This window comes from Parus major, chromosome 7 (genome assembly GCF_001522545.3).
Source record: "Parus major isolate Abel chromosome 7, Parus_major1.1, whole genome shotgun sequence".
Taxonomy (NCBI): Eukaryota; Metazoa; Chordata; class Aves; order Passeriformes; family Paridae; genus Parus; species Parus major.
The window spans coordinates 21,289,269-21,559,497 of NC_031776.1; the positions used below are offsets into that span (position 1 = coordinate 21,289,269).

Sequence of the window (270,229 nt, forward strand, 5' to 3'; positions counted from 1 at the left end):
GAGGGAGGGAGGAAGGGAGGAAGGGAGGAAGGGAGGAAGGGAGGAAGGAAGGAAATGGAAATGACAAAGCAACCCATCCAGTGATTTAACAATCTATATTTTAATAAGAGGTTTATTTTTCCTTTTACTGGTAATAAGAATCTGTGCACTGTACTAAAAATTGACGGCTGTGGTTAAAGTCTTGTATAAGTATGTAAAAAAATATATGGCAAATTTCCTTAGTTCTGTTAAATACTCATGTAAACATATTCATGTAAACAAATACTCATTTCAGTTATTTTAATTATTCAAATTTTCAGTTCTCTCAGATTAGTTTTATTTCCTTTGTGTTGTTTAGAATGCTTACGTGGATTCTGAGATGGGGGAAACATTCAGGGCTGGTAAGAAAATACACAATCAGCAGTTAAAGAAACTACTGTTAAATGTATTATATGTGGTGAACATGATTAAAATAAATAGTATGAAAAAAGATGGGAAAACGTAGAAGGGCTCTCAGCGTGGTCTGCTGTTTCTTTTTAAATACAAATGAGAAATAAGGAACAAACCGTACTTTATTTTATTTTATTTAGCATTGAGAATGATGTTGTAGCGTCCTTGCTCGTGGCAGGAGGATTGGAAATACAGATTTAAGGTCCCTTCCGGCCCAAACCATTCCGTCACCATGGTGGCTCGTGGAAAGGCCAGAATCCGAAGGCTTGTAGGAATAGGAAACATCAGCGAATGGAGCCGGTAATGCGCCAGGCAGGGAGCGGTGCCGTGGGATCTGCTCCGTATCTCCCGCGGGACACGATCTCCCGCGTGGCACCCCGGCAGCGAGGAGCACCTGGCACCTCCCAGCATCAATCGTTTCCGAATTGGAGCAGAAAGGCTGAGGTGGCGCTCGGCGGGGCGCGGGGCTGGCGGCATCCCCCGGCCTTTGGCCGGGACCGAGCGCCCCGCGCTCCCCGGGAGCCCGGCCGCGGCCGCCCGCCAGGGGGCGCTGTGCCCCGCTGCGGCCCGGGCCTGGCAGCGCCCCGGGGCCCGCCCGGAGCTCCAGCGCCGGGGCCCGGCAGCGCCCGACGGCAGCGCCCGGGGCCCCGGGCCTGACTGCACCGCCACACACGGCCAGAGGCTCCAGCGCCGGGGCCCGGCAGCGCCCGACGGCAGCGCCCGGGGCCCCGGGCCTGACTGCACCGCCACACACGGCCAGAGGCTCCAGCGCCGGGGCCCGGCAGCGCCCGACGGCAGCGCCCGGGGCCCCGGGCCTGACTGCACCGCCACACACGGCCAGAGGCTCCGCCTGCACGAGGCTGCTCCTGAGGCGTCAGGAACAGCTCCTTCACAGAATCACAGAATCTGCTGGTTTGGAAGGGATCATCAAGTCCCTGCCCTGCACAGCAGCATTCCCAAGAGTCACACCATGTGCCCGGGAGCATTGTTCAGACGTTGTTCATTGCCCTGAACTCTGTCAGGATGCAGTTGTGACCGCTTCCCTGGGGAGCCTGTTCCAGTGCTTTTTCTAATATCCAACCTAAACTTGCCCTCACACAGCTTCTTGCCGTTCCCTCGGGTCCTGCCACTGTCACCACAGAGAAAAGATCAGTGCCTGCCCCTCCTCTTCCCCTGGTGAAGAAGCTGTGGACTGTGATGAGGTCTGAGTATCCAGGTTGCCCACGTGTTGTTCTGTCCAAGGCACTGCTGCTCCTGCCTGGCAGGGCTGTCCCACGCACGAACTGTGTGAGATATTCTGAAAATTCTGCCCTCCAGCTGTCGTCACACATGATGGCCTTCCTTAGGTTTTTGTAGGGAGTCTAAGGTTGTAAATTAACTAGAAATTATAATAAACTAAAACTATAAAACCTTTGTGAATTCCTAATTCAGTATTAAAGTATGAAAATATGAAACTATAAATTCTAAAGATGATTTATCAAAGTTTATCAAATACTTGCTAGTCTCTAAGTCCTCTGAGAAAAAGTTATTAACATTCTTCATTGCTAGAGATGTGTTGATTACAGCTCAGATTTTGCCTTATTTATTTACAGCTTTTAGGTCCCTTTGGAACATATATTTAGAGATTTGATGTCTCTGTGTCTCCCCTAGTGAAAATGGAAGCAAAAGTGCTTTATAAACGTCAAATTGTTTTTTAAAAGAGTCAAAATTCACAAAATGATGCAATAAATACTGCTGGCTTGGATAGAAATATTATCCCATGATCAGTGAGCACTTTCCTAAGTTTCCCAGTAGATTAAAGCCCCAGAGACCAGAACTGCAAATGCAATATTTTTATTTGGGTAGCTTTCCACCAAAATAAATACACATTGGTTTATAAAGAGTTGTTGTGAAACACAAGAACTGGAAAGGTTTTTAAATGCTATGAACATTTTGCTGTCTAGCTGAAACATTTTTTTGGTACAACAATGTTTCTGACAGACATGAAATCCTAAGGAAAGGAAGAATTATATTAAGACTCATCATTTAGGAAACCAGAAAGATACAAAACAGTTAAACCTACAGATGAGAATTCAAAGTTTTTGTTAGTGTATTCACTTATTTATGTTAGAAACAACAAACTCATTAAGCTGGTCCAAAACTGGGGAACTAGCCTTGGAATCAGAAAATCCAAAATTAGGTGGTTGTTGTTTTTTTTCTAACATATATTGTTATTTTATTTCTATTGTTTGCAACAAAAATTACATCCTTTATAATCTTGTAACAGTCACACAGACTTTTCTCAGTTTCATGCACACAAAAATTAGTTTCAGAACTATTGTGAATGTGAATGCACTCAAAAAATGGTTTCAGAAAAGTATTGTGAAGCTGAATCAAAAACATATTGTGACATTGTCACAGTACAGTAATAGGATGACTTATAAATATTGTAAATGTTTACTATTAAATGCAATAGTGTTTATCTTCTCATTCAGTAATTTGGCTGTCCTGAAGCATCACAAAATGGACCCAGAAGAATCTCAATTTATTAGACTGACACTCTATCATTTTTCAGACATAAGAAAAGTTTTTAATCACCTGAGAAATACACCCTAAGTGGGACATCTACCTGGGCCTTGCTCTTAGTCCCACAAATTCCTATCAGCATTGGCATTACCATCTGCCAGACAGAGGAAAATAAATGGAGTTGCTCAACTTTGCTTTGTCAGTATTGCATGACATGAGGACTATTTCAGTGGGGAATGTTGGGGCTACCACAGCAGGGTCATCAGCTAGAGTGAATCACCCAAGCTTGACTGAAGAGCTGACATTTCATCTAGACCACAGAGATGGATTCAAAGCCAAGGAGGAAGCTTCCATTTTTACAGGAGATCAAGGGTGCTGACACTTAAGTGTTTTTCTGAATTACGCAGTAGAGACACATCACCTATTAGTTCTGACAATGTATTGCACTGTATTGTACATAGGCAGAGTGTCCAGCATTTACAAATAGTTTGTAATAAATATGACAAATTGTGAATGAAGCTCAAGTACATGGACTAATTCAAAATGGCAATGTGGTCTGGTCCTTTTGTGAGAAAGATGTTTTCTGTGTGTAAAGAAAATCAGATAAAAATAGCACTGATAGGTGTCTGTTGAGTTAAATACTGTGTTCAGTTCATGTGAAAAAGGGGGTTCAAAAGTTCAATAAAATTACTTATTCTTTAGTTTCATTAAATTACAAATTTAATGAATAATAATAATAATAATAACCACCTAATATCATATATTTGATTACGGGTAAATTGACTATGCTTTTAAAATTATTAATGTGCTTTCTTAAGGGAAGAAAGCTCATGCAATTGTTTTCTCTATTTGCTTTCATCATCCCTTATGCTATCATGATTTTTGAAGCCTTCAGGAGATTTCAGTGAATGGTGATGGTAGAGCAGAGATCACAGGAAGGGTGACCCTGAAAGCTACTTGAAAGTCAGTAGGTGGGAAGGGGCAAGGAAGTTGGTGTGCTGCTGGAGGGCCCCCAGGTGGGTTCAGCCTGGGCCATCTGGCCAGCCAGCACTTGAATTAAACCAGCTCACCCTTACATGGGACCACACAAGGGTGAGGGGCAGCTCCAGGTGCTGCTCTGTGTGATGGAAGTAGCAGGAGGAGTTTGAGACACTGGAAAGTTTTGCTAGTTGTAGAATTTGTCTAAAATAGAACTGTGTATAGATTGGAAGTTGGATATTTCATACTTTGGAATAGTTCTATTCCAAAAATAGAGAAAATTTAGGGACATTTAGGGTCATATTGGAATGAAACCTGAAGGATGTATCCTTCACTTGCTTAAGATATGCCTAAAGACAGTGCAATATATCCCTGAAGTCTCTAGGAACAAGATGGCTGTTGTCTGTGTTAATTAAACTTTCAATTTTTGCTTGCATGGCAGGAAAAAAACCCACATTTGTTCCAAATTATGTATAAATGTTTAAAATCAATGGTTTGAATTCCATCAGGACTAGCCATGGCTGGTTTGTCAAGCCAGTAAAAAGACACCCACAATTATTCTTATTATACTGCAGCCAAAGCAGGCTGGGCTTGGGGTTTAAGGAGAAAGGGAAGGAATGGCAAATACTGACTGAAACTGAGATGAGAAAACTGAAAGGGAAAGTCCTAATGAAAGAATTATAGGTGGTCAATATTTTATAGAGATACAATTATTCTGTTGCTTGTTCATCTGCTCCCACGGTGAAGAGAGACTTTTGCCAGAGAGATTCCAGGATAGTTAGGAACTGCATGGGATGGAAGCTTCTGGTAAATAATATATGAATAGAAGTGGGATTCTTAACTACCTCCACCCTAGAGTGAACACAGTAATGTAATACAATTCATTTTGGCCATCAGTGAGAAGACTATTTGCATAAAGCATGCATTAAATAGAGCTATAGAGCTGGACCACCAAGAGGCGCCTCACAAGGTTTTATGAAGAATGCTGGAAAGAAACAAATTGCTTTTAATATGCAATATTAATATCTCTGTTAGCTGGACATTTTGGGGTAAACCAGAACATGGAAAACAAAGAAAATGGGGCACTTATGTGAGAAAGGATACTCTCAGACCTATCTAAACATGAGGAAAATTATGACCCAAATTCATGGTGATATGTTTAGCTGCAAACATAAAGCGTTTTCATGAGCAGTCTGGTGGCATCTTTTGTGGGTGAAATTGTCCATTGCCAATAGCGGGAGCATTGCCTGGTGCACATGAAACCATGAAAGGGGAAGCTCAAATGCAGAAGTGTGTTAAATGCCTGTATGTTACTGCCATTTAAATACTTCCCTTGCACAATCTTAGAATAGTGCATAGCCCTGTAGATCTTCAGAAGTGAATTATGGTGGCTGCAGCTGTCAGGAGCAGCTGAGCCAGTGCAGTGCATGGCTCAGCTGTAAGGATAAACAAGGGCATGCTACATTCAGCGGTGTTCCAGGGAAATGCTGTTACACCAGGACAGCTATGTAAAAGTACAGAATTGTAGTCGCTCTGTCGAAATAAATATTTTAGAATTTGCTGAAAGGGTTAATAGCCACTAAAGCTAGAGAGCTGATTTAATTGATGACAACAATCAAGTGCTTTTCATCTTGGTGGCCCATGAACAATGGCCGTTTATTTAGCCTTTGTGCTTGAGTGTGGCCTAGTGCGACCTAAATTGAAGTCTTTCATTTGTGTTGCAAAGCAGTCAAGACCCTGTGATGGGGCTAAGGGTGGCATTACAACAAGGAGGCTTTGCAAGTAATTGGAACAGTGTGTGTTGAAGACATGGGCAAGAGCAAAGAAGTTTTGGTGGACAGCTTAAACCTCACTGGATTTCTGAGGATGTAAAATAGATTCTTGGTTTGTTAACATTTTTATGTGAATTAGGGTGCAGTACCTGGCCTCTCTGCATCCACAATTGATGCACTGCTGCTGCTTCCATTTGTTTTAGTCCTTTTATGTGAATCAAACTCAGCAGATTCTTAGCAAGTGATTGTGGTGCCCTGCGCAGGCAAGGAATGGGGTGAATGTTTGACACAGTTTGCAAACAGGAGTAAGACAGAGGGTAATTCAGTGACTTGCTCACCGTCTCACCCACATGCTCTGGTACATCTGGTTTTGAAGAAAGATCTCCCAAAACTGAAGCTAATCTCTTAACTAGGAAAAAAAGGTCTTGTTCAAATATCCTTGTGTCATAGTAATAACGATTTCGGCATAAACATGTCTGTCTCTTTCAACTCAACAAATACAAAGACCACAAATGGTGCACAGTACAGCAGTTCCTTTGGTTCCTGAAGTGAGATGGTTTAAATACATTTCGCTCCTATTCTGCATTGCATTTGATTTATTCTTGTTTACAGTAGAACTTCTGATGTTTGAGTTAATCTGTACAGCATGAATGGGATCTCTTACAACACTGCTAGAGTCAGTCCATAGCCAGTGATTGGGTTCAACTGAGCTGCTCTAAAACTCCTCTGACATGGCAGCACATACAGTGCTTCTCAGGATTTGCAGCAGGAACCCAACTGTGTTTTCATATTTTTCATCACTCCTGAGCAGTTAGAGAATATCCATGATAAGGAAGTAATGTAAAGGGAAAAAAAAGTAGAATTTATTATTGTTTCATTAATACTCAGTGAACTCTGGCCATGGACAAAATTATGGAGTACTGTTTTCCTTAACATTTTGTAGGAAGACAGCTTTTTTCTTTCTACTTGCTTCCATTTTAAACCTTGCAAGTATTTTATCATGATGACAGAAGTTAGTACCACCACACAGCATAAACCGTTTCAATTTGAAAGCTTTTATGTGCCCTTGCAATTAACATTAAAAGAAAGTAATTAAATCCAAACATTTCCATTTGTATGAAAAGTTAAGAAATTAGTAATTTGGTTTAAAGTTTCATTTGCAATGCCATCCGGTCTGTATTGCACAATTTGTTACATTATTACTAAGTTGGCTGAATAATCAATGCATTAAAAAGAGAGAAGCAGAGATTGTCTTGTGTGATGCTAAATTTGATTTTTTTTGACCCAAGAATTCTTCATTGATTAATTCAGTAAGCACCTTAAATATTATTTAAAAAAATTAAGAAGTACTCTAACTGAAGCTTATGTAAATGACTCCAATAAAATAATTATATCTTCTAACCTTTTAATAATAAAAACTGAGTATTATTTTCAAACTCTCAATGATCATCACTGGGATCACTGCACTGTAGAAGTTTGCAGTATTAAGTTGCAGGCTTATTTTTTAAATTCAATGGTAAATATTAAACTATGAATTTTGAACTTCTTTAATGTCAGCTTCACAGATATTCCAATGGAAGTAGATCTTTAATTAGAAAATATTCTGGTTGAAAATGGAACTAAATTGGTTTCATCATTACATTAACAGTGAGACATGTTTGGGGATGAAATTAATCTTTAGAGCAAAAGACTTTGAAAGTTCTAAATCTTTGCAAGGAGAGACTGGGAAGGAACCTGGAGATCAGCTTTAGTTGTTATGGTTGAAATCAAATACCTATAAATTGACACAGTTAAGCTGCAGACTGTTGCAGTTGTAAATGCTGGAATGATACAGGCTGCATTTCCCCCCTCCTCATTTCTTAAAGGTCTTTTTTTTCCTTCTGGATGCTTCTCTCCTCATTCAGGATTGCACAATGTACTTGTGACAACCACAGTTGCTGTTTACATGAAGATGGATTCTGGGAAAACACCCTTTATTTCCAGATGTCTTCAGTATAATGTTTTCTTTCAGATCTCATTCTTTCTTTCTCCTCTGAAAAATCCCAACAAAGTGCATCCATCAGTCTTTATTTCTTTTTCTTCTTTGTATTGTTTTTCTTAGAAGGAAACTATGTGTACTAGCACCCGTAACCTGTCAGCTTGTGAGAGGCCAGCACCACATTCTTTGTAGTTCGACCAAGAACTTCAGACCACGACTTGGCAGTTCTCAAAGCAGTCTACAACAGTATCCTCACGTATCTGGACTGTAGTAACACATTTCCCCATGAAGCTCTGAAATTTCATTTCTGCTGTCCTCTGACCCTGCACTACCCCACAGCCATTTTACCTGACATTTTTTTGAGATAATCGCTGCCTGTATGTTTTTTCCACTGCATAAACACCAGCAAACAGAAGACAGCTGATTTTAGCTATGGCCATTTCAGCTTCTCCAGATGCACATTCTTAATCCCCATCAAATACCTGATATTTCTGTTCTGCTCACCTTTTCCCTAGCTTTAATCTTTGTCCCTCTCACAGAAGACATTACCAACTCCAATGTTTTCTATGTTTTCTATGTTTCTCCTTGTTTTCATGTCATTCTAGCTGTGTGCTAATAAATAAAAAACCATCCCAAAACAATCCAAACAAACCCCCCAAATCTAACCGAAACTCAAAAGCTCCTGTGCCTTTTCTGGAGAAAACACCTTCTCCTAAAGATGCAACTAGTCCTTTCATCTTTGTGGACCACAAAGCATGTACAATTCTCTTCCCTGGGGAAAAAACCCAAACTTTTAAAGTGATCTTAATAGCTGGCAAGGAGAGCTGCAATGTCATTTGCGTAATTGTCCTCTGCTCAGCTGGAATTTGGAAGAATATCTGCAGTTACTTCTCATTGCTCAGCCTGCACCAGGGATTCATGGCTGCACAAAGGCTGCCTTTGCTATCACCCTGGGATGCCTGTACATTCTTCAGGTTTTTGATATTTATTTCCGCTATTATCACATTTACTTTGGCCGATGCTAATAAAACCAGCAATTTTGGTGGACCTCATATACATCTTTTATTAACCACACAGTGCTGCAAGACAAAAATGATTGTGATTAGTGTGACAAAGAAATGGCATCTGCTTAATGCTCTGAAGATCAGCTTATCTTTGGGTTGAAAAGAGATGGATTTGTCAGAAGTAAACCCACTGAACGGAGTTTTTTACACACAACAAACAGTAGAGCATAGTATGCAGCCTGTCCCTACGTCTAATATCCAGGAAATTAGCTTTCACAGAGAAAATATTCAAGTGAAAAAATATAGCTATTATTGTCTAGAACAGGAGTGTTTCCTGTTGGAGAACTCAGCAGCACTGGCTAAAGTACAAATTCAAGAACGTGAAATGGGCCAGACTGGGAATTTGGTGTGGCTTTGTGGTTGCTGCTCTGTAAATTGATTTTAGCACTGCAGTCTCTTCTGCTCCAGCAGATAAATGGACCCTGTACCGTCAGGTGGAACTGAAGCCAAATTTGGGTTTCCAAAATTGCACCTAGTTTTCCCGTACAGCTTGTGCCCTGCACCACTGCTCAGCAGCGGGATGCACAAAAGAAGGAAGGCGATAACAAAGCACAACCGGGCTAATTAGGTCAGAGCCGAGCCGGGCGCGATACGGCCACTGCAGCCCTCCTCCTCCTCCTCCTCTTCTCCAGAACGTGGAAAGCTCCGCTCCGCTCTCGCCGGGCACCGCAGCCTTCCCCGGCTCTGGAGCGGCCCTCGGGCCGAGCGGCGCCGCTCGCCGCCCCCCGGCCCGGGGGCTGCCCCGCCGCGGGGCCACGGCCGGGGCTCGCCCCGGGCGCCGAGCGGGGCTAAGCGCCTCCCCTCGCCCCTGTCCCCCGCCCCTCCGCCAGCCCTGCCCCGCCGCCTGGCACCGTCGCGCCGGCCCCGAGCGCTCCCCGCGCCGCCGCTCCGCTGCCGCCGCTGCTCGGCCCGGCCGGGCGGGGACTTGGCAGGAACTCCCGGGCAGAGAGCGAGAGTGCCTGCCCCCGCTCCGCTCCGCTGTGGCTTTTGGGTGGAGGAAGGTCTGAGCTCGGCCGAGGAGCAGCAGCAGCCGCTGCCGCCGGAGAGGAAGAGCAGGAGGGGAGAGAGAGAGAGAGAGAGACGGAGAGGCGGCTGGAGCCCCCCAAAGTACCCCCCCATCCCTGCACTGCAGGCTACATTTCCAGCTTCATGGGCAAAGTGTGGAAACAGCAGATGTACCCCCAGTACACCACCTACTACTACCCCCAGTATCTGCAGGCGAAGGTAGGGTCCGGCACGCCGGGCGGCGCGGCGGGTCTGGGGCTGGCCCCGCTCCGGGCGGCCGGACAGGGCCGAGCCCGGGCGGGAGCTCCGCGGCTGGGGCACGGCCCGGGGGAGGCGGTCAGATTGTACCGGGAGCCGGAGACAGGAAAGAACCGGCAGCGCCTTCCTGCCGCCCGCCGCCGCCCCGGGAGCCCCCGCCGGGCTTCCACCCCTTCCCCTCGCTCCCGACCGTGCAGCCTCCGACCTGACTCCCCTCTCGCCTTTCCCCTCCCGCTGCCGGTCCCTCCTCTTCCCCAGGGCTCTCGGCGTGTCTCCTCCTTCCCAACCACGTCCTCGGCCACCCCGCCGCAGAGCGGAGCGCTGCGGGCCGCGCTCCCGCTGCCTCCTCCCAGCGCAGCCCCTGGAGCGCGGGGAGAGGAGCCGAAGTTCGGCCGGCTGGGGCTGCCATGGCCGTGCCTCAGCCGCGGCGGGGGTGCTGTGACATCCCGAGGGCTGGCAGGGCGTGCTTACTGCTGCGATGGGGATGGCCGTAATTCCAGTTAAATACGGGCATCGGGGAAGCTGTCGGACTCGGGTGGATACTCATTGTCTGTGGAGTTGGACCTTTGTGAGCTGCCACCTCTCAGTTTTCAAACTGGATTAAAAAACGCATTAAAGGTCCGGCTCGTGATGATTCGTGTTGTACACGGGTAGCTGCTGTTTGCGGGGATATTGATGTTAGTAGTTCTTGCGGTGGAGGATCTCCACCTTTTCCCTTTCTCCTTCAAGTCTTTAAGGGCAGCCAGCCCCACTGCTCTAGAAACATCATGCTGCAAACTGGCAAATGCAGAGGTGGTTGCATCAGCTGTCTGGAACATTTAGCATAAGCCTTTCCAATCACCAGTGACACTCCTCACAAATCAAAACAGACCCATATGAGGCTTCAATGTGTGAACTTTTTTTTTAAAGGTTATAACCGTGCTGTGGGTTTGGTTGTGATTTTCCAGGTGTTTTGCTATTAAACTGTCTTGCTTCTTTGGCAATGACAGGAAAGGATTCCCTTCCCTTTATCTGCACACTTGATAGGCTCTTCTTTTTATTGTGTTTGTGTTACTGTATTGTGAAATGTATTTTAAACTGCTTGGCTGAAAAATAAATTCTATTTGACAGTCATGAGACATTTTACAAGGCAGGAATGAGGAGGCTTTGAGATGTGCTTTCATATAAACAGAAACTGATAGAAATATGATGAAGGTCTTTTGGTGATTTGAAATGACTAATCTGTAAAATGTGTAATTGACATCAGGCTAAAGATGTACAGACTATAGCCATTTAAAGATTAAGCTGCAGAGTAATCACTGCAGTACTCTTTACACACATATGTATATATTTAATGCATTATTTTAAAGGAAGGTGTAATGCCTGAAGGACAGCCTTTTTCATCACTTAGCTGTATGACTATATGTACATTCTCAAATGAAACAAATGTCTTCATTCAGCAACTTTTATCTTCATGGTTTTGTGTGGCAATACTAAGTTGCAAACCAAGTACATAACCTGGAATATATGTAAAGCAGTATCGCTTTGCTATTTTGACCTGTAAATAATTGAAGAGGGAGATAAACTCTAATAGCTTATAGTAGTTAGTAAAGAATGATCCTAGAAATCTATGATCCTATGAGAAAGCATGATGGACCATCTTTTGAAAATGTTTCCTGTACAGATAATTTAATATTGATTTGTATTACAGTCAATGACATCTTCAAACTGTCTTGCAGGCTTTGCTATAAAATTATACAGCCTGAAATTATATTGCTCTGTTTCAGCAGAGAGAACACAGAGCCATTTGACCTACATGCATGAAATGAAATATCTGAGATCCAGTGAAAGTTTCCTGTTTTCATATATCTTGATTTTATAGAAGAAATAAAAGGAAAATAGGTGTCTCCTTGGTATAGATACAGGGACCAGTGACTCTAGGTTTTGATACTCAAGTATGCAGGATCCAGTAATGTAAGCAATCCTCCCACTATGGATCCCCTCTGAACATGTAGAAATATTAATTTAATTCATAGTTTTTTAGCTGTTCTATTCTTTGGGCCCCAAAACAGCTCACTGTCCACTCTACAGCCATTCTTTCAGTAATTCTGGAGAAATCTTTGGTTTTTATTAAACACAAATGATAATAGAAGTGAATCTCCTTTGCTGAATGAATGATGGGTAATAGTACATGATTACACTGGGGGAGGTAGGAAAATCTAAACCAGAAGTTCTGCTTCTCATCTTATTGTTATTTAAATAATGATGCAAAATGTGCTGACTAATAATCTGCAAATCAATAACTAGGAGGTGACAGGAATTTCTTGAAGATGGATTTTTCTGCAGAGCTCTCAAAAATACTCATTAGATAAATTGCATACATTCCTCATGGCTCTTTAGGTTAAAATGTTGATGTGGCCAACTATTATAATTGATATTGTTATAGATTTTAAAAAACAGATTTTGTATTTGACTGTTATGATCTTCACAATCTTATTCATGAAGTATTCAAGCTGGTTATATGGGAATATAAACATTTGCTGTGATTCAGCATCTCCCTCCCCCTCTTCTTAGGGAGCTCAGCATCAAAAGAGATTTGTGAAATCATGGACTTAAATGAAAAGAAAAAAATTAACGTTGGAAGAAGAATTTTAAAATGAAATATCATTATGGCAATGAAAACAGTTTGGAATGACTTTAAGTTGAAGCTTGTAAAACCTTCATTTTAAGGACAGCTTTTAATCTGGATTGATATGTTTGACACATCTGCTAAATTTTGTGTCTTCGAGTGAGTGTATGTTTTAGGACAGTTCCTGTATTGCAGCATTGTATGGCTTATCAGAGAGAATCAAAAATATTTTCTGAGTTCAATGGATGTTTCTAATGGTTTAGGTGCTTTCTTTAAATACATTTCTGTAACATTGCTTTTCAAATTTCAACTCAGTTGTATTTAATTTCCATGTTTGAAGCTTTACTTTAATTAAGAGATTTTGTATTTCAACATTTTGGAAAATTATTTTCATTGAGATTACATGTGTTCTACCAGTGCTTAAAGTCCTGTCTGCCCAGTAGTAAAACCTGGCTGTGCCAGGCAGAGTATTGTACTATTTCACAAGACGGAGCATACATAAACAAATACAAATGTATAGAGACATGTTTAGGCAACAATCTGTTTTGGTCAAGTAAGAAATAAAAGTGAGTCTATGTTTTGTTTTCCTATATCAGATAGAATTCAGGGTCACAATGTGCACAACAACTTACAGCTAAATTGTATTACTGGTATTCCCTTGGAGATTAATGTGGCAGCATGAGTAATTCTATAGTAGGCTTCTGTATCACAGAGGAAAGCTCTATGTATAAGAGAGTTTGTAGGAGATGGCAACATTTCCTATAGATAGCATGGATTATCTAAAATGTAAGGATTTAGTAGTCACAGATAATACCTATGTGATACTCGAATCCTAGTTATTTTGTGTGGTATTAGTTAACAAAACCTGGAACTAATGAAGTCTCGTGAATCCTGCTAAATTATCTTTGAGTGGGCTTTGAACTTTATCATTTGGTAGCTGCAAAACTGATGCCTTGGCAGCTCTGAGAAGAACCAATATTTCTAGAATTGTGTGGGATTGTAGGCAGGACTGTAGATTGATATAAACTGTAGTGAGCAGGCAGATTCTGCCATGTCAAAACCTTGTTCTCAGGTTGTTGAGAGCCAACTTTAAAATGGGAACACTTAATTTTTATCCAAGCCTGCTGATAGTAGAGTAAGAAGGCAATAAGTTAACAGTATTAAACAAAGTAGACATGAATTGTCTTATTAGCAGACACTGGATAAACTCAGTTTAGCGTCAGTATATGAAAATAATAGATGGATGTAGAACATTCTGCTTCTAAAGCAGAAGAGGTAGGACCTGCTAATTGTTTGCTGCTAATGTATACCTTGGCACTGCATTCTTCACCAAGCACAGGTCTGTCACCCTTTAAAAAGTTTCAGTAGCTTATGAGCTGATTTTCATCAGCATCAATGATTACTAGTTCTAATCAGTTTAGTTAGATTTATTCCGTATGCGCTAAGACTGCAAAATCTGTACATAGTAAAAGACAAGTTTACAGTAAAACAGAATAAATGTGTTTATAAGGCTGCACAGAAGTAATCTGCATGTTTTATATTCTGGGAAGTTGTATTCATTGTCCCTAGTTGTGATCTCTGTGTTTCTTGACTGAGCTTAGAAATTCATTGAAATAAAAGAAAAAATGGTTAGGTTATTGCAGGCAAACTTTTTGTCTCCACACAGTTACCAGATCCCAGTATCCTCCTCAGCTTCTTGAATGTGTTCTCTTCTGTTCCAGACAGGCTGGAGGTTTATTGTGCAACTATCCAAAGAATTTCTTCCAAAAATGTACTATACTGTGGAAGGGAAAGAATTGTAAAAATCTACCCATTTTAAGAAAAACTTGAGCAATTTGGTAGTAAGATAATCCCTCTGACTCTATGCAGTTATTTCAGAGGACGGAAAATAGAGAGAAACGGAGTATTACCTAGAAAGAGCGTTTTCATTTCTTCCAAACATCCCTCTCCAAAACTGAGAATGTTTGTTTACATCCATACATCAGACCAGTAACTTTTTGTCACTGCTGACAATGATTGCTCTATGTAATTGTTCCAGCCAGCTTGTTTTGTGAGGGGTATCCTTGTCCCAGTTATAGCTACTTTGAACTTGTGAAGTTTGGTTCAGGTGGCCTGCAATGAACTAGAAATATGCCCCTCAGAAAGTATTTCTAGAAACTCTTGCTGGAATAATGCTTATATAGGCAAAAGCCTCTCTAGAAATGGGTTGAGAAAAATGCATACAAAGTTCAGTGAGTGTTCATATAATGTATTTTAGTGTATATCATTGTAACTCTATAAATAACTCTCATAAAGGAACATGAACTTGCAGAAACACTTCACACCACCATCCTCTCAAAGATCAGCTTCCTTGAAGTCAACAAGAGTTTTGCCTTTCATTTCAGATAAGCAACATTTACTAGAACCTTAATTTATGGTTGGGTTATGCTGATCATGCTTAATTTGGATGTGATTTGCAATGCCATGATGGTCATAATCTTCACTTCAGAGAAGCAAAAGTTAGGGAGTGCAAAATAGAGATTGTGTGATCAGGACTGGAATCAAGGAAAAGCAGCAATGGCATCTATAAGGCATGTTAATTGTGTGTTTTTCTCCTAGGGAATCTTTTAAAAAGTTTTTAAAAAGTCACAACTTCCCTCTCTGAATCCACTCTCCTTATAGAGAGGTACAGCATAAATATACACAAACTACAGACTGAATTTGCAAAGTAAAAAATATTTTCCCCACTTAATCAATTACAGGTTCTTATTAGCTTTGTAGTTTCTAGAAGTTTGAGACTAATCTCATCCCTAGAGTACCCCATGCTTGGGGCTTAATTTGATACTGTGTGATTTGCCTCATTTAGCAAATGTCAACAAAACCTTGGTCCCTCTTTGTGATTCTGTAGTACCTTTACTGCAGACATATGAGCAGCTCCTGAGTCTGATGGTCTTATGGGACTGACTTTAACAGAAAAGTGATAAACCTATATATGACTTCAAATAGTCTTGAGACATTTATTCAGTGATGTTTTCCTTTTGTATTTGATTGTTAACCCCCTCCAGGCACTGGGTTTGTGAATGTGAAGTTTATATCCAGTAGGCAGGCAACATCTGTTAGAAACCAGAACTACACAATGTCTGATTTGTTCTAGTGTATTTTCTAGTTTTACCCTCAGCACAGGATCCCAAGGCAGCCATGAAAGGTGTGCAATAAGTTTGTGTGGGGAGAAGCTAATTTTCTTTGAATAAAACAGCCCTTTAAAGTATGTTTTTTGTTTGTTTTTTTTTAAACTCAGCTGGTACTCTTCATAATGATAGTAGATTTTTTTCTCTTTACTTTTAAACCAGAATTGAGTACGCTATATACTTCTAAATACTTTGCTTCTAGTTAGAGCATAAATCTCTAGGACTCCGACTCAAGGATGAAATTTCCTTAGTAAATTTCTGAGCTTCCACTCAGTGCTGAAAAAACAAAGGAAAGGTCAGCAAAATTATTTATGTTTTCTAAATCTATTTTTTTATATAACAATACCTTTAAGAAATGTTTCTTTTTAGTATATACATCAAAAAAACACCTTGGACACAATTTTTCATCTGCTTTGAAGTCCAAGTAGCAAGGTTTGAGCTATCAATGTTGATGGTAGGTGCATCACTTAGGTAATCAATGCAACTAACACAGTGCTCCTCATGAAAGAAATGTGATTGTGGCAGTAGTAAAGAAGTTTGAACAAATGTGTAGTAATAAATGGGAAAATATATCTTGGTACAGTTACATGTTTCAGTCTTCCGTGATCAAGAGCAATTAACAATGGTTTTAAAAAATAAATTGTTTTTCATTAAATTATGCTTTTGGTTTGAGAAATAGTCCCTTCAAGATGTATGCTCAGATTTAGCTAAAATGATATACTTGTTTCTGTTCAGTTGTATAGACTTCTTGTGGCCTGTGCAATGTAGTATTCACATATATTTCTGCTGGAAAAAGTCCTACTTTGCTAAAAAAGTGAAAAATATTGGAAAAGCATGTTGATAAAAATCTGTTCTATTTGAGTTCAATTCATTTCAGTCAAAACAAACACAAAACAGATTCAGGTCATATTTACTGTGGTTAAATAGATGATAATTATTGTCTGACTTAATGCATCTTCTTAGTCTTCCTCAGCTGAAAATACTAAGATCGGCATTTAAATGTTGTTTCAGTAAATTCTAAGCTGAATTATTGTATCTCAGAACTGAGGAAGACAAAGAGCTTGGGCATGAGTAGGTATAACCAGATACACAGCTCACTTGTTCCATGGTAGCTTTTGGAGCACTGTGTTCTTTTTCATGGTCTGAGATTGCAAGAGCACATTTAGTCTCAGTTGCTCTGACTTGATGAAAATATTTCAAAATATATTTAAGCTAAATTTCTGAAATCTCAGCATGCATGTAAGGCGTGTGAGAAATGCTTCAGAATCATTCCAGGTAGATAAACAGAGCTTACTGATACAAAATGGAACGCACAATGTTTGGTGTGACTCATGTGCATTGAGAGGGGAGCATTGAGGGTTTCTAGAGAGGTAGAGTGAACAGGCTTCACTTTGTGGATTTTACAACAGGTTAAGAAATGAATTCCTGTGCTTGTCTCTTGGCAACACACACTGACACAATTTCCACAGCAGTTTATAGGCTGTGGTAGTATCTGTGACCTCTTCTATCCCTCAGGCCATAGCTACATAATCACTTTAATTTTACATAACTATGCACAGCAGCCAAAAAGGGCAATCTTGTCTTCCCCCATTGCTCCCAGCAATCCATTTCTCTTCCTTTCCCTGTGCCATCCCTAGCATTTGTGTGATCGGTCAATGAGCTGAATCAAGAAACCAGTCTGCCTGAAAACTAAGCCCAAACTCCCCTCCAGCTGCAGTACCTTTTTACACTGGAGCAGCTAATGAGATACTTAAGAAGTTTGAGATTTGCATGGTTATGGGTGAAGTTATCTCTAAAAGAAGTCCATCCCCTTGGGTCTCACTTTCTGACACAGTAATGCTATGTAGCTCTTCTGGATAAAAGGTTTTCTGGGGCCTTGGCCAACAGGGCTGCTGATTACACATAAATGCAGGCAGTGGTTAACATAATTTTTCTATGACTTAATCTTCGTTTTTTGTTTTAAATTGTTTTAGATGTTGGAACACTAAGTGTTAAAATACCTTTTGAGTCTTTCATTCTCAGGACCAATAATTGTGGAGGTAAGTGCAAAATAATTTGCTGAGAGGGCTTAAGTTAGGTATAGGCCTGGGAGGAAAGAAAGAATCAAATGTAAATGAAACTTCCAGAGGCCTTGTAGCATAGTGTTACATCTAACTTTCCATTTTCAGCACAGTGCAACATTGATATTTTATTTCATTCTGGGGAAAGAGGGGAGAAGGCTGGCACTTCAAATTAGCAGCAGCTGCAGAATTAAGACAAGGGTGTTAGTGACTCATTTGGAAAAGTACTAGCTAAAACATTCTGTCTCCTAGAAAAAACATTAAAGAATGGTTTATGATACAAACTTAGAATTTTGTGAATAGTGTCAGTGACCCTCTGGTTTCCTCCATGCAGCCTTTCTGATTAGTGACCATTTGCTTTTGACTGTTGCACATGAAAGTGAGGAGAATACATGGGGGCATTTCGGAGAGGGAGGTATGGTTGCTATCAGGGTCAAAGAGTCCAGAGTGCCTCTTACTGCTTTTGACTTAGACAGTTGTCCAAAAGCTCAGATTGTTGTTGTTCCAGGTAGCTGGGAAAAAGGGCTATATGTAGTAGTTTCTTTGATGTGTTTGAGTAAATGACTGAGTAGTCAAACTCCAGTTTCTCTGAATGCAGGAAGCGTGGATCATAGAAGGAGTTTTTTAGTTCTCAGTCCCAAATTTCTTTCCCCAATTCACTATTCTCACTGCTCGGGCCTTTTACTGGATTCTATTCACAGTGTTTATATTTAGGTTGTTCTCTACTCTTTCCACATCTTTTTTTTGGTGAGGCTTTTATTCCTTTCTCTGATGAATATGGGTATTTCCCTGCTTTATGACTAGGACCTACAAATGGCTTTATTTAGAAGAGCAGGCTATTTTAAGAGAAGGCTAAGGAGAGATCTAATTGCTGTCTAAATGTATCAAATAAAAATGCATTGAAAAAGTGGAGACAGACACTTCTTGGATATGCATGGGGGTAGGATCACAGGATAGTTCAGGTTAGAAGGGACTCCAGGAGCTCTCTAAATCATACTTCTGCTCAAATCAGGTTTGTCTAGATCAGACCAGGTTGCTTAGAGCATTATTCGATCTGTTCTAGAAAGTCTCCAAGGATGGAGATGCACAGTCTCTCAGCCCAACCTGTTTCAATGCTAGCTATTTTTGTAGTGATTTTTTCATTATTTTCAATCTGAACCTCTCTTTTTTCAACTTAGGCTCATTGACTTATCCTGACATCACGGACCATGTAAGAACCTGGCCCGTTCTCCTTGATAACCTCTTCATAAATTTCCGTTCTATAAATGGAAAGCTGCGATTAGCTCCCACCACTACCTCCATTTCTTCAGCCTGAACAAACCCAGCTCCTTCAGTTTTTCACAGAATATGTGATCCAGCCCCCAGCCATCTTGACAGCCCTGCACTGAATTCACTCTGGCTTATCAGTGCCGTTTGCTGGGGGCTCAAAACCGCATGTGGGATTCTGAATGGAGCCTTTCAAATGGGGGATAGTCACCTCCCTTTCTGAATGCAGCCCAGCAGGAACACCAGAGCATGCTGCAGGCTTATGCTTGGCTGGCTGGCTGCCACAGCCCCCAGGTCTGTTCCAGCAGAGCTGCTCCTCAGCCAGTCAGTTCTCAGCTGACAGAATTTCAAGGGACTCTTCCTTTACAGGTGTGGAACTTTGCACTTCTCCAAGGTAAAAGTGTTTAACACACCAGTCCCAGTCCAGCGACTTGTAGTGCTCCACTTGGTCCAGGCATGACATTCACTGCTCTCCCCTTGTCTACAGAGCTGGTAGTTTTATCATAGAGGGGAATGGGCAATAGGGTGCAGCACAAGTTAGGACATAAGAAAATTATAATTAGATGGGAAGAAATTTTTTTTTTTTTTTTACCATAACTGCGACCTGAAGGTACTGAGAGAGGTTCTGGAATCTCTCAGAGATGGTAAAAAACTCAACTGGACAAGGTCATGAGCAACCTTCTCTGGGAGGGAAGTTGGGACTGTATGACCTCTAGTCGTCCTTCCCAAACTAGTGTGTGATTCTGTAAGGCTGGCCCTGGTAGCCATCCATCAGCATAAGGGGCTCTAAAGAAACTGTTACTGTTCCTTCTATGTTCCATCCTTGTAAGCTGTGCTGTGGAATTTGGAAAGGAAAGGTATAGAAGGAAATCCCTTTTTCTGTTTAACAGAACATGCATTATACAAATATGCAAATGACATTTCAATAATCATAAATCATGCAAATTCCCTTATCCCATTTTAGCAAATATCTTGTTTAAGCTGCTTAAAATTTGAGGTTTTAGGTTTCTCTATTTATTTTTCTCCTGGCAGAACATTACAGTGCTACAAAATTATGTTGTAAATTGTGACAGACTTGTATACATTCTTATACCAAACCATGTTTTTAGGCTGACATTTTTGTTCCTGCATCAAATCTGAATGTGTTGATAAGTTTTTGTTTGGAACATGGACTAAAAATTAAATAAAACAATATTTAACCCCCAAATCTTGTTTCTTTCCAAGCGGACATTATTCAGAGGTCCAGCAGAATATTGAGGAAGGCATTATTCTTTCTAGCAGAAAAAAATTGGAAGAACTGACATGTTCCTATTGCTTTTCACTAACAGTCCTGCTATATTTCACATGACTTTTCTTCCAAATTACAGTAAGTTCATCAGCTGCAGGAGCTATGGATACATGAAAGGCTTCCAAAGCCACCCACCCAACTTCTTTAGCTCGCTCTGCTTTTATTAGCACTTCTTTCCAGTGTCTTTTATATACTCTCCCCCAGATTTTCTAAGGATTTTCAATGGCAGGTATAATAATAGGAACTCACATGTTCTGAAATCCTGGAGTTAATCTTAAAGATGCTGCTTTTACTAGGTCTTAAAAAAAATAAAATCACAGCTATGGTTGTCAGCCAGATTGGTGATGAGAAAAACATGTAAAACCCACCAAATGTCAGTTCATTTTTACACTGCTAACTAAACTGATCATAGCTGTCCATTAATTCTGAAAATAAGGTTTCTTGTTAGGTGCCAGAATATATATTTAGGGACCTAACAGTGGATTAAATTGGCCCTAAGATGACTTTCATTGCCAGAAAGTCAAAGAGAGCAGCCTTATCACTGCAAGTCATTATAACAGAAAAAAATTTACCAGTTGAACACTTCTTTATTTTTTTCTTTGTCCTGGAGTGTTTACCTTGATGGTGACTGGGCTGTCCAAATATATAAAAAAGTGCAGATTTTTCCAAAAATATAAAATTGGGAAAAAAGTTGAAGATACATTTGTGTATTGGGTTTGTCTTTTCTCTTAAGAATTTCAAATGCTATTCTTGGAATTTTGTTTAGTTGAGGACCTGGGATGAGGGAGGAGTGTTACCAAGCATCTGACACGTACATGGTGAGTAGCTATGCTACTTTCTGTGAGAAATAGCAAAATAGCATAGTGAAAATGAAAGAAAATGACGAAAGTTTACTTTGCCATGTTGCCCCCAGAAGAGGAAGAAAAGCAACTATGTATATTTCATATTTGTTGCCCCTTTCCTTCTTTTAAAATGGAAAGTGAAATTCTATGTCAGATGAATAATTGAATAATGATCAAATGAATAATATATACCTTTTTTATTCATATTAAATATAATGGGTCATTTTCCATGCTTACTTACACTCTAGTCAGCTCTGTCAAGGTTAGTATAAATGGCTGTTCTTTTATTGATATTTATATGAAGTTCAGAAGTGTGTATATGCCAAATAACAGAACTCTTGGCATTTCTGTGGCACATCTTTTAAGAGCAGGAGTTTATCTGAGTGTTGTCTTCCAAAGTGTATTCTGTCCTTCCCACTGATGATGGAAACTGTGCTACTGTTGTCATCCAGGGAGGATGCTGCACATCCCAGTGCTCTGGTGGTGGTTGTGCACACGCATTTTAAAAATGTGTTGGATATATAGTCTAGTTTAGATTTACCTAACAGCTGTTAAATAACATTTGTGGTTGGTTCCATTTCCTTGATTGAGTAGTTATTGTTATTCTTTGATCTCTGCAATTGTGGTGCCTCCTCTGCAGGATAGCCTGTGCTTTAGTAATTTAGATATTGGGCAGCTAGTGAAGTATGGATGTGCATGTATTATTTATAAAATGCTCTGGGTTGCTGTCTGCGTAATGAAGGCATTCAAGTGTAAAATGGGAAGTAATTTGTGATTTTTTCATAAATTAGGACCTTGGTCCTTCTCTTGACACTGATACTGAGCTCCTTGTGTTCTTTAATTTAAATGTCCCTAAAATCTAGTCTTTGCAGAAGAATCATGCACCAGAATTTTCCTTTTATGTCAAGAAATAATAAACATGATCTTAAGTTGAATATTTATTTTATTACAGCCCCCCATTTTTCAGTTTAGATGATCTGGAAAATCTCCAGACCGTAACTGACAGCCTGTAGCTTTAAAGCAGAGCTCAGGAGCCTCTGGATGCCTTGGAGACAGAGGAAAGAAGGCTCACCAGTATCAAGGGCTGTGTACAAATTTGAGCAACTCTGGCTTGCCTAATTATTGGAAGATGCTGGGAGACAGCTGGGATTTCTGGGAGTAGAAAGCTGAGAGCCATGTCTGGGACTGACAAATGTTTCACAGTTTTAGTGAGAATCTTTTGATAATTGATACTTATAGGAATAGCATCTGGAAAAGAGAAAATAAAATCATGTCTCAGAATGCCACTGAGATAGCAGCAGAGAAGTAGTCTGGGTTCTGTAGTTTTATTTAATGTTGGCCTCATGGCGGTGACAGACACCTTTAGAACTACACACCGTTAATCCTTGCTGCCATGTTGAGGCCCAGAGCACCTAGTCTCAAGAGTTCTGGGTCTGCAGAGAAGGGATGGTTCCATTCCATGGGATGGTTCTGGTTTGATTTCTCTGCCCCCAGACTGAGCTTGTCTCTGGAAGTGGCTTAAGTAGGCTCTGAAAAGCAGTCTGCAGGCCTGTCTCTTGAGCCCTGTGTTGTCATTTGAGATAGGAAGAGAGGAAAAGGTAAAGAACTGAAAAGTACGAAGCCAGATGGAGGGAAAATGTAAGGAAAACTGATTTTGAAAGAGGAAAATTGCTGTAGGGAACAGATAAGGGAAAAGAATAAGTGAAAAGAGCAGAGAAGGGCAGAAGCCAAATTCAGTGGAGAGGCCGCGACATGTATGCCAGAGCATGGCACAAGAGGACACCTTCAGCTGCCAGACCATCCATGGGGAGTTGCATCTCCAACAAAAGGAGATTGAAGGCAGTATTCTGCAAGGACTCAGTTTGGGGACTGCTAAAGTTCAACAAGAATAAAAGGTTATTTTTACAAAAACAATGGATGATTTTGGGGAACAGACAGAGAAGACCTCTGGGTAAGGCCTTGTTTTATACAAATTGTGAGAGGACAAAAAGTACTCCTGGGGGAAATGTGACAGTATCTTTGCCTCTAACTTGCTGCAATCCTGTTGTGATACTGGATATAAAGTTACAGAGGTAAACTTTTCAGAACTGAAGAGGTTGGTGTTTTCTTTTATTTCTTATAGCTTATACATTTGTTTTCTTATTGCACTGAAACTAGAGTAAATGCAAGAACTTCCTGAACACGCTCTCAAGTGGTGTGGTGATGTTGCAATTCTTTTTGATATTTAATATGTTCATAAATTCTTTTATCCTGATAGGCCTGGCATGAATCTGAATCCAGGAAAATATACAGTATAGCAAAGACTAAATGGAGTTAGTATGCACTTAGCAGACAGAATATCACTGCTCCTAGCAGAAGTGGCTGAACAGGAAAGAAACCCAATGGGCTCCCATTTCAATATAAAAGATCAGAAGAGTATGCTTGGGGAATAGAGATCAGTTGAAATTATGTAGTATATCAGTCAGAATGAAACTTGGAATTTATAGTAACGTATTCTTTCTCTTTAGACTTCATGCTTAGAGAGACATGCTTTCTTACATTAAAGTTTTTCTTGCTCATTTGTGCTGTTTGTACTATGCCAGAATCCTTATGTATCCAAACACCCTGCTCTGGTCATGTGTCAGTCAGCTCAAGGCTGTCCATCACTGCAGCCTGAGGAGAGCCCATGTTTGGACTAGAAATAAGATTCTAGTGTGCTTTGGAGAGCAGAGAAGTAGGCTTTCTGTTTAAATTAAGATCACTTTGAGGAAAAAGCAGGACCAAGAGCAGGTTAGAAGTGCTCAAGTCATCACTAAAGAATAGCATTTGCAGTTTCTATAACTGAAATAGAATATCTGTGTATTTTAATTCATTTTATGTGAAGTGGCCAGAATTAATGCGTGTTATGGCCTTTGGCGGTGGTGGAGATCGTGGTACTCCAAAGGAATGGCACACAGAGTTTGTATTTTTCTCTCACAGTCTACCCTTGTGGAGCAACACAGCCCACAAAAGGGCTTTGGTTTCATGGAGAAGTCACAAATAATGTGGAGTGATTTTGCACTTTGAGTATGCTGTCCTGAAGCTATAGCTGCATCCAAACAAGAGAAGTTGCTTTTGTTTTGGTCAGGTTTATCATCTTTGTTCTGTAGCTTTTGGTTTTCTTTCTTTTGGATGTTGTGTTGGTTTTTGGTTTTTTTTAATCGCAGGTTATATTGGTGATGCTAACACTCAAAAATTATAAAATCTCAGAGTTTTGCAGCACACAGTTTCATCCTGGATCTCTCTTGTGTGCAGTCATCCCCTGAGAATGGGGGAATGAGAATTTGGCATCTAGTTCCTTGATTCTGACAGCGGGGATCCTTGCGAGGTAACTGCTGTGCCAGCACTGGGCACAGTATTAGCGCAGCGAGCACTGGTGGAAGGCCAGGTACAAGGATTTGTTAGGTATTCTGGAAAATCTATCTCCATATAGTTTCAAGTGGATGGAGCTTTCTTCTTGGAAAAAGAATGCCATTGTCCAAAACAGCTTAATCCACTTCCAAAGCCAGCTAAACAAGAAAAGGAATTCTTCTGCAAGTTGGTTGCCTTGTCATGGTGTTACTTTTAGATCTAGTTATATTTAAATCTGTTAATGGGTGCAGGAGGCTTCTTTTTCTGCTTCTTTCCAGGATGAAGCCTTAAAGGTTTGATGATAGTGAGGTAAACACTGGAGTGTTAGAGAGTAAAAGCTGTGAACGGTGCAGATTATTGATGCTAACAAGATTTAGAGCTTGTCTGTGCTTAAAAATATAATGGAATTTATAAGGAAATGCTTTTCTGGAATTATTGAGCATATTAAATTCCCATATAGATGTTCATGTATCTACACATCCCTATCCAGGGTTATTTCAGAGTAGTTCTGGTAATTTTCCAATTGTATACAAGACTTAATTAAGCTGACTCAGTGTGCTAAACTTGTGTCACCTAAAACTCTATTAACTATATTGTCCTCTAATTAATGATTTTAATAGTTTTAATTATATGACTAAATCTAGTAATAGCAGAAGTAAATAAATGCACAATGAATATTTATTCACTTCACTAAGTGAGCATTTTGCCTGCCTGCAGCATTGGGGACTGGGCTGCAGAGCACTTGGCAGAACACAGATGAGATTTCTCTGTGTTCCTTTTGATGTCTCTTTTCTTGAAAATTTTAAGTACTGAAATTACACAGGTATCTTGGATTTAATTTTAAATTGAAAGGTTTCTAGGATGTGGAGTAGTGCAAAACACAGGTAATTATATGAGTGTATCATAACTATATTAACACAATTAAGTACCAGGAGTTTTAGAAGTAAAAAGCTGTTATACAGAGGAATGAATATGAAGTTTCTTAACTTTATAAAAGCCACATTTACTACGATGCATATATACACATATATTTAATTTAATTACAGTAAGTGTTGGCATGAGAGACCAACTCTGCTCAGTTGTAGCCCTCCAATTAAAATTGGAGGAGAATGGAGTTAAATAAGTAATGCCAAGTAGAATTTGATGCTAAATACAGAAAAACTCAGTTGCATTTTGCAGCATGTTCTACTTTTGTGACTCTTACAGACTTCAAAGAGAATTGTACATTTGCATCCGAGGGCAGAAATTGGCCGTGTGCTTGGGAGCATGAAATCTCTCAAGGTAATACTTCATAACTGTGGAATGTATCCCATGACTGATATGTAGCTAAGAACTGAGAATCAAGTTACACATTAGGAATACTTGAAATTAAATATTTTTCTAGTTAAAGAGAGCATTATGCTGGGTAAACAATCTATGTTTTCTTTTTCTAGAGATGCATTGGAGCATAAGTGTATGAAGTATTTAAATATGTATAGTTTTATTTCCTGGTCTTCATTGGACTTTAATAATAATTCTTTAAGAAAAAAAGATGTTTTTCCTTGAGTTAATTTATTAGAGGTTTATGTTTGATTCTTGAAGTATCTTTTTACATTCTTCTTTTTTTTCATTCTAATTAAGTTTGGAATTTCTGATTTTAGGCAATTAATTTCCAAACATACCAACTTGTTTCAGCAAGGAAGGAGCAATATCCCTAATGTCTTATTAGCATCTGCACAGAAGCATTCACTAAGGCACTGTCAGTGGTCTTTTATGAAAAAAAAGTTATTGAGAACAAAAAATAAATTGGTGAACTTTGTTGCATCTAAGATGTACAATAATTTCCTGGCTTTTCATTCTCACAGTGACCTTGACCCTTGCAGGGAGTTTTGCCCTGAAGTGGACGCTCTTTCTGTAGTGTCAGCTCTGCTCACGCTTCCCGAGTCCCTTCCCAGTATAAGCTAAAGCCCCATACCGGGCTGGTTTAAAGAGGAGTGTTAGACCCCTTCAATCTTGTTTTCTTCCCATGATACTCCTGCCTTCCTAGAGTGTTGTTGTCCCAGGGAAGGTGATGATGATGATGATGATGATTTTGGCTAAACAGCTCTGATAGCTGGGGAGACTCTTCTCTGTTGTCTTTGAGTGATGTAAGAAATTGCCGAGGATCCAGCCAATAGAAGAGGAGATTTATTTGAAATGAAGATTTCAAAGTAGATTTTCTTATATTTGTTCTTTTGTTTGGTGTTCTGTTCCTGTGAGCCCAGGTGATCAGGAGGGCCGTATCTGGAAGCTGGGTGTGACCCACTGGAAGGTTCTTGGCAATTGGTGCAGTTTGTTCATTCCTCTGTCCCCTTTGGAGCAGGCTGGCAGGAGGGCTCAGGGGCTTTTGTGCCTCACAGGAACACAGGGCACAAAGTGCCCTTAGGAATAAGCAAGAGGGACAGTAGAAGTGTTTCATGTGATAATCCTTGGGTTTAAGGTAGAATACCACTTTCTTTAAAACTTTGTTGCATTCTGTGAGTTCAATATCCTGTGACTAATGGGTGCTATTAGGGAAATCTCCAGTGTTCAGAGATAATGTCAGGCTCATCGCAGACCTGATAAAGAGCAATGCAACACATTAATCTCATTGTCACAAGAACTGTATATATATGTTTCAGCTGCAACAGAGATGGTATTTTTTGCTGATACTTCATTTCTGTCAGTTTTAACAACTTTCACCTCTGTCTCATAATTTCTAAAATGCTTAATCATGAAAACAGCATTTGGAGCTTATTAATATAGCTAAGAATATTCACATGATTAAAAATCTGAAATTCTATCTGACCTTTGCAGATCAAGTCTGAAGTATTTTGCCTGTCTTTGCCAGAGCTCTGAATTGCTTAGATACTGGCAAGCACATAGATTAAAATGTTGATGTGCTGTACTTTGTAAGTTTTTAGAAATATATAGTTCGGGTTGGATAAATTCTGTACTGATTTTTCTGTTATGCTGCAAAATAAAAGCCATTTACAAAAAAAGCACATATTGCAGTACTCATCCCCAAAAAGTTTCACACCAAGTCTACATTCATATGAAATCTAATGGCCATTTCTTCAGTAAAATTTCACTGTCCTGCTGAAAATAAAATGCAGCAGCACTTATATAATAGAAACTTGGAACACTATAAATTGTGTTCTTTCAACAATAAACGAACTTTCTTCTTAAATTGAAGCTTAGGAATGCAGTGTTCTTTGTCTCATAATTGTCTGCCTACACACACTTACTCTGCACTTTGAACAACTCGCCACTGAAGAAGCACATGTCCTGTATTTTTGGTCTCAGATGTATTTTTTTGTAGTTGAAGATGTCTTTACATTAACAAAAATAACTTCATAATGATTATACATCAGAGCTAATGGTGCCAGTTGTACATTATTATGTGCATACATACTTGTTAGAACATGAAAGATATTTTCAGAGTAACCATACATTTTGTGGAACTTTTAAGTATTTTTGGCTCCATCAAAGCTTTCAACACCACATTTGTTGAATATGCACTTTTTCCATACTAATGTAGTATTGCCATTTGTTAGGCAGTGATGAATATGTTCTCCAGACTTACTAACAAAAGACAATAGATCAGTTCTCCATCCAGGAAAACAACACGATGTAAACAGAACATTAGACAAGAGCTTTAGAGGACAACCTATTAATCTGTAAAAGAAAAAGGTCAGCCTGGTATGATGCCTCTGACTGCTTCAGAAGAGATAAATATAAAGCCATAAAGAAAAGCAACTGTCATTAAAAGCTAAGCCTAAAAAGCACAAGCTTCATTATCGTGCTGATCTGGATGAACCTTAAACAATGTTTACAGTAAGGTTTGGAGAGTTGCCTAGCACTGGTGTATACACAATTAAACAACATAGCTGAACTTTTCTTTCATGTCAGCATACTGCTAAAAAGGCCTCCATTGTACTCATATGATAGTCATTCTTGGAACTTACAACATAAACAGGAGGAGAGAACATTGACGTGTAATTCTATCCCATAGTGGCTGAGTGCATCGAGGGGCACGACTGTATTTTCACCTGTACAGCATAAGTAGTAAATGATATATACAAAATAAAAGTGAGGGTATAGCAAAACCTGAACTCAGTTTGGACATGTGAATGTGCACCTGAATTTGGGAGTTGCAAGTATGGACAAATAGTTATTTAACATATTGCAAAATTAATTCTGATTGGTTTGGGCACTCTTATTTCTGTGACTAATAGGCATCCATACACTCGTCCTTGCTTTGGTATAGTAACCCGTGAAAGGCAAATACAAATTACTGAAGGAATAAAGGAGAGTCACAGCAACAAGCCAGTTGGTACACTTTGCACGTGGATAATCTGCATTGTAACTGCAGTTCAGTATGTCATTAGTCTCCAAAGTACTTGTGTTTCACATTTTAACACTAGGAATTTCCAGAATCACCAGTATTATTTTATATTTATTCTAGTTATTTTAAATTTTTTTATTTTAAAATAAATTATTTTGGACAATTTTGCATATGTACACATCATAATTGTTCTTGTAGTGCTTGCAACTAATGTTATGTCTTCCATTTTTCATTACCTGGCCACCCTCAGTTCCTATTAAGCTGTTTATTTTTATGTAGAGGCTATGCCTGAATGAACATTTTTAATGAAAATATTAATGGATGTATGTAAAAATGGAAGGTAATGTAGTATATGAATTTAAATGTACAGGATATTACTTAATTGTAGAACAATTAATGAGATTGTGTGCAGTTGATGACACTACAGAAAAATGAACACTGAGTGAATGGTATATGAAAAATGTTCCAAACTTTCTGCATCCAGAAGAGAACAGTTCAAAATTACAAAGAAATTATAAACATAAATCACAGAATCACAGGGTGGGTCCGTTTGGAAGGGACCAGAGTAGGTCATTTGGCCCAACCTCCCCGTTTAAGTGGGACCATCCCAGAGCACATGGCACAGGATTGTATCCAGACAGTTCTGCAATAACTCCAGTGAGGGAGACTCTACAACCTCTCTGTGCAACCTGTTCTAGTGCTCAGTCACTGCACACTGAAGTTCTTCCTCATGTTCAGATGGAACTTCCTGTGCATCAATTTCTGCCCTTTGCCTCTTGTCCCGTTGGTTGGTACTACTGAGCAGAGCCTGGGCCATCATCTTGTCACCCTCTCTTCAGATACTGACAGACATTGATGAGGTCCCCTCTCAGTTGTCTCTTCTGGAAGCTGAACATGCCCAGCTCCCTCAGCTGTTCCTTATAAGAGATGCTGCAGTTCATTAATTATCTTCATAGTCCTCTGCTGGACCTGCTCCAGGAGCTCCATGTCTCTCTTTTCCTGCTAAGCCCAGAACTGGGCTCAGCACTCCAGATGTGCCTCACCAGGGCTGAGCAGAGAGGCAGGATCAGCTCCTCTGACCTGTTGGCAGTGCTCCTCCCTAAAGCACCCCGGGATCCCATTGGCCTTCTTGGCCCCAACAAGGGCACTGCTGGCTCAGGGACAGCTTGTTGTCCATCAGGGTCCCCAGGTCCTCCACAGAGCTGCTTCCCAGCAGGTTGGCTCCCAGCCGGTGCTGGTGTGTGGGGTTATTTCTCCCCAGGTGCAGGAACCTGCATTTGTTTCATTTGTTTCAAATAGATAATATTTTCTTTCTTAATCAAGACCTCTTGACCTTTCTTTCTGTTGGAATAGTACTAATCCTGTGCAATTTCAGATAATCACAACACTCACTCATCTGAGATGAAAACAGATTTTTGTGTTATTTGCAGGCTTGAAATTAAGGTGTTTAACCTATACATTCTTCATACTTTCACTGAGTTGTTTTTACTGATCATTGACCAAAAATTATTCACACTGCTGTCTGAAATTGCAGTTTATTACAGTAGTGATAGAATAATTATATTCTGCTCTATACTAGAGCTGATAATAAGAGAAAAAATAATAATTTTATTTGTTGTCAAGACCCTCAGTCCCTCAGTGGTGAATAACCTTCAGTTTTCAAAAAAAAGGCCTCTCATTTATCTGGACAGATACTCAGCTGGAGAACAGTGACATGTCACTATTATTGCTTTGAAAAAATCAGAATTTAGGAGTTGTGCATGGACTCTTGTGGGAGAAGTAGATAAAAAATTACATTAGTAATCCTGTGGCATGTTGGCTAATAGCATTAGAAAGTGCTCTTCCAAGCAGCCCAATCAAGAAGTAAATGTATGGGGACTTTATTACCTTTGAAGTATATTTTCTCAAATTACTGTCCTTTGAATTAGACCTTTCTGTCAGATGCAATTCATGTTATATTGCCAGCTGTTGCCAGTGCCTTTCCCTCATATTTTTAATACAAAAAAGTTCCTTCAGTATCTAATGAGTTCTTTCTTTTTAAATTAAATGGCTTTTTGTACATTCTGGGAAACCAAAGGAAGGTTTTGGCTTGCAAAGTCAAATGAGTATCTTGGTGGTCTAGGTGCAAGAATTGATGGATAGCCACTGGGTAGACCGAGAGAGGAATTCACCATTTGCTGATACACAGCTTTGTGCCTGCAAGTCTAAACAAGCTCCCTTTGGGGACACCTTGGGTTGGGACAGTGACTGATACTTAGGTGTGCAAGAATTATAGTTTGAGGAGTGTAAAAGAAAATTCCAGACATAAAGGCACATTGCTGCTGCACATCAGTAAAGTCAAAGCTGTGTCCACTGTGCTGTGGAGAGGTTTCCCTGTGGGCTTTGGTGAAATTTTTGTTGCTATGGGTAACATCACCCATATTAACTTGAATGAGCTTATGCCCAGCAAATGGAGAGAGAAAAACACCAAAAGCTGCCAGAGTTCACTTTTGATTGCAACTATCACATTTCCTTTAAGACTGTAAGAATATAATGCCACACAGCATGTCTTGTGGCTGTAAAGAATTCTGCCTTAATAACATTTTAATGTTTACTAATATAAATCTGCTTTCCTGTGGCTGGCAGCACGTTATTTTCTTCCAATAGTGGCATCCATTTGTAGCTACTCCCTCTGTGTTCTGGTGTCAACAGTTCTGGTGCAGATAAGGGGTTGTCATTGCTTCCATGATAAATTTGTATTAACTAGAGCTAGAGTGTATTTTATTTGTTAACTCATAAACTGTGACTTTGCACAAAACTAATTTATAGAAAATAATTTATAAAAAATATGCTTCTCTGATTTTTTTTTTATTTTAAGAGGAAGCTACCATCTTATTTGAGTGTTACTTGTCTTTTAACAGTAGCTTAATTTAGCTTTTTAAAGAGAGAGAGAGATGATATTTCAAAATGTGGGCATACTTCAATGATAATATAAGTGGATTTATTTTATAAGACATTCACTCAAACATTAGTAAAGTAAGTATTAAATAAATATCAAAAGATAAAATAGAAATAAAGTACAATTTCTGGTAAATATTTTCTGGATCTAACTCATGTTGCTTTAAGGGGCTACAGAATGATGAGTACCTATTTCTGTACCAAAACAGGCCTAAAATGATGCATGAGAAATGCCCAGGCATTTCATTGTTCCCTGTCCAGTTTCACAACTGTTGTGATTATCTCATTAGATCCGATACATCCAGTTGCTGTACATCCATGTCAAGATCACTTCAGCTACACTGAATTATTTCAGTGGAATTAATAGTCCTGTGTTCCACTCCAGAAATTCAGTTTGATATATGTTCACTTATTCATTGTTTCCAGGGAAAACTAACATGAACTTGTAGACCTTTCTGCCCAACACACCCAAACATGCAGGCTTAATTTTGTGCAGTTATTCTTTATTTGCTCAATCCCTTGCCACTGATGTGATTGGTAATAGATAAATGAGGAATCCAGATACAAATCATACAATAGGCTTCCCTTCTAGTGATCCCCATAAAATCCTGATGCTTAACCTATAAATTGTTTGAATAGTTTTGGGTTTTCTCTTAAGATAATTTCTAAGTACAAATTGCTGGAATGTTTCTGTTGTGAATTGTTACTGAAATTTACTGAATTCAGATTTCTTCATCAATTATTTCTGAAAATTGTTGTTGTTGATTTTTTCATGACACAAGAAGTGTGACAAAAAAGGCACGAGCCAGTTCAATTTGTAGACATAAAAAAATACAAACCAATGTAACCCATCAAGCTAATTATGGTATTAAAAATTGACATCTCCAGACTTCATGCTTCCTTTTTTTAACTTCTGCACAATGACAAAAATGGATATGTTGTACATGTGAAGCAACAGTCAGAGTCATTTGCAGTCAGAAGAGATAACTGTTAACAATAAACCTCCATGGATGCAGTCCTGAAGGACTTTGTGTCCCATTGTGCAGCACACTCATAGTAGCAGGGATTTGTTCTGGGATTTTACAGGGTTGCCACCCAACCATTTTGTGGCTCCCAAGATATGCAGAGCTTTTATAAAACACAGAAGAGCTGAAGAGCATTGGGAAAGTAATTCTTTATATGTAGCCTTGCCACTTTGGAGACGCTGGGACATGCAGCTCTTACGGTGCCATCCCATTTTAAACAGAACTCTGCAGTGCTTTCACTAGCAAGTTGTACTTGAGAATTGATGACGAGAATATGACCCCGGTGTGGTGTGTGCTTGCAGGCTGAGCGGTGGTGGGAGGCCAGCTGTGGAATGTGGGAAAGTGGCTGAACTGCTGAAGTCATGCAGGGAATGTTAAATGTGTCTCCAGCTGGCAGGGAGCTGTGGCTTAAACACAAGCTCCAGGTTCTGGGTATTGCAGAGTGTTCCCGGCACCCTCGGCTCCTGCTGCCCTCGGCATGGCGCCGATACAAGTCGCAGATGGATCGAGAAGAAAATTAGATGCTTGTCGCCTTTTAGGGGAGTTTTAATGGCAAATGGAGTGAGGCAGTGAAGGCTTAAAGTTTCTTATTATTAGCTAAGTGTTATGGTAGCACAACCAGTGGGAAGCGTGGTCCAGAAAAGTTAGTGCTCTAAAAAAAAGAGCTCTCATACTTTTCTCTTAATCCTTGGGTTATGATTCTCTTAGAGAAAATGCAATTCACCCCTCTTTAACAACCCGCTAAATTTGGCGGGTGGGGGAAGGCTGGGGGGTGTTTGTGTTCTCCTGCAGCTTAGCCAACAATAAAAGCACCAGAGGTAGGGACTGCCACCTACCTGGCATGGCAAAGGGCAGAGCTGGGCTCCGTGGGAGATGCGATGCAGCTCTTCTAGGTGGGCAGTTAGAATTTCCTCATATCCTCCAGATATGAGGAATCCCAGAGCAGCTGCTGGGAATAACCCTAGGGGATACCCCTAAGGGATATCTGCAGGTATTTTCACATTATTTTTTTATCATGCTGATATCACTTCGCATCAGCCCAGAGCCAATGGGAAAATACGCTGGGACAAATCTTGCTGAGGTGCCAGTGAGGTGACTGCTGGTCCAGGTGCATGGGCTGTGTAATTCCAGGTCTCTAGGGAGAAGACTTTGCACATACACCCTATGTTATCTAAAGGAACACAGAGAGAACGACAGAGGTGGCAACTGTGTTACAAATAACATAGAAATTTAGAGTACCATCTATTAAATATTATTAAATCAAGAGGAGAAAATTTCTTATTACAAACTGCAGTATTTTGCTGCCAAACCATGCAAGTCCCTAGCAACAGTCCTCCTCTGGAAATTCCTTGTTGCCTTCCTAAGGTTAATCTTCATAACAAGATTACAGTTTCAAATCATCAAGAAAAAGCACCGATGGACTCTTTTTCAGCTTTTGCTTAGCTGAAGGCTCCACCCAAGTAACTCTGGTAATAAGACATTTTCTTCTGTTAGAGTCATAACTCGGGATGTGTCTCAAATGCCATTAACGCTGAAAAAGAGGCAGACTGAGCCTCCTTATTTTTAATCCTGACCACAAGCCTCTTGACTCTGGATCAGTAACAGAATGGAGAAATATGAGAAAAATGCACTTTTAAACTATTCCTATGCAAGCAATAATTTAAGGGGTTTTAGGGATTGACTCTGGTGAATCTGGCACAGATGTCAAATGTTACTTTCCCCATCTAACCATATACTCTTTGCCTAGCCTCTCCCTACTCACGCACCTCAGTGAAGGCAGTGAGGGGACACCTTCCCATGCCTCTGCTGTTCCCTGGAAGAGTTTGGCACTGCCACTCAAATTCGCCTTGCTTGATCATATGGCATCGTCAGCACTGCCTCTTGGAGGAAGGTGTCTCCACCATGGTAACTACCTAGGACCAGAGAGGAAAGTGTGCTGTAGGCAGCAGGTGAGAGAGCAATGCATCTGGGACAGACATAGAGGCTCATTGAAGGGAATCTGGTTGGGAAGGGGGGCCACAGCAGCCAAGGGAACACAAGAGAGAGCGACAGAAAGAATACCTTGCAAGCACATAAAAGCTCACCTTCCAGCCTCCTCCTCAGTCTGTGCTATGGGAATAAAATTCTTCTCACAGTCAGGAATTGGAGTGCCTGAAAAGTAATTCTAGTGGTGCAGGAGGCTGAGGAAATGTGGAGGGAAAGTTTTGCTGAGCTGAGATACCACGCGCTGTGTTTGGAGCAGCTGAGGCTCAAGCATTCCCTTCTGCTCACTCTGCCAGACAGGCATTTTTGGCAGAGGAGCAAAAAGGACACCTGGAGGCAGCAATACCTCAAATTACTAGAGGCAGGCTTGCAAATGCTCATCTGCCAGAGCCCAACTTGTAGTAAGAACATTCGCTGCTCTCCAGTAGTCAACAAACAGAGTCGTTGCTGTATGGTATCAATAGAAGCAGCTGGTACTAGTAGTGGGTCTAAAGGAGATGAACAGCAGACAAACATTAAGTGCTCGTAATTTGTGCTCCAAGGTCTGCAGCTCAGTTCAGATCAGTATCCTATAATACAGAAGATACGTTGTAAAACTAAAGCTGTGTTTTCAGATGTATTCTTTTGTAGCAGTACCAACTTTAAGCATCCTTCTTTGTCTCCAGCCATTCTTTCTCCCCACATTACCCCATCAACAATGCCAGCAGAGCTGTTAGTGGGGCCATACAATGAAACAGATCTGGGAACCAGTCCAAGTTAAAAATAAACACCAAAAATGAATACTAGGAACAAGCAGGATAAGGGGGGAAATGTTTATGCTAGCATTGTTGCTGAAAGAAATTTAAGAAACTTTGCGCTAGTGAATTCTCATTTACTCTTGGCGAAAACAACTGATGATGTGCAAAGTAAAATGTGAGATCAATGTCTGGGCAGTCTCAGAAAAGCAATCACAATTACTATTTACCTTTGTATCTTATAAAAGGGATTATATTAATGTGAGATACTACTAATTTATTACATAAATGTTATTGCCATATAGAACACGAGCCAGGCACTAAGTAAAAAATGAGTTTCAGAAGTTAAATATTAAATATTACTGTTATGATACAGTAGAGGAAAAAGGAACTCAAACTAGAATTAGGGGGTTTCTAGAGAAAGTCCTGCACTGTAGTGTTAGAGTATTTCAATCCTAGATTGTAGGTTGTAGTCTGTGGTATAAAATAAACCAGCAGTTGTGATAAAAGTGATAAGTCTAATTGAAATATATATAAAAATACATATTTATTTTCATAATTACAAATGAAATGAGGAAATTAATTTTATGGCAAAGTGAGGAAATGGAGGGAAATGAGCTGCCTTTTCTGAGTAAACAATGACTGCTGTTGTCCAGAGTAAGGGAATAATCCAATCAGTCAGTCTGTTCTTACTGGTGAAACCATCTTCATATCACAGGACATGAAAAAGTTCATAAAATGAAAATGGAATGAGAAAACAGTGTAATATTTAGGGAGAGATCAGATTTGCAAAGGCTAAGATGCATTTCTAAATAGGTCTTTTCATTTATGTAAATAGGGCACAGCACACTGTACTTCATATCTGCAGTTAAAAACAAACAAGGAAAGCAGAGCAGCAAACAACCAGTGCACAGATGTTGAGATAGCGGGTGTGTGGTGGAGCAGGGTGCTACAGGCAGAGGTCTTTCCACACCCAAGGACCTTTGCCAACCTCTTCTAACATCCCAGCACCTCAAAAAAACCTATTTTGCCTTAAAGCATGGGTCTGTTAATTGGTTTCAGACATAACCATGTCATCTGTCTGTTTCCTGCATGGTTCTTATAATTGATACCGATGGATAGATTAACTCAGGTTGGTTGTGTTTTGTTGCTGGACCCTCCTTGTGTATCCATCAAATGCCTCCTCATATATTTAAAACTGTCCTTACTTCCATGCCCTGATTTATGGAAGATATGGGTAAATCCTTTATCTTCTTCCTAATAAAAGGGTTAATTGAACTACCTTTCTTTAAGATGATTTTTAATCAACTGCTGCCTCTGTGGCCTTCTCTCTATACTTTTGCTTTTCACAGATTGTGCAAGTAACTTCAGCAGAAGTTATATGGTTTCTGAGAGTTCAGTTTTCACTTGTTTTACATCTGGCAAATTGTCTCATCATTTATAATGCTCAAGATTTTAGAATGACAGTTTATAGTTTATAAATATGTGAATGATTTTGACATGTCTTTATTTAAAAAATCTTTGTTTCTCCCAAACATACCTAATTTCCAATCTGATGTTACTGACTAAAGGCATAGTAGCCAGTAGGAAGGGGATAAAGTTGTCAGTGTTCCATGGCTGTTTGTTGGTGATGTGAAATGACATGCTGGTTTCAGCCTGTATTTGTTTTGCTTACAGAGGCCACTGTCTCAGTTGTCACCCTTCCTCAAATGCTCAGCAGAGAGTCACAAAAGGGAACTGCACACACCTTCTTTTTGAAGGCAAACCTCTAAAAGCAGGTTTGAAGTAAATCCACAGAGCAGATGGGGAAGCTTCCTCTCCCACTGCCCATATCAAAAATGTGATCTAGGCATTTCCAGAGCTACTAAACCACCTTTAAGGTAGAAAAGGAAAGATTTGATGTTAACTTCAAGAAGAATTTAAGTTTTAACTTTGGGATTAATGTCTTAATCAAAATTTAAGCAAGTCCTTAGCTGCTAAAAACCAAACCTTTTGAGATTTAATGTGAAAGTCATGCCATGCAATAACTGAGGGGGAGATTCACATCACTTTTTCTGTAATTGCCTTACCACCAGACTTTAAGATTTCAAAGGCAATAAGTAGGATCACATTCAGTGAAAAAAAAAAAAAAAAAATTACAAAATCTTGCAATCAGGTAGGTTTTAGGGACATAAAGAGACTGGGAATAAAAGTAACAAACTGCTTCAGCACTCCTGGTGCCTAGGAACGATCCACTACAGCTAACTTGAGCTATTGGTTATAGCTCATAGTTATTTTCTATTTAGTCAAGCAAGTTTAAAGCTAGAGGACATTTATGTACTGGCCCTCGTCAGTGAGGTTGAGCATGGCATATGAGCAAAAGATTTTACTGTGGAGGTATTTCAGACAGTGAGTTCTCAACTGAATATTGTGTTAGTGAACAGGCTTTTAAAAACCAATGCACAAATGGGGAAAAGTCTTTAAACCTTGCTGTCTTCTGTTTGTGCTTGAGACTAGCTCCCTAAAATGGTTACAGATGTTCCACCATCTGTAAATGAAAAGTTTAGTAATAATAATAATAATAAATATGAATAGTAATAATAGTGTTGAGAAGCTTCATTATTTGTGCAGTGCTTCAAGAATGAAAGATGTTAAATAAATCCAATTAGTAATTAAAGTTTGTGCATGTAATAGAAAAATATGCCAAGTGACTTAGATTGGAAAGCAATTAGCCAAAATTTAGCCTCTTTAGTCCATTTTTTGTGGAAAGATGAAACCCAGGATTGTTATTTTATACACTGTGAAAACTGAGTAAGAATAAATGGGTGTTTTATAATTCATTGACAACACACCACATTCATTAGCATGCATTTATGGAACTATGATATTCCCGTGTAATATATAAACATAAATAAATAAAATCATAAATATAATAAGAAATGTAAATATATAAATATAAATAAAAACTTGTATCAAATAACATACTGATTATACATACTGATAATGTAATGTATATATAAATAATACACTGTAATTTATTTTTTAAAATATTTGTGTGCTTATATATTTGAATGCTGCACACAAGCACAACTTCCTTAAAGCACAACTTGTAGTTGCATGTTAAGATCTGACATTTCAAATACTCAGAAAAAAAAGTGCTGTCTGACAGAGCAGACAACAGGCTTGCAAAACTTTGTACTTGAAAATAATGAATTCAGGAAATACCTTGTGCCTGACCCCAGCAACAATCTCTTCCTCCCTAAGAGTGATCTGTGTGCTCTGTGTTCCACAGTAATGGCAAACACACAGGCTGGAGGGAGGAGGCATGGAGAAAGAATCTGTAGCTAGTGTAAATGTCTCCTTTTTGTATAGATCCATGTCGCCATTTTTGCTTACATGGGGCGAATTTCTTTACTTCTCTCAGGGAAGCTCTGCATTCTGCTAGTGAAGGCTCCATTTTATTCTCAAAGAATAGGCAAATACATCCTAAAGCTGCCTAGGATAGCAGCCACAGCAGGTAAACATTTTAAAACATATCTGTCTTTGCTATTCAGCCACCATTTTCAAATCAGTATTGGATTATTTCCATAATTCTCCTTCCCTCTGACCTGACTTCTGCACTTTATGACCAAGTGATCAAGGAATCTATCCACAGATCTAGAGAGTCAGCGTTATTTCTAGGAATTTGGAAGAATGGGATACGGTGGAGTTGAATTATCTCTAGGATTGGTTTTATCTATTGGTATACCTCTGAAAATAGAAAAGAATAAATAAACATGTGTTAAAAAAACCACAATGATTTGTATTGGTGGACACCCCTTCCACCTCCCCATGAGGGTTGAACCAAATATAGAAAAAAAAAAGGAATGCCCTTGCTATTGCTTGCTGCTCATCATGAGTTTTCTGTGTTTTCCTAACCAGGACAGACAGGGGCTGTTACTCTTCATTGCCTCGCCCCTTGTGAAAGAATAGCAAAACAAAGTGGGCATAAGGTGTCTGTTACCCAGAGCCTTCAAATAAATCTAAATCAAATCTTCAGTAGTCTTGTAACTCTGGAATAAGTAATTACCCAGAGCATGGGGAACTCATGAGTCCAGTCCCACATCTCCACCATCCCAGACTACCTGCTTGTCATCCACTTTCCAGTAATGGATAGCTTGGATAGTCTGCAAATAATCCAGACAAGAGGTTGTTCCAATAATACTCAAGACAGTAGAAAGTCCAGCAGCAGGGCTACCTCCTAGAATATTGCAGTCCCTAAATTGTCCCTGTAGTTAAAACACTTCCGTACCTCCAAAGAAATAAACCCTGACTCTGTTTGGAAGTTGGTACTGCAACTGTGTAATTCCTTATTACAGGTAAAGAAATTTGCTTTCCTGTTGCAAGGCTAGCCTGCCAACACTATATCTGGTTCTCTTGGCTAAACTAAAAATCTGGATTGGTCCACATGCATGCATGCATATATATTTATTTTTTTAATTTTTTTTTTTTAATCAGTCAGATACTTAGATCAGATCTAGTCCCCATTATGAATGTTTGCAGGATGCAAATGCAGAGTTTTCTGTCTGGTGACTGCCTCCATGTTTCTATTTTCCATATTTCATACAGCCATTATCTATTTCATAATATTTAGCCATTATCTATTTCATAATATTTGCAGTAGCCTGCCAGATCACTTCAGCAAGGTAGACAGAAAAATGTCACTTTACCCTATGTGCCTGTCACATTTTCTGTTGTCTCCCCTTACTTTTTCCAGTTAAAAACAGCAGTACTTAAACATGAATAAGATAACAGATCACTACTATTCTTATTTTCTTGTGTATTAGCTTTATAATATTTTAGATTCTTCTGTTTACTTCTAGGCTGTAAGGTAAATTATCTGAAGTTATCAGCATATCAAAGCAGAACAGTAATCAGTGTGAAGGGAACAGTGCTGCTTCCAGGTTTCAACTCAGTTCTGCAGTGCAAGGAACTTTTCACTGTCCCATTTGAAGATGTGTCGTGTCTGCTATGTTGACTATTGAGGTTTTAACACACTACATTGAGAATTAGGTGACAGCAATCAGTCAGGATGCTGTGCACTCTGCCATAATCACCAGAAGAATAGTATTCACCTACTCTATATGGTTTATACCTGGTTTATGCACTATTTTTATGTGCATATTTATGTGCAAAATTATATAGATATCAAGACCTAAGATCAAAAAAAAGCATTGAAACATCATTCCACCTAGTGGCTCTCTTGACCCTGCCTAATCCAGTATATGTCAAACAACTGTTGATGGCATGTTTCAGGAACATTTTATTTAGATGTCATTTCTTCATAGTAAGTCTTGTTGCTGAAGTACTGCAAGTATTCTACTCTCTCTGCTGTTATGATCAAAAGCAGTATTAAGTTGAGAAGAAGACCTAATTGGATCTCCCATATCAGTCAACTGTTTTAGAGAAGAATTGGCATAAAGATCAAGATTCCAAACAGGTAACACGAAACATGGGCAAAACTATCCAACTGTTCCGGTCGTGCTCCAAATGTACAAGCAGAATATTTTGAAATCAATAGTAACAACTAATATTGGAACAAATAAAAGCTCAAAGTACATAAAATCTTATTTATTTAAATATATTAAAAATATATATTGATAGAATACATGCAATAACAGGTTTTTTATAAATGTTCCAATAAGAATGGAGAGCTAACAGTAGATAAGGAACAACGATAGCTCTAATATCATAGTATTAATGCCTTCTTTTTCATTGGTAGGTTCAAAATAGCTTTAAAGTATGATCCCAGGATTATGAGCGTGTATTCCATTGAGAGAGGGATGAATTCATAGTGGAGGAATTATAAAAGGAGCAGAAGCAGAATAGAACCTATATAGGTCTTGCATCTTATTGTGGTGTGTTAACCACTTGACCCCTTTACCACAGCTGAGTGCCCTTTTTTGACATTCAAGAGGACAAACTTAAAACTATATTAGTTTTACATTGGCTTTGGAAACTTGGATATTTGTACTGTAGTTCTTTTGTTGATAGAAAGGAAGTTCAAAATTAGTGTACAGTTTCAAATATAAGCAGTAGTAAACTGTAATGGTGGGGTAACTGATAAACAATTAAAATATAAAGGATATTCAAAATATATTAGCAATCTGTTACTAAAGTATTAAGCAAATTAGTAACAATATGGATTTCAGTGGATGCAGAAATAAAAGCACGTATTGTCAAATTTTATATGAATAGACTCCTGTCTATTATCACGAATGGGGCCTTTTTACTGCTCAAATGTAAGTCTCAAGTTTTGTGCAAAGTGGCTTTCTCTCCTTTCCTTTCTTGTAGCAGCTGGATTTCCTAAGAAAAAATGTTGAATAGGCAAAGAAAAGTTCTAGCAATGTTCTCAGTTCAAGGTAGAACACATTTCTTCTGCACAAACTGCCCTTTGTGAAGGGGCTGTGGAGCATTTTGGACAGATGGAAGTTAACTGACGAATACATCCCAGTACTGTACCCATCTCTACAGCTTTTTTAGCCCAAGATGCTGCCCAAGAGCTGCTTCATTCCTGCAAATTGTGTGGAACCCTAGAGCCATAGTATGGAGAAGCATAGGGACCCCTCCAGTTAGGTTAATCTAAAGCTAAGTGTGCCCACACTGGATTCAGAGGTAAAATGTCTGATGGTTTAAGCAAAACCAGAATTTATTCCCTATTCCTGCACATCAGCCAGGGAAGCCTTGTTAGGGTCGGAAAAAGGGATTTTGGTCCACGTTCCACTTGTGCGTGTGGACGTGTATCTGCCTTTCAGACTGAGCATACTGATACAGAAAATATTTTAGGGGGAGTTTTGACTTCCATGCTATTTCTGAAGCGCGTTATGAACCGGTGAGTTTATATAAATACTGCGTAACAGTGATAGCCTCCAAACTTCAAGGTTGCTTTATATATTGCGGTGACTCAGGGAGGCTGTTGGCAACGGAGCGGCAGCTCTGCAGCACCGGGGGCTGTGGGCGGGCGGTGGAGTGTTCTAAATACATCACATACAAACTTTCTGAAAAAGTCAAAATGCGATTTCCCTAATGGAATACAGTTTTATTCTTCCTGCCGCGGGGTTTTGGGGCTCCCTCTAGCGGAGGATTTTAGCGCTAGGAGCTTTTCTTAGAGGCTTTTTGCTCGGCGACTTCCAGAGCTGAGAGACAAGATGGCTGCGACAGCCTCAGAGCTGGAGCTCCTCCCGCGCTTCGGGCCGGGCTGTTGCCGTGAAGTTAAAAGTTAACACCCGCTATGCCCAAACTAAGCTAAGGCTCTGGCAGGGCTCACTCCTTGGGAGCTGCCTTTGCTCCAGCCAGCGCTTCTCAGGACACTGCCGAACCGTGTCCGAGCCGGGCGAGTTTCCCGCCGGCCCCTCGCCCGCCGGGAGTCCCGGGGGTATTTCCCCGCTGTCTCCCGCCCCGAGCCCCGGGAGCCCAGGGGTGTTTCCCCGCCGCGCCGGAAGCGCCGGGCACGATAAGGAGGCGGTGCGGCCCGAGCCCGCCCCGGGCCGTGTGGGCCGCGCCCCGCGGTCTCCGGCCCGCGGCGGGAGGCTGAGGCCGCCCGTTAACTACGGATTCTAAAAGTCTTGAGTCCTATTATAAAGAAACCCGTTTATTACTAAAATCGGAAGCGTTTTAGAGACCTCACGCTCGATTGCTTCAGAGAAAATATTTTGTAGAAAAGACAAAAATTTTTTTCACTTTCCCCCCCGTTTTTCAGTCTGTTTTACTTCCCGGTTCTTTTGTCTCAAAGCAGGCGAGTCAGAGATGAAAATTTATTGCTACTGTTTATTTCTACCAGTTTTAAATTTTAGTTTCCTTAGGACTGTGGGTTTTTGTTTTGGTTTTGTTTTGTGTTCTTGTTTTTCGGTGTTTTTTTTTTTTTTCGTTTCTGGGGTTTTTTTGAGACAATATTATTTTTAATTACGTGTTTGGTGCTTATTTGACCAGACAGTGCCTTGCTCAAGCTCGCATTGCACGGAGAATGTGTGCTTGTCATCCAAGATGTGTGTAAAACACCAGGGGAGTTCCTGCAAGGAGAAATGGAGATCTGGGCTGCTGAATACTGAATCCAGCAGTTATCTTAGCTGCAAAAGTAATTAAATTTGATTATTTTTCTTCTTTTTTTTTTCTGGCAGAAAATGAGAGTGGGAAAATATAACTGAAACAATTAAAACTGGCAGCAAAAAATAAGAGTTTTTTTTTCTTTCCCATACCTCCAGCATAGCTACATTTATAACTGAGTATGTGTCTCTTGTGGTCTCGATTACATCCTGTGTTTTTAGCTGGCAGCGTTTCCTCTGCAGAGGCCCTGTTCTGTATGCCAGCATACATTTCTGTGTATATTAAAAGAACAGAATCAAGATGAAATAGCAAATGAAACTAACCCCCTGCCCCAACCCCAAAAAGTGAGGGTTTGATACTAATGCTTGGAACAAAATAAAAAGAGGTATATCTACCGTCATATTTCTTTTTGTAAAAGCAAGGAGTATGCTAGCTTTGTGTTTCCCAAGGAGATGGAGCAATTCGTTTAAGTCATCAAGTGTGTTCCACAGACCTCTCCCATTCTTTAGTATTTAAATATTTGAAGACTGTATTTTTTCAGTAGTGTTTTCTGAAAATGGAGCTTGGCTGCAAGTCCTCACCTACAGAAACATCTTTTTTTTCAGTTTGCATTGAAGCATTTTTTGGAACAGTGAGACCTGCTAACAGCTGTATTCAATCTTGAGTAAAATCACTTCCTGAAAAAAGTGAAATTAAACTTAATATACAAGCTTGCTTGGAATATAATACTATGGAGTTAGGGAACTTTGCGATTATGAAACCGAATCCATTCACCCTGCTGAGGTAATTTCTTGTAAATTGTACACTATGGAAATCTTTAATCAATGTCAATGTTTTTAAGCTAAAATTCATACGATTCAAATGTGCTTTTTATTTCCCCGCACAGAGAGTTTGGTGGGTTTGCTTGGTTTTATATTTTAAAAAGAATTTTCTGCTGTGGTTGTGTGAGGTGGGAAAAGAGGGCACATAGAATGGCACTCTTACCTGCCCTAAGTGTTTGGCACCATAAGCCAGGTAATGGAAATCATAAGACTGATTAACAAAAGAGAAATATTTAAAAGCCACATCTGATTCTGTAAAAAAAAATAATTACAAAATCAGACTGTTCTTCAGTGTAATACTGCAGTGTTACACAGAAGACATGTGAGATGTTTAGTATTTTTTAATGTATTTAAGATGAAAGATGAGAGTCTTTATATATTTATGCTGTGATCCAAAGGTAGAATCTAAGTTCACCTGCATATTGGTGAGCATCACTCTTGTGATATCTATATCTCTGCAACCATGGAATAATGCTCAGCTCGCAGCCAGACTTAGGCCAGACTGAACCTCACCTTTTGGAGACTGCTCTGTTCAGAATCTTCAAGAGGCAAAACAGAACCCAAAGCATCCATGAACTGATGTGTTAGAGTTGTTGGCACAAGTCTATCATTCATGAGACTTCATGATCCAGGATCTTAAAACAAGACCAAAAAGACAAGTCACCAAACCCAAATTACTCAATTGTTTTTAATTAGAGGAATGGAATATTTGAATCCTTATTGGGGCTGAGCAGATAGTCTATCATTGGGGCACTCCAATTAAATGCTGCCTTAAGTGGTACCTAATTCTCTGGGTACCTAAGGACCAAAATATACTGTATATGTGTTTCTGCATTCAGTAGTTTGGAAACAGAATATAAGGGAAAAGATTAAAATGTGGTTTTCTTATATTTGGGATGAGCGCCATAGCCACAGGCTATAGAGTCTATTCCTCTTCTTCCTTGTTAGCCTTATTGCATTATTTTATATAAATTGTGGCCATATTGATGGCAGAAATTGAGAGAGACCCATTCCTGAGTGCTCAAGGCAGCAGGCACTAGAATGGGGTTGAATTTGGGGCTCCTGTTTCCATGGGGTATTCCAAACATCAGTTTCTTCTGCAGCTCCTCTCATGTATGGTTTTCTTCAGAAGCATGTGTTTCTCTTCCCTTTCCCTTTACTCATGGCATGAATAACCTGAGGGCCTACCTTGGAGCAGGAAATTCCAGGAGGGGAAAGGCCACCTACTATGTGTTACAATAGCCAAGTGACTGACGAACTGCCATTTAACTTCTCATGCTGTCAGCTCTAAAGAGAAACTCTCCTGTCAGCAGAGTTTTGCTTAAAATCAAATTTCACTTCCTGATTTACCAGGAGACAGCAGGAAAAAGAGTAGTTTACAAAATACTGTAAAATATTCCAAAATCTAAGGGAAATGAAATTTTGTATAAGCCCTGGCCTTTTTGTAGTATTTAGCTAAAAAAAAATATGCTAACTTCTCTAGCATATTGTTGATTCTGGAAAGTAAAAAAGGTAAATGTTTTAACGCTTAACCCATGTGCTTATCTGCACAACAATTGCCTTATGGTAAGTCCAGTCTTTAATAATATTTGCTATTTTTATGATTCATCAGTCTAGACAACTTTGAGGGCAAGTTACTTATCTAGTGTGAAGGTGATGGGGTTCTTTTACTGCTTTATATGCTATTTTACTTTTTGGTCAGATTATCTGAATTCTTCTGTGAAAAATATAGGTATAAATTGCAGTCCAAATATTTGTACAAAAATAGCCATTGGAAGTTTTATTTATGCAAATGAAAATAATTGCTATCACCCCAGTTGAGCTCAGTCATACTGCTTAAGGAAGCAGAGGCTATTCCTTAGGGCTTTGGTTGCCTTATGGCTGGAACACCATATTTGAGTTGGATTTCTTATAAAATGTAGAATGCATCCTCATCTGCTGGGTGATAAAGCTCTCATGGGAACAGAATTCATTTTTTTCTTAGTATGATTGCTCTTTATTTTATCCAAATTCATGTAACTAAAATTAAAATTTGGACCACCCCAACCATTCCTTTTCATTTAGCCGCCAACAAAAGAGCATTTTTTTCATTCCTTGTCCAAATTGTTAAGATGCCCCTGAGGACCTTTGTTTACAGTGTCTTCTCATTCTTTTTTATTCCTTGACATTCTCCCCTCCCTCCAGCAGTGAGATACTAATTAAAGAGAGGACACAGTGACCCTGGGTTGTTTAGAAGTCACAGGGGAGTGGTGGTGGCACAATGACAAAACCATCCCTGCAGGAAGTAATCAGGCTGGAGAACCCAGCACAATACTCACTTCCATCACCTGAAAAACCCTTTCAATTTGGAGATCCATCCCAGAAACAGATTTATTTTCCCTTTAATAAAGTATCTTCATTATAAACAAAACCTCCATATCTCTGTGTGTCAGTCTGTTTAACACGGTTTTTGTACAAGTACTGTTTTTCTTAAGCAATTACTGAAAAATATTTCTCTAACAGAGTTTGTAAAGTAAAAACAGTGTTAAGAATAGCATGCTAGAAAACATCATCACGTTTATGTTTAATTTCAAGGAAAAAGTAGTTGGTTATCTTTATATCACCCAGCAGGATTATAGTCTTATCTGGTATATAGGAATTTTGCAATTTTATGATGGCTATTATTACTTAATTACTAGTTCATCGAGACTTGCGGTGTTTTACAAGCACCTAGCAACAGAGAAAAAGCCAGGATTCGTTCCCCACTGGGTTTTGTAAACTGAACAAAAAAGTCACTTTGGATTGACACCTGTGAAAACAAGATTTCTGTTTATTCTGAACACTCTGCCACAGGGCATTCCCAGCATAAGGTGAAGGCTGGGCCCTGCAGCGTGTGCTGGGGCACTGCCTGCTCCCATGCAGAGCTCTGCTGGCAGAACCACAGAGGCTCTGGTGGAATGTTAGTGCAGCCAGATTGAGAAATCAGCAGACTCTAGGCCTGGCCCTCAGTCTTCAGCGTTATCTGTACACTCTTATCTTGTACTGTAAGAGAATCCAGCTGATTTCAGTAGCTCTCTGGGGCTGGCCTGTGCAAATCAGATTGCAGCATTGAAGTTAGCAACATGATACCCATCATTCCATTACATGGAAAAAAAATCCCACTGTCTGTAAGCTGGACCAGACTGCAGACAACATGCACTTAAAAATGCATAATTAAGGGATTTTTTGATTTTTACCTTTATGATTTTTTTTCCTCCAATTAAGAACAAAATTAGCTAGGGCAGACATTTAGAAGAGTCATGTATGAGGCAGAGAAGAGAACACCATTGTGTCTTATTCCACAGCCTGAACAGATCAGTATCTTAAAAGTAATCTATTAACTGAGGTTTTGTGTGTTTGGTTTTTTAACTAAGTATTTTTGGTGGTATGGTGATACCTGGAATAATTACAAGTTTTAGTGTGCCTATTTCACTGAGCATCAATCTCTGCAACAAGGTTTACACTTAACAATTAAGTGTTTCTTTAACACTTAACATTGTTTCTTTAGCCCAAGTTAAAGTTTTAAGGTAACCCAGGTATGGTAGACATGGATTCAGTGGGTCAGTCAGTTCCATAGATCCAACATGCCTTTTACTTTCAAGTTAAGGGGTGTAAAACATGTAAGGGAAAAAAAAAAAAAAAAGGCAGTGTATATGTATGGACATTTATTTTGCAAAATCTTTGATTGTACTAGTCAAAACTATCTTGATCAAATGTAAGGTTTTCTCTAAGAGTAGCTGTATACTAGATAGTAGACACCAGAATTTTGATAGCATTTGTTCTGTATAATTTTTTCTTTCTTCCTTTTTAATGACCTATTAATGCCTCAAAAACTAAGGTGCTGTTTAGATTGGCTCATGGCCTTGTGTCTTCAGGAAGGCACTATGCCCCAACACCTAAACCATCCTGGAAAACAGATTATGCCCCTCCCTGCAGTGACTCCATGACCCTTCACACCTAGCCAGTGTGAGCTGGCTGTGTAACTAGAGACCCACAAAGTTATTACTGTCTGGGCAGCTAAGAGTATCAAATACTATCAAAACCTAACACTGTGACCAGATCAGTGCCTGGTGGGACTGTTTGGCTATGCAGATGTGTCCCAGGTCAGGTAGGAGCACACACGAGCTGCATTGCTGCTGCTGAGGCAGGATGCACAGTTGTGGAGGCAGAGTGGTACCTGGAGCCCACCTAGAACTCCTTACAGCTTCCTGCACTGGTGCCCGTTCGCTGAATGCCGGCTGTGTCACAGCACTGCAGCCAGGTTTGTGGCATTGCTCGAGGGACAGACATGGTGTCACTGATGCAGCAGGCACTGCCCTGGGTAGAGCAGTGGTGACCAGCATCCTCCCAGGTGCTGGCTTTTGGCTGTCTGGGCATTCGGACCATTTGTGGGAGGCAAAGACAGACATGAATAGAGTGACTGTCCACAGGAAAGAGCCTGCTTAAAATGAGATCACTCAGTGGGGACTGCGAGGTTGGAGTAGAAGGGAGGTAAAAAGGGACTAAGAAGTGTGTCCGTTTGGGTAATCTTCAGTTTCGGAGCAGGACAGATGTCCGAGACAATGATGAGGCACAGCTATTGCTGGACTAAAGTTGTCACCTTTCAAAAACTTGGGAAAAAGATGACATACAGTTCGTTTTTTAACTAACCTTTACCAAGAGGAGCCCATTTGTGCCAAGTTTTCACTGCATCGCATCATGCAGCTCATGCAGCTTTGGTCCAGCACAGAGTTTACTTGAACTTCATTTACTATCTCTGGGAATCACAGCATCATTGACTCCAACCAAAATGTGCCAGCCAGTGTTCTTGACATTGCTGTTGCTTATTGCACTGCCCATTTGACTGGATTGTTATTGTTCAGATTCCTTTCTGGTTTTGTAATGGCTGCATTTCACATTAAAGTTCAATGGTTTAATTAAGGAAATGACTGAATAGGAAGTTACTGTAACCATTATTTCAGCTGTTGAAGAAAGATTTGCCCTGCACGTGAGGAAATTTATGAACCAAAGCTTTTTGTTAAATGTGCAACATCTCCACGTTGTTTTTTAAACCACTGATATTCAGATTAATAAATCACACCATTTTCCCTCTCTTTGTGGAGGTTTATTAGTTTGTTTCCAAGCACATAGTATACCACCGTGTCTTTCACTGAAGCATGGTTTTAAACAGAGCTTATTTCCTTTACAAGTTTCTTTGATATTTGAAGGCAAAACTAAGGACATTCTGTGTTTGCAAATGTCTCTCAAAATGAGAACATTTTATGTGCAGCTACGTAAACCCCTGAGTAACTGCTTGCTTTCAGTTTTGAGGCTGGCCAGGGCTCTGCAGTCAGACTGCATCTTGATGTTGCTGTTCCCTCAGCAGCTGGATGGGATTTAGAAGTTCTGTCTCTTTTTCCAGGTCTAGCCAATCCTGTTATATATTACAGCTGCTTTGTACATCAGAACATTAGGCAAACATATATATGAATATCTACAGATTTAAACTGTATCAGTTTTCTTTTCCACTTCATAGCACACCCACATAAAGCAGTTGATTCAGTCCTGCTAAGGAGTGTGGTAATGTCTGCTTTGAAGGGTGGAATATGTGGCTGGCATGGACGTGGAGAGGGAATGCTGTGGCAGGGAGAAACATCTCTTAAATCAGGTCTGCTACAAGTGAATTCTCAGTGAAGAAAAGGTGCTCATATCTATTCAAGTAGTCCCAAGTCCCCATTCTGCCAAATGGATCAAATTGCTTTGATCAGCTACCAAATAATTGCAGTGGGACAGTAAATAGTATTAAGCACTATCTGTCTTCTGAAGCCTGAAGTTTCTCAGCTTGTAGAGGCAGGGTTTCCTATCCCACTTCCACCCCCCCATATGTTTACTTTATAGTTTACAGTTCATGAAAGAAGCAAGAAGGAGGAGTAGTCCGGCAGAAACCGAGATGTGTAGGTAGATACCATAAAATAATTTCCATTGTAGGGTGAGCTGCCTAGCAGGCAGTCAACAGTGACAATCAAGAAGTAGCTGGTGGTTAATGAGAGACACGTTGCCTGGCTGGTCTAGCATTTTAACAAAGGAGTTCTAGCACAGTTTTGATTCAACTCAAATTTTATCAGCCAAACATAATAGGAAATTAGTAATTAGACAGTTCTAAGTATTTTAACCAACTATAGTTGAGGAATCTGAAATATAGATTATAAGAGGATGTGCTATTTTAAATGGAAATGTTATGGTAATACATTCCAGAATTAACCTTTTAGTAAATTTAAGACTGCCTTTTGTTTTGCTAAAAAATTAAAGGTCGTCTACAGTTGTGACATTTCAAAGACTTAGCCCGACTTTTTTAGTGGAAATAAACAGATTTTTTTCTGTATCCTACAATGACATTAGTAAAACCGACAGCAAGGAATCCCAGCATGAGTTGTTATTTGTGATGCTGCTTAGGCTGATTTGTGGCCAGGTATTGTTTAATTTTTTTTTAAAATGAAGATGCAAACTGGGCTTTATTTTTCAGTTTAATTAATTTTTATCTCAAAGACTCAACTTCTCTTATTTTTCTTTTCCATTCTGTTGGAATGAAGAAAGAAAAATTTGGTCAAATCTGCTGGTAAAACTAATGCACTGAATATAGTCACCAAGGGATTCATGCAGCTCTCATGTATTTTTTTCACTTTGGCTTAGTTTCTGCAAAATCATGTGCCTACATGATTTACACCCATGAACTGTCATATTGTATGTCTTTGCTAGGAAAAAAAGGTTTATTCTATCTCAAGTTACCGAATACTGAATCAGATTTAAGAAAATCAAAGACCTCGTAGTGTCAGAAAAAGTTAGGAGTTAGTTACTGGTGGCAGGAGCAGCTGAAGTTAGTATTACAACATGAAGATTTTTCTTTACTCATGCCTCCTGTCATTACATTTGTACATTTTACAATTCTGATTTCAGAGCACTACTTTTTCTCTGAGTAACCTCACTTGCATACATGCAAGCACAGAAGTTAATGGTGTGCTTACACACTCTGAGGCACTGCTGGGAACAACCCTTCTGTGGAATGAAGTAGCAGCTTTAGTGGAAATATAATGAACAAGAGGATTAAAATGAAAGCATTTAGGCATATTTAGATTTTCAACTTTCATGTCTTTTAAGTGATATCTGTAATTCTGATGAAAATTCTCCTTGAGTTGTGAAACAGTGGGCTCTACTCAGAAAACAATCTAGAATTCCTTGGATGCAAAATGTATTTTTTCACTTAGTGCAGAATGTGATTTATATAACATCTCAGCTGACATGATCTGACATGTTTTTATGAATTCCTTTGCAAGGCAAAAGTGCCTCTAGTTGCAATTTATAGTAATGAGACTGTCTGCTGTAGAGTGACTGATTACAATGAAGGTATAAGAAGCAGGCATGTTTGCCTTTCCAACTCATTACCCTTTCCTTGTTTCTCAAGTACTAAGCCCATGTTCTGGAGCAGTGGTGTCTGTGGGCCTCCAAAAGCATTCTGTTTGTCCAAACACATTTTTGTGTACTTCACCAAATATAGTCAGATGGTACTTTGGACTGGAGTTCAGCTAATTGGGTTGAGTACTATATCTGACAGATAAATTTGAAAAATATAACAAAGCTCCATCTGTAAACAAATTATGTGAACAAATATTTACATGAGAACTTTTCAATGATCTTTAGAATAGTGAGTGGCAAATTTTGTCTTAGGGTCAAAAGCAATATTACAATTGTGCCTGGTTTTCTCCATTATGTACTTATGGATTATACGAAGGGACAAGTGGACCAGGTCCTAAGTGGGCAGTTGTTTGCTTGTGGTTTTGATGGATAAGGAGCAAAAAAAAAGCCTGATGTGTGTGCATGGGCATATATTCACAGTTTCATGTTAAAATACTATTGAGAAAATTATCCAAATTTAAATCCTGATAGAAGAAGATAATCTATTTCCTCCTAGTAAGTACTTAAAGAAAGTTCCCATAGCCATTTGCTGAAATAATTTTTGTCTTAGAGCCCCATTCAGCAAACACAGCTGGGAGTTTTGCTCTTCTGAGAAATGAGTGTAGCAGGCTGTACTTACAAGCACGGAAACATTGTGAAGATCTGGCCCCTGGGGAGCTTAGTGCAAAATTCTTTTTGAGCATCCCAGAATGGAGAAAATCCTGACTATGCAGAGCCTCTGACAGAAGCTGCATTAGTGGAAGATAGGGGGAGGAGTTGCCAAGGCAGTGAAGAACTTCAAAGAACACTGGAACTAGGGGCGAAAGTTCAGCCTAATTCTTCTGTTATCTGAACTCACTCACCCACCTCTCTTGCAGTGCATCTGCATAACATGTCTGGGGTCTGGTTGTTGCAATAAGTTCACTTTTCTGGAATAGCACTAGAGATGTATTGTTAAAAAAAATGGTTTTCAGTGAAAATGTTTTGAATAAATTTCCATGTGGGAGGCCTAGACTAAGCGAAGCCACCTAGTCTGCTTCCAGGAGGGACACACACCTTCCCACCTCGCCTTCCCCCAGCTGTGTGCTCCTGCCACTTAACTTATGATGGTCTTGTTAGACACCTCAGTGATCCAACTTAGCTCCCTGCCATGGCAGAAAGAAAAGCTGCTGGGTTAGTGACTTGAATCAGTTAGCAAAAGGAACAGTGGATTAAGCAAAGGGCTTATAACCACGAAGCTCAGAGCTGGGGGTAGGAGTAGAAGCTTTCTTCCTTTTCAGCATCTCTGAGCATTAAAGGTATTGAGGAATAAACTCAGTAAATCACAAAAGCACAATGTAAGTGCTTTCATTCTGGGTGAAATCTGTGACTTGCTGGTAAATCTATTGATCAGACCAGGATTTCATTTCAGGTTTTATCTTTGATTTATGTGCATTGATATTCATGAGCAGAACTTTGAAATATGGTTGTGCAGTATCTGATAAATACTTTGAATCCAACTCAAGAGAATGTGTTAAAAACAACTCTAAGAATCTATTTACCTAAATAAATGTAAAACTTAATTATGATGCAATAAAATATTTTCCCACCATGATTTGTGCTGCTGCCAGCCCATGACACTTAGTATGGAACATTAGTAAATAAGTCTATGAGTTACTCCCAGAAATAAATTGTCCTAGCCATCTTGATTAATTTACTGATTGCTGAACATAAATATTCAGATCAAATCTGAATTTAAATTACAGAAACTCAAATGCTGACGGTGAAGACAGAGACTTGGGGTAGCAATGCAGTTGGTTGCTAGTTTAGCTCAGAGTAGAAGTGCCAGAAACCCCCTATTTGCAGCTGATGGATAGACTGTGTGTCAGAAGATGGCTTTGGTGTTCAGCTCCTGCTTATCACCTGTCTGTGGTACATCAACCACACCCTACGCCTTCAGGATGCTATAGCCCTTAGGGGAAGGGCTGCATCAGCAGGAGCTGTACCCTTCTTTCACCTCTGAGGGTGGGCTGTGCAGGTTACTGGGGCACGGGGAAGCTTCCAATGCCAATGCTGAATGCCTTGTTGGTGGAGGTCTTTCATTGCCATGACCATGAGCCAGATGACCTTTATAAGCACTGAATTTACATGGGAGAAAATTTTTTCTTGTTCTGAAGATGCATCTGTCGATCATTTTGTTCTGTTCTATATTGATGTTGTGGAGGTGCTGCACATGTAGCAAGTAGACCATTTCAAAACTCAGAGGGGTAGACCATGTACTTTTAGAGGAAAAATACAATTTACAGCTTCTTTGGCAGACTGAAATACATAATGCCTCTCAGAAATGTAAGCTATTCCAGATACTTCAGGACTATTCTATCAAAGTTTATGTAGATATTTTAATTTTAAAGATATTGAAAATGAGATAAGATTAAGGCTCATTATTGAACGTTTGCTTAACTTCTGACACATGACTTTGTTTCTTCACTTTGTACTCTAAATTAGATCATTAAGATCAGATTGTGCATTATAAACAAACACCTTTCTGTTTATAGGTGATTATAAAACAAACACAGAGGGTAAAGGCTGTAATTTTGAAACAGATAAAAATTTATATGTCCCTTTGAAATCTTTATGTAAATTAGTTTCTCACACCCCAGCTGAGATGATGTAAATGGACCCCACAGAGCTGGTATGGTGTTGATGGTGTACTCAGGGGAGTTGGAGCACTGTAAAGACATTTGCAGGTCAGAAATGAAGTTAATTGACAGGGAAGTGTGTGAAGACAGGAAAAATTTGCACAGTGCTTGTCAGTGGGTAGAGCTGTCAGTTCTTCACTTGACTACTAGTATTTGTCGAACAAACACGACAGGACTGCGTTTCAGGGAATGGAAAAAAAAAAGCAAGAAGAGTCATCTTAGGACAACAACTTTGGAAAGAGTGGTGTTTCATGGTTTTGTTCCATGGTACCCACATGTATGCACCTACTGTACACAGTCCCCAGTCTGGCCCGTCGCTGTCCCTGTGAGCCTGCTGTCTGCAGCAGAGCTTTGCACAACAGAACCTGCTCTGGCTTTTCCTCAGGTGTTCTTCAAGCCCATGCTTGAGTGTACAAGCCTGATTTTGCACTAGTGATGACAACTCCATCTTTTTGATGTATCATATCATACGTGACTTTCTCTGTCTTCTTCCCTTTTTTCCATGTGTGTTATTATTCCTGCCTGCTCCTTGTTGGATTAGTACCAAATCTGCTTACTATGCAAATAGTGCCTGTTTCATTCAAGGCTTCAAAATGTATGTCCCTATTTATAGATGTGTAAAGACCAGGCAAGAGGCTGAATTTTTTTTCATATAGCAGCAGTGCACTGACAAATCTGAAGCTGTTTCTTGGCCTTAGATACCAAAAAAACAAGACACAAAGGAATAAAATTTATGTCTGGCCAATTTGTGGTCACACCTTCCACTTTAACCATTGTTCAGTGATATATCTTTTCATTTTCATTAACTGTTTTCAATCTTCAAACAGATTTTAATTGTAGGAGTCTTTTAATATTTTCTTTCTTATTTCTAAAATTCTCATGAAATAGTAACCATTCAATCCTGGTTAATATGGTGAATAATGTCATCCAAGAAAAGCCGGCACACCAAAATTGAACATACTGTGGCTAGAAAGAGCCTGTTTTCTGGTTAAGAAACAGAATATGTTACCCTGCTTTAGAGCCCCACAAAGCAAAGTTTTAGAAAAAATGTTTGTGTATTTCTAGATTTTGCTTCATCTTTTATTAATATCTGTATTAAAATGTAAATATGTAAATATAGAAAAATCAAATAGCTGCATGAAATCATTGTTTCCTAGAAAATGCTTAGCAAATATTTTTGCTTTATTTTTCTATTGTTCCATAACGTTTTTCCACACAAAATGTAAAAATACACAGTCAAAAAAACATGTCAAAATAATAAGCTATTCTTAGAAGTCTCTGTTAAAAAATAAATATTATTCAATATAATGTTGATGAACTTTCTACATAGTTAATAGCAAAACAGAAAAAACAATAGGCTTTATCATTTTGGACAGACTATTATTTTATTCTACAATATATTCGGCAACTGTTTACACACTTTGTGTTTTAGTTTCAAACAAGTGTCTGGCATCATTATCAGGCTAATGGCAGAAATTAGATCTTTAAGCATCATTTCAGTTCATTCCACAAATGAGGATTGGATTTTGTCTTGTGTTTTAATTACTGATTATGAGCAGCCTCCTTAAATTTCTCTTACATATTAATCCTTTACGGTAATTATGTTTCATACTTGTGCTTCCCAGAATATACAGGATATATTTAGGAAGGGGATTTGTTTGACAGTGGAAATGCTTCTGTAAAGAAGTATCTCGTCATGTCTTTGAAATAATAAATAGTGCTTTCCATATTATAAAATGCTGGCATGGCATTAACAGGAGATTGTGTTGCTCACTATGTTCATATTCTTAATACCAGTCATCAGCGAAGGAATGGCAACAATTATGTATAATTGTGCAATTTATATTAAGTGTCTTTCCAAGAACGTTTAAGGAAGCATGGAAGGAATGAACAGCAAGCCAAAATGAATAGGAGTCAAAGCATGTCACTGGAAGTGCAGCCTCAGTGGCCACAGCAGATGCATTCTGCGAGCACTGCAGGGAGCAGAGGACTGCTCTTTTTTCACAGTGAGCTGTTGGATTTAGGGTAAAAGCCTCTACAGTATAGGTGATGGGAAGATCAAAGACAGATTGGAAGGCTCCCAGAGAATGAGCTGATGCATTCAGATAAAAAAAAAATCTATCACAGTGATTGCGCACATGTATTTTATAATGAACGATAATATGCCGTTGTTTTTTTTTTTCCTAGTGTGGAGTACAAGTAATTTGGTACTTTGGTACCAATGTTTGAAATAGTACAGCTGGAAAAGATTATTTGTTTTCCCTTTTCAGATCATCATGGAGATTTTTTTTCTTATTGTTAAATATATTCATGTGATTATTTTGAAAACTGCATTCTTAAACAGCAGCTCCTCATTGTGTATGCAGTACCTCACTCTTAGCAGATCATATACTTCTGCAGAAGTCATTGTTTCATAGTAATTTTCTTTTTCTAGTAAAAAAAATTATGGAAGATTTGATATATAAAGTGATTGGCATGTTCACAACATCACTATGTCTCATTTCTACTGACCTCTCCTCATCCTCACTTAGCTAGATACAGATTTCTTTCATTACCTGCATACTGGGAATACTTAAATAAAAACAATTAATTATGAGATAACTTATCTCTGAAGGAGCCTCCCATGTAATGAAGTTTACTCTGTTCCTTTGCTGTTAGAAATTCTTTTCATGCTTTTAGTTCTGATAGATTAATTTAAGCCAAAAATTAAAAATCTGCCTCTGTATGATACTCAGCTTCACATATCCCTTTATTAACACTTTACAGGAAATGCTTGATATCTCTCAAAGTTCAGCCCTGCATTCTATTTCCTTGGCTTGCAAGTATTTTTGCACTGTTGTGGCTCAGCTTCCTGCCTACTTTAGTTTTTATCTTTCTCCATATGATGAGAGGATGGATGCTCAGAGAACTGAGCATTGTGGCAACAGTCTCCTCAATACCCTCAAGGTGGGGAAATGAGGTGTCCACAGTCATTTCTCCACTAATGGGTCTTCAGAAGACCCTGAAGTGGTCAGGAGAACGGAGCTGAAGGAAATTCAGGAGATCCAGTTTGGACTCAGACTGTAAGTTTCCCATTTAAAGCAGATCCAGGGCTGAGAGACCATCTGTCCTACAGAGGCACTGAATGCCCTGAGGGGAAATAGCTACTTTGGTTGAATTTTGAGATAAGTAAGGGAAGCCATGAATTTGATTTAGAACAGCAATAGAAAAGTAGCAGCTTAACTGTGTAGAACTGTTTTTAAAATAATGGCTTCGTTTTGCTAGTCTACTATTTGTTAAGATTGATAAACAATACTGGAAAGATTCTTGAGTTCTTTCAGTTGTTTCCAGGTTTCCAGACAGGTCTTTCTTTCTGTATTTACACCATCTCCCTGCAAATCTACAAGCAAACAAACAAAACAGAACATGTAAATTGCTGCACTGTATTTCCAAAATGCACCAGAGCTGCTCATAAGTTTTCCTTATTTTTTCCCTGAATAAGCAACTCTGGGTAATTTAAAGAAGTTCTGAATGATTTATAGAGGCACTCTTAGACCCTGTGGTCACCCTTTTCCCTCAGGATTAAAAGGAATTGCTCATTTATAACTGCAAGCAGCAATATGCCTGGCTACCTGCAAGTCTGTTAACACCTGTTGTATGCAGTTAATAACAAAGTCCTTGAAAATATGATTTTTATGATAACATTTGCATACATTTTGTAGATTAGGCGTCTCAGTTTTGGCATTGCTAATTCAGTAAGACTGAGACTGTTCTTTGAAAACAAAGCATGCTTCTAGCATCTCAGAAAATATGTAGGAAAACTGTTGTCAGTACCTGAACTGACATATCACTGCACAAGTACTGAAAAGTCCAGACACTTCCCTTGAGCTTTATCAACATAATCTCAAATACAGGGTTTTACAAAGGAATAATTTTGCCTATGTTCTGGAGTAAGAACAAAGCAGCTTTTCCATATGAGCATAGCTTCAGATTGGAAGGGACCTCAGGGGATCTCTTGTCCAACTTCCAGCCCAAAGCAGCATCAGCAAAAAGATCAGGTCAGGTTACTTTGGGCTGTATACATTCTGGTCTTGAAAATGCTCAAGAATGGAGAGTGCACAGCTCTCAGAGCAATGTCTGGCTGTCTTGATGTCCAGTCAGAAACTCTATTGCTTCAATCTAGCTCTGCTGTCCCTTTCTCTCCAGACACACTGCTGTAAGGAGTCTGGTTCTGTATTCTTGATAACATTGTCAAATCTATTGGAAGGCAGCTATTCCCTGTTTGAGACAAAAATGGAGAAAGATTACTCAAGCCTTTTAAAAAGAACAGATAATGTTGATAGGCACATTAGCACTTAGGAAATTATATCAAGTTTTCTTTCCAGAAAATTCTGTAATGAGTTCTTCCTTAACAAAAATAAATAATCAGATAATGTTAGATTATGATCTTGTAGATGTTTACAGGATTATATTTGTTGTTATGTGTTTTCCTAATATGTTAGGAAAGAGAATACTGGTAACAGAGAGAAATGTGCCACATACTGAATCTAAGGGAGGGAAATCATGTCCAAGTCACAAGAAGACTTGGAACAAGTGACAACAGAGAGGACAAGACTGCAGCGTTTCAGATATTGCTTCTGAATATTCTTGAGAGCCTTCCCTGGTATGACAGTGACTGAGACCCAATCGAGCATATAGTGTTTACATCCCTCCAGCCTCTTCCCTGGGGGATGGGGCAGGAAGAGGAGAGGAAAGGAAGCAAGGGATGATTGATGGCTTTTGAAAAGCTTTTCCCAGTGAGGGGAAGGTGTGGTCAGTATACACATCTCCAGCTAACAAAGCCCTCCCGTAGGCAGAGCAGATGTAAGCTTTGTCACCCCTTTGGGGTGACTGCAACACCGTCCAGAAAATATTTTTCTTGTTTTTATGTTGAGAATAGAGATCTGAACAGGAGAAGTAGCCTGTCACTGTTCCATTTTGTACTGCTTTAGGACAGTTCTTCAGCAATGAGTCTGGTTGTGATATCTGTGACCAAGGGGCTGAAATAAGTAAGACTGGAGCACAAATCGACTGCTCTGTGTGGTACATCTCAGGAAGGCATGAGCACACAGCTACATTTCTGTCAAATTAAGCCACAGGTACATGAACATATTAAGCCAATATAATCTGATACTGCTGCCAAAACAAGCACTCATATCCACCCTCTTGCCCTTGCCTATTTTTGCTCACTGTTACCCCCTCCATTACACTGGCACAAGCAGCAGCACAGCCACACACTGAACACAACAAAGGAAATGATCTGGAGGAAAATTTACCTAATCAGAGGAAAAAAACAAACCCAGAATCGGTTGCTGAACTGTTGCTTTTTCAGCATTGATGCCAACTGATATGTTGGGAAGCAGGCATGAGGCCTTAACCAGACCAAGGAATCTGAATTTATCCTAGCATTAAGCCTCTGTGCTAGCTTTATGCCAGCAGTGGGAATACAAATGTTGCATGATCCAACATGAAGTTAGGGTAGTACAGACAGACAGTACCTGACCTGACATAGAGTCTGCTGGTACAAATTTATTCTATCAAATATTTTCCAGTGCCAGTGTTCACCATGTGGCTGCAGTGATTTTCATCCAGTACTAGTAGACCATAAACTTGTGTTATCAAATCAAGGCCAAACGGAATGAGATCCATTTTAGGACTTGAAAGAGGGAAAAAAGGGAAAGTTATGCAGAATGTAGTTCTGCCAAGTGTTGATGCTTTCCTATCGTTCACTGTATTCAGAAGGGCTCTGATCTGTAGTAGCAGTATATTAGGATACCAAAATACTTATTTTTAAGGAAGTCTGAAATTGAAGATTATACCTTTTTGTGAATATTAGCATTGTCAGATATTATTTGGCTTTTTCAGTAATGAACTACCTGGCAATTTTCTGTTTCTTCCCAGCAGTTTCCCATGGCCGTGTTGGGGTGTATGGGATCGGGGCCACCGTATTTTCAGAAAGAGGAAGAGAAACCAAAAGGTGCCGGATGATGCATATCCGTGACAGAAGTTCTACAGTGTCACTGATCAGTCAATGGTCTGACAGAGCAGTAGCTCTGGACTTTCTTAGAAATTAGATTGTCAACATCAGTGGGTAATGTAAATACAGTAATATAAACAGTGCAGACTACCAGGAGTGAAGTTGGGAACTCCTTGGCTCCGTACGTCCCAGTCTTACGGCCTCAGAACTATAACGTTTACTGGGCCTAAATTTCGTGAAGAAACTTAAGAATTTCCCCTCGCTTCCCAAAAGCTGCCTTGAGGCACTGGAGAGGGCTGTGACCGGATGTTCCTCCCCCCTCCCCATCCCTAGTCAAGAAAAACTTAAAGAGAGTTTAAGGGCGCAGTGTTTATCGCCTCGGAGCGGTCAGCCCCGCAGTCGGGGGGTGTCGGGGGCGCGGCAGTCCCCGCCGCAGCCGGGATGTCCCGCTCCGGCCGCTCGGGGGTCGGGACCCCGCCGGGCGCGCCCCGCGGCGGAATGCGCGGCACGCGGGCCCGCCGCCCCCCCGCGCCCCTCTCAGGCGCAACCATTGCGCGGCGCGGGGGGGTCCGCGCCCGCCGCCCCGCTCCGCGCCTCCCCGGGCGCCGCGCCCCGCTCCGCGCCCCCCTCCCCGCGCAGGACGGGGCGGGGCGCGAGCACCGCGCCCGCTGCGCGCTTCCCGCCGCGGCTCGGCGCTCCGCCGCCCGCTCCCTCCCCCTGCTGGGCGGTGGTTGAGGCCGGCGGGAGGTGGGGCCGGGCCGGGCTGGGCTGGGGCAGCCGGCGGCGGTCAGCGGGGGCCCGTGGATGGCAGCCTGGGCGGCCGCCGCGGGGTAGGGTAGGCGCGGAGCGGGGCCGGGCAGGGCGGGGGCCGAGCGGAGGGTTCGAGGAGCCGCAGCCGGCGGAGAAGGCACGGAGGCGGAGAGCGCCCTGCAGCCCCGCCGCGCCGCAGCCCGGCGGCCGCCAAAGTTGCTCCCCATCCCGAGGGGGAGCGGGGGATCAGGCGGGGCGATGATCTTCCCCAGCAGCAACAGCAGCGCGGCGGGCGGCGGTCGGACCCCCTATCGGAAGCAGGTAAGGGAGGGGGTGTGTGGGTTTGTGGCTCCCCCGCGTTCCCCCCGCAGCCCCGGGGTGCTGGGGGAGGAGTGGGGAGAGGGTGGCGACCGGCTTGCAGCCTGCTCGCTTCTCGAGAGCTGGGATTTGAAAAAAAAAAAAAGTATTTATGTATTAATTTAATTATTTTATTTTATTTATTTATTTATTTTAAAGCTCCTCTTAGGAGCCGCGCCGTGACCTTGGCGAGTGCCGGGGCGGCCGCCGGCGGGTCACCTTCCCGGGGCGTGCGGGGCGGTGCGGGGCGGCCGCCGGGGCCCGGGCGGTGCCGGCCCCGCCGGGCTCGGCAACAGGTTAGAAAGGACCCAATGTCGCAACAGCGAAACTTGGGGCTGGGTGTTTTTCGCTCGGCGTGAAATGAGCGAGGGAATCCGGGCGCAGTTTTTCTTTCAAACAACCCTCCAGAAAACCTCTGCCGCCTTTCGGGTGCGCCCCAGCTTCCCCTTAGGGGGACACAGGGGGGTACCCTGTGACATTTTATGGGCAGAGAGATCTCTGTGATAAGCTCGGAGCACTCGCATCTATGGAGTTGTACTGAAAGAGTTATTTCTTTGTTTGTTTGTTTAGTCGCTGGAAATAAAATATTTGAAATAGTTGCGTTACAACCTTGCTGGACCGTTTGTCTTCGGCTGCACTTTTTTTGCACACAAGACGCAATGTTGGTATTAATCTTGCATTATTTACTGCTTAGTGTATTATTTTTCATTGACTTTTCGATTAAATTAAAAAAGGAAACGAAAAAACCTCACTTTTTAAGTTACTGGGAAAGCGTGCTCTGTGTGTGTGTGCCAGGGGGTAAATGGAGTAGAGGTCACTGACAAGCTACCGGCTTGACAAAGCATGCCAAAAATACTATGGCAGGCTTCTTTCCAGGTGAGAAAAAAATCCTTCCGTGTCTGCTGCACTTAGTAGCTGAAACAAGTAATTTGATGGGTTCAGTCAGCAATCCTGGGGAAGTTTGTCCTATTTTGCTTGGGGTCAGAATGCATTAAGGGTAGAAATAGGAAATCAGGTATCACTGATGCACACAGTGAAAGGTTTCATATAAGTAATGAGGACATAGGCTTGGAAATTTTGAACTCTTGGTGCATTGTTGGGATGACACATGATCCATGTGGCTAACCTGCATGACAGTGAAAGTTAGACTCTCATATTTTCTTGAAGCTTAAGTAAAAAATGCCGTTTCCTTTCTCCTCCTTGTTATTTTATAGAAATATCTTTTTGATAAGAATCATTGGTGTGTTATCTCAGCAGTGCTCTGCAGATGCTGCCCAGCAGTGCATGGAGTTATCTTCACATCTTGTACTCAGAGTGTTCAAGTCCATACATAACAAAACATGCTTATTGTGCGCGCTGGTTTTGGTTTGTTGTTAATAAATGTCCTGGATACGCCCATGCTGATCATCTTGTCTGGTGCTCCTGCATACTTTATAAATGAAGGCAGTGCATCAGATACTATTTCGTGCTCACCCTGAGAGGACCATTAATCAAGGCCCCATGTGTGGCTGTGCAGTGTGTCGGGTTCGGGGCAGGGTGTTGGCAGGAGCCGAGGGCAATGGGGCCAGGCCTCGTGCTGGCAGGGCTGTGTTTTATGTGCGGATGTGAGTTTGCCTGCTGGTCTGGAGCAGGCTGATAAGATGCTCTTCTTTTCATAGTGCACTCCTTAGATTCAAAGAGCTAAAAGGGCTGGCTGAATGAGAAAAACAAACAGACCCTTTTCCCCCAATAGGCAAAGAAAGAAATGAATGCAGGGGTATTATGTGGGCTTAAGACCCTGGGTACCAAAGGTTTCTTTTGTTAGTGTGTAGCTATTCTCTGCTCAAACACTTCCTACATAAGGAGCCAGGGTTTGTGCTTTTCTCCAGTTAAGTCCATGGAAAACTCCTATTAACTTCATTCATGTAGACTAACGTCGATTAGCAATTGGCTTTCTGATCTCCCTTTCACTCAGACTTCACCTGCAGGGGTGAGCTGATCTCAAACCATGCTGAAGAGTGCTGCAAGCCTAATTTTTCAACCACTGATAATTAAGAAAAGTTGAGATTAAGTCTCTGTATGCTCTGTGTAACCCATATTCAGATGATTGCGTTATAGTTGAGCTTCAGCTGAGACACTAGGTACTGTTAGTGTAGGAAAAGTTGTCAGCCAGTGTCTCTAAAAGGAGGAATTAGATTTCCTATGCTAACAGTGTGTAGTATGTGAAGCTGAAACAATTTTAAGTAGCTGGTAAGAGAAATTAAAATTTTTTAAGCAGCTTGTATGCCTCATGGTATTTTAATACATATCAAAATAATAAAAGAACACTTCATGCTTAGTGCTATCCTGTTTAATTTTTAAGAGTTTATAGCAGATTCAGCTGAAAAAAATGAGTGATTAAATGATAAAAGGCAAGGTGACACTACCTGATTTATTTTTCAGGCATTGTAATATAATGTGTATTTCGACCTTAATTTAAAACATTGACAAAATGCCATATAGATAGAGTAGGTTCAAATCTTTACCCCTACTGTCTTTTTGTTTTCCCAAATAACTATGTTTGTTTTATAAACAAATCCGTGCTTATTATATTATGTTTGTTACCTGTTGTATCTACAGTGTGCAATTCAGGCATGTAGGAGTGAGTCAACACTGTCAATTTCAGGTCAGATTTGATTGGCCTGATCATCTCTCTTCTAGAGTACTTGTAAGAATACTAAAATGTGGTCACTGCTCAAAAGGGTTTCCTGCATTATGGGCAGACAGGCATATTAAAAATACTGTTACCAGGCTTAAAATTGAGATGTTGCTTAAATGAGTGACAGCTCATCTGAGAATTAATTTGAAATGCAGATGTAGGTCTTGTTAAAGAATGAAAGCCACGCAATATCTGCAGTAATAACTTATCACAACACTCACAGCCATACATCCTGTCTGAAAAAGCTAGATGTAAGCTAATATTTTGCTATCAAGGTTACTTGAGCTATTGCAAAGAATGCAGGTGTGTGCATCTGTAGTGAAAACAAAACAAAATGACATACAATAAACTGCTTAATACAGGCTTTTTTAGCTCTTGGTTTGTTGAGAACAGGATGATTTTCTGTCCCTCCTCCCACTTTTGTCATTCTCATGTAAATCGGGAGGCGCTCCTCTGAAGTAAATATTTCTACACTCTGTAAAATTATCGTAAATGGAAAATTAGGCTTTCTCCTGCCATCTGCTCTTTGAATCTACAGAGCTACTCGAGCTATTTGATTAGGGATTTTAAATTGCTTTGTGCAGGGAGGTTCCTCTGCTCTCAGGTTTCTCGAAGAGGAAGCCAGAAGCAGCTCTGGAGGCCTTCGAAGGAGGCGAGTGCAGAGTCCTACCAGCACAGCCTGGCTGCTCAGCCCAGTGTCTCTGCCTTTTAACAGCTTTGCCCAGTAACAGTGGTTCTTGTCACATTTTGATGAGTGTAATGTTTATCTCGCCAGCATAAGGAGATTTACATAGTTTGCTGCTTTCGAGAAGATTAACTGGGTGTAGCTGCATGTGAGGAATTTAACACTGATTTGATGTTTGGCCTGGGGGGGAGGGGGGACAGACAAAGTTTCTGATCAATCTTTTTGTGTAGCTCTGTTAATATCAAGTGTTGTGTCCGCGGGTCGGGCTTTCTAAAAGTTGAAGGTTAAGGTGGGTTTCTAAGGACAGCTACATGGAGAAAGCTTTTGCCAATCTCGGGCTGAAAGTGCAGATTAGCCTTTCACTCTAACTATAGGTTTAACCTATCAAGAAGCTACACCTGTAATCCTTTACGATTTCCCAGTTGGCGCTGTGTGTGGTGTCTGTGTGTGTGAGAAGGAACCTCATTAAACTTGCAAGACCTTGGCATGGTCATAACTCAAAACATGCAGCTCCATGGAGCAGTCTGTGCCCAGAGGGATTTGACAGGACACCTCCTGTGTGTATGGATGGGGCTGCGGAGGGGGAGGCTGAGGTGCCTACCATTGAGCAGATATCTGTGGTTACAGAAATAAATGGGATTAGTTTCTCTTTCTTTCTCTCAGAACTAGAAGAATTGTAATTTTGTATCACTGGCTTGAGGTGACAGACTCTATTTCCCTTTACATTGTATACAATGTTAAAGAGTGTACCTTGGTTTCACAAAACTGAACTCCGGCATTAAGCACAAGCTACTTTAATTTTTTAAATGCATCTATGAGATTGTGAAGTTCTACTTCATTCTCAAGGGAGCAAAACTATTCAGTCAGTGGGTTTCTATACTTGTACCAAAACGTGAATGAAAGAAGTAAAAAGGAAATAACCATATCTTGTTCAGGCATGATGTTACAGATTTTGAAAAGTGATATAATTCTCTTATCTGTATTTGGAAATTTGAAGTTTTTGTTTAGTATTTCTAATGGAGTGAACAATATGTTTTTGTCTCTTTGGAAATGTTATTGTTTAAAGTATGTCTTTGCCATTTAGTTTCACATGGAAGGGAAGATAGAAGTCTGTGTCTTGAACATCTGCTGTTTTGTTTTGAGTTCATTTTTTCCCCCTGAAACTTCTAACTGTTAAAAAAATTGCTTGAGTTAACACATTTCAGAAGAGTTAGATCCTTTAAACTGTAACTGCTGGCAGGGAGGAGAGGGGAAGGAAGGAAGGGAGTGGAAAATCCTTTCCTGAGAGCTTGAGATGACTCCTAAAACATCCGCACAGTGCTGCAACCAAGTAAATAAAAATAATGATCATTTGACTTTATAACTGTTTTGGTCTTCATTTTTTCCCCCCTTTTAAATTTGTGGTTGAAATTGACCTTTGCTTGTTGCACGAGATGGTGTCTAGCAAAAGAAGTCAATGGAGACTAGGAACCTCTAGTGTATTTCCCTCGTGGATCTGTTTCCAACTTCTTATGAATGCTTTTCTCCTTTTCTAGAGCCAGTTCCTTTAAAATGTCTTACCTGGGTGACAGTGTGAAGGCTTACAAATCTGTAATCCCAATGAAGAGGTGCATGGCGATGTTTTGATCTTGGAAAAAGTGTTGATCAGAAGTATTCTAGAAAGCCAACAAAAGCACATTTCAAAGTTCTCGAGTCTTGTTGAAGTAATTGTGAGTTATTTTGCATACGTTTCAGAATTGCAGTGTACTGTGGTAATTATAACAGCCCTGCAGAAGCCACTGTATTTGCAGCTTCCTGATGCAACAGGAAAGGGAAGGGATGAGTTAGAAATAGAGGAGAAACGAGGAGGGGAACCATGGATTAGATAAGCACAAGCCTCCTAACCCAGCAACTTAGGAAACACACACACAACAAAAAAATCATGTGCTGTAAAGGCTGGTTACTGTGATTAGCACAGCTTTAGCTGTTTGCCTCAAGAGACTGCAGTTAAGGCAGTGTAGCTGCAGCTGTGTATTGACTCACAAAGTAGTTTTAAACTGCAGTTGAAGTAATTGAATGCTGGTGAGAGATTGTTTTAAACAAATTCAAGATTACCTTGGTTTCTGGTAGTTTGAGTTAGTTTATTTCTAGAAATTTAAATTTAATAATTTATTACTGTTTATGTCAATTGATTTTTACCAGTAAAAATCTATGCCAATTTTAAGACTAAACCTATGCACTAAGATGTGTGGGCTTAAAGTTATCTAGCAATTATTTTAAGTCTTACAAGCTCTTCAAAGCAAAAAGGTAGCTGCAACATTGCAAAAATGGTTTTTTTTTTTGAATTTATGATGTAGTGTAAGGATATATCAGCTCTAGGGTCTGTTGAAAAATAATAGCTGACATCTACAGAAATTGTATAAATATATAATAATATGATTTATAATAATACCTTTTTGTTCTTATATCCTCATAAAAGCCATGTTGTACACTTAACTGTGTTTAGGAAATCACTGGTGTGTGTGTTTAAAGTATTCTGCTCTAGAAAAATGATGTGTCAAACAGAATGGGTATTTAGAATTTACATATTTGACAGAATTGTAGAATTTTGTGAGGTTGCATTGGAAACAAACATTGGAAAGCCTCATTTGGGCTTCATTTTCCTTTGCTGAAGAACAGCAGAAACACCAGGGCAAGGTGAGAATCAAACTTTGTCTAGCCTGATGCTTACTTGCTTGTGAAATGAAATGCTTCTTTACTGAAACTAAATATATGTAACTTTATTTCACCATTGATTCTGTTTCTTTACAGGGTCTCTTACTGGCAATGGCAAATTGTGGCCAACGCCATCTTATTGTGTGAGGTTATTTTGCTTAGATGAGAAGGGGTTTTATTTCTTTCCTTTCCTTCTATTGTTTTCCTTTAATGTCAGAATCTTCTATACCATATGATGATTTGTTCAATGAAGTGGAAGCATGAGTTGTTTGGTTAACTACAGATCATATATTCTGTCATTTGGGTACTACAGCATAACAATATTAGAATTCAGTCCTTTAGGATATTCAAGGTATGTGTTTGGCACTTCCATTTTTACTGTGCTTGAGGAGTGAAATCTAAGGATTCAGGTGTGAGTTTGGATGACTATTACAAAGGAGCTTTTCTTAGGATTGTTTGTCACTGCAGGGCATTTTTCATGCCTGTGGTCTTAGCAGCTCCCAGGAAGGCTGCTGCAACTTGGTGAAGGATTATCCAGTTATCTTGGAAGACCTGAAGCAGTGTTCATAGATTCTTGGCTACTCTGAGGTGATTCACAATGCTGCTTTAAGGTTTACTTTACCCAAACAGAAACTTGTATCAAGTTGTACTTGTGCCACTGCAACAATCCAGAATCACTCCAAACACCAGGCAGGCAAGGGTAAAATCAAATGGAGATCCTTGTTAACAAGTCCACAGATAAAAATACAGACTTCTTAAAACAGAGAAATGAAAAGAAACCCCAAACAAAATAGTGGTACAGGAGTTGGAAGTTTCCTTTACTTTATATGCATGTGGCACACAACCTTGAGTCTTCTCAGGGAGACTGGTTGTTGTCCAACCCTGTCACCTCAAGTTGTGGTTGGGGAAGAGACTCTGATTTAAGGCTCTGTATTTCTCTGTATTTTATTTGTACTTTACCCACTTGAAGGGTAAGTGTTAGATACTGCTTTTTATTTTTTAAGTCAATGATGCCTCTTTCAGCAGACCATAGGTTGTTTTTTCCTGCTTTGGAAGCAGTGATGTCACTTGGGCATCCCCAGGTGCAATGCTGCCTGCCCAGGCTTTGGAGTGCTCTTCAGCTGAGCACTAAAGAGATGGTTGGTGTGTTGCAAAGGAAATCCCATGTGAATGGAAGTGAAATGATGAAGGAATTTCAGGTCTTAGTGTTTTTCTTTCTCCCCTGCCTATGTGTACAATTTGCTAATAAGGCTTTTAACAGTTGTGCAGCAGATACTTTGGTGGGCTACTCTGGGACTGGGGGAGACCCCGTCACTCCAGGTGCTGCAGGTGACTGGCAGGTGTGTGTCAGCTCTGTGGCCACCTTTGAGCACAGCCACGGTGACCCATTTGGAATTGTTTGTATTGCCACATGCATGTGCGTTGGTCTGGCTTAGCTTCGCTAATCGCTTAGCCAAGGTTTTAAATAACCTATTACAACATGAAACTCTTTGAAGTATGTAGTGTAGAAGTAACATACAGTACAGGTCTGTGCTAACTCGGGCCCCTGTGGCTGTGCTGAGGGAGGGGAGCGACACGGCGGGTGTGCCCTGCCCTGGCCAGGGTGGTACCTCCTGCGAGCCCGGGAAAGCAGCAGCCACACTGAGTAAACCTGGACTTTGGCAGAGCCGGCACACAGTTCCATGGATTTCTGTCTGGTATGAAAGCAACCACCAGCAGACAAGATCCTTTTGAAGTGGTCTGTCGTTCAGATGAGTTCAAGAAGAGTTCTAAAATTGTGGGTCTGAATGTTAAGACTCTTGCTTATGCCAGTGCATATTTACATAGCTGGTGGTGCCACTGCATGGGGTGAGATTGCTGACATCAAAAAGTTCTTATTGAGACAGGGTACCAGAAGACTTCTGAATTTCCCCAATGAGAAACCCGAGCTGAGTAGTTGATATATGATGGGGTTAAACTCACATTCAGAAGAATCAAATGGTATTTAAATCGCTTTAATATTATTCCACCCAATCTATTTGGCTCCCATGATCCTCTGTATGATAGTATTTGTGCTTATTTAAAAGTACTTCTGTGTAATTTGGAAAAAAAAAATTTGAGATAGATATTAAATACGATTGCTTTAACCTTTGAAATAGAGACATTTTTTGGCTTTTATTTATCATTCCAGGAGATACATCTTTGAATGCTACCTGTGAGAAACACTTACCAAAACTGGGGTTTTAGAAAAGTGTTTCACTTCAATAAAAATAAAAATGATGAGATTTCTGTATTGTTGTAGGGTAACAATGCCTCCAATGCATATGTATACATGTAAATATTCCAGAATCAGGGATATTTTTTGAGATGAGAGAGATAGTTATATCCTACAGTACTGAGGAGCTATAGAATACATTTGAAATCTTCAGTAATTTTAATGGTGAAGAATACCAAGATGTAATTCAGTATATAGAATTTCAGCTAGTTAAAGGTGCTTGTGATACCTAGGGCACACTGTGGCACCAGTAGAAGAATGCAGGGGCTTTTTAGTTTTTTTGAAGTGCTCTAAAAACTGTCTCTATTCCCAGTTACAATATTCTTCAATGCTGTGGAGGCTAATGCAAGATGGAAATGGTTAAGGAAGTCATTGTTTCAACATTAGGTCAATATTTTAATTGCTGCAGTGACAAAATCATGTTAACTTTGGAAGCAGACTTTGTCAGATTGCCATCAAACAAACTGTTCTTAGGTTTGTCAGGTGTGGAGTGTCGTGGTCTCAGAAGTCACTAAAGGCTGTAGACTGGCGCAGTCATTATAAAGGGCACTCTGGCTTTTCACGTAACTGTTCTTTACATATTCTGGTAAGTTGTTGGGAATTCCCTGCTCTGAAGCTCGTGGCAATTTGGTGCTTTCTGGTTTAATGTTTCTGCTGCAACTTTATTATTGTTTCAATATTATTAATGTATGGTTTTGTGTTTCAGATATTAGATGATGTAAAGAAGCTTCTAGCCTATCTGTGTGTCTTATCCTTCTATCAAAAGACATTATTTTGGTGTGACACTTCTCTGTTGACCCTCTTTCAAAATGACTAAAATCCATTTCTACCTTCTTCATTCCTTGAAATAAGTGCTGTGCTGTGTCATTGTCCTGGGTAATAGTAAAAGTCCCAGGTCAGCCACACCCATAAAAGTTATTAATAAGGATTGAGATGGTGACCTGAAGTTCAAAATGATCCTGTCACTGATATTTTGGATAATCTTGACTAAATCATTCAGGTTTGACTCTTCAAAAGGTACTTGCTAATATTAGTTTCCTACATCTCAGATTTTGCACAGAAATATACTGACACCTGCAAGTGGTTAAAATACTACAGCAATTATGACCAAATATTTTGAAAAAAATTATTTGCATGCACATGCACACATACCTACATAGATGTCTATGTTTGTCTATCCCCTGAAGCTCAGGATAGAGCAGATTATTTGGACTGATATAACTGTGTTCAAGTTCTGCCTGTCACATACTAAGTAGTTTCTTTATGGTCTATGAGAACAGTAATCTGAATGCTATTATTGCTATTTCCAGATACAGCAATGGCAAGGTTCATTTTGGCAAGAAACCGGACTCTTGAAACTATATAAACTCTAGTTTTTGAAGAGTAAAGGTTGGTTTACTGTTAGCAATAGGTAAGTTTATTTCTAAGCAGATGTTTCTTGGGCAGAAAGGCAGTCAACCATGAAAATATTACCGAGAACAGGAATAACTCCCTGAAGTTCAGTGGCTTAGATTTTACAGAAGTTTAGTCTAGTTATCTTGAGTGGTTTTATGGCCTTATCTTTCCTATGAAATGCACTTCCTTAGCGTTTAGAGGTTTTCCCCCCCCTTTTTTTTTTAAACTGGGAAGTCCTTGTTCCAGTATTCTGTTGTTCCATTTGAATTTTGAAATCCAATTAAATTGCACAAATTCAAAATTCAAATATTTGGAGATTTTTTTGTTTTGTTTTGGGGTTTTTTTGTCTCTTTTTTTTTGTCTCTTTTTTTTTAAAAAAAAAAGGAAATGCAATACATGGTCATTAAATTTATGGTGATTTGTGAACAAATGCTGGTGTACAAAGTTGTTAGTGTTAAACATCCAACTGCTGTGCAGTTGGATAAGCTGCAAAGGTAGAATTACTGCTAAGAAAAGTGCAGCTGAACATACTTATTGAAAATGTGATTCCTTGAAATTGTTCACAGTGAAAGACAAACCTGAAAGCAGTTGCTGAGCACTGGGGTTGTGCAGTAAGCAGAGACAAGTGATCAGTTTATCTTAAAAAGCTAGCCATTGGCTGGCAGATTCCACTTCCCCTGTAGTGTTTTAAAGTTAATTATCAATTCCAGATGTACTTACTACAAGTATTTTCCTTCATCTGTTACTTTCTGGTGCGTTCAGAGGTCTGAATCCTCAGCTGAATTCTTGTACCAAGGGTAAGAACATGACTGTTATAGTTGTGGATGAGTTGGGCTCTGTGCCCAAATGAACCGGTTTATTCCTTACTGGTGTTTGTCATCTATCCATACATAGCACCAGATATGGTTCAAGCCACGTGTCCCTTCACCACCCAGAGGTGGTGTGGGCTGTCTCCCACAGGTGCTGCAGCTGTTGTGCCAGCTGTGCTGATGCATGGCCTGCTGACTGCTGGGGCTCCTGAACACTTTGGTGGTCACTGTGAGTGCTCCTTAGATCATCTGTGCTTGTAGCTGTAGCCACTCACATGTCTGAGTCAGACTCTTACCTGTACTGCCATGACCAGTTCTGCCTGGCAGTTGAATTTCTCATATATTATTAATGTTGTATTAGTAGTATGTCTGGAAGCTTTCCTAGGTGTTATCTAATTCTTGTGTTTTCTCATTTCAGAATTGACAATGATTCATTGTGCAGTCAGACATTCCCCCAGCAGCTATTTGGATGCACCAAGGAATGGCATCCTGCATTTGCTTAGCATACAGCTGCTAAATCTTTGTAATTCATCTTCAGAACTAAGTTTCTAGGTCTAAAAGGGATTGTTCACTATCATACACTGTGAAGCCATGAACATTTTAATTTTAGAATGCATCATATTGTGTGGCTTGACTTTGTGACGTCTGAATGACATTCTTAACCATTTAAAACTGCTTTTCTCTCAGATTTCAAAATCTGAGTTAAAAAGTAGCTGCAGAAGTTAGAACAGTGGTTTGCAAAAGAAAAAAAAGTTTTGTCTCTTGGTTCAAAGCAAGAGTGAAATTTTAAATAAGAATGCAATATGCAATAAAAATTGATGAAGGCTGTGGAAGTGACTTAGAACAACTCTTCTGTTTGTGTGATTCAATAAAAATTGCAGCTATAAAGAACAGGAAATGATAAAGTAATAACGTGGGTTTTTTTTTTTTTAATTTGATGCACAAGGATTTTGGACAAAATTGTCATTTGTAAAAAGTCAGCAGTCAGGAATATTGGATCTAAGAAGTGATAAGCATCTACCAAAACATCATCCTTTAAAGAATGAGAAAAGACTGACTTGGGTTTGTTTCAGATCAGGCTGTAAGGAAAATCTGACCCTAAGGCCAGAGCAGCATTGCTGCGTGTGTTATGTACACAGGATTTCACTTACTTTTAGCAGACAGGTTTCTGCATGTTGATTGTTGCCTTACTTGTAAGACTCAGCCAGAGGTACCACATGTGTTTGTGCAGTTGTCTTGCTTTGTGTGTGAAAAACTAACATTGAGTTAGTTCCAGATTGTTTGACACCTTAATGCTGTTTTGTTACCATTTTCATGAGTCAGCACCATTGGTAAATGAAACAGTCTGAACTTCCTTTTTTTTTTCTTTTTTCTTTTTTAAATTCTCCTTGTTCTTTTGATGAGCAAGGGGGAGACACCTGGAGGAAGAGTAAGAAGCCATAGGGGCAAGGATGCTGTTTTTTGGAGTAATGCCAACCTAAGCTATTCCTTGTGCTGCCATCTTGGTCTGTGGCTCCACAATTGCCCCTGCTGCACTCAGATCTTTTCAGCCAAACCAGGGGAAAAGTTGACTTGAAAGCTGAGCTGCCAGCAGGACCAGCAAAGCCATCTTTGTTCTTTATTTGGTACTGCACCAAAGCCATTTTATCAGACCAGCAGATCTAACCACTTGTCTTAAAGCTTTTTGACATCCCTATACTGCTCTTTTCACTATCTGCACATCCTAGACATCTCAGAAAGTGCAGTTTCTACTTGACAACTTTATCAAGAGTTGAATTTCCATGTTAACACACCCAGTAAGCGATGTTTGAAAGATTTCAGCTTTCCATGCTGTTCTAAGTTGACCTGATGCTATGTTCAGGCCATCAAAGATCAGTGCAGACAAATCATTCCTAACGTGCATCTACTGGGGAGCTCCACCAGAAGTTACCTGCCCTTGGAAATATTGCTCTTGTTTTCATGGATGAATCTTCAGTTTTAATTGAAGGCCTACCTTTACAACTTTGAGAATTTCATCCTACTGAAGGAATACCATTTTCCTTATTTGTAAGGAGAAGCAGACTGCAATCTATAAAAGTAGGCTCATGTGCTGGATTTTGCTGTGCTGATTTTAGCAAGCTCCTTGCTGTGTTTCATCAAGTCCCCAGATTTGTTGTGTTCACAGTATTGTAGTGAATTGCCTTAATGTATGAAAGAACTCCTTCTCATCTGTGTGCCCTTGATCACTTGCATTTAGGAAAATATTTACATTTTTCATAACTTCGCATAAAGAGGATTAGATTTACTAATTGGTTAGATTCCTTTCCTACTGCTACTACTAATTTAAATGTGTCATGTTCCTATTTGCTAGGGCTTAAAATTCAAGAGTTCACTCACAGATTGTCTTAAATGAACGTTCAGCAACTTTGTGCTTTAAACAGGCCTAAAATCATCTTCTCTAAGTCATCTATGGATGTAGACATGCTGCTCAAACTGGCTTTCATTAAATAACAGAATGGTTTTGCTAGAAATAGCCTGGATCTGTTGAGACTGGTGCTGAGCAAATGCTAACAAGCCCTGCTTGATCCAAGTTGAATGGGATTAAATAGTATTTGTACTACACTAAGCATTGTGTTCTGGAGTATCCTAGTCCCAGTTCCCTGAAATGATGCTGGAAAAGTGGCCACTCCATTAAGCATTCTGGTAATGAAGCAAGTGATTTTTGTATTACTGTAACATCTAAAATTCTCCTTCAAGAAATGAAGCAATGCTCCTTTTTCACTCTTGTGCATAAAAAATGTCCATTGAGAGAGAGAAAAATGTGTCGGAGGGTGTAGCCACTGAGTACTAAGAGACAAAAAAGATGTACTGATGGGAAATGTGAGCAGAAAATTCTTCCCTCTAATTTCTAGGCAGCTAAACCAATCCTAACCAAGCTGGTTAGGATTTTGGAAGTATCTAAAGACAAAAATGATTACTTTCTTACTTTACAAGCTACATTTTCTGCTGCTAGTGTTTCCTGATCAACTGGGAACTTCTTGAGTTGTCTGTAGCATTTTAGCAGCATTTTCTGCAGTAATAGCAGCTGCAGGAAAGGTGGTGTTAGGTATCTGTCTGAACCATTCACTGGCTGAATGAGCTGTTCTTGTTTCCATCTTTCCCAAGAGTTAAACATAGCTGCTTTTGCCATGCTAAACTGCTTGTAATTTGTCCTGTAGTGCCTGTAGTGTATTCATGGGTGTAAATCTCTATGTGCTACATAGAAGAAAGTTGTACAGATTTTTCTGGGCATGACAGGCCACTCCTTTTTTCCTGAAGAGCACAGGTTATCCTGTGTGTGACTGTATGATGTAATATATTACTGGAGAAAATGAACTTTTAATGTCATCTATGCTGGATATGCTGTAGCGAACATTTGGCCAAAAAGGTTGGATGTGGTTGGCTTTAGTATGGCGCTCTAATGGTGCAGGATCATCTGTGAGAAATGTCAAAAGTAACATGATGTCCATTGGTTCCAGAATTCTGGATACGGTTGTCCTCGGTGCTGCCTGCACACAGTTTTTTCTCAACTTTTACTTTAGATCTCTTTAGCAAACTTACAGTACTGCAGTGTTCATTGCCTTCCATGGGAACACAGACTAGACCTTGTCTGTCCTGGAGGTGTCATTGTGTGTGTAACTGTGCCGATACAGTTGAATTAATGAGAATCTTGGGTAAATGTGCTGCTGTGTCGCACCCTCGCTGCAGGCACTGCAGCCAGGTGCCTGTACTGAGACCCCACTCACTCCCAAATGGGAAATGATGCAGGAGGCAAATGTTTTTGGAATCAGTGAAGTTAAACTCCAGTTATTTTCTAATGAGATTTGAGCTTCTATGTTTTATTCTAGGAAACCACGTAGAGTGTTGGGAGTCATTTAGAAGACTTTGGCAATGTCATTTGCAGTTTCATACATGCTACACACAGTCTCATTACAATCCAAAGAAAATTGCTGTACGTGTTGTAGCATGCAGACCTAGCAGAGTTTGCTCCCTGGTGCTCTATGGAAAAGCCCTATGTAGGGAAGTTTTGCCAACATTATACACTGCTCTCTTCTGATCTGTCAGTTGTATGTGATGCTGAAATTTATAAAACTTCTGGACAGATTTTCAGTTTGTGCAAATGAATGTAGAACCACTGGGTAAAAGTAGAACTAGGCTGATATGTGCAAGTGCAGAAAACTAACAACTCCTTACATAAAGAGTCTGATAATTGAAAAAGTTTCTGCTGATCTTGCTTGCGTTTTAAAAGTATTGCTAATTTAATAGTACCTGTCTGCTTCTATTCAGTTTGGTGGTTTTGCTATGGAGGAGAATCAGGTTTATGGAGGTGTAGTCACTCTCCCACAGCAAATGACAAGTTCAATGTCAGACTATATATATATATAAATATAAAAATTAATAAATATATAAATAACAAATATATATGATGTGTGTGTGTGTATGCATACACTGCTTGCAGCAACATAGTATCATATGTGGACTCCATGAATGTCAAAATACTGTGACAATTTAGTACAAACTCCTAGATGAAATTTAGTTGATAGTCACTTCAACCTTTGCTGAAATAATTGTAAAAGTATCTTGTCCTTCCCTTTTTCTTCACAAGGCAGTGGGTTATGAAAACCTGATAAATTTAACACTGTTAGTATTTCTTGAATTTGGTGTTTACTTTCCTAGTTATACCTGAGATTTGCTTTAATCCTTAACCAGCAATCCTGTACGTGTGCTGTTTCAGTGTGTTGATTATAATGAGTTGTATCTGCTGTATTTTATCATATTGCAGAATATTAAAACCGTAAGGACACTTACTGGAATTTCAGAAGTGAGGAGCAGAAAGATGAATGGAACTTTCAGTCCAGCACAGGTCATGCTGACCTCAACTCTATGGCAAATACTGTAAAAGACTCTGGAAATATTTGCAGTGGAGTAAAGGACAGTGATGCTCTGAATATGCTTTCCTGTTCTTCAGATCATGGAGGAGTAATTTATTCCCATGGAAAGTGATGCAGGTTGCTGTTCTCACTGAAATTGGTTCAACTGTAACTTGACATAGGCACATAACAAACTGCAGAGCAGCAGAATTTGGTATCCAAATTACAGTAACCTTTGTGTTGCACTCAGGAAATGTATTTACACCAGCTTGTTCTTTGCTTATTATATTAGTTAGGCCTGGAGACATGTAGAAAAGGAAAAACATTTGCAAAGTGAGTAGGAAAGATAAAATATCCAAAGTGATCTATACTCGAAGCATAAATTGTGCAGCTCAGAGAGCCTTTTCATAGGGGCATCCAGATTGTCTTGATGATGAAATCTTATAAAAGTGGCTTTTTCTACCCTTTTTTTGTCTGATGTGCCACCTTTCCAACAGCTGCAGATGCTGGCTGTGGTGAAGAGGGAGATTGAGATTTAGGAATGCAGAAGAAAGGTCCAGAGCCAGCTGCCTCATCTGTTCCATCGATGTTGTCAAAGAAAGCAGCAGGAATAGACTGGGCTACCTATCAAATACTTGTGTAATGGCCTTACCAGGAAGAGCACACATTCTCTTCTTTAGAATAGAATGGAGGGTTTCACAGTACCAATGCTGCTGCTACGCTGGGTGCAGTATGTTGCCCATAAGGAATCAGCAATCACAGACAAAGGGATTTTGATGGGAATTGACTCCCTCGTGCACGGTCAGGCGCGAGTTCTTCAATTTATTTAACTTGAATAAACAGAAAATGACATAGCGGATCCCATGTCAGCCAAAAGAGCCATCTGTGGTCTAACCCTGTGACAAACAGTATAGCAATAATTCCAATGCCACCAACAATGTGGAGTTTGCCAGAAAAGCAGATGCTTCTTTTGACATGCATCTTCAGTGTGGTGCCATTCCTATCCTATAATTGCTGTCTATGGAGGGAGGGTGGATAGGATAGCCAGATGAGCAGAATGGTGACATTGTGGTTTTTTGGGGGAAGAGCCAACAGTTTTGAAAATAATAAGAAATGAAAAAGAAGTATAAAAATAATTTTTAAAAAGCTGCAAAATTCTCTGTTGTGCATCATAAAATCTGTGACGCTTTTTAAGTAAGAAACAGTATTTGCATGAATTTATCAGAAATCTAAAGTCTAATATAATATGGAAGAAGAATAAATAATGCTTCAGAAACTTCTGTGCAGAGTTTTAAATTTTTTTTCAAAAAAAAAGCATTTCCTTCTCTATTATTTTAAAGAATTAAAGACTGTCCAAACATTCTTAACGTATTTTTTTTTTTGCTGTACTTTCAGCTTTTGTTATACAGATATTCAGGCAGTTCTTGAATTAACCAAGGTGTCTGTATCTATACTCTGCTATTTTTTGACCAGTTTTATGATATATTAGGCTTAGCTGACTTAGCAGGATTAACCTCCAAAATACAGTGATAGATGGCATCCCTAATAGTTAAGAGTTGCCATATTTACTGCTTTATGAAATTAAAAATGTAACTACCTACAACCATTAAAAAATAGAAGCTCTTGAAAGTAGCATGTTTTTGATCACACTGAATATTGTCCATGGCCCTGTTTGGCACTGGCAGTAAAAGTTCACAACAGATAATGACAAAGAAATTGATCAAATAGCAGTAGAGCTGGAGATTAGCATTCTTCTAATGAGAATCCATCCTCTGAACAGAAGTAACTGCCTTATGTGGTGCAGGAGTCTCACTGCCAGAGCTTACTTTTGTGGGATTTGCTTAGAGAAATGGTTACCTGCTCTCTTTTATTTTCCTACAAGGGAGCCAAAAAATATCCAAGATAAAGCCATGTCTCTCGTTTTTAATACATTTCTTCCCATTACACCCTAAGTGCAGTCAAAGAATAATACATATTACATTTTTTCAGATCTTAGTACTCTGACATCTGAGGAGTTTTTAAATGGAAGTAATTTTAATAAATGTTTCATAAATGCTAAAGCAGAGTCCTATATACAATGAGAAGGGACCACTATGAACCTCTTAATGCTAATGAAAAGCTTATTTGAATAATTTTTTACTTTCATTCCATGAGTACTGTCCTCTGAGCTGCCATTGAAGTGCTTGTGAGCTGTATGTCATTTGCAGGCTCTGATGTTGATCTAGTCCAAACTAGTGCATGACCCAGGAGTTTCTAAGTTAATTGCTGTTTCCGGTGAAGCATTTCTCCTACCAAGGGTATCTTGAATGCTTCCTGTTGTGGAGAACATTGTAAGATTTTATACACTGGTATTAATATGTACCAAGAGATGTATGATGCAAGAGAGAAATTTTTTATTTGGATTCAGTGTCACTTATTGGGCTTGCTACCTTTCAGGTGCTTGCATAAACCATTAGTATGCAGGTTACACCTCTCTGAAAATGGAAGTGTTTTCTTTTAATTGTAATTTGAATCCTCAGGCTGTAACAAAAACTTCAACATAGTCTAGATATTCAGTACTCTGTGCTTTCTGGATCCTGAGCAGAAGCCTTGGCTGGTTTCACCGAAGAAAATAGGCCTGTGTATGTACTAGAATCAAGAAGGATGTTGGCAGTGAATTCTTTTGTGTCTGCTGCTCAGTGAAGGGCTAACCACAAAAACAATATATGTGCTTTTTTGTCTGTCTGGTAGATCTTAGTACCATTCTCTCTTTCTTTGGGTACTTCAACATCTTCACTTTCTTTTTAGATTCTTTTAATGTGGCCTAGCTGTTTGATTGCTGCAGCTTTTCATATTTCAGAAACTTAAATCTTTTGCTTTATATGTGTCTATAATTCTGTCATGGCTAGGGCATGGTACCAAGGTATTGTTTCAGGGGATTGTCCAGGAAATCCAGGTATAAAACTGAGAGGGAAGACAGACGCTGTGATTCAGGATGAGCAGGTGGAAGGGGAAAGGGAGGGTTCATGGCATCTGGAAAGGAACAGGATGTAGCCCAGCTCAGCACTCCCCTTGTTGTCCTTTGGGATATCTTTTGTGCTGCAGCGTGGCTAGGGTTTTTTTTGCACTTTTTGTCTTTGAACTAGGGGAATCGGTCGGTGGAGCACTGAAAAATCCCTGACAAGGGATAAAGTCAATGGAATAAGTGAGTCCCTGGGAACTTTGAAGCTTTTTCATTTATCACAGACTAGAAGAGCTACCTGAACCAGAAGGAGTTTCTTGCCTTCATTGCTTGCTTTATTGCTAGCATCTTGCCTGCCAGCTCCAAGTTAGAAAGCTTTTTTTCTTGAGTAATAACAATAAAAAATTCCCCACACTCTGTTCTTGGAGAAAAAAAATCTGTTCAGAAGCATCAGTGTGGGTTTTGTCATATACTTCAGTGTATCCAGGATTATGCTCACAATTCTTCAAGTGTCTTCATAGAAAGGATATAGATAGATTTTGAGCTTTCTCTGATTACTAGCAGAAGATTGCTGTTGCATTGAGCTTTAATAATTTAAATAATTTAACAATTTAAATAATACTCGTTCCATTTCCTGTCAAAATATGAAAATGTGGCATTTTATAACAAGCTGGAATGGTTTACTTCAGTACTTTCTGGTTTTAGTAATTGTTGCTTTCTGGTGAGAACAGGTTCAGTCCTGCTATGTTGCTGTAAGATCTGAAGAAAGGAAGCAAAACAGCTCAGTGGGGAATGAACTTGGGTTATAATCAGAAGAGTCTAGAGGTGAAATTTTTAGGAGCATCTGAGCCATGACTAGGGGTTTATGCTAGACTTTGACTTGTTTCATTGCTGATAGAGCCACCCTTCATGAAGATATTTTAAAAAGAAAGCTGTGAGAAGCTACCTACTCATTCATGCATTTCTGTATTTCAAGGAAGGGCTTCTTTAAATGGTCAGAAAAAATGCATTAACTGCTTCCCTGGATTTTGCCAGAAACTTCTTTCTTTCTGGCAAAGTGGTTCAAATTAGTTAAAGTACAATAAAGAGGAAAAATAATATTGACTGAAAACAAATGTCAGAGTGAAAACAGCTTTTTATTATTAGTATCTTCATAGATGCAGGATGATATCCACCTATGGTTTTGTTTCCTTTTTGTATGGAAAGGACTGTTATCTGTATATAGAAAAATAGTTTTCATAGGACTTGGCTGTAGCATACAGGTATAACCCTGTATTTTTCTCTTGCAAAGCTCCTCCTAAAACTTATTTATTAAGGCAAGGGGGCTTCCCTGTTCAGTGTGATACATTTTTCCCTTGATTACTTAATTTTCATCCTATTTATTGCTGTCTATTATTGCTGTAATCCCAACTGTAGTATTCTGGACATAGTTCTTTTATACCAAGATATGGGACATGTAGAGCGTTTTTTGGGAGAAACACCGGGCTGGATCTCCAGGTGCTCCTGGTCTGCCTGTGATGTTTTGTAACATGCAGACCTTTGCCTGATGCCAGCCTACACCCTCAGGGTCCCACTTCTTCCCAGCAGCTGCTTCTGCTCCATGTGGCTGAACCACTAATACCTGTCATCACCACCTAAAGAAATATGGAATAGGCTTACATCCTGGTTATGGAAATAGCTCTGTCTGATCACAAAACACGATATCCATAGTTTCTGCCTTATGCAGTACACCAGCCTTTTCTGGAATAGTCCTGTTGACTCTCACTATGAGATCATGTTTTTTACCTGAGCAAAGAGAAGTTAGGGTCAGTGGTTTAAAGGAGAAAAAGGGGGCAGGTATCAGGGTTTTTCCTGCCTGAGGAGATTTTCCACAGAAGTCTGGAGCTTCTGAAATACTCTTTATACTAGTATCGTGCTGAAAATGCTTAGATTTGGTTGCTGATCTTCCTGTGACAAGTGCTTATAGACTAAAGGAGAACAGTTGGAGAAGCTACCCTAAGGCAGAAGATGTGAGTAAAATAACAGCAAAGCTTTCAGTTTCTGCTGGTTGACTCATGTCCACTGAGAATTGAATTTGGAGAGGCCTCCAGAAATTCAGTTTTGCTTGCTGTGATGTTTCAGACATGATGAGGAAAACCATGAAACAGAATAGTGCAGGACACTCAAAATGGCATCTCTGCTGCAACTGTCACTTTGCTGTCTTTGAATAAGTGATCAAGGTTTAATTTTCCCTTATTTAAAGAAGGGTAATAAAGCAACTGTCTTCATCCATGAGTACTCATTTCTGTTAAACACTTAGAGTTCTTCTTTCTGCTGCAGACATAATTTAATTCCAAATGAGTTCCCATTTCCTAAGCTGTGCACAACGTGTTGCAGTGTCTTGCTTCACTAGGTATGGTATCTTCTATTCTCCTGAGCCCTTGCTTTCATTGTACATGTAAAGCTCTTTCTAACCTGAAGTGTTAGGTAGATTAATAAACAAACAAGCAATCCCCAATTTAACAAAAAATAAATCCAGATTTAATTTACTTTTTCTCACTGTTGCACACATCCACAAAAAAAAATGTGTGGTAATTTTTATATAAGTGCCAGTTACTGAAGGTGCTGCTTTCAAAATCAGGGAGGTTAGGCAAAGTCAGGCAGGGTGAGCAGGTGCTTGTGGCTTAGACACCTGAACAAAGCTAGGGAAACACTGCTGATGAGATTTTGGTACTATGAGATGATCCAAGTCGCAATTCTGGCTAAATCTGATGGTTAATGTATGCTGGAATTTATGGTTTGAATTTAGAGTAGATGTGTGAGAACTAACTCTGTTATTAAAAGTCATGGTACTTTTCCCATTAGGAATTTTAGCTGAGTGATTAAACTCATAATTGAATGCTAGCATGTTATGTAACTTTATATGCATGCTTTTATTGCCAAAGTTAGAGACTTAAATGGATTGCTACTGTAATGATTATACTCTGTTTTGGGACAGTCATTGTCCAAGTTATCTTCTGCTTGCTGAAGTTCTCTTGGAATTCTGTAGTCTAGAAGCAGCAGGGATCAGTATCTCTCAGTCCCCAAGGAATTTCTTGGGGTTATTCTGTTTCAGTTTGACCTTTTTTTATCTGTTGACAGCAAAGAGATTCTTCTGTTCCTTGGTAGACAAAATCCTGCTCTGACTCATTTGCAGTCCTTAAGCATTGAATGGTTTATAAGAAAGACAGGAATGGCTCATATAAGATGAGTATATTCACCAGCTGGCTTTCAGTACTTGCAATTATTCCCATTTGGGCTTTATATTGAGAAGAAAACACAGGCAGACAATTCTCCATGTTTTAAGGCCCTCCATGGGTACTGTTCAGTCACTGAGCTTTTCCTAAGAAGTATCTGTGGTTTTCCCATGGCTGTGGAGAGCTGGAGGGGATCTCAGAGATCAGGCAGGGTGTTGGGAGCTCCTCACAGCTGGCTCCAGAATGGGCTGGGGAGATCATAGACTGGATGGGCTGATTATTCTGTCACTGGCCTTTTTTGCTTAGATATTTGTTGAAGATGGCATGAAAGAAACTGCTTTGTAAAAAGAATGATCACTAATTACCTTTTGGAGTGAAAACTAAGGAGGAAATGGCAAACCAGTGTGACAGTGGTATTCTTGTGAATGGGAATATTGTCACAAGAAATAATGGTCTGTTGCTTACGTTCATTCCTCCTGTCCTTGAGTTCTATGTTTTAATTTAAGATGCAATGATTATGAAGAAAAATTAATAAATGTATTTTTATATATGTCGCAATATTGCGAGTTATTGTGAGGTCCTCATAGTAAAAACTTAAGAACAGCTTTTGATATTGTTTGATTTTGATATAGATTTTTAGCACAAACTACAGTTTGTAAACAAAAACTTTTCTAATTTGATTTCAGGTTTAAGACAAAGCACTCAGTTAAGATTTGTGAAAGCTGTTTCTAAACAAACAACCCCAAATTTTGGCCAGGTCTCCACTGCAAAATGTCTTGCCAGCAAAGCACTGTGTATCAGCCAGGGGTGTGGAAAAAAGTCATACATCCTCGCTGACATCAATATGTTGGCAAAAGCCCAGGTGTGGATGCAGCTGTGCAGGCAGAGGAGAGCTTTTATCGGCCTGGCCAGTGTTGTTTGGGGAGGTGATGCAACTGTGCCAGCAGACAAACTCTGCTCCTGGCCTGCGCCGGCAGCGTAGGAGGCTCCGCCAGCGCGGTCATGGCCTCGAGGCTGCACTGCCAACCAAGCCTTTGCAGCAAGAGCAACTGGAAAAAAGGCCCCTTTGAACAACAGAGGGACCTCTATAATTTAGTTTTTATAAGTAGTCGTCGATGAGGAACAGAGCGGAAAAAGTGATTCAGGTTTTAAAATTAAAGTTTTAATGTAAAAAACGTGTTTTAGTTGTATGGTTTAATATGTCACTGTCCCTTTAATGGCTGGCTGTCATTGGGTTGCAGCTTTGAGAGCTGCAGGACACCCAGCACATGTGTTTTGTAAAGCCTTTAAGTGTTGCAAAGGTATGAGTCTCTCTGGAAGCACTGAAAAACCTTCTGTCTGTAAACTTAGGAAGACAAGTATAGTCCCATTTACATTCCCATCATGTTCAAATGTGACCACTAGCACTAGAACATCTTAATGTTTAAATAGAAGTTTAAATTTCTCAGAATGGAGTGTTTATGTTTTACAGACAGACAGAATTAGGATTCCTGTTCTCTCTACACACAGACACACATTTTCCTCTCCTGTTTTGGCCAGCTGGTGACAAGATTTTACAAAACTCCTGTTCTTCATAACGTAGAAAAACAAAGATTTTAAGGGAAAAGCTCTGTAAGAAATAAAAACAAAACCAAACTGAAGATACTGAAAAACTTAATAGAGGCTCTTAGCCTTCATTTGTAATTACCAGTTTAGATGAAGACAGATATGTGTATGTTGAGTTTTCTGGTGCACATTTTGAAACCATGAACAGAGAGCAGTTTTGCATTTGATCAGTGTTTGCATTTTGAGAACTTCACTGAAGGCTTTTAGAAGAGAATATCACTGTGCCAGACTAAGTTTATTCTGTTGTGAAAATGTTTTGAAACTAGTTGCTCTGTCATTCTGCATTGCTTGTAACCCTAAAAATAATTGCCTGGCGTTACTGGAAGCAGAGTGGTCTGACAGACTGACTTGTGCTGCTATTGTTAAAATCCGTCAGTGTTTCCATTGCAGACTTGGAAGGGAGCATTTAATCTTTTTCCCTGGAAGAAATTCTAGATCAGTGCTTCAATTCCAAATATAAATATTTTGGAAGAGATTTGATATTTCTAAAAATCTTTATTAAAAACAACCAAAACAACAAAAAAATCTCTAACCCTATGGCAATTAAATATTGATATTCAGTTTTGAAATGCTAAATGATCAGGAATGTATTTCATGCATTTTTGTAATTTTTAGTTCAATTAAATTAGGCAGCAACAATGTTACTGCTTATCAGTGTTGATTTTACAGCAAGTCTTGCAGTTGGCTGTTCCAGGCCATTATAGCTGCATAATAAACTTTTCAACTTGCCAAATTGGAAGGTTTCAAAACCTTCCTAGGGAAACACAAAAAAGAAACACATAATTACCATAAAGTATCTGATATAAGGCATGCCTTTGTACTTTTCTCCCACTCATGCTTCCATTCCAATTTCTTGAGGTTATTTCCAAAATAGATTTGCTTTTTTGGTGTGTTTTCTTGTGTGTAGTTTCATGGGTGTTTTAAACAGAGGTAAACTCTAATCCTTTCCTCTCTGCCTTCACATTCTCGCTCCCTGCCTTGTGACAGCCAAAGCTTTTGCGAAGTGCAAAGCCCACATGTGATGTACCAGATCAGGGAAGTTCATTTTTTGGTTCAGTTTGTGGCTGTACAACTGTTTGTGCTAATCCAAGGAAGAAGGTTGGCACTAGGTTGGGATCAAGTGAGTCTACATTGATATCTCACTTTATATTCTATTGTATTTTTTCGTCCTCCTGTGCCTTTCCTCTGCATTCACAGGGTGCTTTTTTGCTATGAGTTTGTGGTGGAAGCTCAGGTTTTTGTAGGAAAGGGGCCACATGCAGCCTTTGTCACTTTGTCAGTGAAAACCGTGTAGTCACAAGATGTTTACAGGCAACTTCCATTCTCTACTGTATTTTTTAAGTATTCCTCTCTTACAGCACCACAGACACGTTCACAGTACTTTTTGTACAGTGCCCTGCCATACTGCTCTTAATGCAAATGATTTCCATACTGCAGATTTTCCTCTAGGATGTTTTTATGTTCTATTTGGGGTCTGATTTTAAGAGCAATAATGTTAGATACCTTGAGGAGTAGGTAGAAGAGCTTGTGTTCTTTTCTCCTTTTGAAACTTGAATTTTTTTACCAATACATAGAGCCTTTTTCTTGACAATTGTGAAGTAACCCACAAATATGGAGGCAGTATTAAAGTTCTCCCAAGGCACACCATTCATTTGAAATCAGGTCCTTAAGTTATCTGTGCTCCTTCTCTATCTCTAAGAAAATATTAGCAATATTGTGTGAAGTGCTAAAATCCAGAAGAGATAGAAAAGAGGCTTCTAATTATTTTTGTATTTCTGATAGATTAAGGAAAGAGCATGGTCTTTGTGTCTGCCACAATTTGACATTTGAAAGTCATAGTGATACAAAACCTTGTACCTGCTGGAACCTAGAGGAACAATAGTTCCTATTTCATTTTCACATCAGATGACACAATGAAGAGTGATAAAATCCTATGAGTAATATTCAGTGGAGGTGATATGTAATTTGACCCTGTGTCATGCATCAAATGGTGGTTGGAGATATTAGGATGTGCCTGTGAATCCTGTCCCAAATGTGGAGTGAAAGCAGTTGTATTTAAAATCCGTGGGTACTTGAGCACAGTGCTCCAAAGGGTAACCTGAGCTGATGTGCATGCTGTAGTTGCTACCTGTTCTTTACTCTAACTTGCTTTTTCCTTTGCAGCAGTCCATTGTACCAGCCCACCCAATGGCTCCTCCTAGTCCCAGCACCACCAGCAGTAATAACAACAGTAGTAGCAGCAGCAGCTCAGGATGGGATCAATTAAGTAAAACTAACCTTTACATCAGAGCACTGCCTCCAAACACCACTGATCAGGACCTGGTAAAATTATGCCAACCGTAAGTACTGCTTTTAAATGTAAATTTTAATTTCATACCTTAAAAGCTTATAGTAGGAATCCAAGATGTGTTTGGATTATGAGGGAAGAAAACCAGATTCATAAACAAACAGCCTTATGCTGTGATATGGTGGCAGGTTTCAACTTCATTGGCAATCAGAAAGAAAAGATTGTTTGATACTTTGGAAAGTGGGAATACAATGGTAAACTGAAGCAACCCACTGCTTTCGTAAAAGCTGTGATTACCCATAGTGCTGTTGAAATCACAGATAAAATTAAAACCTAAATGTGAAACTTGCTGAAGAGAGCCTGCAAAGAGGGTCTCCTCTGTTTACTACTAAGATAATCTGTTGATACAAACTTAAGTAATTGTTCTGAATCACTAAACTACAAAGTGCATTTGAGGGCTTATCCTAGTTCCAGACTAATTTATGGCTGTATGTTACTGCACAGTTATTTTTATAATTAGAAATAGCTGATCCACATAAGAATCCTCTCTAATGGCTGAAGTTCTGGGTAAACTTGGTTTAGCAGAGGGCTTTTAGGCATTGATGTTAACATAAGATTATTTTGCTTGTGAGAGTTATTTGTTCTGTTTTTCAATTTTTTTAGCAGCATGTTCCTCTTACTTTCAAATATGGGTTATGTGTCAAAAGACTGTACAGTTGGGTTGTTTATACACTGTTTTAAATCACCTGCCTTAAATATTTTATTGGATTTTGAAAATGTCTTAGTATTTTTGAAATTCATAGTGCACTGTCTGGAATATTTTGAAATCAAAAGTACACAGCTAAATTTTCAATACTATATATAAGAAATATTTATATCTGTCCATTTTGTATGAAAAATTATTAAGATCTGTACATAATTCTACTGTCTGAAATTTAAAAAAAAATTATGCTCCATTTAGAAGATAAGTAACTAGAAATATGCAAAAATAGAGCACAAAACAAGAAAAATAGATTGTAAAACCTCTAAATTTTGGATCCAAACTTATGTGAAGTACCTTTGGTTTTGAATATTGCAAAAAATCTGATACCTCATTTATAAAGGAGATTTTCCATTTTTATTTTAAAAAAAATTGTACTTTCAGGGTAGTAGTCAGATATAAGTCATCTTAGTATTATAATAAAAACATCTTGCTATCATTTTTTTAAAGAAAAAGATTCTATTTATTCATTTCTCCAACAGCAAATTAAATCCTTGTGTTTTACAAAGAAGAGAATAGATAATCAATCTGTGAAAAGACTTGTTGATAAATTAAACATTTTTACAGCTTCCCATGTGACAATGACCTCTTGTAACTTGAATTTTAGTTGCAAATGCATGTTTTACAGAAGTGGATTTTTCCTTCCCGTTTTTATCTTTTGAACTGATGAAGAAACCTTGGCCTGTGCACTCATGTTATGTTAGGACAGAGCTGTGAGGTTATTTTGCACTGGAGCCGCCCCAGTGACTACTATTTGTGCAGTGGTTACTATAGCTCCTTAATCTCTTTCTGAAGACATTTTGGTTTGCACAGTCTCAGATGTCATTGATGCATGAACAGCCTAGAAAAAAATATGTTCAATACTTTGCTGTAACTGGTCCCCTTCCTCTTAAATAGCCAAAGATTCCAATTTTGTTGCTGCTGTTCAATATATAATTGTAGTTGGAATAGCATCAATTGTATAAATAAAGAACAGGCAAGAACTTCAGACATGAAGTTGTTAAATCAGTTATGATGTGAATTTACAGACTTGGAATGTCATGGCACTTATTCCTGTGAGATATTTCCCTCCTAAGCATTTTACTTAAGAGGAAAGTAGATTCTGTCTCAAAATACTCCATTTCTGCTGAGGAAGCAAATGAGATGTCCAGAAGCTTTAGGTTGGACAACATAACCCCTTAGCAGCTAACTGGATCCAGCGGTAAGATAGAAATAGCAGCTCTCCCTGTTCACCAAAGCTCAGTAGTCCACTTTTGTGGACCATGGAAAGTTTCAGATGAAACATTTTCCTTCCTATAAATCTGCCTAAGCTTCTAGGATGTAAAAGGCAAGATATTCTTAAAAGTGAACCTGCCATGTTCATTATTTAAGCTGAGATAATACAAAATAAATGGAGAAGAAAATCTTGGACACACATAAGCCAATGAAAATACTGTTGTTTACCCCAGGTCTCTGAAATATTTTTTTGGCTCTTTCCAAATTCCTAAGATTTTACTGAGAGTCTTTTAGAATAATTTTAGCTCCTTTTCTCCATATAGAGTGGGTCTTGCTATCCTAAGAGGGTGTCCACTGCAGTGCTTGATGCTAAGAATGGATAGAGAGGTTGCTCTGCATATTGTAGAAATTATCTTGCTGGTTGGCAATAAGCAGCTCTTGGTGGATGTGCTTAAAAAGGTCACTGGCTTGTTTTGTGTCTTTTGGCTGATGTCAGACAAGACAGAGAAACACCTGCGATGTGAGGAAATAATGGTTGAAAAACATCATTGTCACTGCAAGTACCAGAAACATCCCATCTGCAGAGATTTTTCCTTCTGATCATCATGGACTTTATATATACACTCTACTGAAAAGTTATTTTCAGTTATGCTTATGGTAGAGAAAAATTGCTTTTGACAGAATCCCTCAGAATACAAACTCAGATAATCTACAGAATTCTTGTGTGGGGGATTGTTATACTGTGACTTTGATTTAGTCAGGATTTTCATTAGTTCTTGTCATGACAGCAGTGCTAATTTTGGCCATGTTTTTACTTTGTTTAATTATTTTTGGTGAATCACTAGAAAAACCCCTTATCAATTATGGAAGTGTTGGGTTTGCTCTCCTGTTGTAGCACAGCTGTGCAGTGTTTACGAACACAGTGAACAAATATTCACCATCTTTGTGGAAAAGTATTTTCCTGGCAAGAGCACAATTTGCCATTATACTTTTCTACAAATCTGTCTCCACTTTCAACTGATTGGTTCTTTCTGGTTTTCTATTAGGTAAAGGTTTTTTCCTCTTTTCCTAGCTGAAAAGAGCACATTATGTTTTTGTTGTGAGTGCTTGGGAGCATGGCTGCTTTTTAGAGTGTATTACTGGCTTTTGTGTGGGAAATGAAGCTGCCATGTTTCTGAATAGTTCATTCAAACTTGAGCCTGCTGCTCCAGTTCTGCATTGAGAAAACAAATTTCTTCATATCAGTTGTGCCAGAGGCAGAAGTGTGGGGAGGACTAAAGTAGGTATTGTTTGTCACAAGGATGTCATAACAGTCAGCCCAGAACCAGAGGAGTGTTGGGGGGACATGATGTGAGTCAGTCCTGGCCATAAGAGTTTCTAATCAGCTATGTGGGAGTAGGCAAAGCAATCAGTGTGGTGGCCCACAGATCCTGCCTTTTCTGTGGGAGGCTGGACAGGAGCAATCAGCTAAACAGGACAGGAGCAGAGGACAGGAGGCAGTGAGGTTTGGGAAAGCCTGCAGGAAGCTGCTGGACTCTGCTGTGTGGTTTCTTTTCACAACCACAGAGTGCCATTGCATGGGATCTGCTGTGCTGAGCAAGCCTCTGCCGTGAAGAGCTGGTTTGACAGGGTTGCTGAAGCAGTGGTTACTTCAGCCATGACTAATTGCACTCCCTTCTCCTGGTGTGAATATCAATACTTGTTATGCTTTCTTCAGCTCTTCTCTTGGTTTTGAATATGCTATTTAGGCTTTAACTATACTTTATTATTTGGTGACTCTTAATAATTTCTTTTAACTTATTGAATATCTGGATCTGAAGATACAAGATTAAATCCATTCCAGTTATTCACTGAAATAGTTGAGCCTGCTTATCTGATTAGGGATTTACGTGATTGGGTCTTAGGAGTTTCAGTCAGGAATTTGTAACTTGCTTTGACGTGTTTGCTAGGTGCTTTCCAGACTCTCCCTAAGCACTGTGCTTTGCTGAGGATGACCTTTATGCTGAAGCCACATGGTTCCAAAGCCCTGCACTTTCCACTGTCTTGCTTATGATTTACTTGCTGGCCTGTACAGCAGCATTGTGTCTGTGAAATGCTGTTTCTTCAGAGACCTCCTTTTGTGACATTTACATCATTAAATGAGGATGATGCAGCAGACCCTCCATCCTCCTGACAATCCCCAGTCCCTGGGTGAGAATTCAAGCTTTGAGGCTTAACCCAAGTCTCCTCTGTTCAGTTCAGCATAAATCATCTGGTCAGCTCACCCTTTGGAATTCTCCCTTCCAGGCTGTTTTCTCACACTGTGCTGCTTGTATCAAGCTGTTTGTAGTCTATATGATATTCTTGAAATTGCTTTTTCCTCTGGACAGTTTCACTTAGTTGGCCTTCCCCCTTAAGTTATTACTGTAGGGTCATATTGTGGGTTTTTAATGGGATTACATTTAGGAAAGCAGCTGCTTTAAGGTAACAAAATATAGAATTACCACAGCAGGCCATTGTTCTGTGCCAGGATGGTCTGCACACAGAAACAGGACCTTGCAGTGGCTGCTTTTGCATATGTGCATTCTGAAATCACCTCTCTTGTTGAGAGAGTAATTTAAGGTTTCCTTGCTAAGTATTCAACGTCATGAACACAGACATAGCTAAAACAACTGGCAGGCTAATGATTTTCTTGAAACATACAACCCAGACGTATATACAGCTTTGTTTCCAAAACATACTTAGTTATATGTTCCAATGTTTCCCTGTTTTGAGGCAAGATCACTTGAAAGTTGTTTCAATTCCCTCTTCTCAATAAAAGATGTATTTTCATTGTCATGTGACATTCATTAAGATATTAATGTTTCCATGTTCTTTGCAGTGTAATTGTGACCTGTCCCATGTTGCCATTTCTCATCTCCTGCAAACATACTTAGAAGTAGGAAAAGAGGTGAACTGGAGCTCAGACATTTACTTTAGCAAGGAACTAGCTCCACTGTGGTCACTTAAGATCAAGAAATTTGTTAATTTTACTCAGCATACCTCATTAGAAGAAAAACAAAAGCTGGACTTCAGAAAATAGTCTGAACATCTCTTGCATTTATCTCCTTGGGAGAGTAGTCTGGACAGGTCGTTGCTGCTTAGAAATACAGCACATGAATACAACCCCTTTAGATAAATGATTTGGCTAAGTGAAAGTGGAATGGAAGTTTTCAAAGCTAACCTCCATTTCTTTTTAAAGTATTTTCTCTTTATTAATTTTTCCTTCATTTTCCATTTTTCTTGCATTTTTCTTTCATGGTTTGCTGGCTGCAGTGAAGTATTGCATTCATAATTAGGTGGAATATGATTTCATGTCATAAAATTAACTGTGATACATCAGTGTCTCTGAAATGGTTCCCTTTGAGACCAGTATTAATAGTGATTATATTGTAGCAGGAGCCTATCTATTGTTCTTACCTTTTTAGGATAGAAAGAAGCCCTCTGTGAATTTCTTTTTTTCAGAGTTATGCGCACATTTTTTAAAAGAGTATTATTACATACATGTCTGAATAAGTAACACCAGGTTTACAGACTAACATTTGGTTCTAGGAGAAGATAGATTCCTTAGTGATTGAGCAGTATGTGATTTGTACTGTTCAGCTCTATTTTATAATACCAGTATCATGTTTTTCCTTTATTCCCTGTTCAAGGAATGGTTTGGGGTTTTTATTACCTGCAGTAGATTTTCCTCAGCTGCACTTTTCACTCAGTTTTGCTCTTCAGAGCAAACGTACCCCCAAGGATGGTGAAGGTGTGCTCTCCCTGGATGTATTCATTGATTTTGCCAGTGCTGTTGTCTGTGCAGTGGTGTGGAACACTGTAGAGAAACACCCAGAGGAGCCCTGGGACCAGATTTAGCTAATCTCAACTGTGTTCTGCCTGGTGATGCACCCAGTTTCTCAACCAGACAAACTGTCAGAGGAGGAGTGGCCTGCCACTATAGTGTGTAAACCGGCTCTGCTGGCTTCTGTCTGAGCTGGTGATCTGAGAGGTTGCTGTCAAAAATATGTATCCTGTTTCTACAGCTGAAAAGAAATAGAATTCGTTATTGTATGTTCCTTTTTCCAGATGCATCAGAGAGATATAGGTCTGATATGGGACTGAAATTCTCCTTTTTGTCAGGGCTTGACTTCCACAAGTAGCAAGGCATTTCCTTGGTCTGCTATAGGAGCTGCAATTGGCCTGGAGATGTGATGTTTGGTTTAAATAGTCATTTCCTTTGTTGTGTAGAAACTGATTTCAGCAGTTGTGTCATGAAGTGTCCAGCCTGGCATGATGTGAAAGAAGACTCTCTATCTTCCCCTCAATATTTGGACTTTAATTAGCTAGAAATAAAATTCAGACAGCTTTACATTCATGATCAAATGAAATCTACACTGAAATTCTCTCTGAGAAGTTCCAGGGTGATTTTTTACAGTAATGCTTTCTTGTAGAATATTAGGGACTCATAGATATCTTCAGGGAAATTGTAGTTGAAAGAAAAGTAAAAACTTGTCTTGTCCTCCACATGCAGATAGTCTCTCGACATGCCTTGAATTTAAAACAAATATAGTTTTCATTTTCTCTTTCCATATTTTTATTAAGCAAAGATTGTGGTTTTTCAAACGCAAAGCTTAACTTAAAAGCAGTTCCCCTCAGCACATTGTTTAAAAAACAAGTAATCCAAATACAGACGTGCAAAGGAACTCTGTTTGCCCTGTGCTCGCAGATGTGGAGATCCAGTGATTGCACAAGCTCTCTGTCCCCTGGGAGATGAGAGTTTTGTTGCTGTGTGGGGCCAGAGGAATGGTGATCCCATGGAATTTCCTTGAGGAAGTGGGGGCGAGAGAGGAGAAGAGAGTGGAAGGAATGTTTCAGCCACAGCTGCTTGTAAAAGAAGCACTAGGAAAACAGATTTGGTAGATGTTGCCGCCATAGATCTCATCTTGAAAAACAAAAAGCTGATTTGGTAGCACAGGGCTGGGTATTTGTTGTACAGAGATGCAACCACAGAGCTGCAGGACAGGAAAGAAATGTCCAGTGGCAGCTGCTGGAATGCCTTTGATCAGGGTCCCAGCTCCCCAGTGGCAGAGACCTGGTACAGATGGGAAGTGATAGCAGCAGTTACTCATTGGAATAACCAGTAATTCAAGAACATTTTGAAGGGGATAGTTTCATTCCAATGGGCTACTAAAAATGTTAAAAGTACTAATCAGGGTTTTTAGTGGGTTCCATGATGCCAAAACTGCCCCTTCTGTCAGAGATCTGTTAGGCAGGTGTCTCAGTCAGAAACCAGTCCAAAATTGACTCAGCTTAGAGCCCAAGTTGCTTTTGACCTCAGTGTGCTTACATCAAGCTTCTCCTTTTCTTCAAGAAACCATTCAGCATAGAAATCAGGATCAATATTTGCAAGCAGATTCTTATATCCAATGTCCAATATTTCATGTGGTTTCATATAATTTGTAGAAATCTTTTGAAGTCTTGACTTCATTTGCTAAAGGTTCATTTTGCTTAGCTCTGATTTCTGTAATGCTAACCCCTTGAAATTAAAAAATGAGCCATCTCATGTTGACATGTTATAAGGCCACTCATTTGTTGGATACCCTTTTAACCTTTTTTTTAACCGCATTATTGCCAAGCTACTTTTAGGGTTGACAAACAACAGCCCTAAACGCTTTGCAACCCACGTAATAAATATTCATATTTAACCTGCAGAATGAAAGCAGTAGCAAATATAGGTAAGCTAGTTTAATTTAATTAATTTAATTTAATTCAGATCCTCCTACCTCCAGTGAGACATGTAACTGAGGAAATAGAAAAAAGTGTTTAAGAAAACCTCCACAGAATGTTAAGCCTTGATCCTCAGTTTTCTTCCCCACATCTCCTAAAATTTTACCCTCTTTTGACATTCAGTAAATGTCATCTGCCTCAGTTCAGTTTTAGCAGTTGCCTTACTCAAGGTTCAGACCAACTCTGTACAAAATTAAATCAGTAAAGGGTTACTGAGAGAAGAATTGGCACTTCATCATTTAAATGTCGGTTCTTTGTAGATAAATATGCTGTACCTGGGAAAAGAAGTCAGATTTTAATTTCAATGTTGATAATGTTATGATGCTTGGACATCGAGAAAAAAATAAATTGAAAACTCAAAAAGAGAAGACTTTGATTTGGGGTCTGTTTTGTCACTGTAACCAGTACAAATATTCTGCTTGAAATAACTTGTGTGAGTTGAGTTTGAGTTAATCATTTACAGAGTCAATTGCAGTGGGAGAGATATGTTCTGATTTGTACTCCTATCCTGCCCCTTACATTTCCCTTTCTTCTCTTACTTTACCAGAAGAGGAAAATGATCCACCAAAATGTGTGTAACTTCACTTTTGGCTATAAATAATTACATTTAATTAACTGGTGATTTTAACTGAAATATTTTAGCCTAAAACGTGCATTCTTCTTAAATGCTTGTTTTCCATATTCTGTGCAGTTGTGTAATTTTATATGTTATCTTTAGAAGACAGAATCTGAATCAGTATTTTTTCCTAGGAGAACATTGTGGAGTTAGGTCTTACACATTATTAATATTTCTAATCCTAGTGCTGCTTTTTGGCTTACATGTAGTTACTAATAAGCTTTCGCAAGTCTTCTCAAAGTATCAACAATTATTCTGCTGCATTAATAAGGACTTCAGTTTCAATGCAATAAGGAAATATGTGTTATGCTAATAAAAGATCTAAAATTGTAAGAAAAGCGCTTCATACAGGATAGCGCAGATACATAAGAAACCTCAAATCTTTTCTTTTTCAAACCCTTAATGTCAGAAATAAATCTAAAGATCTGAAAAAGAGCCAAACTACTTACTTCTGGTTTCAAGGACTTTGCTGAAAGGGTAACTGAAGAGCTCTTGGAGCCCAGAGACAAGCAGTTTTATTGTTGAGTATATAATTTCATTTAGTGTCTATGTCAAAGCCCAAAGGGACTGCTGTGCCCACAAACAGAAATGCTCCCCCAGCTTGACTGAAGCTATGTGCAGAGTGCTCCCTGATCCTGGGAAGCCCATGGTGCCTGGGCCCCACTGCTGCTGGGCTCAGAAAGCTCTCCCTGCCCATAGTGTGTGCTGAGCGTTTGTCTGATCCCGAGGGCTGAGCTTGCAGCTACACAAGTGCCGAGTGCCAGATGAACTCCACCATGTCTGGTTCTTTTGGCATTGTGGTTTCTTCTTTTCAACCTGTAGCTGTGCAGTACCCCAGGCAGGAATCTCCCCTGTGTTAAGCCTGAATGGCTTGGCTGAGTTCTGGAGAAGACATTTGGCGGAGAGAAGAGAGACTTTTTCCCTTCGAGGCCTGAGGGTATCAGCATGGTGGGGTATCCAGCAGAGCTGATGTAGCAGTGTTCATTTCCTTTCCCTCCTCGCTGTTTGTTTGTGGTGGTACTGTTGATCTGGAAAGGACTCTTTGTAAATCATTTGCCTTTCCTCCCCCTCCTCCCCAGAGATCCTGTATTCAAACCCTTACATTTCCCGTACTTGAAGCTACATGTTTTTTATCTTATGGAAGGCTTTGTCTTAGTTTTATTGCTAAGGCTTTTTTATTTGTTGCCAAAAGTCTGTGTGCTGCATTTTGAAGATCTCAAATAATGAGAGAGAAAGTCTTGTTTTCTGTTCCCTTTTCTCTGTGACAGCTTACAGGGCTTCCACACTTCAGAACAGAGGTACAGTACTAGCAGTTAAAGACTATTAAGCCAGGACTGCTGCTGAAAAGTCCATCATCATACAAAGGCCTCAGCATGAATGTACTTTTTAAATGTAAATTAGGATCAGTTCTTTTTGAACATCTTCCAAATACTCAGAGTTATGACATTTTAAAAATACACAAGAATCTATCCCAGTCCTCTGTTCTTCCCAACTGAATTGCATATTACTTTGTTCCATGGGAAATTCTGAAGGGTTTTTTCCACCCATTTTATTTATTTCTTCATTAATCACATATTTGTTAATTATCTTTGAAGTCTAGGACACTCACATAGAATTATGCAGTTTCACAAATGTCATTAAATATTTTGAAAAGAGTGGCCCTCTCAGGAAGAGGGGACAGCTCTGACTGCCGCTGATCAGCTGTTTCCCATCCAGCACTTGAACTGCGGTCAAGGTGATAATCTGGGGAGCACAGACTCACTGGTCTGGATGTAGCTGAAAGGTGAGCAGTAGCAAAACCTGACTTTGAAAAGTGGTTACTGAACTAGTATCTTAGTGGTGGGTATAGGCTTTGGGAACATGGTTAGTTTCTTTATCTCACAGGATTTAAAAACATATAGTTTAATTAGAAACAGACCAGAATACATCAAAATATCCAGCTGTAAAGCCAGATGCTCAATTCTTTATAATGGTATATACTAGTAGAAACTCTTCTGAAGAAGGCATCCACTGCTATTTATATCACCACCACAAAATTATTTAATATTTTACCATGAAAAAGGAGAAATTAATTCCTGTTTCTCTCTGAAGATTTTCATGTTCTTGTGATAGAAGATATCTGAGTTGCCTGTAGGGCGTCTGAGATTTCCTCGTCATTTTCTGGTAGTTACCATGCCTTGTTTTGTCCTTTCCACAAGTGAGAGATGGGGAGGGAGCTTAAAGTGCAGAGGAAAGAGTAAATTTTCAGAATTTTGTATTGTAGTCAGGAGGGAGTATTTCTGAGGGCTATGTTTTCTTTTGCTTACTAGTGTCTTTTCCAAACTTCTGCTTTTTTTCAGGGGGAGAGAATTTGCAAAAAAATTAATTCTTCCTCAAGAATTTTGCTGGATTTGTATTTGGATATGGGTCCCCTAGTGTTCAGGTTCCAGTATTTTTGTTCATGGTTGTGACAAAGATATTTGACAACTCTTGAGTTCAGCTTCCTCAGTGGTGGAGGAAATGTGGAGCTCTTTCTCTCAAGTTGCTTTCCCCTAGTGGTAGAGGTCAGCATTTGGCTGCAACAGTTCTTAATTTTTTTTGGCGGGCAGTTCTCTGACATTCCTAATGCTGAGATCATCCTCCCTAGGTTTTCAGAAGAACATCTGACTGGGGTTCAAATTTTTAACCTTCTGCTGGTCTGTCCATGTAGTATGTTACAGGAGAGGTTTCGGTCCTTGCCATTAATAATTAATTTGTTTCTAGATACCTGTTGTTAACACTAAGGTCTGTTAATTTGTGGTTTCTTCCTTTCATTGTGATTTGGTTTCATGTTAAGGGTGTGGATTCTTTTAATCCCAAGTATAATTTAAGGGAATAAAAGTATCATTAAATTACTGCAGTCTGAGTCATACTTGGTCTGTGAGTTTAGTTCCCTGGCCTTCCCACACGGCGTTTCAGATATGCAGTGGGCTGAGGGTGTTCAGGAAAGACTTTAGAGTGACCTAGATACTATTTAACTCTTAACTAGGGGGTGGCTCTCTGGCACTGAGTACAGCTGTTGCCTCTTTCCATTCTCAGTGTTTCCCTATGTGATAATTGTATCCATTACATTTCCCTGCCTCTGAGTGGTTTTCATATAAAGTACTCTAAGGTTTCTGTTTGGATTGTTACAAGCATCTTGTTTAATTAAATTTAAAAAATTTAGAAAACTAACTACTTTAAAACCTGAAGTGTAGGCATGGAGATTCATCCTCAGAAGTTACGACTTCTTTCCTATTGCACTTTATCATTTCTAGGAGAAAAGCTTGTTCTGCTGCCCTCTTGCAGGCAAAGAATTAGTTATCTCAGGCTCTCTGAAACAAAAAGGTCAGTAAAGCCCAGAAACACAGTGATCATGTTATACAAGCTTCATTGCTCTTATATAATGTTGAATCCATTCAAGAAAGGTGGCGATACAGGATTGACTTTACTTACTTCGGGCTTGCCTGTCAGCTTTGCAGTCATGCAGCATTTGATTGATTTTTCTTGACTCTGTGTAAGAACATGTTTTTTAGTCCCTTCTGTGGCTTCTGATGTTCTGGGTTTGTGAAACTCCCACAGACGCTCCTTTTAAGAAACTTTGACTATATGTCTTATTCTGCTTAATGTAGTTTCCATCCGGGTTTGCAGTTGACACAACCAACCGGAGGATCCTAATTTTCTCTGAGCCCAGCTGACTCCCACCTTTGCACAAATGCTCTTGGGTTGAGTTTTCCCTGCTAGGCCAGCATTAACTTCTGTCATCTGTGTACTTCACTGTGAAGCCCAGTGATCCAGGTGCTTTCTTGGGCACACTGCTGAAAGTACAGTCTGGGACAGTGGACTTGCCCTTCCATGATGTATTTGACATAGTCATCATGCAAGTGAGTGGAGATGAGGGTCTGGGGATCACATGAGTTTCAGCCAGCTCTGTGTGTTCTCCAGGGCAGTCTGGTGGTGCCCAGGGTGTGTGACTGCAACTCTGGCTGCAGCTCTGGGCTCATGGGCTGATGGTGCAGTGGTTCCAGAGGCCTTCAGTTCTCCTGGGCTGCTGCAGTGATGGGATCAGAACAGGTTAATGACATTTTTAAAGAAAAGGGTATATTTAAGCTACCAAAAGCAGATTTTCATGTAAGTATGCATTACATACCCTTTGAAAACTGCAGAAATTAAACTCTGCCTCCTGCTTGCTTCAGTCAATATTCAAAAGACCATCTAAGCAGTGTGAAACTGAGGAAGTGGCACTGAATATGACCCTGACACATCAGCCACAGAGGCTGTGTGTTTTATTTTGTGTTACAGCTTGTGATTGCTCATCTATCTAAAATTTGGCAACAGATGGATAGTATTTTTTTTAATGCATGACACTCCTCTATCTCTGTCTCAGCACCTAATACTACTGAAGCATCTTTTCAACAGAGCCATGCAGTTACAATCAATAATATGTGAGCTGATATTTCTGCTCAATAACATACAGCCACTTAAATGCCCTTCTGAAGTATATTGACCCCTGGAGAGAGCTACTTTAGTACAGCCATCTTCCCTATTGAAATGGAGATATTTGCTATTCAGCACAGCTGGGACTTGAGACTACAGAAGCAGATTCAAATAGAGATAAAGTCTACATGCTGTGCTATTAAGGGGACAAGGCATTGGGAAGGCTTACCAGTGATTTTGAGTAATTTGTCCATTTAGCTCTGTTCTAATAAGATTGACATTAAGTTACTAGAAATTAAAGGAGTTCGTACTTTATTTGTTGTAGTGTCTTCATTACAAGGTGTTAGTTCCGATATAGAATAGCTGTTGAAAGCAGGATGTTACTATGAGTATGTTGTGAAAGAACCACTGTAAAATGCAGTTCAGATAAATTAGAAGTTATTTGAACATACAGGGATTTTTCCTCTCCTGCCTTCCAGACAAAAGAGAGGCAGTCAACACTTTCTGAGATGGGGTGTTAAATTAGTGCAAGATAGAGGTAAGGACAAACAGTTATCTTTATGTATAGTGTACTTCAACCCAGCAGGCTGAGTCATGGAAATCCTGTTGGCTTTAGAATTGTCTTAATATTACAAAACCAGAAGGAAAACATACAAATTACATTGATGTATTTTAAAAAAGTTATCAATGCTAGGCATTATACCAGCAACAAAACATCTTCAATGCAAGAATAAGCATTATGTATGCATGCACACATAGATGTATATATTTTTTATATATGTAAATTTCACAATATGTGAATCATTTTTTTGTAGCTCAGAGTTGGCAGATGGGTCAGGGCTTGGGGATTGGGATGTGGTTGAAAGTGCCCTTTTATGGCAGTCTTCAATCTCATGGTTTTCTACACTGATGGCTTCCTTGAGACATCATCTGTTTAAACTGAGTGCATAAGACTTGGTTAGCAACCTTCACCAGAAGTGAAATTCAAATGCAAGAATAACTTAGAGTTATCTTCTGCAAGTATGTAAGGTTGTGGTATTAACAGGTGTATGCCCATCTACCCAGTGAGGAGATAATCTCACACTAGCTAAGCCTGTAGCCAGATAATTAAATCATTTTTATTTATACTCTTCTGACTAAACAAGAGAAAAAGTATTGGGAAGTATAGATAAATTATTTTATTTTTCCCTTGCCTTTTCATTAATTCCCTCACACAAGAAAAAGAAATATGCTTAGGAATAGCCAAAACAATGGACAATGCATCATATGCTGACAATGACTGAATTTGGCCTCCTTGGATGGAGGAGGAGGAATTGAAAAATAAAAGGTCTTCAGGTAGAGAGACTCATTTATGTCCCAAGCTGATCCCTACTGTTTAACAGAGGGAAGAGGAAAGAGTTACGAATAACAAGAGCTGCTCTGTTATGTCTTCATAGTTTTATTCTTTCAAGCTGTTAGAGTAGGCTCTGCAAAATCAGTGAGGCTGAAATTTGCCAGAATTTATGGCTGAGTGTAGAAATACTGCCATACTTTCAGATTAAAGCAGTGAGCAGTGGTAGATCAGTACATGCACATCTGCAGACCTGCCATGAGCTTGGCTTGTAAATACACATTCTCATTCATCTGGGTTACTTTCTCATCCTCCAAAAACACTGTCCTTAGTAGTGATCATTTCTCAGTATAAATAAAAGGATAAAAGAAAGCTCTAGACTGTAGAAATAACATTTCAGATTTGTAATTTGAAAATTTTTGGTACTTTCTTGTCATGCTTGCAAATGAATTATTATTAAGAATAAATAAAAAAAAATGTATCTTTTGTGGCTATGTGAAACCCTATTCCTTCATATCTTTTATATTCTTTCTGGGAGCCACAGAAGCTATGATAATCTATTTGCAAATAATATTATTTCAAGCTTTCAATTATGTGTAAAATGCAGATTTTTTTTCAGCACATAATTTGTGTCCATTTTGTAGCACTAAGTTAAAAAAACATAGGTGAGACTATTTGCTTTCTTAACTAACATGGTATTGTTCTTCCATCTTGTAACAGTAGGGAACTGTAATCTCTTCCCATAGACTTGAATAGCCTTGTCAGTAGTTGTACATGTAAATTGCTGCAGAAAACCTAGGTTATCCTGTGTTTTTCTAAGTAAGAGTAATGGTAGTACTGAAAATCGAGTTAGCTGAGAATTCCAAATACCTTTTAATTGAATTCTCTTTCTCTCTCTCTCTTTTATTTTATTTTTTATTTAATTTTTTTTTCTTTATTTTCGTTTCTTTTTGTAAAGTCAGGGTTCTCCAGAACTCCCAAACTGGATGCTGGACAGTACAGATTAGGAAGTGCAGCCTGCTTTTTAAGGCAGACTCCTTGATTTTTCTGATGTTGTAACATATACTGGCAATTTCTTGTTTGGATCATCTTAATGCATGTTAGTTGATTGATGATAATTTATGATAATTCTGATATTTATTGTTTGTGACTATCTGAATAACTGCAAACTATTTTCATGTAAAGAATCCTCAGTTCCCTGTATTATGGTAAAACTTTCAGTAATGCTTTCTGTGGGAGAACACTTCACATAAATTACAATATTCTGTATTGGAAGCAGAATAGTAGCAAATTAGTTTCAAAACCATTCTATCTAATTTGCACACATCACTTCATATTTAAATATTTTTCTCAAAGGAACAATGCCACATAATTTATAAGGAAAACCAGAGTGGTCTCTCACTCTCATTGGTTAACAAACTCAATAGATCTCTGGCATGAAACAGCATTTTTAATGTCAACCAGCAATTGTGTCCCTGCAAAACAGATGTTTGAAAACCATAACTCTGCATCGTTTACACATTTAAAAATACTTCATATGTGTGTTTTTAAATGGGTAAAGAGAAAAATCTCTTAAATGTGCAGGCAAAAATTAGTTAGGAAAAATCATTTTAGTTTTGCTGTAGTACTGATTTCATAAACCATAAAAATTATAATAAACAATATAATTTTCTGAAGGAATAGACTTTTTTTAATGTATTACTTTGATTTTTATTTTCTTTTTCTTCCATTTAGGAGTAAGCAAGCTATGATTACTTAGACAATACTTGCACTTCAAAGTGTGTCAAAGAGGCAAATCTGTTTGTGTTTCTGATTGGTTATTTATCCTGCTTAACCTATAAACTGTAAAGTAACAAGGCTGCTGAACTGACAGATAGCCTAGCAGATGGTTCAGAGATTATGCGAAACACCTCAGCTTGTCAGAAGTCAGGTTGGGTTACTGCAGGGGCAGAGGCGGCAAGAAGCACAGAACAGGATCATTTTTCACAATTTGTTGCTTGAAATTCCATTTTTCTTCACAGCATGTGACATCTTGTGTCTGCAGTTAAAACAGCTATGCAGTCAACAAATTTAGGACCAGCATGTTCATATTCTGGCTTTCGTAAGAGTCATTAGGTTGATGAGAATCTTTAGGTGTCTATGAAATATGAAAGCTGATCTCCAGTGCAGAGCAAGAGGTCAACTCTGCCACTTTAGCTGCTATTGCCCTCTCCTTTTTCAGTGTCTGGAGCTGTTGTCTCTCCCTACCATAATGTTGAGCAGCATTCTCTTGTTAGCCTATGGAAGATTAAATGGAAATTAGGTGCCATATGTTTAGTAGTAAAAATCATGTTGCAGCTGAGCAAGGATAGGCCAAGATTGAAGGCTTTGACAAAAATCTCTCCCTGAAGAGAGGGTGATTATTAATCATAGCTCTGCCAAGTATCTGAATTCACATCCTCAGTGGAGCGGCTGAGGCTGCAGATACTGATAAACTTGTCAGAGCCTAAAATAGAAGTTATAGGTTCATCCTTCAGAATTTGCCTTTTTCTTTCTTTCAAATTAATTTTAACAGAATTTTAAAATTTCTTTTAAAAAAAATCCCCCAAACCCCCTAATGTAAAGATTTTTATACTTACATTTTCAAATCTCTTTTTAAATCGATTCTACAGCTGTTGTGTTTTCTCTTAAAGCAGCATCAGCAGAATTCTTCTTGATGCCTGACAGGGCATAATATGAGAGCCTTCCCCTCCAACTCCAAAAGCTTTTTTTTGGGAGTGGGGGTGTGTGTGTATGTGTGCACATACTTAATGGATTATTTTTAATTTCAGCCCTCCCCACCCATGACTGTGTCTTCATAGTACTGAAGAATAACTGCTTTTTCACATATTGGAAACTTTCTCAGCCTTATAAAGTGAACTAAATAAACATGCCCTTACATTTTTGTTGATTTAAGATTGATGGAGAAAACACCTCTGCAGGAAGCTGTTGAAAGTGCGTCCATTAAGACACTAGAAAGCCACACTGGGAAAGCTGCTTTAGTGTCAGCTGTAATATTTCTGAAATGTTGAAAATGCCCAGAGACATTAAAACCTGAAGTCTTCCTCAGCTGTGCTGAATAAAAGGACATTGTGCAGTGGGTCTTGCTTTTAAGATAATCAGTTTGTTGTGCAACAGGGATCATATTAGTTGAAAAACCTTTAGAAAATGTAATAAAAATTGCTGCAGGATGCTAATGGGATTCTTTGTCCTTGAATTTCAGTCAGCTTCTAAGGAATGGTTTGAGGTTATTCACATCTCTACAAAGCAAGAGCAGAAGGAAGCAAACATTTCCTGATTCTAAAAACACATCTTCCTTGTCACCACATCTTATCTTTGTCTAAACCAGGAAATAACTACTCTTGGGAAAAAAAAATATAAAATTGAGTAGCTGAAAAATAATGATTTCCAAAATATTTTTTTGTGTGTCACTCCAGTGTCCACTAGGATTTTGAATTCCTCATTATTTTTAGTTCTAAAGAGCATTTATATCTGTGTAGAGCCTGTACACTACAAACCAAATACTTATTCATAAAATACTGCTTTTTTATCCGTTGAAATTAATATCGTCCAAGAAACTTAGAAGGCATTTGTTCACACTTTACTAAATTGTCTGTGTCCATTGTACAAAGCATCTGCTCCTGTGAGGACAGATAACTGTAAGAGATGAGAGAATATCTGGGCTTGCATCTGGTTTTGCTGCTTCTAAGGGAAATCTGGAATTGTAACCTACTGAGACTGAAGAAAACATTATTTGGGCCAAAATAATAGTAGTTTGCACGGTGGAGATGTTGGTAATTGTATTGGTAATGATGATGACATACACTGCTTCTCATTGAAAACAGAAATTAAATTTAAAAGAAGAGTTAAACATAGACATCTTGTGAAGAAAGCTTTGCTGATCTTAATGAAGAGTTTACAGCAGTATAGAAGAGTATCGATCTGTCAGTAAAGGCAAGGCTTCTGTGAGCCTAGGGTTTTTTTGGACTTTTTTAGTTGGTGGATCTTTTTTCTTATTTTTAGCACACAGATCTCAAAAAAAAATTGATTAAATTTTTAATTTAAATTTAATTTTTAAATTTATTTGGAGGTATTATTTATTTTCCAAATAAAATAATAAATGAGAATGAGAACTACTTGGATATTTGGGTATTTTGAAAAGACCATCTTTCTTCTGAAGTACCAGAGAGTCAAAGGGACAATTAGTAAGAAAGGAAGGAACTAGCTTTATGTCAAAACCATATGATTATTTAACACCATGTCACCAAAATAACACTTTAATATAGGTACTCAAGTAAGTTCTGTTTTGCATATAGTGGAAAATATGGTCTAATGCCTGAGACAGGGTGCTTCTGGTGGCATTGGTTAACCCAGTGCTTGAATATCTGAAGCTAGGAAAGGAGACTTTACTAAACCAAACAAATTAGCCAAATCTATAACAATTTCAAAACTGAACTCATACTAATCTAGAATATCCATACCCATTAACTCAGAAAATAAAAAATATAAAAGTATAACTGCAACTTTTTGTGTAATGTTTAATTGTGCACTTAAAATGATTTGTCTAGCTTTTGGTGGTAGATGCTTATTATGTTCTGGTAGAAAACCTTTAGGTGCATGATGGCCTTGAAGAAACTGAGTATTCCAAAGAGTTTCTCAAAGAACAGTGTGTCTTCCAACAACAGAAAACAAAATACAGACAAAATGTTCTCAGCAATGTTTCCTTCTGAACGAGGGCATAGATGTGGTGAAGAAGAATTTAAAAATGGAAACCATATGGTTTGATTCTGTTCTCTAAACTCAGCATTCTGCTGGATTGAATAAATTTCTTTATCAAGTTTTTGTAAGAAACATTTGCCCATAACTAAAGAGTGGGATCAGAATAGTCTATCATAAGGACTAGTAATGTTGTATTGGCAATTGTTTTCTCAAATTCCCCTTACTGGAAAATTGAAAATTTGATACAAAGAGAGAAAAAACTCCCTGTGCTTGGCTAAGCTTAAAAGGGACCAAGAGCTTAAGGTTCAGTACACCAGTTTCCCAAAATGCAGCAGAGGGGCAGAGGTATGGGAGCCAGATAAAACTTTTTATGCTTGGGTTTTGGATCCAAGAGAAAAGATTGATGGGGCTGATCATGTTCCCTTGGCTGTGCTTTCGGCTTAGAAATGCCCTGAACATGGGAAGATCAATGGGGAACAGGAGCAAGCTGTACCAAGTCAGCTCTTGCTGACAATTCCCTTGGCTCTTTTTCTCAGACCCAGGGAATTTTCTTTGCTCCTTCTGCACCTGGTGTTGTAGAGGAGCTGGGAACTCCAGCAGAGATTAGGCCTTCCCATGGGCTGTTAGCCTTTTTCCTCTTCAGGTCCCAACTGAGAATGGAGTGGCTTCCACCCACTCTACAAGCAGGATAGATGGTGGTGTGGGCCTGGCTAGTAAGACCATCAGTTGCATATAAATGTTTTGAGCCATAGTGTTCAAAACAGAATACTCTTGGTCTGGGGAGGTGAGGATCTTAAAATTTGTGCATCACTGATTTTCAGAAGTCTGTGTTTGTTGCGTGCACTGATTCGAGGTCATAGTGAAACACAACATGATTTGCTTTGAAGAAAGAATTAGCCACATTTAGAGTACATGCAAGATACCCACTGACCATGCTGTGTGCTGAGCAAGGCCATCTTGAATAAGAAATTTTTTTTTTGTTTCTCTTGTTGTCTCTTATTTTTAAAGCTGGTTTACAGACTAAGCAGGCCCACCTGCTTTTTCTTTTTAGTGTTACAATCAATTTATAGGAATTGCTTTGGAAGTATTTGCTTTATGCATTTTCATCTAGTTACTTACCCTAGTCAGAATTATAATTTGTTTTATATCCCTCTATTCAGCAGCTGCATTATATTTTAGGATTAATTGATCCACTCTCATATGTGACATTTTGTGCCAGATCTCCTTGTTTGTTGTGCTCTCTCCAGTCTTTGAGTCACCTGGTGAGAATATTGGCTTCCTATCAGAACATTTTGCCTTCACACAGGTTCTTTTTTACAATTCCACCTTAAAGTGAATTCATGTTATTTGGAGCCACTTACCTGTTATGAATTCCATGTCTGGTTTTACCACATGATTCTGGATCTTAAAAATAAGAGCATTCCATGAAGGGGAGTGATAAGATGCTAAGATGTAAAAAATAATCTAGAACAAACACAGAAGATATGCAGCATTGTTACTGTATATCAGAGAAATTCTGACAGCACTACAGTAATGCAAACTGTAACTGCAGGATCTCTAGGAATGTTCTTTTTACAGATGGACTGGACTTAGGCAAAGGGAGATCACTGTTCATCTTCAACACAAAGTTCTGGACAGTTCAGGATGCAGGACCTAAGCATTTAGGACCTAAGCATAAGGCAAGGACTTTCCGTGGTAGCAGAGATCCTTCTGGCATATTTTTGTGTAAGTCAGCATCTTGTGGAAAATCCTTCACAGCAAAAGCTGGAAGAAAGGTTGAAAGTACTGCAAAGGGAAGCACTGTAAGCTTGATGGTGTGAGCTATATTACATTATGTTGTGGTCAAAGATTTGAACAATTCATTCCAGAGAAACCTTATCAAGCCTCTTGCTGCCTGTTCTTACTGTACCTCCCCTAATGCACACACTGATAAGTTTTTTCAATACTCAAAACAGCACTTGGGGCAGAGATTTTCAAGCTACTTCATTCCCCATTCTTTGTCATGCTTATGATTGCATCTTTTCACCTTCATGTTTTCACGTATGTTCATTATACTGCCAGATGTACAAAGGGGGAAAAATAAATAGCAATTCAGGTTGATGCATGTACTTGGTTTTATTTCAGCATTGCGTAGGTTGCCAAAATTAGGCTTCAGAGACGTTTTCAATGTCAAATGTATCCCTAGCAATTTGCAGTGAATCTGTCAGGATGATTTTTTGCGCTGGTTTTGACCATGTTGCCGAACAATGTGGTTAAAAAAATTAAATTTTGGTGGTGCTTCACTTCAAGTCTTCTACTTCAGAAGCATCTAAGACAAAGGTATAGTGCAGAATTTGACATTTTTATTGCCTGGCAGTAGATTTTGGAGCAGCATGAGCAAGTGAGGGTTATTTTTTAATTTCTGTGCTATGAACATGTAATGAGCAGTAGTAAACACTATCCTGTTAGCAGCTGTACTACATTTCTTCCTAGCTTGGCATTGCACATGTTTCTTCTTTATATTCTGTCCAGACAGATGTTTGTATTGGTGTTCTGTACCACAACAGTACTACAACACTGGGCCACAGGCAGTTACTGAGCACACCCCTTTTAATCCCATACCCAATGCACCCTGGCAGTTATTTACCTGCCTTGTACCCAAGCCCTCTCTTCCTCAATGTGTGAGTTGAGATGTTGCTACAAGTGCTGTATAGAAAAGATGTGCAGTGCTGAAAACATCTTTCCATCTACAAACATAATTCAAACTGAAGAATGTATTAATAGCACTTGGAAGAAGAAAAAAAAAAAAAAAAAGAATTCTCTATTGCTGCTGAACGTGAGTTTGATGTTATTTTGGGGAGAAAAATAACGCACTTAATAAGAAATACCTAGTTGCTTGTCACCAGCCAGATTAGCAGTTATTTCTTAAGACTGGTACTTAATTTAAAAGAGAGCATGTTTTAAAAAACTGTTTCAGCTGAGAGGGAGTGAGCAATTGCCAATCACTGCAGAAGTGATTCTGCCAGCCATGGGAACAGTGCTCTGCTCTAGGTACAGAATCTCACCAAGCATGCAGTAAGGCTGTGGAGCAGGAGAGAACCCTCAGCAGGTGCCTTAGATAACTCAATGTATATAGGCTTTGAGAGGAGTTAGGATCTTCAGGCAAGACCTAACATCCTAGACATCTTTGGAATACAAATTTTCTCTTGCTTGCTATAATGCTTTTTGTAAACAAGTAATACATACCAGTTTGCATCATGACTGGTGTGTTTTATAGCTCATTGATTTCTGCAGGGTCTTGATTGCAGTTGCACCCAACAAATGAGCAGCTGAAGACAGGAACTAGTGTTAAAAGCAGAGTATAAGGACTGTAGAATTCAAGGGGAAGAAAAGTTTTTGCAATGGTCATAATTTGAAGGAAGCACTTGGGAGAAACTGCAAGGAGTAATTCCCTTGATACCCAACCACATGCTGGGAACAAGGAGGGGGTGCATCCTGCTAGCCAGGCTCAGGGTGGGTAAACTGCTTTTCTGTGCCTCATGGCATGCCAGTGGAGAACAACTCACACATGGGAGGGAAAATCGTAGGAGAAATCCTGGCGATAGCTGCTATTGTTATACTGGTTCCCAGTTTGTTCCTAGACTCACACTGCTGAAATTTCTTGGCAGCCTTCCATGGTGGCTGGTTCTTTGCAGGAGCCGTGCTATCTAGGACAGTGCAATAAATCACTAAGCCGTCTTTGCACAAAGGAAAGTGGTCCAGAACATTTCTGTTAAGAACAGATATGCAGAGACCTGTTCAGGCATTGGTGAGCATCAGCACCGTGGGCTGGAGCGGTCCAAGGCAGCCCTGACACAGCTGGCCGGGGCACTGTGCTTACATAAACACCCAGTGATCTGGTTCTTCGCCACCACCACTTTCTGCACTTTCAAGAGCTGACACAGTACTGCTACTGTGATCAGACAAGATCATCCTTCAGGGATTTTTCTCCCACAAAAGGCTATGTACCCCTTCACTTTAAGAAGCTTTAGGGAGGTTGATAGGATATGGAGAATGCTGGCTGTCAAATGTCATGCTGGGTGTAAGCACCTTGAGCAGTTTGCCTCTCTCATTTATAGCATGTACATTTACTCTGCACTCAGAAAATTCTGGAGGAAACGTGAAAACTTTTGACTTTGGGATTATAAAGCTTTCTGAATGGAATGACATATTTGGAAAGTATGTGGTACGAGTAAGGAAGTACCTGCTCCAACTATTATGCACAATTTCTATTGCTTTATTACAGCTTCTAAAATGGTAAATTTAGGCATGCAGTGATTCTCATTGAGGCTTGTATGTATTTAGGCTATGGATAGGTAGTTCTATTTTATATGGAGTAGAGTACAGCATAGTGTAGAGGCTCACAGTTTCAGATAAGAGGACGCTGCCGCTTTTGTGGCTTGTGTCCCGGGTTTACTCTCTTGCAAGTATTTGAAGCTATCCAATAACTGTTGCATAAACAGCAGGGTCTTGAAACTGGGCACAAAGAGCGACAGCTACACTGAAAGGTGTGGGGAAAATACTTTGTAAATAGGCCTTGTTTTTGCAAATGAACAGTTAATTGAATACTCTTAATCAACTAAGCTCAATTTATTAGGCTTCTAATATATTTTGAAGAACTGTTAAGACTAACACAGCTACTGAAGAAATGTTAGCTGTCTTTTGACATAATATTTTTTAAAATTATGCTCACTCTGTTGAAGTTCTATTTACAGGTAAGATGGCAAAAGTTCATTTTCCCCCAAATTCTCCTCTTGTGTACTGATAAGATTTCTCATAATTCTCTGTTCATTTTGGGTTCTTGTACAATGATAAAGATCCTTTTAGCACATGGTGTAAAGTGTAATAAGTGTAATAAGTTACATTACATTCTCGAGTGAAAGCAAACTCCTTTTGCATAATTTTTTTCTTCTGTGCTCAGAGCACCCTAACAAGTGTAGTTGACAAGCAAACAGAGGAGGATGTGGGAAGGAGCTTGGGAAACCTGTGCTCCGTTTCCAGTCCCACTGTTGATGCAGGCCAAGAGAATTGCTGTTTTTAAACTGAAAGTGAGATCTTTTAATTCCAAGAGAAACTGCGAACAGGAACAAATTCTACTCTGAAAATTATCAAAATACCTAATTCTGATAAGCTTTGCAGAGTGCTTCAGAAACAGCCATTTTTCTTATAGCTGGGATTACTGTCTACCTGTTTCCCAAGCTTAGTTGCTGAGATCTCTGTGTGCTCACCTTTGGGCTGCATAACAGACTAGGCTTACCAGGTACTGAGAAGCTGAAAAACTAGCAATAAGAGAATTGAAACTTTCCTGAGGGATGATTTTGTTTTAGTTGAAATTGCTTTTTTTTACAGAAATGTACAGAATTTTTTTGCCAACTTTGTTGATCAGCTTTCATAAGTCTTGCACTGGCCACATTCCAGAACAGAATAATATTAAATCAGATGTAATATTTTTGTGTTTGTCAGTTGGGGTTTTGCTGGGTTTTTCTCTTTTTTTTTTTTTTTTTCCTTCTCTTTCCATACTGTGCTAGCCAGCAAGCCTAGCACTGACAGGGAAACTGGTTTGCTTTAACTGCTCTGTATACAGAGAGAGTCCCAGCTTATATCTATAACATGGTGTCTTATAAATACTGGTGTTTTAACTGCATGGAATTCTTTTCTATAAAGCACTGTTTTCTGGCTTGTTCTGTGATTCTGTGATGCCACTGAGAATATAGGGCAAATAGAACAAGATTGTGCCTGAAATTGTGGATCTTGTCACTTCCATCTATGAATGAGTTTGCATTCTGTAATTATATGGTCTATAGATTGTTTAATTTTGCATAGAGTAAAGGGTACTAGGATATGTAATAAAGTTATTTGTGTGACTGTTATAATAGGATGTTCTGTTCTCATTTTCCTTACACATGTATAATACATTTTAGGTATGGGAAAATTGTATCCACAAAGGCTATTTTGGACAAGACTACAAACAAATGCAAAGGTATGTATATTTTCCTTTATACTGCGTTCCCCCAAAAGTCGTAATGGATTCTATAAAATACATTAATGTTGTATTTTAAGTGCTTTTTACCTTTGTTGGTTTGGGGTTTTTTTTTCCCATTCTTGTTCCTAGATGAGTTTTATTCTTGCTGGTGGTTGGTGTATTCAATGCATTTGCCTCCAGTGGAGCTGGCAGACAGCCGGTGTCGGTGGCGCAGCCAAGCCGGAGCGAAGCTGACATGAACAGTGCTGGCTGGCAGCTCGCCTCTATTTTAAAAACAAAAATGGAGTTAAAAGCAGCTTTTCCCCTTTTGCCTGGAGAAACTAGGGAAGCTTGCAGATGACCATTCAACTATACTAAGCATCTTAAAAAATTATACATTGTGGAAATAAGCTCCATTGATTAGTGTAGCTTGAAGCAGCACTTAATTACATGTTCCAGTACTCTAATTGTGTTTTGTTATGTTCTATTGAATGTATTGGGAGCAAAGAGAGGGTTCATTTTCAATGAAGTAATTGCAGCTGTGAAAAAAAATAAAAATTAGAACTCCTCTAGATAAGCTGGATGCATCAGTTCATGGATTTTCATCACTCACTGCAATTGCAGCCATTCAGATTCCAGCATGTTTGTGGTGGAAGAAGGTGTGGTAGCAGACACTGAAAAAAAAGATCTCAGACTTTAATTTTTTACAATTAAGAGGATAATTTCTAACCAAAGTGAAATATAAAGTCAGCTGATTGAGCAGTGTTAATAAGCATAATGCCCATGAATGAGCAGAAAGCTGAGAGGCAGAGGGAGGAGAGTTCATCATTAATTATGACAAAGCTTTTGTGCAGAACTTAGAAGCAATGCAGACACATAACTTCTCAACTCCTCATCTTAAGAAAATTAAAGAGGCACTGACAGTTCAGAAACTGAAATTTCTAGAAAATTTTTTCCTAGCTTGTATGTAGATGTCATTGTGACTAGAAAAGAGGAGATGCCCTTTTCAATTATTTTAATTAGTTAATGGCTATGATTGCACTTAACTGATTTAGTCTGTCCATTCTGTCAGTTCCTGAAGTGTTCAGTAGTTCTTCAGAGATCACATTAATTCTTTAAGAGATTGAAGATGACTTTTTCAATACAGAGTTTCAATCTCACTGATGAAAAGGGGTAGCCTGTTGTGACAATACACTGCAAGGTAAGGCTCCAGGGAAGCTCACTGCGTGTTGCTGAAATTGCATTGGGAACATAAGTAGGCAGAATGCAAATATCTAACTGGAATTTAACCAAAAGATTGACAGCATCTCTGGCTTTTGCCAAAAAGCACACCATGGGGTTTACACTAACTGGAACAACGAGCAATAGAATTTCTATATCATCTGGAAGGTGGCAAAGCCAGCTTTGATAGCATGCTTGGTGTCAGAATGCAGCTTTGTATTACACCCTGCAGTGTGTTGGTGTTAACCCAGGCTGCCATGGGTGTGGAGAGCTAGTTTGGGGTATGGGAAGTTAGTCTTGCCTTGGCAGCACAAAACCTGATATGAACTAATTCATTTTGTTTCATGTCAGGATTTAACAATCCACACCACCACGTGTTACACAAAACAATATGCTGCTTTCTTCAGCTTCTTGGCAGCATAAATAAGCTTGCACTGATGTACAAGGCTGCTTGAGTTGTTTTTCCTGAGCTTTAAAGCTTGTTGTGTTATAACATTAGACAACCTTTTCTCAGTATAGATATATTGTAAGAGGATAAAAACATATTTTGAAGAAATATTTCCATTTTCTACTCCTTCAGAGGTTAATTGTTGGATTTTTTCTTTTTTTTATTTTACCCCAACTTTAACTCTGAAAAGAGATTTTATTAATACTTGGCCAGTTCACCGGTGGAAAAGGGGGAGATTGAAAAATGCATTATAAGGTTTGCAATAAAATCTAGTGGAAGCTGCTTCTAAACCCTGACTGCCTCTTGGTGAGCCTTGAGCCTCCAATTCCCAGGCTGGATTAAAAATCCCGGCCTGTAAGGTCAGTGTCTGTTAAGGCCAAGATATATTGCTATTTGGACATCCTGGAATCTACCTAGTTACGTGTTCTTGTTCAGAATAAGAAAAAGGTTATTGCAAATATATGGAATTTATTTCAATTGGTGTTGAGCTTATTTTAATATTTAAAGATTGCATTATATGGTATAGAAAATACTTTCAGGACAGTTTTTCACATTCTTTCAATAACAGGAAAAAACATTTGCTTTCACTGAAGCTAGGTTTTCACACACTTTTAACTGTCTTTTGTGTATATGCAGTGAGATAAGTATTTACCAAAAATTGGGTAGATATGTGTCTTTTAAACTAAATTTCTCTCACAATTTTGAATAAACAAAAAGTAACTTACAGACTTACTTGTCATTTATTCAAACTGTAATAAGAGTTTACTTCAGAAAAATTTACAGATGATGCTTTTTTGGTGATCTCTGAAATAATCTGCTGTTAGAAGTTACATACCAGATAATACAAAGCAAAGCACTATACTGCTTGTTAGCAATTTGGCCAAAATTCTGATAATGACTGGGCATGGAAATGGATTTGTTCCACTGGGGCAGATCCTCACCAGTTTAAGGTTCAAAAACTTTGCTAGGTTATTTTTTTGGGGGGGTGGGGGGGAACATTGCATGAAGAACTTGAGTTCAAATTGTCCATCTTCATCAACAAGAAAATTGTATTAAGTAACTGCCAGTAGCATGGCTGTTGGTTGCAAAGTGTTTGTTTATAAGCTGATTGCTGTCTTGTTAACAAAATGATATTTTCTCTTTCAGGTTATGGTTTTGTTGACTTTGACAGCCCAGCAGCTGCTCAGAAGGCAGTTTCGGCTTTAAAGGCCAGTGGAGTCCAAGCACAGATGGCAAAGGTGAGTTAAAATAGCCAGCTAGTTCTTGCAATGGGTTGTGAAGGTGAACAGTCTTGTACAGTGGCACAAGGGCAGTGTGGAGTTTCTGCAGGGCTCTTTACAGAGAGCACAGTCCTCAAGGGATGTGATTATTAAGATAATAAAATGGAGACTTTTGACTGCCATATCTCAAATTATCTCAACTAATTAAATAAAGAAGCATGATACTGTAAAGCCTCCAAACTCGTTTCATTTATTAACTTATTCATAACAGTCTTTTCCATTGGCTTCATCAAACAAAAGTTTAGCAATAATTGGTAAAAACTACAGCAGGCTTAATGAATTGGTTTAAAGCACAATGGTATGAAAGGCTTCATAGCTTGTCTGTTTGTTATAGAGGTTAGAAGCTTTGTGATTTAGGGATTAATTTTTAAGTATACCATGGGAAAATTTAACCTTTGAACTTTGTTTCAGCCCTCCTTGTATATTTTCTGCTAATAGAAGTAAAATTTGAATCTGAGCATTCATGATAGATGTCTTGAAATTCTTAGCCAGCTCTTGGCTGACCTACTTTTGCATCAAGGCAAATCCAAGAACTATGAAAAAATAACAGAATGAAAGCTATCTTCTTTTTCTCTAATTTTTAATGAACCTTGCCTCTGAACCAGCTTATTAGCCAAATGTGATGTTCAGAGCATCTTCAGTGGACTTTTATGAAATTAGGGAGGTGATACTTCAGTAATGATATCATCATGCATTCTTGTTGGGTCAGATGGCCTGGTTCCAAAAGAGAGCCATAAACACCTCTACAAATTTGTTAACTAAAGAAAATATTGCCAGTATAATCTGTTGATATAATTCTGGTGCCTCTTAAAGCAAATTTATTTTTAGTTTGAAAATTATACACTAATTAAAAATAACTAAAATCTAGTAATCTCAGAGGCTTTTTTATTAAAGCAGTCTGCTAAAAATCTAGCAAATCTTTTATAGTTGTCCACTAGGTACAGATTTTTTTCAGATGAGATATTTTCCACAGCTTCTCAGCTGAAGAGAACAGTTAAGCTAACAACATAAATGTCTTTGGATAGATTCCAGGGCAACAAAATGGAAACCATATGTTTCATACTTAATGCGTGTTTCATTACAGCCATGACACAAACATACATGCTTACTGGAAAACACTTGGTTGTTTTTTTTCCTTTTATAAGGTTTTATATATGCTTAATAAAGGCCATTTATTTAATCTTTAGGTTTTAGGTGATCACTTTAAATATACCCCAGATTTTTCAAAGTTCTGTCTGCCATCTTATGAATATGATATCTTGGTAGGAGCTGCAAAAAAAGATTTTGAAGTAATGTAAATTCATTTTCTTAATGGACTTTGATGTCTGTTTCCTTGAGTCGCTGGAAAAGTGCTAATAATTAACTATAGTAACCTAATGAATAGTTTCTTAATCTTTTTTATAGTATATATTTCTGACTAATTTCCTCTGACAGTTGCAAGATCAGTAATATTTCTTTTTGTTAGCATTAATGAAAAAATGTGCATCAGAAGATCCTGCAGTTTTGGGTATTTTTCTGACCCTGTGTCAAGCTTGATGACCTCCTAGCTATGAGGTTTGCATCCAGTGAAACATGTCTACTTCTTAATTCAGAGAGGTTTGAATTACCAAAAAGAGCAACCCCAAGCCCAATGAACAATACTACAACAATCGGTCAATAGTAGCTATGACTTTCAGTGCTTTGATTTTTGTCTATTTTGAGCCATTGGATTTTTTTTTTCCCTGGGCAATGCTGTTCTCCTTTTGTCTGAAAAATCCTATCTCCACTTAGATGCTCCAAACTGGGAATGGCCAGTCACAGTTGCTTTGGCAAGATTAGCAAATCACACCCTTCACATGCAAGACACTATAAAAGTTTGTGTTTTTGTGTTTAGTATTTTATCCTTTTGCATGTGGCTACCTGTGCCATGGGTGGTAGTCCTGCAGTGACACTGCTTCAGGCTTAAGCCTGAGTGTCACAGAGAAGGATTTGAGTTTCCTGGCTGCCTGGGCAATCAGTTTCCTTACTGACCAGCACAGCTGCAGTTTCAAAGAGGAAGTCCATGCCTGTTGGTGTGATTTATCCATGGGAAGGTGGTGTAATTACTCTGTGCCCAGGGTGTCAGGAGCAGCAGGGCTCCTCAGTGCTCTCACCCTCCCCCCAGATGTGGTTCCTGACCCACAGCAGCTGAACAGGAAGGAAAATGTTATTGCTGAAGCCACATTCTGACTCTGGCTGCCATGAAGTCCTTTTTGCAGTGTCCTGCTGTAGCTCTAGATCAGTGAGTTAAAGACTACTCATGTCAGCAAGATCTGCAAATCCTACTTTAGGGGAAGTGGTTCAGATTTTTCTATATTAAAATTTTTGTTGTTTTGTAGAAACAACTTCAAATTACAGTTATATTATTTTTCAAAATATTAAGTAGTGAATCCCATTATTATTATCATCATTAATAATCATCCTATCCATGCTGTATAAATCATGCTGTACATGGCAGTCTGCTTCCAAGTTGATCTGACTTGAGGAAAATCCCACTTGCTGTTTTGCTACTGCTGAGTAGAGTAAGAAGGCCCAGGGCCCAAAATACAGCTTCAAGCCAAATCTGTTCCAGGAGTCACTGCTGGTGAAGTGGCCACCACTCAGGAGATGTCACGATCATGGAACCCTGTGTCATTCCATAGCTCATGAAATACCATGTCTCCAGCTATTCTGCTCTTTCTGAGATCTGAATTGGGATCCCTTGGCTAAGACAAAGCAGCCTGGAAAGTTTTGCTTTGTGCTGCTTACCAATGTCTTCTGGTCACTGCTGAACCAAATATTTCCAGTGTTTCCTTTTGGCCAGAAAATGTGGTGAAGACCTCACATAAGATGATAATAGCATTGCCAAGGGATGGGAGCAGTTTTTGGATGAAAAATTTAAAATTGATTTAACAAGTTATTGCCCCTCTTTTCCACTTGAGTATTGCTAGTGGTAAGTCCATCTTTCCCAGGGTATGTAAAGTGGCTGTGGAAGGAGATCGGATGATGTGAGCCATACTGGTAGCCAGCTTGTTTCAGGACCCACCAGTACAAACCAGTAGATTATCTCCTGCTCAACAGATCAAAGAGCAAATACATGTATTGCAAGACAAATGTAATTTCTAAGCTAGTTAATAACTGCTGGGTGTCCAATTTTTATTTTCATTCCTTTTAATTTTTTGAAATTTCTTTTCTTAGTTTATTGTTCTTGCTCCTAGAGGATCGTAAGTTCAAAAGCTGTGATTTTATAGAGCTGTGCAGTCTTAGGTAAGATTAGCAGTAGTATTGAAAACTCTGACCATTTTGTTTGTTAGAAAAGTTGTGGTTCCTGTCAGAGTGTTTCTTCTCAGAGCCTTTTCTCTTCCCACCACCCCACAGGTAAAAGTGAGATAACTCTGGGCTCTACATTATTCAGAGCAGACAGAAAGTGACTTTATGTATAGGAAGATAGATGCACACAGAAAATCCACTATATATTGGTATTTTGAATGGAGATTTAAAATACTGATGGTCTGTAAGGATGTTTTACAAATGCTACGGACATATCAGACACCCAAATTCTGATAGGCTTTTGACTTTGAGGTTAGCATAAAGCATTCAAGTCATTGCTCAGACCAAGTTCTGTCCCAGCAAATGATGTTAAATGAATTCACCTGCAGCTACTGAAGCAACTGTTTCAAATGGAAAGCTGATTAATTCTTACTTTCTGGATGTAAAGTAATGTATAAATATAAAAAGTGAAAAGGAGCCACTAAATAAGAATTGTTAATAAAACCCACTGTTCTTCTCATCTTTCTGTCTAGAAGACATAAGACAGGAAGCGAATCATTGTGTTTGTAGCCCAGATAAAGTCAACAAGGTAATATCTGTATTATACTGACAGCAATGTAGAGCTGTACAAGCCAGCTAGAATACCAGTGTGGCTATGCCAGCTCAGACTTCATTGAGTGTTAACTCCTCCCTGGCATTTCAGGGACATTTTTATAACCAAATTGTTCATCTCCTGGTAGATTGACAGATTTCTGATATAATAGTGAAAGGCTTATAGCTACTAAAACTGTTCTACATAAGGAATTACCACTTTTTGCAGAGAGCTTGCAATGTATTTTAGGCATCACAAGAAGAATTGATGGACGTTCTCACAACTGAGCTTCAACCATGTGTTTAAAATTAGTGTAGTGTCCCCCCTTTAAAATGATTTAGCTGTCCAAGTCCAACACAGCTGCTGTGGACTCAATGACCCTGATTCTCCACACTTTGTTGTTGAAGACCTAGTCTTCCCATGTCTCTTCAATTTTCTCTCTCCTCATGAGATGTGCAGTTCTTCTGTATCTACAAATTCACTATAACGTAGTCAGAATAGTTCATAACTTAAACTGTTGATATTCATTATTTTCTAGTTTGTGTTTTTCTGTCCTTTTTTTTCCTATGGAAGCATAAAATTACCTTTTAAAAGCATACACTACTTACAATAGAAGCCATGAAAGTAACCCATGGGCATGGAAGATTTCTGTGGTCAGTGAGACTTGTTAATTTGAGCCAAGGAATGCTGTTCTATGTACTAATGTGCATTTTTGTGGGAAGACTCAGTGTTTATCCATTCAAAGATTTCCCCAGAGTTGCACATTTTTAGGACTTAGGGCTTCAGATTCATAATGTTACAATTTCCTCCTCCTTAAACTCTTCGCTTCCGCTGACACAATGAAGTGTGGTCCTGCTTATTTGTATTAGCTCTCACATTAGCATATCACTAAATACTTGCAAATATTTTAAGCTTGTGCAAAAAATTAGGGACCTCTTAACAATTGTTTCTTATTTGAATTGTGTCAGAATAACAATGTGCTAACAATGTAAAGGATGTTCTCCCATCACATACTGACTCACACCATTCTTAAGACACAATTTGTGTTTTCTGGAGTGGTCTACAGGCCCTCAAAGCAAATTGTGGAACTTGTTACGTGAGGGTGCGTTTTAGCTTATGATGAGTGTGAGCCCGTTGTCTGAGTTCATGCTGATCCTCTGGAGTAAAGCAATTACCTGAATTTGAAATGTTTGTATTTTTCACTTACTGTTGCAAAGGCAGAACTGTGATGTACTCTCCATATGCAGGTAACTTTATCTTTTGATCCTAAGTTTTTATACTTTAAATTTACTCTAGGTGACTTTTTTCCCTGAGTGTACTTAGAAAAGATGAATTGTCACACCATATGAAGTGTGAACTCGGGGAGGGAAAAGCTGGTTAGCTGCTTGTCCTCATCTCTGTAACAGAAATCAAGGCTTTACCACAGCTAATAAGCATAATGTATTGGAGGCAGCTCTTCCTTTATGTTGCTGATGAATAACATGATTTTAAATGAGCAAAAATGAGAAACAGCTAACTTTTTTGAGGTTCAGTAATGTATTGCTTATAGTACTTGTCACCATTGTGACAACCTTCTGGAGAATTAAATCAGTTTTTATTCCTACAGAGCAAAGTAAGAAAAATAGTTTAGGTTACCATGGTAGCTAGTGCGCTTAATCTAACTGGAGAAGGTAGGCATGTTGCAATTTTTTTATTCTGCATCTGGGCTTCTGAATGCCAAAGAACAGATGACAGGCAAACTGGATCTAACCAAACAGATTTCTTCAGCAGTTTTTAGCAACTGTCTTGAAAAGTTTTCTTTTTACCTAGTTTGTACTACTTTTTGTAGGTAATAGTATTAAATCCTACTGTAACAGGTTTTAAATAAATATAATAAATTTTACTCCTTAAATTCATGAAAGTTCTTAAAAGTCATTGTAAAATAAATTGAAGGTAAGCCAAATATTGCTAACCTGGCAGCCAAATGACTATAACTTCAGGAACTGCAAGTGCACTAAATAGACAGTTAACAACCACTTGCCTTGAGTAAAGAGCTTCAGCCCACAAAAGTCTCATCTCAGGTGCCAAGTAGTGCTGTGGCTAATCCTGACAAGGGTCTGGGGCCTTCTTACGAACTGTGGTGGGGTCATTCAGAGCTCCCAGGGACCACCTTTCTGCCCTTCTGGCAAAAGTAAAGCAAAATCACTGAGAAATAAAAAAGGAATGTATTAATGCAGTGATAGTCAGATTGATCACGATGTTTACTGTAGTTAAATTCCTCTAATTTATACAGATGTGCCTGTAAAAATAAATTTAAATGTTTAGCATATTAATCATACAGAGCTCTGAAGAGCAAGTGAAGATTATGGTAGTGATTTCACCCTGAATTGTGTTGTTACCAGTCTCTGGTCAGACAGTATTAAAACTGTGGCTAAATCAGACATATTTCAGTGAGACACTGGCCAATTGTAAATTTTGAAGTAGTATCTATATGAAGGCAGACAAGCATTTAATCCCTTCCCTATCAGGCAGAGGATCTTCCATGCTGTGAGCAGTGCCTAGTCACATGTTTCTGAATGGCTATCTGTTCACTCTGACCTTACACAGAGCAACAGAAAACAGATGTCTTTGCCTTTTGCCAAGTTCCTTGCTCACAGTTTAGGAACAATTCCACACGCACAGGAAGGTTTTTGTTAATTTCTTTCAGATGACGGTAGGAATCCTGATCACCTCTTTCTACAGAAGCAAATATTAACAGTTGATCATTCCCATCACTTTTATAAGAAATGCTGTGTCTTATAAGAGTTCTTTGGGAAGAAGCAGTGTGTTATTCTGCAAGAGCTTTGCATCTTTATATTGTTACATTCTGGTAGAGAACCTCTGGAATCACAGCTGAAGGTGTTTGGTGAGAAAAGACTGATAGAAACTTGATAACTTGGATTGCTAAAATCAAGACTTGCTAGTGTCCTCAGTGATATGGATACTTGTAGTAGCCCACAAATTCCCTGATGTTGTCCATAATCTGAAAATACTTAGCAATCTCAGCATCTTTCAGGATCTGCTGAACATTCTGTTAACTAAGGAGAAAGAACTCTGCATGAAATATGAAGACACTAAAATGAAGCAGTTTTCCCAAATTGTATAGAATTTTTAAAAAAAATTATATTTAGTAGTTTATATGTTAATGAGGCTTGCTGCCCAAAATTAGGGAACTTCCCACTGACTTTAGTAAATCTTTGATAATTTCCATAAAATAGTGCAAATAATTTCAAGAGATTTAAGGTATATAAGAGGAAAGGGGCTTATACAATTTCATGGATTTTAAGCAGAGGAACACTGCCTTTAAATCCTAGGAATAATTACAGTGTACAAGGTTTGAGCTGAGTTATGTTGGAAGTTATTTTTGCTGGTTTAACTTTTTTTTTTTTTCCTTAAATCCAGAAGATAAATTAAAAGCTCAGGTATCAAAGGAATTATTTTTCTCCTCTGAGACAGACTAGTAATAACCCTGTGAATTAAGCTGTGGTGGGACAGATTTTGGTAAGGAAGAAAGTCACAGAACTTAAAATATTAAACTCCTGCTAGCCAGTGAGAGAGAGAGATAACTCAAATTGTTTGTCTTTCTCCTAACTTTCTGAATTTTAACTGTTAACCTGTAACCAATTTCCATGACAAAATCTTGTATAAAGGCAAGCATCTGTTTGTACAGTGCCTTTTGTGTAAGATAGCACAGAAATGGAAGGAGAATCCTAGCTGTGGCTGCTATTTAGAAGTCAGCTTGGAAACCAGCAAATTCTAAGGGGAAGGAACTATGTTGCTTCCTACGATCTCCAAAAACATATCCAGATAGCTGTTTTAAGGTTTAATAGCCTTGTGGACATGACAGAAGCTGCATAGTGAAGTAAGTTATTCACAGGAAGAGAGGAGGTGTTTTGCACATTAATTGGTATAAGTCTTCCACTGCCAAACCGTAGAAAATTCCAAATACGCTCCAGAAGAAGTTCAGTCTTGCTTTGCATCTATGCCAGCAGTAGTAGGGGTTGCAAATGAGTGTTGTAAATGAGCCCTTTTGTGAACCAATGGCAGTCTCTTTCTTTTCTTGAAAAGTGAAGAAGTGGATTAAATTAATGTGTCCTGACCTAGTTGTATTTGGTGATCTTTATGGGTCTCCCTTCCAACTTGAGATATTCTGTGGTTCTGTGTTTTATCCTTATAGCTGAGCTGCTGCTGCTGTTCCCCAGGGTGGCTGTGGGTTTGCACCTGCAGTGCAGATACCACCTCAATGCGCTGTGGAATGTGTTTGTTGGCATTTCAACTATTTTGCTGGAAGAATAACAGATGGAAGAAATTTCAAGTTGTATTCCAGGATTTCAGTGAGACATCCTCATCTGCTGGCAGCTTTTTTGCTTTTCGTTTCCCTCCTGTGCCTGCCATCTTTACTGGTTCTAGCTATGGACATGTGTAGAAGTGCCTTCAAACTCCCTTTTTTCTGCTGTGGTCTGTGTTCCATCAAAGGATCAAACCAGAAGTAACTGAATCCCTGGGAGTATTCAGGCTGTACTCCACTGATGTGGAGAAAGGGTCAGGAAAGCAGAAGTCCTTTCCAGTCAGCCATTCAGCACCAAACCCCTGTAATTAATAATGCAAAATACCGGTTGTTTCATGGGCCAGATGTAACATTTTTCCATCACAAAATGCTTTCTGTTAAGAGAAAACAATTTCCTTAGAACAATTTCCTCAGATGCACTTCTTTTTTCTCTTTTTTTCCCAAGAACTCTGTAATCTGGGTTAGTGGTAAAGTTGTTAGTACTCTTCCATTGTGGAGCTTTGCCTTCCCTAACAATAGTGTTACATGACTTTGTAGCACAAAGTTTTCTCTGGCAGGTGGATAAGTACAAGCATCTAGTGCCCATCATGGGCAGTGGCTGGTGGCAGGTCCTTGTGCCCCTTTTAGCAGGGAAGGTTCACAGTCTCATCCTGAATATAGTGCCAGGATAATGTGGGAATCTGGTAAGCCCTAGGTAACAGGAGCACGAGAGAAGGGGAGTGTGCTCTACCCACTTACCTAACAGCTTTCTCTGAGCTTCTGCACTTGACTGAATTTCTTTCCCTGTTGGGTGTTTTTGAATGTATTCTTTTGTTTGTTACTTTGTTTTTTGCATGTAAATTACACTTTTATTACTGTGAACAAAATGGGGCCTTTTTAATCTTTCCAAATATTAGAACTTTTATATTTTCTGTTATTCTAGAATAAAAACATAAGGTAATTAAATAAAAATATGCAAAGAGTCTGGCTTTCCGTTTTAGATTATTTAGGGAAGTTTCAGGATATTTTATTGCAATATATTTTATAGCCTGTAATAAAAAGTAAAACATTCATAACTTTTCCTTTCAAGCACTATTTGGAACTTCAGAAAATCTTGCTATGGCTACAAGTGCAATTTTGTAATGCCAATATCTGAAACCTCCTTTAAAGCTTTTGCTAATAGAACTCATTAAAGAAGGAAGTTAAGCCTACATAACTCAAGGTGCAAAACAGAATTGCCTAATACTAAGTAGCAAACCAGTTTTAACACTGTGAAAGCTGTTCTTCATCTCACATTCCTGCCTGAGGAAATTTGAGCTGAATGTCAAGATGTAAGTACTGTAATGTTGCTCAGCAATTAATATTAATGTCAGCTCTGGCCTCACAGTGAATCCATTTTCTTGTCTTCTCTTTCTGTTGATTTTTCTAATATGAAAAAGAATTCAGATATCCTATGATAAGAGAATTTGAACCCCAAACTTGTCTGTGCGCTATATAGATTCAGTATTATTTTGGAAGGGGGATGTCTCCACTAGGTAACAAAAGAGAAATTTTACAGGGTAATCAAATGCCATTTCTAATGGATCATAAAGGGACCAATGAGGGCAACACTTGGGAGCTGGAAGAGTTTGTTTTGTAAGGTGTGTGGGATTTTGTTGTGGCTAGGAATTGCAGTCATTCCAGTGGCAGAGGCATGCACATTAGGAGGATGTAATGGGAGAACATTTCCCTACTGTAGGTCTTTTAACCAAATTTCTTTTAAAACTGTTTTAGAAAACTTCAAAACATTAACTCTTTTGAATTGAATGTGAAGCTTGGGGTAAAAACGCAAATAGTAAAGGTTTTTCAGCCTAGAATTTGCTTCCCCATTTTTAATTTTCATTAGTTTTTGGAACTGGAGAATTCCTTTCTGTGCCTAAAAGTTGTGACCTCCCCCCAAGCCCAAATACTTCTTTTTTTTTTTTTCCCTCCTAGGAAAAACTAACCCAAACTGAATGGTGATATCAAATACAGCAAGTTATAAAATTATGCAATATGCTACTAAAAGTACTGAGATATTATTAATATAAGGGTAGCTTAAAGACAAATGGATGCCTGATCTGTATGAGAGGATATGACCATCCATCCAGTAAAATCACTCTAAGAAATGCTTTAACAGAAGGAGACAAGTGTTGTGGTTTTGTATGGTTTTGTTTTTGTTGTCTGGTATGATTCAAACTTCCCTGCAAGCCAGACAGCCCTCTTGTACAGAGGGAAAATGCATTGTGAACTATGCCATCAAATATGCTGGGATCAATAAATATGGGCACAAACGGATACACACGGAGTTCCACCTGCAAATGAGGATAAACTTCTTTACTGTGCAGTGACTGGGCACTGGAACAGATTGCCCAGAGAAACTGTGGAGTGTCCCCACACTGGGGATATCCAAGAACTGTCTGAACACAATCCTGTGCAGTGTGATCTACATGACCAGACATGGTCCTTTCCAACCTTACCTATTCTGTGAAAATTATATATATATATATATATATGTGCATCAGTACAGAGTGTGGCCAGTGATCACCAGCGTGAAAGAGATGCTCCCTTGGCACAGCTGGAAATCTGTAGACAAATGCTGGAAATTGTCAATTTCAACAAAAACGTTTATTTGAGAGGTCATTTCATGGCACATAAATAGATAGCACAAAGTAGGGAGTAGCCTAAGATCAGGGGAATGGCAAAGATGGGGCTGTATTTGTCTCCTCCCTCATTGCTCATCTCCTGGCTGCCCTCCTCTCTCATTTTGTCTGTTTCTAGAGAAAGTTTTTAGAAGATTTTTGTATTGTCTGAATGCAAAACGTAGAAGTTTGGTGAAAAGTCAAAAATGTTCATGCGTGGAAGGAGATGACATTGTCCCACTCACTTCTGTAACACCCTATTCTTTTGGTGTTATTATGGCAACGTACATACTCTTAAAGCCATTTTCTCATTTTTTCCTGACATTATTTTCCAATTGTCATCCCAATCCTTTCTTAATTTACATCTGGCTTTCTTAGTGCTTTCCACCACTCTTGCATTTCTTGTCTACTAATTTCTTTCCTTTATCTCATTTTTACTTTTTTTTTTTTTTCCTCTCAGAAGAATTTGAAACATGAAGTTTTAACATGGACTATAAACTGGTCAATTATTTACCTTTATCTCTACTTAAAAATGTTGGTGTCAGCAGTAATAGGAGAAGGGGAACTTTCTCAGGAATGCTGTGGGCAGTGGCAGAAGATGGAGGTCACTAATACTAGGAAAGAGCAGCCTTTACAAAGGGCCTGAGAAGTAAAAGTTCTTCTGCACCAGAAGTCATATGTAATTGTTTGTTTTAAATTTAAAATGTCAGTGACAACAATAGTAACAGTTGGTTTTAATTCTCTTTCAGCAACAAGAGCAAGACCCGACTAACTTATACATTTCCAATCTGCCTCTTTCAATGGATGAGCAGGAGCTTGAGAACATGCTGAAGCCCTTTGGGCAGGTGATCTCCACGAGGATACTGCGGGACTCAAGTGGGACAAGCCGTGGTGTTGGCTTTGCAAGGTACTTCAGAGGGCAGCCTTTTCCCTTTGTTTTGACTGAAAAGGCAAGGATAGGTAGAAAAGGCAGAAATTATTGAATATTACAAGGTTTGTAAAGAGAAGGGAAATTGAGGTGGAGTTATCCAGCAGGGTTTTGTTAATTCTTTTGGTAAAGCTGTGTCTCATCTTGCTTAGATGGCTAAATCTAAATTTATTGCTCTTACTGGACAATTATCTAGAATAGGAATTCACTCTAAACCACTTCCTTCTCTTTTCTGTAGTTCTTCTTTCTCTTCTATCCCTGAACCAGTAAGCAAGAGTTATGTGATGCTTCACCAAGATTTCTCCTGTGACTTTTCTGGCTTTTGAAGTTTGAATCCCAGGCAGCAAACCAGAAAGAAGAATATTCTTCCCCACCCCCATGCCTTTTTTTGTTTTGTTTTGCTTCATTAGTTCCTTGGAGAAAATGAACTCATCATTGCCCTTTGAACATCAGCCCTTTGAATTTTCATGCTCATTAACATGATGCCAGCTGGGAAAGAAAATATTTTTATTCACTTACAGTAAATCTCATCTTAAAATGTTTGTGTTCTAAGTCAAATATCTCACTCAAATCAATAGGAACAACTGTTCTTCATAAATTAGTAGATACCTCCCAAATATTCTGTCCATATGAGTCTACTTTTTCTCTAGTTAATGCAGCTATTTTTAATGGGATCTCTTCATCAAAGTCTTTTCTGTGCCATTTCTATTTATCTAAGTCCTGCTTTAAACCTAGTATAACAATCAAAATTTAGAGGCTTTAAATTGAAGCATTCTATTATCAACAACAAAAGCATGCGTCGAGGAAAGAATTGGGATTCTCAAAATATGTTGTACAATCTCTGTGAAATCAAATTCCAGTAATTCAGATGTTCAGCCAATATTACAATAGCTCTGTATTTGAACAAATAGCAGAGTCTAAAATTAGTGCACAGAAAAGAACTGAACAAATTTATCTCCTGATGAGGCAAAAATTTGTAGGGATTGATTTTCCTGTGAGTTGGTTGGGGGGTATTTCATAGCACTGTGATTTTTATTTTTATTTTTTTTTAATCTCTCCCCCCACCGGCCTCCTGACCCCCAGTTTTATATTGCTGTCAAACTGTCCAGTTTCAAGAAGGTATAACAAAGGAACAAAATTAGAAATAATTGAGCCATTTTCATTAAGTAAGAGTGGAAAACCAGCAAGTTTGGGCTTTGCTAAAATTTCTTCCCTTTAAAAAAATTTGTCCCCTTTAAAAAAATCAACAGGTATTTGTAATGTTTTTGGGGCAAAATTAGCCTGGCATTTTAATTTCATTAATATATGTGTGTTTTATATGTAGCTTTCACTTTTTGGTACTATGAAGGCTAGAATCCACTATCACCACCTCTCAAATTCAGTGGGCATTTTGAATTCATTAAGTCTCTTCTCCCTAAACTTGTTTACCACTTCTACCTTGAATCAGTGGTATGGTAGGAAATATGGTAGGATATATTTTTTCCAGTATATCTGGAAGTGTTCTAGAATCATATGCAAAAATAAAAAGACTTGTGGGTATCCTCATTTGTATAGAGGACATTAAAATAGAATAGTTTTAAAGTATTTTCTCAATGGTTTAACTTAGTGAAGTTATTTTTATATAAATCTTTATTTATATACATACATATAGTATAAATAAGTTATAGGATAAGAACTGTTTCTATATCTAATTAGAACTTCTTTCCTTCTGCAAGGTGAACATTTTTCTTATATTGGAAAATTCTTGTATAAATATTAATTAAAGCTAGAATTTTCCAAGAAACCTTTAGACATTAAATAAATATTTTAATTTCTTGCCTTCGGGAGACTTGTATTGAGTTGATAGGGAATAATGTATTTTATCAAATCCAGACTTGAGTCTTAAACTACATTTTATTGTTTGTTTCATGTGAGACAAAAAAAAACCCCAAACAAACAAAAAAATTAGATTTCTTTGATACAGATCCAATAACCCAGAACTTCTGAAAATTATCTTAGAGATATTTTTGAAATCATTAGGAAAACCTCTTGTTCAGTCTGGAATTTGGTGATATTGGTTGTTATCTATACTTGTATTTTGTCAGCCTGTGCAGAAAGGATATCAGAATTAAAAAGATGTCAAGACTTGGTAATTTTTAGTCCTGGTTGTTTGCTGCTGAGACTGTTGGCCTAATTTGTGGATATGAATTACAAAACTTTATGAACAAATGAAAGGAATTATCTGGTCAACATTAACCAAACATCCTCTTGCAGGCAGCTGAAAAATAAGTTCTTTTTTTAAAACACATTTTGTTGTAATGGCACATCTCAGTCATTCACTGTGACTGAGTCCAAGCTGGCAGCTGGGGCTGGCACATCCACCCTGCAGGTGAGGGTGAAGGCACAGCCTCCAGAGCCTCTCCCAGCCAGCAGGAGCTCTCCAGCCCTCTGCCCAGTCTGTTAAGTCTACGTCTGACAGCATAAGTGCTCAAACCTGTTTGAGATTTTGGATGCATTCTCAGTAGCCATCACAGCTATGCTGGTATTGGCTCCTGTTCTGAACTTGGAGACAATTAAATAAGAGCCCGGTGCATCATTTAGTGGAGATGATGTGTATAAGCTAAAAGCTGCCAAGTCAGTTTGGGTCACGCAGTCAGGCAGGTTTATATTTGACTTTATTACCTTAAACTGTACAGACAGTTCTGAATCCTCTCTTAAGAATGGCATTAACCTTCACTGCATGCAGCATGTACACTAAGAATTCAGTTATGAGTGACAGTGAGTCAGTCCTGCTTCTTTCCAGACAAGAGAGATACTTCAGGCAGCTTGGACAGCTACAGTATAATTTCTGAGTAAATAAGAGTATTATTTTCAGTTTGGCACTGACTTTGGTCTCAGAGTGCATAAAATTTTAATTGAGTTTGGCTTTACCTTCCTGAAGTTATATGTTCTTAGAAAACATCTCCATTGTTCACGCATGGGAAAGTAGGAAAGCAAGCCACAGCAGTGAAGAGGGAAAATGCAAGAAATACGATTTGAGAAAAAGCAAGAAATACGCTTCAAAAAAAATCACAAACATGGGAATCTGGTTGAGTGTTTAATTTATGTAAATTATTCTTTATTTTCTTAGGATGGAGTCAACAGAAAAATGTGAAGCAGTGATTGCTCATTTTAATGGAAAATTCATAAAGACACCAGCAGGAGTTTCTGGTATGTTGCATATATTTCCTGCAAGATGTATGAATGGGTTATTGCTTACATGGTGGAAGCCTGTTACACTGATTGTTGTATCTGGCTTCTCATTTAGAGGCAGGCTTATTAAAATTAAACTGTGTGTTTTTGGATGGCTGTAATGCTTGCTTGGAACACAGTATATCGCTTTTCTGTTGTAAACCTTCTCAGGAATCTCGTAGTGTTCTCTTCTAGCAGAGAAACAAGCAGCTAAGATGCCAGCTATGTACAAATTCACATCCCACGTAATCCCAGTTGAAGTGAGGAAACAAATATCTGTATCAAAGCAGAATTTGGCTGATTGTCCATGGACAGGACTTTTTTCACAGGCAGAAATGGCCTGTTTTTGTCATCTGTTGATGATTTTTTTTGAAGTATTTTCAAAAAATATTTTCGTATCAAAAAAAAGGAATCTGCAGCAGTGCCTGGCATGATCATTCACTGGGGAGCTGCAACTCTCAAGCCAGTGTAGCTTTTTAAAGTCCTTCAGGAAAACGGAAGGAGGTCAGTATAGAATGTTGCTTCTAGAAATATTGTGCAAGGCAAAATTCAGAGAAGGCTTATTACAATTTTGTTGTCACACCAAGTTCCTCATCAGTTTGTCTGCTTTGTCAGCACTGTTTCTAAGAGACAAAATGTATATTCAGTGAATACTGGAAAATGAGGAGAGGAAATTCAATGCTGCTGAGTAAAATAGAAAGTAAAGAGGACAATAGAGAAGGAAAGAATACATGCCTGACATTCCAGGCAGCTTTCAGTAGGCATTTTATTGAGAATCCCAAGTGGGAATTTTACAAATTACAGTGTTGATGTGGTTGCTGAAGCTGCCTTTATCCCACTGGTGAAATGCTCTCTGCAGCCAGACCCTGTCACTGAGGAGGAGGAAAGTAGCCCTCGGCAGGCAGACAAGAATGTGGCTTGTTTAGTAAAACTCCAAACATGCCTCATCCCAGAAAGATTGCTCCAGTTTGAGGCAGTCTGTGCTGCTGTAAGGATGGAAAATGCTTCAGAGCACAGGAAACCACTCCCTTTGGCAAAACTAATCTAATGCAGTATTTTGACTTCCCTAGCCTTGCTTTCGCAGACCCTTTGCACAGGGATTAATTGCTGATATTATTAATTTACTTAAAAGTTTGTTACAAAGTTTTGGTAAATTTAAGCACATTGTTGCATTTATTACTTCAGTTATAATTTGTCTTTATTACATTAGTAAAAATGTTACAGACTATGTATATAGAGACAATAATGACACTAAAGAACTGTAACAGAAGCTCCTATTATTGCTTTTTTGTTTGTTAATTTTTAGTTTCATTTACATTCTCCTGTTCTCAATGAGTGAACCATTGAGCATGTCATTGCTGATCATGCTCTGTCTCCTGTGGGTCATTGCTGAAGCTGGAGTTGCACCCTTACATGATGAGATTCAACTAGGTCAAAATAAAAAGTACCTGCATGGAATTGTAGAAATGATTTTTGCAGTCTGAAGGAAACATTTGACATAAAAATGTGATGCATTAGGGACAAGAAATTTGCAGAGAACTGTTCATTATCAGAAAGTGGAAACTAAACAGGGGTCTGAAGGTGTAATCCACCTCACAGGCTTGAACTTCTAGTGCTTACTTTGCAATGCAGTTGTCCAGGCTCTCTGCCTAGAACAGGTAAAGAAAAATACACTTCCAGAGATTGTCCCTGTGGTTACAAGGGGTGTCTGCATCAGTCACTCATAAATAGAACATTCCAAATGTTTGAAAGTCAGTTAAGTGAGATGGGTCTCACCTTCCATGATACTGAAAAAGAGATAAATAATCAGGTGCATGAGGGGGTTATGAGAACCTTGGTTTTTAAAGACCCTCAATTTTGCCGTAGAGGTACAGCCTCCGCTCTGTTTCCGTGCTGGCGCTTTGAAGTTTCATTGCTCCTTGCAAAGGTTTTATGGAGTTCAGATTCTTCCCAGAGTTCCATACCACATAGCAAGCAGCTGTCCAACAATGCAGTCTTATTAGAGAATTCAGCTTGTGCATAATAGTATGCTGCAGTCTGCCAAAAAGTGGGGCGGAGTCATAAGGCAACTGTGATTTTGGACAACCTGCACAGAGAAAACTGGATGGTGGTAGGAAAGCTCTTGAACAAGCAAAGATTAGAAAGCTGTTTTGAAATAGATTAGTGACCATTGGGATTATAAAGGATCAAGTTCAAACACATGCAAAACAAAATCATAAAACCGGATCTATGTTTAAATTAAAACATTGTGTCCTAGAAACTTGGCTAAAATCAGCAAAGGGAGCTGGCTCTAAAAACACTGTTATCAGGATGAAGAGGGTAGGAGAGATAGGCCTGTAATGAAATAGGTGTGGGAGGAAGAACATTTGTTCAACAAAAACATGCTTTCATAATGCAGCTTTGTTATTTTAACTAAGTTTGGGCTTAAGTGGAAGAATGGGTTAAACACTTGTAGAAGACATAAGAGAAACCTCCTCTGGATCATTAGAAGACACAACAAAAAAAGCCTCTAAGAATGTGGGAAGGCCAGGGATTAACACAAAGTCCTGGAGGAACAAAAATTTCATTCCTTTTATCAAGACCCTGTACATCAGCTGGTCAGAGCATGGTACTAAGGCACTAACATTGTAAGTTTGATCCCTGTATGGGCCATTCACTTCAGATTTGTGCTTGGAAGGGACCCATAAGGATCATCAACTCTGCATATTTTGTAAAATCTGTGAATTAGAGGCTTTTACTTCTCCAACTCCCATAATTTGCAATTGCTGCTTAGTTTTAAGAAGCAATATAGGAATAGAAGAGAAAAATGCTTCTTAAAACCACTCAAAATATCCTTCTGTGACAAATTTTTAAACCTTGTATAAATTATTAAAGCAATGTAATCCTGAGCATTATGTTTAAGTGAAGACTAGGATGGTGAAGAGTTTAATACTTAATTTCTCTTTATACATATAAAGCTACCCTGATCTTGGGTTGCACAATTTCTTCTTTAATTCCCACAGCCTTTGGCAAGTTTCTAGCTGTACAGGGTTCCTCTGTCATTAAAGTGATGTTTTAATGTAAGAATTCATTAAGTCCCATATGCTTTGCACTAGAATATAAGCAATGAAAGTCTCTAAAAGGTGCAGTTTAATCGAAAACCGACTGAAGTAATAGTATTTTTCAACTCTTTTGTTGTATTTTTCAGTAACTGAAAGTAGGGTTTATTGAAAAGTTGATAAAATTACCCATGTAAAGTCAAGGGTGTAAACTCAAGGTCCATCAGTTTTCTTCTTGCATTTATAGTATCACCTGGTACAAATTTGGGTAGACACTGAACAAACTGAATTCTAATGTACAGATGTGCGCAAAGTATCTACAACAAGGAAGAATTTACTGTCTGGACTACTATTGCATTCACATCTCTCTTCCTTAAAAACATTAGTCCTAGAGGAGAGTGATTCAGGGCAGGAGGAGATGGTCAGCACTTGCCACACCCAAGTTTTAAAGCCCTGACCTGATGTTGAAGTCCAGGAAAGCTCATGGTTACAGATCCCCTCTGTAACTGCAGCTCAACAGGTGCCTGCAAACCATTGGCAGTGTTGGTTTGCAGTGGGTATCAGAAGAGTGCCTCTGTTAAATGTGGTGTCCTAGCTGCAAAAGCTTAACTCCACTGTAAGTTGTAGCCTTTTACATCAGGTAGCTCTCAGCTGTGAATGCAGCTCTGAATATTTGTACTCTGCCTTTGTCTTGCACATACAGACAAGTCACTGAGTGATTAATGATCTGCTTCAACGCTGGGCCTGCACAGTTCCCAGTAATTAAACAATAAAAATGACTCTCCCTTCCTTCCTGTACTACAAAAGATTGCTTAACTGGTCTGTAGGACTTGCTAGAGCTTTTTGTTCAAATATGTATTTATTATATGCACGCTCTTTTATGCAAGAGAGAGAATATGTTGCATATTCGTGAAAAAAAATGGGAAAAAGCAAGCTGAAGAAATAAGGTTCGGATTTAATCTTGTCTGTGTTCATTCTTTGGCGGGAGGGAGATCAGTAGGTCAAGATAAACCCAAGAAGGTTTATCTCCTTCTCATGACCCTCCCTGCAGTGACCATCAGTCGTGTTGCTGCAGGAGTGAACCCAGTACTGTTCAGGTCACACGTGAGGAAGAGCAGCCAAAAGTTGCAGTTGGGTTTTCAGCTGGAGCTGTCCCCACTGTCAGCATTCAGATCTTGAAGCAGAATCAGGGAAGGCAAATGCTGTACAGCCTGATCACAGCAGCTGCTGGTATTAAGTAGATGGTCTGCATGGGTTTTTTTTAGCGTGACTTGGAGCCTTCACAGCTTTTGGTGTCTTTGATGGGTGCAGTGAGGAGCAAGGGAAGGTGGAAGGTCAGAGAAACAAGGGTTTCCATGGCTGGACCTGTGTTCAGTAAGATGGAGCACTAACTTCTAGTAGATCATGAATTGATAGCTTTTTAAATGTTTGGGTTTCTTCATTGATGCAGCTTTTGGATATTATGTATGCAAAATCCAGTATATATGTATAATTATTACTCCATTTTTTCTTCCTTTTTAAATTTGTTGAGAATTTTTACAATGGAACACAGAATATGCTTAGTTGTCTAAAATGTAGCTGGTTTTAGTTATCTGATAAAAAATTCAGATTTATTCTTAAAATAGATTTTTATGAACATTTTCTTCAGTTGGACAGTTTTACTCTGCTTTTTTTTCGAAAAAGATCTTTATGTTGAGACAATGATGGGAAATGCAAGCACAAATAATGCTTTCAGAAAAGTTTTTCCCAGTTCATTGTAGGGATTTTAAATGAACTCATAATGCAGCTTTAACTAAAGCATATACTACCTGTGAGTACTATAATACAGAATGACAGGGCTAGAAAGCCTTTTTTGATGTCTTTCTGTACTGCTCTCATGCCAGAGAAACTGAATTTTGAAATGAAATTTTGATCTCATCCAAAATTTTATAGTGCATATTTTGGAAGTCACATATGCTGCTCACAAAACTAGGTAATTTGAAATAATGTGTAAGTAGCCAAAAATACTCAACTTTGGGAAGAGCTTTTTTTAATTAAGGTAGTTAACTTCTGTATTTGGACCACCTCTCTCAGAGTACACTGGATTTTTGTTTTCCACACTGTGTAAAATCAATCAAAATAATTTCAGACCAGAGCCTGATGAATTTATCCATATTGGCTAACATATTCTGAGATTACTTCCTCTTATTTCAACAGAACTGTGTGTGGACTAAAATGCTGTGTGCTATGACCAAGGTTTTTGGATATGGCTTTTATAAAGAAATATGAAATCATCCATCACCATATTGATATGGTAACTTTTTGCTCCAAATATGTTGAAACTGAAGTTGCTTTACATAGTAGAAGACCCCAAAGCAGAACTCAGTTTTGGGAATTCCAGAAATCCCCTCAGAAATGCAAGGTTTTGAAGACAGTATTTTTCAGTTTGTCTCCTACTTTAGGGTTTCTGTTACTTCCTTGTTCATTTACTCCATCATCCATAGGTCTCCTATATTTTTCCAGTGTCATTAGCCTAACCTTTTCCTGGTTTATTTTATAATTATAGGATTTTAATTACCATTCTCTGAAGGATAATAGATTTTAAATTAATTTGGTTGTCATGTTTAATGTTGTAGTCTGACACTCTGTAGAACAGCACACAAGTAGGAGAGGTCTCTGACCTGTGTGGTCAGTGCTGGAGATGAGACAGGGACCCACACACCAGTTCTGTCTCCTTTTTTTTATAGAGAAGGCTGTCGAAAGATGTGTCATGCAGGAAGTGGATATTTTTCCAGTAGAGCCAGAGCTAGTGTTTTAGGTGTGACATCCAAAGCCAGGGATGACTGGGCCATTAATGCTTGTTTTGTGCCAAAGTTTTAAAAGTCAAGTTCTTTGTGAGGTTATGCATCTCTGAGGTTTTCAGTACCAATCATCCTTTGCAAATGCAGACAGGGTGAAGAGTCATCAGCACTCACCATGGTTATATTAAGAGATTTTGTTGAAAATTTTTCACGGGCTTGTTTTTTTGCAGGTGGCCTTCCCACCTCATGTGTTTACTCTGCATTTGGAAACTTGTATGTTTTCAGGTCCAGCCATGTCTCATGAAGATGTTTCCAAAGAGAGTGACTGGAGGAGTGTCATGGTAAAGCTTAGACAGCTCATGTGTCAGGAATTATTGGCAGAGAAGCATTTACATCCAAGTCATAACAGTGCTGCTTCCACCCTGTGATTAGGGAGGGTGTGGTGTGATGCAGCAGAGCTGTGCCTCAGCCATAGGTACTTGGAAATATGGAAGCTAAGAACAGGAAAGAAAGTATGCTATGCAAACCTTTCCACTGCTTCAATTCTGACATTAAAAATTGAAGTTATGGTCAGGATTGTATTAGGAAAAATATTAAGAATAAAAATAATAAGAATATTAAGAATAAGAATAAAAAACTAATGAAGTATGGTGATGCCTTTTCATGGCAGTATGCAAAATACCTCAAAAGAACAATCATAAAGAATTTCTGATTGTATTGGCTGCTCTTTATAGAGCAGAGATAAAATGGGAATGGACAATTTTGGCATTTTCTTGGTGCAAGGTGTCAGAAGATAAAGGTGCCTGCTCTCCTTTGTCAGCTGGAGTAAGTGAATGTACTGTGCCAGCTCTTCTGCCTGCTCTGGATCTGTAAAACACCTTTAAGTTGTGGGACATTACTGAAACCTCCAAGGGGTGGGGAGGATATGTTATAGACTTTTGGCCAGATTTTTTCTCCACCCTCCTTAGATATACTTCCAAAGAGACAAAGCTCAGGATTCAGGATATACCTGAATATATAAGACCATGTTTCTTTCCAGCAGGTTTTACAGCAGTAGTTTTAAATAAAATATATAAGGCATTCCTGATGCTCTGTTTGTGTGTGGCAGCTTTCTTTGTGCTATGCTGAACAGTTGTTGGTGCTGTAGGAGGGCTCTGTGTTATTTAACTGTCGTATTTGGAATATAACTTAAAACCATACCTCATTTGGAGAGTTGAACTCTGTGTATGAATGCTACTTGAACTAATTTTTCTTCTTTCTTCTCAGTTCCTGCAGAACCTTTATTGTGCAAGTTTGCTGATGGAGGACAGAAGAAGAGACAGAATCAGAATAAATACATACAGAATGGAAGAGCATGGCACAGAGAAGGCGAGGTGAGACTTGTAAGTCCTCCCTTCAAGCTTGAGTGTGGGTGTGCAGTAATGAATACTTAGGAAAATGATAGGCATTGAGCCTTCTTGGCTTGGGTCTTTGGCTTATTAAAAATGTGCAAGCAACTCTTACCTGACAGTTTGTGCCTCTATAAAAAAATTATTTAACTGTGTCTTTCTTCTGAGGAGAAAATGCAAAATGTGAAATGCTGAGTCCTATCTCACTAAAGTGAACAATAAAATCTCCTCCAACTCAGTCATAATATAAACTTCATCTTTCTCATATTATTTAACTACCAGAAACATAACTATGCTTACATGCAGTAAATAATCCTTTGATCTATGCAACACTAAAATGCACATCACTTTCACAAGATTAAAATAGTATACCAGTACCATGCAGCATTATTATTTTTAGTCAACAGTTGTTTTAATCTTTAATGTTCAAGATAATAGTTTCACAGACTTACTGTGGTTAGCAAGCCTAGACATCTCATTTATATTAGACAGGAAAATTCAAATGTGCCTTCTGAAAAACTTCACTCCCCATTCATTCTTATAGTTCATGTATTGTAGGCAGCACCCTAACATAATCATCTGCATGCCCTGAATCTCCAACACACATGTGTTCTTTTAGCCAGGTGTGTAATAGATTGCATTTTGTTCCTTGTGATGGGAACATGGAAACTTGTATTCACAATTGATATTGCTGATTCTCTTCACTGTATAATTACTTCTGTCAATTAACCTTTCCCTAAGTCTTGGTAATAAATTATTTTCAGTACAAATTTTCAGTTTAAAAAAAGACAACTAAAAAAAGAATAATAGAAATAATTTTCAATTAAAATTAATTTTGCCAACTGTTTTCTTTTCCACTTTTTTTTTTTTTTTTTTGTAAAGGCTGGAATGACACTCACATATGATCCAACCACAGCTGCTTTACAAAATGGGTATGTTGAGTAATAGCACACTAAGAAAAAAAAAAGTTTGCATTATAAAATTGCACAGAACTGGCATTTAATAAATTTTTCTGCATTTTCTAGATTTTATCCATCACCCTACAGTATTACAGCAAACAGAATGATCACTCAGACATCTATTACGCCATATATTGCTTCTCCAGTTTCTACATACCAGGTTTGTATTTAGAACTTGGTAGCTGAAATGGTTCATTGGAGCTTATGTTTGTTTATCAGTTGTTACATATGGTTTTATAAGGTCTCCAATAATGCTTTATTTCAGTAATGTGGCCTCCTTGTGCTGTACAGTATGAAAGTGACAGCCTGAAAATCTGAGTGTGTGTTTCAGGAAGCACAGCGATTTAATGAGATCCTGGTGTCTTGCAAAACAAGTCTCCAGTTTGTGCTGATGGCTGAGGGATTTGTAGCCACCTCTGCATTTCACTGGGAGATTTTTCATTTTCTCCATCAAATTCTTTTAATGTCACCTGTATATCTGAAGTAATTATTTTTTATTTAAAACCTTCTTGGTTTAATTAAATTAATTTTTAAAGATGTTTTCCGTGCATTTTGAGCTTTTCTCTGTTTTTTTCTCAGAAAGCCCAACAATAATATCTTATGTAGTTGTACTTAGAAATAGAAACATTCTTGACATTAGAGAAGGAAATTTGAAAAAAAGAGCTCAGAGTTCACATTGCTTTAGCAGTCAAATGCAGTGATTTTATGTTAGGAGTAAAGCATTTAATGGCCTAGGACAGTATTTCTAAACCAAAGATTACTGTATTTTGAACAATAAACTAAAACATAAATTGTGGACAAGCTTTCTGAAGAAGGATTTTGATAGGTGTCATCTTGAGTCCTCACAAGGGATATTGATATGCAATTCAACATATTGGGAAATTATATGGAACAGTTTTAGCACTCTGATATAGATCTCTTAGGAATCTTCCATCTTGGGGCATCACACAATTCAGTTTACAAACAACTTTCTTTAAATACAACTAGTATGGCAGTCTCAGATGTGTGCTCTGTAATTGCTACTTGAGACATGCCAATTATGCCAGTGTACACTAAATGATGAGCTATTTTGGCATTTTACTGTTTAACACATAGATGGAGTAAACAGCAGTGATTCAGGTCATAAATAACCCAAACTAATTAAATTTAGAAAATTCTTACCTCTGTGTGTCAGGGGAAGGAGAAGAGGCTGTTTGCTTTCTAGTGAGAGAGACATGCTGAGCTTTCTAATGTGCTGTGTGTGTGAATGAATATGGAAGGGTGTGTAAAGGGGAGGTAGAAGGCCAACAGAGGCACTGGGGGCCATTTCATCAGCTGCCTCTTGCTGCAATTTCCATGTAGCCTTCAATTCCAAATGAGGATGATGAGGAAGAATTGTCTAATATTAGTCTGGAGATCTAATGCCATCTTGCATGAGCAAAGTGTTGTGTGGGAGTTAAAACAGTGTTCTCTGGTGTGAAGGGCAGCTGGATTATTTTTATATTAATTTCTGAGCTAACTTATGCAACACAATGTTTGCTCTCAGCAGACAGTGCTAGACTGTATTTTTCAGTATACTGAATCATTTTGCTTGGTACTGCATTACCTCAGAAATTACAGTAAGTTCTTACCCAGAAAAATATTTCTGTAAAATTAACTGCTATTCTTTATTAAAATATAAATTATTTATCAATATAAGACTCTTCAATATTTAGAATCCAAGTAAAAATTGAAAGTTGGCATGGAAACATACTACTTAGCAATACAGTATTATTTTTTGGGCTTATTGAGATGGGCAGACCACAATCCATTATGTTTCCAGAAATGTAGTTACCAGTATTTCAATATACATGGCATGGAGCTTAAATTGTTGCAGATGGAGTTATTAATATCATTATGCTTGAAGTGGCACAGTAATTGGAATTGAAAATTAAATTGAAGTATTCTGTATTGGGGAGGAAGGAGGTTCTTGGCCTGAGGAATTTCGCAATTTGAGTATTAGTCACATCTTCATTACTGATCCTTTCTCACTGAAACCTGCAGCTTTCTGTCTTCTACACAACAGGACATATCACACAAGCACAGTTTTGGTTGTTTTTTTTTTTTTCTTTGAGGCATGGTATAACCTGCTCCTAGATTTATTCTTATTCAGGTAAACAAATGTAATAAAGTTTTGGCTAGTGTTTGTTTCTGTAACCCCTGTGTACCCAAATGACTGCAGTGAGCCAGTTACTATCACAGTGTGAGATTAGCCAAAGCTTTAGTCAGGCTGTACCGGTATTTTTGCCACTGAGATTTTGCCTGAGGAAAGGGAGTGTTCCTGTCTTTTCTATTCCATTTTCAAATTCCTGTTTGCTCTTTTCCTGACTGAAAAACAAAAAAAACAACAAACTAACACTGGTTTGAAAGTAAGTACCAAAAGGAGGCAAGAAATACTTCCATCTTCCAGAAAATTCCTCACCTGGATTTTTTTCTAGGCTGTGTGTTTACCTGTCCTGTTCACAGGACTCTGGGAATGATGGTAGAGGCATTTAAAAGGCTTTAAATGTCCGGCAGCCGTGGTGAGCCTGCTCTGTGTGCGGTGCAGGTCAGATCCCTGCCTTGCCCTACACACTTACAGCAGGTGAGGAGGAAATATTTTTGTCCTTACCTTTAGTATTTCTTGCAGGGCACTATTTCAAAGAGCTGCTGCAGTCAGCTCTTTTTAACCAGGATAAGAATATAACCTGTTATTTGTCATGTAAAGTTAGGCATTCTACTGCAATTGAAGTATTTGGGCGGTCACCGATTTTGGAGAGAAAATGTGCTTGTTGCCAGAGCAGGGACTCTCATCAGAACCTCCTCCTCTTCCTGTGCTTTGGGAATAACACACCACAGTGTCTCAGAGAAGAACAGTTCTTCTAAATCTTCTTTTTCCTGGAACAAGATTACAGCAGAATTCCTGATTTATTTTTTTTCAGTTGTGAAAATACAATAATTTATTTTATTCAGATCATACTAGAAGGCAAATGCTGCTATGCCTTCTGAGATCCCAATTATTTTTCCACAAAGGAATTTCTGAGACACAAGGAGCTTCCTTTTTCAACATAGCAGAAATCTGCCGTTCATCTCTTTGGCCCCTTTCATTGTACTTGATAAAGTTTCTGAAACCTGCACTAAAAACATTGTCTTTTCTTCTGAAAGGTGTATGTGGTATTTGGTCTCCAAATCTTGTCTCTGATTTACAGGTTACAATGAGTACATTTTTTCATAGAAATCAACGTTGTTCCACAGAGAAACATCCTTTAATCAGATTAAAAAGTCAATAAATAAGGGAGGAGGCATGTTAACATGATTTAAGTTATTATTATATCTAAGTTGGAGTATTCCAAGAATGTGTAAAATAGAAAATAAAATGCCAATTTTGTTCTAGGTTCAGAGTCCTTCTTGGATGCAGCCTCAACCATATATAATGCAGCACCCAGTAAGTTTTTATGCTTCTCTATTTTTGTGTTTTATATAAAAACTTTACATACTTTAAGCAACAGGAAGTATGTCAATTCCTGCCCAATTTCTTTCATGGATCAAAATTAAAAGCTAAACAAAGACAGTAACCTGAACTGGGGCCTTATTTTATTAGGAAAAAAAAAGAAAGCCACCTTCAGAGTATCAATGTGATGAGGACCATTAGAGAAAACTGCCAAGAGGAAACTTAGTGGTGTTGGGTTTTTTTTATTTTATTTTATTTTAAATGGAAAGTACTTTGCAAATACCAAATGTTTTACATACTGTCTACCTTTCAGGAGCTGGAATTGGAGACCCAGTGTTCTAGAATAGGTCTACAATAGTTCAGACTGCATAATTTGTGAAAGACAGATGGATGTAATGATATGAATGACATTATGGGCATTCACTTGAGAAAACCTGCATAGCTTGTTCTGGCTTCACCACTCATGAGTAATGCTGGTCTCCCTACACTTTTGGCTGTGGCATCTGTACCAGACTGTCAGGCATTCTAATCTCTACTCTCCCATGATATTTGGTTCTTGTCTATGTCATTTGCCAATTAAGTACCATTACATCTGAGACTTACTTGGGTTTCTTGAGATGAGCATTACTAATAATAACAGGCACTTTAATACGTGCACTCCCATAGTTAACAAACAAGTCTGTTTCCAGATATAGAAAGGATATTGTCTTTACTTTAATTAACCTCTCCATGCAGATTATAGAATGTAAATCTTCTTGGCAGAACACTTTCTTCTTGGGCATGCAGAGAAGGTGATGTTGAACCAGAACACCATCTCACACACTTAATTGTTGCTGTATTTGTGGTTTTTGACGTTAAATACACATACATAGAGCAGGTTTTAACTTCCTTCTCTATTAACACAGATTTTCATAAAACAACATTGTGCAAATAATGCTGTGAAAGACAAGAGTTGATATGGTATAATGGTGTATTAGTTTCACAGGTACACAAGATGAGATTTCACAGTTGAAAATAAAGACCTAGATTCTAGACTGAAGTTCAGTTTTGGCCTGTGCAAAGACGGGTGCTGTCTTGCTCATTTGCTTTTCAGAGAAGCCTGCAGTCTACAGACAGGAAATTCTTTCAGTGTTTGATGTGCCTGTGACTCATTTCATCTACACTGATCACATGGTTGTTTTTCCAAGTATATTCTACACTTTTTTTTTCTTTTTTTCTTTTTAAGAATTAGTTATTGATTCAAAATACTTGCTTTCAATGCACTGCAATTATTTCTGTTAGTTTTGAGCCTCCATTAATTTTAATCAACATGTTCTGCAAGCATAAGCCATACAAAGTATTTGGAAATGTATTTTTGTGGAACATGATTGGTAAAATGAAATTTCTTGATAATCTTCCATTTCAGTTAACTCTGAAAACCTTATGAGTGTGCCCTCCATATTTAGCAGTCTAAAGTGTTTAAAAGTTTAGAGTATAATTTTTAGGAACTTAACAAAATGATACAGAAGCAATAGAAATGTCATCAAGAGCAGCTGGTATTTAGACAAAGAATCAGCATTTCTAAGTCACTTTTCTGAAATGTGTGTGCTAATGAAAGCAGCCACTAAGTAGGGCAGCTGTCTTGTGTGTGAACATCACGTGTGATGGGTAGGAACACAAATGTTCTCCTCCAAAGCCACCATTCCTAAAGATTAGATAAAAGTTTCTTCCTAAAGTATGAAATTCCAAAGCTTAAGCTAAGTGAATCTGTACCAGGTAACGTGCAAATTTTTGCTTTCAAGTCAGCATCTGGTTAAACTCATATTTTACAAAGCATTTTCAGCACGTCTCTCAAGTGTGTTGCACATCAGTTGAATTGTACAACAGGAAGTCAAAGACAGTCTTCCATCTTGAAAATCTACAGATGCTCAAGTAAAATATTCAGAATTCCCCAGACCTGCTTTTTCAGTCAGTGCCTGGGATTAAAGAGTTCTTGTGGTATATCCCCTCAGAAGGCCAGCCCATACTTAGAATCTCAAATCAAAAATGAAATTAAATCTGAGTGCTGCAACCATTTCTTTGTTTCTCTATTTAAACAGGGTGCTGTTCTGACTCCCTCCATGGACCACACCATGTCACTACAGCCTGCATCAATGATAAGCCCTCTGACACAGCAGATGAGTCATCTTTCATTAGGCAGCACTGGAACAGTATGTAGCAATTTGATACAAAATAGAACTTACCCAAGTAGAAAATACTGCATGTAGATCACAGTATCCGTGTGCAGAGCTTGCATGTGGGAAAAAGTAATTCTGTAAGTCATCTTATGTCCAGTAAATTATTAGAAACTGTCTCCATTTTAAAATTATATTCAGCTGCTTTTATTCAGTCTATTAGCTGATCAGAAATTGGAAATGAGTAAATAAAAATAGACTGAAACAGAGAAAGGAATCCAGTAGATAACTTCAGAGTTGCATCTAAAAGATTAAAAATAGTTTTACTCTTTATACTCCTTTCTGTGACTCTAATTTCTTAAAGCATGAGACAGAAGTTAAATCAGAAGAGATTCAGACTTGCTTCTAAACAGCAAGACCCCTTTTTTTTGACCAGATTGGGTTCTGAAAAGAAAATATGATGACTGGGGTTAGCAGAGAAGGAAAAGTCCTTTTCATAGTCTTTGAAGACTAAATTTGAATTTTCTTAAAATAGATACATGACTTTTCTGGAAAGCCTGTGGATTTCAGATGCAAAAGTTTTTCTCTCCTGTATATTGCTTTAAGGAAACAGTCAATATCCATTAAACAGTACCATGACAGGTATTTTGAATTCTTTTCTACTTATATTGGTCTTAAACTCAATGTAATGGACTCTGTCTTTCTAGTACATGCCAGCCACAACAGCTATGCAAGGAGCCTACATCCCCCAGTACACACATGTCCAGACAGCAGCAGTTCCTGTTGAGGTCAGTATATTTTATAAAAGACCCGTGATAAGAAATATGAATATGATTTAGTTTTTGTTTTCTATGTAAAATTAGTGCTCAAAGGCAAATATTGTAACTGTGAATGTACTGTGAATGCCACATGTATTAAAACTGTAAAATGTTATTATTCTCAACTAATATAGCCAGTGTTAGAACAAAGCATTTCCTGTACTTACAGCAGTACATTACTCAGAGCAATCTTCTCTATGAGCATAGCTCAGGCAAACCCTGTGTTTTATCAAGCGTAACTCCAATAGTGATAAGCCCCAGGGAATGTATTGTAGTTTTGATCTTTCAAGTAGTTTACCTGTGTACAGAATTATCTGCTAGCACACCTTGATTGTAGCTTTTTGCAAAAAATCCTGATTTGACCCTGGCATCTCAGGATGCTGTGCATGTTTGTCTAATAAATCTCTCCATTGAAGAGGAATTTTTCACTTTTGTTGGAGAGCATAACATAAGTAAACTGAATAATTTATCTACTACTTTGGCGTACCTTACACCCTTTCATAGGTCAGTACTTCTTTAACAGAGGAGCTAGACAAGGCATGCTGCAGCTCATGTATTCACAATGAGTGCCAGACAGTCTGTTCCAGAGCCTGTAAGAAAAAAACATTTCATTTCAAAGTCTGTTTATCCAGAAACTCCAGAATTTGTTTGATTCATTTTGGTGCATCTGCCCATGTGGATCAGAGAAATTCTTTTGGTAATTACCTGATTGCTCTGTCTGCCAGAGCACTCTCAGCTGAATTAATTGCCTGGTTTCTGGGGAGCCTGGTGCAAAGTCCGATCTACAATTCTCTGTGTTGCCTAGTGCCAGTCCCATCACAGTACTCATAGTGTTTGTGTGGTAAGTAGATCTCATTCTTCTCCCTCCCCTTCAGAAGGAGAGGGACAGAAATGCTCTTTTACGTCTACAGATGGAAAATATTCTAGCAATGATTTGCTTTCTCTATTTCTATAATGTCAGAAGTTTGAGGGTTTGTTTTTTTTCATTATCATCAAAGCATCTGAGGAAGTGTGAAGTTTGCATGATCATTTAATTTCTCTGTTTGCTGGAATATTAATCAAGATAAAGTTAACAATTCAGATTTGGAATACCTCACTTGAGGAATGTAATGAAGATTTTAGATTTGAAAACTGTTAATTGTATGAATCAAATGGAAATACAGATTGCAGGTAATGCTTTTTGATTTTGTGTCTCATGGCTTGCCTTTTTATTTGCAGGAAGCCAGTGGTCAGCAGCAGGTTACAGTAGAGACATCCAGTGACCATTCTCCATATACGTATCAGCAAAATAAGTAACTGTGAGGTAGGGGCTCATCCTGTATCATGAAAGATGTGAATTCAAAGATGATTTATTTCATAATTTACAGTACTCTGTATGGAACTTCTTTTTTTTTTATGTCTTATAAATAATACTGATGATAATATCTGTGGACAGTGACGCTTATTTGAACTTGGCCAGAGTTGAAAGCCAGGGAAGGAAACATGGGATCCAGAAGTGAATTAATGAATTCTGAGTAATATTGTTTTTATAATGTCTCCATACCATAACTGGATTATGTTGGATTTTAATTTGTTCGTTTTAGCAGCATGTACAGAACAATGAATTAATGCAAAAATACAAGAATCAAAATGCTAAAGGGAACTGTACTGATAGACATATCATGCTCTAGTTTTGTGGTACATGTAAGATTACAAGCAGCTTTATGGCTGACTTACAGACCACGGGCAGGGGGGAAGTCTGGTAGAAATCCTTGCTGACCTTTTCTCCTGAAGACTTCCCTTTTTCTAGGAAAAAGCAGTCTGGTCCAGAATTTTGTCAGTTTTTAATCCATGTCCTCATTTGGCTCTAATTCCAGAATTTTACTTTCCTACTCCAGGTTTCCTCTGGTTCTGCTTGCATGGCCTTTTTTACTAGCAAATCATTAGCTTTACCTGAACTTACTTCATACAAAATTGTTTTACTTTCTGTATATTTCCATCCTGAAAATGTCACTTGCACGAGCTGTTTCCTTTTCCATGATCCATGTTATAAAGTTCGAGGATTTAGTTCTTACTCAACTCGTTTTTTCTTTTCTTTTCTTTTCTTTGAGTGCTTTTTAAGCCAGGCAACTTGGCTACATAATTTTTTACATCACATTTTGTAAGACCTCACACTGAAAAATTCCATTCATCTGCAATAATGTGCTGGAGGCCATGTTAGAGAAGTTTTTCTACAGCCCTTGTGATACTTATTTGATAGTGAAGAGTCAAAATCAGTTATGTGCTATCGTTGTGTGATATCTCTCTAAAATGTATTGATCCAACAAAACACACATTTTGGCATTAGCTTTGATCTTGCAGGTCAGCTGTGCTGTTTGACAACAGTGCTCTCATCCCCATTATTGGCAAAACAGCTTCTTATACAGAAAGACAGAAACAAACCAATGGGGAAACTTGGCAAATTCAACAGATGGCAGAGCCTGCGTAGCACAGCATATGACCTGTGTTATTCCTGTAGTCGGGCCAAATGCTGGCATCTAGAGGAAGCCCACATCCTTGATTAGCTTCCAGGGCAGGCAGAAAGCAAAGCCACAGGCTCTTCTCGTTATCCATCTCCTCGTGTTAAAATCATGACTCCTGCACGTTTCCCATGCCAAGGCTGCTGCCTGGTGTTAACCGCTTTTCAAGGAATTATTTGTTTTGCCTTAAGTCTTCCCTGTGGGCATGTAAAACCTCCTTACCAACAGAGATCTGTGGTAGCCAGCGAAGCGTAATCCTGCATGTCACATCCCCATCCTGCCTCTCTCTCCCAGCTTGTCAGTGTCTTTCCCCATAGACTGAGGCCAGGCAGGAGGAGCAGCCTTAAGTCTCCTGAAAGGATGAGTTGTTGACATCTGAGACACGTTTTGTATTGATGACTCTGTGTAGAATTCTAAGCTCTGTGAGCAATTCTGTGTGCTTTCTGTAAGTCAGTTCTCCACTTACTTTATTCTTCAGAGAAGCACTGTTACCTGTATTGATATGTAGTAGGAGCAAGTGAAATCTGTGTCAGCAGAAGTTGTAGCAGTGGGCACATGGGGAAGGTTAATATTACCCAGCTGATTTCAGCCTCAAAGCATGGCATGTGGTATTTCTGTCCCTGGAACATGCTGGCACTTGTCTTGTCTCAGACAGGTGAAGGGGAGGGAATTGACAGTTATTTTGTGCCCTAAATACAGGGAACACTGCAGGCTCTTGATTGTTGTGGCTTTGTCACCATCGTCAAACTGAAACTTCTTTCTAAATGTGCATGCAGCACTTTTGGGAATGTCCTGTTTAAAGTCAGTGTCCAAATTCCCATAATTCAAGGGGTAAATTACAACTAGGACATTTGCATGAGTGGATGCAGTCAGTCAGAAATACACAGTGTCCTTCCTCTGGCAGCTACATTTAATAACTTTACAGCTTCTTTTCAAAAAGTTGCTCCTATGTGAAAAATAGTCAAAGGGACTTGAAAAATAAACCAAACCTGTTTTATATGCACCTACAAATGTACAAGCCTTAAAATACCAAACTTTGCCTTTCTTTGAAAAATTAAAAAATTGTGTAAACTTTTGTCATTAGCTGGGTATTTTTTTAAACCCATGTGGCAATATAAGCCAGTACATTAAAAAGTCTGCCTTCAAATTTGATGAGCCCTGACCTGCTGTTCAGTGTTACCATCAGGGAAGCACAGTAGCTGTGTCTGTCTTAGCTGTCGTACGTAGCCTCCTTGAGGTTGCACCAAAAGAAAGATATTGTTCCTTTTCCAGAGATCAAAAGCCACAGGAGTAGCACACTCAACCACTTTTGGTCGATTAAAAGGAACAACAACAACAACAAAACAACAAAGAAGGGAAGAGCTTTGAGTGCAGCCTCTCAGTTCCCCCGTGGGAGCTCTGTGTGCTGAGCAGGCGTTGGAGAGAGAGGGGGAAATGCAGCGCAGGCTCTGTCAAGGTGGAGAGCCTTATCCTGGAAAGGGCCAGGACCTGCAGTGCCGCCTGTGTTACTTGTCAGGTTTATACTCAGATTCATTTAGTCTTCTCACAGCTGTCTAATATAGGAAATCAGTTAGTTTTGTGGACACCTATGTTAGAAAAAAAGTGTATGATTGTAACTCCTCTCTAGCTCTGACCTTTCTGTGTTACAGATGTCCAGTGTTGACCTGGCCTGGAGAAGGGTGCAAAGGCTGAAACAATCATGGATTTTACTGATCAATTGTGCTTTAGGAATTATTGACAGTTTTGCACAGGTTCTTGAAAATGTTATTTATAATGAAATCAACTAAAACTATTTTTGCTATAAGTTCTATAAGGTGCATAAGAAAAACCTTAAATTCATCTAGTAGCTGTTCCCATGAACAGGTTTATTTTAGTAAAAAAAAAAAGTTTTTATCAAGTGTTATGACGCAAAAAAAAAAACCTTCAAATTTCTGGGTATGCACAGATGACCACGAAGACTTATTCACGTGCATGACAGAATTTGTGTTTTGGTTTATTTTTATTTTGTTTGTTTCTTTTATCTTTTTTTTGTATGAAATGGATTTTTCTGAAGTTTAAAATAGTAAAACATCTAAGACGATGTTCTGTGCTTGCAGTGTGTGAGTGTTGCTTTAGTGCAGTGTTGCAGTTATAGTGTCTGGTCTCTTAGCTTTCTGTTTTTCTTTTAATGTAGTGTGAAGTGTCTTATCCTTTTCTATGAATTCCAATTTGCCTTAAATCTTTCAATGCTGTAGCTGTTTCAGTAAGTAGTCCAAACTAATGGTGTAGAATGCTTTGACCAAATGAGCTGGTCTATTATGCCTTGTAAAACAGCAGCATAGGGCTTTTAAAGGTAGTCAATAAAAATTGCTGAAAATTTGGCTTTTTTAATGTGTAGTAAGTGTTTTTAATGATTTTTTTCACATAATATGTAAGGTAGTGAAATGAAAGAGGGGAAAAAATGTTTTGTGTGAAACACATTTTCTGACTGGGGAAATTTTAATAGTATAAATTGTTTGTAAGGCCATATGCCAATAGTTCCCTCTGGTAGTTTGAATGATTTAGGAACTCTGCTGTATGATGCAATGTAAAATCTTTTTTTGCCTTTTTTCAGAAACTAACTTGATGTTCTAGTTTTAGCATAGGTAGAGTAGGGAGTTTGGGGTGGAGATATCACCGAATGTTTTTGTCCTTCCTTTATACTAATGATAGTGCTTTAGGATGAGGATTGTGCTGAGACTTAGCAAACAGAAAAATTGCTATTACAGCAAAATGGCAAAAGCTAAAGGACTCGTTTTCAAACATGTGCTGAGATTTAAGTAGAAGCATAATTGATTGGGTACTAGCTCTCTATAGTAGGTAAATAAAAATAAAAAGACTTGGCACTTTTAAAAGGTAACTTTACCAAAGAACAAAGAGCCAGTAACCAATAATTCTGATTTGTCTCAGCATTGCGTCTTCTGTACTCTTTATTTTTGCCGGACCAGTTTGCGGTTAAGAGAATGTGCCTTTTTTGTACATTTGCATTTAGGTTTTATAATTTTAATTGATGTATGGACACAAAAGCATGAAGGAAGACTTGGATCCAAGCAGTGCCACACTTTACATCATCACTACAAGTGTTAAGTGTAAAGAAAACCAATTTTGAAACTATGAAATTCCTGATTCATAAATACACAGTTATTTGTACTTCACATATTAGAGAATTCACTGCTACTAAAGCTTTTTATTACAATTGCATATGTTTTAAATTGAATGATAAATTAAGTTGTCTTCCAAAACTGTGTACTTCTCTGGTCAGCTGTATATGATCAGTTATCTACCTCAAAGTTTATTTCCTTTTGTATTGGGACAGGTTGCTGGCCCTCCCTGTTTCCACAGACCAAATCATCCTAGCTCGGGAGCTAGGGCTAAGCAGTTGTTTCTTTCAAGTATTTTTTAGTTTTTAAATTTTGTGTGAGTATTGGAGTATAGATGTCGGTGACATTTCATAGTTTCAAAAGTAAATTGCTGCTCTGAGAAGTGTAGATTCTAGTGAAATGCATAGTCATAAGAGATGTGTTTTTGTTTTTTCTTTTTTTAAAAAGTTGTGGTATTATTGGTTCTATGCTCCCTGGAATATTACTGCTTTGTAAAAGTCCAGACTTCCTGCAGCACCTTGCCTGTATTTGGTAACTTTCCAAACCTGGATCTCTCACTACTTGCTATTTTTGCATTAATTAAAAACTGCAGTATGATAGCTGTGTTAGAGGGAGGGAAGAGTTGCTGCCAGAAATGTCTGAACTAAGTGCCATACTCATTGTCTGGGTAAGATTTGGGAAATTTAACCTCTGTACATAAAGAAATAATCAGTTACTTAAACATCACATAGTAGACAGCCATTAAATTATAAAAAATTAATTTATGAAGAAAGACCTTTTGTACAGATTGAAAAAAAAAAAAAGATTTTCATAGAGATATCTATATGATCAAGAGAGTTAATTTTTTATTTTTGTTTTACTAGTGCCACAAACTTGCCAGTGGTAACTTATTTGTCCGGTTCAAGATAACTCTGTAGTTTTGTTTCCTAGGACTTGTTGTTAAACGCCAAAAGACATTTTTGAACTGTAAATTTGATTAGATTGTTAGCTTTTTCTGTTTTATTTCTTTGAAAACTTTTGAATAAAAAAGATCCAAAAAAACGAAAATGCATCGTCTTTTTCCTTCAGACCTTCCTTTATTGGGGGAAAACCCAAACAGGTTATGGTAAAACTTCTGCATTTATTTTGAAATTATTGGAATTCCTTACTGCTTAGCAGCCTTGGGGTTTTTTTCCTCCTCTATCTTCCTTCAAAACCAAGTTTTAACTCTTTCACACCACACTGCAAAGTCCCTAATTCTTTCAAACAAAACAGGAAAATACATATGAAAAATATATGATGAGATGTCAGATTTGGATGCAAGAACTCCGTTCTGCTGTGTGTCAGCCCCCACGGGGAGTTGTGTGTAACCAAGCTTGTGTGCTGAGGCTGTAAATGCCATTTTCCTGAGGTAAGGTTGGAGGTGCAGGGTCTCTTGGGCAGTTCATGGCACGGGATCACTGCCTTCAAATGCTTTTGTCTTCCCACGTGTGCTGGGGTTGGCTGGAATACCCCGTTCTGGAGAGCAGAGGTTCTTCAGTAGGATTCACAGAGACCCCCAGTGTTGGCCTTCCAGCTGCCATCTCTAAGCCCTGAATTTCTTATAAGGTAATCTCTGATTTTATTATCTTTTTGGCAGGATCAGTCCTGCTGGTGGTGTGTATCAGGTAGAGGACTACTCTGACCAAAGTAAGGCTTGGGAAAGCAAGAGGGGAAAAGTCAAACTATTGTGTGTCCTCAGCCAAACGCTTTACCAGCTGCACGTTGACGTGGCTTGGGATTGATGTGTGTGGCAGGAGAGGGGAGCGCCCAGCAGCACAGAGCTGGGTGATGCACAGGGCTCCTGCTGCTGCCTGTGGGAGCTGGATAGGCAAAGTGGGGGCTCGCTAACCCCAGGTTTTGCTGCTCTGGAGAGCCCTCTCCAGCCTGGGAGCCAGTTCTTTCCACTGCACACTCGGTTTTGAGGGGTCCCAAGGGTTCTGCCAGCGCCATGGCAGGGCAGGCAGCCTGCTGGGGATGACAGGTGGGGGCATGCTGCTGGCAGTGCACAGCCTGAGCTTTCAGTCATGCAGTACTCATGCAAGGTTCTGAGAATAAATGTCTTTCCAGTGGAACTGGCAGAACAACTCACCTGAAGAACAGGAAACTTGGTTTACAGTTGCTTATGCAATGAAGACATCCTCAACAATGAAAGCACTAATTGACCCAAGGGAACGGCCTGAAGTTGTGTCAGGGGAGGTTTAGGTTGGATATTATTAAAAGGTTCTTCACCCAAAAGGTGGCTGGGCACTGGAACAGGCTCTCTAGGAGGTGGCCACAGCAGCAAGCCTGACAGAGTTCAGGAAGCATTTGGACAATCCTCTCAGGCACATGGTGTGACTCTTGGGAATGGTTCTGGGCAGGGCAGGGAGTTCAACTCAGTGATCCTTGTGGGTCCTTTCCTAATCAGCGTATTCTGTGATTAATGGATAGAAAAGCCCAGCATGCTGTGCTATTAAACACTCAACTCCTGTAACTGAAAAAAAATATCATTTAACCATTGAGGGGGGGGGGTGGTTGTAATTTAAATATTGGCCCAGTATTTTGCCTGTCCCAAATGCAATTGATGATTGAGAAGATGAATACAGAAAACTTTTAAGGAGTTTTATTATATTATTCATGTTCATCGCCATACTGAATTAATCTCAGATTAATAAGCATTCTTTTTAAATTAGGTATGAATACTTCTCACAAAAGCTGTATGTAAATAGACTCAGAATAATACAGACTGGAAATGTTTTTTGCTCTCTATTTGCTTTTCTAATTATCCCTATGATAAACTTAGCTCTCTTAGTATATTTGATAAGAATGAATGCTTTTTTCAGGTTAGTATATTTTGCCTGATCTAATAAGGTTGTATGTATCATTCCTATCAGGCAATATACAGCAATACACTGTCTTTATGTAATATACTTTTATTGTATATAATAAAACTCATTACCAACTAGTTTGTTCAAACATTGACTCCAGCCTCTTGCATACAACCTGTTTTGAACCCAACTTGCAAACCTGCTGTTAATAATTTCTTTTACCTGTTGACAAATATGGGTAAGTATCAGATTCATGTGGGATGAGTGTGTACCAATATAAATGTTTGGTGCAAGATTATCCACCAACCCTGTTGTTTTTTGGTTGCTAGTGATTACAAAGTAGCCTTTCTTTAGGCACTGAACATAATTTTTCTGTGTTTCTCTATTTTCTAAATTAACTACTCTGGGCAGGTGCAAGACAAGTGCAAGCAATGCATTAACAAGCAGTATAACCAAGTACTGTTGAGCAACTGAGCCTTGCTAATGACTGCATATATTGGGCTAGAAAAAAGCCAGGGTAATCTAAAGCACTTACTTGCTACTCTGTGTTAGCTTTTCATGGGAAAAAAAAGTCAGTAAGTGCTGTTTTGCTCTCCCCTTCTAGCTTTAATTTATGCCATGGTACCTGCACCATACCAGACAAAATCATGATTAAAACTGTGCCAACAAATTTTCCACAGAAACATCATATCAGAAATGCATTTTATGTGCCAGAATATTTTATGGGTTTGTATTCCTACTCCTCCTGTGCACACTTCACTGCACTTGTCCCTTTTGCTGTAGTCAACCACTCCAAAATTTTTTGCTAACTTCCACATGTGTTGGAATAAGATAATCTATCCTGTCCAGCAGTGCCTTCTTGTGAAGGCCAGTGTGTTGTTTGGTGGCATTTGAGATATGTGTTACCTTCCGAACGCTTGCCACACTGACGTACTCTTTCAACTGTGAAAGATCATCTGTATCCTTCCCCTGCCAACAAATTCTGGCATTGATTAACCCAAACAAATCTGAGGCTTTTGGCTTTCAGACTCAGTCCATTAATTCTCTCCAGAATAGGGGTTAGGATATACAAAACCTATTCTGTTTGGCAACTTCTCTTTCAGTGACTAAGCCAAGCTGATGTCAGAACAGCAAAGATTTACAGTGCAGTGATCAGAGGGAGGGTGTAAAAGCTTGCATGTGGAATGAGTCAGTCTTTCCTTTTCAGGACAGTTCTAACCACATCTACCATCTGAGAAATCTGTGCAGCCCACTTCTGTAGTAAAGAAGAAATCGTATCACAGGAAAATACTACTGTTTTTTGTTTCCTTGTCCAAGAGGAAAGGCCAGCTTCTCCACAGGAAAGCCTTAACTGTTTAAGTTATCTTGCCTTTTTCAACACTGTCCCTTCACTCAGTACCTACATCAGTGGTGTTCTGAGTTCTGTTGTGTTATGTTGGTCTCCCTTCAGCTGAATAAACTGACCTCTTTTGGCAGCTTCACTGCAGTACAAAGGGATTTTTGGAGAACTGAAGGAACGGAGGTATGTGGCACCCTAAAGACTTCCCGCGTGCACACTGCAGGTGTTCGGGTCAGCCTGCTCAGGCGGCTTTCTAAGCAGTGTTATTGCTTCAGAGCCCCACATGCAAGTGTTAGCAAGGGGAATAATATTTGGAAAACGTTTTCTGCACATGCACTCTGCTGATCTCAAAGAAGTCATCTGCAGTAGAAATTTTCCCAAGTCTTTTAACCACCTGAAATTCACCAACAGGGATGATGGTTTTAAGCAATGTCTGTGAAGCACTTAAGGGTAATGGAATAAAACAATGATTTAAAACAAGCCCAGGAGAAAATTTACTAGTAAATTTTACATTTGGGTAAATAGTTTTAGCTTTTTCCAAGTATAAATAGAAAATTACTTTTCCTTTGTGTGTCTTTTCCCATTGGGAAATACTATCATACCAGTGAGAAAACACTTCTTATTTATTTGTTTGTTTTATTTGTTGTATTTTGTTTTGCCTTCCAGTGAATGTCAAAAAACCCCAAAAATATATTTACAGGCATTTGTTACCAGCTTGTTTTTGCAACAATTTGTTCTGGTATCTTTAGCTAGTCTCAAAGATAATCTGTAAGCAGAATATACATAACTAGGCACATGAAACAGTTATTTATTGACCAGCACACAGAAAAGAAAGGATTTTACAATCCATCGAGCTGAGCATGAGTCTGCTCACCCAGCAAGGTCCCAGCAGTGGCTTTGCTGGCCAGGCAGACATTGGGCAGGAGGGGAAGGGTCAGTCCCTGCAGCTCCCAGGAGCAGACCCTCAACATTGCCGTGTTTCTATTTTCTGCCAAGCTCTGTCAGGGCCCCTGGCATGGGTGCCTTGCCCCAAGAAACTGACCTGATGCTTCCTGACTTGCCTTGCTCGTTTCTTCCTGTAGATTTTATACCCTTTCCACATTGCTGCTTTCCCTCCTAAACCCTCGAGCTCCCAGCAGTCCTGTCTCACTAGCTCTGCCTCTGTCTATAATTTTACCTTTCTTTTCTCTCCAGACTTTCTCACAGCCTTTGTTCCAGCACCCAGCAAGGTGACACAGCTGGGCTGGATCAGAGTTGGGCCCTCATGTGCAGGGAGCTGTAGAGAGGGAAGGGAGGCACAGGACAAGGACTGCAGTAGGGGCTGACATACTCCAGGTCTTCTTTGAGTCAGGAAAGCGTTCCAATGCAGTTGGAAGAAAGGGTATTCAAAGGGCTCCAAGTGTTGCTGTCTTTGCCAGTACAGAATGAAAACTGGATTCCTAACAGCTCTAAGGGGTTAGTGCAACTCAGTAGAATGAAATGCTCCAGAAGTTAGCAGCTGCATGGACTGTCAGTTCCTGACCTCCTTCAGCCCTGCTCTGCTCACTTTCCATACTTCAACAAGTTCCAGCTGCCAGTAGGCAGAGGGTTCTGACGTGAGTGGGAATGAGGCAGCTCATCAGAACTCACAGGCTTCACACAGCAAAAAGCCTTTTGCCACTTGTGCATTCAAGTGTGCCCTGATCTACAGAAGTTATGGGACAAAGCCAGCTGTAGGGAAGAAAGCTGGTGCACAAGTGGGAACATTTGGGGTTTGTTTCTAGGTAAACTGTTCGTGTTTAAGAGTGGTCTAGCTCAGTTGTGTTGTCTGTAGAAACAGCAAGCATTACCCTCTATTCTAGGGTGAATTTTGTACAACAGTGCTGAAAATCCAGACTTCAGTTGTTGAAAAACAGACAAAAAAATTAGCCAGTTACTGAAATTAATTTCCTAAAAAGTATTTTGCAGATGAAACTAGCCAGTCGTGTCTGGAAAAACAGTTCAGGACAAACCATACCATTCCGTGTATTAACAGTCCACATATGCACAGCTCATCTCTTCCGAGTGGGAATCATCTGATCAGCCCTGCACTGTATGCTGCTGCCCTGTTTCAAGCCTGCAATTAATTTCCTAAGCAGTGTTGTGCTACATCAGCAAAGCCAAGTGTTGGAGCTGCCCTTGTTGAACTGGGCTCAGAAGGTGAGTGAGGGGTGCGGAGCTCCGGGGGATGCTCTGTGCCAGCCGGGACTCGGGCTCTCCCCGCTGCTGCCGCCTTCGGTGCTGCCGGAGGAGCAGAGAGGGCAGAGCCTCCCACAGCTGCTGATCTTATCCAGGAGCTTCAATAACAGCTCCTGGTGCAGCCACCAGAGGGCATTGGGATAAGCCGAAATAATCACAAAAGGTAAACAACCATTCATAGCGTGTCATGGAGTGCTTATAGTTATCTGTTATTAAAGGAAAACCTCGTCCTGCCTTTGCACAATATAATGCAAGTTCTCACATTTCTGATAAGGTGGTTTTAGTCCTCATTAAGTTATCAATAGGGGTGTCTTTATTAGAGGAAAATAAAAGCTAATTTTCTTTTGGTTAATGAAATGCATCAGGATGCCTTTAGTGCACAGCAGGCAAGAGGGAGGAAAAGAAAAAGAATCTAAGAGGAGCCCCGATGTCACCAGAAACACAATTGATCCATGCAAGATTAGGGAAAATTGGTAAATGGCTTGTAGGTGACAGACAAACACAAAAGGAGACAAACAGCAAGGGAATTCTGGAGAATTCAAGCAGACTACAAAGGTTCAACTCAAAACAGAGTTAGAAATCTTTCTCCTGTTAAATCCAGTTTATTTTCATGGACTCTTGGGAGCACCCATTTTATTATTGCTATATCTTTATGAGAGCCATGACAACTGAAAGTCTATTCATTCCAAACACAGTGTATTTTTGTATTTTGTATTGTTTGTGTTTTGTCCAAACAAACAAATACTGTCTCAGGAAGTAGATAAAGCTGTGAAATTAAATAGGTGTCTTGGGTGCTAAATGAAAAATCTGTACTACAAACCAAAATTGTTTTAAGTATTTAAAATGATGTAGAAAAAGCAGCTCATTTTTTTGCAAAGTTCATTCAAGAAAGCCTGTCAGTGATGAGTAAAGAGTGCTTCTTACATGTTAGTCCAGATTGACTAATAGAGATGTGGCAAGTGGGAGAAGGGGCCCACAGAAATAGATATTTTTGCTGTTTGCTTTATCTGTATACCTTGAATCTAATGAGTAAATTAACCATAACCCACAGAAGATGCTAGTGCTTCAGATCTCAGTAGCTTTTTGCAGCATTCCTTTTGGCCAGGGAGAATCATGTTGCCAGTGCATTTTGGATTATTGTGTTCCCCTCTGGTTCTGCTGGACACAGCCTTGCACTTCATCTCCAGTGCCTGAGGCCTGGCCAGTGGCTCTGACCTGCACAGACTTGCTCTTAGATGTGGACTACAAGAAGCATTTGTTAATCTCTGGCAGGGATTTTGTCAGTCTTCAAAGTAATTAGATGATTCACTTCTGGACCAGGCCAGATTACTGTATCAGGAACAATAAAAGACCCAAAGAGAAATCAGAACTAGTAGGAGAGTTCACAGACAGCCATGAATAAAAATACTGTAAGTCTGGAAATATAAAGTATTTCTCTGTTTTGCATACACCCTAGCTTTAGGCTAAACAGTGCACAGACACAGACTTGAAATTCTGGAAAAAGATCTGATCCAGGCATGTGTTTGCAATTTTTGAGGATTTTTTTTTTTTTTAATGTTGAATGAGGGCTGGGGAGGAAAAGACACAATTTTTGCCCCATCCCCCAGTTTCAGACCTGAAAGCTTTCCTTCCCTGTATGTGCCTTCAGGATTGTTTTGGTTTTGGTTTTGGTTTTTTGTTTTTTTGGGGTTTTTTTAATTTTTTTTCTTTGCAGTCTCAAGTACTTGTGATTATCTGCTTTTGGCATCCAGCGCAATGTCAGCATGACTATGTTTGTCACAGGTTTTATATGCTGCTGCAAGCAGGACTCAAATTAGGATTGGTGTGACCAAAGGACAATAGCTCTGCCAACAAGACAGACTTTTTTTGATCCAACTAGCAGATGCTCTGCTAGCGTCTCTCACTTTTTTGCCTCTCTCTTGCCTAGAGGACTGAAACCAGCCTGTCAGTGTGATCGTACTCACAGGAGCTGCAACTGTTTGCACAAGATCTGAATCTAGCCTAATACCTACTTTAATAACTGCTTCCAACTGCTACTTGTGAAGGCTCTGGTGGTAAACTGCATTTAATATATCATAACTTTAAAGGAGAGATTTTTTTCCATAAATGGCTACTCTTTTTATAGAGGCTATTTTGCACTCTAGTAGATTATTTTAGATAGTAACAACTTGTTCCTGTGTATCTTTGGTGGTCAATGACTTGCAGGAATAGTATATAGTATTGCAGGAGGAGGAGGCTAGAAAGAGAACCTGATGGGGTTCAAACCTTGCATTCCCTTTTGTTCCCCTCCCCTGTTACTTGACAGGAGTTTCGGAAGGAGAAGAAGAACTAACAGACATATGAAAGACCTGGCATAAAATGTTGGACCAGCTTTTCAGGTGTCACTGAGGGGCAGCAGGTCCAGAGGTGTCTCTCCCATCCAGACTTAAAAAGATCTCAACTGGCTTTAGCTTCTCATGCAAGCCTGAAGGCTACTGACTGCCAGTCATCCTGACAAGGTGATGACTAATGGGGGCAATTAACTCCCTCCCCTAACTTGCTGTCTGTCATGGCAATTGGAAAGGAAATAAGAACACTTTTCCCTAAGGAAACAGGTTGGCAAATGAGTTTGGGTCTGTTAAAGCTTTAGTGTTAATGTTAATGAAATTCCATATTAACAAAGTATCAAAAAGTTGTTTCAATGAAGAGCAGGTTCAAGCCCATATTGTCTGCTCTGAAAATTCCTGTTTAATTCATGTTCACATGTTGAAAAATTCACTTCATGGCCAACCTGTAATTCTGCAGGAGTAAACTGCAGAATTGCCATCGGCTACTAAGGAGAAAGATAGTTTTGCATTGTCCACTTCATACAGTAACAGCTGTTCACTGTGTAATTAGTTGATTTGTGTAAAATGAGTTAAAAAGTAGCAGGCATCATCAGTAATTTGTTTCCATCTCTTTCAGAATATTGTTTTTAGCTCAGAGACAAAAAATTGATGCATGTCTGAGTGGTTGTAATGCATTATCACCAAAGACCAGCTTCTAATCATTAAAGCTGATGCTTGCAGAGGTGTCCCGAGTCTCTGATGGGTTGATATTTGTACCCATAGAATCAAAAAACTTTGCTTCCAGACCTGCAGACATGCCCAGAGCATGAAGGTCAGTTTGTGATGCGTCTTTGTTGCTGAATTTCAAGGCTCAAACTGCCTTTATTTGAGCAAATCAAAATTTTACCCTCACACCTTTAAGGGAACAGGTTTTAGTATGGATGGCTGCATGGATCTCAACAGAACTTCCTGAAAGGAAAAGAGAAGGGGAAAGGAGTCACCACTACTGAACTAGCCTGCTCTTTATGATGACCAAGAAGCAGCCAGACTATAATCCAAGAGCCACTGTGAAAAGCTACATGACTAATCTGTATTTTCATTGTGTGGCTGGCAGCAGGAAGGAGGATGTAGCACAACAGTCGATTTGTTGGAAGAACAATGTAGTCATTCATCAGAGCATTATTCCGAAATAATTTAAATGACAGTGGAGCAGCCCACTCTTGACTTAAGAAAATACAAGTCATTCAAATTCCATATCTAATAAGGAAATTGTTCCACTGACTTACTGGTTGGCATAAATTACATGTAGCTAATATGTTCCCGTTGCAGACCCTGAGGACTCTTTGTTTATGCTAAATGTGAATGTATTTTAGCACATGAATTACTATCCTCCTGCTTGCTTCTTGGGCGCCTCCAGAATAAGTAATACGTTGGCATAACTTTGCCATTTGTCAGCCAGCAGTCTGGTAGCACATTTGCTCGTCAATCTAATTTTAACCTTTTCTCGTACGAGCACTTGTTATTTCATGTAAATCAACCAGACAGTCTGTCATTCAATAGGATACTATCTTCTTAGTCTTCTAAAGCGTGTGCTCTATTGTATGTGCTCGTTATTAAGTAACAGAGGTAAAGTAAAACTAATATATTACTTCTGGTTTCTTAATACCAGAATGCCAGGAATCTCTTTATTACCACAATAGAGACAAATGATATGTCTGGCAGAGGTTCTGGACAATGGGCCTGGTAATGCATTCAGCACTTTCTGAATTGAAAGGTCTGTCCTGAATGGTAAGTAGTGCAGTGCATCATTATAGGCTTCAGAGCACATATTCTAGGTCTGTTCCTGTCATCACTCTAATTTGCAGTTAATAATATCAAAATGTACGTTCCACTGATGAATTTAAAAAAATATTTTTTGAACTGTTTCCCTCTGTTTCCAACAATTGTTTTTTATAAAACATGATACTGGCTGCAAAAGAGAATATAATTCCTCATGAAATACATATAAATGAGTTAATGGTCAATTATTTTCATAATACGTGTAAAAAACATGAAAGATTTAGTGCTATATCCTTTACTTTGTAAGGTTTATCAGAAATTGATTTGGCTAGGAAAACAGTGTTGGAAGTTTAGCTGTTTTGTCAGTGTTGCTCTGCTATTCATGACTTCAATATCTTTGATTTTTTAAAACACAAGTGTTCATTTATAGAGTCTAATTAATAATAATAATGCTCATTCTGGCTTATTCAGATATTTTACTGCATTAAGATTTTTTTTTTTAGAAAAAAACAGTTGCAGCATTGTAATGAAATTATCTGTGGTGTTGTTAATAATTCAGTCCTGCATGATACCAGTAACCATTTATTGCATGGTACAATAGTTACTTGTTTTACTAATTATGGAAATCATAATCTAAGTTAAATTTTTCTTACTGACACTTTGAAACTATTAGCTTATAACTGAGAGAATAAAACACATGTATTTACCACCCAGTTCTGTTCTGAGCAGTGATTTCTGGCACTGTGTCTGGTCTGGGGCAGACCCTGAGTGGTGCCTGCATTTCTCCCCAGCACAGTGCTCAGCAGTCCCCTCACCAGAGAGCAGAGGGAAAGCCCAGCCTCTCCTGTAGCCTCACAAAGTCCCTCCTCAGTCCATACACTCTTCAGGTGCTCTTTACTTACAGGTTGCATCATGCTGAGGCCATCCCCACTGTCATGCCTACTCCCTAACAACTTCTCTGCAAAATTTGCCTCTGCTGCTGCAGAACTAATTTGCCTGTGTTGAATTTCTGGGTGTGAGTTCTATATATTTGTATGATATTTGTGCAATTTCTACCACAAAATTCTGTTTCTGATTGAAGAAGCATTGTAATACAAGTAAAAACATATTTTTTTCACTACCCCCAGCATCTTTTATATCTACAAATCAAGTAAAGGCAGTATTTGTCCTTCAGGATGTAAAGCGATATAACTTAGCACTTGTTTGGCCAAAGGGTTTAACCACAGATAAAGTAAATGTATTTAAGGACATAGGCCTGGGGGTTTTCTGCCTTAAATAAATATATCTCACATGAATCTGTCCCATAAAATATTCGGTATTTCTATTACTTAATTTTGTATAACAGGGGTATCAAGGATTTTATTCTCCCTGCTTTGATAAAGTTCTCACATGGGAGCTTCTTTGGTTTCTGCATCTCCATGTTTTATCCCAGGCAGCTGCATTTTTTGCTCTCAGGAATGTATCTAGGCAAATTTAATACAGTCAGTGAGGTAGATCATCTTAAGCAATGACAATGTTTAATTTCACTGAGCCTCTCAAAAAATAATTTTACATGTAATTTTGTTCATTTCATGTCTGGCCCTCTGGTTTAGCACCACTGTTCTTGCAGCTGTGAGTTTTACCTACTTCAGGGAAGTGTATATTACCAATAAATGCTCACTCTGAAGAAAAGCAGTGAATTTCTGGGGATTAAGGGAGTCTGTATTTTATTACAGGCAAAATTATTTTCCTGGTCTTACTTATTGTTTGTGCATTAAGGCACACATAATTGTGTTTAACAAACATCTTCTTTCCCTTGAAATTTTCCACTCTTGATCCTTAGGGATTACTGAAGAAATAATCAATCAAGAAGACCTGAAATTACAGAATTATGTGTGGGATGAATCTGGCCTCAGATTTTTATTTAAGAAGGAAATTGATTTTTAATTCTGTGCCTGTATGAAGAAAAAAAAAAGAAAGAATTTTATGATAATGAGTTGCTACAACTGCAGACAACCTGGGTAATATTTTTCCCTGAAGTACATATCTAAGTACAAATTCAGCTATAGTTATTAGCAATATATTCCTCCAGGTATCAAGGCACAAATCCAGCCATGTCTTTTGGAAGGTGTGTAGTAGGCAAGCACAATGGGGAAGAGTTTTGCCTTTCTCTTTTCATGTGATTTTTAAAATTTGGTAGAGAAGTTTTATTGCTATTTATTATTAAAAAGCCATTCTATAGCTGAAGCAAATACAGTCAAAAAGCAAACACAGTCATGGATGACAGCGACATTAAGAAAGCAGCCTCCATCAGTCCCCATGACTTCCCTCCCTGGGAAGGTTCTCCAGCCGTGGTCCTCCCTGAGTGCCACATTGCAGCTCAACAGGCCCCATCTGAGAGTGGCTCAGGAGAGGGACAGGCTGAGCAGAGCTGGAGTGTGGCAGTGTTTTGAGGGGACCCTGCAGCACCTGATGTCACCCAGACTCTGAGGGACCCCCCAGCTGCCCCTGGAACTGTGCCACCAGCTTGCTGGTGAGAGTCACCTACGGGCACAAAGGGGGTGAAGTTTGCTGAGGGGATTCACTTCTTTGTAGGCAGGAGCAGGGGAAAGGACAGCACAAGGTGTCGGTTCCATGGCAGCACATCCCACAAGGCTGCACCATGGGGACAGTCAGCACAGGGTGTTGCTGCCTCCCACCTGTGTGCATGAGCCCAGAGGGCTATGCCCCAGGCATGATGAGACAGCCTGTGGAAACAGGAGCTGGTTATCTTCTTCTTTGGGTCTTGAGGAGATGGGGTAGTGGCTTTATTTATTACTGAAGGTAGAGGGAAAAGTGTCAGCACTGGTGATAAGGAGTCCTCAGCTGGGACCCATGGGGTCTGCCCCATATCAGGGCAGCCTGGCCATGGGGAAGGGGCTGGTGGCCTGCTGAGCCCACTGTGCCACTGCAGGGTGCCCTAGGCACTGCAGCTTCCAGCCCTGCTCCGAGGAATGTCATTTCCCCGTCTCTTCACAGGTTTGTTCAATTCTCAACGAGGCACATTCCTAAGATGACATTAGATCCTCATCTCGTTTCTGCCTATTTTTTATGTCTTTTCTCTTTTCTTACAGTGCTCCCCCAGCTCCTTAACTACTGCCCAGGGAAATTATGTGAACACTGGGATGCCTCTGCTCTTTATGCCTGGTTTCCCACCCAGGGCCTTAGAAGAGTGTTACAGCTGTTTGCTGCTCTGATTTGCAACCCAGCTGGCACTGATGCTTCCTTGTGCATTCCCTAAGGTAATTCTGCCTCCCTGCCATTTCTGCTTTTGTCTGGGGCTTGTCTGGGATTCCTCTGTTCTCTATCCCAAACTAATTGTATTTTGCTGCTCAGATCAAAGAACCTGGTTTTATGTCTATTAAGATGAACATGCAATGCAGTTTATGAGGAAGAAGCTCCTTTGGGAAATGTGAAAGCAGGTGCCTGTGAGGTGAAAGCACTGCCCTGCAGAAAGAGAGGAGATTAGGATTATAACAGATACAAAACTTCAACATTATTCCTTAAAATAATGGATTAATTATTCCGGTGACAATGTGTTGTGTGTCCCTGTGCTACGAGGGCCTTAATTTCTTCCCTCTGAATTGGCAAAAGAAAGTGGTTGCTTAAATCCCTATTGATGTACAGCTCATGAATTTCAGCTTTGATTTTATGAACAGCTTCTATCATCCTGTCTTGTCTGGACGGGCTCATTCTCATTGTGCTGTGGGGTTAGACACACTGTCACCGTTCCTATAAATAGCCTGCTTGGTTATGAAGGACCAGTAGTGTTTCCTCCGGGAAGAACTGGATTTTGACTAATGGCATTTTAGGTCAGTTTTTGTCAGACTTTCTATAGGAGATAGGGTTTGGAGAGTAGCAAATCTGCTAAAGAAAGGCAATAATCAAAGTATTGATGTTTGAAACACAGACGCTTGGTGAGCCTGGAGAATCCACAGAGAAAACTGAAATTTGAAGGAGCAGGATGGTGGTGTGCTTTTAAAGCAGAGGCTTGACTTCAGGGCTGGTAAGAAGCAAGGCAGCTGCCATGTGGAAAAAGAGCAGCTCTCTGTGATCCTGCAGAAAGCTGGGCTGCGGTGCAAGGATGTCTGCAGTGCTGGGGAATCGGCACACGAGAAATGTGCAAGTGCTCTGGGGAGCAGCAGGTAAGGCAACACGTTTTTCTGTGAACTTTTGGAGCAAAGAAGGCAGCACTTGTGTGTAGAAAGCCTTGTGTTTCAGGTCTTTAGCTGTTAGTAAGACCTTTTGAGTGTGGAGAGCACAGGCAGGCAAACAGCCTCAGAGCTGGTTCAGTAAGGATGGAGGTTTTTAATCTTGTGGATGGAGCGAGGATCTGTGGCTTTAAGGATACAGGCAATTTGGGCTCTGTGACCCTGTTTGCCTTGGAGACACCAAAGTGAACACGCATCCTGCCGGCCATGCAGTAAGGGAAGTTCTGTTGACAGTGCAAGGGGTCACACACAGCAAGCATTTGAATGATAGGTAACAAGGCTTGGTGGCTGTCTTCTCCTGACTATTAAAAGTAACAAATGCCTAGATATTTGGGAGTTTTCTTACAACTAGCAACCGATCTGGAATTCAGATGCCATGTTCCACAGCCTGGGCAGATTCCAAGGGTGCATTGAATCGACAGCAGCACCCTTTGTGCAGAGCAACTCTGTATGCAAGGAGAGAGCCCTGCTGAAAGAAAAGAAACAGAGCATTGCATTCAGGGATGTGACTAACTTCTTCTGAACAGCGAGGAAAGCACCAGGCTTGCCAGTTATCTCTTCTGTGCGTTTCCTCAGTTGTGGCTGGGGCCATCTGATGAGTGTTTCCCTTTCGCTCCCAGCGCGGCGCAGTCTGTCTGCTGTCAGCAGTTAATGAAGTCACTCACAAGACGCCATCCCCTGGGGAAAAGCAGGGCTATGAATAGACCTGTTACTTGCATCTCTGGTTGCAATGCTCTCTGCACTGCTTTTGCTGTGCCACCATCTCTGATGATTGTGCCACTTCTGAACAATGGTCTTTCACTCTGGAGCTACTGCTATTCCCAATGCCAAAAGCGGTGCTTTTCCTTCTGGAGGAGCTGTGGAGCTCAGTGAGTGCTTCTGTGCTGTCCCCAGCGACAGGCACAAGTTCTGAGATACCACAGGCCTACCAAGAATGTGCAGAAAGTGAATGAGTAAACTTACTGCAGCAAGTGCTTTTAATAAGAGTCCTCAGTGAACGTCATTGTCAGATGCTTCATCAGTGCACATCCTACAACAAGGAGGAAAAAATGTTTTTTTCAGAGGAAAAAATATTTCCATGCTACTGAAATAGCAAGGCAAACTGTTAATCTGATGAAAACATCACCTCTTTGCCCAGCTGAGCTTGCGTGTCTAGGTGTGGTTAAGCTTGTGTTTAAAAGGAGTTGTGTGTTGGTCTAGACAGAGGCGAGCTATAAAAGAAGAAAATCAGCAAAAATAAAGAGAGATAAAGAATGATGAATCATGATGAAATATTGTTCAAAGTATGTGAGATCATGTAAATACTTAGCATGCTGTGTAGGGCATGCAATCATTATTTGTGCAAGTAAAGCCAAAGACTATTCAATGTACTTTAATGACTATGTTTGTGGTTTAACCCAAAATAACTTCATAGTTGAACACCTTTGTAAGAAAATTTTGCTAGCAATGCCAATAAATGGTGAAAAAGAGAAAAACTAATTAAGGCAGCATTCACTTTGAACATTTCCTGTTCTCCCTTCAGTAGATGTCAGGGAAAACTTATTTTTAAAAGATTTTGTTCCATATACTGTTTATTATTTTATATCAGAGTTGATGGTCTTAAAAGGCTCCCCCAAACCAAGCTGTCAAAACTACGATTCTCAGCTATAATGAGGTTTTCAACCAAATGCAAATGTAGATCTTTCTGCATTGTGATCCAAATGTCTGAATCATCCCTACATGAGCAGAGTTACAGTTGTTGTTGCATATGAACCTTTGCTCAGGTGCCTCATCCTTCTGCTTATATAAAACCAGAACAAAAACCAGCCCCTTGTTACTCATACTTCTCATATTAATTCTGGTGGGCTGAACTAGTTTAAGTGATTCATGACCTATGTTAAAATTTAACACAGCCTTTAATGTGTTCGGCCTGATGCACAGTGCCTTATAATATCAATATATCTCATTGACCAAGCAGTCTGCATTGGCTTGCTGAAGCACGCCTTGAGGGGAAAATGATACAGTAGTCCTGATCTACTTCTCTGCCAAGGCTTTAATTAAACATTCATGCTATCAGTTAAGAGTGAAGAAGCTTGGGGAAATGCATGAGATGCCGGTCCTGTCATTAACATATTTCTTTTTGAAAGTTTAGGAAGATAGGAATATGCCTCTTAAATCAGACATCTGTGACCTGGTTAGCATCTCAGTGGTATTCAGAACTCTGATCTGTCTTGCTCTCTGGTATCCTATACATAAGAAAACAGAAATACACCTGATTTTCTGTACTCAGCACTTTTTTCCAGTAGCACCCAAAGCAGACAGAGTTTAGCAAAGCAGAACTAGAGTAGAGTGGTGCTCTGGCAGTGGCTCTCATCCTTTTCCTGGGGTACAGAGTTGTGAACCTAGGGATAGGCATCTCCTTAGGGTCTGTTTCCCATTGCTGGCATCCAGACAGCCTGAAGGCTGGCAAGTCAATCCTCAGCCTTCTGCAGGCCACTTGTGTGGGAGGTAGAGCCTGGGCCAAATGAGGTTTCATTTAGCACTAGCTGCCTCTTAAATGAGGCCCTGCCAGACTATTTAGGAAGGGCAGTTGTATGATAAAGCCTTCTGGCTGTGTCTGCAGAGGTGTCTTATGAGGGTCATGGAGAGATTGGTTTTTCTTCACTTAGCAGAACTGTCTGGGAGAAGAAAATGCAAATGCTGTCATTTCTCCCCAGGGCAAAAATCCTACTTGGAATGGTGAACCTTAGCATGCTTAGGAGATGCTTCTTCGCTCCCTGAGAACATGGTAGCAGCAATTGATCTCTCCCAACAGTGGTGGATATTACAACCACAGCCAATACCTCAAATGGCAGTTTAAAATCAGCTTCAGCAAGCTTTGCTCCCTCTCTGACCCTTTCCTGGCTTCCACATCTCTTGGGCTTGGCTGTCCTCCACCCAGGCTTTCAGGCTCAGATTTGGAAATCCCCTGCTCCTGACAGTGGACTGTTATATTTCTGGCAATATTTACCTGCTATCCTTGTGGAATAGAGTCAAGGCCTCTGTGGTGCCTGTGCTGTTATTCAGAGTGTTAATAGACATTGTAAACAGATAGAGATTGTCAGATTTCTGCCACAAGGACTGCACTGAGGAATTTCCTCAGCCAGGATGGCTGCCCAGGTTGGAGCTTGTGATGCTTTTTCTGACAACTGAGCCTGGATTTGCTCTAGAAAGAGGGGAGAAGCTACTTCTGAGTGACAACCTTCCTGAAGCTTTACTGCAGCAACAGAAGCAGCACAATACCAGGTTAATGAAGAAAGCTATGCACCCTAAATCCATGAACTTAGAAGAATATAAGCAAAAGGCCAAGTCTTGAAAGCTTCGTTAATATGCAAGTTCAGAAGCATGAGCTAAATCAAACTGTCATTGCTCAACCCACAAGCACAGCAAATAAACTTAAGAGGGGATGTTGAAGCAGCAGGGAAAGAAGAGAAAAAAACCCCATATTAAAGTGGTCAAGACAAATCAGATGGTAATGCATGAGAACATAAGCGTCAGCTCAGGATGAAGGAAAAATAGGTTTTATTACTCCCCTTAAGCAAACTGATGATGGAGACCTAGTAAAAATGAATGTTTTTATCAGTAATGTGATGCACAGGCATCGTGAATAGCTGTGTGTCAGCACAGTCTGAATAAACTGCAATGGGTTTGTTTACTTCTCTGTTTGCTTAAAACTGTGAACTGTGATCAAATTTCACAAAATTACACAGAAAATTGTGGTGTCATGAGAACGTGACAAATAGGCATTTTCCACAAGTGCTGACACTATTAGTTAGATAATCTAAATTCAAATTTTTACCATGATTTTTGATTGTTGCATCATGTACCCATCTTGTCTAATCTTCATATTAACATGACACAGGCTGAAGAAGGTGTTTGTGTTTTCCCTACATGTGAGAATTTTGACACACTACACAGCTAGAGAAGAGCTTGCCTGTCTTTGTAGTTTAGAAAGAAGAGGTGTCCTGTAGCATCTGGTATGCCCAAGTTAGGAACCAGTTTGCTCTTGACTATCTATGGGAAGTGCAGAGTGAGGCACCTCCTACGTGTCAGCCCAAGCCCTGTGTCTGCTGTTTGCTGGAGGTTTGGTTGTTGCCACATCCATGACGTGGCACAGTCCTGGGAGCAAACCTAGCACCAGTGTTTGACCTGCTTGAATCATTTCTTGGTTTTTCCTGTTGTTCTCAGACACTGCTAAGCACAGTTTTTCTGATTTTAGAGGATACTCAGATGCCTCTTCCAGATTAATGTTAACTCATTGACATCTTTACCTTTATATATATTTCTTGTACTGTTTTAAAATTTTGTAGTATTCCTCTGGTATTTTGACACTCTAATGTCTCTATTGATTAGGGTGGCCAGGGTCTTGCTCTAACTGAGAAAGTTTCATCCACCAGATCAGTGTCTTACTGTAGATCAAAAGAAAAATAATGTTGGAAAGAATCACATCACAACTGACTGAATAAATAACTGACAGCTATGAGTCAGTGTCTGCCTTTCTTCCCTAACACAACACGACACGGTAGACTGGCTTTGAATAGGTTTTTTCCCATAATTTCAAGTAATGATTAACTCCCAATGACTAAAATATCTCCAGGAGAACTGATGAGACATTTCACAAAGCTACTCAAGTTGAAAAGTATATTCAATCTTTCACTTTAGCCCTTTCATGCAAAAATACTTATTTTAACAGAAGCTATTTTTAAACTGCCTCATAAATATAAGTTCAGCAGTACTATTAGAGAATAGTTTTAAGCTAAAATGTTTGCATTCCAGGAAAATACACACACAGTATGTGCATGCAGTTTATTATTTATTCCATTTATAAAGCAGAAGTCATTTTAGTGCTGCTGGCAATGCAGTCATTTATGGAATGAAATATAACTGTACCAGCTCACATTGTAGGATAAAAGACTAAAGGAATGAACACTGGAAAGAAGAAAGCCCAGAGGAAATCTGTGTGAGTAGGTTTGTCCTGAAGGAAAAGCTCCCACTTCAGGGTTTCATTCCTGAAAAGGGTGTGTTAAAGCATGTGGGATAATAAAGAGCAGCAGATGTCTTAAGAATTGGTGTTATGAGAAGTGTTGTAAGGAATTTAGCTTTTGAGAAGAAGGAGGATTTTTCACACAAGCTGGATGAACTCCATTGGAGCAAACATGGCATTGATTTTCTGGAACCAAGGTTGCTATAATTGGTATCATTTGGTATCATTATACTGTAACTGCTAGATGTAATGCTAACTAGATCTACTCATCCTAACTCCTGTTAACTCATGTAGCATGTTACAAAAGAATAGAGTATATCTATATCTATGGTGTTATATATATATGTATATTCAGTAAAAGAATTCTAAGAAATAACAGAGAATGTTGGGGGGCACTCATAGTGATGCCTGGTTCTGAAAAGCAGAGCGTGGTGAATAAGCTAGCGAGAAAAATATCAGCTGGGAGAAAAATGGACAGGCAAAATCAGCACTGACACATGTGGGAATGTGGTGAATGTGGCGTGGGTGTTAGGAATAAAAGAGATGTGACACTTTAAAAAAAAAAATGCACATTGTCATAGAAGATGAACCGAGATGTTTGTGTACAAAAGCTGCAAACACAGGCTCGAGCTGCAGGATTCAAGAATAGTGAAGGATGGTAGACAGGTGATCTACGACTGAAACACACTTAAATTAATGTGTTGTCTTTTAAGAAAACTAGAAATAAAACCAGTGGCACAGAGACATCCCTCGGCAGCAGTGAAGTTGCCTGCAGAGGCAGAGAGTGGTGGCCTGGGCAGAACAGGATCTGCCAAACTGAAGGGCTTGTGAAGGACCACTAAGGAAAATTGTACAGAGAGTGTAACTCAGATGGCTACAAGCATGAAAGAGAAGCTCCCAGGCATTGCCTCACTGCAGGAGATTTTAACTCGTCAGAAATAGAGTATAAAGCAAATGCTGCTGATAACAGTAGAGCCAGTTATTCCAGGGTGTAATAGCTGGCAGATTTCATCAGCAAGCAGTCACTGGACTACCATGATGCTATTCTAGGTGATCTTTGTTAGGTAGTGATGACATAGAGCAGCTGGTTGTAGAAAATAACCTAGCTAAAGTTATCCCAACTTGATTAAATTGAAAAGAAATGAAAGAATGAACAAGAATAGGCCTGTTAGTTTCTCAAAATTTGTCCTTGTGAAGTATTGTACCTAAAGAAATTAGTGATATTAATTGGATGAAGGCTCCAAACCTATTAAAATTTAACTTAAATAATAATTTAAAAATCTGTAATTTGTATTGTAAGGAGACAATGGAGAATACTAGCACCTTACAAATCACTAAAAAATATAAATATTAGGAATTAGAAAAGAGAGTGAAAGCCCCCACCATACCAGATCATCAGTGAAAATGGTATTTTGGGAACCTGGAAGCGGAGGGTGCAGTCAGATCTGTCAAGTTTGCAGGCATACCATCTGTAACAATATTTGAAAAAGTGAAGGTTTCTCCTATCACACAAATAAAAGGGAGTCTGGTAGGTAGGCAAGTACTCTCTGGCAGAGATTAAAGACTGTGTAGAGATTAAGGACTGCCCAAACCAAACAAATTCTCTTTCTTCTTTTCTGTAAAGATAATGGTACAGATCATGGAGAAAAATGGAAGAATCTGTAGAAATAAAAGCTAACATTTACAAACTTGAAAATTTTTAATAATTAACAAGGTGTAGTAGGCCCATAGTGAAGTAGTGTTTGTTATCCATCCTAAATTGCTCAAAGAAGAAAAAATAGATTTCAGGTACAGGACGATGTTTTTCTTTAAAGATCTCCCAAAACAAAGGAGAGAGAAAGAGCAGAGGAAGAAGTAAACTCGCATCTACAGCTTCATTAACTAGCCTTGGTAATCTGGAAATTTTGTATGCATTTTGCAAGAAATAATAAAGAATTGTATGAAGATAAAATAGAGAAAATAACCAATAAATGTTTGATACAATATAGTAGGGCTGGGGAAACGTTTGTATGGTGCCATCTGCTCTGGAATTACAAGGCTACCTGAAGGCTGACTAGAGGTTTTCAAGCTTTATTCTTTAATCTAGTCCTTCAAAGTGTCAACACTTCCATAGTTGTTAGAAGTGGTGTGGTCAGATGTGAAAAATATCTGTCCCATCATGAAGGAACAGAGAACTGGAGCTGTCAGGTAGAATTTAAGAGTGCAAGTGCTGCATCATACCCAGACAGAGGTACAAATGATTTCTGCTGTAAATTGTGGCAAGTTGGTTGGGTGAGAGAAATACCAAAATGTCTTGGTCAGTCATAGAAGGATCCTGAGAGAACTGGGGTGGAGCCATGGGAAAAGCCAAAATGATCTTCCTCAGATATCATGTAGGAGACTTAAAGAAGGGACACCTGAGTACAAACAGCATTGTAGGAGGCTCCTCTGGTCAAAGGTCCTCTGGGTATTGAGAACAGTCTGTCAGCTGTAATTAGGAAAGTACATTGAAAGAAATGCAGAAAAGTAGTACTGAACAAAACAAAGAATGAGGGATATACAATTGCTCTCTATAAATACATCAAGGGGAGGGGAAAGAAGGGCAGGGCAAATACTAGGGAGGAAAGAAGCTATTTAAGTTGCCAGACAATGTTGTCATTAGAATAAATGTATATATATTGAAAGTTAGTCCATCCAGGCTGGAGCTGAGGCAGTTTCCAGCCATGAGATAGTGAAGTCTCAGAAACAGTCTTCTAGTAAGAGTGACAGAGCCAAGCCACTGTAGGTGTGGGTATCCCAGTAAAATGGAAGTTATTTGCTTGCAGATTGGATGATACGAACTCGTGTAGCTCTGGCGTATCGGTGAGTAGAGCCGCCTTCTCTTTGCCTCCCTGCCGGAGAGTCAAACAGGACTTATGATGGATTTCCATAAGTTTATTAAGAGAATGTGTAAGGTGAAAGGACACATCTTCAGTGTCTGTAAGACCCCTTGCAGTGTTGTGCCCTCTCTTTTTTATTACTGTGGCAGTAGTGTTTTCTGAAATTTGTTAATGTATTGGTTCAGATAGAAAGCATGACTCAATGGCCTGTGTCATATTGACATGCTACAAAATGTTAAGAATTAACTTTTTCTAAGATTGGCTTAAAATTTTGATAAATCTGTTTGCTAAGTGTCAAACTAGAGCACAACAAACATGAGATAAGAAGCATAAGGTGTCAGTGGATCTAATATTATTGACAGGATTTACATGATTAATCATCTTGAACTCTTGGAAAACATTGAGAAAATCTACTCTGTCTTATTCTTTTGGTATTACTCAGAAAAATGCTTGGAATTGATTTAGTTTGATTTTATTTTTATTTAGAGGTGGTTCTATTTACATATTCCTAGTTTTGCATGACTTTATTGGATATATAATATCGGCAGTTCTGACCACTACTTTAAGAATTGTAGAAGCAGTGATCATTCTGAATAATATTGTTTTTTCAATGTTCCTGTTTGCATGTTAGCAGACACTGTTGGTTTAAGTTTCCTTCCTGCTTTCAGAAGAAACACATAAGAATAAGGCAAGATTTATAAAATACAGCAATCATTTACAGTGATAAAGATAATGCAAAAAATTTCAGACATTTTAGAAGCTTGTAACCAAGCTTATAACAAAGACAATGGAAGTAATGTTCTGTTTAATATGAGAGATGGTATTTGAAAAAAAGGATGCAAACAAAATTACAATTCTAATATAACATGAATGAATAAATAGTTTTACAAAGATGTGAATATCTCCAAAGGTTTTTCTGTAAATCCCAAAGCAAAATACTGTTAAAAGGTGACAGGACTCTCAGTATCAACTTTTTCCCACATGTGTTTGAGAGTACTCATTTTCCTACTCCAGAGGAGCAGAGTATCCATAAGATGGCAGCACTCTGCACAAAAGGCTCCCGAAACCATAAATCTGCTCTTTTCTCAAAAAGAGACGGCAGCCGCTGGCGAGGACGAGTGGATTGAGTGCCGGGTGTCTGTAAATGGAATCAAACTGGCCAAGTCCAGAATAGCTCTGGGAGGCTTCAGAAATGGAGCTGCTTTTATGAGGTACCTGAGCCCAGTTTTGTTTAGCAGCTGCTTGGGTGCTAGGCTAAGCATTCTCATCTGTTTTGTTTATTCTAGAATAACCTTATTCAAACCCTGTGTTTTATCAAAGCACCATACCTCTATAGGTCTAAGTACAATAAGGTCAGCTATAAAATTATTTTCTGTGCATAAAAACAGAGCAAAATCACTTTTTACAAGTGATTTAACCCAGCTCCACAGTTCAGAATTTCCACGAGTGGTTAGGCTTGAAGACATTGTGTTTACCCAACCAGTCTTTTCCAAAGGCAAGCCTGGCTTGCTGCAGGGCTGTGATAAAGGGTTGCCTTTCCCTTGGCATTGTTGCAACAGCAAGGCCATCACCTTGTCCCTTCTGTGGTGGGGCCTGCAGGTCTGGTTTGAATTTAGCATTAATCTGAACAAAATAAGCTATGAAAAGCTCTTGAGCTGAAGTGCAGGGGTCTGAGGAGCTGTGGAGTCAGCGCTCAGTGTAGTTTCCATCCCCATGATCACCCACCAGCACTGAGAAGTGCTTGCTCTGCTGTCTCTGCCCCACATTTTTATAGTGTAGGGAAAGCAAGGGGTACCATGTAATCAGTAGAAGTGGACAGAAAACAAGGTGAGATTTGATGGGCTGCCTGGAAGTCCCTGGCATAATTCAAATGTCATGGGGCTGGTTGGCAGTCCCACTCCATTTTCCTACCTGTTCCACCTGAGCCCTTCTGCAGTTCAGAGGTCTGATTATTTGAGTGTGAGAGTATATTCAAATCTGAAAAGCAAATAAATCTTTCATGTTGCTAACCCATGCCAAAAAACTGAGAACAAAGGTTTCCTCACGCCCTTGGCTGGAACCAGCCAGGTCAGGGTTGTGGGTAAGGTGAACACAAGTTGAAAACACCCTGAGTTTCCTGCCTGCTGCTACTCTACAGTCTGTGAGCAGTCCCTCCTTCTTCCCCCTCTGTTTGCTCAGAGGCAGGTTGTTGACTTCTTTCCCTGCCCTCCTCTAGCAGCAGCACCTGCTCCGGAAGCAGGAGGAGACCAGAGCATGAATCACAACCTGAGTCACCAATTCCCAACACCTTGTTTTGCTCAGAGCCAGAGGGGAAAATTCCTTTCCTCTGTGTGATTCTCCAGCTCCAGAGACCCTTCAGAAGAGGCTACAGGCACCCCTCCTCTTCTTCCAAAACTGCACTCCATCGTGTGTAGCCATGCCTGAAAACAGCATCTGGAGGGCAGGAGAGACCACGTCTCACTGGGCTCTGTGGCGGTGTTTTGGTCATAGGCTCCTGAAAGGATATGACCCCATCCCACCCCAAAACACAGGAGCTGAAATGAAGCAGCTCCATCACTGTATGTCCAGATCTTTGCTTTCAGCAGCCTCCAGGTCACTCATACAGGACTCAAAAGCTTACAGCAGTTTCTTTGAATGGATGTCCTTTTCTGTTGGAGCAATACTCACCTCCCACCATAATAATTAATAAGGAAAGAGAGAGCAGATGTATCAACCAAAAAAAACCAAAACAAAATCCAAAAACCCCAACCAAACAAAAAAAACTCCAAAAAACCCAACCAAAACAAAACTAAAGAAGCAAAAGTTGCTGATTTGTTAACTTTCATCTTTGCTGTGAATTTCCCCATTAAATACAGCTGTTTGTTGGGGACTGTTGCTTCCTCTTGAGATGTTTTTTTCAGCTCTCCCCAAAGCATTGGTAGATCTGTACTGAGGCAGAGGCAGGACAGTCCCTGCAGTGTCTGTGCATTACTTGTGTGTGGCTTCTCTCAGTGCTGGCCTGTGTGCAGAAGTCTCACACCGCTCTGTGGACACTCACATCATCTCCAGTTCCTTAGGGACGGATCAAAGTTTCAAGCCTAGAAACTTTTTTCAGCCTTCATTGCTTAGCTAACTGACAGGCATCCTCTGAAACATCTGCCATTGCTGCTCTCTGGAACTGGGTCTATCAGTCTGCTGGGGGATAAATTTCTGTGCAGACTTTCCAAAGAGAATGCTTTCCATTCCTGCTGGCTCAAGAGTATGGAAGCACTTGACTATGCAACTATGGAACATACGTCTTCTTTGGGAGAAAAGTGTTTTAACCTGTGGACTTTTGTAGAATCTTCACTTACCACCTTTCAGGTTAAAAAGTTTGACTGAAATTTTGAAGTCTACTTTGATTCCCCAATAGAGATTGTGAGGAGCTTTCAGGATTTCATTGGGAATCCAACCAGACAGAGGATAAAGTCACCAGATGTTTCAAGTACAAAGCAATCTGCCTCTGACCTAAGGAGTGCAGCCATTTGCATCTTCCAGATGCATTGAGGAGATGAATAAGGGTGGACAGAAGGGAGACTCCACCTCACAAACTTGAGAAAGCTTTTCTCAAGTGTGAGTGCCTGCACCTTTGTTAATATTCTGAGAATCATCTCAGCTGGGGGACATTCAGACTTTAAATAGTTCCATATTTTTCCAGGCTTTCAGGGTGAGAGTGTGTATGGCAAGATCACTGGGAATTAAGAGCTGGGTTGTGTGTGAAGCTGAGAGCTCAGGGCTATATTTGTGCCAGGAATGGAGGGAGCACTTGCATTGTTCAGCATTGCCTACACTGAATGATAAACAGCTGTTTTCTGCTTGGACGTGTCAGTTGAAAACTCTAACTCTGATTTAACAGAGACCAGAATTTGCTCCAAAATGAAGATATAGTGGCTGATGGAAACAATAATAATTGCATTCTTTCTATACCTTTTCCTTGTATCTCATTGAATCAGTGCCTTTAATTTGGGTAGGTGATGCAAGACTGTATTAAAAGCCTTATGAAGATGGGGAACCCTGCTGTCAAATCAAGCAATGCCATGACCCCAGAGCATTTTACACATCCTTCCCACATCAGCATGGCTACTCCATATTGAGATTCTACTCTTCTAGTGATAATTAAAGCAAATAAAACATTGATCTAGTACAGGAACTTCCTGGTCAACTTACCTTTAGTTATCTCAGGTGATGTTTCAAAACAAGAATCATTTGTCTGCTTTCTATCTAGGTATTCTTACCTTGCCCAAGGTTTACTCTTGGTGAACACTGTCTCTCTTTCAGGACCTCTCTTAGGCTTCTGCTCTCCGTTTTTATTTTTCCTTGTCTGTTTTTGTTGTTTCTGTTTTGTTGTTTCTGTTTTTGTTTTGTTGTTGCTACTCTCTTTTCTTTCTCTGCTCTCTCCAGACAGTCCAGAGAGGTCTATTCCTAAGAGTTTGCAGAAACTTGGTTATTTTGTTCAGGAAAGACTTAATTCAGATATTTTTTGGAAGCCACCTCACTCAGAAGCAGGCACTTAGCCTCCAGTCATGCTATTCTTGTCAAGACCTATATAAAATATTACCTCACAAGCAAGTCGGGAACTGATAATATCAAACAGAATTTGTAAGTTTTATGTAGGCTCTATTATTAATTCTCTCTACACTTCAAAGTTTGATATCTTGAGTCCAAGAATAATGATTTGCTAATTGCCAGCTGTTCAGCTGGCTGGTCCTTAGTTTGAGACACTGCTGGTGGCTGGTGCCTTGTGGTGGCTGAAGGACTGCCACCGAGCCCTGTGCTCTGAGGTGTTCCCAGGTTACCAGGGGCAGGTAGCTGGTAAGAGCTACAAGGTGACCCACACTGAAAGAGAAAGAGCTGGGTTCTGCAGGGCTGCAAGGCTGCAAACACAGTAACAATATTAAAGGACACACACACACACAAATGTCAGTCAGACCCAGGGAAGTAGGATATTTGAATGGCATATTGCAGGAGGATGTTTTTCTTAGCAAGAGCAAACACTTTTGCTTGATTCCACTTCTTTTTGACCTTATGTAGTTCTCACAGTGTTGTGTCTTCACAGACTGAGGGAACATAATCTAATCAATGCTTTTTTCATGCCACAGGAAATTGCTGTAGCTGAACAAGTGCCTTACAAAGGGCACTCTGAGACATAGAGAGCAGTTGAAGGAGACTTAGGAATGTTGTTGTAAATAGAAATGTTAAGATATGGTTCCACAACAGCCTAAACTGGGCTAAATTTGACCTAATCTATTCTCACCTTTCCTGCCAGTTCTGCCTTGAGCTCTGAACTAGCCGCAGGGTTTAAGGGACCCAACCAGATGAAAACCAGCCCTCCACCTTCCCCACAGAAGGTGATTGGGTTTTAGTTGGATCAGCTCAAAACACAACCTGTTTGGACACGAATGCTGACTAGTAAGAGCAAAGGGGTGGGAACACAAGGGCAGAGCAAAGGTAGTCTGATGTAATCCAGTTTGAGTTGCTACTGAAACTACCCATAGTCTGTGTAAATACTAGTAAAATTGGATGTGCCTGGGAATATTTCCAGGCACTAGAATGAGATTATCTCTGCTATTAGACTGTTAAAATGCTTCCTGGCATGAATTTGACCTCTCCCAATTAACACTCACTGCAAACCATTTCTGGGCACAATTTGGTTGCTAGAATGGTCCCAATAGGTTCTTTGCGATCATAAACTCAGGTCTTCTGTGCCAGCTGGCCTCAATGCCCAGGAATGTTTCAGGCATGTTGAATTTATGTAATACAGACCCATCCCTACTTTTACTATTGCAAATCCTTATGAAAAGACAGGACTTGTCTTGAACAAATGATTTTTAAAACAGACAATAGCAGAGCATAAAAGATGGGAAGAGATGAAATTTGGAAATAAAACATTTTATTTCCTTTTAATAAGGTGGTAAAGAATACATATTTTTCATTCATTTCAGTTTGGGAAGGCAGAGGAGAGACAGCAATAACTTGTTATGCAGTCATTTCTGTGATGTAGCATATTCGGCCACTTATTAGGCAGAGTTAAGGCTGACATGATTATATTTTTACAAGTCAGTTGTACTGGGATTAAAATTATTCCTTCTTCTGTATATTAAAGAAATCCACAACTGCAGCATTTCCCTTTCAGTTTGGAATGTTAATAAAATCAATGTACTTGGGATCTTGAAGTACTGAAGCCAAGTCCTCCATTTTAATCTGTGATTGATTTTTTGGTTTTGCTTCTTTGGTTTTTTGTTGGGTTTTTTGTGTTGGTTTTTGGTTTTTGTTTTTTTCCACAGTTGCCTTTATGAGTTTCCCTTCACATCAGGAAATCTGAAAAAGTGGGATTTTTACATCTCTCCAGGTATATACTCACTTGGCAATCTTAATGATCCATCTCCCCTCGGGGCACAATTAAAGGTGTTATTTTGAAGGAGCCTTAAAAGGGTTGTTGTACCTGGTCTCTTGGCTGGGTTGCTCTAGGACCCAGAGTGACTGGGACTGACAGAAATCTTCACCTGAATGAATTTTCCCGGTATGCCTTATAAGGAGTCCAAGAAAACAAGGAAGTGATAACCATGTTCACATTACTGTGTGCACAGCTTGTCCTCTTTACCTGCCCAGGTAGCCCTTGTTTTCACTTTTGTTCATGGTCTGTCCCGCTGGGGTTGAAGTTTCCTCGCAATCCGGTGTACGTGACATCTGAAAACATTCCCTCCAGGAATGCATGGTTTTTACGACATTCTACCTTTACGCAGACGATAATTAACAAGCTAATATTTTTTTGTCATGCAGCCAGCACTGAAAACGAATGGGGATTGAATTGCTTTGCCTCTGTTTCCTATTTCTGCAAAGAAATAACTATGTGCAAGGTAAGGCTAAGGGGCAGGGCGATCAATTTCAAAACCATTTTGCATTGTTTCTTGCTTGAAGTTGACATGAAATATCTCTCTGTCTTCTGTATTTAATCTTTCCTTTCTGTTTAATGACTTTTTTTTGACTGCTGTAGGGCTGCATTGCCAATTCATCTACAATTTGGTGGCCATTACATAACACAACAGGTTTGAAAGAGACAGACATTCGAACAATTTTGTTTTTCACTAATCACAGTTTGATCTGCTAAGAATCTTTCATATTATACATATGACTGAGTGTTTCTCTAGCAGTTACACAATGGGTAAAAATCATATCAAGTATCTACAGAGCTGAGTGAAGCAATTTTATGCATACAGAGTGAGCATAAATCTGTTCTTTTAATATCCCTGGCAATGCTGGAAATTACTTAGCTACACCATCCTAGAAACACATGTAACACTCTATCAGGTGCACTGGAGGGAACCAGTTAATATGTTCTAAGTGAATGCCACCCATAAAGCAGGCAAAAGGAGGTATGTTAATTGCCAGCAATTCTGAGGTTTGAATCTTTATTGGAGAGTTAATCTTTCACCAATAGAACTACCGTTAAGAAGAAATTTTATCAGTCATCCTAAATACGGCTAAATGTGTGCATTTTTCACCACCTACATTCTCTAAATGACAAGTTTCTTCATAAATTGAATGATTAAGCATATTATTAACAGCCTTTTATCTTCTTGGGTTTAAATTCAGGGACCTGTTCTCAGGAAAGCGCAGTGACTTGTGAAGATTGTTTGCTTTCCGGACCACACTGCGCTTGGTGTTTGCAAGAGGTAGAGTGATAAAAAAAAATTCAAAGTAAGACTTGAAGTCTTTGTAGTCACTCCCAGTGATGAAGTATTGACTTAATTGGGTCAGCCCACGGTTTTGTAATGCATGCAGCACTTAGTGAAGTCTTCCTGGGGATCAGAAGTGGAATTTAATCTACTCTACATGGTCTGTTTTTCACAGTATGGTTGTTTGGATATTTGTTTGTTTGTTTGTCTGTTTATTTGTTTGCTTGCTTGCTTTTTTGAAAAAAACATCAGCCTTCCAAATCTAAGACAGAAATAGAAATGTTATTAGGGGGTCTCAGATCATCAGCCCAAGGGCTAGCTCACCCCCAGCACTGATGATGAAGCACCAGACACAAAGTCAGAGGCCAGACTGTATCTTACAGATTATGTGCCCAGCCAGACAATGTAAACAGAAGGTTTGCAGGTATCAACAGTGTAAAAGTTTGCAGATATAAAACTTCCATATAGAAGTTATTAATCTGTGGTTGATTTTAAGTATGACAATGTCGGCTTTATAATTTATATGATACAGATGTGTTTTGGCTAAAACATTAGACTTAAAAAATATAGCTGGATTTGTTTCCTATAACTTTGTTTCAGATTTTCAGTGCAGCCCTGGGCAAGTGGTTCCACATCTCTGCTTTTAAAACTTTCTCCTATAAATGGTGCTAAATAGTATCTCCCCTCTTGACAGTAAATGCTCTAGATCTTAGTTCATTGGCATTAACAAGATAGTCAGCTATTGCAACTAAATACTTGTCAGAAATAGTAGAGAAATAAAGTAAGTATTTTTAATTTTATTTTCTGGATTGCACTTTTGCTGCTAACAGTTTTATTTTTCTTGTGTACAGCAAAATGACACTTAGTGTGGGACTAAAATACTCTTCATGAAATAGCTAAGAACAAAAAACCTGCATATTTTAAAAAAAAATCTAAAAAGACATCTTTTGCCATTTGCATAATATGTTACCATGGAGGTCTAAAGGACCCCACATTACAGTGTTTGCAATAGGTTTTATATTTTTACTATAAAACAGGATTTTGTTGAAATTGGATCACATAATTTTTATTACTGCCATGTATTTTCAGGGAAGAAAAAGAACCCAATATAAATTATTGATTTATTGAGTTAAAAATACAAAACAGACAAAACTCTGGAACTGTTGAAAATTTCACTGTAGTAAACAGTGAAGATTTAGATTTTTCTTCTTTGTTCAAAAGCTCATTCATTTCTTTGTTAGAAAACAGCACATCAGATGTGCAAAAAACATAGGAGCTTTAGTGTCATAGCAAACAAAATCACCTCCAAAGTAACCACTGTTTTCTGTAGGATAAGAACACACTTTGTATTTGAAATAAGAGATTGTTTCTTCACACGTTTTGAAAAGTTACAAACTGTGTAACTAAAGGAGATTATATGGATCTCCCTGTGAAAGGTTTATAAGGGTACGTGTCATTTATGTGTACTGTATGCAAGAAGAAGTGGGTCAGAGTTTTGCCTGAGCAAATGCATCAGGTTCAGTCTGGAGAGTAATAAACCACTTTTCCCAGCAGGTGCCTCAACACTGTTTCCACCTAAATATATAAGATCCCTGACAATTTTCAGGCACGAAGGGTGATATATTGGTGGAAAAAAGGGTCATAATTCTGGTTTTAATAGGTTTAAAACAAATTTGTTTTGTTTTGCATGGAAAGTTTTTCAGTGACTGAATTCAGAGAATATTTGTGGTCCAATGGCTGATGCATGGGTTGCTTGCCCAAGCCTAGGAGAAAAGAGCAGATGCATGATATGGGCCCATGACCATCTGCCAGGAATTGAATGTTGCAGAGCTGATTCTGTCAGACATTGCCCAGGTTTTGGACAAAAAAGCTTGCAGGTCAGAGCAGTTTCTGGGAGACAGCTGACTGATTTTGAGAATTATAACTCTAGATATAGTTCTGGGAAATTATAATAAGACACAGAAGCCTCTTTGTAAAAGTAACTATTAACTTCAGCACCATGTGAGGTTAGTACCCACCCTGTGGCAGTGCTGTGGAAAGGAATGCATATCACTGCTTTCAACTGAGTAATGAAAATAGACTGTGAGATATCCAGTTGATATCTGTAGGCTTGTGATTTCCTCTGGCTGGGAGAAGGTCAAGGGGGATGCTGGGCCAAATTTAGGTGTGGGGATGCTGAGAGCACCACTGGTGCTGAGGAACTGTGGGGACAGGCTGTGGTCATTGTTGGGCACCAGGCAGAGGAACAAGGACTCGATGCCTGCTTCAGTGAACAGGTTAAATGACAGTGGAGCAGAAAGTGTAGGCCAGAAAAGAAGACCCAGTAAACACTGGGTACCCACATATGGTTTGTCACAAATTGTCCAGGAGTTTATTATCAGCAAGACCTCTTTTATTAAAAGACATGCTTCAGTCAGCAGTTCAAAACTGTGTAGGAAAGACTGATGAATTTGTGGCACAATCCTGTGATAGAAAAACCAGTGGCTCAGAGGGGCTTTGTGTTCTCAATCCCAGTACTGCGAGAAGCCAAATGCAGTGATGGCACAATTCCCATTCCTCAACAATAGAGCAGTTTCTCCCAGGATAACAAGCCAGTGTAAGTTACATTAATTATACACCTGTGTGACATGACCCATGAAGGGCAAATTTGGGTTTCTGTGCCACCTGTATCTAGTTCTATACTAGTCTGCACAAACTTGCACCTTTGTTTCCATTCCCTGCATTGGACTGACCTTTTGTCTGGCAGGTGCTGGTGGCTAGTCAGTAAAAACATTTAACTCATCCCTTCCTTCTCCTGTTTGCATTAGAATTACACAGACTCATCTGGAATTCATGGGAGGTGTGATACCCTGGAAAATCTTTTGTCCAAAGGATGCCAGTTGAATTCGATTGAGTTTCCCATTTCAGAAGTAGAAATCCAGAGAAATGATCCCCTAACGGCATCAGCCCAGAAGAACAGTTCTGATGTCACACAGATTTATCCCCAGAAATTAACTCTGAGGCTGCGACCAGGTAAGTCACAGTTCATAGATTTATTTCAGACAGTGTGAAGAACTGAAACTTCTTGGATTGAACAATCAAAAAGATATCTTGACAGAATAAAGACGAAAACCTGTTTTAAGTCCAAAATTATCTGTTGACTCATCGCATGAAAACTAGGTTCAGCTGAGTTCAGAATATTTTCAGAAGTGCTGGGTACATCATAAAAATAAAGATATATATTTTTAGTTCCTCTCTTCTCTTGCCAGTGAGGTGGCAGAGAGAGAATGAAAGCCCCTGGCTCCTCCCCAGCCGAGCTCCTGTGCCTCTCCCCTGCTGGTCTAGCAAGCACAGTATCTCAGAGGCAGCATAAAATCTTGCTTTGAGGATTTACAAGGTACTAGTGACATTAATGGTAGCATTCCTGAACTACCCTGGGGTTCTTCAGATGTGAATTTTTCCTGGAGAAAATTTGGAATAGAAAAAAGTAAGAGACATCCAGTTAGGTCAGGTCATACTGTTGGAACTGAGAATAAAATCTCTGTATACACTTTGACTTTGTTTAAATTTATATGGTAGGACCCCAAAGTGCTACCTCTAGTTTGAATTAGTTTCATATCTAAATTTTCTAAAGATGCATTGTGCTGAAGGAATGTTTTCATATTTTTTCAAATTATAGGAATTGATTTTAATTCTGTGCTTATTGCATTACGAAAAACTGTTCAGAAAAAAACCCAAACATTAGAACTACTTTTAATTTTTCAGACCCTTATTTGAGATATTTTTGTTGACAATTTATGAATTTTTTTTGTTAATACTACTGGTGGTTTGAAATACCAGATAATTGTCACCATAGAGAAGTTTATGAAGAAATTGTCATTGCTCGTGTTCTCTGCACAGAAGTGCTGATATGTATCTCACTTTCCCTTGACCTTAATAGGACATGAAGAAACAATACAGATCAAGGTTCGCCAGACTGAAGATTATCCAATTGATCTCTACTACCTCATGGATCTTTCAGCTTCCATGGATGATGATCTGAATACAATTAAAGAACTGGGTTCAACTCTTTCCAAAGAGATGTCAAAATTGACAAGCAACTTTAGACTGGGGTTTGGATCTTTTGTTGAAAAACCAGTTTCACCATTTATCAAAACTACAGCTGCAGAAATAAACAACCCTTGCAGGTAGGCAGGGAAAGTCCCTACATCTCTTTGTGTGCCAACGCTGTCATAATATTAATCTTTAGGCTGAAATTGATTTCACTGGAAATTCTCCCCTCTTCCAGCTGTTAATGAGTCAGTTTGTGGAACAAGTTTTGGTTCTTTGAATCTCACCCTCTTATCTTCACTCTGTTGAGTCTTATTAGGATATAGGAATGTGGGAGTGAGTCTCCTTTTAGCTTTTGCTGCTAGTTGCAAATATGCTTAATATGTTATTATGCTATTCTCCTGCTTCCAACCCCCCCACCCCACCCCACCTTAAGGTCTCGCAGTCTCTGCAGCCCCTGGCTGCCCTAGCCCTTAGCTAATCTGTGTAGGGGAGAACCTGGATCAGGACTGCAGCACCTTGGTGGTTGTCTCTGAACGCCATTAAGGAGGTACAGATCCCAATATTCTTCCAAATATGAGATCAAGGCATAGCAGGGGGCATGGCAAGGGCCATGCTACGTTGGTAACTAGCTGAATTTCTCTGCTCTAGGAGGCATTTCCCAGCCTTTATGTGGATTTTTTTCTGTTGCCCAAGTCACCGAATGCTCTTTAATTACCTTAGGTTTTTCACTAAATCTTCTCAGGCACAGACAAGAGACAGAAGACCAAAACTAATCCAGGGGGGCCTCTGAAGTAGCCATTCCAGTGATTTTTCACCCTCTATTATCCATAAGCTGTCCCACTTTTTTTGCAGAAGTGTACCATATGAGTGTTTACCCACCTTTGGATATAAAAATGTTTTGCCACTAACAAATGATGCTGAAAAATTCAATGAAATTGTGAAAGGACAGCGAATTTCTGCTAATATAGACACTCCAGAGGGAGGATTTGATGCAATTATGCAGGCAGCTGTTTGCAAGGTAATTGAAACTTCTAGGTATAATATTATTCTATATATTATCTCTTCTAGTATTATATGTTGGTATTTCAAAGTGACAGATTATTTTTCAAAAATTTTTAACACAAACCAAGAGCCTCATTAAATTTGTGTGAAAATACTTTTGGCTGTACAAGTAAAACATGCATATTGCGATATTTTAGTCTAAGTTTCCTTTTAATTGCCAGGGAAAAATATGGCTATAATTACTGGGTCTGGTTTTCTGTTTAAATATTTTTTTTATTAACTCTGTTTAGAGTAGTAAGCAGATTGACATGAACATGGCCAGCCCATGTTATTAAACACAAGGATGGGGAAACAAAATGTTAGCCAAAGACAATGGAATGAACATAATTTCTTAGGAGATGTGTTGTCTTTGATACCTCCTTGAGAACAAGGCTATTCATTTACTTTGAGATGCCATTCTCCAAATATTTTACTGTTTTACTATGCTGTGATGCAATATATCTTGCTAATCTGATGTGTTTTAAATGACAGGAAAAAATTGGATGGAGGAATGATTCTCTACATTTGCTGGTGTTTGTGAGTGATGCTGATTCCCATTTTGGGATGGACAGTAAACTGGCAGGGATTGTTATTCCTAATGATGGGAATTGTCATTTGGACCATAATAATGAATATTCCATGTCAACTGTTCTGGTAATTGCCTACAAATTTTGTACATTCTCACATACTGGAAATTTAAAGACTAACACAGACAACTAAGAAAATTAGTGAATTACACTTTTAACACTGAAATGTGTAAAAGCTGGGGAATCCAGATATTTCATGTAATCTATTTTATTTGTAATTGCATGTTTCAGTAAAGAGAGAAAACTGTGTTTGTATGGAATTTGGAAATATTATAACTAAGAAAAAAGAAAGAACAAATATGATTTCTACAACAGGAAAGCCCATGCAATTAGACTAAGTAGTATTTCTTTCTGCAGGGAAGGCAAGATTTGCATTAATTATGTTCCCTGAAAGGGTGTCAATTCAGGACCAGTTCAAGAATTTGCAGGACACTATTCCTGCATCTACCAGCTTAAGATTCAGTGTTCAAAAATACTGAATATACACACTGTGGTCTTCATTGTAGGACAAATACTGTTGCTCTGCTGCAGTGTTGTTCTTTGGATTAAATATGATATATAAAACACAGATGCTACTGAGCCAAAGCCCCCACTATGGAATCTGGCTTTGTACTTGTCACAGAGGGTTCTCCTTAAAAACAACATGAGGAAATGATATGTGCTATCTTTTATTTTGTATACATGTATTCCTAATTAAAGTTCATACTACACAGAGAACAAAGTGTTCATTATGATCACTTGAATGTTTCTTTCATGGGAGAAAGGAACTGAAAGCACGTGAGAAACAGGTTGATGTGCCTCTCTTTTGTTTGTTTGCAGGAGTATCCCACAATTGGACAATTAATCGACAAACTTGTGCAAAACAATGTTCTATTAATTTTTGCTGTAACAAATGAGCAAGTTCACATATATGAGGTAAGCAAACTAAAATGTTCGGTTTGGCAATGTTTGTTTTAAAGTTCACCTTTTTTACAGCTGATGCAGTAATTCTAGTGCTAAGGACTGAATTCTACAAGATAATTTTGTGATAAAAATAACTAGGAAATTGTATATCAGAGGAAAGCTCTTCTGCTTAAGTGCTTCTTCACGTATTGATTTTGGACTTCTAAGGTAACTTTGAAACTGGATTTCAAGTTGAATCGCACTAATCCTTTAAATCAAGGATTGACAAACTATGCACTGCTAAACTATGCAGTGTAATCACTGTAATTAGCCTTTTGTATTTTACAAGGCTAGAGGAGAGCTGAACCTTTTCTTACTTTTATAAGATGAGAACACACCTTGAAACATGCAGCTATCTTCAGAGCTCAGCTCTGAGATCTTGGTTTGTTGGGTTTTTCCATATTTCTGTGACCCTTTCAATTATTTCATTTTCTGTCTAGTCCTGCTCCTGGGAAAAAAATCTTAACACACTAAAAGAGATTCTAGGTAAGAGTTCGTCATGGGTACTAAGGGGTTTTGCAGCCTAAGCTTGGCTGCCTGGTTACACCCTGCTCTGCTGTGTGAAAGGGGACAAGCAGAGTGAAATTGCTTGTCTAAATTTATTCAGGTTGTCTGAGAGGAAGCCAATAAGGATGATCCTGGTGATACAATAAGACCAGCTTTCTGAAGGAGAAGCCTTTGCAAAACATTCTGTATTAACAGATGAAGTGCAGTGATGAGGAGAGGTGCTCCTCTGCTGTGATTGTCACATGGAAAACAGGAAAGAAAGAGTAGGAAAAAAGAGAGAGCAGCTGAGTCCTTGAGGTAGCCACCAGTAGGATGGTTTTCTATTTCTGTCTAACCCAGGGAAGACCTCCCAGTACTTCTGCAACTGGTTCCAGGGGTGGAGTTGATTTGAGTAAGATTGGTGCTCCAGCTGTTTGACAAAAGTGACAAGAGTCACAAATTGCTTAAACTGATTCTCAGATTCCAGCCTTGACAAGGGGAGGAACACTGTGCCTTGAAGCACTGACTGCCTTGCTTTTTTGAAGACTATATTGAATACTGAGCTGGATCATGAAAATTTAGATTGATAACAGTAGAAGTCGATCACTTACAAATGGAGTGCCTCCAACAATTTCTTAATAGAGATCAAATTAATGACAAGTGAAATACTTTTCCTTATAGGTGATTTTTTTATGCATGCTTCATGAATAAGGGCTTTTTCTGGGAAGGTAATTTGAAAATACCTGTTTGATTTATAGAGCCTTTTTTTTGTCCAAAGAACTATTTTTCTTGCTGGTGGCACTGTATTTTACCTTGGAAGTTGCTTGTGGTCACCCTCGAAGTTTTCCACAAGCATTCTTACCAAGATGTTTCTATTTCAGTATCCCTGTGTCTTATGTCAGTATCAAAGCTACCAAGAGGTACCCTTCCCCTGGTAACAGGGAACACTGAACAAGGGCTTATAGCTAACACAAAACACAAAATCATAGTTAACCCAGCTAGGGAATGGTTTGCTCTTGTTACTTTCTTTGTTAGGAAAAAGAAAATACAACTACCTTCTATCTTATAGCTTGTACAGTAATCCTACTGAATATAGTCTATCTGCTGATTTAGCCTTTTAATGCTGCTTTCTTTCACTAATATGGATAGCTGTATTTATTGTGGTCTGCTTTTTGTCCTGTAGGTGATGTGGAAAATTGATCAAAGAAAGTACAAAAAATCATACAGAAATGTCACAGCTCAGTTTTTCCAGACAGCAATTACCTTTAAAAAGTCTGTGTAGAATGTGCAAACAGGGAAATAAATATTGCTGTGTTTCCATCTCTGTAATGTAAATTTGTAATATTAACATAAATAATCTGTATCTATGCTTAGGAATGCAAAAAGAACAAAGCAAGAGACAATGAGAATTTTTCTTGTGCTAAGGCCCCTGCTCAGATAGCCTGGAAATAGTGGCAGAGGACTCTAAACTCTAAAAGTTTTGGTGTTTCACTTCTCTTGAAAGCTTTGGTGGTGGGGATTCTGTAGTCTCCCTGAAAAAAATTTTCCATTTATTCTTTGAGGTGGAAAGACTCTGTCCCAATATCTCATCTCAAATCTACTTGAACTCGGCTTCTAATTGCATCAGATACCAATACTGACTCTCGCTATTTATAATAGAGTTCTCAGGGACAAGCTTACATTAAAATTACTGTGAGGACTTAGAAAGCACCTCTTTAAATAGACTTGATAGATTCCATTAGTCTTAAGTGCTGTGTTCAGACTGTCAAATATATATTTTGTATTTCTAGCCCTGTATAATCCCCAATAATTTAGCCCAAAATAATTCAGTCATGCAATATTCTTGATCCTCTTTAACAGAATTTTCAGTTTGTCCACTTCAATGTGTATTATTATCTAACACAAATATTAGGGGTGGCACAAGCACAGAACACCTATGCTTGTAACAGGGCTGGTGTTGCCTTTGAACCTTCCATGCACCTAAAAAACTACTGCACAGTAACCTCAAGAGATCATTTAGATCTCTTGATGCAAAAGAAGAGAGAAAATTCTTTGCACTGAGCCCTGATAATTTGAGATTATTTTTTAAAAGGGATTTTTGTTTAAAGAAAAAAAAAAGGTATTTTTTAATATATTTATGTATGTCTAACTTCTAGCATCAGTGGTCTCAGCTGAGTCTTGCCAAAGCAGCAGGGGATGTTTTCATTCTATACAAGCTATTCACTCAAAAAGCATCTGTGGATATGGCAATAATAATTATATTTTAACCACTCCTATTTTGGTATAAAACAAAACACTGGTCTTTAAACTTTCATGAGGTAGCTGCTACTATTGCTGATGTTGTTTTCAAGCTGAATTCTTTAAAAATGTATTCATTTCATTTAGATAAGGGAAAGACTCCAGCTTTAGTCCTGACTAAGTAGCATTTCTTTTGAAACAAAAATTACTCTTTTTTGGATGAATTGTTTCTTTTTATATCACAGGATAAATAGCTTGAAAATTGGGGTTTCAGCTGCATTGCACTGCTGGAAATTGAACTAAAAATACTTTCGTCTCCACACTCATACAGAATTTCAAATTATTTTTATATATTTGGCATGGCACACTATTTATGTTGAAAATTCTTCTATCATTTACACTGCTGAAGTAGAGACATAATCCCAATGGGCTCAAATATATAATTGTCAAAGTATCCCTATAAAATGGCAGTTCACCTTTTAATGAATATTTGCCAAAGGACCAAATTCTGTGATATCCTTTGGATGTTTTGCAATAGTATCACCCCAAAAGCATCAGTCTGCCTCACCTTGGCAATGGTTGAACAGAAATATTTGCTAAGAGGTGAGGTTTAATCAATGGACTGGACACACACACTCAGCCTGGGCTTGAAATGCCATCCTTGTATCACCATGCAGAAAATTTTTGTTCACAGAGGAGAGATCAACCAAAGTGTTCAGGGCAGCATATCCCTGCTGTTTGTTTTGCATACCACAGATTAAAGGGGACTGTATTTTAAATTCCAGGTTTGTCATCTTTTCTCTCAGAAGGTCCACATGTATGAAACGCAGAGTTTCAATATTCCAGGAATCCTTGAGAGGGTACTAATCACAGGAGGAGTCAGGAATGCAAAGTTGCCAGCTGTAACATAAAATGCAGTTAATCCCACTGATTTACAATAGCACCAGAAATCTAATGAATGATAACTATTCCATACATAATACATAACCTAATCACAGAGCTTTTGGAGATATGAAGGATAAGAAGAATATAAGAGTATCAAATTACCCATGTTTATTAATAGTTCTCTGGATATTTTCCTTTTATTTAAAATAACAGCATTGATATGATAATGTGTAAAGGAAAACTAGTGCTACAATGCCTCTTTTTAAATGATGAACACATTGTTTTCCAAAGGCATGGGTTAAAGAAAGGGAAGTTCATGTAGTTAAAAATCAAGCAAGACAAATTTTAATTCACTGTATTTAAAATCTAGCTATCAGATATCATGTTAGTGTCTCAGTGCAATTTAATGCAAAAAGAGAAGAAAATTTATCACTGAAATAAATTGCTAAATTGGCACTGTATTATTCGGAGAAATTCAACATACAATCCATCAGAGCCACAGAGCACTGAGATACATGTGCAAAGGTAAAAATGTGACTGCAGATGCTGAATGTAGGGTCCAAGACTCCTGAACTGTGCAACAACAATCAAGCAGATGAGTCTGTTTCTGGATATTTTTATTAAAGAGAAATGCAGATGTTGATAAAACATATCTTCCTTCTAAATTTGGAGAAACTAGAGCTTATAGAACAGTATCAAACTTCCAATATAGAGATGATTTAAGAATGTAGGTTCAATGAATTTCAAATGAAACCAGCTCTTCTCCATCTGACTTCTTTCATTAAGAATGTGCAATGGAGACTGCAGGAATCCTTGAAAATGTTACTCTCATTTATTTCAGTTGGCTTTAATGTACTTGGTTTTGTTATCTGCTCCTTCATTTTTATTTTGGCTTTTTTGTTTTGATGGGGTGTTTTGGGGGGTGCTTTTTTTGGGTTTTTTCTTTCTCTGGGTTTGAGGTTTTTCTAGATGGTGGCTCCTTGTCACCCAGGCTTTTGTTGGGCTTTAAATCCATTTTTTATATTTCCAGAATTATGCAAAGCTTATTCCTGGGGCTACCGTTGGACGACTACAGAAGGATTCTGGAAATATTCTCCAGTTGATCATTGCTGCATATCAGGTAAGAGGGTTACAATGTGGTTTCTTCCTTCACATTTACATGTGCAACGTTGGTTTGCAGTTTGGTAAAAGGAATTGTCTTTAATTCCTTTTACAAACTGATTACATAATTTTTTATGTTAGATGCTGACCTTAACAGGAAAAGTGTTCACTCTGAGGATTAAGTAAGCACAAAAACAAAATTCCTGTAGCCTTCTGTCGATCCTTAGTTCTGCTAGAATGGTGAATTTAAATCAGTGTGTCATCTGCATTGCCTTCTTCATATTCCTGTATTTTACACCCACTCATAAGCCTTCTTTAATATTCAGATCTCTCAGCTCCACATCTCAACAGGGACTCAACTCTCCCTGCTGGTAGCTGCCACCAGAGCGGACAAAAAATTGCTTTGCAGGAATATCTGAGGGGAAAAACACTATTCTGTGCTCAGTGCTCTTCTCTGCTTTAGCAATTTAATGCTGCCTCTGTGAGGCTGTTCTGAGGTTTTCAAAAAGAGGAACATAGGAGTCAAGGTGGGTTTGTTTAGGTAATGCCAGGACTTGAATGGGTTTGTTTAAGTAATTCAAAGAAATACTGTAAAGATATCAGGAACATAAACACAGCGCTGCTCTTCAGAGCTTTGTTTGTAAAACACCTCCTGGGTGTCTAGTTCTCTTCTGTCAGAAGGGTGTTTCTGAGCAGCTGTACAGATCTTTGCACAGATATATTAATTTACAAATACACTGATATTCCATCAATTTCTCTGATCCATCTCAGCCCATTTTTATTAGAAACCTGCTCTACAGGTTGTCTACAATGACAAATAACTCTTTGCAAATAGCTTCTCTTTCTTTCCTTACTTTTTTTTCTGCTCTTCCTTCTAACAACCAAATAAGATTGTCATTGTTGTGCCAAAATTACTTTGGTCTTAGTGATAGGAAGGAAACCAAACTCTTCTAAATCTTATAAAAGCAATGAAGGTAATACAATTGCTGAATTATGACTTTTAAAAATGAAATGCAAATACCAGGACGTTCTCTATTTTATGAATTTTTTTTTAAGGAGAGTACTTCAGAGTTAATCTTGGGAGTGTACAAATTGTAATAAATGAAGATGAGGAAATTTTCTTATGAGCATAGTTATTGCTAAACTTTGAGTGGCAACAGAATTTTACTTCTGGATTCCAACCTGCTACTGGTCACATCTGGTTCCTATCAGCATTTCTCCAAGTTGGCAGTCTAATGTATAGACACAGGTTCCTACATTTAACAGCTGTAATACCATTTTATTGTCAGTAAGTAATGGGAAAACACACAAAAATTGTCCCAGTGCTGTGTGTTTTTGCTGTAACATAGGTGTGGAATGATGCCTCACTGGAATATTGAAGATGTGAAGAGTGAATCCTTGCCTCTTGTCCTTAGCATCTGCTTATGTTCCTGTGGCCTATGATTTTTTAACTACTATCATTTTTGAACCTGCTGATACTGTGGGCCTCTGTTGCCTTCTATGACAAGAAGGGGTTCAGTTTCACTGTGTCAAGGCACAATTTTCTTATTTCTATTTTAACCTGCTTCTTATGCTTTAAATTTTCACTGAGTCCACCCTGGTTCCCAAGTTGTAGGGTTTGGTGAATAACAGCTCTGCATTCCCCTTATCTTTGTGTCTTCATCATTTCATTTTATTGTGTTACTGAGACACTTTTCACACCCCCATTCTTCTCTACCAGTTAGAATCCCAGTCTTTTAAGTCTCTCCTTGGCTGCTCCATCCCCTTGGTAACTTTATCTGACCGGCTCTTTACCCTCCCAGACTCTCATGAGTGCCTCCTGAGATGTGGAGCCCACAAGAGCTTGCAGTACACAGTACAGGCACACTAAGGTTTATACAAAGGCACAATTATGTCCTCTGCCTTGTCCTCAGCCTCCTGGTTCTGCTGGCTTTTTAGCTGCTTTTTAGCTGCTGTGTGCTTTGAGCAGAGCAGGTGGCAGGGCTGGCAGTGGTGACCACAATGCAGCTCCTGAGCGGTTTTGGCTGGTTCTGTTCTCATCTGTTCCACGGGCAGGGTTTGGAGGGAGCTCCGAGCTCTGTGCTTGCTGCACGGCAGGAGTGGCAGGGAGGGTTCTCCTGCCTTTGGGCCATTACTTGTCACAACCTCATCCAGGCACGGCATGTCTGGACCATGCACCAGAGCTGCACGTACAGTCCTAAAATCCCACAGTTTTTCCAAGATATAAGGAGTGTGCAAGTAGCAACATCACACTCAAAATTTCCCGAAGTCCATTTTATTACACTTAACCTTAAAGGTTAACAATCTTATTGTTTTGTGATCAAATATCTTCCAAGCAGGAAGCACTAAAAAAACACTTTATTTGACAGGAGTAAAGGTATCTGGATTTTTTTTTGACTGTGAAGAAGGAAACGACAGGAGACCTACAGCTGAAAATCACATGCAAAACAGAACTAAAGCTACTTTTGTTAGAAACTTTTCGTTATACTCTCAGAAGTGTAATTTGATGTCCTCTGTCTCTGCTTCTTTGCTCACAAGAAAAGGAATAAATAACTTGCCCCCTAGGAGCAGAGTTAGGCTAAATCTTTTAACACTTTTAAAGTGTTTTTGAGTATTTACTTGCTGTGCAAACACAAGGTTTGCTAATGCTATTCACCATGTGTTGCCATGTAAAAACTTTAGAGAGGAAGTAAGCAAGTTAAGAAAGTCTGAGCTGTCAAAATATTTGTTGCAAGGAGTTCTCATGTTCTTTCCAAGTATGGTTCATTTTCTTCTCTAAGCATATTTCTGCCTGCTTTGTTTAGCATTGAATTCTGCAGCATTTTGTGTTGCAGAGCTGTAGGCTAAAATGCTTTGTGACAGATAGCAGGCCATTTGATTAAAGCCATTCCAAGAATTAAAAATTTCAGAAAAATTACACTTTTTTTTCCCCAGTTTTTAATCCATGCACTCACACAGAAACAAGAACAAAGAAATAATGTATTAGAAAGGACAGATACCACAAGGGCACAAGTATTTAGCACTTCTTAGTCTGTTCCATTCAGAAAATTTTTTGAGCTACAAATGTTTCTCTCTGGATTGCTTAAAGCTCCTATTTGCTATTAACTATCTTCTATTTGTCCTCAAACTATGGCCAGACAGCTTATCAGTTTTAAAATGTCATTAGAAATGCTCTCAGATATTAGAATCTAAAACCCTGAAATTTATTACAGTTTGTGTTCATTTTCAGTGCTGTAAGATGCATAAATTGATCTCTCACAACAGCAAGCCACATTCAAATGACCCAATACAGACTCCAGAATTCAAAGTATTACAATTTGGTGTTCAGCAGCATTTCATTTTCTCTCACAGTTGCACTCTGTTTGCACCTTGTAAGTTTGCAGCTGGAGGAAGAGGGACTACTGGTGATACCTCCTGTAACATAAACACATGCCCACAGCCACAGCTTTACCTAGAGATTTGCTGGTTTGGGTCCTTTTGGGAGAGCCCAGCTATGGCAAACAAGTTATTATTGACAACTCTGCATTGTTTCAACAGTGACAAAAGCACTTACCTCCAAATCAAATGGAAATGGAAATCTGGACATATCCAAAGCTACCAACATTGATGCCCAGGGCACAATTTTACAACCCTAAGACAAATTTCCTAGGAATCCAGAACATGTACATAGGACAGGGAGTTGTCTGTGCAGGTTTATACCTACTCTATTTCTACTTTGATTTACCCCAGCAGACCTTTACTCCAGTGAATCATCCTGCTACCTTTAGTAGAATGACTCACTGAAGTAAAGTCAGCAAGTTCCCTGTGCTCTGACTGAAGGGCAGGGGGTATTTTGCAGGCAATTAAACTATGAGCACAAAGTCAAGTTAGTGAGATGTTTTCTCAGCAGCTGCTGAGGTACTTTTGAAAAATTTCCATTTACTGGATCCACAGACCAATGAAGTCATAGGGAATTTCCCCATGGCCTGTGAAAGGCTTTGGATTAAGGTAGTGTAAGCAAAGTTGCCATAAAATATTTTAAAGACTTAAAATATAGATACCTAGTATGAGTGATTTCAGAAAGACAGTTTGTGACTTACAAAATTCAAGTTTAATTGAACAAATTGATTTAAATAATAGGGATGCTGTTGAATGCAGGTTAAAACAGTACAAACAGCTCATGAAGCAAGAATTTCCATTGTGAGAAGAAAGGAAGGGAGGGAGCAGTATTGACACAGTTTGGCTAATCAGGAAAAGCCCAGACCTAGCAATGCAATCAGGGACACAAATCCACTCCTCAGAAAGTCCAGTCCTAAAAGAAAACCTGCATCAGTCAGCAGAGTTATGAAAGGTGATTTAATAAAACATTGAATTTGTTCTCCTGGAAGGGCAGGAAATAAGCCCTGTGATAGCGGATATTAAAGTGATACCACCATTGCTTTCCACTGAAAGCTGGGTCTGTCGGCATTTTGCTCATTCCCCATTTTTCTTGCAATAGAGGGTTCTGTAAACAAAGTGCCAAAGCATGAGTGTGCTCCTGTGTAAGGCAGGATAAATTACAGTCCATGTTCACAGACATGGAGCAGTTGCAGCATGCAGCAGTGTTATCACTCCATCCATCTCACGCTTTTTTTCCTTGAAGGAGCTGAGGTCTGAGGTTGAGTTGGAGATCCTGGGAGAGACGGAAGGGCTCAATCTCTCCTTCACGGCCATCTGTAACAATGGGACCTTTTTTCCACATCAGAGGAAATGCTCTCATGTGAAAGTGGGAGATACAGTAAGTGAAGAATGTATTCTCCAAAGACACGAAGTTCATGTAATTTAGGACACAAGGTAGAGTTTTCTCTTTATTAAATGATCTTCCTTCAAACAAGTCAGCAAAAAGCAGGCAGTATCTATGACCCTCTTGCTCTGTCCTGTCCATGCACTTCCTTGAGCACCCCGTAGAGTTCCCCGTGCTCGCAGCAGCCCCCGTTCTCTCTTCCAGGTCTCTTTCAACGTGACTGTAAGTCTCTCTTCTTGCGAAAAAACCAGAAGGCTCATCAAGATAAAACCTGTGGGGCTCAGCGACATGCTGGAGATGGAAATTCATCCCCTCTGCAGCTGTGACTGTCAGGCCAAGGCGGAGAAGGAGAGCCCAAAGTGCAGCCAAGGGAAAGGCTCTCTGGAGTGCGGGGTGTGTGTGTGCAGCCCCGGGTACGTGGGGCCACACTGCGAGTGCCACGAGAGCTCCCTGGGTGCCAGCTCCTGCCGGGGCCCTGCCGAGCACAGCTCCTGCAGCGGCAGAGGCGACTGCTACTGCGGGCACTGCCTGTGCCACCCGTCCCCCTTCGGAAAGGTGTACGGGCCCCGCTGCGAGTGCAATGACTTCTCCTGCCTCAGGCACAGAGGCCTTCAGTGTGCAGGTACGGCCCCTCGGTGCTGGCCTTGCTGTCCGCACTTCGAGCTCCATGTGGATTTGTATTTTCATGATATATTCAGTTGCAGTCAATTCCGTGTAAAGAATTACTAATTATGAATGGTCTTTAGACTTAAAATAGTTTTGGCTATGCCATTATAAATTGGAAGTACTTACAAATTAGGTTGTGCACTGCCAGGAGACAAGAACTGCGTGGAGGACTCCAGTAGAGAGAATGGAGCTGCACTGGCTTACAGCCAGTCTAAGCAAAAATCTGATCCTCTTACTTAAAACTGAAGATTCTGGGAGAGAAAGAAAAATGTTTGGAAGAAGAGTTAGAGAGAGAAAAATATTTTCTGTTAAAGAGAATAATTTTAAAGATCATATTTCAGATTATTTTTGAATTAGAAGCGAATGATTTGAAGTATAATGAATGTTTTTACAGGCAATGGTGACTGTGACTGTGGGGAATGCAAGTGCCACAGTGGATGGACTGGTGAATACTGTAATTGCACAACTGATACCAGCACCTGCATTGCTGAGGACGGGACACTGTGCAGTGGGAGAGGTGACTGCATCTGTGGGACATGTGCTTGCACCCATCCAGGTGCTTCGGGCCAAATGTGTGAAAAATGCCCTCTCTGCGGTGACCCCTGCAGTTCCAGACGGTAATGTGCTGGCTTTAAACCTCTGTGTTTATATCATCCAGGTATCTATTTCCTACACTGCCTCAGCAGTGTGTTTACTGCCATGTCTGTAAATTGGATTTACAGACCAGAACCCAAGAGCTTCTTTGCCCTTTGAGGTGGGTAGTCACAACTCATCTATCAACCATTCATGAGCATTACTCTTGTACAAAAGGGCTTTATGTGAAGCTATTAAGTCAACTTCAAGCAGCACAGGTAAAACTTTAGACTTCCACTGCTATCCCTGGCTGTACAACTAATCAATCAGAATGGTGACCTTATCTGACATTTATATGGCCTCACAGAAAAATTTGGCATTTGTATTACCATTTTCATGCATATGAATGAGTAAGGTCATGCTGTCCATTCAGGCTTCACACATTTGCAAAGTCATAGTCCGAATTCAGTTAAGCTTGGCTGAATTAAAGAGGTGTAAGTATAATAAACTAGATAATAGTCAAGGAATGAATAAGTAGGTAGCTGTATGTCACGTATAAGTGGATGATAAATTGATTGTAAATGGTGAAATGTCATCTGTCCACTGAGCATACTCAATTTATGTAGTTTTCCTGCTGTGATGCTGTGGAGCATGACAGGAAAAGCAACCAAAATTACGAAGGTTGTGAATATGACCACTCTAAGTACACCATTGCTCATGCTTGTATTACATGAGCTAATATAATAGTATAATAGTAGGGCTACAGTTCAAATGGAGCAGTCTTCAGCAGCAATTTAAGCTAGAAGTTGGGTTAGGCTTCACAGAACACACGTTATTAATGACCTTGGCTTTGCTTTCTGAGTTCTGAGCAGTTTAGGTTGCAAGGCTCACGACAATGTCCTGTCTCCTTATTTAGAGCTGAGACCCGTTTCTCTTCAACACTGTATTTTCATACCTGTCATTGCAATCTACAGTGCATCTGAGTGAAAAGCTATTCTATGATGTCATTAATTCATCAGTCTCTTTCTGTTAGTGCTAAATTTGCCCTAAGAAAACTGAGACTCTTGGTATGTTCAAAGAGAATTTCTGCATGCAGCTGCTCTAAACAAAAAGAACAATTCTGCTGCTTTGCTCTGCCCAATCTGGCAAAGAATAAGAAATAAAAAGTTACATGACAGGCATTACATTAACCCGTTTAAACATGTATATTGTATGCAGTGTTGGATCTTTTCTTTCTGTTTCAGTGTCTTCTCTTGCTGAAACACAGGGCACAAAAAGAAAAAGAGAGAGAACACTGGGAATAGCTGGGTAGGGTAACAGAGAGCTGAAAGACTAGGTCAGAGGGGGTGGAGATCAATGGCAAGGCAGCTGAGAAAGAGAGTGTAGCATGAGAAACATGGTGGATATGACAAAACCACCACCAACACTGAATTTATCTCCATGAGATAGAGGCTATCCCATTACCCACTGACTTTTACTATTCACCATTTCCAGACTGAGGGATAAGGTCACCTCCATATCCTGAAGATAAATTCAGTAGCCTCAGCTTATTCCCATGGATATATGTAACTCAATGCAAAAGGAGATAGGCAGGGGCTTTTTTATATTCTGTTGCAGTTCCCCTTTTTCCCTTTCATTTTTCCTCTCCTCTTCTCTCCTTTCTTCTCTCATTTCTTTCCTTTTTTTTTTTTTTTTTTTTTTATGGAATCAGTCTTTCAGGCTGCTTCTCAGAGTCTCAACCACTCAGTTTGGCTGAAGCTATTTGCGAGAAATCAGCAAATACATTTTCCATCAGAAATACTCATGTATGAATTCTGTTTGTTGTTTTGTTTTTCATTAATAAACCCTGGATTTATTAAAATCCTCAATGAATTTACAGGGAGATTTCTAAAGTAATTGGTCTAGACTCTGAGTTTTTAAATAATATTTCAATCATTCCACCACTGAATAAAAAAATAATTTTCATGTAAGTTTCATTAGTATAATTAGCATCTAAGTAATTCCTGAGACAAGTAATCATATTCAAGAGACAACAGTTGAGACACCTGAAAAGTGTTTTAATGCATTATTCAATAGACTAGCAACAAAGGCAGATTCATAGTAGGTGCCTCAGCTTGATCTCTTTGAAGTCAATTTCAGATATTGTTCATCTGATAGGAATTCCTTCAGCTGGTATTTTGTGTGAGAATATTTAGTGTTCAGAATATTTATTTTTTTAATTTTTGAAGATGAATGTTACATGTGAGTAACCACATGTCTTTGATAGACCTACATGAATAATGTTGCCCGGGGTGCTGTCTGGTAGCTAACAAACTGGGAGAGAATAGAGGACAAGACAGAGCTTATCCACAATACCTTTATTCAGGTGGGGGTTTTTTTTGGTTTTTTTTTGTTTGGTTTTGTCAGGATTTTCTTTGGTGGTAGTACCTATCATATTCCTGAGAACTGCTGTATCCATAGCAAAAGACCTTTTATTTAGTTCCTTTTTAAAATGCAGATGCACATATACTGGCTTTTGTATTGTTGCTTTGTGGCAGGCAGAGATTGATGGGCTGCTGAATTATTTTGCACAGGAGCTGTGTGGAATGTCACTTGGCTTCCGATGACAAGTCACTGGGAGATTGCAGTGAAAAATGCAAATTGGTCGATGCAACTGTCAGCATGGCAAAGGGTTGGTATACTCAGCCTTCCTTTCTTGCATGTGTGTGTGATTAGCAGGACATTCCACTTTCAGTAATTCTATATTTGAAAGCAGCCTTGTTTTTCTGCTGTGGAATTGTATTATGGGTCATAATATAATATGTACTGTCTGTCTATGGTTCTTCTGAGGCAAGTAGGAAATAAAGAACAGGGCTGCTATAACCCTTCCAGGTAATTAACTCATTGCATCATGACTATTTTCTAAGTAGTTCATCCAGGAAAGTAGAGAATTTAATAAATACCAGTCCCTGCAAATCAGTGATAGATGAAAGTTCCTGAGTTTAGGTTATGCCTGTACCGTGAGTTCCAGTTGGGCTTCTTCAGCCTTACAAATACAAAACCTGACTCCAGTCCTTAGGCAGAGTCTTGATTGCAGCTGGTGTAATCCTTTAACCAGTGGCAAAGATATTTCTTGTGTTCTAAAAGGCTAAGAACATCTTCCAGCTGTTTGCTTTAATTCAAAGTGCCCTGCATCAATGGGAATTTCTAGAATGGCAATTAATCTTGACTAAAATAGTACTATCAGGAAAAAAAAACCAAAAAAACAAACCTCACCACAATCAAAAAGATCCAAAATAAACCTTTCAATCAAAAAAGTGCATTTTTTTTTTTTTCTGTAAAGGAAGGTGCCTGCTCAGCAGGCAGTCTGTGTTTATTGTAGTGGCAATTCTAGTCCCAGCCCTATGGCACAAGCAATTGGTAAGTAAGGCAGGACATAGGCTTGCTATAACCACATCACAGATGTACCATAAGCATTAAACACAACAAATATAAGACTGAGGACGACAATGCAGAGTCCTGTGTGCATGTCTAAGGTTTGTATCTGCAAGCTCTTGGAAGCCTATCCAGAGCTGTGTGCGTGCAGAAATGCCACTGATGTACATACTTCCAGCAAAGATGCACCTTTTGATGGCAATACTTCAGTATTTTTTTATCAATATAAAATTATCTTTACTTAAAAAACATGTAAGCACTTCTATTGTATCTCTTCAGTTAGTAAAGTTTTCAGGTTACTTTTGTAATGTGGCAGATATTTGTAGCTAGAAATGTATAAAACATTATGCTTTCAAATATAACAAATACTAATTAAGAGCAGAAACAGCCTTTTTTATAGTTCTGTTCACATACACAGGTCACAGGAATATAAACATGACAATATTATCTCCTATGCCTGCATATTTCCTTTTTTCATGTCCTGTGCTTCCCTGATTGGCACTTTCAGCTACTTCTTTAGATTTAAAATTTATTTACAACAGTTGCTGCAACCTTTGTGCTCCCATACAAATGCCTCAAAAAAAAAAAAAAACCACAAATAAAAAAGCAGCAGGTTTTGCAAACTGTTTCATCTGAAATGCTTGTGTAGCCTCATTAGAAATCCTGAAAGAAAAAAAAATCTTTAAAATAATAGCTAAAAAATAATCATAGAATAAAAATTATTACCTGAACAAAACCCACCAGTCTGAAAGTGGTGAAACTAGCACACCACATAATATTTAAGACAGATTATGAGCAACTTCATGGGGTAGTATACTTCTTTCTGGTTTATACTTTAATTTCTTTAATGCTTCAAGGCTTTTGTGGAAAGAAAAAAGTAAAAGCTCTAGGCTAAAATAAAACATTAGCACTTCAAATATTTTGTTTCTCTTTTGCACGTGGATGTTGCAATCCAGTGACTGGAAGTGTGGAGCAACAAAGAAGCGTGGGCTTTATATCTTCCTGTTTCCTGGGAGTGCTCATTTGAGACTCTGAGTCCTGCCTTTCCCCTCCCTGCTCTGGTTCTGGGTTTGCCAAGGTTTTCTTCTCCTGCTCCCAGCAGCAGGTCAGGTCAGCCCAGGGATCTGCCAGGGCATGGGGTGTCCAGCAGCTCTGCAGGTGCTGATGGCTTTGCTTTACCAGCTTATCTCCACAGCAGGCAGCACTTTCAAACTTTTCATTCACTTTTAATACTGGAACATTTCAATTAGGCTAATTGCCCCTTTGCCACACAGGTGTAAGAGGAGTTCTTGTTGCTCTGCTCACCATGCATGAGGAACCAAAATTCCTAAAGGGCTTCTCCTGCCACCACCCCAGCCACAGGGCAGCAGGCTGCTCCTTCCACAAGCCCAACAGGGACACTTACACTTTCCCTGGAGAACCTAAGGTTTTTCTACTCCATAATGCTGAGGCCTCACAAATTCCCAGTGCAGCAGCTAAGTGGTTACTGGAGACTGAATAAACCTCTATACCAGCACTGCTCTAAGTCAAAGTGAGGTGAATTCTGCTCTAAAAAAGCATTTTGTTGAGCAGAAGGCAAACAAGGAAGGGCATAATTGCATTTAAATTTACGGTCAACATTTTTGTTGCTGGATCTTTTATAAATGTTCCTGTTAAGAACCAGTCTTTCATGCTTTGAGTCTCCTGCTTGCCACTGGTATCTGATTCCTCCTCCAGTGTTACTCCAGTTATTTAAAATACAATTTAAATAGCCAGAATTAGGCTGCAGAGGAGTGTGACGATTCACTGTAGAATGCAGAAAATTACACAGATGTAAATTACAGGAATTTACCTACCTAGGCAAATTTTTGTGCTGATGAACTGCAAATAACATATGCAAGGTCTCTCTTTAGTGATCCCTCATTCTAAAAATAACATCAGAGAAATAAAAATACTAACCATAAGCTGGATTCTGAATAGCTTGAACTGGCATTTTTGCTTTCATTTCCATATCACTGCACATAATCAGTACTCTGCTCCCCTTGGTTTCAAATTATAACATTAAAAATAAAAATTACCATGTAAAAATAACTAATCTGTGTGCAGTTACTGCCTTCTGGATGATATTTTGTATATGCTTGCAAGTTTTTCTCCATATTCAGTATAGCTAACAACTATCTTTTTCTTTTTTTCCTCATTGTAAGCAAGTTAATATTTTGAATCTGCTTGCTTAAAAGAGTTGGGAAAGTACAAACATTGCAAAACTTTTGACAGTGTTACTGGAACTGTGATGTGCCAACAAAAGCCATAAGCCTGCAGTTCCTGGCCCTTCCAACAAAACCAAATCTTGTTAAATCAGCAGGTCTAGGCTGCCTGTCCCCTTGGTGGATAACACATTCCTCTGCCACCAAGGACTAGCAACAGGTTAAATGCAAGGCTCAGATCAAGGGCAGGTTTAATCCAACCAGCTAGGGTTCTCTCTTTAAAACAAGCAGAGAAAAGGACTGGAGGGCAGTCAATACTGCCATGTTTTCTATGGTGTCTAATAGTATTTTCTATAAAACCTAATTTTATGATAATAAGCAATATAGGGAAGAAAAAATAGACCAAGCACTTTTTAAAAATGTAATGTAGGTTTCTTTAAAATGCTCTATTCTTGTCTGATTTCTATTCAATTACTCTTCATATTAAAGTTTGAGGACTTAAAGATTTTTCACATAATTGCTTATGAAATTTTATTCAGAGATTTGAATGGGTAGAAAATAATGTTCAGAGACTGTTATTTTTAAGAAATATTTGAGAAGCCTTCTGTTTTTCTTTCTTCTAAAAATAAATCCTAAGAAGTTTGACTAAAATATATTGAAAAGCATACCTAGATTTCCTAGATACTCAAATCTTGGGCCATATGAAAACATAAACATTTAGCCCCAGAGGTATTATTGCACACAGGTATCAAGTATTTTTTTTTTCTATAAAATATTATATTATATTTACACTCCTAATGATGACATATCTGGCTCTGCACTTGTACTCTCACTTTTTGATTGCCTCATTTGCTTGATATTGTCTCTCAAAGTCAGCTTCTTTCTGTCTCTCTGTTTCCTTTGACTGAATTCTTCTCAGCTCCCCACTTAGGAATAACCTGAAAGGAAAAAGTGGATTAAATTTTTGTTCAATCAACGGTAAATAGAGTGGTGAATAAATGGGGTCAGACTGTAATCTCAGGTCAATTTTTTTGCTTCATCCGGAATCCCGTTACAAAAATCCCAGAATGGCCGTTTTCTGTTATTAATCTTTATTTATTCCTGTGTCAGTATTGGACACACAGAGACCTTTGGGGGGATTGTTGTGTAGGAAATGAATGGCAGCCCTTTAAACAGCATCCATAGCTGCCTGATGTATGTATATCTACTTCTGAAACATGATCCAGAGGTGGCAGGAGTAGCTGCAAAGCAAAGGAACATACTTTGTCCCATAAATTGGGGGTATTACATTTCCCAGACAGCTGCCAGTTAGGAGTCTTGGGGGCACTTCCAATTCATTGCAATTCACTGTACACTAAAGTAACAAAGTGCACTAGATGGTCAGTGCAGATTGACAACATCTGGATCAGTTCTTCAGAAATATAAGTGAAAAATCAGAAAGTAAACAAAATTGGGATTGGAAGAAAAGCCATTAAATTTAGTAGAAATTCTGAGAGTGTTTCTGCTTTTATCTTTCACTCTTTACCATCTGCAGACAGTCTCTCTGGTTATTAAAGGTTAAATTTCATTTGATCTGATGAATTACTTTTTTCCTTCCCTCTGCAGATTATTCAGAGGATAAATCCATTTCCTGCTCTTTGCAGGGGGAAAATGAATGTATAACCACATTTCTACTGGCTGCTGATGAACAGGGAAGGACAGTCATTCACAGCATAGAACAGAAAGGTAAGCAGTGAATATTGGTTTTTGTAGGTGAAATTCGATTTAAAAGCACAGACAGGGTTAGCAACCTAGAAGCAGAGCTCTTTTAAGCAGCACATCGCCTCCTTGTGTTTGTAGCTCTTCTCTGCCCAGCCAAAGAGCTCCTCAGATACTTATTTAATGGAGTGGTGACATAAATACTTGGCTTTTCATGAAAAATGGGCAGAATGATCCTCGGTCTGTAAGAATAAGTTAATTTTCTCAAAAGCTTGTGCAGCTCTAAGAGGATGATACCAAACTTCATTTGCATTATATGATAACTAAATAATTCACTTTGAAATTATATATACTTCACAGATGGACAAATGTTCAAATTACTAATTCAGCACACCTGATGAAATTCTAAAATATATTTATAATTCTTTTTAATGTTGCAGTATCATAGAATCATAGAATGGTTTGGGTTGGAAGGGACATTAAATTCATCTAGTTCCAAGCCCTCTGCCACAGGCAGGGATGCCCCTCTCAAAGCCCCATCCAACCTGGCCTTGAATACCGACAGGGCTGAGTCATTCACAACTTTTCTGTGCAGCTTGTTCCAGTGCTTCACCACCCTCACAGTGAAGAATTTCATTTTAATCTGAACCTATCCTCTTTCAGCTCAAAGCTATTGCCCCTAGTCCTGTCACTACATGCCTTTGTAAAGTCTTTCCCCACCTCCCATGTAGCCCTTTTAGGTACTGGAAGGCACTCCAAGGTCTCCCTGAAGCCTTCTTTTCTCCAGGCTACCTAACTCACTCATCCTTGTGGGAGAGTTCTTCCAGCTCCCATTAAATTTTGAATATTTTGCAAAACTAACAGATATAGAACAGCTCTTTATGTCCTTTCATTTAACATCAGTTCTTCATTTACAGCTGTTTCATTATTGATTTTTCATTAAATCTCTTAATCAAGTAGGACAGGAGAGAACACAGACACCACTTTTCAGCAGCCAAATAGTTTCTCTTCCAGGGAATAAAGGCATCTTCATACTAAATATTAGTTATGTTTTAGGCAAAGCCATGCAGTTTGTAACTTTTTTCTGTTTCTGCAAATGGGGTTTATTTTGTTAGGCCTTTGTGTAGCCTTTCTCTAAAAAATATGTGAGAATGAAATTGATTTTACTGCACAAAAAAATGCAGCTCCTGCCATAAGAACATTAGTCTGGTTTTGTATAGGTTTCTAGCATAGCAAGTGTGCTTGTAACAAAGGCACACCTTTTAAACTACACCCCTAAATCCCTAAGATTCAAGAATTTATAGGTAAGATTTTATCTTTATTAAATACTTTATTATGCATTTTGAGTATATTTGAGCAAAAGAAAAAAAATTAAAAAGAAGAAATGTCTTACAGAAGGCACAGTTCATTGACCTCTTTGTAATAGCCCTTCCACAATAACCAGTTTCACTGTCATCTGCTGTTCTGCTTCTGGACCTAAAAATGTGAACTGGGATGAGACCACAGGAAATTTTCTAGAAATACAATTTCATTCTTGGAACTGAAGTCAATGTGGCACCAGTAGCCAGAACACCAGCCCACTGCCCAAACCAGAGCTGCCCAGAATTAGTTAACTGAGGCCATCAAGCAAAAACAGAATGTGAAATGCAATCATGTAAGACAAACCAGACTGAAATGATTTTTTTTAATGTTCTGAAATGGTTCAGCAGAAAATTTTGTAAAATAGTAGTGTTCCCCAACTTCCATAGGCAGTACTTCCTCATACTAAAAGAATCAAACTTCTTTGGGTTTTGGTGAAGAAAAAATTTCAGTTTTAATTCTGAGTCTCTGAAATATTTTATCATAAAATTTATTGCAGAACTTGAAATGCAAAATTCCTTCCAACTTCACAGTCCAACATTTTCAACAAATCTGAAGGAATTTTTCCCTCATTGTTTTCATGAGAGAAGTGAAGTCTCCTCTGTTTTATCAATATCATTGGTGACTTTACCCTAACACAGATCTCACCAGAATCTTTTCTTCTGCAACCCACGGAGTATCAGTTAATTGAACTAGACCTCCAGCCATAACACAGTAAAATTCGTAATTTTCTCAACTCAGCCCTGATTTTTATAATTATATTGTAACAGATCTGTTACAATATAACAGATTGTTATATTGTATTATTCTGACTTTTCAGAATCTGTGTCTGCATCCAGCAGCTGCTAATTGTCATGGTAAAAGAGCAGTGGCATAAGTTAGCAAATAATTTTTAAAACTTTTTAATGCAGTATTTTTCAGCTGGTTACACAAACCCTTTAGCAATCTAGCAGGAGAAAAATAACATGAACTTCAAAAAGAAGACATGCCCAGCTCATGGCAAATGAGAATCTCAGTACACCTCTTTCCTGTTTTCCATTGCCTAAAATTTATTGATTGGTTATCCACATCATAACTGGTTTTGTTTCCACAGATTGTGCACAGCATCCAAATATCCCAATGATAGTGGTGGGTGTCACCCTTGCTATCCTTCTCATTGGCATTGTTTTACTGTGTATATGGAAATTACTGGTGTCAGTTCAAGACCGAAAAGAGGTGGCCAAATTTGAAGCAGAAAAATCAAAAGTTAAATGGCAAACGGTATGTGAAATACATTGATTTTATACAAGGTTCTTTAGTTTGTTCTTTTAAATGGATATATTTTTCTGGTAGGTTTTCATCATTTTATTTTTATTCTATAAAGTAAAATTATGATTCTTTAATGGATGAAAATTATCTAATGTTTAATCTCCTGGTTTAATTTCTTCTACATGTAAGAATGTGTAGAAAACTTATTTCTTATTAATTGTTTTTAATTAGTAACCAGTCTTCTATTAATCCTTACAATGCTATTGTCTGCCTGTATGGTTATCCAAGGTGTACCCCTCTGGGCAGAAAGAGCTGGTTAGGAATGGGAGGCTGTTCCTGGCCTCTGTCATGATCCAGCTCGGCAGAAGTGAATGGAACTGTCCCAAATGTAGGGGGAAAGGACAGAGAAATCCAGGCCTTGTTTTCTATCTATAGCTCTGGGCATCTAATGTAAACTTACACCACATGTTCCCTTTGCTTTTTTCATTTCTGCCCTTGACTTTTTGCCCTTTTGCAAAAGCTTTAGGACTTCTGAGGATCTTTTCAAAAAAGCATGTTGAGTAAGCGTTTCTGGTGGGTGTCAGGAGGACAGGCAATGTGTTCACGTGGCTCCGTGCTCCTACAAAGTCCTGTGATTGCAACTTTTTCCAAGAATGGGCACTGCCAGCCTTTCAGCTTTTGACCTGGGAAAAATCCCTAACTTACAGGCAAGGCTATCTGAGAATGTTTTCTTGATCCCTCAGGAGAAATAGGTATGGCAAGAGCGAAGGGAAAGATACAGTTGATAGATGAATTTTGATTTTCTTTTCTGTCACAAGAGGAAAGAATAGGAAGTGATTGATGAGAGGCCAGGATGAAAAGCTCAGGTGAGACTTGCCCATCTCCCAGCACACAGAGGGTACTGTATGTGACAAGAGCACCATGACAAGTTGTACCTAGCTGCTGAGACACTCTCTGTGGTTTTGTAACTGTGCAGCTGCCAGATTTGATACACATATTGTATCAGACACATTTGATGAGGCATTGTTTGATGATGTGCATTACTTTAATCTGGGAGGCTGATGTGAAGGAAAGCATGTTCCTGACTCCAGGCTGGTTTGTGCTGCCCGAATTCAGTCTGAATTTCAGGGGCTTGGAACACAAGTGATCTACCAAAAGCTATTCTAAAGTCTTCAAAGATACAACATTACTTCTATACAAACATTGTGTGACTCCTACTTAATTTGTTTTTGTTTGGGTGTTTTGTTTGTTTGTGTTTGATTTTTTAGGAAACAAATCCACTGTACAGAGGCTCAACAACCACTTTTAAAAATGTGACTTACAAGAACCAAGATAAGCATAAAAGGCCCATGGCTGCAGATTTCTATTAGCACCTCCAACACTACAAACTTAGTCTTACTGGCAGGAAATCTGAATCTAAACGTATTTCTTCTCAGCTGATTATGTGATATTTGTTTGCAAGTTGCAGTGGTATAACCATTCTGTTAGAGAATATATGTCTTGTGTCGGGATAAATAAAGATAACGTATTAGTAGTAAAGGTTAGTAGAAATACTTTTTTATAAATGACCCTTTATTGTTAAAGCCCCCAACTTTAAAAAATGGCACCACAAATAATTTTAATTTTGTCTTTAATACAAGGATTATAATTTACCATGTAAGCTTATTTTTTGTTAAATTAGATATATGCAGTGAACTTTATGCTAGTTTCTCATACACACAATTCCATAAATGAGTGTTTAGGAATGTATTTGTACAGGTCTATTTGGCTGGTTTAAATTTAGAAAAGATTTTTTTTTCATGAATGCAGTTTAAACTACTGAGGACTGAGCTTTCTCATATCATCTGTGTCACTGAATAGTTTCTCGCCAGAAAAAAGTAGTGATAGTGCCTGTCTTCTGTAAATGTAAGTTATAAAGAAACATTTCTTCTCTAATCCTTCTTTCATTGTCCTGTTTCTCTCTTTCCTTTTCCTTGTTGCTCTTTGATGTTCTTTAAAGACCTAGGCCCTGGGATTATCTCAGGGAAAGTTAAATCCAGCCAATCAAGCCTTATTCACTTGCAGTTGTTATGTGCTCACAATACACCTCATGTGCTGGACCATCACACAGTGGCTTAGGAGCCCTTTACAAGCAGAAATATTCACATAAAAGATTTATTATCACACACAAAGACAGTACTCATTTTTGGTATGTCCAAAATTGTGAGGTTCTTTCAATGCCCAGCAGCCAAACTGCTTATTCTTGTGCATAACAACACATTCAGCTCTTTTGGGCTGGGTTGTTTGGTTTTGGATTTGGTTTGGTTTATTTTCCCCCAAACTAAACAACAAAAAAGATCTATGGATTTCACTTCGTATTAATTTCCATTATCTTAATGAGGATTTTTGAATCTCCATTTTAGCTAATTACAAATGATTTGCCATAAATTTTTGAATTGTAATCGGTTAGCATGCATAGCAATGAATAAAGAAAGTAAAAAAGTAGCTAACATGCTGGGATAGAAAAATTATAACATTGGACTATTTTGAGGTAACAATAATGAACTTTACTTTTTAATATCACTTTTCAGCTACATTTTTGCTACTCTGAAACAGATGGTCAAAATGTACATATGAAGGTACCTAGAATAGAAGACAAAGAAATCAAAGGTACTTTGCCACTGTTACAAACGATCACATACATTCCCTAAGGTAAATAGGGAATTTGATCTGAAAAAGGATTGATCTGAATGTATTTGATCTGAAAAAGTCGATGTCCATTTTGTAATAAATATTTACCATGTTTGTACAACTTCAGTCTCCATATCCTCCTCAATTTCTGGGACTGAGACTGGTTTATTAGCAAGCTCTGACCCATGCCTGTTTTAGGGCCTGATTCAAAGCCTACTGGAGTCAATGGCTGCAGATGTGGATCTAGTTTCAGTGAAACTATTAGTTTTGGTTTACAAAGGTTGTTTTGTTTAAACAAACTGGTTAGTACTGTCTATTAGTGAGTTAGAACCTGTAGTACATATGTCTATACAAAGAGAAATAGTATCAGATGCCTTTGGAAGGAAGGTGATGCTGGAACCATGTATTAAGTACAAAATTCTAGGGTGTGATGGAAATGATGGCTGTGGTCCAGCTGGAACAGATTTGCATCTGTGTTCTGGTATTCCTGCGTATCTCATAGTGGAAAGTGCACAGATAAAGGCTTGCATCTATGGCCCTTCCAACCACTAGACTCCCAGAGATGTCAGTGCAAGCTACATATGGGACCAAATCCCATTTCCCTGGCACATGGATAAACTCATGGGATGCAAAGCTGGCCCCTGAATCTGCTCAGATTCCATTTGGGTGATGATTGCCTAAGGGACTAGGGAAATCTGGATTCCACCCGTGTAGGTTATCTGTTACTCTTTTGTTTCTCATGTAGAAGTCATCAAATTATAAACTTTCTCTGAAAAAGTCAAAGTACTTTTATTACTTTTCAAGTAATAAAAACTCTATACTGTTTATTAAATACATTTTAAGTTCTGAGATCTGATTTTGCTGCTCAATATTAGGGTTGAAAGCCTTTCTCCTGTAGGCTACCCATCTCAATATTCCAACGTATCTCAGCCTTCAAATGTTAATAACAAATTGGTGTTTGCGTTTCATATCAAATGCTTGGTGCTCTACATTCCCTGTTCCTACAGAAGATCTCATTTCACAAACCTTCTCACCCTCTTCCCATAACTTGTGTCTCTGATCATCGGCAGAGATCAAATTTGTTATGTTTACAGTCCAACTGCTCCTCCTAACCATCTCTTTCTAAATTATTAAAAATGTTCAGGAGTCAGGCAGGATTATTTGCAATTTCCCTGCTGTGACTCACTGTAGTATAAATTTTCTGTGCACCTTCCAAGTTGTCAGGCTGGAAATCACTCAAACAATTAGAATTTATCAGAAGAGAGAAAATAGAAGGACTTGGTGAGGAAGGTTTCTATTATTGAGGGATATGAAATAACTCAACTCATACATATGAGCCGTCCTTTAATAGCATTAATTTAGATCATAAATTTTGACTAAACTTCCAGATTTCAAGAACTTTGAAGATCTCACTTGGCATTCACCCTATAAAAAAGAGTGGTATTCATCCCTTTTTGTTAACTATATCATTTTCATCTTGTAGAATTTTTATCAAAGTTCATATTTTTCTCTTTTTAAAATTTCTTTCTCCACCAAGCTATAAGTGAGTTTGTGTGTGGTAATGTGGGATGAAAAAGTCTTTCTGCTGTTTTCACAAACACTGTTTTGACCTCAGGCTGGTCTTTGAGAGTGGCCAAAACACTTTTTAACAGTAATACTTCCATTCACTAATGATTTAAATTGAATAAAAGAATAATCATTAGCAATTTTATGGTATATCTCATACACCCTGTTCAGTAATGTATGTTAAATGGACAGTGTTTCATTTGATTTATAAAAGGTGCATGTTAATTTGTATTGTAAATGTCCAGATTACATTCAAGTTTGTTTTGCAATGCAGCTAGTGGGTAATGGGTCTGGGATAGAAGATTCAGGTGTCAAGTGCAATACTCTCCATGCTTCATCTGCCTTTATGTGGGAAGGTTTGTTTGGCAGTGTGTTATTGCCAGAGTTATTGCCCCCCAAAACTTACCACACACAGTCTAAATATAAAAAGACAATTTTTAGCTTCATCTATTTGAAAGAAACCAGTAAATCATTCAACTTGTTTGTGTAAAAAAGGAGTTATTTGACCTTGAATAAAGATTGCAAAATTGAATCATTTTATAATACGTTTTCTTTTTGTTCATTCTTCATTTTCCCTTTTGGCATGTGTCTTTATCACTGTTTTCACATGATTTCACAAATCTTAGCAAATTTCTCATGCTTTGGCATACCCTAGAAATTATTTTCCTCACCACTTTTAAAAGACAGCACATGAAATTTAATGTCTAGATTTTTTTCATTTATGATCCTTTTACTTTTCAAGGAAGTGACTTAATGGACAAGTGTTGCAAGCAGCCTATTTCTGGAACACTGATCGATGACATATGTCGTTCTTTCTTTCTTTAGAACTAGATGATCTTTAAGTTTTTTTTCCAGCCCAAACCATTCTATAATTCTTTCATACAGATCCCTAAATTGCACAAGTTGTGTAAGATCCACCCATTCTGTCAGGTAACAGCAGGAATATCTTTTTGGAAATACAGAAAAGTGTGTATTTTATTTTTAGTCCTTTCTTAGGTGCTGGTTCATAATTCCTTTGGTATGAAACTGACTCTGTATCTGATTTACAAGAATTTTGAAGACAACAAAAAAAAGATCTGTCTACTCATTTTTATTGAATACAAAGTAAAGTATCTAATACAAGGATTATTTCACCTGAGAAGAAATTGGTTAAAGAAAGAGTCTAAGTAAAATTTCTTTGAGTTTCCCCATGCATATATTCTCTAATGAATACAAGAAATGTTTTTATTTTAGCAGGAGGATTTTGGAGTCTAATTTTGGATCATGCAAGCGTGGCTGAGAAAACATTATCAGCTCTTGTGGGAAGGAGTGTACAAGGTGCAAAGGCACATCCTCTCCCAACCTGTGAAATCATATCAGCACTGAGCAGACATTATGCCCAAGAATTTCTGCAAGCATAATATATTTGTTCCCAGTACTACACCCAGTCAAGTTTTTTTCCCAACTAGACTGATAGTATTTTGTTAGTTGTTGTCTGTTCTTCCTGGGTTGTTCACAGCCTTCTAGTAAATCTACAGTGTAATATTAATAGCTTTATTTTGAGGAAACATTAGGCATTCTTTTGGTGGCAAATTTTGCAAAAACTGCTTCATTCTTCCATGGATTTCACAGCAATTTTACTAACAAGAATGGCAAAAAAATGACTGTTACGTTGAAGGATAAATTTCACAGCAGGTATGGTTTTGCCAAGGATCTCAAATGGAAAGGATAAGGTGAGGATAGGCTTTGAGAAACCAAGAGGGATGTCCTAGAGGCAGCTCTGGCCCCGTTAGCCATTTATGTTTTATTGCAAGTATTTAAATATTGGATTTTTCCCTTAATGCCATATCAAATGAACTACATGAATATCTGCCTGCTATTGAATTTGATATAACTACCAATCAACAGCCAGTCTGACATGCTAGATTTATAGTAAAAGTAACATTTCTACCTAGTATTAAATCATATACTATAACAAACTATTCTAGACTAGTGAGCATTTACAGGGGGAAGAGGGATGGAGGGCTTGGAAAGGTTAGGATTCACCGGGAGATGGCTCATGTGGTGCAGTAAGGGTCACAGAGGTAGTAACTCTCTCCATTTCATGACTGTGAAAGAATAGCTGCTATTTAGCAGAATTTAGAAGCATAAACTCATAGTAATGCTCTTATCACCTTTAAAGGAGTTTTTTACTTTGAAGAAGAAGTTTCAAGTCTGAAGCTAAAGAGCTAACAAATAAAAATAAGCTGTCACCTTTAGGAAAAAAGCAATACACGTTCTGACTAATGAACATAAAACTGGCAATTTACAGCTGGGATTTGACTTACCCTGAAACTGGCCAGTACAGACTGTTCTGTAAGGCCATGTTACCCAATGTGAGCTGACAGGGACAGAAATTGCAGAGCCTGGTGGCTGCAGTAATTACCTGGGAGCATGGGAGACTGGAGTGGTGTGGCAGAAACACACAGGTGGGGCTGCCAAAAGGAATAAGGGTACCACTGGACATGGTTGGGATGTGTCAGAGGGGGTAGGGAAGGTGTGAGCAGTGCCTGTAGTGACTATACCCAGATGTAACATGACTGGCAGAGCTGATAAATGAGAGTAGGTCTGTCTCTGGGGTAAACAGCAAAACTTTTAAGTGAAAGGGAATGTTTTTTACACTAATGTATATATATACTAATGTTTTTTACACTAATGTTTATATACTTACTTGTCTGCCATGCATAAAGAACACACCAGAAACATGCTTTTTCCAGATTAAAAACAATCGTTCCCGTGGATTCCCGTAAAGTTACTCTATTTTTAACCAAGAGGTTCTGTTTTTGACTTTCTGCAAGTCTGAAACTCAGCCCAAGGGGGGCAGCTCTTGCAAATATTCGACCAAAGGCAGAGATGAACGAAATGGAAGATGGCAATTAATTTTCCCCATGCCAAAACATAAAATGACTTCTAGGTCAAAGCTCACCTAGCATAAAGCACAAGTCTCCGAGTGGGGTCCGGGATAGGGGGGATGTTCCGGTACAGAACAGCGAACCTGGGAACACGGACTGTGCTGACAGTGGCCTCCCACCGCCAATGGCTCTGTGTTTTCTGATTCTTTTTAAGATAAAAGTACTTGGGGTACAGGCAAGAGAAAGTAGGTGTTTTCAGATGGCAATTAAGGTTATTACGGAGTATTTTGTCCACTTGAATCCACAGCTCTACGTGGGCAGAGAGCCCGAGCTGGACGAGCGGCATTTCCCGGCGCGACCGGCCCGCACCCCTCCCGCAGCCTCTCGGGGAGAGCCCGGGGCCGCCCCCGGGGCCGCCCCTCCCTCGCCTCCGGGGTGGGATCGTGGCTCTGCCCTCCCCAGGGCCTGCCCGGCGGCTCCGGGGCCGGAGCGGAGCGGGGCGGCAGTGCCGGGGCGATGCCGGCTCTGCGGCTGCTGCCCGGCTGCCGCCTCCTCCTCCTCCTCCTCCTCCTCCTGCTGCTGCTGCTGCTGCTGCCGGGCGGCCGCGGCGCCGCCGCCCTCAGCCAGGACGCGGTGCCTTCCCTGCGGAGTGAGTGACCCCTGGGGATGGCCCGGGGTGGGGAGCGGAGGGCGGGGTCCCGGGCACAGTCCTTGGCCCCCGGCGAGCCGAGCCCGAGCCGCCGTGCGGGAGCGCTCGCCGAGCCCCCGCGGCCCCGAGCGCTCCGGGAACGGGGTCCGGGAGCGGAACCCCTGGGACCTCCCCAGCCGGCTTCACTGCTTCTTACTCCGCTGCCCATCGCCGTCCTCCGTGCACCCGGAGAGAATAGGGATAGATTTTTTTCTCATTTCCAGTAAATCCCGGTTACTTTTTTATTATCACAGAAACAATTCTCACTGCTTTTTTGGAGGGAAGGAAATGGGAGGTAAGGGGGAAGGAAATGAAGCTATCTTGTTCGCCTAGTTTTGTTACAGCCGTTTATTCCCGATTAGCTGTGTTGAGCCCAAGTAAACAGGAACTCGGAGCTACTGGTCAGCAATTAGCTTTTCATCTGGGGCTGCACATCAGCTCCGGGCTTCTCTTCTGTCAGTGTTTCTTGTCACCTTGTGGTGGGGCCTGGATGTAGAGAAGTGGAACTTTTCTAAAGACTTCCCTTCACCATTCAGTTTCTAAAGCATAGATTATCTCCTTTTCTCGTTGGGTCCTCTGGAGCCCCGGAGCTCCATTGCAGCTCTTCATCTGCAGGACTTTGGGCACAGACTCTTACACCAGGAGACAAAAACAATGTAACAAACTCATCTATGTAAGCAGCTGTAAAATGGATGGTGTAGCTTTGCAAACTGAAAGGAGGTGAGCCTGGAGGCATTCCCAAGCTTGATGTTGCTCCAGTTGTCTCATTGCCCTGCTTGAAGACAGAGCTGAGCTGGAGCTCATGGAGCTGTCACTGAGCCTGCCATCTCTCATGTCTTACTTCTGTGGTGAGCTGGCTGCTTCCTGGCAGTCTTCAGGCCAGCACAGCTCTCTTGCCAATTGCATTTTTTATGTGGGGAATGGAAACCACATTTGGAAGGGGACTCAAGAATTATGGTCTGGCTGTTCTTGGCACAAGTTGCCCCAGAATGAAAAAGGGACGTTTTTCACAGAGATCATCCAGATGGGTTATTTGTGTGAGAGAACCTTATCTTTTCTCAGCAGTCATTGCAACTCTTAAGAACCTTCCAGATAAAGGCTTTCAAAGATTGAGAATCCTTCACCTTTGGGTTGTGGTCTTGCTCCCCCCACCCCAGGAAGGTGCTGTAAGGGAAATGCTGCATGCTGTGGATCTACACAAACTCTGTCAAACTCACAATCTACATGTGAAACCCAGTATTCTGGTGAATTAACCGAATTAATCAGTGTTTATCAGTGCTAACATCCTGGCTTTTAGTTATCTAGCAAATAAAAAACAGTGTATTTTCTGGTCAGCAAAGATAAGACTGATGTGGAAAAGGCATACCCTTAGCATGAGAAGCAGAAACTCTTTCTGGCCACAAAGACAGAGGCAACTGTGTTACCCATAGAGGATTGGGTTGGATAAGAAGGGTGAAAACAGTACAAACCGCAAAACTTCACAGAAAACTCAAAATCGAAGGGCCAATCTCAGTATCTGTTGCAGGGTCCAATGGAATTTCAGTAGCTCAAACACCTGAGAACTGTAAGTTACCATGGGTCAAAGGAAACTTGCTCAGCCCTAAACAGTTAAAGACTTAATGTAGAACAGTTACCAAGTGCTTGAAAGACACAATTTCATGTTTTCAGGCTGGTTTTCACCTGCTGCCAGTCAGAAGGACTAAAAACCTCTCCATAATCCATGTCCTCCCTGTTCTGCTTGTATGCACATTATATTATTGTGCTGATCTCCTGTGTGCCTGTTATACTGCATTGTCAAGGTGCTGCTTAAAACATCTTCCTTTTTTACAGCCACACCTAAGCTCTATGCACTAAACTCAGACACAACATCTGGGTGGACCTCTGCATCTCATGTTTTATTTGTGGGTTATGTCAATTTGAGAGGGGTTTTTTATTGTCATAGTTAGTGCTTCAGTATGCTAGGTGTTGTGAATTGCAGAAACTTGAAAGTATGCATGGCAGAAATTATCACTTTAAAATCTGAAGGCAAAATGGACATGCTGCTCAGGTTCTCAACACATAATCTCCTGAGGTGTAAAATAAATATCTTGCATATAATGTGAACAAAACTGCCTGGATTATTTGCCATTTTATTTCTGAGATAATCAAGTAGCTGAGCTGTTAGAGGCTTACATTTTGCTGACTTCCAGTTCCTCAGCTGCCCTTTTTTTTTCAGTCTGTATGATCAGTTAAACTTTTGCTCCCAAGACTTTAAACAGATGACTTTTTTCACATACTTACAACATGATGTCACATATTTCAGTGAATTTCTATGTGATTCCAAAAAATCTGGGATGTTAGGCTAGTCCAACATCTACTCTTGTGGAGGGTAGACACAGATAGTTGAATGATATGCATCAAATAGGAAAGGCATATCTTAACCCTTGGCCACCAGTTCTAATGATATAGATAAATCCTGCTGTTTCTGTGTCCCATTGACAATTATTTTCTTTCTTTTCTTATCTGTAGTTGCAGAGTAAAGAATGAATATGGCCATGTCAGTCTTAAAATATTTAGTTTTTACTTTAATTGCACTCTACATTCGGGATAATTTTGCAATATAGTGCATGACTTTTTGTATTCCTTCAGCCTTTGCTCCATTAATGTGACCTTTACTCTGTCTTGGTGACCAGTGGCTTTTTTATTTAAACATGACTGATGGTTTTGGGCACCTCTTGTTTTTGTTTGGGGGTTATTTTTGGCTATCCAGCTTGATAAATATTACCTGGTTTTATTTTTGTGGGCTTGCAAGTAGTCTATATGTTTAGAAAAATCAGCTGGCAGTAAATTTAGACCAGTACTCCTTAGATTTTTGGAGTGTCAGTTATTCTGATGGATATTTTCCGTTTTCTTCCTAAATAGCTGCAATTAAAACATTTGTCTTTTAATACTATTTAATCAATTGCAGTATTCTCTAGACTGAAAGTTCATTGGGTTTTCTTCCCTCAACAGATAAAGGGATATTTATTATCCAGAGTGAAAATTCCAGCTTGTGCATTACAGTGGACAGAGCTGGCCTTGTTCTGGAAGACTGCGGTCAGCTCTCAGAAGAGATGTTATGGAAATGGGTATCCAACCGTCGTCTTTTCAACATAGGCAGCAGCACCTGCCTCGGGCTGAACATCAGCAAACCAGAGCAGCCACTAACTATGCTCGAATGTGACTCAACTCAGTACTCATTATGGTGGAACTGTGCTGGAAAAGCGTTAGTTGGGGTATCAGAGTACAAATTAGCGGTTGAAAACAGAAAACATATTGTGGCCAAAAAAAAATCTACTTGTCAATGGAAACAGTATATGTCCTATGATGAAGACCTTTGTGAACACCCTTTTCAAGGTAAGAATAAAATTTTGTCACAGAAGTGTAGATGGGAAAAGTTTCAGAAGTTCTATTAGAGGGAGGTCAGGTGTTCATGGTCTCTTTCAGTCTCTATTGTGGTTTGGGACTCAAAACTTGTGTGGTTTTTCTATGTGCAGTGCTTGAGATGAGCCTACCACACAATTGATATTCTTTTGTTAAATTGACCCCCAAACCCACCAGTATCCTTGCAAACCAGGAAATGCTCATTTCAAATCACCTGTAAAATTAAAAGGGTTACTAAAGGTTTGCTGTTGCTTGTCCTGAAGCTTCCATTATCAGATAAACCCAAAGAAAGGATTTATAATTCCTGTCACTGAAAATCAGTCTGTAATTGCAGTGTGCATGGACCAGTGTCTGCAACATTCAGCACCTGGACTCTGAACATGCCAAACTTTGAAACAGAGATCAGAATTTTGATAAATGCTGCTGTACAGCTAGTGAAGGTGTAGGAATGTACATCAAGATCCAGGTCTGCAGACCTGAACAGTTTTCCAGGTTTAAGGACTAAGGTAAAGCCACTGACTTCAGACAGGAACAGACAGCCTGTACCTTTACCCCTTCCTCAGCATTTCTGTAGAGGGAGAGACCTGATGTTTGCACACTGTCTCAGACTGAAGTTGTTGATTTTCCCCACTTGAACTGGGTGTTTGGATTTCAGATGTGGTCTTAGTGGTTTCTCCTGTAGGTGTAGCTCAGCCTCTGCTCTCACCAAACTCCTTCTTTGGGACCTGTGATAACTGGGCAAGTACTACAGTACCCAACCTCCTTTTTAAAACCTAATGGAATTTATGCTTAAGATCAGACAGAAAATCTTTAAATCCGTGAAAAATCATACACATTTGCCATGTGCATACAGGGAGATGAAAGTAGACCCGGTTTAGCCCTATTACTGCAACATCTCAGAGAGGTGAGGAGAGGATCAGCATTAGGCAGACACTTCTAGCCTCATTTCAGGACCAAAGTATTTAATTGTGTTGGCAAAATCTCTTTCACTTTCAGGTTCTATTTTCTACCTTCTACCACAGTTCACGCACATGCAAAGGCAAGCCAGTTTGTTAGTCCACCAAACAAGGGGTGTGAGGCATAACTACCTTCAAAGCAAAAAAAAAAATAAATACATATAGATATTTATGAAAGTCTGGTAAGAGGTCTGTAGCAATTGAATTTGGTTTCTTGCTGGGGCTGAGATAATCCCACCATAACTGGCAGCATGATAGCAAGCAGATAGAAAAGTAATCCAAATCTATTTTTTGACTTGTTCCTTGTATTTTCTGTTCATTCACATCAGAAGAAGCTTTACAATGTGTAAACAGCTCTTTTATATGTGCACAGCCAGCCATTAACTCTAGAAACCTCTAGGAACCTGGCAGTATGTATCGATTCTGTAGTTGAAGGACTTTGGTCTTAAAGCTATCAATGTGGAATCTTGGCTAAACAATTTCATTCAAAGAGTGATTGTGGTTCTTTGACCTTTTTTAGAAGCTCTGAAGTTTAGGAGACACTCACTGAGGTAAAGCTTCTACAGTTTTCAATTGCACTGGATTCTCTCAGTATTTTGGTCCTCAAAGTACAATAGGAAAATATTTAACTGTTTTGTGAGGCATTGATTGTGGCAACAGATGTATGGAGCATCAATTCTTTAGCTATGTTATTTTTCTCCACAGGATATAACTTATTTTTAAAAGTCTATTTAATATTCATTTGTCTTGTACCTTTCCTTTCCCAAAAAGGGTGGAAAAGATGTTAGAAATCCACTTTATAACAAGTGGGGGAAGCAGGGGAGTAATGTTAAATTGTTCATCTGTCAAAGACTAGTAAATAAGTAGAATTTGCATCTGAGTGTGTACTGATTTAACTAACTTGTTTTATGTGGTTGTTCTGAAATGTAAATCCAGACTTTTTGTTAATTGATCAGATTTTTGGGGTTGTGGTTTGGGTTAGGATTTTTTTGTGAATGGAGTAAGTTAAAAGAATGTGCCTCATGATGACAAATTTCATAATTAATTATTTCCACATTCTATTTACTGAAATTATGCTGCTCACACTTGTAGTGCTGTGTTATCAATTATAAATTAAAATTTGAAAGTCACTTCAGACATTTTATTTTTATCACTGCTGCTGAAAACAGGAATAATAACATATGGGGGCAAGAAAAAAAGTTGTGGTCTGCATTCTTTCAATCTCTGCATTTTTTTTCCAGAAACATACACCTTGCAGGGAAATTCTTTCGGTTTCCCATGTGTTTTTCCATTTAAATATAACAACAAGTGGTATTATGAGTGTACTAGAGATGGAAAGGAATTTGAGTGGTGTGCCACAACAACTTACTATGAACAAGACGAAAAATGGGGTTTTTGCCCAAATGCTGGTAAGATGTTGCTTGTTTTCTCTCTCCCTCCTCCTCGAGTTCGTTCTTTATTAGCCATACTAGGACACAGTCTGGTTTTGGATTGCTTCCCTTCTGTTAGAAGGGAATGTCTTTTTAAAAAGCACAGAGGAAGACTAGCAAATTTGTTACAGTTTATCCTGTTTGACCTTTGAGACTTAAGTCCTCATTGCAACAGCAAAACTGCAGGGGGTAGCAGAAGGAGGTTATTCTGTGCAGCCCATTGATCTTACCCTGCACAAACCCCTCTGTGATAAACAGGCAGCTTTTGTGGAGCACATAATGTGAGGGCTGCTCTTCCAACGTCGTGGTCTGCTTTTGACTGCATTGCATCTTGCACAATCCTTTTCTTCTGTGCACTGCTTGGATATGTCTTGGGCCTAAAATACAAAAAAGCAATAGTTTTAAAAATACTCGCTATGAAAAGATTTTGGATGTATAATCTCTGTGACTATTCCTACTTCTTGTATAAATAAGCAAAATATTGTCTCCTATCAGTAGAAGTGGTTTGGGAAAGTCTGTCCTGCTCAATCTACATTTCAGATCTCTGTTCCAAAGCATCTTAAAAGCAGTGGAAATGTGCCTTTGTAGTGGGTATTTCTGGGCAGCCGCTGAAATAGATGGTATTTGCAGCCTTGCTTATCCTTTTTAATGATAGTAAGTTTATTCTCTTGAGTACAAGGTCCAAGGAGACACAGTGAGTGTTGCTCCACAAGTTGGGTGAGGTGTTCACAGTTTGAATATTTCAACATTCAGCTTTAGAAACAAATAATTAGCCAGAATAAATTTAAATGTAGCTGTGTTGGCTTCATAAGAGTTGTGAAAATCACCAGCAGCTGCACATCAGCTCCTGAGTATTTTATCAACTGTATGAAATTTGGAGCAACATTTTATTTCATTAGTGCCTTATTTCCCTACATGCATTAACAAAGGAACAGGAATGGCGATCATAATTGTGCTTCCATTGGGACCCTGCTGTCATCAATTAATGAATTTGTTCAAGGTGTTGTGTTTCTGGCTGGTTTGGAGTCTTGGGCAGTTGGTGATGAGTCTGTTTTTGAGTAGAGAGTGGCTGTGACATCTTTTGGAAGAGGAACCCCAACACACACGTCTGCTACCAATTCAACCTCGCATCCATGCTGAGCTGGCGTGAGGCTCGGGCTGCCTGTCAGCTGCAAGGAGGGGACCTGCTCAGTGTCACTGACCCCGAAGAGCAGAACTACATAAGTAACTTAAGCAGTGAGTAGACATTTCTCTGGGGACCTTTTAGGAAACCTGTAGTTAGATTCTTCCTTACCTGTGCAAAGGGGTAAGCTTTGGAGCCCAATACCCTGTGTGATATCTCTCCCATTGCTGCTTGTGGGGGCTTGTCTTGTAAAACACCTCAGGAGGGCTGTTTGAGAGAGCAAGGATGAAGGTGAGTTCCCACCTTAATAAACTGAAGTGTAGTAGTGGTGGTATGTGTCACTTGAGGGTGTAATTTTTTCTATTCTCCTTCTACACAGAGATTCCCATTCATCCTGCAGCTGTGGTTAGGGAGTGTATTTGTTCACTTTGGAGAATTATACATGTGTTTACCTTCTCTACAATGTACTTTGGTGTCCCTTTCTCTTGCTAAGTTTTCTTTGTAAGCTGGACTTCACCAAATGGGAACGACGGGAACATTTCTGCAGGCTTCGAGTTAAGCTCCTGTATGGAAAAGATTCCAGCTTTATAAATGGATGTTACTCTTTCTCTCATAAGTATTTTGCTGTTTCCCCTGAAGCAAATGTCTCAGACAAATTGTGCAGAGACTTCTGAAAGCAGGACTTTCATGGGTATTTTAGTGTGAGTGGAGAAAATCAAGTGGAGGAATGGGTGGTGGAGCTCTGATGCAAAGCTTGCTTCAGATTTCTTGTCCATTGCTTCCCACTATTGCTGGTTTTCAATTGAAGGATATAAGCTAACAGGAAGTTTTAAAAATTATTTCATTAGCTTTTTGATGTGCCTGCAAAGCTGTAAAGGTTTCTGAAAGTTGTTTGGTTTATGAAAAGCTGAAGCAGGTTAGTGTTTATGTAAACAGGCTAGCATTTATGTAGCTTCTTGTTCTAGATTTAACTTCTAAGGTCAGCAACAACTTGTGCAGGAAGGGTTTGCAGAATGAGTGGCTTTTGAAGGATTTCAGGTTTCTGTGTTTATTGCTTTTCATCTCTGTGTTGATTAACAAAGTAACTGACTTTTTCTAAGGACAGAAAAAAAAGCCAACTAGCCTGGAACTTTCTGGAGACTGCTTTGAAGTTTTGTTTTATTCCAATTGTAACAAGTCAGGATAGCAGGTCTATGCCTGTAGATCTTTTAAAGCTTGGGGAAAGCACGTGGTTTTACTTTGTTTATTTTTTCTGTTTCAGGGCAGTTAAATTCCACAGACCTTGTTCTGTGGATGGGCCTGAATCGCCTGGATGAAGACGCTGGCTGGCAGTGGTCAGATGGAGCACCACTAATGTTTGTGAACTGGAGAGCAAGTACTTGATGTTCCTCTCGCATATGTTACAGCAGCGTACTTACATGCTCTCTATAACTGCAGCTTGATACAACACTGCTGTTCCTACAGCTGTGTTTGAAAGCTGAATTAAAAAATACACTTTTTTTTTTAGAAATATTTATTCATTTTCATGAGCTGAAAGCCCTTCTAGGGATATAACATCAAATGAGATCGATCTGTTCAGAGCATTAATGGTCCAGTCCTTTTGTCATTTACTTTTAAAGATGTTTTTAGTGTTCCAGTCACATATTTAAAAACTGTAGCTACTTCCGTGAAGGAAAGGATTTTCAGTTTGTTTATGTTAACAAGCTGTAATTATCATTAGCACATTAACATGAGTTTTGTGACTTGGTTTGCTACATTTTGAAGTCTGTCCACCAGCAATTATAGACACTAAGCTTGTTTCAGCTTCTCATCTGAGAGCAGCAGCCAAGGAGGCATTGCCACATGTAATTCATGGCAAATGTTCAACCATCCATAGTACTGGTATAATATTACTAGAACTTTGGTGTGCAGGGATGTGTATACATTAATTCAAGAAGTTGCAGAGAACCTTACAACACCATTTTACAGCTGAGAACGGATTTTTGTAATTTTGTGCTTCTCAAAAATGTGTTTGCAGATGTCTCTGATAAGCGTTTTAAAGAAAATCATTGTGCAGTGATTAATCCAAGATTGCAGTATGGCTGGAACACATATCTGTGTGAATCTGGATTGCCTTTTGTATGCAAAAAATATTTAAATAAGACAGAGCATGAAACGCTGGGTAAGTGTCTCACTGTTACTGTATCCTTTTTGTGGGCATGCAAGGAGAGCAAGAGAAGCCACCTGACCATAAAGTCAGCAGAACAAGGTCACGGCTGCACTGAATGTGTGGCTTTGCTAGTTCAAGTTGAATACAATTTACTTTATCTGATGTAATAACACTTTCTTCTGCTTAAATTCAGTCTTTGAGAACATGTTGAGAGTCTTAGAACAAACAATTTTAATACAAATATAATTTACTTGATTCCTTACACCACCAGAAGTCTCATTCCTTTTTATATTACAAAAAGAGCCACACTTATGAGTTCCAAAATAGGTTTTCAATGTGAATGGAATTAACCAGTGGCACACAGAGAAGAAAGCTGTAAAATGCAGCACAAAATTTGCAGGGTTTTTTATAATGTGCTATACTTTTGATACACTGAAAAAGTGTTGTACTTATACTTCAAGTATAATTATACAATTATTATTAATAATTAATACATTATACAAGGAGTATAGGATATATAGTGCATAGAATGATCCAGGCCCCTATTCTCTGAGAAAGTTAAAAGCGGAATTTAGTTTATTCTAACATAAATTTTTGGTTTTGCAAGAGCTACTTACATTGGTTCAGCTCCTTCTTAGTAACTTAAAGAAAGTTCAGCACCTTGTTTCAGGTGGTAAGGAAAGACAATCCATATTTTCTGTAGATAATGCCATCTGAAAAAGTGTTATCTGTCTTTGAACCAGGTTCAGAGTTTCAGGGAGATAAAATGTGTTTTAAACTGAATTTGTGTTTTCACTAGTCCAGAAGCCCAAACAGTTCAATCATTAAATAAATTGGAAGAAATTTCAGTTTTCTTGGTGGATCCATAGCTCATGTTACTGTTTTGGCCTCCATAAGTTACCCTGGACAATGCTGTTTTCCGCATTTGAGGGTTCCAAAAAAATCTCTGACTGTGTTACGGACATAGCATAAACTTAGCAATTCTATCTAATGTATATGAACTTTGTGTGCTCATTTGAAGATACATGGAAGTATTATACCACTCGTTGTGATGTCGGTTGGTACCCGCACAACCGGAACTGTTACAGACTTCACAAAGAGGAGAAGAGCTGGAACGATGCTTCTCTCTCGTGCCAAAGTGAAAACAGCAGGCTTATTAGTATATCCTCCATGGCAGATGAGGAGCCGCTTGTTAACTTGCTTGAAAGTGGTGAGTTTGGGGAGTTTAAGAGCGCAGATGTGTCTTGAAGTGTTTTGTGGTGCTCTTTAGTGCAGCTCCTTAACTTGTTACCATCTAGGCACTGTATTGCGTGGCACACCCAAATGATGTTTGAAAAAAAAGAAATGATGTTGCGTGCCCCTTCTAGGAGTCTTAAAAATGCATAGAGTCACCTTTTCCAATAACCATTTCTAAAACAAAGATGTGACTCCACGAAGCAGACACGGTGAGGCCATAGTAAGCATGCTAGCTTTTGTCCTTTCCTGTTCTTGTCTGGTTCTTTGCAAACTGTTGCAAAATATTCAGTCATCAACCTTATACTAGAGTTGTGCTTAGAAGCAAAACCAATTCAGTGTATATTTTGCCTGCAAGCTGGCCTGATCCACACTGCAAAATTGCTGCTGTTACTATGAGGGCAGAGTCCCTTTTGATGTCAGCAGGGTGTATCAAAGCACTTCTGCTAGTTCACATTGTCCTAAGAGGTAGTGTAATTACACAAGGAACTTAATGAACAAAAGGTCTTTGATGCAGCAATGCCAATACTTTTGTTGCCATAACAGCAGCAAAGAAAAGTGAACGTTTTCTGCCTGCCACTGACACCAGTGTGCTGGCAGAGCTGCCCAGCTTGGTTGTGAGTTTTTCTCGCAGAGCTGGGGCAGAGTGTCATGTGGAGATGAGGAGATTAGCCTCCACCATCTTCCTCTCCTCTGTTAAGACCCTCCATAGACAACAAATACCATTATTTGCAGGGATGCTGTAATGGATAGATGTAATTGTTCTCAACGTGTATTCAGCTTCAGTCTGCTGCTTCTCTCCAGCCTGCTTCTGGCTTCTCCTCAGCAGAAGGGCTTACATGCCTGAAAGCCTGAGTGCTTCTTCTCCTGTAGTAGCTGTTCAAATAAGACTTTACATCAAAATGCAAGCCTCGTTTCTCCTATATTTGTCAGACACTGGCTACAACTGAGCTGTCACTGGACCCTATAACTCTCAGAAAAACCTAAAGCTGAATGTTTCATGGAAAATTATATGACGAAATATTTCACTTCCATGTCAGTTTTTCTGCCCCAGGCACTTCAAGAAAGTGTACATGCTCTTTGTATTTTTTTGGATTTTAAAGCATATAATCATGTATGTTGATTCTATTTTTGAAATTTTTTAGTTTTTAAGAGCAGTAGAACATAGTCTCATTAGCAAGGTTTCCTGAAGTTTATACAGCTTTAATTTTTTCCTGTAAGAAGGACATTCCGACAAAAATTCCATGAATAATTTTTAATAGTATTGTCATGTTAAAGGATAAACAGGTTTTATTTATTAAAATTTATTTATTTTATTTATTATCACCGTTAAAATCTGAACTCATTTTTTTACAGAAAATGTAACAGAGACATGGATTGGATTATACAGTATTAACACACCTGTTGTTTTTGAGTGGTCAGATAACGCCCCAGGAAAATTCTCTAACTGGCATAGACAAGAACCTAACACCTTTCAAAGAACAGGACAACTCTGTATTTCAGCACAAGGACCTGTAAGTTTTCTTTTTAAAAGAATCAGGCACTTCTGGTTTAGCTCATAATACTTTTGTTTCTTGCTGTGCCTACTTTTTTAAACCATGCAGTCATGACTTGTTCTTTTATTCCTAATGTATTCATGTTATGATAAATGCAGTGCAGCCTTTAGAAGCCAATGCATTCTGGCAGTGCTGATGCACAGAAAATTAATCACAGATTTTGAACTTGTTTTCAATAAAACATATTACATATATAAAACTTGCCAAATGAAAAAGAGAAAATGTGAATGGGTATTTTGATAAAATAATTTAAAATCCCACTAGTATGTATCATAATTTATGATGCATAAGTTCTGGTCTTGAGAGTTTTAAATTCATGTTTGAGAAACTGTTAGCTGTGCCTCTATTATCTTTGTGTAAACATCTATAAATTTTATGGAGCATCTTTCAAAATCAGTGTCGTCTAGGTCTGCATGAAAGTACAGAAATTGACAGCAGGAGATTGATACCATATCACTCAGGGGCTGTAAAACAGGCAGTAATTTTAAAACAACACTGGCCTGTCTTGTTGGTATTCATGGCACTGGCAATTCTTTTGTAATGTGGTCATGGATTTACTTTACTTTTGCAATTAACAGTACTTAAACTCACTAATACATGACTTGCATAAGTAGCACTATAGTTTTTAAATTTTTTTTTTTGCAAAGTATGTTTTGTCTGAGTGTGAAAACTGTATCAAGAGTTTCTGTGGGTCCAGGTTGCAGTCTTTAATACAGGGAAAAGCCAAGACAATTACAATGACTGGGAAAAGTGTGTTCCTATTGGAAGCAGAAAATAGGACTTTGGAACATTGAGGGGTTTTAGATTCCAAAGTTATATTTTACTCAGTTTGCAAGTGTAAACTACCCAATGAAAATGTAAAATACAAAGGAAAAGGAGGTTCAAGATAAAATTTTTCAAGCATTGTTTTTGATACATATCCAGTATGCACAGATGTGTGAAAATTTTATGATAGAAAGTTTGTAATATCTTGGGTAAGGACTGTTCAAATATAGAGATTAATCTTACAAAGAACTGTAATAGCTAGAAAGAAAAGTGCTCTGGTATAGCCATGGTGTTAGTTAATTAAGATGCTTTACATCCTGAATACTGATTCAAAGAGAGAAACCCATTTGTATGATTGATTAGAGACGTCCTGCTGACAGTGTTGGTAGAAATAAATGGACCAGCTAAGGATAAGTAAATGGAGTGAGGAAAATTAGGGTTGTTTTTTTTTTTAGTGAAGAATTAAAAGAGGAAGAGACAGTGTGATCTAATGTTTGTTTAGATATGCATGAGAATATGGGCATATACAGAATACATTCTCTTTTATTCCTTAGGAGGGACATTGGAGGATTAAAAACTGTGAAGAAAAATCTTTTTATATCTGCAAAAAAGCAGGGGAATATAATAGTGTCTCTCCTGAACTGGAATCAAGTTGTCCAGAGGTAAGTGGATTTGTGGTTGTTTTAAAACTATTCTAATGATGTAGAATTATATAGATAACCTCTAAATACAGCTACAGAACATATGGATGCAAATAGAGAGATACTTTTAGTTTTTAATATTAAAGACATGCATGTTTTGCTTGGAAAAATCTCATTGTTTGCTTTTAAAGTATGTAAACTAAATTTTAATGCAAGATTAAAAGCCTTCACAAGATGCCTTTCATAGCTTGTTGTTTCATCAGTGATTGTGACCCAAGTTCCTATTTCTTTCTAGATCAAAAGTGAAGCCCTTTTGTCCACCATCTGTGCAAATAATGGCTGTTATGTGATGCCTCATCCCACACATGGTTTTCATACATTGAAATGGAATGTCAGGGTGAAAAACAATCAGTTTCATTGACATGGAGGGTGAACTCTTCCACTTGTACATTAGAGTTCCATTTGCTTTCAAACAGAAATGGGAAGGAGCACAGCTATCTAACTAGGACATTGCAGCATGTTTTCAGGCTTTTAGGAGCTGTGTTCTGCTAGTGAAAGGAAACGTGTCAAAGTATGACTTTATTTGCCATCAGTTTCTTTTCACAGTGTGGAAAGAGGAAGCTTGTTGAATTTCTGTTATATTCAAAACTGTGGAGGAAAAAAATAATCTCTTTTCTAACCTGCTTTATTATTTAGCTCATTGTCTTCCTTTTTTAATTTCCTGTCTTGTTTCTTGGGAAATGAAGAAACAGTCAGTTCAGTCAAATTATAAGAAGGTTGAAGCTGAACTGTTTGGAGTCAGATGCAGTCTTTCCCCAGATGTAGAGTGTCCAGATCCAGAGTTCCTGTCATACCATTATGGACATTAATGCTTGATTCCAGCTTAACATTTCCAAAAGTTGAGGGTGACTGCCTTTATTTAATTTGGACCAACGTATTTTGTCACTGAAGAATTTTGTGTGTTAATAGTGTGAGAAAGGTCTGTCACAGTCCTGACTAGGTGAAAAATGTGCAGAGCATCAAGGTTTTCTTGACAAGCTGTAGTCAGCAGTTTGACAGCACTTCAGCTTCTCAGTCCTGTGCCCCACAGGATGGAGTCTCAAGGTATTGAGCCACTGGTCATAATAATTTTGATCTACTCTGGTAATTTCTACTCAGGATAAATTTCTGCTTCTTGGTGTTTCACACCCTGTAAAAACATCTGCTGAACCCTCTTACAGTCCCTTGGCTTTGATCCTTTTCTTTCTAATGTGGAAAAAAGGTGCATTCAGTTAACCAAAAGACTGAGAGAGTGTATTATCTCTTTATTCTCTTGCTTATTTAAAACATTTAATCATAAGACCCAGCAGGTAAGCTGCATGAACTCGCACCAGCAGAACTTACAGCAGTCCAGGTGGTGTCTTTTTGACACCTGGGGGTGAATAGGTTGAAATAAAAGACTAATAATGAGATGAAATGAGGCAGGCTGACCACTGACACAGTGTTCTGGCTCATCTGATAGCCACATTTTCAGTGATCTTGAGGGTAACTGCTCTTCAACCATGGTAGGAAAGAAAAGAAACAGAGGGATGCCAGGGATTATCAGACAGAAGGTACAAAAGGGGGACAAGTTTTTAAACAACTATACAATAATTAATAATCTATAAAATAATGTTCATTTCTTTTAAGGGATGGGAAAGACATGGTGGATATTGTTACAAAATCGACAGTACCCCTCGAAGTTTTGAACATGCTTCCAGTGGTTATTTCTGCCCATCTGCACTTGTATCAGTAACAAACAGGTAGTTGATCCTATTAGACAGTGTGAAGATGCCTCTAACAACAGTTATTCTAACTTTATAAAATGTTGCATGGCAAAAAATATTACCATTGTGAAATAATATTTGCTTGAGATGTGAACATAATTACTAACATCAGCTAAAATCAAAGGTGTGCTTTGCCTTAGTTTATAGTTGAAAATAAATTAAATAAAAAGCAACTGTTAGGCTAATGAACACTTGTAGCAGTGTGCACACATGGGCATGCAGAAACCTAAAGAAAGTGTGTTCTGCCAGGGGTATGTAACATCTTTAAGAAACGTTATTGGTGTACTTGGATGGTGTATTGAAAAATGAAAAGATACTTATTTTTATAGTGAAAAAATACAAAATTTTAATCCAAATCAATCAATGTTTTATAAATGTTTCTATTAATGTATTCATTTTATGTGATTTCTCAGGAAATAGGGTAAGGTAGTAAATTTTTGAAAGCAATTGTTGCTGTTTTCCCATGCCTTGTTCTTATTTGCCTCTATTCCAGCTTTAGCTAGAGCTTTCTCCTCTGTAGATGTCCAGATGCTTGAGTTTTCTCTGCTCTCTTTGTTATTTACCCTTTATGTTTGCCTTCCATTAAAGTTTGATATACTAATAGATAGATTACATAGATAAGGTAACTGTAGCATATTTATTGTTAAAAAAAATGAAACCTAATCAACCAAAAAAAAACCCAAACCCCAAAATATAAGAAGGAAACGTCTGCCCCCTTTAGACCAGGGGAAGTAATCCCCTGCAGGGGGGATAAAGGACAAATTCTTGCAGTTGAGCATTGGCAGCTCAAATGTGGCAGGGAGCTGAGGGCATGCTGCACATCAGGAGAATCATGTCTTCTGTCTTTTTCTGCTTTGTTTTTACTTTTAATTTTTCCACTTCTCAGTGTAGTCATTACTAATTATGATGTTAGTTTCCAGTTCCAGTTAACAGCAGTAGCAAGGAGTAGCAAAAGCATGTTAGTTTAGTGGTTTTGTTAAATTACTGCTGATGTTTGTTGTTCTGGAGTGAAAACTGCAATAACTTGTCAGTTAATGATCCTAAAAGGTTCATTAGATAGTAAGTAAGTAAGTTGTAGAGGAAGGAGAGTAGACATAAAAAGAGAACACGCAGAGGAAATGAAAATGAAATACAAGTTCTGAGTCACAGTATTACAGATACATTCAGTTTTTACATTACTGTCATCTTTATATTTAGCCATTCTTTTCAGAGTTTGTAAAACCAGAAAGTTGAATGAGTTCATCGAAGTGGGAAACTTCTTTCCTGTATAATTTTCATAGTCAGCTGATTGAATGTGCTCATAAACTGAAACATTCTTGTATAATTCTATACCAATTATATCAGAACTAACTGGACTTAAGTGAAAATTGGATTACTATGCACAACAGTTATAACTTGCAAAAAGGTGTCTATCTCTCACATAACTTTAGTGAAGAAATCAAAGAAGAAAAAGGTGATTCTATGTAGTCAGTTCAGCTGGTGTTTTGAATCCTTCAGATCTGGTTTCTCAGTGCTGGTTTGTGTGTCTGCTGGTTTCAGTAGGACACTTCTGTGCAGAGATTCTTCTTTTCTTTCTTCTGGAGCCTTTTCAAACTCCACTAACTTTTTTTCTTCATACAAGGAGTTTCTTGCTTTCATTTGTGCATCATTAATACATTCTGTCTTTACATCTTGTAAGTCAAACACTGAGGTTATGTGATCTGGTTCTAGTGTTTCTTTTATGTGCTCAAGTGCTGAAAAAAATTTTGACTTGTGCTGCAGGCTTGTGCCTCAAGCTCCCTACAGCATTCTGTAAAGAAAATTAAGTACCTCTGTTATATTTTTCTCTTCTGAGATAATTTAAATAATGTCATGAGAGCTATTCACTGAAATACCAATTAACCTATTTTATTCTAAAAGTTTTTATCTTGATTTTTTTATTAAGGTTTGAACAAGCTTTTATCAACAACATGATCCACAGCATGGCAGAATCGGAGAGAACTTATTTTTGGATAGGATTGCAAGACCTTAACAACACAGGAGAATACTTTTGGCTAAGTCCAGCAGGAGGGAATCTCTCTGTGAGCTACACAAACTGGAACAAGTACCAGCCCCGTGAGTAGCATGTTGCTGACAAAAGCAATGGCTTGGAAATGGAAACTGGGGAGTGTGCTCTCTTCTCCACGGCACCAGAGGCTTAGCAGGGACTAGAGAGAGCCAGTCCTTTTCTTCCCTGCCTGGCCAAGAGAGCAGAGAGATAAATTTGCATCTGCTGCTGGCTCCATAACCAGAGGTTTTCCACAGTCAGGTCCTTATAGACACAGCTAATCCCTGAAATTCTTCTTTTCCCATGAGGTGTTTTTCATACATTCCTTTATGAACTATAATACATTTGTTGTATACATCATTTTTTTAAAAAAAACATCAAAAACCAAACTTGATGCTTCCTATACATTTCTTTATTAACTTTTTAAGGGCTTCCTGAAACTCCCAGAAAAAGGTCCTAGAAAAGTAATGAATTTTATTCAGTGATAGCCACAATTTGAAATTTGCATTTTATACAAAAAATAGGGCAGAGGTTGCCAGATACATTTCTGTGAATATCAGCACTGTGTGGAGGTTTCTTCTTCTTCCCCTTTAGTTTGATTTTGTTTGTTTTATAGTAATTCTAAGGAAAATATTCCAAGGAAACAAAAATTGAAAAAATTAAATAGTTATTCAACCTTTGAAACATAAACCACTAAGAAATACCTGAAAATAGAGACATTATTATAAAGATATTCCATTTCAATAATGGCTTTCTGATTTAGACTCTTTACATTTATTGCTTTATGACTGCATTTTGCCAAAGTAATGTTTTTAGTTGTATTTCTTCTGCATTTTGTGAGAGGAACTGAGTGTCCTGGTCCATTTTACAAGCTCAAGACAGCCAAGAGAGGCTTATAAATTGGCTGCTGACCAAAGAATTTTCTAGTTTTGTAAGTTCATTAAGATTTTATCCAGAAATTCATGTCAATAAAACAGACACTTGACCAAAAAATATCACAAAAATCAGATGTTTTGTTCTGGTATTTAGCATTTATTCTCATGTCTAGGTCATTCTGGAGGATGTGTGGCTATGAGAGGGAAGCACCCTCTTGGTTACTGGGAGGTGAAAAGCTGTAAGAACTTCAAAGCAATGTCATTGTGCAAGCAAAAAGTCAGTTCTTATGAAGAACCAGAACTTACTTTTCAAAAATACTCAAGTTCCTGCTATTTTGGATGGGAGTCAGAACCTAATCTGCTCAACTGCTATAAGGTACATGTCATACTTGCTTTGAGTTTTTCTGATTCTACAGCAGCTCAAGGATATGCTGTTCCTAAAAGATTTTTGATGAGGCATAATTTCTTCACTCAACAAACAAAAATTTCCTGTTACCATACTGCACTGCATTTAAAAGTGAGAGAAAGTAATAAGAATCAGAGTTATGCTTGGAACATACGTGGCTTTAGTTTGGAAAAAAATGTGACTAATATTTGATTTTTATGAGTTTCTGAAAAATACTGCTCTGTAAAATGAACTACATTTATGACAATGTTGGTATTATTACAGATATTTCACAATGAAAAAGTTCTCATGAGAAGAACATGGGATGAAGCAGAAGCATTATGTCAAGATTTTGGAGCTCATCTTGCTAGTTTCAGCCACATCTATGAAGAGACATTTTTAAACAATCTACTATATACAATTTTTGATAGGTAAATATATTTTTAGCACCAACAAGATTTATCTTAATCGTACTAATCTACTATTTACATTATTCCATCCTCTTTACTAGTGTCCAAAGAAGTCCCTACTCTAAAGTGAATTTAAAAACGGGTGAAATGCATCAGCAGCATTGCAATGTGATTCTTTTTGAAGATGATCTTTGTTGTAAATGTTGAGCAGCTGTTATTGTCAAGGTGGTATTTTTGTGAGCAACATTCCTCTTTGAAATGGAGATTCAACAATTTTAATCACATTTTAAATGTTTTCATCTTATAAAACATAATCTAGCATTTAGTACAAAGAGAGTATTTACGTCAAGGATGCTAAAAAGAAATGTATTATAGAATGATATCTTAAATTCAAGAAGAAATTTATATGTGTATTTGTACTATTAAAAATTCTTTCTGAAATCTAAAATCTGGGGAAACAGTGCATGAGACATGTTATTTTCTTTGTTTCTTTGTTATAGAACAGAAGAAAGACAGTTCTGGATTGGATTTAATAAAAGAAATGCACTTTCTGGAGGGACGTGGCAGTGGTCTGACAGAACACCTGTAAATATCTGTTTGCTCTGTATTTCAGCAATCTTTCAAGTCATATCTGAGCATACATTGAACCAAGGCAAAGGCTTTTGGATGTGGGCAACTCCTGTCAATCATGTCCAAAAGTTATCAGGTTTCAAAATTATTCAGTTCTTTTTATGAAGAAGTCTGATATAAGATGAGTGAGTTGGACAGAACATTGGGAGAACATGACTATGGACCCTGTTATTTGTATTTTTCCATCATAATTTAGGTGATCCTCTAGTTGTTACTGAGATGTTCCTAAGGTACACATGTCTAAGTCCTTCATTTTTCTCCATGATGAGGTTTTTAAATGCTTCATCTTGGGTTGTCAGTGAAAGAGAATGAATGTGCTGTTTTCAGGTTGTATCTTCGTTTTTGGAGGACAAGTATGTTGAAGATGACTCAAGAAACTGTGGTGTGTTCAAAGTAAACAGAACAGTCTTTCCAGCCCACTGCAATGAAAAGCGTGAATGGATATGCAAAATACCAAAAGGTGAAATGATAATTAACATGCATTGTCTGTTATATACATTACTTGCAATTCAGTGGAGACAAGGCAAAAAATCTCTAAAAGTCTCCTTTTTAGCCACCTCTGGAGTTCTCACTGGTCTTCTGCATGAAACTATGGCAAAGCCAAATGGGTTATTCCACTTACATTTCTTGTCCAGTTAACAGATCTCATGTGAACAGTCAGTTTAAAAACATATGGTAAAATTACCAGTTACTTAGAAATACTCATTCAAAGTTGTTATACATAAAAACTATTGTGAATATTTTTCAGTGAGTTTGACAATTATTTTATTTTATTCCACATTTAATGCCTTTTTATATCCCTGAACAAGAATAGCACTATTCTTAATGATTTTTGGTTTTGTTTGGATTTATTTGTTTGTTTTTTTCTGCAGGTGTCAAACCAATGAGTCCAGTTTGGTACACAGCTGGTATGAAATATTTTCTTTTTTTCATCTTGAAACAATATAACTTGGAAATACAATTTAAGCTTTTGTTAAGAATAAAATAAGTAAAATATTCTAAGTTGAAAATTTACAGTAAGGATCTCTGTAGGAACTTCTTGTCAGAGATCAAATCTGCCACTGTGGTTTAGGAGCACCAGAGCATCAGATACTGCTTTGGTGGGGTTAAGAAATATTACTAGTAATAAGGACAGGAGTTTGATAACTATCCATCACGTTAAAATTGCCCTTCTGTTAAGCCTGGACAACTCTCTTGATATTACTGCATTCTCAGGGGATAGAGTATTAAGGAAAAAAATCTCACAGTCCATTTTTTGTCACCACAAATGGATATGTTAAATATGGTTCTGCTGTTCCTAGTGGTGTATTTGTCCTCTGACATGTGGCTGCAGGCAGGCCATGGGGGTAAAAAAAGATGAGACTTGAAATGAGTTTTTCACCCCTGCACATCACTGACTCTTTTGCTCGTTCTCTAGAGCTGCCCTGGTCATATTATCAAGGAGCAGAATATCTTTTCCATGTCAGCCCTGCAGAATGGGAAACCTGTAAGTTTGTCTGTAGCTGGCTTCGTGGTGGATTGGCAATAATAAACGCTTCTGGTGAACAAACCTTTATTCAAAATAAAATAAGAAAGGTAAGAAAAAATACCCCTTTTAAAAAATAAACCCTCAGGTGTTAACTGGCTATTTTCTGTTGTGTCTTTTAGAGAATCTGTCTGCCTGATGTAACAAACAGCTTTGAAAATGAGAAATAGCTTCACAAGCAGATGAATTCCCAAGAAACTGAGTCTATTTCCTTTCAGGTGTTCTCAGTAAAAGCAAAATAATGAAAATTTTAAAAATTAATGCAAATAATCTGTCTGCCTTACTGAGGACAAAATTCTACAGCTGTAAGGCAAAGGAATATTATAGTGTAATCTTTAAAAGAACATCTAGTTCTGGGTAGAAAAGCTCTTGACCCACACTTATTGTGTACAGGCCTTCTCTGCCTTCTGTAACTTGTAACAGAAAGCATAAATAGAATTGTGTTATACTAATATGGGGTCTTTCATTTTCCAAAGAATTATGTGTAATTTTTATCTCCTACTTGAGTAGTTTTATATTAAAGCATGATGAAATAGATTTACACCAATAGATCATGGCAGAAAAAACTTACGATGAACAGCAACAGAACTGGCTATGCTGTCTTGTCTTCTTCCACATCTACCAGAGACTGTGATGGGATATAATTACTACATTATCTAACTCTGAATGTTTATGACTTAAAAAATTATATAAATTAAAATCTATCTATCTATCACCTATCTATCTATCTATCATCTCCAGCTTAGTATCACTAAAAATGGATAATCAAACATGGCTTTAAAGTCATGTTTACTTATATGTGATCTTTTAAAAGTGGATTCATTGTAAAATTAGTGGGTATTTCAAAAGTTTGTGAGCATTCTGCAGTGAAAAAGCAAAGTTTAGTCTCTTGACACTGGAAATCAGCTTAAATTCCTAGAAGTTTTGTCTCAGAATACAACATGCACAGCTATTTTAAAGCCTGCTGGGTTTGGCTGAGCTTTCTCAGCATAGCCACGTTTGTCCCTGAGTGATTTCAACTATTTTCCTGTGGAAGTAAGAGTAAGTATAGCAATCACTAAAATAATACTCAGCAGTCCAAATAGACTTTGCATGTGTCATTTGCAAACTTGGTCAAAATTTCTTAGCATGGAATTTGGAATCACATTTTTCACTATTTCTTTAAAACCTATAATATGCAGGCTGGGTGCTGTGATTAGAAAACTAAACTCAGCAGTCAGGCAATACCAAATCAGAGAGCATTCCAGAGTCTTCTGTCAGAATGTCTGTTTTCTTCATTTGATATTGCAAAATAAGATGTGAGCTGTAGAAATCCTAACTGTAACTCGAAGGACACAGGCTGGACTTCAGTCCTTTCTGACAAAAAATAGATGCTTTGAAGATAGAAGGTGGCTTCTCTAGTGTCCTTTTTGCTTTTTCTTTTTCCAAAAGCCCCCAAACTGTGACTGAGTGACTGACCCTGAAGTGAAATCAATTCATACCTTAAGCTAGAATCAACAAAGCAATAACACATGGCTGTTGGAATTGCATTATTTCCATGGCTTTTCAATAATGCTTTGCCTTTTAGAAGCAAAGATCTAGATCCTTTCATGAGAACAGCAATCAATCTGGAAAACATCTCTAGAAAACTGTGGTATGAACCATACAGAGTAAATGTTCAGAAATCATTTTGGAAACATCAAGGACCAGCACTGTATTACTGCTTAAAGGAAATACTCGCGATTGTTTAATTTTAGGAATTGGAGAAAACAAATTCTGGACTACAATAACAGACTTTTCAAACCAGATAGGGTGTAAATTCCTAAAACTGTAAATTGCTAGGTTACAGAAGACACATCAGCAATCCTGTGGAAATGTGGGAGCTAAATCATGCTCTATTCAAGTGAATAACCTCACTGAAGTTACATGAATTAATATGGGCAGGATTTAGCACCTGTACTTCCCACTGGAACCCAATGGAGATGCTATTTGAATACACAGTCTGACTTTAGGAGTTTGTTAATGCAATATCTAAATGCATGGCAAAACATTTATTTTATAGCTGTCGAATAGTGATGTCCACTGGTGGATTGGATTGCACGCAGAAAATCTCAGTGATGAGTTTCGGTAAGAATTCCTGTGTGCCACAGCTGCTGTGAGCTGTGCTTGGCATGCCCTGTCCCAGTATGATGGGCCAAAGCAGTTTGGTAACTGAGTGGGATATTCAAGAGACAATTTCAATTTTCGTGTAAATATCATTCAGAATAATATTGCTCTTAATTTATCTCCACTTTGCAGTATTCCTTCTGACAGGGTTGTAAAAGACATTTATGTTGACCTTGGTCACAGTGGTTGGTTGTTTATTTTCTCTCCTTTTGAACCCTTTAATGGAGGGTTTAATTTTAGGTAAGGACAGGAAAATATGAAACTTCATTCTTAATATTTCTGTGCAGCTGGACAGATGAATCACCAGTAACATACCAGAACTGGGATGAAGGGAGGGAAAGAGATCTGCAGAAACCAGGGAAAAGATGTGGCTTCATTTCATCCCAAACAGGTTAGTTTTATATTTCCTTTTGCTGCAGTAATTGTAACTTTATTCTGTTATTGGCGAAAGGTTTATATATATTTTTTTTGTTGCTTTTGAGAAATGTAATCTATATTAAAGTCCTGTTCCATGGTTATCATTTACATGACTGCTTCTGCGATTAGGTAAAGAATAGTGAAATATCATTAGCATACTCAGAGACTAGGTTTGTAGGTTTTAAAAGTTTATTAATAGTTTCAGCTCTCTAATGTCAAAATACAAAGATTCCAGTGATATTGATACCTCAGTTTTAGTTGGGCATTATGTGGAACAGCAATAATGTTAATGCATTGCTGGTATTCACAGATAGTTTTCTCATTAACAAATCACCCACATGGACTTAGTAACAATTTTTCCTACATCTATAAACTTCTCTCCTCTCAGCACACGACTGTAAATACTCAGGTTTCTACCTTATTTTTGATCCCATAGCCAATCTGCTGAGGGATTTTTGGGTGCCATAATTTTGGTGCTAGCCTTTCAAACATGGCAAAATTCTATATTTTACTAAGGTATTAAGAAAAAAAGCCACAGTGCTGCTGGTTTAGTGATTTTCTAATTCATCTCACAGTGTCTGTTTCCTGATGATCTGCAAGTCGTGTGATAAAGTAAACATGTGAGGTTCCAAGGAAAATAAAAACAGCAAGCTTTGTATTTGTGAGAAGAGCTGAAAAAGATTTATGCAGTTGCAGTCTTGTAATCCCAGCCTCGAAAATCAAAACTAAAAAAAAGTAAAACCTTCTTTTTTTCCACACATAATCTTGGGGGTTTGATTCATGACTTTTGAATGCTTGAGTTTGCTATTGCCATATTTAGTATCAGATAAAAAGAAGAGATGCCCATTCTCCCCCCTCAGCTGGCCAAAAGTGGTGGTTGGCCAAAAATTTCTTGAGTTTCCTGAAAAGTGTGTTTTCCTCCTAAGCAGGTCAGCATTTTTTATCATCACCTGGATCTTGCCAAAAATTTTCAATGTAAGGAAGTTGAACTATTTTATCTGGAAGGCATTTTTTTTCATAATTTATTTTTTAAATATATGATTGTGTAGTCATATGTTATGTGACTCTGTGTAGAGAAATTGGTTTTACTTGATAAAATTAAACTGGAAATAAAAGTATGAGCCCATGAACCATCAAACCCACTGTAATGCAGTATGTCCAAATATTCCTAAATATAAGTCTCCAATATCTAAGAAAAAAAATCCTTTCCAATTCTCAAACCAGTGCTGAACTGTGATTTTTCTTTTTGCTCAGGGCTCTGGGGTGATGAAAACTGTACTGTTTCTCTTCCCTGTATTTGTAAACGTGAAATTCCAAAGAAGATAGAGAAAGAGATTCCAAAAGACCCGAACCAGGAAGGAGTATGTCCCAAAGGCTGGTTGCATTTTGGATTCAAAGTAAAACCTTATTTTATGCTGTTTCATTGTTCAAAACGCATTCCATGTGTAGGGCAGAAATTGTATTTAAGGATTACTTAGTATTTGAAGATTTTCTTGCTTTTTGAAAACAGGGCCCTTAGGTTTATAGCCACTGACACAGTGACACCAAGATTTATTGCTGTTAAGTAGTTGCCCACACTTTAAGAAGTTGTCTTAACAAGGCGTTAAAAATTTTACTTTAGTTTCAGAGAGGAAATACTCATATATGCAAAAGCAATGCAATTGTATTTGTGCTTTTGCCATTAAAAGCCTTCTCCATCCTCTCTTTTCCACATATGACAATTCCAAGTGTCTTTTATGATCTCAAGAGAGGTCTCTAACCCCTTGATGTACTAAATGGATCCCTAATTGCTGCTGTCCTCTGAAACATGCTGTTTCAAATGGGTTTCATTAGAGATAATTATAAGCCAAAGTCTATTTGCAATTGAGGGTCAAAAGGTAACTATTTCATCTGGCTTCTCTTAAGTGCCTGAGTTCTTTATAGCAACACGCATTGAGGTGGCTGAATTTATCCCAGTGCTCACTGCAGTGACTGCCAGGATAAATTTAACCTCGATTGTTTGCCTTGAAACAACTGCTTTGAGTGCAATCCAGATCACAGCTGAGAACGAATACTGAGGATGCTGGAGATGTCCATGACAGGAGAGAAACCAGTTTAATATTTAATATTCAATAACAGCATGTGAAATGTTTCAGTGATCACTCTTAGCGATTGATAAATGACTGGAGGAAAGCAAAGAAAGTAAGTTGGTTTGTTTGGTTTTGTTTTTTGAAACAGTGCTTTTTAATACAAATTCCAAAGGATCCAGAACACCTGAGAAACTGGTACTCTGCACAAGAATTCTGCAGTAACTATGATGGGTCACTTGCTATCCTAGAAGATGAACTGGAGCAAGGTAGAGTGCTGAAAATGTTGTTAAATAAATAAAATGTCATCTTCATTAGGATGCTGTAGTAAAGTTTAATCTTGGATACAAATTTAGGAAATAAGATTGTTCAGCTCTTACCCATGGTTCCACTACTTTAAATACATTAACATTTCTCAGTTTGCCAAAATTTAAAGGTTCGCTGAAATATATGGCAGGTACATTTAAGGAAAAATTGTAAATTCTTTTGTGCTTACCATACTTTAAAAATACTCCCAAAAATGGAATACCCATTTAAAAATTTGCAGTTTAATATTTCTACCTTATTATCTCATTTTTATCTTTAAGTAGTACTTAAAATCTTATCTGTAGTATAGCACCAGGCTGGAAATGTCAGAGAAATGAATGCCAGCAAATTTGGAAATATTTATGAACCCTACCCATGAAAAACCTGTAGCTGAATTTCACACACTTGTAAAACCACTTATTTGGATGTGGGAGGAATCTCACTGGCTATGTTTAGTTGAGAAATCTTCTACTAAAATTGAGAAAAGCTTCTTCAATTGGACTGTATTGTGTTTGGGCTGGTATTAATAGCAAATGGACTATATCTAACCCCATTGAAATTAATCAATTTAACTGAATTTATAGTTAGTTACTATAGTTATAGTTATAGTTACTATAGTTAGAAGTGAGTGGCATTTCAGTATCATCTATGTAGCATCATTGATTGGAAATTAACTTTTTCAGTGCTTTAGTGTGTTGCAAGAGACTTCATCTATCCCTAAATGCTTACTGGTTTATTTTATTTTGTTTCTGTTTTATTCTCTAGCTTTCATAACAATGAATCTATATGGGTGGAAAACTAGTGTTTGGATAGGTTTCCAGAGTGACGATTATGAAAAACAGTTGAATGAAAATCCTCAAATGTATTCCAACTGGTCACCAGTTGAAGTAGTGGATGTGAGTATTTTCTGGGGCGTTGTGACAGTGAGAAGTTGGTTTTGTCAGTAGAAATCGTGACTTCCATAAGACAGGGCCAAAGTTGTTACAGCAGTTTAAGCTGCTCTTAATTTTTACAACTTCAAAGAACTGTGTGCAGATTTATAGGCACAACTGGAAATAAACAAACAAGGCACCATCAAGACAGAAATTTATGTAATTTGTGGCTCTACTCACATTCTCTTGCAGCTGGTTTTAAAAAGCAAAGTTGGAATCATGTGGTTAGTATTAGATGCTTGGTCTGAGCAAAGCTTAGGAACAAGATTATGAATTTCCTACTTTAATACCTTGTTTTACAACATGTTAGTCCAAATTGGGGTTAGCATTTTGGTTTGTTAACTGAAAGCTTGTGACTTTTAAATTATGAGGTTATTGTTTCAAATTGTATTTATGGGGCTGTTCATTGTTCTACCTAAATATTTGTTATAGAAACTTTGAGGTAATTATTCTCTTGAATTCGATGTAATAATTACACATTGTTTTACATGGTGTATTTTTAAATTAATGTAAGGTTTTGTGTTGATTGCAGAGACAGCATTTTAACATTCAAGATCAACTTCCACTGTGTACATTGGTATCAAATAACCCTAATTTTTATTTTACGGGGAAATGGTACTTAGAAAACTGTCAGAAAAATTATGGGTTTGTCTGCCAAAAGACTCAGGGTAAGGTTTTGTCTTGCTTGTGTTCTCTTTTCTTACTATGTGAAATTCATCTTTTTTTTTTTTATCTTTGTGTTTTTATTTTTAGAGATACTTTTCATAAGTGTTTCTAAAACAAGGAACATAAAAGATTTCTAAGACAGTTTGCAATTTAGACTAGCTCTACACTATTTAATAAATCAGTACTTGGGATGTAGAAGTAATTGCTAAAAAATATTCTGTTATTAAGTTTTCCTCCTAACATTGAGCATTCTGTAGCATATCTTTGAATTATAAATAGAGATGAAATTTCATATTTTCTCTCATGGCTGCAGAGTAACCACACAAAATTACAAAAGGCTGTACTGAGGGTGATTTTGATGACAATATGATTTAGGATGGGGGGGTTGTAGTGTTAGATCAGAAGAGACTCTAGGAAACGTGCTTTTCTGAACAGTGTGAACCCTACTGGCTTATTGAATAGAGCTTGGCTTCTCTTTCCTACTACCACACTTCTCTAATTCTGGTACCACAAAGTTCCCTTGCCAAAAGCATGAAGTGTTGGGAGGAACGTGGTTCTTCGTGTTTCCTCATTCCACGTTCCTTTACTGTGGGGGTGGTTTTGCAGGGCTCAGCTCTATATTATATTATCACCCCTAGATTTAACCCTAAAATAAAGAGACAGCACCCTGCTGCTGCTGCCTGGGGTGGGGAGGGACAGAGAGTTGGGAATGAGAACAAGTACCAGCTTTGGGCAGTGCTTACCTGTGACTCAGGCAAAGCATAGCTGGAGTTTACATCTTTTATTGGGAACTACAGTTGTGGGAAGGGCTGGAGTGATCCTGTGCACAGTGCAGAAAAAACAAATAAATGTGCTTTCCTGCTGGTTTAAGTTACATCCCAAATGTTTGTACTTTAACCCCTTGCTGCTGCTTGAGATGGATGGAGAAAGTGTGGAAAGGCAGGAAGGAAAACAGTTGCCTTATGGTGGCTGGGATTCTGGTGAGGATTTGGGCTGCAGTGGGTGCTCAGGATCCTACCCATGTTTCCCAGCTGTGTCACTGAAAATCAGGAATAAAACTCTCCAGCACTGTAATTTCAGTATTAGAAAGCTGCATTACTTTATTTTGGTGCCAGGCGTGCAGGGAATATCTCCTCCTATTCCATGCCCTGCAGCCAGCCAACAGACTAGCTGAAATCTGTGAAACTTATACATATTCATTACATTTCCCCAAACTCATACATATATGCTAAATGCTCCTGTGAATTTTTTTGCATATTTAAGTCACTTCTTGGAGCTTATTTACATTAGAGTAAGGGTCTTTTGAGGGTCTCTGGTGGCCATTTGGGGAACATCCCATTCTGCTAATTATCCCTTTTTGGTCACAGCCCTCCAAAAAAGTTTCCTTTCCTGGAATGAATCCCAGTGGTGTGTGCTAGTCGAGATAATACCTTCATATCAGGGTTGCTCAGGCCCACAGTCTTTAAGATGACCACTTGCACATGATAATACGGGACTGAGCACTGTGTAAGCTAAAGGAATTCACAAGACTTCAACGCTCTTTGTTACAATTGAAGATTTTCCCAGCAGGGAGGTGAATCTGAGAGTGGCCCAAGGGCCTGGTTGTGGTGCAGCTCAGCCCTGCCCCATGCACAGCAGAGGGCACCTGGGTTAAATGGACCTCTCCAGTGGGACACCCATGGCACTTTCCCAAACTATCAGGCAGTTCAGCTTGCTAATTCAGCAGAAAGCTTCCCTACATTTTTTTTTCACCTCCTGCTTTATTTATTTATTTTTGTTTAATTAAAGTCATTTTCCACAGCTTTTTTGGGCTGTTTCAGCTTTGTGCAGGGTCAGGCAAACACCAGACCAAGGAATTTGCAGTGGGAAGAGCAGAGAAGCAAGGAAAGGAGTAGTGAGACAGCCTCTTGCTGGCAGTAGTGAACTGCTAAATTTGTTCAAGTGTCCAAACAGATGTGTCAGTTCCTGGAAAGATGAGCTGGTGCTTTGCTTCTGCCATCCTGCCTGCATTCATTCCATTTCCCCTTTTTCGAATTATTTTCTGAAGGAAACTAAAATGAAAGAAAGCAGCAGGGGATTTGAACTGAGCTCTGATCTCTCAGTGATGCTTGACTTATTGTGTGAGTGACTTACAGCATTTTCTGCCTTTTTTAAAGCAGTGACACACACTGAAAGTTGGAACAAAGCAGGGTGCTTCAGTTAGCTCAAGAACACAACTTTTTCTAGCTTAGAAATTTCTAATTTTAAATGTTTTGTGAATGACAGGTAATAAATTAATTTACTATTTTAAGATGTTTGTTATCATTCCTCCTCCTCTCTTAGTCATAAAGGGAACCAAGTTTAAAAACATTGTACCCTGTAGCAAAGCAACCACTTCATCTTGTAATCATGCAGAAACTTTACAGTGAGAAATAATTAATGCAAACTGACAAGCAGGATCAAAACTGTAGCATTTTTTGAAGGACACTGGAAGCATTCACAAACATTAGCAAAGGCATTTCCCTCCTGAAAGAGAGTGAGTGAAGCAGCATCACAGACTGGGCTGGGGTGAGATGGTCTCTGTCTTCTGCTTTTTTTATCATGGAAGTCTCTCTCTCTGTCTTAAAGCTAAGAACCCTGCTTTTTCCTTTCATTGTTTTGGATGTTGCTGTGTTAATTCATCATCAAAAAGATTTGAGTTACAATGCAGAGAGGATTTCTGTTTAAGTGCCACACTGATCTTCCCATGTTGGCTCATGGACATTAAAGATGAGCTCAAGAGGCTCCCATGTGCTTTGTTAGCCTATTGGCTGTATCACTTATTTGAGGCTAGGTCTTATGGTGTAAGCTGATTATGGAAATTATTAATAATAATAGCTCAATAAAGAGGTAATCTAATTTACATGCAAGGTATCTGGGGATAAAAACACTCTGCAGCCCACTGCTACTGGACATTTGGGATATGCCCAGATCCCAAGTGATTTCTTACTGACCAGTCAGTGGAATTAGCCTCATTCAGATTTGGGGGTTTTTTTAATACATTAAACTCAGTCATTCCTGTAATGAGTTTTGTAATAAAATTCCAGATATTGTTCTAGTAGTCATTGTCTTTTTCTTTTTTAAATTTTACAGTGCCTTCCTAAAACCAAGGAGTTTGCAATTTTTTAATGTGTTTGTAACGATAGTTCTGATTTTTTTTTAGGAGCTGCTCAGCTCTGATCAAGTTGCCTCTTTTAAAAATAAGTTCTTTATTTCTGTTTATAACAGACACATCCAGACATGTTATCAATGCATCTGATACGTATCCTGTGCCAGATACTTTAGAATATGGAAACAGAATGTATAAACTAATAAGTGGGAATTTTACGTGGTCCTCAGCTTTGCAAGCCTGCATGGCAAACAGTGGGGAGCTGGTGAGCATTACAGACCAGTACCAGCAGGCTTTCCTCACAGTCATCATCCATCGCCTGGGATACAGCCACTGGATCGGGCTCTTCTCCTCCGACGTACGTACGAGACGCCCTGGCTGCGAATGCGATGCTGCAAAGGGGATTTCCCAGTAACAAGATCGTGAGCTGTGTCATTGATTTGAAGTCATAGAAAGTTTGCATCTGGAAATGAAACCCTGGAAAATTTGAGCTTTAAATTTACCTTATTTTGGTTTTTTGTAGTTTTGGGGTTTTTTTTTTTTATTTTTAAAATAATGTGTAAGTCCAGCGAGAGCCAGTTTGGTACAACAACTACTGAAAATTAAAAGCCATAGAAAACTTTTAAAAACATTGGGGGAAAAAAATCTCTTGTAATGTTGACATTGAAATTTTGTTGTTTCATTTGTAGTAGCCCAATGGCCCAAATAACTGCTTGCTGAAAACAGAAAATAAGATGTAGTTTGTATTCTCCCAAAAGTGAGTTGGAAGGATCCTTGGCTCTGCCTTTTGTTGATCCTTGCTGGGCCTTTAGAAAATTAGGATACTCTGGTGAGGATGCCACCAAAAAAAGATTAACTTGTGTGGGGCTAAAGTGTATCAGAAAGATAACCAAAATATGTTTTGGCAGAACGGGCTTAACTTTGAATGGTCAGATGGGACCAGATCTTTGTTTACCTTCTGGGAAGATGACGAGTCCCGGGCCTTTGGCAGCTGTGTTTACATTGATACTTCAGGGCACTGGAAAAGCGCAAATTGTGAACAATTTCTGCAAGGAGCAGTTTGCCATGTGCCACCTAGTAAGTCAGTCAAAGTTTATATTAAATCTTTGCATCTGCAAATGTGTGTGCTGACAGTGGAAATATGTGAAAGGAGGTTAATTGGTTTGAGGTTAAGCAATGTTAAGCAAGGCTGACTATTACTTAAAATGGAAGTATATTTCTCTGTGTTTCCTATTTGTGAAACCATTTTTTTTTCCAATAAAATATTGAAAGCAGGTCTGATCTGTAGGAGAATGGAAAGAGAACTTTCATAATAGAAAAGAAACAGGAAAATTACTTTCTCTCTTCAGTGAACACTATATTATCTGTGAAAAATGAGGCTTGCTAATCACCTAGCTTGAAGGGAAATAAATCCAGTTTGCTGAAATTAACTGTGGGACAGGAGAAGGGAAGCATTTAGAGCAAAGTAAAAAATTAATCATATCTTTGCTGATGAACACATCAAAGATTGTGGATTTTTTTTTTTGTAAAGGTTAAGAATATTTTTATGTATCCTAAAATATATTGTGTTTCCTGCAATGCTCTGTCAGTCACCTGGGCCTCAGTTAAATCCAGAATTCAGGTCTGGAATTGCATTGAGTGCCAGACTGCAGGGTCTTTTGGCAGCATCCATTTCTTCAAATAGTTCCCATTCAGCAGTGTTGATCACCTCCTCCCCTGATTAGCTCATATCCTCCTCTGCACATCACTGTCAGATTGTCCTGATCCTGCTGTTGTAATCCAGCAAGGTTTTTGGTCAGAAATAAAACCAGCTGTACTCATTTAATATAAATATATGCAACCGCTAGATTTTGACTTTGAAAAAATAGAGGCATAACACAATAAGATGCTTATTAGCATTACTCCAAAACAGTGTGTGGAATGTTATATTTATGTGTATTTTGTTGTGCCAATAAAGCTGTGCTGTTACTTCTATCACAGAAAAGAAACTCAATTCCTATAAAGGCTTATGTTCAGAAAAAACTGTACCCTGGATCAAATTCAAAAACAGTTGCTACAGCTTTTCCACAGTTCTGCAGGGCATGAGTTTTGATACAGCATATGAGGTCTGCAAAAATCAAGGTAAGTGATTATTTTGTAGCTACCAAATGTCATTGTGATATCTTAAATCAATATTTATTTTCTGAAATGACTGAAATCATGGCATATGTTTTCTCTGCTTCAAGATAACAATAGTGGAACTCATAAGCCAACTATGAAATTGGAGGCAGCAGGCATCAAAAAAATGTTCCTTTCCTTGTGAAAATACTGGTTTCTCCAATAAAACGTGAACATTTTTCTCTTAAAATTTATTCTAAAAAGTCATTTGAGAATAGTTTTGTATTTGCTTGAGCATTTTCACATTAATTACACATTTAAGAACTTAGAATGTATAACCAGACTTTTCAAGCTCTTCAAGTAAGATTTATAATGTTAACTTTTTTAAATGCAATCTTACATTTTAATGCCATGGATTGCTTGAAAATTTGTTCTGTGTTTAATTTGAAGGATCAAATCTTCTGACTATTCAAGATGAAGATGAAAATGCCTTCATTTTGGAGGAGTTACACAGTTTTGGTTATTCTGTGAAAATGGTTTGGTTGAACATTCTGCTCGTTACAGACAGTAAGTCTGGGGAAGAATAGAACTGCATGCAAAATCTGGTTTGGGTTTTGGTTATTTCCCAAAAACTATTTCCAATAACCACTTTTCAAAACACTTTTATCTTTTGAGATTTTGTTCACTGATTTGTGCCTGTTCATGATGTAGTAAAACCAGTGAGACTTTCTGCAATGGTTACCAGTGTTCTGAATAGTCAATATGCATGCATGCATGCATGTAAATGCCTTTTTTCCTTCTTAAAGATACACCACAGACTGTTTTCTGGGTTAACTATCTAAGATGGTTTTAAATCCTTCAAGAGAAAAAAAAAGTAATACAGTGGCCAAATGGACAAAATCCTGGTGTTCTGTAACACTGTATTTTCCATGTGAGGGTAAATCTAACAGAAACAGAAATATTTCTCAAAATTCTATTCCATTTTGTAATAATTTTCAACTTCTGCCCATAGATGAGACAATCTCCTGGTTTGATGGTTCTCCATTTAATTATTCTAACTGGGGCATCAGAGAGCCTGAATTTGATCATCTCAAAGGGAATTTCTGCATCAGCTTGAGAACCACAGATGGAGTCTGGCAATTATCTCCATGCAGAGAAAAAATGGGTTTTATATGTAAAATGGATGCAGGTATGTGCCTCTGTAAAAGAAGTCAATTCTGTCCTTACAACATTGTTTTACTTGTTCCAGGTTGCTTGCTCACATGGTATCAATTTTCATTTAATTAATTCTGTCCCTTGGCATTGGAGAAAAAAATACCTCTAAAAGCCCCAGGCACCTGGGCTGAGCTCTGTTTGGGGAACCTGGGCAGCCACTGCCAAGTGAAGAAGCCTTCCTGTGCCATCAGGGTGACCTGCACAGCCCCAGCTGGGAGGGCAGGTCCAGCCTGGGAGAGCTGTGCAGGCACCACAGCAGTAGGAACACTGGTCTCTGAGAGAGCCCAAGTGTTTCCAGAGCCCAAACAAAACTCCTCAGCCACTGCTAGACCCACTAACCTAACTGTTCTGCCTCGGCAAGGGTTCTGCTCATGAATTTGTACTTTAAAAAGTGGGTAAATACTGCTGCTCATCCTTGCACAAATGCCAATTAATATACTCCACCAAATTAAAGGGATTTTAAATAACGTACTAGGTTATGTTTAACTTGGCCAGTTGGAATAACATTGACATGAGTCAAATTAAACAAAGAACAGCCTATTCTTGTTGGTTTTAGGAAGATTGTCTTCTCAGTACCCATTTTAAAGTGAATATACATAATAACCTCTGTGAGTAATTTTGTGACTGTTCTGGGTTTATTTCAGATATTGAAATGACAGAATCCTCTGAAAAAGGTAAACTCTCTACTTTTTTTATAAGGAATAATACACATTTTGAGCTGATATTTTGTGAGATAATATTTTTCACTGTTAAACCTGTAACTTGAAATGTGTGACATTTGAGTAGTAATGTTTTCCTTAAAACAGCTACATGTTTATATTTAGTTAGAATTAGTTATAATTGTAGCTATGTTTCCTTAATAACAAATTCTGTTCTTCCCTTTCAGCATCATACAGTGGGCTTGTAGCTCTGGCTGTTCTTGTGACATTGGTGATGTTGGCTGCCATTTCCCTTTTCCTGTGGTGCCTGCACAAAGAGAATAACCAACTCTTCCGCAGGATACTGTGGGTCAGAAATGCCTATTTGCCACAGATTAATGCTGACAGTCCTACTCTGGAAGAAAGCATCCTCATTTCTGACTTTGAGAGAAGTGAGAACAATTAATTAATCAGAAGCAGCAACTGGTCCTGTCTTCTGTGTGAAACTTCACAACCTACAGTGGTTTTCTCATTCTCAGGAGTCCCTCAAGTGCCCATACCCTGAGAAACCCTCATGACCGTCAGTATCAATGCAGCAGGAGCTCCCTGCCCTGGAGAGCATTTGTGCCAGGAAGAGGGGAGGATGCAAGACACAGCCAAGGAGAAATTTTCTTCTCTGGGACGAGCCAGGAGTTGGAATTACTCAGAGACCATAAACCTCCAGCCACTCACTTGGAGCAGTCATGTTTGAGGTCCCAGAGCAGAGGGCATTTTCATGCAGCTTTTTCCTTCGGGAATGTTTGAGCCTTTGTGTTTTGTTTTTATACTTTCCAAAACCTGCTTATGAGCTGGCATTAAAATTTGGCTTTGAATTTAGGAACTCTGAAATATATTACAGGGATTATGGGGAAGACTTTTTGTTTGTTTGGTTTTTGTTTTGTTTTGTTTTTTCTTTTTTCTGGCAAAATGAACAGTTATTTTTTCTGCAAAATGAACAGTTATTTTTTCTGCAAAATGAACAGTTGTTTTTCAGATAATAGATTATTGCCACATTGATTTCCAAGCTTGCAGGAAGATGAAGTCACTCTTGACTTGAGAGTGCCAGAATTTTGGTAGTTTGGCCTGTGATGCCTAGTTCATGTTATAAAATAAATTAGTCTAGAGATATAATGATTTATGGTCTTTTTCATCCTGAACTTATTATATTCATTTGAGATGCATCCTGCATCCTATTGAAGATTTAGCTATGTCATCTCTCACCTAGATTATTTCAGACATGAAATCCCATCAGCTTTATTAAAAACATTTTTGGGCAATATCTGTTTGAAGAAAAAAAAACCCTTTTATAAATCTTTCTGAAGGTATGGAGCAGATGGCTTTACTGTTCACCTGGAGTGTTGCTGGGAGCTGTATTCAGGGACACTATGCTGAGACCCTGCTCTCCAAAGCTAAGGGCTTTGTGGCTTTGGGGGAGCCACACTGCTGTTCCCAAAGAGTTCTAGTCCTCCAAGCCCATGTAGCAGATGCTTTCCCTTTCAGTGTTTGTACCAAGGTGCTAAGAAAGAAGATGAATTTTGCTGACCTGTTGCTCTGCAGGATGGCTGTGAAGGAGCCAGCTCTCTGCTGTCTCAGTTGCAGCAGCCCAGGACAGAAATGTTTACTGTCCCCGGGATTCCCACCACCCCAACCTGTCCTCCACCCATCTCTCCAAAAACACCTGGGAGCTTTTCAGGGATTTTATTTTTTATTTTTATTGCACAGTGGAAAAACAAACGTTTACTGATGGTTACTTCACAGTAGATTTAGTGTAGTTTCCACCATCTCTAAAAGCTGCTGCAATGGGCTGCATTTGTTGTTTTGCTTCTCAGTTTCCTTGTTTTAAGGTGACTCATTCTAAAAATTTTGCAGGAGCCTTGAGATGAAGGTATGTTTCTCAGACTTAAGCAAGCAGCTAAGGCAAACTGAAATGTTTTCATACAATATTTTTGCACATGCACAGGAATGTATGACTGCCTTTTAGTCAGATTTCACATGGCCAAAAATTGTCTGTTCATGCCATAATTTTGTGTAGAGCTATTTTTAAAAATTATTTCGTTCATAGAATATTTCTGTGCTGGTTAACAGAACTGGTTAGCTCTTTTTGATGACTTTTAAAGTTGTAGCTATCACAAGTCTTAATCTGAAATTTTTATATCATATAAAATATAAATAGCTTTTCTCTGTACATTCTGCCTACCAGTTTGACCCCATACATTAGTCTTCAGTAATATTTTTTAAGTTTTGGTTTAGTCCTCTATATTTATCTATTGGACTGTTTTTATTTGCAGTCCACTATTAGAGTTTGTGGACTGCAACTTTTGAGTAAAATTGCCAGATAATCTGTTGTTTATATGTATTAACTGTGATAGCTTTTTACCACCAAAATAAAAGAAAAAAGAGCTTATGACCTCTTCTTTCCCCATGACTGTTTTACCTATAAAAACTACAGCTAGAGGAACTTAAATCAACAAACTCCATTCATCACATTCACTGAGAAATGTATAAATGTTGCTTTCTTACATTATAGCAAGCAGAATAGCATGCAGTGTGGTTTTTTTTGCAAGAGTAAGCTGTGTCATCCCTGAGGACATATATTTATCAGGCTACAATGCTGTTGATAGTTATACAGACTCTGTTAAGATTTTGATGTGGTTAATGAGGTTGCATTTTTTCACAAAACTGGACATAGATGTTTTATCAATTTCCCTTGAGGTATGTTTTATTCCTAAAAAAGTACCTGAAGGGTAATTGCATAATCAGTAAACCTAACCTCAAAATAGTGATTGTTGATTAATGTTGATGAACTTGTGTTAAAGAAAAAAAAAAAGTTCAAGCAGTGTTTTTTTTCCTACTTTAAAATAGTTTTGAAGGAACAGATCTTTAGATATTTATTTTTAAATCTTTCATCATTTAACTTTTTGTAACTGCATATATTATTCACTCAAGAATGTAATCAATGATTGCTTTCCAGTCTTCCTTCTAGATTTTGTTATTAATGGCTTTCAATCGTTTTCCCTTAATCAGAGGTCTCCTATACTATCCCTGATCAGAGTATGTGGTAACTGTGTTTTTACTGCTGACCTTGATGACATTGGTGAGAGTCACTGTATTATTTCAACTGGAAAATTAAAGTGTGACTAATAAGTGTCCATGCTGTAATTTTTCTTGAATCTTTCCCCAGCTCTACTAAAAAGAGAGGCTCTACTGTCTCATAAGAGCAGTGCTTTGCACTGGCTCATGCTATGTGATGGCTCCAGCCCTTTCAGGCTGTGTGACTGGACCTCACCTGGGCACTGCTCCTGATCTCCACACACAGAGTGGCCTGAGCATTTCCCAGGGCACGGATGAGGATGCCCCAGAACATGAGTGCAAGAGGTGCTGGAAGGAGGTGGGAGCCAGAGCGCTAACAGTAAGCATGGTGGATGGAATCATGGCATTAATTTACAGATACTCTCCCAGCCTACTGCCTATTCCCTGCAGTAGTGAGCTGAGGCCACCAGGAATGAGTGATGGGCTGGAGGAATTTTCCTGCTGAACTGTGGAGGGTGTGTTGTGTGGGAGCCTATTTGTAGCTGCCACAAGTGAGGTAGAGATGTATGGACTGCAGCACAGCAGCTTCCATGGATAACACTGACATGCTTGTGTGTTCAAGGACTGGGTTCAACAGGGCCTGTATGGGTGAGTTAATGTGGCTTTTTGCCATGTTAGCTTCTTTCAATGTTCCTGCCCAAAGAGAAATGTTAAATCTTTTCATACCAATCTTTCTTGGGTGATGGAAGGGTATCCCCACCAGAGGCAGGTACATTCGGTACAAGCTTTGTCTGCCAGATAATGGGGTTTGTCAAAACTCCATCTTGCTTGTCTTTGCAGATGCCATTCCAGAAGAAAATTTACCTCCTGGTCCCTTTAGCAATCCTTGCAGCAGGTCTCTGAGGAAAAGAGACGTTCAATGCAGCTGGTGGACACAAATCTGTGACAGGAACATTTGTATGCTGGAGATGCCCAGCATGACACAGCAAAGGGTTGTTGTGGCACAGGGTTTTAAGTGGGCAGCATGACTCCTCAGCAATGTCCTTTCTGGCTGTGCCTCTCCCGGGCACTGCCCTTCCTTGTGCATGGATCCTCCTCCCTTCTGCTCACACACACTTCTGCAGCTGGGGTGGGATGAAGGAGCCATGGGCTGGTTGAAATCTGTGCTGTACAGTCCAGAGGGACCACAGTGAGAAAACAGGGGTTTGCAGGCTCTGTGACACTTGTCCACCTCTGGTTCCCAAAGCACCATTGCACAAATTCCCATTTAATTTAACCCTCTGCTTTGTTTCTTTCATCATGTTACCCCTCCCTCCCTCAGTGTAGGAACAGGCATCCTCAGTCTCTTGTAATAATAAACCCACTGTAATGAAAACCATGGCATACACTTCCTCCAGAATTTCCCTCCAGGGAATTTACTTGGTTAAAAGCTAAATTGCACACATTCAGCAACTGGGCTCTAAATCCTCAGCTAAAAAAAAACCAAACCAACCAAACAAACAAACAAACAACAAAAAAAGAAAACCAACAAAAACCAAATCCACAAAAAAAAAGAGGATTTTACTTGAGTTATGATAGTATTATAATATTTCCTTTGGCAACTGGTGGAATGTGGGGTTTAACCCCCTGCAGGCCAGCAGTGATGCATTACAATCTGGGGCAGCCCCAATGCAGACGTGTGAGGAAGCATCAGGAGCAAACCCACAGGCCTCCTTGCTGTTCTGAGATGGAATCAGTGAAGGTGGATCGCGGTGCTTGGGAGCACAGTCAGTCTCGGTTTGGCCAGCAGATGGTAGTGGTGCACAGAGAGCTGACAAAATGAGCCGAGCAAAAGGAAATACCACCGGCATCTGCTCGGGATCCTTTAGAAGTTTATTTAAACAAGCGGCGAAACTCCCAAGTCACGGGACAGTAAATAACAGTGTGAGATCTGAGCCCTGGCCACAACGCTACAGAACTCTGTTTAGAGCAGCTTTCTAAGCCTCAGTGTTCCTTCTCAACTACTTCAATGGGATGCATTGAAGTGCCCAGAGAGGGAAATGCAAGTACTTACATTGGTGTGTAGGCTTTTCATTTCTACGGTGAGTAAAGTGAAAATCCACTCGGGATCCTAAGTAATAAATAAGCATATCTTTGTGGTATATTTTGATTTCATGGAAAGGCAACTCACTGAAAATGCTTCAGCCATGTATCTCTCTAGATTTATTTTAATATTTTTTTCTTGACTGCATCAGTACAGGCATTTGCTTACTGTTTTTCAGGGGAAATGAAAAATTAAGATATAGAAATGACTGCATAAGTAATCACTCCACTGCACTGTTGAAAGTAGATTTATTTTCTCCCAATTTATTCTCTAAGTAGCCCAAAGTAAAAGAGTTACTGATCCCTTTCTATATCCATTATCTTTATGCAGGACAACCATGATTTGCATTCAGATCTTAAAAACTTCACCATAAAAAGGGCACTGAGGATAATTTTGTAATAAAGCCTCACTTCAAAGCCTTACAAAGTTCTTACAGTCTTATTTCCTTACACTGCAGCTTTCCCAAGACTTTCACAGTCCTTCTGTGATAAACAACTGCATTTGAATAAAGAAGTGTACTAGACTCAGCCTCCAGTACTTATGAGTACCACCATGGCAATTTATAACCATGTAAGTGATTCTCAACTGTAATTGTTCCCAAAAGTGCACAGCTAGAAAACAGCAAAAATTCTCTACTTTATCTCCTTCCTTATCCTACCTTCTCCTACCTTATCCTGCTTTTTTCTTAACCTCAGCCTAAAGACAAAATTTCTACTGTTTCTCAGGAAAAAAAAAGCTTGAAAACATTTTCTTTTAGTGAGCACAACAGCTAAACTTGTAGATACAAAATAAATCTTGAAATGCAGAGTGGGCCAAAAGTTCCTCTCCTCTGCATGTTAGCAAAGGAAAACAGGGAAGCCTGTCTTTCTGAACCATGCACAGAAAGGCACAAAACTAACAGCCTGCTACGTACAGAGGTAGCAGTGCAGCAGCAGTGGTGGCTGTCACTGGGTGCATGACAGCCATCCAACACCACAGTATGGACCAGGAGAATGCAATAGCTGGGTCAGTGTCTCATAAAACACAGGAGAACAATAGCATCCCTGGATCTTTTCAGATTTTATAGATGGATGCTCATCTTTAGAAATGAAAAGTTTCCATTTATTTTGTACATTTTTTTTTTTTTTAACTGAATTGTGAAATCCCATCAAATACGTTCCTCTTCTGCAGCTATTTATTCAGGCCATTTGTTCTAAAGCGTGATCTCAGGCCTTTGATCTCAGCCATAACCTGATTAAATCTGCTTTGCCACTTCTTTCTGCCATAAAACTTGTGTGCATTGTAGATGAGAAGCCCCTGGAAAGTCCCCACAGAGCTGAGAACAGGCAGACTCCACCTCCTCAGCAGCTTTGGGCTGCGTTGCTTCACGGATGCTGGATTTGGGATCCCATCTCAGAGCTTGATGCTTCCAGGTTCATTGAAGAATGCAAGCAGAATCCCTGACATTGGACATTGCCAATGAGCTGGAGTACACAGACTCTTAATGCAAAGTAAAAGGGTACTCTAAGTCATGTAAGGCTTCACTTCTTATGGTCCCAATCCAAATCTGCTTTGTGTGTATTAGTTTCTTTAGTAAGTTACTCTTCGTGCTAGCAGGCTTGCTTACCTGTTATGTACCTGAAATCTGAGAACTATCTAAAGGCTTACCTGACCTAGGCATGGTACTTCTGGTATTTAATATTCAAGAGTAACAGAAGGATTCTTTCTGAAAAGGTAAGAAGGTAAAATTTCTGCTGCTGCATATCATGCCCTGTTAGTCTTGTGGGATGAAAATTGAATTACTTTAATTAGTGTTTCAAAAGCAAATCTTAAAGATGGAATTAGATGTATTGGATACATTGTGGCTCTAAGAGACATGAGCTACATTCAGTTAGATGTGGAAATGCATCTGATCAGCTCTGTGAGGCTTTCTATCTGGAAAGAACAGGTGTTTAGAATACCTACAGAAACAGTGGTTACTTTACCCTTTAAAATATTTGTAGTATAAATAGCGGAGTGGCTGTTCCCCACTCACCATATCCAGGAACACAGCTGATGTAGCCTTTATCCCTGCAGGCTCCTGGAGTGCCAGTCTCACTGACATGGCACCTCTGGAACATCCACACTTACGTGTCAGGGTATCTGGGTGTAGCAGTTAAGTTATGGAAGAAAAAAATGCCAGTGTGGGCTCTTTTCTTCATCTTGTCCTTGACCATCCACCCCCCCACCCCTCCAGTCTTCCAGAATCTAGTCTGGATTGAGGATATGGTATTTCATTATTGTTATTTATATGTAAATTTGCTTAATTCTTGTCTGATTGAAAGAATGTGAAGTTGAAGTTGGGTGAGTCTCAGCTGCTCTTACAGGTTGTCCAACCACTTGTTCTGATGTAGCACAGAGCCAGCCCTCAAGGAAGGAAAGATCAAAGGAAGAGCCATTCATTGGTGAAAGCAAAAGTATAAAGAGAACAGGTAACAGTTATTCCTGTTATTTGGGAAGACTAGAACAAGAATTAAGTGACTGAACTGCAACAGGAAATACTTGATAAGTAACTGTGGGGATAGCTGGGCTAAAAATAATCAGCCAATGCAAGTGGTAGGGTCAGTATGCACTGTTACATTCAATAACTGTGATTTAGAAATAAACAAATCAATCCACCACAGCTGCTGGGGATTTGATTCACAGCACTGCTGGATGTCTCTTTCAGGTCACCCTGGGTAAAGATGAGTAAGCCTGACCTGAAAATACTGGTGTGTCTATGTTTGTGGGACTGCTGATGCATCATCCGAAACCTACCTTCCAGTTTCCTGACCCACACAAGTATTCAGCAGCTAGAATTCAGGATCTCTGGGCACAAATTCCATGCAATTGGGACATAAGAAACACCTTCACTTAAATTTGTGTTTTCCTTCTGGATAGAAGAAGTTGTTCCAAAATTAGTGAAGCTGAATCATACAATTCATCTACTACAGGAGCCAGTGGGACACAGGCACCTGACTTACCCTGGGTACCTAAAATCCAAATCCAGGGTAAAGGATGTGAAGGTCCAGAATCACTACATAAAGAGCACAAAAATAGATGAATGTATGTAAAAATTAAGAACACACTTTTTTTTTTTTCTTTTGTTTCTTTGACACTCTTTTTGGGTTTGGTTTTTTGTTTTGTTTTGTTTTTGTTTTTAGCCCTTGAAGTCACAGACCCATGTGATGGGATGCCTGATGACCTCTTTACTCAGGCTGTACTTTGAGACTGTTTCTGTGATGCATTCTTGAGTGGTCCAGTTGCCTCAGTGAGTCTGGAGCTGGACCTCAGGTTGAGAAAGCCCGTGGGGAGAAGCAGCAGTCCACCCTGCTATGCAGGAGGCAGCAATGTCGCAAACTCCCCTTTCTTCCTCTTGTGTAACATGGTACTGGAAAAATCAACTTCCTGCACAACAACTGCCTGCTTCAAAGCACTGAGATTTGACTGACTGACAGGACAGCTTTTGGCAGGCTTACAAATATCTGTTCCTAGCTCCATGTGGATCTGCTGAAGTAGATCTGTGTCCAAATCTGGTTCAAGAGCTGTGGGATAGACTGCAAAGCCCATGACGCTCAAAGCAAAGCCATAAGCTATGGGAAAGGGCAGGAATGGTTGACCCCAGTTCTACCAGGATCACAAAACCATAAAAAAATTTCCTTTATAAAATTTCATACATTTAATTCATTTAGATAACAACAGCAAGATGAAGAAAATTATTTCTGATATGGACATTCTTCAGTCTTTCTGGAAAAGATATTTAAACAGAGCCCTAACACAGTGTGGAGGTTTTCTGTCTCCCTCTGGGGACAGAGGAATGCTCTGGGATGCTGAAAAAAGCTGGAAACCTCACACTGGAGCATGTTCCCAAATATAAGGACACCCAGTACAGATGCAAAACTTAACCAAAGGTGCACAATGCTATGTCAGGGCCAGTGTTTATTGGTTTTATGATTGTATTTTTAAGTAGTCATTCTTTTGATCCATGCTCACTGCTGGTCAGGGAAAGAAAAATAAAGCTTACACAGAAAATAACAAAATTTTCTGGCTGGAGGCCAAAACTTCACAAGAGAATACTGAAGCCTAATATGTTTTGTTTGACATCTTTGTTTCTGATAGATGTTGACTGAATTCAGGAGGATGACGGCACTTTGAACAAAACCAGCTGGGGAAGTCAGTTTGCTAATTATTAACCCTCTAGGGAAGACACTGGGTTGGAAATGTGCATTCCAGACATTCTGGGAAAATATAAAACCTAATGTAGATCTCTTTGGAAAATAAATACTTTACACTGTGGTTTGTATTTTTAGGAGGAAGGGAGGAGACAGCTTGTGATATACAGCTGAATTTCTCAAGATGGGTAATAATGGAGTCTTAGATGTCTTTTCTCCCCTTAGTAAGATTCAACAGTTCTGAGACTGAAGTGAATCTAATATTAAGAAATTACTATAGGGAATGAGGAGAGATTGTACATTTACTGTGATAGAAATCACTAGGGATGGGGTAAAAAGGCTGTTGTCAGCCTCTTGACCATTTTTCAACAAGAAAAAAAGGGGGGTTTTCAAAAATGTTAAACGGAAAAAAGTGTCAAACTTCATACTGTGAAGTCATGTGAACTCATATTATTCAGAAGCTAGTGTGATAAATATTCAGTACCCAAATTTAAAAATATAAATCCCAAAATGTAAGAATAAAAGTATAATAGTCTTAAACAGTAGGCTCTGCAGTGACATGTTTTCATCTCATTCTACCCAGATGCTCTAATCCTTCCTCTGTAGTCTGGCCAGAGAGATGGCTATATAAATAGTACAGGGTTTTTTTTTAATTCCATTTCAGGACTTTTAGGAGTTAAAGAGTTAAATACGAGCACTACACCAAAATTCAGTACTGCTCAGTGTTTAACTAGTGCCAGTCTTAGCTAAAACTATAGCATGAAATAGAAACAGAAAAAGAGAATAAGGGGGGTGGAATCCTGGTAGGAAAAAAAACCCTACCAAAGATCAAAGATGAAAAGAAATTTAGGAACAATTTTTACAATTTGCTTAACATTGGAGCTATTTTCCTGCTTGACACCTTGGTTGCAGCACAGAGACATCAGCTGTTACAAGTGTCAGAACAGATGTAGTAGAATGCATTATTGTTTAAAACAAATAGGTCATATGGGATGCTGAACTGATTTTGTTTTCTTCCCCATAGTTCCATGTGATGCCATTAGGTGTCAGATTGTTAAATAAATACCTTAGTGTTAGACAAGCTTTTTAAAATTTAACTACTTGACAATTAGATTAACATCAGAACTGTGTATATTTTCTGCCTTTTTAATGCTCTAGGTGGTATTACATGCCTAGGTAAAGTGCTAGTAGAGAGTTACTAGATAGCAAAGTACTTTCTAAACTTGTTCATTCTCTGACTATTTGCAACTCTCTTTAGTTTTTTAATTTTCCCCTTCATATATCCATACTGATGATTCCAAATCATCTCCATGTCCTTAATATTTTGAAATCATTTCCAGCATGATTTCTTCCAGCACCTCTCTGGATATTGAGACAAGGATTACTGGCCTGTAGTTCTCCACATCCTCCCTCTTCTTGAAGCAAGATACGGCATCTGCATTGAATTTCTAGTCCTCCTCTGATCACTGTGACCTTCCAAACACACCTGAGACTGGCCTTGCAATGACATCTGCCAGCTCCCTCAGCATTTGTGGACGCAGCCCACTGGGTCCCACAGACTGTTTAAATGTTTTCATCTACTCTACGAGGGTAAGCCTGCATTGCTCCAGATGCTCCCACTGGTCTCAGGGGCCTGGGATTTTTGAAAACAAACCCTGCTTATACAGACAGGTGAAGAAGGCATCGAATATCTCTGTCTGCATTCTGTGTTACCACAACCCCACTCAGCAGCAGGCTCACGTTTTCTATTCTTGCAGGAATCCAGACAGTTACTAAAATATAATCAAAGCTATTCAGCTCCTCACTGTTCTCTAAACTGTCAATGAACTGGTGCCCCAGGAAAGTTGTTCCCAGACAGTGAAAGAGAAAATGCTGTTGTCCCTTTTTTAAAACATACACAACAGTTCGAGCGCATTTGCTATAAGAAAATCAAATGCAATCCCTTTTTCTGAATCTGAATCCACATTGATCCAGATTAATTCAATAACTACCAAGCTAAAGTAAGTGCTCGGTGTTTCCTTTTGGAGCTGACACACCTCATTCAAAGCACTGAAATATTTACTAGAGCACAAAGTGAAATTTATGTATCCCTGTTCTGTTTCCCCACAAAAAGTACTGCTACTGGAGGAGCACAGTCTCACTCATGTTCTTATTGTGAACTGTTGAATATTTACTTCTTGGTATAAAGTCCAGAAGCTGGACTATGTCCCCTTTACAAACCTAGCCCTTGAGCTGACAACCTGAAGTCCTCAGAGAGAGTGCTAAAAATATATTGATTTTTAACTTCAACTCAGGCACAAATATGGAATGCAATTGAGATCCTACCTTAAAAATAGGATGATCCAAGCACTAACTTCAGAAGTGAATCCTTATGGCAAGAATAACCATATTTGTTAAACCTAGTATTTATCTTTAACCTTTACTCCCACACACTTCTATAACCACAAGCCCTGCCAGACAGGATGTGACAGATATGAATTAGGAACGAGCAAAAGGGAACCCAAGAGTCTTGACTTTAAAAGCAAAGGTTAGGGGAGATTCCAAGTCAGAGTATATTTTATTATTCTAACAAAACAAGTTTAAACACAAGTGTTGGACATGAAAACAAAGTATGAGCAAACACAAATAGTGCTAGAGATTACTTTGCCTTCAATTAGTTTATTTTTATAAACAATACCATGGATCTAGTGAGATGTCATTGCAAGGCCAGTCTCAGGTATGTTTGGAAGGTCATAGTGATCAGAGAAGGACTAGAAATTCAATGCAGATGCCATATCTTGCTTCAAAGAGAAGAGGGAGGATGTGGAGAACTACACGCCAGTCAGCCTTGTCTCAGTATCCAGAGAGCCGGGAAGAAATCATGCTGGAAATGATTTCAAAATATTAAGGACATGGAGATGATTTGGAATGATCAGTATGGATATATGAAGGGGGAAATTACGCCTGATCAAGCTGATAGCCTCCTGTGATTAAATGGCTAGTTTGGTGGACAAGGAGAGAGCAGAGGATGTTAATTGTCTTAACTTCAGAAAGGCTTTCATCACTGGCTGTATCCTCATTAACCAGCTGACGACTAGGTAAGTAGATAGTGAAGTAGATTGAAAACGTGCTGAAATGCCAGTCTCAAGAGATTATAATCAGTGGTGCAAAATCCAGTGGAGGCCAGTCACTAATGGTGTACTCTTGAGGTCAATACTGTGGCCAATACTGTTGAACACCCTCATAATGATCCTGGATGATAGAACAAGTGCACCTTCAGCAAGTTTTCAGACACTTGAAGACTGGGAGGAGTGGCTGATACACCAGATGCTTATGCTTCTGTTCAGAGGGACCTTGACAAGCTGGATGATCAGTTGAGAGGAATCTCATGGAACTTAACAAAGGGAAATGCCAAATCCTGCACCTGTAATGTCCCCACACATATTACTGGGGGCTAAGGACCAACTGGCTGGGAAGTAGCTTTACAGGAAAGAATCTGGGAGCCCTGGTGAACACCAACTTGAACATGTGCCAGCAATGTGCTTTGTCCTTGTGGCACAGCTGGCCAACAATATCCTGGGCTGCATTAGGAGCACTGTCAGTAGGTTTAGGCAGGTGATAATTTCCCCCTAGTTGGCATTAAGACACATCTGGAGTGCTAGTTCTGGAGTTCCCAATGTAGGAAAAAATACGGTTTCACTGGACTGAATCCAGCAAAGAGCCATGAAAATTATTCTGGGATTGGAGTGCTTGTGGTATGAGGAGTGGCTGAGAGCTGGAGGAGAGAAGCCTCAGGGAGATCTTGTCAATGTATCTAAATATCTAAAATAAATATCTAGGGAGAGTAAAGAAGATGAAGTGTGACTCTTCTCAATTGCATTCAGTGAGGGAACAAGAGGCAATAAGCACAATGTGATCCATAGGATATTTTTTTTAAACAAAACAAAAAAGGTGTTTTTTTCCACTATTGTGGCTGTCAGAGAGTTGTCCAGAGACATTGGGGAGTCTTTATCCTTGGAGATATTAAAAATGCAAGTGGAACCAACCCAGGGCAGTCTGCTCTAGTTGACTCTGCTCTAAGCAAGAGGGTGCACTAAATGATCTCTACAGATCCTGTGATTCTTTGACTTAGGTACTTTAATTAATTTCAACAGCAGCTGAGTATTTCTTCCTGATTCACTGTTTATAAAGAGATTTCTGATGCTTCCAAAGTTTTGCATGTTGATGTGACTTAAATTGTGGGCCACAGGTTCCTGCTGAGGCAATTAAATACTGCCTATGATAGAGCCAGCCAGTTTATTCTGCATGGCCAAACTGTTTCAGTTTGAAATACAAACAAAACTTAAGGAACTTATAGACTTCATAGAACGAAGTGCCATTGCTTAATAGAATATATATAAAAATAGATGCTTTAGTACTATGGGCATATTATTGCCTCCAAAAAAGAGCAATAAATATAGTTGCACTCATTAAAGTAACAGGACTATTTAGGTAAGCATCAATTAAATAGATCACCAACTAGAAATATACACACATGTGATTACTATAACCTCTTGTTTGGTTTTTGGCTGTTTTGGTTAATTTTTTTGTAATTCTGTGATTTATTTGGGTATATTGAGAATCAAGACATATACAAATCAGAGTGATAATAGTACTGTTGAGGTTTTTTACTGAATATATAGTGTTACTATATTTTTCTTTTTTCTGTTTTTAACATTTAAAAATATAACTAGAGTTACTCATGCAGCATTGCAAAGTATGTTTTCCAGAAGCTACCAGAATCATAAAGAGCAGCTTTACTCCTTGACAGCCTCAGGAAAGGAAAGAGAGCAGGCTTTGCTTTTTCAGAGCCAGGAACAGGTTCAGCTTGGACACAACTGACGATCTCTGCAATAGAAATACGCCACACACAGAGGTGATCTCTGAAGTGACCAAATCCTGAAGCCTTTATAGCTTAAAATCTTCTCTGGAGTTTTGCCTAGAGGCTTATTACTGGTTAGTCTGCATGCAGAGCACTGCAGATCTGAGTCATAAGGGATTTGTGCTGCTCTGTACTATCTTCATCTTTCTCATTCTCCCTCGTGCCTTCTGTGTCAAGCACACGAAACCAGCTCCCCAGCAGTAGTTGTGCAGTGATGACAGCCTGATAGCAATACCCTCACAGCCTCTCCCTGATTCACCCATGGTGCCAAGCACAGATAGAAGTCCTACAAACTCATTTATATGCACTGTCCACCCACAAACTTTATCTCAAGTTGTGGGAGTGTTGAGTCACAGACAGGTAGTTCTTGTTCAAGTCCCAGCTTCATGTAAGCTATGGGTAATAACAAAAGCTATTTCAGTTTCACAGAAATAATGTCTAAGGTACAAATAATCTCTTCACAACAAGGCCCCCTTAAATCAATGGAAAAATGCAAAACAGCAAGTTCTTGTGAGGAACACCTGCTGATTTGTTCAATCAGCAGGAGCTTTCATCCAGATAAAGAAATAACTGGCAGACCATATCAACCAGATCACTCTTGTCTGCATGCTTGCAGACATAATCAAAAACCTGTCGAGAGGCCTAGATGGTAAATACTACATTTAGAGAAGATGCATTGGCACTGCCCAAATAGATCACTTTTATCCAGGTGCACATTAACTCTTTCTCTGCACTAACTCTTCTACTGCTTTGCCTGCTACTGATGTTAGGCTTGCTAGACTTTAGTTTTTCCATCAAGTTACCTCATTTACTGATTTACTGCTCTGTGAAGCAGCATTGATGGAGTCTAATGTAGTCTGTGTTACATAACAATGCTGCAGTGTCCAGACAACATGGAGGTTATCTGAAGTACGGTGCTGGTTATATTTCCCACCCTCTTTGCCCATCTGATCATTCTCAGCATGCTCTCTCTGTCCTTCTGGTCAGGCAGGCAAGCGGCAGACTCAGGACTACATATGCTTAAAGATAACATTTTGGTGCCTTGGCATTCTCTGCCACTTACTGGGTTCCTTTTGTTTACTTGATCTGATTATAAGATCTCGTTACTAAATTTCATTATCCCATTACAGCAGAGGTGACTTTTACCTTTTCTGTATATTTTATATTCTGGCACTAAACTGGCCTGCATGTGTGTCGCATGTCATTGCCTTTGTCTAAGACCAGACATCTGATTTCCCTCCACTTATTCATTGCATGTTTAGCATTGGTACAGAGTTATGTGTTGTCCTGGTGTTTGTTTCCTCCTTCACTTCCCATTTGAAAGGTATTTTATTTGTTTACTTATTTTTTTATTTGTATTCTTACTTTTGCTCTCTGGCCTCTCCTGCACTCAGAAAGGCACAGTTTCCAAACCTTTGCTGATGGCAGATTAAACTGTGAGTTCCCCACTCCTGCTGCTATTCAGTTTGTATCTTAGTCAATAACAACCTTTAAACTACAGCAGTTTAGCCCTCAGTGAGTCCGCTCCTTCTATACAGACTCTTTTTATCTCAAAAGTACTCCCAAGCTCAGACCAATCTGTAATTTTGCCCTTTAAACTATTCTCTCATCTACTTATTGAATGTTGCTGTTTCCTGGTCAAACACAAGGCCCTTGGGTCATTTTAGGGATTGCTATTAGTCAGGGATGAATTTTGCCTCCAGAACATGCGATACCCAAAACTACAGGCTCTTCCTCAGCACTTCTAGGAGATTGTTCTGCTTTGCATATTTAAGGAACAAAATAAAACCCAACCAAAAAAAACCCAAAACAAACAAAAACCAAAAATTCCCCCACCTTTCAAATTTAAAAGTTCTACCTGAATTAATTTTTATTTGCTTAAAAACAATTTTCCAAATTATAGCTGATTTTATTTTAAATCATTCCTTCAAATAATGTTTTCTGTAACAAATGTAATGTGGTACAAAATATCATGATATTTGCCAGTTCCCACAATCATAATTTGAGTAGTAATCCCATACTGACACAGTGACAAGGGAGAACAGCTTTTTTGGAGATTGAACACATAAACTCTGCCAGTAGACCTTCTAAACCAAGGCACATTCAGTTGAAAATGCACCGTACAGATGTCAGAGACCCTTTTTTAGAGTGCTACAGAAGAGTATAATTTACCATTTACAATTTCAAGCAGTTGTCTTAACATTAAAGTACTGCTTATATTGTTTTGACATTGTTCCAGGAGCACACAGAGATTGCAGCAGGAGTCAAAGCCAAGCCAACACCCAAAGAAAGACATTCCTTGCTATCAACAAACATGCAATGTGGATATATCCACACTTCTTTCTTTGTCTTATTTCCCAAACCTGTTTCTAGTATTTCAGTGGGTCTGAATATGAGCATTTGAAAATGCATCAGGACAGAGACAGAGGCAGCACTACAGAAGTTGCCGTTGTCACATTTGAGTAAAAAAGGAGGTTGATATTAGCAAAAAGGTCTGTAATGCCTTTTATTATTTCTGAAAGTTATCTACCACATGCAGCAGAAGAAACAGAACAGTCTCTAAAATGCTATAATAACATCTAGGTATTTATTATGAATGGTGACACTTAAAGAGAGTCAAATGTAAGGCTCCCTATGTAATGTAAACCCTTCAAGCTCAATAAAAACCTCAAAACTTTGGAACTTGTGCCAAAGATTCATACAGAGATCATAGAAGAGATATAAAAAATACATATAAACTCAGCTGAGAGAGCATTTGATTTCATCTAAAGTTTACTGTGCAATACGAGTTTCATAATGTGCTGAAAGGTTAGGCCACTGCAGCTGGAAACAGGAAATCTAGAGCAACAATGGAGAAAAGCCATCTTTGTGTTCCCTTTTTGCTAAAAGCAAAATATTCTTTGATGTTTAAAAATAATTAAGTCCTCAATATCCATTTAAAAAAACAAGGCAGCAAATTAAGTAAGTGTCCATGAAGAAAAGACCATCCAGATGGAGTTAATGCAAAGCTAAATTGAAGTTACTGCTTAAAGACCTCTCTGGATATAGTGTCTCTTTATCTAAATCAGTTGCTGGATGCTTGTCACCTCCCCTTTGCATTTCAGTGACTTTTTTCATAGCCATGCATGGGACCAACTCATCAAACTAAACTTGTATCTGTCTAACTAAACTGTATCTTGTGAATCTGTCAAAAAATAATCATTTGGCTTTTAGCTGCATTTATGTTAAAATATGCAATTTTCCAACTTTCTTCTCCATTAAACTATCTTTAAATGTGTCCAGATCTGATTTTTTAGATGATTAGCAGGCACTTAACTCAAACCAGAGCCATGTTCTGATATTAAACTTAACAGTAGGGTCTAGGTAGCACTGAAATCTTTGTCTGCTGGCTGCTTTGTGGGTACCATGATTTTCTTGGAGAGAGTCCTCTCCCTCAGGAAATAACTGCTCCTGTAACTCCTGTAAGCCTTCATGTGGCTGCTGGGTTTGGTTTGGTTGATTTTTATTTTTTTTCCTATAAGAACTTAGGTATTGTAAGCACCCAAGTTGCAAGGTTAAAAATGTAATAAATAACTAGTGATCTCTGTTCAGATGTCCCAGTTTCAAAGTCATTGCTGGAGGAAGCAGAGAAAAGCAGAAGTTACCATATCCAGATCCTCTTTCTACTCTCATGAGATGCTGTAGGTAGCAAATCCTTTTCCATCATTCCCTTTGTGCTCACTGGCATATGTGGATGCACTCAACTTAGCCAGAAAAACAGGATTACAACGTGTTGAATGCAAAAGGAGGAAGGTTGCTCATGCAAAGTATCTATTTCATGTGGTGAGAAGAACAGAGATGGGGTGGAGATTTATGGATAGACAGGTGTTGACACTTTCTACAGGCATTGCTTTTGTTAAAAATATATGGGTGTAAGGGCAAAAAAAATTATCTGCTGATAAGCAACAAAGACTCCTGCTAGAAATACAAGGCTCTTAGTCATGATGTTGGCACCTTGAAAGGCTTTTTGTTAGGAAAGGCAAAGTAGTCCTCTTGGAAGCAAAAGGCTGCAATGCATTACTGTGAGCTCTGTGGCTGGGCCTTCCTGTATCTGAAACTGTGTTTGGTTATCTCTACAGGCATGGTTGAAATTTGTTCAGCCATTAGTTCTGCTTTGAAGTGAGCTGTAGGCATTCACAGGGACATACAATGCTTGTGACTTGCAATACAGAAACTACTCACTGGTTATGCTGAGTGATGGCTGCTGTGCAGCTCATATTAAATGCAGAAGCCTCATTAATAAAGGATAAATCCTGTATAAAGTAGGCTTTGACATTGTTACAACTTTGATAAGCTTTAACACAAACCCACTTTTTCAATAAGAGAAAACTGTATTAGAGTTCTATAGGTTATCACATGACATACACCAAATCTCATTTTTTCCTGCATGTTCTTTCAAAAATTTTGTTTGGTTGGTGGGCTCACCAGGGATGTACATTTTGTATCTCCTCCTACAATAATGTATAACAGAATTTAAGTGTAGGACATGTGCATTATCCCAAACTGAAACTAAAAGGCACCAGTGTAAACTGCAATTTTTCCTATTCTTGGGCATTCTTTAATTTTTTAGCCAGGATCAGGGTTTGAGTCTGCATTATCAAAGACACTATTTTATAAACCAAGAAACAAAAAAGGAGCTAAAATGAGAAGCACGTATCTGAAAGCATGTGTTACATATGTTGAGATACCTTAGAGAACCTCCCCTCTATTAATACACATATTTGCTTATATATGTGTGGTAAGTAGGATGCTGGTAATTTCAGAATTGTTGGTATGTATGCAGTAAATACGCGCTGCACACAATTAATTTCAAAGTGAAACTCTTCTACTAAACCATCCCCAAACTGGGACAGTCAGTACATTAATAATAACACACATTTGGAAAGATTGATGGGAATGCAGGGTTCACACCTGCTTCTTGTTTTATTTTAAAAGAGACACACCATGCCACCACATATTTAATTTTAGTTTCAATGGCTTGCTTTTGTATCAGGCTCACCAGCGGGGAATTTCTGGTTCACATTCTCTCTGTGAAGACTTCAAAGCTTTGCTCTTCCTGAAAAATGAATTATTTCTGGTAACAAAGATTTGATTTTTCTACATCTACAGACTCCTCTCTTCCTGAACCTGATTTCTGATTTTTCAAATAGCTCCTGCCTTGGCAGCCATGTGTTGCTCTGCTGCTTCCAGCAGGACAGAACATTTGTTAACTTGCAGGTGTCTGTTTTTGTTCACTGCATTTCCACTCAATTCCCAGCCTGGCACACCCTCAAATCCTGTGTCCCCGGGTGTACACATTCCTACATGATGGGCACAATGCAAGTGCATGAAACAGACAGCACATTGCATTTCCCAGTTTTACGTAAATTTAGTGTTTCTTTCCCTGAACAATGGTTCTGCCAGGTCTAATCAAAATAGTTTTTCCTAGGGAAAAAAAAAAAGCTTTTTTTTGTGACTTTGCAAATCTTTTTTTTTAAATAGCTGGAGCCTGAGCAATACAGCCTGTCCAGGTAAACACTGAATCAGACAGCATGTAGCTATAAACTTGATTTCATTTCACGTAGCTTCTACCAGTTTTCTCTTCTTTCTCTTTTCTTCCTTCAGGCCGGTTGTTTCTCGCCACGTACGTGTTTTTACTTTTGGTTTCTGTAACTTCCTGTAGCCACCCGCAAAATTTTGTCAGCAACAGTTACTTCAACTGCGCGGTGCCATCCCCTCCTCCCCACCCGCGGCAAGGACGGCTCAGACAATTGCAATTTTCGCAGCTCCTGCCTCGGGGATGGCACGTGGCCCCGCGGCCAGCGGGGATGGCGCATCGCAGCGTCATGTGTGTTCTTTGTACCGTTTTAAATATTTTACCTCAGCGTGTTTGTTAATTTTAGGTTATTGTATTCACCGTTTGCCTTTTCGTCACTTCTGGCAGTTACGCGTTCCCCTTTTTCCCCAACTGAGCTTCTAAGTTTTCTTGTTTGTTTGTTTTAGTTTTAACTTTAATGACCGCGAGACAGCTCGATCTGCTTTTCCGGTTTTTCTTCGGGTTTTCCACTTTTTTTTTTTTTTTT

At 38.9% G+C, this 270,229-nt stretch overlaps 4 protein-coding genes across 8 annotated transcripts in view; all 4 read left to right on the forward strand.

The window, feature by feature from the left end:
• Positions 1–9,614: 9,614 nt before the first annotated feature.
• Positions 9,615–151,173, forward strand: RBMS1 (RNA binding motif single stranded interacting protein 1). Of its 3 annotated transcripts, none has more exons than XM_015634579.3 (14): positions 9,615–9,950; positions 87,049–87,224; positions 111,994–112,052; positions 114,850–114,941; positions 126,537–126,694; positions 129,825–129,904; positions 137,010–137,125; positions 138,014–138,063; positions 138,157–138,250; positions 141,482–141,532; positions 143,617–143,727; positions 144,399–144,479; positions 145,728–145,812; positions 148,657–151,173. In XM_015634579.3, the coding sequence occupies exons 1-13, from the start codon at positions 9,876–9,878 to the stop codon at positions 145,803–145,805; spliced, it is 1,221 nt and encodes a 406-aa protein (XP_015490065.1). In that variant the 5' UTR covers positions 9,615–9,875; the 3' UTR covers positions 145,806–145,812; positions 148,657–151,173. The 3 variants fall into 3 exon arrangements, with proteins under 3 accessions (XP_015490065.1, XP_015490066.1, XP_015490067.1); XM_015634580.3 differs by having other exon boundaries at positions 9,616–9,950; positions 137,010–137,116; XM_015634581.3 differs by lacking the exon at positions 9,615–9,950 and adding an exon at positions 61,408–61,685.
• Positions 151,174–179,270: 28,097 nt separating this feature from the next.
• Positions 179,271–210,389, forward strand: ITGB6 (integrin subunit beta 6). Of its 2 annotated transcripts, none has more exons than XM_015635551.2 (16): positions 179,271–179,311; positions 179,483–179,559; positions 180,296–180,375; positions 183,186–183,390; positions 184,298–184,544; positions 185,263–185,428; positions 185,944–186,105; positions 186,858–186,953; positions 191,620–191,709; positions 196,312–196,446; positions 196,657–197,074; positions 197,513–197,735; positions 200,265–200,362; positions 204,894–205,013; positions 207,439–207,605; positions 208,862–210,389. In XM_015635551.2, the coding sequence occupies exons 2-16, from the start codon at positions 179,499–179,501 to the stop codon at positions 208,961–208,963; spliced, it is 2,370 nt and encodes a 789-aa protein (XP_015491037.1). In that variant the 5' UTR covers positions 179,271–179,311; positions 179,483–179,498; the 3' UTR covers positions 208,964–210,389. The 2 variants fall into 2 exon arrangements, with proteins under 2 accessions (XP_015491037.1, XP_015491035.1); XM_015635549.2 differs by having other exon boundaries at positions 179,288–179,378.
• A 4,787-nt stretch (positions 210,390–215,176) lies between these two features.
• Positions 215,177–253,095, forward strand: PLA2R1 (phospholipase A2 receptor 1). Of its 2 annotated transcripts, none has more exons than XM_015635285.1 (30): positions 215,177–215,348; positions 218,379–218,762; positions 220,987–221,154; positions 222,238–222,411; positions 223,560–223,673; positions 224,316–224,459; positions 225,469–225,657; positions 227,037–227,194; positions 228,556–228,663; positions 230,311–230,423; positions 232,372–232,541; positions 233,522–233,724; positions 234,019–234,164; positions 234,644–234,728; positions 235,101–235,233; positions 235,646–235,681; positions 236,191–236,348; positions 238,340–238,404; positions 238,731–238,834; positions 240,115–240,257; positions 241,078–241,195; positions 241,998–242,128; positions 242,697–242,832; positions 246,077–246,315; positions 246,866–247,034; positions 247,938–248,078; positions 248,505–248,621; positions 249,067–249,243; positions 249,914–249,943; positions 250,156–253,095. In XM_015635285.1, exons 1-30 carry the CDS (start codon positions 215,216–215,218, stop codon positions 250,371–250,373), a joined length of 4,404 nt encoding a protein of 1,467 aa, XP_015490771.1. In that variant the 5' UTR covers positions 215,177–215,215; the 3' UTR covers positions 250,374–253,095. The 2 variants fall into 2 exon arrangements, with proteins under 2 accessions (XP_015490771.1, XP_015490772.1); XM_015635286.3 differs by lacking the exon at positions 215,177–215,348 and adding an exon at positions 215,516–215,682 and having other exon boundaries at positions 250,156–250,373.
• A 16,879-nt stretch (positions 253,096–269,974) lies between these two features.
• The window catches only part of LY75 (lymphocyte antigen 75), a 43,647-nt gene continuing 43,392 nt past the window's right edge, over positions 269,975–270,229 (forward strand). Inside the window, exon 1 of the mRNA XM_015634005.2 lies at positions 269,975–270,005. Within this exon, the coding sequence (XP_015489491.1) occupies positions 269,975–270,005 (31 nt within the window). The remainder of the gene's footprint in view (positions 270,006–270,229) is intronic.

Bases quoted from the DNA above. Each gene is read 5' to 3' on its own strand.
- RBMS1 (XM_015634579.3), top strand. From the start codon at position 9,876: ATGGGCAAAGTGTGGAAACAGCAGATGTACCCCCAGTACACCACCTAC. The intron at 114,942-126,536 runs GTGAGTTAAAAT...ATTCTCTTTCAG, and splicing joins TCCAAGCACAGATGGCAAAG to CAACAAGAGCAAGACCCGAC. The intron at 143,728-144,398 runs GTATGTAGCAAT...CTGTCTTTCTAG, and splicing joins CATTAGGCAGCACTGGAACA to TACATGCCAGCCACAACAGC.
- ITGB6 (XM_015635551.2), top strand. From the start codon at position 179,499: ATGGGGATTGAATTGCTTTGCCTCTGTTTCCTATTTCTGCAAAGAAAT. The intron at 179,560-180,295 runs GTAAGGCTAAGG...GTTTAAATTCAG, and splicing joins AAGAAATAACTATGTGCAAG to GGACCTGTTCTCAGGAAAGC. The intron at 185,429-185,943 runs GTAATTGAAACT...TTTAAATGACAG, and splicing joins TGCAGGCAGCTGTTTGCAAG to GAAAAAATTGGATGGAGGAA.
- PLA2R1 (XM_015635285.1), top strand. From the start codon at position 215,216: ATGCCGGCTCTGCGGCTGCTGCCCGGCTGCCGCCTCCTCCTCCTCCTC. The intron at 234,165-234,643 runs GTAAATATATTT...TCTTTGTTATAG, and splicing joins CTATATACAATTTTTGATAG to AACAGAAGAAAGACAGTTCT. The intron at 249,244-249,913 runs GTATGTGCCTCT...GGTTTATTTCAG, and splicing joins TATATGTAAAATGGATGCAG to ATATTGAAATGACAGAATCC.